This window comes from Camelus dromedarius, chromosome 14 (assembly GCF_036321535.1).
Source record: "Camelus dromedarius isolate mCamDro1 chromosome 14, mCamDro1.pat, whole genome shotgun sequence".
In the NCBI taxonomy this organism is placed as follows: Eukaryota; Metazoa; Chordata; class Mammalia; order Artiodactyla; family Camelidae; genus Camelus; species Camelus dromedarius.
The window spans coordinates 57895339-58138941 of NC_087449.1; the positions used below are offsets into that span (position 1 = coordinate 57895339).

At 48.7% G+C, this 243603-nt stretch overlaps 5 protein-coding genes and 1 pseudogene across 15 annotated transcripts; 3 read left to right on the forward strand and 3 right to left on the reverse strand.

Moving 5' to 3' along the window:
- The first annotated feature begins 54973 nt into the window (after positions 1-54973).
- CAPZB (capping actin protein of muscle Z-line subunit beta) lies at positions 54974-185864 on the forward strand. 2 transcript variants are annotated; one of them, XM_064493987.1, is made up of 9 exons: positions 54974-55123; positions 113742-113831; positions 143964-144085; positions 149176-149289; positions 167392-167533; positions 167911-168027; positions 179737-179802; positions 180656-180732; positions 182156-184994. In XM_064493987.1, the coding sequence occupies exons 1-9, from the start codon at positions 55121-55123 to the stop codon at positions 182256-182258; spliced, it is 834 nt and encodes a 277-aa protein (XP_064350057.1). In that variant the 5' UTR covers positions 54974-55120; the 3' UTR covers positions 182259-184994. The 2 variants fall into 2 exon arrangements, with proteins under 2 accessions (XP_064350057.1, XP_031320089.1); XM_031464229.2 differs by lacking the exon at positions 182156-184994 and adding an exon at positions 185007-185864 and having other exon boundaries at positions 54976-55123.
- A 4289-nt stretch (positions 185865-190153) lies between these two features.
- On the reverse strand, positions 190154-204382 carry SLC66A1 (solute carrier family 66 member 1). 6 transcript variants are annotated; one of them, XM_010997655.3, is made up of 9 exons: positions 204289-204379; positions 203810-203899; positions 199344-199567; positions 194405-194530; positions 193648-193735; positions 192916-193058; positions 192651-192743; positions 191920-192105; positions 190154-190643 (listed from the first exon to the last, which is right to left on the reverse strand). In XM_010997655.3, exons 3-9 carry the CDS (start codon positions 199440-199442, stop codon positions 190572-190574), a joined length of 807 nt encoding a protein of 268 aa, XP_010995957.1. In that variant the 5' UTR covers positions 199443-199567; positions 203810-203899; positions 204289-204379; the 3' UTR covers positions 190154-190571. The 6 variants fall into 6 exon arrangements, with proteins under 6 accessions (XP_010995957.1, XP_031320083.1, XP_064350058.1 ...); XM_031464223.2 differs by having other exon boundaries at positions 194405-194534; XM_064493988.1 differs by having other exon boundaries at positions 194405-194534; positions 204286-204353.
- Positions 204383-204538: 156 nt separating this feature from the next.
- AKR7A2 (aldo-keto reductase family 7 member A2) lies at positions 204539-210747 on the forward strand. The gene is made up of 7 exons (XM_031464216.2): positions 204539-204876; positions 207350-207537; positions 207714-207818; positions 208536-208632; positions 208791-208890; positions 209459-209588; positions 210349-210747. Exons 1-7 carry the CDS (start codon positions 204558-204560, stop codon positions 210508-210510), a joined length of 1101 nt encoding a protein of 366 aa, XP_031320076.1. The 5' UTR covers positions 204539-204557; the 3' UTR covers positions 210511-210747.
- A 572-nt stretch (positions 210748-211319) lies between these two features.
- Positions 211320-216686, reverse strand: MRTO4 (MRT4 homolog, ribosome maturation factor). Its single transcript, XM_010997656.3, has 8 exons — positions 216457-216686; positions 214559-214617; positions 213602-213705; positions 212916-212997; positions 212558-212625; positions 212144-212295; positions 211774-211850; positions 211320-211666 (listed from the first exon to the last, which is right to left on the reverse strand). The coding sequence occupies exons 1-8, from the start codon at positions 216482-216484 to the stop codon at positions 211517-211519; spliced, it is 720 nt and encodes a 239-aa protein (XP_010995958.1). The 5' UTR covers positions 216485-216686; the 3' UTR covers positions 211320-211516.
- A 73-nt stretch (positions 216687-216759) lies between these two features.
- Positions 216760-239796, forward strand: EMC1 (ER membrane protein complex subunit 1). 5 transcript variants are annotated; one of them, XM_031464215.2, is made up of 24 exons: positions 216760-216895; positions 219884-220008; positions 220684-220749; positions 220993-221086; positions 221927-222055; positions 223018-223144; positions 223689-223838; positions 224144-224311; positions 224774-224845; positions 225203-225262; positions 225899-226021; positions 226687-226783; positions 227106-227228; positions 227859-227867; positions 228918-229117; positions 229262-229411; positions 230073-230234; positions 230577-230696; positions 231713-231850; positions 235072-235245; positions 235811-236021; positions 236909-236993; positions 238100-238229; positions 238409-239796. In XM_031464215.2, exons 1-24 carry the CDS (start codon positions 216804-216806, stop codon positions 238586-238588), a joined length of 2985 nt encoding a protein of 994 aa, XP_031320075.2. In that variant the 5' UTR covers positions 216760-216803; the 3' UTR covers positions 238589-239796. The 5 variants fall into 5 exon arrangements, with proteins under 5 accessions (XP_031320075.2, XP_031320071.2, XP_031320072.2 ...); XM_031464211.2 differs by having other exon boundaries at positions 227109-227228; XM_031464212.2 differs by lacking the exon at positions 227859-227867.
- On the reverse strand, positions 231411-231524 carry LOC116157023 (small nucleolar RNA SNORA70; annotated as a pseudogene).
- Positions 239797-243603: the final 3807 nt, after the last annotated feature.

Consider the following 243603-nt stretch of genomic DNA (forward strand, 5'->3'; position numbering starts at 1 on the left):
CCCTATTGGTGCGCTTTGCAGTGAAACAGCTCCGATTCGAGCACCAGAACCGGGCTCTGCTCCCAGCTGCCTCAGACAAGGCATGCTACCTGGGGCAACCCATTACATCTCTCTCAGCCTCAGTTTCCTCAGCTATAACCTACGAGTCAAAAAAAGAAGACCGATCTCACAAATTGGGGGCACTAAGTGAGCTGGTCAGTAAACGGCCTGGCACTGGGCAGGTGTTTCATAAATGTGAGTTCCTGGTCCCCTGGGGACCTGGAGGAAGCAACTTCCTCCTGTTGGCACCGGGTCCCGGGAACTCCCGTAAAAGGGCAGGGCTCGTGTCCCTCGCCTTCATCGTGTTCCCAAAAAGGCTCAGAATAGAACCGAAGTCTCCTGGCTCCACTTGGAGTTGTAGCCAAGCGACCACACGACCACTTTTTTCCTGTCCACTACTTTCTTTTGAGGTGGAAAGCAGTCGTTGGAATAACTTACCCAGGGGCAGGGAAAGGAAAAAACAGCAAAAAATTGTTTTAAAAGGGAGTTATACAAGCATGTGCAGGAAAATCCCATTGAGGGACATAAATGCTGATTCAAATAAGGAGGAAATATGAAATTTGACAGTTTTCCAGGCCTTCCCTGGTCCTGAATTTCCTCTCTTCCATCACACATTTTTCTCGCCCACAAAACGGGCATTAAGGAAGATGACAGGTCAAAAAATAGACCATGTAGAAGAGAGGAGGGAGTTTGAGGTTGTTCATCGGCGTGACTGTAAATGCTGCTCCCTATTTTCACCAGCCAGGTGAAAGTCACGATGGGGAAAGGCAGAAGCTGATGTCTCCCCAGGGAAGGAGAATGAATTCTGGATCACTGTCGGAGACCGTTTTCCAGGGCTGCTTTGATCTGCTGCCTGAACCAGGGCTGGGGACCAGCAAGCCGGGACTCCAAGGAAAACCAGACTTCACAGCAGACTCGAGCAGCTGTCTTCCCACAAGGGCGTGTGCCTGCAATGCTGGGTCGGCCCTGCCGTCCAGCCCAGCTTGTGCCCCACTCCCAGGCCCTTATCCTTCAACCCGGAGGAGTCCTGCCTCCCCACCCAAAACAGAGCTGAGTTGGCGTCTGAAAATGAGTAAGTGTGAAGCGAGGATGCACATTGGTCTTTGCTGAGGATTTGTTTTCACCAAGCGGCTTGGTGGAGAAGACTGCATTTCTTGGTTATTTTTAAACCTAGATTTCTGGCATCTGATTGGGGGGAAAAAAACAACAACAAATCCCAGAAACTCAAATCGTGAGAGCCTAGTGGCTCTGGGCATCCTTTTTAGGTGGCTTGCTACTTCCCAGAGCAGCCAGGAGCCCAGCGAGTGTTGCATGGGCGGAGAACAGAGATGCAAAGGGGTTCCAGGTGGTTCCAGAAAGCATCTCTGCTCTCCATACCAGGTGGAGGAAATGCCACCCCTACACGACACCTCACTTCTGGCCCTATCTGTGTGCCAGTCTCTGTGCTGGATGATGATGGAAAGAATGTTGGTCCCTGGTCATGTGCGGGCTCATCCTTTAGACGAAGAAATTGATGGTTGCAATTTATGGTATGAGCTTGATAGGGGAAGATACAAGGTGGAAGGTGCAGCTACTAACATAGCTCTGAAGGATCCAGAAAGACTCCAAATATGAAACCTGAAGAATAAGTGGGATTTAGCAGAGCATGACTGGGACATGAGGCTGTACACCAGAAATTGACAGATTGTAACTGACTATACTTCCATTTAAAAATAATAATAAATAATAATAATAAAATGCCAACCAAAAAAAAAAAAGAGAGAGAGTGAAGGAACAGGACCCTGCAGGACCTTTTTGGGTACAAAAGCCCCTCCATGTCTCCCATTTCTTGTTTGTAGAGAAAAGGCTTTATTCTCCTAGACCTTCCCTGAGTTCCAAAGAACAGACTCAAGCAGTTACTAATTAAAGAAGTGAGGGGATACAGAAACAAAGGAAAAGCAGTCCAGCAAGGAAAGTAATGATAGCTTAAATAGTTCAGTGATAAAATAGAGTCCTAGTTGTTCCTCAAGGGACACATATAACAATCTGACACCTACCTTTGAGTTGTTCTTCAGAAACTAAGACCCTCACTCAGGTGGAGGATGGTGACTATATGCTGACCACAAGCACGCAGACCCCAGACTGGTTGGAAGCAGAAGGTTGATGATTACGATTCCTGAAACATCATCCTATTACTATACCATCAACTAATCAGAAGAAAATCCATGAGCTGGTCACGCATTCTGAAACCCTCACCCCTAACTTTGCCCTAAAGAACTCTTCCCTGAAAGTCATCGGGGAGTTTGGGTGTTTTGAGCATGAGATGCCCATTCTCTTTGCTTCACTCTTGGATAAACACTGTACTTAACTCCACCACAGTCCAGTGCCAGCAGATTGGCTTTGCTGCACATGAGGGAGTGGACACAAGTTTGGTTCAGTATCAAATTTAATTCCTTAAAATGTCTTGTCATACTTGATTTGATGAGCATCATTCTCAAATACGACACTCCAGATGAGGCCTTGATGTGCAAACAATTTATCCTAATAAGAAGGGCATATTCTTACTGAAACTAGGTAAATAACTCCTGCTATGAAAAGTGGGGGAAAGTTTCTGAATTCTGCAAAGTCAGTGAATGTTTGGTTCCATTTACAAAAGCAGAATCTACTAAATTGTTATGGGTTACAGATGGCTTAAGAAGAAAAGCAAATGGCTTCCTATAAATCTGGAAAGTAGAACATTAAAACAAGATTAACAATATTCCAAACAAATCGCTACAATAAAATTTCCCTTGTCTGTTCATTCTGTCCTATATAATTAATTCTAGTGCCGCTGGCTCTTGAGCTAAAGTCTTATGAAAACATCTGCTTGACTACAGAGCCCTGGAAATCCTGCCTCACTCCACTAGTAGAGTCTAAAAATTGTCCAAGCTCTGTCTGCTCAGCTTTGACTGTCAGTAGTTTGAAGTATCTGGTACAGTCCTTTTCCATGAAGCTCTGAAACTGTCTTTGTTGAGAACACAAACTCTGGTCTGTGTCTTATTGCAGGGTCTTCAGGCAAGCCTCAAAGATACCGTAGATAACTTAAAATGGGTGTGATTAATTTATTACTGATAACTTTCTAATGTCAAAGTTCTGATGAGAGTTCGTCATAAGAATCATGAAACTGACAAAGAAATGTAGTTGTTTCTGGCATGTAAAAGCAAAGATAATCAAACATTCCAAAGACAATAAAACATTTCTAAAGATCATGATTAAGCCTATTTTCAAAGAAGTCAGTGTTACACCTGATTCATAAAAATGGATAAACATAATTTGTACAGAGGAAAAAATCTTGAGAGATAATATGTAATAATTGTGAGACATAATTTTTTTTTTTTTTTTTTTTGTATCAAGAATATCAGGTAAAGAGATTCAGGAAGTCTGGAGTAAGGTCTCGGCATCTTATAGATGTCTTCAGATCTCTGTTCCGTAAGTGTGATGTGCACACTGCTGGCCTAGACTGTGCTAGATTCAAATTAAAGAAGGAAGGCTGTAACGAGGAAACATTTTAAATGATATCTGAGCTCATAACTGAAACACTGTACTACTATTGTCAATATCATCAGGCTAAGCACTGACGGGACTCTGATGAGAGTATGAAAACTCAACAAAGCTATTTCATAATTGTTCTAGGTCTTAACAGAACTAGTCCATAACAGTACTTTCCTTGAGGGTAAAAACACACTATGGAGAGCAAGGCCATGCCCCAGGGATTTCCCACAAAGGATACAATTTAAAACAGTTGTAGAGGGAGGGTATAGCTCAGTGGTAGAGCGCATGATAAGCATACAAGAGGTCCTGGGTTCAATCTCCAGTACCTCCATTTAAATAAATAAAAAACCTAATTACCACCCTAAATAAATAAATAAACCTAATTATCTCCACCCTAAAATTAAAAAAAAGAAACTTAAGGAAAAAAAATAGTTGCATAAATAACATTTTACCTGCACATGTTTAACCTGAACTGAGCGTATCTTCTGATCTGATAACTCTTCCCATGCAATTCTTCAAGCAAATCTATTCCTAGCATCTTCTTTTAGTGAAAGAACAAGTCTTTGTGATTTTCCAGAGATCCTATGGGAAAACTCAAAGATAGTTTTAGGTGTGGGAGATATCTTGAACTTTTTTTTTTATTTTGCTTTTTTCTATATTTAGGATCCAGTCTGGGAAGGCAAAAATTCAGAAGAATTACCAGAAAAGATTTGGCCATTCAATTAAGAGAGGATCAGGAGTGCCTATGATTGTGATAATAAAGCATTTAAAAATAAGCACAGAAGGTAACAAAATGGTAAAGAAGATTAGCTTTTTCATAAGTGAGGAATCTTGGTTCTTTTTTTCCCTCTTAAATAATCAAGGATATAAGAAAATCAAAATAAATCAGGAAGATTTGCTATCTAGGCAGTTACACAAAAGTAAAGAATAACCTTTCGTAAGCAGGCGAAAGCATTCATCAGAAAACCAAGGAAGCAAACCTGTCAAGATAGAGCAAATTCTGCAATAATTTTAACATATTTCACAGCTTCTTTTCAGACTTAAGTACCACAAACCAAAGCAAGTAAAATTTGCTCGTATATAAATGCTCTCTTAGATTCTGGATCAAGCTGACACTTTATTTTACCATAGTATTTCTCTTTCAGTGGGCCCACGAGGCCACACAATTTTCATATTAATACTAAGATGATATTTATGTTACCATGCAGTGAGTATCTCATTTTTCTCTTCAAATGAATCAATAAATGTTTTAAGATTTGCTGAAAATTTTTTTCCGAGTTTCAAACTCCAGTATGGTAAGTATCGACAGTTAAAATTTGCATTAAAAAAAGCTGCTTGGGTGAGAGATGGGTATGGCTCAGTGATAGAGCATATGCTTAGTATGCACAAGGTCCTGGGTTCAATCCCCAGTATCTCCATTAAAAAAAGCAATAATAAGATTAAATACATTTTTTAGAAAAGAGTTGCTTGGGGTCCTCAATAAGTCTCAAGAATGTAAAGGAATCAAGAGACGCTCCCCTTGAACCCAAATGGCAGAGGACCTCTGCTCACATACGAGTGATATTTCTCCGTTACTGCTGCCCTTACTGTAATCTCAACCACTCATAGAACTTTTAATCAAAGGTTTCCTTTTTACGAAAACAATTAACTTCTATTTCACAGATAACAATAGGGTGGGGGCGGTAAGCTAATGAAAACCTGTCTGCCTTCCAAGTATGTAGCCCACGAGCAAAGCTCACAATGCAACTTGCTACAGCCACGGGGGGATCTCTTTCACACCTTTCAAAAATGCTCATTAACATAACCCAGAACATAGCCTTCATATAGCATACACGCAGAATGTATAAACTTAAAATTATGCTTAGTAAACAATGTTTCAGTATTCTATCTTAGATATTATTCAAGTATCAATGAATATTCATTAAATAACTCAATTTAATATCAGTTCAAGATTTTCAGTCATCTGAAGATCTTGGAAATTATCTATTAGCTAACATACTGTAAGACATGATCTCTGTTCAAATAAGGTTTGTCAGAATAATGATTCATTTCTGTTGAATACAAATTTACACCTCTTCATTTCTGTCAGTATTACACAGGAGTAACATTAGCTTGTTTGATTAATTAACTTGAATAAGTTCAGGGTAGATAAACTCAAGTAGAATAAAATGTACACTGGTACTATAGTCACACTGATAAATCAAACATAGCTATTTTTATTAAAGCAAAATTATTAAGCAAGCCTTATTTGCCAAACATTTATCTTAATTACAAACAGTTGAGTTTTTAAAATATTTCTGAGTTTCTGTAATTTTTTTATTTATCACACATTTAAAGTATTAGAAATGTCAATTTCCTCATTTTATTCAAATTTTAAGAATATTTGTAATCACTTTTTAAAATCTTTATAAGAGACTTAAACATAAGATAAGACACTATAAACCTCCTAGAAGAAAACAGAGACAAAACATTCTCTGACGTATATCTTAGCAATGTTCTCCTAGGGCAGCCTACCCAGGCAATAGAAATAAAAGTAAAAATAAACAGGACCTAATTAAACTTATAAACTTTTGCACCACAAAGGAAACTAGAAACAAAATGAAAACACAACCTACAAAAGGGGAGAAAATATTTGCAAATGATGCAACTGACAAGGGCTTAATTTCCAAAATATACAAACAGCTCATACAACTTAATAACGAAAAAACAAACAACTCAATCCAAAAATGGGCAAAAGACCTAAACAAGCATTTTTCCAATGAAGACATACAAATGGAAAAATGCTCAAAGTCACTAATTATTAGAGAAATGCAAACCAAAACTACAGTGAGGCATCACCTCACACCAGTCAGAATGGCCATGATTTATAAGTCCGCAAATGATAAATGTTAAAGAGAGTGGTGGAGAAAAGAGAACCCTCCTACACTGTTGGTGGGAATTTTGTTTGTTGCAGCCATTATGGAAAACAGTATGGAGATTCCTTAAAAAACTAAAAACAGACTTACCATATGATCCAGCAATCTCACTCCTGGGCATACATCTAGAGGAAGCTCTAATTCAGAAAGATACCTGCCTGCACCCCAATGTTCATAGCAGCATTTACAATAGCCAAGTCATGGAAGCAACTTAAATGTCCATTGACAGATGACTGGATAAAGAAGATGTGGTATAAACACACACACACACACACACACACACACACACACACACACACACACACACAATGAAATACTACTTAGCCATAAAAAAGAATAAAATAATGCTGTTTGTGACAACATGGATGGAGCTGGAGATCGTCATACTAAATGAAGTAAGCCAGAAAGAGAAAGAAAAATACCATATCACTTATCTGGGGAATCTAAAAAAATGACACAAATGAACTTATTTATAAAACAGAAACAGGCTCACAGACAGAACACAAACTTATGATTATCAGTGGGTAAAGAGGGTAGGAAGGGATAAATTGGGAGTTCGAGATTTGCAGATAATAACTACTTTATATAAAATAGATAAACAACATGTTTCTACTGTACAGCACAGGGAACTATATTCAATATCTTGTAGGGACCTATAATGAAAAGAATATGAAAAGGAATATATGTATGTATATGTATGACTGAAACATTATGCTGTACACCAGAAATTGACACAACACTATAAACTGCTTATACTTCAGTTTTTAAAAATGCAAAAAACAAAGACAAAAACAAAATCTCTATAAGAGATTCAGAAAAAAAACTCCTTTTCTTTAATAGACTTCATAATCTAATTTACTAATATCCTCTAAGGATAGGAATACTTTACACACTTACACAAGAGATAAGGGCCTTTCTGTATTAAACACATGCAAAATTATGCAGCCTATAGCTTTAGATCTACAACGTTAGCCAAGGATCAAGAATCAACTCAAAAATACACAGAACTCACTGTGGAATCGAGTAGAACTCTGCAGGGCTCCACACCCACCGCCCAGTACAAAACTGAGCAGTTAATGATTAGGACAATAGAGTCACAAGACTCAGGGGCTGGTGCACATTCCTGAATTATTTTACAGTTACTATAACTGCCCCCAGAGGATAAAGCTAACTGTACGATGACCAGACAGTAGACCTGACATAAACTGCTCCCTCCATCTTGAGCAGTCCTGAATCTATGGCTAGCACAATTCCAAGAACTGGCCTCGAGGGAATGGGGTTAACATTATTGCTCAGAATAATCTGTATCTGGGCATCAAAACAATTGTAGCTTGCTCTGCCTGTATATGAAACTGGACAACTAAAACTGTCAGCAAAGAGATGCTATAGACCCACGTTAATATCTTCCACTCTGAAAACACGGCACCTTATGTCATCGTGAAGAAGTTACAGAAGATGGATATTTGCCCCTAATCCCATAGAAAAGGAATGATGTTTGACAGTGGAGAATTGAAAGCAGCTCTTTTGCCCCTCTCCTGTTCCCCCATTTCTGTGCCCTCTAACCTTAGAAGAACCTAATTATAGGAATGAGATCACTAAGCAGTTGAAATGAACTGACTTATGTACTCCTGAATGCACACATTGCCTTGTTCAACGTGTTGATTCTTTTCCTAGATTAAAAAAAGAAAGTAAAAATGAAGAATTAAGCCATTAAAGAATGATTAGCTCTCTACAGCCCCCTTAGCAATCATGTAGGCAGATCATGGGGGCAAGATAACATCTGAAGAGAGAGTTAGCCAGTCTGCATGCAAAGGAGAATGATGCAGAATCCAACCTCCTGCCTCAAAGGTTCACTGAGATTCTTCCCCCAATTTTTCCATTTAAAAACTGTCATGGCTGAACAGAATCTTCGGAGTTGGTCCCTGGACAGGAGTCCACCACCTCCTCAGATTGTCAGCTTCTCTGATTAAAGCACCTTTCCTTTCTGCTGACACTACTACCTCGCGAATTATTGGCTTTTGAGCGGCGAGCAGCTGAACCTGAGTTTGGTAACAGCTAGTCCAGATATCAAAGAGCTGTTTTCTTTCACAGTGGGCATAAAAGTCTTCATTGATCTGAGCTCAAATGGACAAACAAAAAGACTAGCAAGCCAGATTCTCTGGCTTTCTCAACAGAGAATAGATCTCTATAATCCATTAACTCTTTAACAGGGCCCACTAAATGGGCTGACGGTAAAATTCAAATTCCCAATCATTGCTGCCACTAAAGGGGAATAATTAATTGGCTGTAAATGAACCAAAATGAAAAACAAAACATGAACTGAGTAGAAAGAAAATATAGAAACGGAGAGTTAGCAAAGTTAAAGTTCTGTTGCTATTTGGGATTTATCTCTGAGAGCCAAGAAAAATGTGCCTGCACCTAAACCACCCGTGAGGTATACGTCTGCAAATGCAGTGTACCTGGCTCTGTCAGGTGGATCTGTTGGATATCTCGGTGGAACACTAAAGGACCATTTTCAAAAAAAGGTAAAATCATGACTTTTATACAGACACAAATTGTCCAAGACTTTATTGAACTCACTACATAGTGACGGAACCACTAAGATGTGACAAGTGATTAAAAGGAAAATTCAAAGTATTACCTTTATAGTCAGAAAAGGGATGCTGAAATGAATTTACAAACAAATGCAAAACTGGTCAATATCCTCAGGAGAAAATCAATTACATTTCACCAGACACAATATGCATTTCTATTAGCAATATTTCTTGCATTACTATCAGTTTTCTACAACTTGCAGAGTTGTGAAAGAACTCAAAGGCAAAGAAGGGTATCAAGAACCCTGATGGATTACTTAATCAGATACCCATTTTTTTCCTTTTTCTTTCATTGTTTTTTCCTTTCATTTTCTTTTCTTTTTTTCCTCTCCTTCCCTCCCCTCTCATTTCAAATTGTTTCACAATTTTTCCCTACATCTTTTAAGTAGGTATTATTAAGATCCCTATTTCAGATAAAAAGAAATCAAAGCAGAGAGATTGAGTCCAAGGTCACATGCCTAGTAAGAGACTGAACTGTTATGAAATGTACCTGAGATTTTATTTTAATCAACTCTGGTAAGATGACAGCCGTGGAGACAAGTGCCTTTGAAAGAAGAATTTATTACTTGCAGTTCCCAAGAGGAGGGGGGCATGCTAAGCTACACAGGGCCACATGGGAAAGCACCAGGGGTCAGGGCAGAAAAAAAGATCAGGGGCAAAAGTTTGTCTTGTGGTTTCCATGGGAAGGAACAAGAGAGGCAAGGTAAGTCAGGATTGGTTGGTTTGAATAATTTCAGCAGGCTCCAGGCTATCACGTGGTCCCCAGTTATCTGGGACCCAGCCCTGGGGTGATATATAGCAGGGGCAATATTGACTTGGCTGTGTGAGTTAGATAAAGGAAGTAGTTGGGTGTGGGGGCTTCAGATTGATTGCTTTGCATATGAATGGTGTATTTTTAGGCAAGTTGTTTACTGTCTCTAGGAATTAGCTAGCCCTGGGAGGGGCAGTCTCTCCAGGATTAGCAAGGCCCTAAAATGTCAAAGCATCATAAATACAGAAAATAAAAATATGATTAATAAGCAAGCAAGAAACTGAAGTTCAGCAGACTGACTCTGGAGTGTGTTTTTATCCTGCACACCCTACTGCCTTTCACAGGGTTTCATAGGGTACATAGGGTTTCATGTGAGTACTCAAGTGGGATATAAAGTACACATAAAATGCTTAGCACATTGCCTGGCACTTAGTAAGTTCTTTATAAATCACCAGGCTTATTAATCAAAGGCCAAGAAGAGGAGGAGAGAACAGGGTGTATTCAGACGCCTAGGCAGTTCAGCGTGGCTTTACTAAGGAATGCTAGGGAGTGGGAGGGTCGGGCAGGGGGAGGCTGGGGGAATATCTGGCTGGAGTGGTAAGGAGAGGCCAGCCAGGTCCTGGAGGGTGGAATTTACCCTGAGGGCAAGGAAGAGTCACTGGCGCTTTAAACAGGGCTCAGATTTACTCTTTTCAGAGCACTCCTTTCTGGCTGCAGTATGGAGAATGGATTTACCCCAGGAACAACAGTGGAAGCAGTAGTGACCAGCAGAGCTGGAGGAAGACTTTATCACCCCAGCAGCCATTCAGCACTCCCAGATTTTCTTTCGGGCCTCTGCCTTTCCCCCATTCTCAGTTCCTGTGGTGCGGGGGAGGGAGGGTTGGTTCTGCCTCACCCATGGGTAGAGCACGTGACCAACCCAGGCCCAAATGAATCAACTCACCCTACTCCTTGGACCACTATGATTGGGTCAATGATAGGTCCAATAAGAGTGACTATCAGGACTTTGACTCAGACTACTAGGAAACAAACTTGCTTTTGCGTGCAGAACTTGAACCTGAGAGCATGTGAAGGCTGGAGCTGCTACAACCACCTTGCCACCAAAAGGAGAGAGCCTGGAGCTACAGGGGGCCATGACCTAGAACAGAAAGAAGAATAAAACCAACCCAGGGGGAAATGGAAAATGAATTCCAGTGTCATCATTTGAGCCCTGAATCCAGCCATACCTGAAGCCATTTACCTCACTGTTCAGTCCATTTTTTTGCCAAGCCAATTTGAGTTTGGTTTCTGGCTGATACAATGAAAGTAAATGAAAGCAAATGGCTCATTGCAATTCATTTCTTAATACCGACTAAATAATCAAGAAAAAAAAAAAGCACAATCTTACTTCCATAGACTGAATGAATGTATTCTCCCCACATTCATATATTGAAATCTAATCCCCAGTGTGATGGTGTTTGGAGGTGGGACCTTTGGGACATTACTCCTGAGGGTGGAGCCTTCAAGAATGGGATTAGTGCCCTTATGAAAGAGACCCCAGAGAGCTCCCTTGTCCCTTCAAACATGTGAGGACAGAAGAAGACAGGGGTATACGAAATGGGAAGCAGGTTTTCACCTGACACCAAATCTACCAGCATCTTTGATGCAGGAAAACGGATGTGGGGCGTGGGGAGGGCCGAGTTCCAGGTCTCGGTTGAGCCCCTGGGACGTGCCCTGCCAAGTGTGGGTCCTTGGCTTCGCGCAGGAAAGAATTCAAGTGCGAGCCACCGTTGAGTTAAGGTAGATTTATTTAGAGAGATACACACTGCATAGAGTGTAAGGCAAGGAAAGAGGTGTGGGAATTGGGTGCTCAGGTTAAAGTAAAAGTAGGTACACACTCCACAGACAGAGGACAGAGCAAAAAGGCCACTAGGCGTGGTGGTGTCACTTTTTATGGTCTCAGTAGCTTCACACGCCTACAGGTGGGATCAATCCAACTGCCCTGGGGAAGGGGCTGAGATTCCCAGGAATTGGGCCACCACAGCCCGTTCTTTGGCCTTTTGCGGTTAGCCTTGGGGCTGTCATGGCGCCTGCGGGCATGTTATTTGATCACGCTGTTACAATGAGCATATAATGAAGCTCAAGGTCTACTAGAAGTTAAACCTCTAAATCCTTAAGGCCAAGTAGGAGGTGAATCTTCCACCATTTTGGTGAATCTTCCAGCATTTCGGTGTTAAATTGCTGTCATTCCTCGAGTGGCTGTGCCCTGCCCCCTTCCATCCTGTCTCATCTTGATCTTGGACTTCCCAGCTTCCAGAACTTTGAGAAATAAGTTTCTGTTGTTTATAAGCCACCCTGTCTGTGGTAGTTTATTATCTGAACAGATTAAGACACTTACCAATCATTTTGATTAGTGAAAAATAAAAGCAAGTTCACTATCCCAAACACTCTCATGCACTACTGGTAAAAGCTGATACAATCTTTGTAGAGGAAAGTTAGGCACTGGTTATTAAAATTCAAATGTTTGTATCTTTTGCCCCAGCAATTCCACATTGACGGGTAAATTCTACATGCTTGCACAAGGATGCAAACATGGAAAGATGTAAATATAGCATTATTTATTAGACTGAACATTAGAAATAACTCAAATGACTATCAAAAAGAAAATGGAAGAATAAATTGTGGAATTTCTATACAATCAAAGCTATTACATGCTGGCAACTCAAACAACATACATAACCATGTACATAATGAAATATGACACAGCCTTTTAAAGGATTGTGATAGCTCTGTATGAAGGTATGGTGACTTGTCCACGACATATAAAAGGAAGAAAAAAGGCTCAAACAACATGTATGGTATAAAGCATTTGTGTCTAAGAACGTTATGTTTTAGTACATCCTGGAATAGTCACTGAACTATGAGCCATGGTCACCTCTAGACAGTCAGCTCACGGGGAAATTTACATAGCCTCCTTTATATATTCCTGTAATATTTTATTTTTCTGAGACATTTATCACTACAATTTAAAAAAATTATTAAGTTTAAATATTTTTAAAAAGTAATAAAGATGCAGTCTGTGTACGTCTAACTCTGTTCTTTTAACATCATAAAGGAAAAATAGCTCAAGATGCTCTAAAAACAATAACATCGTTTCAGTAGATGAAGGGGGGATATTTCAGCAAATGTATTCAGGATCCTTCTCTCCCAATTCTGCACATTTGTAAGACTGCAGTTAAATTTTAGTAAGTCTTCCAGTTCTGAGGAGAACATGAGAATTAGGCCCTTTGGCATTAACAGAGCTCCAAAATTATCAGATCAAAAGCTCGAAGTTCTATCTTCATGTTGACAACGTCCAAATGCTTGGAAACATGGGGGAAAAGGACTGATCTTTCTCCTTATTGATCCAGTTGTTTTGGCTTTGAGCAGGAAGAGCTTTTGCATCCTATTTCAAGGTTTAAGGTCTGACCTAGGGATGCAGCTCCTACTGAAAGAAGAGGAGTTAGCGGGAATGAGTGAACAGTAAGTCGGGAGGGAAGGGTGAATGAAAAAGTAAAGATCCCATGGAGGCAAGGAACAGAAAATCCAACTCAAACTGAGCTTAGGCAACATGTATCTGAAAAATCCACTAGCGTCAGGAATGGCTGGATCCAGGGACTCAAAAGACTCAGGATTAGTCTCCATCTCTTTATTGTGGAGCTTTATATAGGAAGAATCCTCCCAAGTTGTGGCACTGGCACCAGCAGCTCCTATTACATCCTATTCTCTCTGAAATCAGGCAGGGAGAAGATGCTCTATTTCCTTGGCTGTCCCGTTGAGACTTGAATTGGTCCCGATTCTCTTTTGTCTGAATGGGGTCATGTTCAAAGCAATCACTGGGGCCAGAGAGATAAAGTAGGCTGACAAGTGTAGACCTGGTCAATGTGCCCATTCCTGGAGGTGGGGCAAGTTATGGCCAATCAAGTCATATGGACTGAGAGTGGGGAGAAGGGTTGTGTCTTCGAAGGAAAATCAGAAGGAGAAGGTTTCAGAAAGAACAGATATAAAATACAGGAATAGTGAAGTGGCTAGATGGGGCTTTAGCTCTATTTCAAATGCTATGAAGAAAAATAAAGCAGAGTAATGGAGACAAGAAAAGGAAAATCTTTCACCTTGTGCTGGGACTCGTACCCCTTTCTCTGATCTTGAGGCATTTGGGGATTTAATGGATCCATGCCATCAGCTTTTCGTTTTATACTTTGGAGAACCCTTGGGCGTGAAGCAAGGGAATTCAGGATCAACATTCCAGGGGTGGGAAAGGAGATCCAGTTTCACACTATAGGGGGCTCCGGGGTCCTGTGCGTCCCAGATGCTTCAGTGCATAATTGCCCTTCCTGGGTCAGGATTCTCCCATTTAATGATCTCCATCGAGTGTCTACTTGGCTGCAGGCAGAGCTCACAGTGATACACAGCCCTCCAGAGTTTACTCTCTATGGTGAGGCACAGACAAGGAACAAGTAAAAAGATACGTAGAACGTGTCTGGTGGTGAGACATGCTATGACAAAAGATGAAGCAGGGTGAGGGAGAAAGAGGATCACAGAGTGGCCAAAGAAGTCCTCTCTGTTGAGAAGACCTTTGAGCAAAGACTGAAGGACTTGAGGGATGGAGCCATGAAACTGTCTGGGGGAGCAGAGTTCTGGGCAGAGGGAAGGGTAAGATCAAAGACCTTGAGGCCAGAGGATGCCTGTGTTGTTGGAAGAACAGCCTGGAGGCTGGTGTGGCTGGAACAGAGTGAATGAAGGTAAGGATGGTAGGAGGTAAGGTCAGAGAGACAATGGGAGGATAGATCCTGCCCTGGTAGGCCATGGTGACAACTTTGGCTTCTACCCTGTGTTAGATAGGAAGCCAGTGACAGAGTAAGCAGAGCTGTAGCATGATCTGACTTCGAGTTTTAAAGAATCACCCCACCAATCAACCAGCCACCCAACAAACAGAAGGAATACTCTGCAGCTGTGTGGAGAACAGACTGTAGTAAGCAAGGCTGCAAGCAGAGAGGTGGATTAGGCATTTTTCGCAATAATGCAAATAAGAGATGATGGAGATGATATTGGTCTGGGCTGAAGTGGCCACAGAGTCTGGACGTGGGGCAAGACAGTGAACGAGGTAACCAGGTCTACCTTGAATGTCCTACGACAATGGTGGTAATATTTGTAACTATTCGTGAGGACATTTGTAGACTTTTGCCCATGGCATCCAACTCCTACCTTCTTCCTGTTACGACATTAAGCCCCCTCTGCTAGAACTCACTTGGAGTCTTCCAGGATAGGCTATTCTTGACCCCCTTATACTTACAAATGAAGCCAGGTGGGCCAGATCCTTCCACTCTCTGCCCCTTAGCACAGGGATGAGCCCGTGACTTAAGCACAGCCATGGACTCTCCAAAGGCAAAGAGAATGGAAAAGGGGTTGGAAACCCCAGATTCATTACAGAGGCAGCATATACACATGACCTGTCTGTAGCATAGCCTTAACTGTTGTTTCTCCTGCCCAGCCTCTGTCAGACAAGGCCACCAGTGCATTGTACAACTCCAGGGGGCACCATTTCATGCTAGTCTCTCTTAGTCTATGGCAGGGATCAGCAAACCTTTTCTGTAAATATTTGAGGCTTTGCAAGCCAAGTGATCTCTGTCACAGCTACTCAACTCTGCTGTTACCGTGCAAAGTCAGCCATGGACAACACATAAACTGATAAGCATTCTGGGGGCAGTTATTGTTCTCAGCAACATTGTAAGAGAGAGATAGTTCTAATAAAACTTTATTTGTAAAAACATGTGGCAGGTCAGAATTGGCTAATGGGTCCTGGTTTGCTGACTCCTGGTCTGTGGGAATAGTGTCTTTTACCCCAGGAATTGTACGAACATGATTGCCGGGACTTTGGAGCTCCTTTTATTCTGGTTTTTCCAAGCTGGCCCTATAGCTTCCTCTTGATTCTATGAATCCCCATACCCTCCGTCTTAGTCAACTCATGTGGCCATATCAAAATATTATAGATTGGGTGGCTTAACCAACTGAGATTTATTTTCTCACAGTCCTGGAGACTGGAAAGTCTAACATCAAGATACTGTCAAGGTGGGTTTCATTCTGAAGCCTCTTCTCTTGGCTTGTAGGTAGCCTCCATCTCACTCTGTGCTCACGTGATTCTGTATGTGCTGAGGGTCGGGTTGGGGGAGACAGGGAGCTCACTCTCTGTGTCTCCTCTTATAAGGGCACTAATCCCATCATGAGGGGCCCACCCTCATGACTTGCCCTATTCTAATTACCTCCCAAGGGCCCCATCTCCAAATACTATCACATTGGAAGATAAGGCTTCAGCATGTGATTTGGGAAGGATTATTATATTGAGTGAAGTAAGTCAGACAGAGAAAGACAAATATCATATGATATCACTTATATGTGGAATCTAAAAAAGTAAAATGATACAAATTCTATTTACAAACCGAAAAAAGACTCACAGACATAGAAAACAAACTATAGTTACCAAAGGGGAAAGGGTGCAGAGGGATAAATTAGAGGTTGAGGATTAACAGACACATTACTATATATAAAATAGATAAACAACAAGGACCTACTGTATAGCCCAGGGAACTATATTCAATTTCTTGTAATAACACATAATGGAAAAGAATCTGAAAGGAAAATATACATATGCATGTATATGTATAACTGAATTGCTTTGCTGTACACCTGAAGCTAACGCTGTAAATTAACTACACTTTCATAAGAAATTTAAAAAAAAAAAAGTCCCTCATTCCTACTGCTGGAGAAACAGCCTAAAGCAGATTACAACTAACAGAAGTCATTAGTGTCATCTTGATTTATGATACATCCGTGTGTTTAAGAGTTTCCTCACTACATAGTTTTAACTTCCTACCTCTTTCTTAAAAGGTTCAATCAGGACTGCAGTGAACAATAACCAGCCCCCGAGCTAGTTCATTCACGACCCAGCCTTCCTCCCCACATCCTCCCCTCATCAGCTGCTTGGCTGTTAGAGCTGTGTGTTTCCTGTTTACAAAGAGATATGAAATATATTAGTTGACGAGTCGGCCCATAATGTTTCACTGCTTCCTTCTGCCTCACAAGATGAATTTCACTTGGCCCTGGAGTTTTATTTGTCTTTGGAAGTAATGGATTGGATGATGTTTAGAAATTCATGACTATATAAGACCATATCTGTAAGGTGCTTACTTACATTATGCATATGTGTTTTATTTATTTATGTAATCCACCACGTTCCAAAGAGGATTGACTAAATGCGTGCTGTGCAAAGATTTAAAAAGAAAAAGAAAAGTAAGTGATGGGGCTAGGCAAAAATCAGGGGAAGGAATAAATCAGATGAATTAAGAGGCAAATTAGAACACAAAGTTGCCTTAACACTTATTGCCTGTAGTTCTGTGCAGATGCTTGAGACGTATTGCAAATCTTGTTCTGAGATTTCTGGTAGGCAAAGCAAATAGGGAAACACTTTTGATGTAAAATTGATAATGCCCTTAAGATTGAAAACAAACTAATTGTTCAGATAATATGGCTAATTCTAATTTTTCAGTTACAAGATAAGTGGTAGTTGAGTGGCTACATTTTGTTTGGGCTCAGAAAACCAACAGTTTTTTTAAAAATAATTTTTATTTTATTTTTTATTTGGGGGGAGGTAATTAGGTTTATTTATTTATTTTAACAGACGTACTGGGGATTGAACCCAGGACCTCATGTATGCTAAGCAGGCAATCTACCACTGAGCTATACCCTCCCCATCCTGAAACTTTTTTAATTCCAGGAAGTGCTATACACTTTTGATACCCTGAAGAGAACTGAAGAAAAAAAGAAATCTAACTTTTCATATCTGATAAATTAGAGTTGGCCACTGTCACTGCAAAAGAATCATTTCTTTTACAAAGAGCCTCTTTAAAACACTTAAAAGATTTGAAATTTATATAGTAGTACCGTGGCATGTTTAAATATCTGCTGACAGATAGATTTCTATTAGGGTCTGGTGGGACCTGAAAAGCCTACTAGTTCATCCTTCCAGTCTAATAAGGAAAGAGCATTAACTTTAAAAAAATTAAATTGAAAACCACAACATAAAATGTATCATCTGAAAAAAAAAGTATCATCTGAATCATTTTGACTGTATAGTTCAGTAGTGTTCAGTATATTCATATTGTACAAAAGATCTCTAGAACTTTTTAATCTTGCAAAACCAAAACTCCATTAAATAACAACTCCCATTTCCCCCTCCGCCTAGCCCCTGGCAACAACCATTCTACTTTCTGTTTCTATGAATTTGACGACTCTGGATATAAGTAGAATCACACAGAATTTGCCTTTCTGTGACTGGTTTATTTTACTTAGCATAATGTCTTCAAGGTTCATCCATGTTGTAACATGTGATAGGATTCTTTCTTTTTAAGGTTGAATAGTATTCCATTGTATGTATGTGCCCCACTTTCTTTATCCATTCACTCATCTATGGCATTTGGGCTGCTTCCACCTCCTGGCTATTGCGAATAATGCTGCAATGAAAATAGGTGTCCAAATATCTCTTTAAGATCCTCTTTTCAGTTCTTTTGGGTGCATACCCAGAAGGAGAATTGCTGGATCTTATGGTAGCTCTATTTGTAATTTTCTGAGGAAGCTCCATACTATTTTTCACAGTGGCCACACCATTTTATATTCCTACCAACAGTGCCCAAGAGTTCCAATCACTCCGCATCCTTGCCAACACCTATTGTTTTCTGTAAGATCATTAACTTTTGAGGAACAAGGGAACAGAGACTAATAGACTTAGAGTTTTGTGTATGATGGCAGAGTGCCTTAGCACACCAACATTCCAGGTATCCTTCCAAGGTACCCCGCCCCCTGTTTAAAACATTAAACATTCTTAGCAAAACAATATTTTCATGGAATAAAAAGTAAACGGCATAAGATACACAGATTGGGAAGAGAAATATAAAGCTTTCTTTGTTCCAAAATGGCATGATTGTCTATGTAGACTATCCCAGGGAATCAACAACCAAAGAACTCCTGGAACTAATAAGCAATTATAGAAAGGTTATAGGATACAAGGTTAATATACCAAAGTCAATCACCTTCCCATATACCAGCAATAAAGAATTGGAATTTTAAATTAGAAACACAATACCATTTATTTTAGCACTCCCTGAAATGAAACACTTAGGTATAAAATCTAACAAAATATGTGGGTGATCTACATGAGGAGAGTTACAAAACTCTGATGGAAGAAATCAAAGAACAACTAAATGAATGAAGAGGTATACTTTGTTCATGGATAGAAAAACTCAGTATTGATAAGCTCAATTCTTCCCAACTCGATCTGTAGATTCAATTCAATCCCAATCAAAATCCCAGCAAGTTATTTTGTGGATATTGATAAACTGAGTTTACGCGGAGAGGCAAAATACCTAAAATTGCCAGCACAATATTAAAGAATAAAGTCAAAAGGCTGATATTACCTACTTTCAAGATTCACTATAGAGCAGGGAGAGGATATAGCTCAGTGTTAGCATGCATGCCTAGGATGTACAAGGTCCTGGGTTCAATCCCCAGAACCTCCGTTAAAAATAAATAAATATGTAAATAAACCTAATTACCTCCTCTCCAACAACAAGATAAGGTCTTGAAAAAAAAAGAGAGAGATTTACTATAAAGCTATAGTAATCAAGACAGTGTGATATTAAAAGAATAGATTGATCAATGGAACAGAATAGAGAGCCCAGAATTCAACTCACACAGATATTGTCAACTGATCTTTTACAAAGGAGCAAAGGCAATTCAATGAAGAAAGGATAATCTTTTCAACAAATGGTACTGAAACAATTGGACATCCACAAGTAAAAAAAATGAATCTAGATATTGACTTTACACCTTTCATAAAATGGATAGTAAACCTAAAAGTAAAACACAGAATCATAAAACTTCTAGAAGATAACATAGAAGAAAATCTAGATGACCTTGGTTTGGCAATGAGTTTTAATTATCATTTTTTTGAAGTATAGTTGATGTACAATATTATGTGCTACAGGTGCAGAATATAGTGAGTCACAATTTTTAAAGGTTATGCTCCATTTATAGTTATTACAAAATATTGACTATATTCCCTGTATTGTACAATATATTCCTGTAGCTTATTTTATACATAATAATTTTTACCTCTTAATCCCCTATCCCCATATGGTAATAAATTTTTAGACACAGCACAAAAAGCACAAACCATAAAAGAAAAAACTGATAGGTTGATCTTCAATAAAACTAAAACTGATAAGATGATCTTTAATAAAACAGAAAATTTATTTGTGAAAGACACAGTTAAGAAAATGAAAAGACAAGCCACAGGCTGGGAGAGAATATTTGCAAAACACATCCGAGGAAGGACTTGTATCTAAAACATACAAAGAACATCAATAAAAAATAAATAAAGGAATTTGTTCATTTACAAAATAAAACAAAACAAAACATACAAAGAACTTTGAAAAGTCAACAATCAGAAAACAAGGAACCCAATTAAAAAGTAGGCAAAAGAGCTGAACAGGCATCTCATCAAAGAAGATATACACACGGCAAATAAGCGTATGAAAAGATGCTCAATATCATAGATCACTAAGGAATGGCAAGTTAAAATCACAATGTGATACGATCATCTGTACATCTATTAAAATGGCTCAAATCCAAAATACTGATAACACCAAATGTTGGTGAAGATGTGGAGCAACAGGAAGTCCCATTCATTGATGGCAGGAATTCAAAATGGCACAGCCACTTTGGGAGACAGTTTGGTAGTTTTCTACAAAGCTACATATAGTCTTACCATAAGATTCAGCAATTGCATCCCTATAATTACATTTGTATTTACCCAAAGGAGTTGAAAAATTATGTCCATGCAAAAACCTACACATGAATATTTATAGCAGCTTTATTTATAATTACCAAAAATTAGAAGCAACCAAGACATTCTTCAGTAGATTGAATGGATAAACAAACAGTGATACATCCAGACAATGGAATACTATTCAGTGCTAAAAGGAAATGAGCTATCAAGCCACTAAAAGACATGGAGGAAACTTAAATGCATATTGCTAAATGAAAGAAGGCATTCTGAAAAGGCTGCTTACGGTGTGATTCCAACTCTGTGACATTCTGGAAAAGGCAAAACGAAAGGGAGTAAAAAGATCAGTGATTGCCAGAGGCTCAGGGATCATGGGAAGGAGGGAGGGATGAGTAGGGGGAGCACAGGGGGATATTTAAGACAGTAAAACTATCTATATGGTACTATCACCATGGATGCATGATATCACACATTTCTTAAAATCTAAAGACCCATTTAACACAAAGGGTGAGCCCTACTATAAACTATGGACTTCAGTAAATAATAATATATCAATATTGGGTCATCAATCATAATAAATGTACCACCCAATGCAAGATATTAAAAATAGAGGAAATTATTATGTATGGTGGGGGGAGAGGGGATACATGAAAACCCTCCATACTTTCTGCCCAATTTTTCTGTCAAACTGAAACTGCTCTAGATAATAAAGTCTACTAATTTTTAAACATGTAAATAGTATTGTGACTAAGACAATTCTACGTGTCTTCCTGGGAGGCTCCCATTTCCCAATTCTCTTAGATATCTCTTAGAGTTAGGTTGGGCCCAAGGGACTGAGTTCTGAGCAGTGGAATGTGGGTGTAAGTCATTTCCAGGCCTGGCCCTTCAAAACATCCCCCTTCACCTTCCAGCTTTTTCTTCCTTTTGCAATGACCTTGTTCCAGATGATGGGAAAACAAGACTAAAGAGGACTGCCAAACTCACATTGGACTCTGTGTGAATGAGGAGAAAAAAAACATGTTTTTGTGTTAAGCTATTGAGATTTGCAGGATTTATTTGTTACTGCAGCATAGCATAACATGGTCTGACCAAAACAAATACAAAAAGGCTTATAATGAAAACAAACAACAACAAAAATGCAGTTGCCCTACCTCACCTCTCCTCACTTTCCACTCTTATTTCCCAGAGGACCACTCTTAATGTTTTAGCAGCTTCTTTGGGTATTTACGTATTTCTACATATCCCTTTACTTCTGATTTTTTAATGTATCAATGTTAGCCGTGATCTATTAACCTCCCTTTATGGCAGCTGAGGTTTTAGCATTCTCAAATCATCAAGTATCCTAATCCTCCCCTTTCCATCTTCACCAGGTGATAAATATGAAATCTGAGAGTTGAGGATTAAAGTCACATTCGGTTATTACATTATTCAGAATATGCAAATGTAGAACCCTAATGAGCCAGATAGTATACTATCATTATGTTTCCTTCCTGAAAACCTTTCATTTTCTTTCTAATCTGTATTTATACTTGCCTCATTTTTTGGTTTCATTTGCTTAGTTTTTGCCTTGTTTTGTTTTGTTTTAATCTATGTGTTACCCATTCTTCCCGTACTTCTACAGTGGATATTTGTCATTCTTCCTGGCTGCCCAGAAATTAAACCCTTCCTATATTTGAGGAAGTCCTCCTTCTGAGACTGGTGGAAAGCAGAACTTCCACCACGGAAGTGGAAGTTTCTAGATGCTCACTTTCTCAGCCTCTTGCAGCCAGGGCATGGGCACTTGGCTTGGGCTCCACCCGTCACATGCACACATCTCAGACTCTGAATAGATAACGAATGACTGGAGAAGCAGAAAATGCAAGAAGCTTTTCTGGGGTAGAAGAAGTTGCAGCGGGGCAGCAGTGTGAGACAATGACCTTGAACCATGCACCAGGGACCCAGCAGTATCAGCTCTGCAAACTGCAGTGCCTGGTACTTAGCGGGTAGTGGTGGCATCACCCTCACTATACCAGTTTACAGCCTGGTTTGAGGAGTTTTTTCTAATTGGGTAGCTATGAATACTGTCCTCCAATCCCCTTGGGATTTTATGAGTGAATAAATTTCCCTTCTCCTTAAGTCAATTAGATTTGGTTTCTCTTAGCTTACAGATGGGGACACGTAGTTTCCTGCATGGTCACATGCAGGGCCGACTTCCCGGGCATATGACCTGGGCAGTTCCATGGGGTCCCATTCTGAGAAGAGCCCACCAGATTTTTTTTTTAATGTTCTGCTTTTGCTATCTTGAAATCCTTAATAATTTTTAAACAGGAGGTCGTTCCTCTTCAGTTTCTTTTTGCATGGAATCCTGCAAATTACACAGGCAGTGCTGGTTGCATGGAGTAGATGCTGTGTGATCTTCTCTATTTTCCAGGACAGGAGATCCCAGTCCCAGAGCCCTCTGCCTTCCTATACCCAACTGGACTGAGCTGTCTGCACAGTTGTCATGCTGAGTCTTCCTTCTGCTGTCAGCCTGGGAGTCTCTTGCCTTTCTCCTGGGCCGGAGCCACTGTCTCCTGGATACTTGCCTTTGTCTTGTGTTTTTCTCTCCTAGGGGTGGAGTACATCATCAATCACTTTCTGAGAAAAAGTGCATGAGAGGTAAAATTTCTGAGAGTTTGCGTATCTGCAAGTATGTTTATTCAACCCTACACCTGATTGATGAATTGGCTGGGCATAGAATTCTATGTTAACATTTTTCACTCAGTATTTTGAAGTCTGTGTTCCTTTACTTTCTAGCTTCTCATGTTATTATGTAGAAGTTCAAGGCCATTCTAATTCCCAAGTCTATAAATGTGGCATGTTCTTAGTTTTTCTTTTCTCAGTCTCTCTCTCCTTCTCTGAAAGCTTTCTGACTTCCAGGCCAATGCCCACAAATTTCCTGGGGATGTTACTCCAACATCTAAATGCATTTTTTCCTACTTCATGGGGCTCAAACTAGGAGTAATAATTATAGAACCTCCCTGTTTCTTTCATTCAACAACTCATTTGTTGAACACTCACTGAGGCCTGGAAGGTTTGCAGGGTTTGCAGTGATCCACAGGCAGATAGGACTCTTGTCCTCTGGGGAGCTTGCGCAGCAGTAAACAAATGAGTACATGGAACTAGATGTCACGATTGCATATGTTGATACTTACCATGAAGAAAAGAGGGTGTTGCGATAGTGAAGGATGATGGTGATCAAGGGAAGTCTCTCTGTGTTCTGAAAGGTGGGGAAGAGTCAGCATGTGAAGAGCCAGTTTGGAATGTTCCAGGTAGTGGTTTCTGCAGATGCCAGAGTTCTTGTGCCAGCCTGTCAGACTTACCTGATTAGGATCCCTGTTACTTCTTCTTCTTCTTCTTCTTTTTTTTTTTTTTGTATATATGTATTTTTATTGAGGTATAGTCAGTTTACAATGCTGTGTCAGTTTCTGGTGTATGGCATAATGCTTCAGTCATGCATGAACATACATATATTGGTTTTCATATTCTTTTTCACCTGTAAGTTACTACAAGATATTGAATAGAGTTCCCTGTGCTATATAGTATAAACTTGCTGTTTATCTATTTTATATATATTAGCTAGTATTTGCAAATCTCGAACTTCCAGTTTATCCCTTGCCACCCCTTCCCCCCTGCCCCACCCCGGTAACCATAAGTTTGTTTTCTATGTCTGTGAGTCTGTTTCTGTTTTATAAATAAGTCTGTTTGTCTTTTTTTTTTTTTTCAAAGATTCCACATGTAAGTGATATCATGCAGTATTTTTCTTTCACTTCCTGGCTCACTTAGAATGACAATCTCCAGTCCATCCATGTTCCTGCAAATGGCATTATTTTATTATTTTTTATAGCTGAGTAGTATTCCATTGTATGAATATACCACAGCTTCTTTATTCAGTCATCTGTCAATGGACACTGTGTTACTTCTTGAATCTCATCTCTTACTCTTTTCCAACCCCTCTGGCCTCCTTGTTGTTCCTTGAACATACTGGGCATGCCCCAGCCCCAGGGCCTTTGCACTGAAGACTGCCTCTGCTGAGAATACTCTCCCCACTCCCCCCAATGTATCTGCCTGGACTGTTTCCTCACTCCCTTCAAGTCTCAGATGTCACCTTCTCATTGGGACCACCCCTGGCCACCATGTTGAAAAATGCAAACCCACTCCTCCACACCTCTGATTCCCTCTCTCAGTTTTATTTCCCTTCCCTTCATCCTGATTCCTATCTGCCATACTGTACTTATTGACGTATCTTGTTTACGGTCTGTCTTCCCTCCCTGAAATGTAAACTTCCCAAAGGCAAGGTTTTGTGTGCATTTTGCCCCTGCTGTACCTTCAGTGTCACAAGCAATGTCTGTCATGTACAAGGTGCTTGATAAATATGTTTTGAGTGAGTGGATGGTTCTGAATGTGAAAGAGCTTGGTATATTTGGGCAACAGAAGGCCAGTGCATGGGACAGAGTGAGCAGGTGGGGCAGGGCAGGAGAGGAGGTTGGAGAGAGGTGGGCAGAAGGCAGACACATGGACCCACTAGGGCATAGAGAGGCGTGTGGATTTTATCCTAAGAGTAATAGAAGGCCTTTCAAGGGTCGTAAATAGGGAAGTGACATTTTCCGATCTGCAAATTTTAAAGGGTCACTGTAGCTGCCAATTGGGGCCTGGATTTAGGATAGAAATTGGAAGTAGAAATGGGGAGACTAGTGAGGGGGCTACCACAATAGTTCAAGCATGAGGGCAATGCAGATGGAAATATCTTGTGTGCAGATCCCACATTTGATAAGAAATTGGCACTCAACTTTTATCTCAGGATCCTTGCTAAAATCCAGGGGTGAGTTTACTACTATGTCTTTTTGTGAGATCTTCCTTCAAGTTTCAGGTTTGGTTTTGTGGTTAGTGATCCAGCTAGACTCTAAGAGGGATTGGAAGAGGATAGAGTAAATCCTGCCAGCCCTCAGGAGTTAGGACCAAGAACTCAGAGGAATCCTTGCCTTCAACTTCAAATTCTTTAACACTGGATTTACCCCCCTCAGGGAAGAGGATGTAGTTCAGTGGTAAAGTGTGTGCCTAGCATGCACAAGGTCCTGGGTTCAATCCCCAATACCTCCATTAAATAAATAAAAATAAACCTAATTACCTCCCTCCCCTCAATTTTTTTTAAATTAAGGATGTACTCCCCTCTCCTTGGCTCACAGCTGATGATACTTCCTCAGTGTTCCCTTAACCTGTCCTGACCTCTCCATCCCCAGGGAAGGAGCCATTCCCTTGCTCTCTTCTGCTTCCAGGTCACCTGGTGTAGAGATCAACACCCACTTACTGCTTTAAATTGTAATTATTCATTTGTTTTCCTGTCTTCCCAACTAGACCATGAGTTCCTTGAGGTCAGGGACCTTGTTTACTCATCTTTGTGTCCTGACCTTGTCTATAGTGACTGGCAAGTAGCAGGTGCTCAGTCAGACTGTTGAACCTGACTGCCACAGCCACACTGGCCACACCCTCAGGACAGCCCAATTGCTAACCTCCTCGTTGTAACAAAAGAAGAGCTGGCTTGTCTTTATCAGCCCCGAGTCTTCAATCTGATCAGGCACAGACACTATTTCTAGGCTCTTTTCCACATTAGGCAGAGACTTCCCAGATGCAAAGGCCTCTGAGAGTTCTCTCCAGCAAGTGCTGAGACTTGGCCAGCCAGGGAAAGGACTGAAGTTGCCTCCAAATAAGGGGAAAGGATTAGCTGCTATTAAAACAACATGGGAGCTGTCAGTAAGGAAATAGTCTCTCTGAGATGGACCCTCCTGAAATTGATAACATGATGCTTCCAAATATGAGCTACTGACTGGAGGGAAGCCTGCCTGTCACCGAGCCTGACTCTTCCTTCCCAGCCAGGGACTGAGTGGTGTCAAACTTGCTGATGGCTGGTGTACAGCAGATGTCAGGATGCAGCCATGTGAGATTCCAGAGGGGGAGTTAGCAGGCATGGGCTAGTAATAGTAATGCCACGAGTAAAGTAGGGATTCAGGCTCTCTGAATAGTGTTGAAACACTGTGTAGAATGGATAGTCAGACATCTCCATGAGTCAGGTAGTCCTTCTTTTAGAAAAGCCTTCATTTCAACCTTTTATCAAGAATATTCATACCAAGTGTATTGGTTATCTATTGCTATGTAACAAATTGTCCCCAAACATAGCTACTTAAAGCAGCACTTGTTATCTCATCATTTCTGTGGGTCAGGAAATTGGGAGAGGCTCAGATGGGTGGTCCTTGCTCAGAGACTCTGATGAGGTTGCAGTCAAACTGTTGGCTGGGGCTGCATTATCTGAAGGCTTGACTGGGGCCAGAGGATCTGCTTCCCTGACCTCTCACCCACGTGGCTATTGGCAAGAGGCCTCAGTTCCTCATTACATGAGCCCCTCCACAGAGCTGCTTGGGATTGCTTATGGCATGGCAGCTGTCTTCCCCCAGATCAAGGGATCCAAGAGGGAGACCAAGATGAAGCCTCAGTGGTATTTATGATCTAGTCTTAGAAGTTGCACACTGCCACTTCCACTTTATTCTATTTGCTAGAAGCAAGGCACTAAGTTTAGATCATAGTCAAGGGGAAGGGAGATAGGGCCCCTCTTTTAAAGGGTATGTCAAAGTTGCAGACATATTTTTAAACCGCCTCATCCAGTCAAGAAGAAACTAGAAAGTCCTTACCCTATGATCCAGCAATCCCACTCCTGGGCATGTATCCAGAGCAAACTCTAATTCAAAAAGATGCATGTGGAGGGGAGGGTATAGCTCAAGGGGTAGAGCGCATGCTTAGAGTGCACAAGGTCTTGGGTTCAATCCCCAGTACCTCCACTGAACAAGTAAATAAATAAATAAAGCTAATCACCACCACCACCCTCAAAAGGGGGATATAGCTCAGTGGTAGAGTGCATGCTTAGCAAGCACAAGGTCTTGGCTTCAATCCCCAGTACCTCCAACTAAATAAATAAACCTAATTACCTGCCCCCACCAACAACAAAACCAAAAAAATTTTTAAGTAATTAAATAAATAAACCTAATTATCTCCCCCAACCCCCCCCCAAAAAAAACTAAAAAGATACATGCATCCCACTGTTCATAACAGCAATATTTACAATAGCTAAGACATGGAAGCAACTTAAATGTCTATCAACAGATGACTGGATAAAGAAGTTGTGAGAGATATATATATATATTTACACACATATATACACATACACACACACAATGGACTAATACTCAGCCATAAAAAGGAATCAAATAATGCCATTTGCGCCAACATGGATGGACATGGAGATTGTCACACTAAGTGAAATAAGTCAGAAAGAGAAAAAAAAATACCATATGATATCACTTACATGTAGAATCTAAAAAAAAAAAAGACACAAATAAACTTATTTATAAAACAGAAACAGACTCACAGACATAGAAAACAAACTTATAGTTACCAGGGGAAAGGAGGGTGTGCAGCGATAAACTGGGAGTTCGGGCTTTGCAAATACTAACTACTGTATATAAACTAGATAAGCAACAAGGTCCTACTGCATAGCAGAGGGAACTATATTCAATACCTTGTAATAGCCTATAATGAAAAAGAATATGAAAAAGAATGTATATACGTGTAATTGAATCTCTATGCTGTACACCAGAAATTAACACAACATTGTAAACAGACTATACTTCAATTTAAAACAACAACAACAACAGTAACAAAAAAGGAAACTGGAAGTCTTGATGCTGCTAAGATTTCTATTGCCGTCAGACAAGGGGGATTCAGCGTGAAGAAGAGAGTCCCAGATTGAGAGTGATGGCGAGTCTGTACATTAGTTCATCCATCCATCCATCTGTTCATTCCACAGCTATCCATTAAGCACCTACTGTGTGCAGTGGGAATCTGGACGATATGCTACAGGGCTCACGAAGAGGCTCAATTATAGTTAAAGCAACAACTGCTGACCTTTAAAGCACACACTTGCTGTGTGCCCGTGCTGCAAAGAGCTTTAGATCTAATGATCTTATTTAATCCTCCCAATAACCCTTTGAGGTGAGTACCGTTATTATTCCCCATTTCACAAATGAGGAACTGAGACTTGGAGAGGGGAGGTCATGTACCATCAAGGGGTAGAAGCCATGACTTGAATCCAAGGACTCTGACCCCAAAGCCCTTATCCTCTAGCACTACACTGTAGTAATCATGGTCACAAGTATTAGTCCTACTTTGTGTGTTGCTATTATCCAGCTGAGGGCTCTCAGGCTCAGAGAGGTTGAGTGACTTGTCCAGGCTTGTTTGGGCAGAGCTGGGCTGCAAAGCCAATTCCTCAAAGTTCCGAGTCTGTGCTCTCTCTTCTCCACTTGTGTCAAACCAAGTCCTTTCTGTCCTGCTTCTCAGAGAAACAGAGCTAAGATGGAAAAGGGCCCAGGGGAGCGGGGAGGGGTGTGGGAAAAGAGGAAATTATCGCTGAGGCCTGGAATCTTTTATAAGCGTGGATCTCCCCTGGTTGGTTGAAGAACACACCAGCATCTCTCCAGAGGCTGCTGTGAAGATGCTGTGGAATTTCTGCTGTGCCTGATGAGGTGTTGCTCCACCCAGGCTGTCAGCCAGCTGGCCCTCTCAGAGCAGCCCCTGTGGGGTCTGGATGCTCCAGACCCGGTGCTGCAACGAGAAATGATGTCAGATGCAGCCAATCATCATGGAGCCCTCACCGAGTGTCAGGCACGTAGCTAGGGTGTTGGGCACGTATACTCAGGGCATCCTCACAGCTGTAGACAAGTCCACAGTCTACTATTCCCATTTGCAGAGGAGGAATCTGAGGCGCACAAAGGGTGACTTGTCTGAGTCCACGCAGATACCCAGTCTTAAAGTGGGTTAACTGGGGTTCGGAGAATAGGTGAGCCGTAACAGTTTAAGTTCAGGGGCCTGGAGCTAGGGGGTCTGGAGTTAGAGGGCCTGATTTCATGGGCCCCAGGCACTCGTGGCTTTGGGGCCTTTCCTTCCATAAAAAATATTAAATATCCTATTTTATGACTATGATGGAATAAAAATGACTATGTGGGAATAAAGAGGAATTGAACCCAGACTGAATTCATTATTACAGAATTATTATCCTTATATTCATTTCTTCTCCTGATTTTAAAATAAATGAAAATTAAAACAATTTGTGGGCCCCTAAAAGTATTGTGAACCCTATGCCTTGTGCTTCTTGTGTCTAATGGAGAAGTTGGTTGGGTCTGGGCACCAGTCCTGGTTCCCCTGCTTGCTGACTCTGCGGCCTTGGCAGAGTTACTTGACCTATCTGTGCCTCACTTTTCCTCCCTGGAATACGGGAATAACTGGGAGATTATATTATAAGTGGTGATCATAAGGATTGTTTTTACCAAAATATTTTTGATGTATTGCATTGTGTAAGTTTTAGGTGTACAACATGTTGTATTGGCACATTTATATGTAGTAATATAGTAATACGATTGTCATCATAGTGATAATTAGCACCTCTATTACATTACATAATTACCCTTTGTTTACAGTGGTCGGAATAATTAGCTCTAGTCTCTTAGCAAGTTGATGATTATAATACAAGTGTGTTGTCTATATTCACTATGTGATGCATTAGATCTCTAGGGCTTATTTACTACTCATTGTAAGTTGATACCTTAAACAGCATCTCTTCTACCCCCACCATGTTACTTGGCACTTTCAAGTGACTTTTCTTGGTCCCACTGCTAATAGGAAGTCAGATTAGGAGTGTGCCCTGGGTTTGTCTGACAGCAAAACCTCTGATCTTAGCTTTCTCAATGTGACAGGGGAATAAATGGTAGAAAAGTCAGAGCTGAGAATTGCGCTGCTGCGAATTGGTTCCATGAATACAATGCAGTCAATAGATCATGCATTAGATCAGGATAATCTTTTAAAAAATATATTGTGGTAAAACATGTGTAACATAAAATGTTACCATTGTATCCATTTTTTGTGTACAATTCAGTGACATTAAATACATTCAACACTGTTGTGCAACCATCACTGCTCTCCATCTCCAGAAATTTTTCATCATCCCAAGCTGAAACTCTGTACCCAGTAGATACTAATTCCCCATTTCCCGCTCTCCCAGCCCCTGGTAACCGCTATACTATTTCCTATCTTTATGAATTTACATCATATGCCAGCTGCAAGTCCTCTAGGACTTCTGACCAACTAGCTGTAAGTGGTGAGTTCTCACCACCCCTTCCTTGGGTTCAATAGTTTGCTAGAATGGCTCACAGAACTCAGGAATAATGGTTTACTTCCTAGATTACCAGTTTACTATAAAAGTAAAGCTTTAAGGATAAAGACAAACAGCCAGATGAAGGGACACATAGGACGAGGTCTGGAAGGGTCCCGAGTACAGGAGTTTCTGTTCCTGTAGAGTTTGAGGTGTACCACCCTCCCAGCACACAGGTGCGTTCCTGTTCACGGACCTGGACACCCTCCGGCCAGCCCCTTGGTTATGGTTTTCATGGGGCTTCATTCCAAAGGCACAGCTGATGAAATCATTGGCCATTGGTGACTGAACTCAATCTCCAGCCCATCTCCCCTCCCCAGAAGTTGAAGGTTGGTGCTGAAAGCTCCAACCCCCTCATCACACAGTTGGTTGCCCTGACAACAGCCCCTCCCACCCTTGGGAGCTTTCCAAAGCTAATTAACATAAACTCAGGTGTGGCTGCAAGGGGCCAGTTAGGAGTGACAAAAGACTCTCCCTCCTTTCACTTTTATCCCTCTGAGCTATTTCAGAAACTGGGGACAAAAACCAAATATTATAACGAAAGATGCTCCTATTGCTCTTATCACTTAGGGCAGGATAAGAGTTTGAGGCGCTCTGATTGGTTGTAGGTGAGGAAAGGGACGGAGACCAAATATCTTTCTTATTATAGCACCATATCACAACAAATGTACAGTTTTGGCCATGAACCCTGACTTAAGGTTAGGAAAACATGCTCAGCCCTCGGGGGTCCCGGGATGGGAGTGAAGAGGCAAAAGCCTGAAGTCGGAGTCAGTGGGCTTCATTTGAAGCAGACTAAGGTGAGAAGGAGAACTGAGACTCCTCCAGGATCTGGAGGGACATGCCCTCCCTATGGCTCTGCTAAACCTCCTGCCCCTTGCTCCGTACATGGAATTCTGGAGGTTGGACAAAGCAATTCTGTATCAAATTTTGTATTCTACTAGACTGAAACACGAAAGCAGCAAACTAGCTGTTACTGGAAGGCTGGAGAAGATCTTAGGGATCATCTAGCCCGGTGGCTTCAAGCCAGTCACATGGATCCTGGAGCTGAATTGTCTTGACTGCGTGACTTACTAGCTGTGTGACCTTTGGCAAGTTAGTCAACCTCTCTAGGCCTCAATTTGCCTCATCATATGTAAACTGTGGGTTGTAATAATGCCTACTTTATAGAGCTATTAGGAGGATTTAAATGAAATATTGAATTCATGCATGTGGGGCACTTAAAACAGAGTAAATGCAATGTAAGTGTTTGTTAAATTTAGAAAAGAATGACTCAGTGGCCCAACTGAGGGACAGGCCAGGTTCCTATTCTCACTATGAGTAAAGAAGCTAAGATTTTACTTATTTTTTATGTCAGGCTTATTGGGCCAACTGACGTCCTTCTCAGTCCACGACCCCCATTTCTGGGCTCTCAGACATTCTTTACTGGGCATGTTTCCTCTAACAAACTAATAGCCCTAGGTAATGCCTAACCTCACAATAGCTCAGGCTGGCTTGTTTCAGTCCCTCATTAGAGTCGCAAACCCCACTGCCCTTCACAGATCCTAAACCTCTGACCTTACCTACAACCAATCAGAGACTTATGCACAAGCTGATTGGGCACCTTGTGACCCGACCTTGTAAAAGACCGCAGTGACCAGCCCTCGGTGCTCACACAGGCACCTGTCGTCTGTCTGGCCCTCTGTTGTCTATGACAGCATAACCTAATAAATGCCTTTCTGTTCCCATACTTTATTTCTGTAAATTCTTTTACCAAGGTGCGTGTCACCGGCTCACTGACCGGCTGCCCCATCATGTCCCACAATAAGGCTTCCTCGTAAAATGTCATTAAAAGGAAGAACAATGATTGACCACCCTGTTGTCATATAATCTCACATTTGACCAATGAGAAACACACCCAGGACAGCTAAGTGCCCTGCCCGCGGGCACATCTGTACTGTGCTGAAAGGAAATGGAATGTGGGGGTTTTGTTTTCCTAAGAATGTCTTATGGCTCTTTGTCAACAGCTCAGTGTCACACTGGCTGGCCTGAAAACAGATTGCATCAGTGAACTCCATTCCTTTGTGGCGAAGGTCATGAAGGATGTCCCACTGGTGGAGAAGATTTTGAGCAGTCTGAATGGTACTCCTGGGTGCTAGCGCCTTCCCTAATACAGATTTTGGGCTTGGCTCCCCAAAATACATTACATCCCTGCCTCACTGAGTGACAGCGGTGACACTGGGGCAGGGAGGTTGATGACTGTGCTGCACCTCTCATTAGTCTATCTAATTATGGCAACCCCATGCCCTTTGCCAATGACTGGTTCCAGGACGTAGAGTCTAGGCCAATAGGGGTCAGCGAGACTTTAGAAGATTTTTGCCAGGTTCTTAGTCCTGTTGAATGTGAACTAGGAACACATTGCTCTGGTTTCTGTGGGAAGTCCTCCTGCAGCATGAAGAATCCAGCCCAAGAATAGATAATATGTGTAAAGTAGGTTAGAGAAAAATCCCAGAGCCCTGAGCGCCCAATCTGTAGGCCTGCACCACCCAATATGGTGGCCTGTACCACCCAATATGGTGGCCACTAACCACATGCGGCTGTTGAGCATTCACAATGAGGTTAGGCCAAACTGAGATATGCTATATGTGTAAAATACATGCCAGATATTAAAGACTGAGGATGAAAAAAATGTGAACTCTCTCTCTCATTAATAATGTTTATGTTACATGTTGAAAGGATAATATTTTGGATAGATTAAGTTAAAGTAAATTGTTATTAACATGGATTTCACCTATTTCTGTTTACTTTCACTAGTGTGGCCTAGAAGACTGTAAATTACACATGTGGTTTGCATTCTATTTCTATTGGAGAGCACTGTTTTAGAAAATTTTGTGAGTTGGGAGATTCTCACTGATATGCTTTTGCAAGTGATGTGAGACCGAAAATACAAAATTTCTAAGCTTTAGAATAGGTCATCCTTGAGGCTTACAACAGCAAGTTCTCAGCCCTTTGGCTGAAAGTAGAGATGAAAAATTGGACATTTGAATGGAAACATAAACAAAAGTAGAGAGAATGATATAGTGAACCCCCATCTCTCAGCACCAACAGTTATCAATGTGTTTTATCTATACCTCCCTGCAGTACGCTGGGTTATCCTAAAGCAAAGCTTGGATGTCAAACCCTTCTTTTCATAAATGTCTCATTATGGATTTCTAAGCAATAAGAACTTTTGTTTTAGAAAATATAAGTACAATGTCATTGACACATTTAAAAAAACCTTTTATAATATGAACTAACTTCTAGTTAATGTTCAGATCGCCCTGATTCTCTCATAATGGTCTTTATAATTGGTTCATTCAAATCAGGATCCAAACAAGGTCCACACATCATATTTGGCTGAGAAGCCTCTTTAAGCCACTTTTCACCTATCACTGTTCTATTTTTTTATGCCATTAATCTGTCTTGTCCTGGGTTGGATAATCTCATTCTCATAGTGTCTTTTAACATGTTTCTCTATCCCTTGTTGTTCATGACAATTAGATCTAGAAGGCTGATAAGATTCAGTTGAATTTTTGTTTTTGGCAAAAATACTGTCTATTCTATGATGGTTAATTTTTTTGAGGCTTTTATAATTTTTTTAATTTTAAAAATTTATTTATATATTTATTTTACAGTATCATAGTTTTTAAATGGAAGTTTAGTTGATATACAATATTATATGTTACAGGTGTATAATACAGTGATTCACAATTTTTAAAGGTTATATTCCATTTATAGTTATTATAAAATATTGGGTATTCACCATTTTGTACAATACATGTAATGGTTAATTTTATGTGCCAACTTGGAGGGCACTGGGGATGAAATTAACATTTAAATCTCTGAGTAAGCAGACTACCCTCCATAATTGGTGGGTTTCGTCCAATCAGTTGAAAGCCAGAATAGAACAAAAAGACCAGCCTCCCTGAGCAAAGGGGAATTCTCCAGCAGACTGCCTTTGGATTGGATGTGCCCCATCAACTCCCTGGGTCTCTAGCCTCCCAGGCCACACTGCACATTTGGGACTCACCAGCCTCCACAATTTTGAAGCTCAATCACTTACAAATAAGTAAACAAACAAACAGACAAAGAAATCCATCCTATTGGTTCTGTTTCTTTGGAGAAACCTGAATAATATAATACACTGTCATGACAAAATTTTGAGTAAAATGTTTTCTCTTATAATGAAAATAATACTTGCATATTAAAGAAAACAGTCCAAGACAAACTTTGCTGACATTTGGGTATATTTCCTTCCATCTTTGCAAAAATAAATTTTTAACAAAGTTGAGATCCCTCTCTAGAATTTTGTTTTTTGTTTAACATTATAACAAATTGCATTTCCTCATGTTATTACCAACCTTGAAAACATTATTCGATTGTAAAATAAAAGTAATACAAGCTTATTGTAGAACATTTGAAAAATACAGGAAAGTTTAAAGAATGGTTGAAAAGTCTCCTATAATCCCACCACACATTGGTATGTTTTTGTAATACATTCTAGTCTTTTTTCTCTTCATGGAAATCATAATAATAGATTTATTCTACTTTATATTACAATCCATTAAATATGCTTCAAACTCGTATTGTTAGATGGCTTCATAATCACATTTTACATAAATCTACCATGGGTTTTTTGGTATACATATCATCCCATTTTTTTATATTGCCCTATTTTTGAACTATAAAATGTAATTTTAAACTGCAAGTATATAATATCATAAGCAGAGTGTTCATAAGTCACCTCAGCATTCCCCTCTGGTTGGACATTTTGGAAGACCCAGTAAATATTAAAAATACCAGATGATTTCTCCTTCCCACCAGTTTCTTGCAAAACTGGTCCATTCATCCAGTTTACTCCCAACCTCTTCCCTTCTGATCCAACATCCCATACTTGCTTAGCTACACTTGTCTTTGTGTATAGGCTATATGAATGAATGATCACAGTGGGAGATAAGTTGAATGCTTGCCTGAGGATCTCAGATCTTGGACTTCATTTCATAGGCAACAAGGAACGAGTGAAGATTTTTGAATAACAGAGGTCCTTGAGCAGACCAGATATGTTTTCCAGAAAGATCAGTCTGGTAGGAAATGAACAGTAGGTGCAGAAGGGAAATGATGAAGGCAGGAAGTCTAGGTAAGAAGTTTTTCCAATAATTGAATTGAGAGGTGATGAACAGAGCAGTGGAAATAGAACGAGACAGATAAGAGGAAGATCTTGCAGACAAAGGCTTGGTAATTAAAGAGAAGGGAGGAACGTGTAGAGAGGGCCCTGATTATTGAGGATGGTGAGGCCATTTAAGTAAACTCTGCTCTTATGCCCGTCAATTCCTGGAAGGGCAGGCAGGTGGAGTTCACTCCCAGGAAAATTCCCATCTCATCATAGCCAGCCAATCAGAAACATCCTCAAAAGGATGATGTAAAACATCTTTGCTATTCCTGTGCTCTCTGAATTGGTACCTTCTCTCTCTCATCTTCTACCCTCTGCCTCCCCCCAGAGCCTCTGGCTCCACCTAGTCACGACCCCATATGATTGAGGCTAAAGAGACCTATTTCTGTCTTACCAATATTAATAGGTTCTCATAGATCTTTGTGGTTTTATTGTGATAAAAGATCTGCCTTCTCATCTCCTTCCAGGGTTGAAAATGGGAAGGAGCAGAGAGTGTGGGGCCCAGGGACACCCAACCTGCCATGCAACCAAGAGAAGAAACACAACGAGGACCAGGTTTGAAATTCACGATGCCGATTTCCACTTGATGGGTGGTGTGTTCTTGGCAGATGATGTGGACGGTGGTGATTGGGAACAATAATGGGAGCGGTGCTCCTGAGTCTCAGTTTTCCTGCCTAGAATGTGGCCTGAACATCACCAGTGTTATTGCAACTCTGCCTGAAGGTAAACGTTCTCTTCAGGATCAAGGTCTGTTTCTTGATTTAAGCAGTAGTCATCTTTTCTGCCAAGAGTCTGTGTCTGGGGTGGGAGGGTCCTTGACCAGGCCCTCCCTTTGCCTTATTCTTTATCAAAGTGTGTGTTGTGGTGAACCTCCTTTTCTCTGGCTTCCAGTTTCTATGCGGCAGGAGGTCCATGACGGTAACATCTCAGCGGCTCTTGGTTCCCTCTCTTACTGTTTCCAGTAGGAGGAGGGGTAAGGATCTGATCGGTGGGTTTGTGAGAAGGGACTGGGCATGCTCAGCTCAGTGCCGCCTTCTTTTCTTCTCTCTGAAAACGCACATCTTCTGCTCCTCCGTGCCTTAAGTTCAGCAGGAGCAGGGTCAACCCCTGAGGCATCTGCTCCAATCCAGTGTCATCTCAGACTGGGTGGCTATGTCTGCCTAATTCTGAGACCCCTTAATCGTCCACCAAAAGCCAAATTTTTCATTATCAGCTTTATTGACAATAAAATGATGTTTTCATCTCTACTTACTCGATTCCTGCATCTTCCCTTCATTTTATTCCAAATTCAAGCAGGAAAAACTGGCATGTTATTTACTGGGCTTTCCCCAAACCCTAACAGTCTCAGCAGAGACACATCTAAAACTTTATTGACAATAAAATGATGTTTTCATCTCTACCTACTTGATTCTCGTGTCTTCCCTTAATTTTGTCCCAAATTCAAGCAGGAAAAAGTGGCACGCTATTTATTGGGCTTTCTCCAAACCCTAACAGTCCCGGTAGAGACACATCTAAGATGCTTATAATAAAATTAGAGAATTGGACCTCCCCAAAAATAGAAATAACACATAATTCATTATAAGTCTAACAATGAAGTGATGGGATTTCAAAAAAAAGTTGTGTTCTTCAAATCTGTAGCTAAAATATTTACACGGGGCCCTGGTGATATACAGGCGATGGTTTACAGAGCACAGCCTGTTCAAACCAAACAGTTGCTCTGTTCCTGATTTTGGAAACTCGTCAAGGAATCAGTGTTTACTTAGACAACTTGGGCCCCAAGCAGCTCTTGTGTAGGCTGGATTCAATCCAAGGAGAAGCCATGGCCCGGGAACATTCCTCCTTCTCCCCTGACCATTGGAACACAGACCTCTCAGCTCTCCAGGGCCCTCTGGAGGGTATCCGGTCCAGCCTCCGGTCAACTGTCCAGTCCCCAGGCTGGACTACGCAGACTAAGTTCTGTTTTAGAATTGGCCCCTTGGAGCCCAACCTAATGAGGAATCCTGTGTGTGAATGTCTTATCCATTTAACTCCCAAAGAGAGAGTGTAGGCTTGAGGGCAAAGGATTTGATGTTTAATACATGGATGACTTGAATTAGTCTGGCACATAATGCAGGGGGTGGCCCAGCTGTGGGAAACAGACCATGGAGAGCCTAAGAAGGTCAAGACTGAGTGTCTGGGAAACAAGATCTGATATTCTACCCAAAGTAAGAAAACAAACCCAACATTATTGAAAAACAACATGTACATGCATGAGGATCAACAATACTGCATGGGGAAAAAAAACAACACATGCCATGGTACCTAGGTTCTCAATAAGAGGTAGTGTTTATTGTTATTATTGTTCTCATTGAGATAATTTTGAAAACTAATGAGATCAGCCTGTGGGTGGGCCCGGTGTGAATGACAATGATGAAGCTGAAGTGAACGTCACTGTTTTGGGATCCTCCTTCCTTTCTCTTATTTGGAAATTTCCTTTCCCTGATCTTAGATGGTTCTAATGGGACCATCAATCACTGCCCCTGCCTGTCAGGTGGTGAACAGTGACTTAGGCCTGGTCAATCTTTACTTCCAACATGATTGGTCCTGAGATAGGCTTGTTACCCAACCCGGCCAATCAGATCCTTCCATGAGGTTTGGAATCTGCCCCACCATGAGGCAGAGCATGAGCTTTGGTGTCTGAAGGTATGGCTCATGACGTTGGGCAAGTTTCTTTACTTCTTTGAGCCTCAGTGTCTTCATCTTAGTAGATAGTGGAGTAAAACTGACCTTGCAGGGTTGTGAGGATGAATGGAGATGGTAGACATCAATAAATGACTTCTGTTGTTAACATTTATAATAAAAAAACAGAACTCTAATTAACTCTCCTGATTCACCACCCCCCCCGCCCGATCAATCTTCACTCTGTGAAGCACTTTTGATTAACTATAATTGGGAGGTTCCCTGCTTTTTAGTAGGGAGGGGCCATCTTTAATTTTCCCTGACCCTTGAGCTCTCTGGAGGGTAGAGACAAGATGAGAGAATAAAATGTTAGGATGGAAAAGTCATTGTCTGGTCAGTCCGTGGGTAACGAGTGGTTGGGAAATCCTTTCTCTAGAGTTCAAGAAATTGTCTTCAGTCTAGATGCCAGGGCAGTGCTTTCTAACAGAACTCTCTGCTATGATAGGAACATTCTAGATCTGTGCTGTCCACTACAATAACCACTAGCTGTGTGGCTGTTGAGCACTTGGAATATGATTAGGGGGACTGAAGAACTCAATTTTGCATTTGTTTAAATGAATTTAAATTTAAATATCCACATGGATATCATATTGAACAGAGCAACTCTAGACTGAAGCATGGTTTTAGCAGACAGACAAAGAAGTGGGTGAGGATAATACCCAGTGCTTTCTTGGCCAGGAACGTGTGCAGGAAGGGCTATAATTCGGAAGCAAGGGGGTCTCCAGGTTTGGAGCAGTTGGTAAAGGAAAGTCATCTATTTGGTTAGCAATTTAAAACAATGCACACTGGTTTGTGGGCTCTGTTGCAAAGCTACAGGACTTCAGAGAAGACTGTTTAAGAATTTTTTTTAAGTTTGTAAATTGCAAAGTAATTTAACCACATTGCAGAATGATTAGTAACCAGAGGGGGGAAAAATTCCTCCAAATTCCACCACACGGTTGTGATCATGTTTATATATTTCCTTTCAGCCTTTTGCACATGCTTATTTATGCTTCACATGCATATTTATGTAGTGGGCATACATTTTAAATTATGCTCTCCATGGATATACATTTCTTATCCTACATTTTCCATTTATCTTAAGTACTTTTCTGTGTCATCATATTCTATGCATGTTTTTCAATAATTGCAAAATATTCTACTGGCTACACTCACTATATATAATTCATATAACCATCCACTGATTTTTGTGTTTTTTAGGATGTTTCAAATTTTCTTCCAAGTTTTGCTACAATAGGTGTCATAAGGCACATTACTCCCCTCTCCTCCACCCATTATTTTTGTGTAACCAAAGCATGAGCTTCGAAGTCATGCAGATCTGGGTTTAAATCCTGGGCCTTCATCACTTAGTAGCTACATGGCCTCTGACAAGACCACTCATCTCCCTGAGCCTCAATTTTTTCATCTATAAAACAAGAATAATAATATCTGCCTTTCCGGCTGTTGTTGGTATTTGTAAATTGCTTCCCACACTGCCCAGGACCAAGGAGATGCTCAACGAATCCTAATACTGTCATAATACTTTTAAAATTATAATTATTTTTAGCAAGTTCAATTACTGGTTGTCTTTATAGTCTAGTCAGAGCTCTGAGGACCTCTCAATCGCAAGTAATGTCCTGATTTGCTTATGCTAATAAGTCTTGTGATGGGACCAGAATCCTTCTCAGCTTAGACTCTGGAAGTGGGGGGATGTCCCAAGGGCTTAGGGAAATGGGGACGATGGGGAAACTTGGGGGAAACACTAGGGGAAATTGCAGAATGGTCCGAGGAGGTTGGCAGGAGGGAAATTTGCTTTTCACCTACTGACGAAATTCACACTCCTCCCCTCAGACTCGCTTCTCTCCAAGCTCTTCTCTTCCCATGGTGATGGGTGGGGTGATGCACTGAAAACAGGGAACCTCAAAGTGAGGGCGGAGGAAGAATTACGAGGACCTACAAGGTGTGCTTTCTAGCCAGAGCTGGCTGCCGTGGGGTGACAGGGAAGGTACTCTTTTGGGGATTCTGTCCTTTTAGGGGGTTCTGGTCCAGCCTGGGCCACCATGAGCAAATGTCTAAGCCTCTGCAAGCTGAGCTTTCCTTGTCGGTTAAATGGGAATAATAATAATGTTGTCCTCATGGAATTGAGAAGCTCCAATAATAAAGAAACAATAGTGCTCAGCCCCCAGGCATGGAGCACCTGCTAAGTATCAGGTCCCAGGTGGTGGGATTCACACACATTCCCTTATCCAATGGTCACAACAGCCCCCAAAGGCAGGCATCAGTATTTCTACTTTACAAAGAGGAAATCAGGGCTCTGAGAGGTGAGAGCCCAGGTTTGCCCCGCTGCACCTCCCTGCTTTGTAAACAGCCCTGGATGGTTGTCATCTGTTGTTAGGACCCTCTGGAGTCCTCCTCAACTCATTCATTCCCTGGAGATTTTTACTAGAAAATTCTTCTAGGGGATTGTAGAGTCAATTGAACAAACTGTTTTGAACACCTGCTGTGTGCTAGGCATAGTTGTGGGGACTTAGCAATGAACGCCATGGACAAATTACCCTCAAAGACCATATATTTTTGTATGGGAAGACTGACAGGTTAAAAAGCAAACAAGTACATAATATGCCCTGGGATGGTAAGTACTGGGAAGAAAAAGAAAACTTGGAAGGGGACTGAATGTGATTTTATGTTCAATGATCAGAGAAGGCTCTGTGATGACAGCTGAGTTAGTCACTCAGATATTAGGGTCTACGAGTATGTCATCTTCATAAGGACCGAGCCCTGCCATCTTATTTGTCCCTAGAGCCCCCGTCCCCACAGAAGTTCTAGTTCCCAGCAGATGCTGAATAAATACTGGTTGAATGAGTGAAGGAACAAACAGCCATCATCTCAGACGTGCCAGAGAAATGTCCACATCAGGACATGGGGCATGGGGTTTTGGATTCAGTTCCTATTAGCTGACACACATGGAGACCCTTCCTCATGCCGGGCACTATTCCGGTCTCCGTTGACTGCAGAACCACCCTTTCATTGGAAGATCTTCACCAGAAAATGTGGTGGAGGCTACAATTTAGCAGTCTAGAAGAGAAGAGAGCAAAGAGAATAAGGAAAGAGCAAGGGGTTAAGTGCAAGGAGTTAGAGTTTCAGGGTCAGGAAGGAGTTCAGCCAGTGTATTGCCTGACTTTTTTTTCTTTTGATGCAAAAAATAGCTAGTTCTGCTTTTTGGACTGGAGCTCACTGAGTCAGGAGTTCAAAGAGAAGAGCATGAGGATAGGAGTGGCAGATGTCATCTGCAGCAGATGGCGATGCCCTAGGGACAGACTGTGGCCTTGAAGATGCTTCTCTCCACCCAGCTCTGGCCCAGGAATCAACGTCAGGGGCAGACAACCAAGCTCAGTTCCCGGGGGTCCCCATCCCCGCCTCTCCATCAGGCCAGCCCTTCCCGAGAACATCAGCCTTGTTCCACCCTTGGACTCCACGCTAGGCTCAACAGAGTCTCGGAGGCCAAGGGTGTGAGGAAGAATCATCCCAGCATCTGTTATTAACCGTTGTTTCCATTCTTCTGGCTGTGCTTTCTCCGGAGACCCAAAGACACTGGGTCAGTGCAGCTTTCAGCACAAACGGCTGATTAGCCAGGCCTTTGTTCAGCCTCACAAAAGAAGGGGATGATTATTAAAAGAACAGACTTTGCATTCCATATTTACCCCAGATGACATTGCCTTGATCCCTAAAATAACTCCAGATCGCCTGGGTGGAACTTGCTCGTTCTGTTTCATCTCACTATTTTGCAACTGTTTATGGAGACCATCACCATAGTGATATTATCAGAGCGGGTCAAATGAAACTCCAAACTCTTGGCTTGTTCTTGGCTTTCCTTTGTACCTTGGAACATGACTTTTTCACCCCAGTCCAGCTCTTTCATTTCTTATGAGCCCTTAAGTTCTCAGCTCCAAGTCAGCAGCAGCACGTTCCGACTGATTCCCAGCAGTTAAAAACCACAGAGGTGGTCTGCGCTAGCACGAGGGATGGAAGTACTTGGGCTGAGTTTCCAAACTGGAAACCGTCATTACCAGAAATCTCCTTTCCTTCGGAGAAAACTTGGGTCAAAGTTTCAGAGTGTTGAAAGAGGCACTACATAAACTAAAAATCTAAAGAACCTTCAGTGTTTGGTCCAAGGAACATGGCTATAGAGTTCAACAAATAAACACAGCTGGCGTGGGGAGAGCCTTTAGCAAACACTTATCTTCTTGATTATTTATTTTTCTCATAATCATCATCTTGGCGAACAGCCTTTATTGTAGCATTCTCATACGCTGCTGGTGGGGATGTGAATTTGTATGACTTTTCTAATAAAAAAAAACTTGGCAATGGGTAAGAAAGGCCGTGATAGCGTGCTCTTCCTGTGAAACAAATATCTACTTGTGGGTTCGAAGAAAGTAGTTAGGGATGTAAGCAGAGGAATATATACAAAGATGTTTATTGCTAATAATAGTGAAAGAATGGACATAACCTCACTGTACAATATGAGGGGATTGCTTTTAAAAAAAAATCTGATCTAGCCGTACAGTGGATACTAAACCATCATCACAAATTGGGCCACAGGAGAATCTTTAATAACATGTAAAATATTCATGATGTGTTCTTACGTAGGGAAAAAGCATGTTACAAAGATGTGTGTGCTGTATGATCCCATTTTTGTAAGATGTGCGTGTACATGGAGAGAAAAAAGATGAAAAAGATAGATTTTAAAAAGATGACAGTGATTATTCCTTAGGTATTTTTCTTTTTTTATGTTTATTATTTTTCTACAATGAGGATGTATTTCTGTGGTCAGATGTTTAAAAAGCTGTTTTAAAGAATAATAAGCCAGGGGCAGGGTATAGCTCAGTGGTAGAGTGCAATCCCTGGGTTCAATCCCCAGTATCTCTGTCAAAAAATAAATAAATAAAATAATAAATAATAAAACCTAATTACTTTTCCCACCCCCAAAAAAAGATGAAAAAAAAAAAAGAATAAGTTGTGATGCCTTTTCAAGTTACCTCTCTGATGGACCTTGTGGGCAGAACCAGAGTCTTATTCCAGGAGCCTTCTTGCATATAGCTCCTCAGATAGAAGGGCTCAATGATCTCTTATTGTGGTTGAAGATAATGCATGAATTGTATGGTACAGGGGACCATTATATATTTGGCAACTATAGGTTTTCTGCCTATTTAGAATTTAAGGTCAAAGATATACCAGACTGACATAACCAGGTATAAAACACACAAACAATGTAATAAGATTGACAAATGTTATTTACAAAATACCAAGAATCGTTTGATGCTTGGTGGCAGCAGTGGGGATTGTTGGGGGCAGGGTAGGACCCGTCTATGAAATCAAATAGCATACCTTATGCCACCAGTTTATTGCCTATCTTATTTAAATCTCATGACAGTTGTGTGTGGTAGGTATCATACCCCTATTTTATAGATATGGAAACTAGGATACAGAGGTTCACTCACCTGCTCTCTCACTATTGCAGGAAGATAGAAGATGTGATTATTCACCTAGAAGAGGGATAGATCCCAGTTTGTGACTGGAATGGTTGAGACAGGATGGAAGGAATAGATGGAGAAAGAAGACGTGCCATCCATGCCATCTATGGCATGGTCCCCAAAGTCTTTTACCAGACTGCTAAACCTTTAGGTTGCAGGCTGGAGAAGATAATAATTTTAGCTACCCTCGTTTGAGCACTTGGGGATGATGTTGCTATAAAAATGAGGATTACAGTGTGTCATTATATCCAACCTCACTGGCTTGTGGGAAGTAGTGGGAGTTCTGCAGGAATATATAGCACAAATGTGACGGAGAGTGAATTATATGGAAACCTAGAATCTGTCATCATTACGATTGTCGATCAAAACATCTAAACACCTCTTTGGCGTAAAGTAGAGGAGTGAAAAAAGCATGGGCTTTTGGATCAGACAGAATTCCATTCAAACCCTGGCTCCCCATCATGTAGTTAGGTGATCTCTGTCCAGCTTCGGTGGCTCTACTTTGAGGTATTTGTGGAAACTTTGCGCATTTGCTTAAATTTATTATCCCCATCATTTCCTGCTCTACTGGAAGCTATTTTGGGTAGCTCATTGGACCTGTATTAGTCAGGGTAGTGCTAGCTGCTGAAACAACCCCCAGTTCTCAATGGCTTACTACAATAAAGGTTTCTTTTCTCCCCAAAATGCAGTCTGATTGGATGTTTTCAGCAGATTCTCATGGAAGGGGACACAGTCTTCGTCCACTGTGGAGTCCTCCCTTGGGTCCTCTGCACTCAGCTGGCAAATGAACAAAGAGAGAGGGAGAGTATGGGGCAGGTCACAAGGGGCATTTTATGGCCACACCTGAAGGTGGCACATATCGCTTCCTCCCACAACCCCTTTGTCAAAGGCGGGTCACATGACCACAGCCTAACTCAAGGGAGACTGGGCAACACAGGGTTTGTGTCCAGGAAGAGGAAATGGAAAAAGTGACCATGTAGCTTTGTCAGGGCTACATACCAGGAGAAATCATGGGTAGTGTGGGGCAGAGGACGAAGGTCATCAGCAAAAGCCCAGCAGAAGTGCCAGCCAGTTGTCCAGGTAGTGGTTCCTGACTAGAGAAATCTTTGGCAATCAGAGTTTTCTTGACACATTGGTTTTAAACTGGGCTGGACCTTACAGGGTCTTAGACCAAGTATGCCTGATGGTCCCTGGCAGTTTTCAGCTATCAAGCAGGCAGCACAAAGAATATTAGAAATGGGCTCCATCACTGCCGACCGTGCTCTGGGCCTCCGTGCTGAATCACCCTGTTCCACCACACCCTCCACTCTTCCCCTTTGCATTTTGTTCTTGATCTTCCGACCTTCAGACTTGGTGATTCATTTGTTCCACTTACAGTCACTTTCTCTACTGGACCAGATACTTGCGATCTCTTCTCTGCCTTTGGTCTTTGTTTTCCTTTTTGGCTGAAACATGAAATCTTTCTGACTACAGTGGCATCGATTGCCTGAGATAAATAAGTCACCGTGTGTAGCCTGGTCCTAGGAGTTAACAACCCCAACAAAGGTCCTCTTAGGCTCTGCACTCCACTGGTTCACTTGAATGAAAAGTAAAGCCGATATTCATGTTTACTTGTTTAGAAAGATTGAAGTTTCTGTAGTGGAGAGAATGCTATTCTCTTTCCAAAAAAAGTTATTGTCCTATGTGAGTTTAAATAATACTTTACAAGGCTCTGAAATCCTTTTCTTAAATGGTATTTTGGAAAAGCATAATTTTCTTATTTTAATCAAATCCAATTTATCAATTTTTTTTTCCTTTTTAAGCTAGTGCTTTTTCACCCTGAGAAATCTTTGCCTACCAATCTTGGGAAGATTTTCTTTCATGTTTTCTTCTAGAATTTTTATAGTTTTAGTTTTTCTGTTTAGGTCTATGATCCATTTTGAGTTAAGGTTTGTATACGGTGTGAAGTAAGGGTCAAGATGTATTTCCAGCATTATTTGTTGAAAATACTATTCTTCCCCCATTGAATTACATTGGCATCTTCATCAAAAAATATTTAACTGATATACGTGGGTCTGTTTTTGGACTATTCTGTTCCATAGATCTAGGGGTCTGTCCTTAAGCTAATGTCACACTGTTCTGATGTCTGCAGCTTTATAGTAAGTCTTAAAATCAGGCAGTGTAGCTCCTTCAACTTTTTTTTTCCTTTTCCCAGTATTCTAAGATCTTTGCATTTCTGTATATATTTTCAAATCAGCTTGTTCATTTCTAAAAAAAAAAAACTTGCTGGGAATTTGAATTGGATTGCATTGAATCTGTGGGTCATTCTGGGGAGAATGAACACCATAACAACACTGCATCTTCCAATCTATGAATAGGGTACATCTATTTCTGTAGCTCTTTAATTTCCCTCAGCAATGCTTTCTAGTTTTCAGAGTACCCAGGACTTGTACATCTTTCATTAAATGTATCCTGAAGCATTTTATGGGTTTTTTTTTTATGTTATGGTAAATGGTATTTTTAAATATTTTCTTCCCCATTGTTTGTTGCTCTGGTCCCTTATTCCAGCCTTTCACTAGACTGGTCTCTCAGTCTTGCAATTTTTACAGCTTACATCAGTTCTGCATCTGGTTTAGTTTCATTCGGAACATTGCCATGGCTGATTGAAATGAGAGCTTTGGAGGAGTTTTGGATGGCCCAAGTTTGCATCCTCAGTGACTGTGCTTGGAGTTTCTCTGGCACACCATCTAATGAGCTTCATTCATAAAGCACCATATCCCAGTTCTATCCTAACTGTGATGTGACTCATGGTCCGTGCCTCAGGGAGCCCAGAGAGCAGTAGGGGCAAATTACAAGTGAAAAAGTGGTTTGTTAAGGTGCATTAAGTACACAGTTTCCACGGGCACACAGAGCAGGAGGCCCCAGACTCAGCTTTGGAGGTGATTGGCAGAGAATACTACATGAAAAAAGAGGTGACGATACTTCTGAGCCTAAAGGGTTAGCCTCAGATACGTTAGAAAGGCCATTCCAAGCCTGGTGGGTGGCTGGCTGGCCAGTTTAATAAACTAAACATGAATTCTCCCAAATATGCATATAAAAACTCCAACAGCTGGTCCGCACGTGAGAAGTCTTTCTGTAACTCTGAGCATACCCCACAGATGGTCAGGATACAAATACTTCTGGTTCAGCTCAAGGCAGTTGTGAGTTCTTCCAGGTACCTATTAGAAAAGCAAAAACAAAAGCCCTGAGAGATTGGTATCCATCCTCAGACTAAAAAATCCTCTTGGAACTACAGACTTCAGGGTGTGCTAAAAAGAAGCGGAGTGCTGGTGGTCTGTCTACCTCCCTGCTTCTTGATACATGTTTTTCCAAGATGCTGAGGGGTGGAAGAAGTGGATGTAAGCTGTCTGGCCGAGGCTGTCTCTGCAAATCACACAGTGCTCTGACTTCAAAAGAAATCAGCATTTTGGGGCCTGTACTCAGTCCTGCTTAGGGTTCCAATGATGAGAAATTTCTGAGACCCAAAAGGAGCCTCTTCCCTTAACTGGCAGGAGCTTACCCAGAATGCATGCTGGTGGTGACCATCTGTTTATGGTTTTTTTAGTCTTCAGCATCCGTTCACCTTCTTTTGGTAATAGTACCCTGATTTCCACATCACCTCCCCTGCCGATCCATTACATTGGAAGCAGTTCCCCTCCCCCATTATCAGATCCCCATCCCTGCCAGCTCCAGGGGTGGGCTCATGACTGAGGCCTGCTGGTAACTGAGGCCATGAACATGGATGAGATTGTCTAAGGGGAGAGCACAAAGTAAGAGGAGGAGAGAACCCATGACTGAGCCTTGAGGCAGCCCATCATTCAGTGGTTGTGGAGAAGAGGATGAGTCTGCAAAGAACAGAGAAGATGCAGTCAGTCATAGAGGCAGGACTGAGGGGAGTATGGCAATAGCTTAGTGGTAGAGCACGTGCTTAGCATGCACAAGACCCTGGGTTCAATCCCCAGCACCTCCAACCCTAAGGCCTCCATCAAAAAAAAAAAAAAAAAAAAAAAAAGTTGAGTGAAGGCAGGACTGAGATTGGGAGAGTCATGTGATGTCATGGAAACCCATGGATGAGAGCACTTCAAGGAGGAAGAGGTGACCAACAGTGTCAAAAGTGAGGTGAGGATTGAAACACGCCCATGTGCTCTTCAACATGGAGATATAGGTACCTGAGGGTCATTTCTGTGGAGAAGCGATGGAATAGAAGGGAAAACCAGGAAGTGGAGAGGGGACATACTGACAATTCTGTAGCTGTGAAAGGCAAGAATGAGGCAGTATGCTAAAGGAATCCACATAAAGGCTTTTTTTTTTTTCTTCAAATCAGATTTGAGACATTTCGGCATGTTTAAAACCACAGTAATCATCTAGCTGAGAGGGACTAGTTGAATGATCTGGGGAGAAACGGGATAATTGAAGTGTAAGGTTCTTGAAAGAATACAATCCCCAAGTGGGAAGATTATTTACAGCATTTCCCAGATTTACTTGGTGGACCACCCCCACTTCATGCAGAGTTTAATTAGTGTTCTGCAGAGGAGACCACTGTGGCCCAGATTAGGTCAAGGGCCTGTCCCCCAAATCAAGGCCATACTTTGGCTTCAGCCAGTCAGGATCCTGTCCTCTGGAGCTGCGAGTAGGCTCAACTCAACCCAAACTAAATGTCTGTAGAATTCAGTGTAGTGAGGGGTAAAAAGATGGCTGATTCTGGGGTTTTCTGGTATCTCCAAAGACAAAATAAAACATCTAAGACCACTGTTAGTCATCCGAGAAGATCCCCACTCAGGAAGAAGGCTCTGGCCTGCTAAAGTCAGAGGTGATTTAGGAGCTAAACAAGTCCCAGTCCCCTGGGATAGCTGTGCATTTATCAACCCAACAGTTCCAGCTTTGGAGACTTACTTGAAGAAGGAAAGACAGAAACCACATTGGGCAAACTTCCGGGTGATGCTTGCTTTCTGCGTCTTATACTAGCTGATGAGCAACCGAGAAGATTCAGCATTTAGGGGAAAGTTGGTCTGAGTCTCTGAAGTCCTCAAGTTTGCTTCTTCCTCAGGCGATGGTAACTATTTGGCTTGGGGCTTCCCTCCCATCCTGCCTCAATTCAGCAGAAATTTATGAGGACCTACTCTGTGTAAGTTGCCATGCTATGTGCTGGTATGTCCCATAGTAGCAGCACCATATTTTGCTGTTTACAAAGCACTTTCCTACATAGGCTCTCAATTTAGTGATTCCAAGAACAGACTTTGAGTCAGAAAGACCAAAGTGAGAATGAATGCATTGACTCATCTATGTGACCTTAGGCAAGTCGTTTGTCTAAGCCTCAATTTCCTCTTCTGCCAAATGGCAATAATAGAAGTTCTTAGCTCAAAGGGTTGTTGGGAGGAATCAGTGAGATAACATAAGAAAAGAGCTTAGCACGTAGTAAAGACTCAATGAAAAGCAGCCATTACTTTACTATTCATTTTTAGTCCACTTATTCACGCAATTATCCAATGATGTTGGTGTTGTTATCTTATTTCATAGAACTTCATTGAGCATCTATTATGTTCCAGGTGCTGAAAACCCACAGTGACAAAAAAAGCATTTTTTGTATTGAATTATAGTCAATTTAAAATGTTTTGTTAGTCTCTGATGTACAGCATAGTGATTCAGTTAAACACACACACACATATATATTTTTATATTCTTTTTTATGGTAGGTTACTACAAGATATTGAATATAGTTGCATGTACTACATAGTAGGACCTTATTGTTTATCTATTTTATATACAGTAGTTAGTATCTGCAAATCCCAAACTCCTAATTTATCTTTCTCCCCTTCTTACCCCACAGTAACCAAAAGTTTGTTTTCTATGTCTGTGAATCTGTTTCTGCTTTATAAGTAGGTTCCTTTGTGTCATTTTTTTTAGATTCCACATACAAGTGATATCATATGGTATTTCTCTTTCTGGCTAACTTCACTTAGTATGATATTCTCTAGTTCCATCCATGCTGCTGCAAATGACATTATTTCATTCTTTTTTATGGCTGAGTAGTATTCCATTGTATACATATGCCACATCTTCTTTATCCAGTCATCTGTCGATGGACATTTAGGTTGTTTCCATGTCTTGGCTATTGTAAATTGTGCTGCTATGAGCACTGGGGTGCATGTGTCTTTTTGAATTAGAGTTTCCTCTGGATATATGCCCAGGAGTGGGATTGCTAGATCCTAAGATAAGTCTATTTTTAGTTTTTAAAGGAATCTCCATACTGTAAGAGCATTTAGATACAGAAAAGGGGTCCCAGCACTGAGCTGTCAGAAAAGGAAGAGGAGCCATCAAAGGGAACTCAGAGGAAACCTGAGCACCAAGTGAGGTGTATTGAGGAAGAGAGCGGCCAACTGTCCTAACACTGAGAGGGCAGCAGTAAGATGAAGCCCCGAAGTGACCACTGGCTTCTGCAACATGGAGTTTCCAAGTCGACAGGTGGAGGCAGAAGCTCGACCCAGACTGAATCGTACTTGATGTGTAAACAGCCACTGCAGAGAACTCACAAAGTTTTGATGGGAAGAGGAGCAAATAAATGGGGGAGGTGGCTGGAGGGAGACTGGCATCAAGGAGATTTTTGTTGTTAGAACTTTTTTTTTAAGGATATGAGATACCGGGACCTTTTAAAAAAGCAGGTAGGAATGATCCAGGATAGAGGGAGAAATTGATGAACGAGGAAACAGACCTCCAGAGTGCAAGGGAGGGGCTGGCACTGATAGGTGCACACATCTTCATTCAAAAGCAGGGAAGGCAGAGGACGTGGGCAAGGTGCAGAACTGCTGGAAGAGGAGAGGGTTCCTGTCTGACTCTGTCACCTCTGTAAAGTAAGAGGCAGGCTCATCCGCTCAGAGTGAAGGATGAGAAGGGGACAAAGGAAGAAGACTGAAAAGAAAATCCTCATTGTAGCGGGTGGGGAATTGAATATAGCAGGAAAATCGAGCAGGAAGGCTAGGCGGGATTGAGGGCTCAATGGAAGCTTGTGGACACCCACTGAAAGTGACACTTATCGCTTCTAATTTTCCAGCGCTGTTCAGATGTTCTGATACCAGCTGAGAGTAGAGGAAGACGTAGGTTTAACTAGGGTTGGGCAAGTTAGAAGGAAAGAGAAGGGCAGAGGGCTTACAGGGTTTTGCAAGGAAGTGAGTATAATGATTACTACTAAGTGGGTGAGGAGGGAAGTCAGTCCGAGAGGGAAGATAAATGCAAACTGGGCAGAGTCAGAGATGTGCAGGTCTTGATGAGGTTGAAGAAATGCTTGTGTGTGACATCGTAGTAAAGAGGTTAAAGTCAGATTTGAGATCTTGTGACTGTGTTTTCTGACATAGTGCAATTATTGGTGAGAGGAAGTCCAGTTTAAGACCGTGGGAGGCAGGGCTTAGGGAGGGGGGAGGAAAAATTCAGTTGTAGGGAAGAAATCCGTGAGAAGTCAGTAAGATTTCTCATGGATTATGCTTATGGATGCTGAAGTCATGCAGTAAGAGGGAAGGTGGAAGTCAGTTCATGAGAACAAAAAGGAGGGGTGGCAGGTGGATAAATATGATAGTATGAACTTCAAGGAGATGGGTTTTTGAAAGAGGAAAGAAGAAACAGTATTAAGGTCCAGAGGTGGGATCTGACCTATAGGAAGCCAATCTGTGGGCTGGCCAGTGACCTGTCCAATGAGCTGTCATCATTAAAAGATGAGATGGGGAGGGAGTATAGCTCAGTGGTAGAGCGCATGCGTAGCATGCATGGTCCTGGGTTCAATCCCCAGTACTTCCATTTAAAAAAAAAAAGATGAGATGAGTTAATTAGATTCTGTCTTGGGATCTGAACTCTGTAACACAAAAGGATCTGCCAGGTAATAAAACAAGCTAATTCAGAAAATAAAAGAGGGACAGAGGTCACCAGGACGGACCCTATGCATGCTGAAATGTTGCGAGAATAGGGCTATAAGCAAGCTGTGAATGCCAGACAGTCAAGGAAGGATGCAGCCAATGCATCAAAAGAAGCAGACATGGGGCCACATGAGAGAGATGGAGTAGCCTGTCCCTGAGTGGGTTGGTTCCTGAGCCTTCTTATGATGAAATAACTTAACTTCCAAAGGTTTTCCAGCAAGGGAGCAATGTGATCAGACCTGGGGTTATGACTGTGGGCTCTGGTCCCAGACTTCCTGGCTTTGAAATCATTAGCTCTGTGATCTTGGGCAAGTTACTTAACCTCTCTGGGCCTCAGTTCCCTCATCTGTAAATGGAAATAAGAGCATTGCCCTCATAGGGTTGTAATGAGGATTAAGTGAGAAAACAAAGGTAGTGCATTTGGAACAACAAGGCTTCCTTTCCATCTTATTTCTGTAAGTAAACGGTTCAAATGTCATTTCTTTTGCAACACTTTCTTTCATGCCATTATCCTTTAGCTTCCAGGAGGGACACCATGTTCTCATGGTCCTCCCACCTCCCGAGTCACTGCTCCTCCTCAGGCTCTTTGCTGGTTCCTCTCTCCTTAATCTCTTCTCTCCACGTTCACCTCCTAAGTGAGCTCACCTAGTGTCTTGTGTTTTTAAGTACCTTGAAATATCTTTATTAGCTGACAGTTCTTATACCATTATCACCAACCCCAGCTTCTCCCAGCTGTAGACTTCCACATCTGATTATTAATTTGACATCTCTATTTAAATTTCCAATAGGCATCTCAAACATTACTTGCCCCAAACTGACTCTTCCCACTCACCTCCCCCAACCAAAACCCAAACCCCTGTTCCTCCCGCAATCTTCCACAGATCAATAAATGTTATTTATCAACAGATCCAGTGTTGATCAAGCTAAAAATCTTAGCATCATCCTGACTCCTTTCTTCTTTTCGTGCCTACCACCAGTCTATCAGCAAAAATCCAGAACTTGCCACGCCCAAGGCAACTATCTTGCTGTAAGTGCCTGCATCTCTCTGCTGTCTTACCCTGCGTTTACCTCCTCCAGCCTCTGTTATGAGGATTAAATGAGTTATTATTTGCAAAGTGCTTAACAGCATCCATCACATAGGAAGCCTCATTTAAGTGCTTTTAAAATAAATTTTAAAATGTCTTCAGTGAAGAAATAGCTTTCTACGGGCCCTAGTTCCCTACAGTCCATGCAGAACCCAGCAGCCTCCTGATCCTTGGAAAGGCCAGGCCAGATCCTGTCACTGCTCTTCCCCTCTCTGACCTCAGCAACCGGGGCTCTCCCCTTCACTCAGTTGGGGCTAGACACCTCCACCTCCTTGTACCATGGGACTGTCCCCATGGCCCCCTTGGCCCCACTTCACTAATCTGCCTGCCTGTTCCCTCACTTTGATTGTCCTCCACATCTCTAACCACCACCTGGCACCATATTTATTTAGAAGCTGATTGTCTCCCCTCCCAGGGTTCAAGCCCTGCAATAACACGAACTGTCTTATTCATTTTTCCATCCCTGGAGCCTAGAGCAGTGCTTGTATACAGTAGATGCTCAATAAATACTCACAAAGTAAAAATTTCACAGTGCCAAGCCCTTCTCTGAATCCCTGTAAAGCAGATCTGAGTCATTCTTGTGGGACTTAGTTGTATCACTTTTTATGCCAGTGGCAACTTTTACTCAACTTTGAGCTACCCGAGGACACCAGCCTAGGATGTGGCCTGGCTTTTGGTACTAGCTCCTGCCACTTGTGTCACACCGTACAGTTTACAATCCTCTCACAAGTGACCTGATTTGAATCGCACAGAAGAGAGTGAGTGAGGGAAGGCAGTTATTATTGGCAGCATCCCAGGTTCCTGCCTTCTAAACCAATTTTCACAAATATTTGTTGAATGAAGAGGTAAAAAAGAAAAGAATTTCTGAGTCACTCTGTGGAATGAGGCAGCGCCACTGGACAAATGGGTGGATTCTCTGTAGCAAATCTAAAAATACATCTAACCTTTATTGAGCCGGGTTTTCTAATTTCCACCTGTGTGGTCCCCACAGCTGTCCTGTAGCAGGTAGCTATGAGAGCATCTTAATGTCCTGTTCACCTCTGTTTTCTTTGGTGCCTCAGTCATGGCCTGGTGTATGAGTGGTGTGGCCTGATGCTCTTTTTGGGACTTGCTCCAGATCCCAAACAGAGCAAGTGGCAGTGCTGGGATTTCATCTCAGGCTCGCTCACGAGGCTCTCTGTCCGGCATGGGCTGGCCCGGCGGGCCGCACCAGTTCCGGGTCCGCCGCAGGGGCGAGCGCGTGCAACGGGTGGGGCGGGGAGGGACTGACCCATCCCAGCCCCAGTGCCTTCCGCATCCCCGCCCAGAGGCAGGAGGGCACGGTCCCTCTGCTGCCCCCTGCTTCTGCACCCACAAGGCCGGGGCTTGGGTCCAGCTGCGGGCAGAAGGCCCCTAGGGGCCCCAGCCTGGCCGCGACCCGGCATCCCGACCCCGAAGCCCACCCACCCAGCCCACAGGGCGCCGCGCCCCGCCCCGCCGGCGGGCCCCGCCCCTCACTTCCCCGTTCGGCGCTCCTCCCCCCGCGCCGCGCTCCATACTTGGCGATCGCCGCGGCCCTGCGCGCTCATTGGCCGAGAGCCGGCTGCGTGGGGGCGGGCCCGGGCCGGGCCGGGGCGGGGAAGGAAGGTGGTGGCGGCCCTGCGCGGGGGGAGGGGGGCGCTGACCCGGATGTTCACTCCTGGGCACCCGGGGAAGTGGAAGCGCTGGGCCCTGCTGCGGGGGGGAGAGCCACAGACGCCGGGACCGGGACCGCCGCCGCCGCCGCCACCATGGTAAAAGCCCGACGCCCCCCCTCCCCTAAGCCCGGGGTCCCCGCCGGAGCTCACGTCCCTCTCTCCTCGCCCATCCCCGGCCCTCGAAGGGTGGGTTCCCCTCGGGTGGGGGAGGGGCGGGGTCTCGGAGCCCAGGTAGACACCATCCCTGCCTGCTCTAGAGGGGGCCGTCGGCCCCGGAGGCTTGGGTGGGCAGCGACCCTACCTCCAGCTCCCAGCCCCCAACCTTGGCTCAAGCTGGACTCCCACACTCCACCTCTGGGTCCTGGCTAGTCTCCCCCATAGCCCAGGCTAGACCCTCCTGGACTCGTGGTCCAGGCCAGGTACCCGCTCCGGGGACGCAGCCGTGATTTCCTTTCCTCCCCGTGGCCCGGGCTAGGTCCCCATCCCCCGTCCCTACAGTCCAGGCTAGGCCGTGGTTTCTTCCTCCCATGGTCTAGGCTAGGCCTCTGTCCCCTATCTCCCCCCTTCTCCATGGTCTCTGTCCGGACCCCGGTCAACCTCTCCTCCAGTGGCCTCAGCCCGTATTTGTTCCCTTCCGTCCCTGTCTTCAGCCTAAATCTTCCTCTTCTTTCCAAGGTCTTAAGTCTGGACCCCCACCCCTTCGCCCCTGGCCCCTGCCTGGACGTCATACCCTTCCCCCCACCCGCTGATCCCCTTCCTCGGACTTCTCAGCACTCTTGGCGTAGCCTGCGTCAGCCGCACTCTGTCCTGGGCTTTACCCTCCCTCCAGGGCCCTGCTCCCTGCCCTGCCCCCAACCCAGGTGGTCCCCTCCCCTCTACCTGCTGTGAACCTTCTTTGCCGCCACTAGGAAACGAGAGGAGCTCTCCAGCCTGGGTAGGGGTGGGGAGGGGTCCCGGGGCTGTGCCTTCTCAGGTTTGAGGGGTGCCCCTTCCGGAAGGCTGCCTGGGAGCGAGCGAGGGCAGGGCGGGCATCTGTGTGCCCGGAAGGCAGCACGGCGCTCTACTGGCCCTTCCCGCGGCCGCCGCCTTGGTGCCGCGGGGTTCGGTGCTGGCGGAGCGTCCCGCCTGGCGGCCGGGTCCCGCGGCGCCTGGACGTGAGTGGGAGCGGTGGGATGAGGGCGGGGGAGCCGACGGTACAGGGATGAACGCACAATCGCCCTTGTGAGGCCGCCGCCCTTGTGGGGTCCCCAGGCCCCGTGGCCACCATACGGCCCGGACACGATGCACCCCAGCAGGCGCAGCCTCCCTTTTCCCCTCAACTGTCAGCTCGTGAGGGTTGGAACTGCTGATTATGGAGGCGCCTCGGATCCGGTGAGCCAGACTCCCAGGGAGAGAGCTCGAACCACTCGTGCTGTTTGTTTTGGTAATGAAGGCAGGTGATCTGGGGGCGCTCTGACTGGCCAGAGGTTTCACCTAAGCTTGGACACGTGAGCCCGCCCTCCCTCCACTTTGGAACCTTCTGCAGGGTAGGCCTGACACCCAGGTTGGAGGGGCCAGAGGGCTCCTGCCTGCAGTGGCCAAGGACTCTTTGGAGACGGGACTGAGAGCTCGGGCCATCCCCCTGCTCCTTCTGCCCAGTGCAGGCAGATGTTTGCTTGTGGACTTTGGGCCCCAAAGGGTTTTGAGGCTATTGGTTCCTAGTTTAAGGAAGGGATATTGCTGCTGAACTAGGGTGACTAATTCAGAGTGGCTAAGTTGTTTTTTTTTTAATGCGTTCCTGTATGTTGATTGAAAAGGTGGCCCTTGCCGCTTTTAATGCTGTTGGACTTCCCTGAGAGCATTGGTGGAGAACTGGCTGCAGTCAGGGTTGGCCCAGCCCCAGGCCTTGGTGGGGAGAGACTTCTCTAGGACAGTTTTTGGGTAAGGACTTAAAAAGCAAAGTGAGGTTTTATAAATTTGCCGTCAGGGCAAAAGCAGGGGAGAATGGTGGGGGTGGCCAGGTGGGGCTACTCAGGGCAGCATATCTGGGGGGTGTGGGGGAGTGGGGAGAGCATCTTGCCTTGGCCCTCAGTGCCTGAGTTTCCAAATGTGAGAGGAAAGTGCCTTAATGATCCAGAAGGAGCACGATGATACATGAGGCTTCTCAGGAGTCCTATATTAGGATCTTATTTGGACGATCTGAAAGGACTGGAAGGGGTGGAGGAAGAAAGCTACCATTTCTTGGGGGTGGTGGGGGGCTACTAGGTGCCAGGCCTGTGCTCTGTGCTCTGCTTGTTTAATCCACACAGAGCTGTTTGAGAGAGTTGCTGTCCCCATTTTATAGGTGAAGAAGCTGAGGCTCAGGGTGTGGAGTAACTTACTCAAGATGTTTAGTTGGTGGAAGCACATCTGGCAGGCTCTGAACCTCATCCTTCCCCTTGTCCCAGGTTGCTTACGTGTTGAGGGTATGAAGGACACTGTGTCGAAAATGTGATAATGGGTACTCAGAGATGGCAAGGGAGGGGCATCATTGGCTGACTACTGATTGTGTACCTGGTCCTTTGCAGAGTGCTGTCCTTTAATAGTGAAATAGTAAGGTGGTGATGCAGGCTTGTTTCACATAAGCTCTTTGAGGGCAGGGGTTTTTGTCTTATGTTCCGGGTCTGTATCCCTGTGGCCTACAACAGTACCTGGCACTGAAGAAAATAGCTTGGAGGGCTCTCTTTTGGGGTGTATATTGAATTCAGCCACTTGGATTTTATACTCATTCTCTCAGTAGTTTGTTCTTAGTATCCCCTAGGCTTATAAGTATTTCCGACTGCTTGTGGTTCAGTTTATCCCAGCTTGAATATTCTGACTAGTAAAACTGGAGACGTTTCGGGTAGGACACAAATGGTGGTGTGGGGTTGCATAATAATAGGTAAATGAATTAAAACCATGGTGGGTTTTATTTTCAATAGGTTAGATGGTAGAGAAACCAGATGGATCTGAGTTATCTACAGAGGGAAATAGTGATTTGAGAATCTAAAATGCGTTGGACTTGGGAGTAAATTGCATGATTTCTGTTGGCATCGGTTATGAATGCATGGGCAGATGGAATTTATTTGCATTCTCTTAGCAGGTAATAATCTCACCACTGTCTGTAAGTGCTTTACAGTCTCAAAGCACTTTACCCAGCTCTAGCTTCTAACTTAGGAATTATTGTTCCAATTTAGAGTTATGATTCTGGTGCTAGATGGTGGGGCTGTAGCAGGGGAGGCCCCGGCATGAGTGAATCCCTCCCCCACCAGCTCCCAGATAGTTTGGCTTGACAGGAGTTGGTAGGAGAAGCCTGTCATATTGTTACAAGGTGAAACAGTGTAGTTGACACTAATGTGTCTTGGCTGGTCTCCTGGTGTGGGTGAGATACAGTGCTCCTCTCAGACCCCACGTGCATTTACAGCCTTGTTCATTTAGACCCGCCAGGCCGCTCTTGGTGAAATGCTTGAAAATAGCCAACAATCGATAGGTTGAGATAAAGGAGATGCTAAATCATATGTTTGAAAGTAGATATTCCTATTTATAACTCGGAAGTCCTAGTCTACTTTTACATCCCTTGGGGGAGGGGAGAGGACAGATGACTGATGGAAAAGGGAATGGTGGCTGGGCAGGTACTTTGACCATTGAGACTCCTGCTTCACATGCTGGGAAATGCTTGCCATTAGACAAATTCAGAAGTGCGTTAGCAGGTCTTTGAAGCTTTAAGGTGACATTAGTTCACTGTATATGTACCGTGTATTTATGAAGTGCCCTCTCTGTGCTGCTTTATGTGCTGGGGACGAGGATGCAGTGAGGAGCAAGACAAGCAAAGGTCCCTGCCTTCCCACTTATGTTGTTTGGCGGGGAGGCGTGTCACTCAAGTTTAAGGAAGGAGAGCCTTGTTTAATGTAACTGCATGCACACTCGCGTGAGATAACGTGGAAGACTTTAGAGAAAGCTGGGGCTTGTGCCAGCTTCAGGCCAGGCCCTTCGCAGTGTGCCTGATCTGTTGCCACTACTGCGGAAGTGAATTGCACTGCGCACACAGTCTGTTCCCTCAGAGGCTCTCCAGCTGGGAGCGTAATCTTGTCCCACAGAAGCCCTGCCCTTCTAACCTGGGCTACCATTGATTGAGGATCTACTATAATCCAGAAATGTGACTTAGGTTCTACCTCGTTCCCCCATTTGATGCTGAAGTGGTTGAAGGACTCAGGTCCGGGTTGACCTGACTCCTGTTCTCAGAAACAGTGAGCAGTCGGACCCGCAGGTGCAGGCTCTTGTCCCATATCTCCTTGTGGCGGATCCTACCAGTGAGAGTGGGGTGTGAAAGTCCAAAGGGCGCAGGTTTGAGATTGCCCACATTAAGACCAGCAGGAGCAGTGCCATTTCCAGACCTCACCTTTTAGAGATTAACCCCTGGATGTGGGGAGATGGAGGCTTAACCGTGTGCCAGGCACACTGCTGGGAGCTGTAGCCCACCTGGGACGGCCCGACCAGGAAGGTTCAGCCTCAGGGGGAGCGGCATGGTGGGCGATGTTAGGACTTCGGAGCCAGACGGCCTTGGGATGATAACAGTACCTCCTCGTGAGACTGTTCTGAGGATGAAATGAGGTGATACGTGTCAAGTGCTGTGGACAGCACCTAGCTGATAATTATATACATAGTAACTATTACTATTATCATTATCACCATTGTACAGATGAGGTTCAAAAAGGTATGTGATTAGTCCCTCTGTAGCTACCAAGTGGAGAACTGGGTTTTCTGAATTTAAAGGGACACCTTTCCTTCACTCCTTACTGCTTGCTCAAGGCTTATTGGAAGCTCACCTGGCTTTGGGCTGTGTCTTGAAGCACTTCCTTGACGGAACCTGAGGCTCTACTTCACCACAAAAGACAAGGCTCCCTGTGCTCTGGACACTATGTGTTTCCGTAGCCTGAAGCTATATCTCAGGTCTGGGTGCTTCGTCTGTGCCCATTGGAGCCCCTTATGACCTGAGCCCTTGCATTCTTCCAGGCTTGGAAGAAGAGGAACAGGACCGGGGCCAGAGCATGTGAGCTCCATAAGAACAGGGACCTTGTGTGTCTGGTTCCCGCCAACCGCCCCACACCTTGCACAGGCCCCCTGGCGCTTGCCCAGTGCCTCGTAGACACTGCACGAATGAGTGGTGAGCACTCTGGGAGGCTGCCTTTTGTTTGCAGCCTCCTCTGCGGGACATGGGCTTTGGGGCTGGGCAGACCTGGCTTGGAGTCCTGCCTCTGCCACTTAGTATGTGACCTGAAGTGAGGATCCTACTCTCCCTTAGCCTCAGTTTCTTGATGTGTAGCTTGAAGATAGTGTTTTATAGGGATACTAGGAGAATGAAGTGAAAATTGTGATGTACTTAATCCAGTGCTTGGCACACAGTACGTGGTAGCTAGGATTATTATTTGTCTTATTCTTTATACTGCAGAATAAGGACACAAATAGAAGCCATAATCCCTGTCCCCTAATCCAGAAGGGGAGGCAAGATGCATCAAGAAAGTTAAGTGCAGCAGGAAGGAAGTAGTGGTGGGAAAGGCTTAACAAGGGCCACGCGCCCCCCCCCCCCATCCCTGCAGGCTTGGCTCGTAGTCCACCTCCTCCATGAAACCCTGCAGACCACTCCAGCCCACGAGCAGCGTGGGTCGGGGCTGGGTGTGAAGCCCAGGGAGGCTTTGCCCGGAAAGAGAGAATGGGGTGGGGTACAGTCAGGGAGAGGTCTTTCCAGGCAGGAGCCTGAAACAAGAGCAGAGGTTAGGAGTACCATCAGCCTTATGAGTGTGGGGACCAGCCACAGACTGTATGGCCAGTCGGGGAACCTCAGTCTCTGGAGGGAGTTGCGGACGCCTGAGTTGCTAGGCTGAGTTTGCATTTGATCTGGGACAGTGTGGAGCCAGTTAGATTTTTGACAGGGCAGGTAGAAATTTGAGGAGGCTGGCAGAGTCATGGTATTTTAGGAAGAGTCATCTGGCCGTGGGGTGGAGGGAGGGCCTGGGAGGGAGGTTTCACAAGCTTCAGCTGGTGAGGTTCTAAGGGTAATGGCCCCCGAGTTGCTGTGGGGATGGAGAGGAAGGGATGGATGAGAAAGATCAAGATAGGAAGACAAAGTGAGCCATTACGATTTACCACCTCTGGGCTGAGGGCGAAGCTTCTGTCTCCGGGCTCTCCTGTTCGGGCATTCTGCGAGGGTGCTTTATCATTGACCCAACAACTATTTCTGGGCCATTTAAATCCTGGATAGTGGTGTCTGCAAAACCTCGATATCCTACTAGTGAGTGAACGGGGATTTCAGTCTGTTAGCCCAGTGGTGCTACAGGCCGTCCTGTGTCTGCAGTGACATTGAGTCCTGCCCAACCTGTGCTGCCTGGGGCTCTGGGCAAACTAGCACCTGACATGCCCCACCTGCCCAGGGGGAGCAGGGCTGTGAGGCGGCTGTAATAGTTCCAGGGGCTCGTTTTCAGTGGATACAAAAGTACCCAGAGCAGCCCTGTGAGGCAGGCATTCACGCCACCCTCACCCCTCAGGCGAGGAGGCTGAGGCCTGTCTGCCCCTAGCCTGTGGTCTGGACACCGGCGCCTCTGCCGCTCAGGTGTTTTCCATCAGGTCATTCATTCCAGGGACGCCCATTGAGCAGTCAGACCTATCAGAACAGTTCGCAGGTCTTAAGTTAAATAGAGGAGGCAGATGGAAATGGGCAGATCTGAGATTCTGACTGACTTGGGCCCAGGTACAGGGACAGCAACCAGTGACTTCTCCCTGCTCCCTCCTGTTCCCACCCCAGTACTCTGACAGCTCTGAAACCTGTGAGAAGAGCCTTCATGTACAACTTTCTAGTGATAAACTTCCAGCCCAGTAGTTCTGTTTCTTCTGGGCAGCAACCCCGGCATTTCCATCCACCTGCCCCGTGGGGGTTATTGTGAAGCTTGAGTTTGTATGTAGGAGGTGTAGGCGATGCCTGGTATTTTGTAGGTGCAGCAGGCATGTTGGCCACTATCTGATTCTTTTATTAACACGGATGGTTAATATTGATAGATGGTGTTTCATGTAACCTCCCAGGCAGCCTGGAAGGCAAGGGGGAGTAGCCACCTGTCCTGCTGAGACCCCAAGAGGTAGAGTCCCTTGTCCACGGCTGGCAACCGTAAGGCCTTCCAGCCCAGTGTTTTCTGGCCGCCCAGGTCTTACCACACTGCAGATTGCAAGCGGTCGTTTCCCCTGGCTCAGACCCTAAACTTCTCCACCCACTGCTTAAACTCCTCTGTAAGTTCCTCTTTTAGCACTGAACTCTGCAGGACCCTTCTGAGTTAGGATCTGCTCTGAAAGTATTGTTATTTAGCAGCATTTGAGCTTACTGTCCTAGAGGTCTCCATAGGATTCAGGCAGAGGACTCATTATGTTACCAAGTGAAATATCTTTAGTTAAAAATGTTAGGTTTAGGGGGAAGGGTGTAACTCAGTGGTAGAGTTTGTGGTTAACATGCACGAGGTCTTGGGTTCAAACCCCAGTACCTCCGTTTTAAAAATAAATAAATAAATTTAGTTACCCTCCCTTACATTTATGTAAAGATGCATTTGCAGGTATTCTTTCTGCTGGGGTTAGTGACTCACAGGCAGCCTCCCATGGGAATCAAGCTTTTTCTGGTGGTACCGGAGGCCCCTCTTTCCTTCTCTGTCGTAGCCGTGAGACGTAGCCAGAGGGTTCAGGTCTGGTTTGCTCGCATGCGATGTTGCTACTCAAGGCTTCTCCATTCTGAGGCGTTGGCCCTGGATGGGTATATCTGATTTCACGTGGACGGGCTTCCTGCTTGCAGTTTTGTGCTCAGGAGCTGAGAGGAGGAGCTTGGTAAAAAGTCACTGTGGCCACTGAAGGAGCTCCTCCTGAATTTCTCTGTCTCACCTGTCGCTTTGTCGCTTTCCAGTCCCTTGCTTCTCTGCTGAGCACAGTGTGATCGTGTGTGGTCCCTGGGGCTGCATGTGGACCTGTCCCGGAGAATCTCACACCCCGACACAGCAGTGGCCAGGCTCGGCCGCTCCAGGTGCTCTGCTCTAGGAGAGTTTCCAACGTGCGCTGTCCTTGCTTCTTTCTGGATCCTTCTCCAGACAGCTCCCGTCTTGAAATCTCTTTCCTCCATAGGGAGTGTGGAGCCCAGGTAGTCCTAAAATTTGAGGCTCTGACTTGGTCTTGAGGAACAGGAATTGGAGTTGCCCTGAGACCGCAGTCTTCCTCCCAGGGGTGTCCCTCCTGGACTCTGTTGGTCACAATACCACCTTCTGTCTGCCCATGTTTCTGCTGGGTGCACAGTCACTGTCTCTGGTTCACTCAACTCTGTGAGGTCTGTTTCCTCATCGTGCAGATAAGGAGATTGAAGCTCAAAAAGGTTTAGTCACTTGCCTAAGGGCCCTGGCTAGGTATTGGCAGAGTCAGCGTTCCAGTCCAGGTCCATCCCACTCACGCCTGTTGAGCTCTGCTGGCCTGCATCGCTCACGTGTGGACCCACCAGGATGCTTATTTTTAATAGATGAGGTTCACCTATAGATCGAGCTATGGTGGCTGAAGAAGTCTGAGTTTAGATTAGAAGTTAAAAGAGTTTTTTGGTTCAGGTTGAAAATGAAAGCAGCTGGAACTTTCTGAGCCACGATCTGTCTTTTAAAAAGACACCTGCTAAACCTTCACTTATTAGCTGTGTTCTGGCTGCCGTTGGTTGGGGTGTCCCTTGGCATCTGGGCAGCATAGTTGTTCTTTGTGTGCATCCCGGTCACCATGACAGCCCTGTATTTACGAAACCTTACAGGTTTTTCCTGTGAAGCCCCTCGCAGCCAGGGAACCACACAGTGTCCGGGCGCAGGGGAACCTGAGGGGAGAGACCACACTGGCCCATTTTAATAGTTGTATGACCTTGAGCAGGGTGAGTTGGTTACCTCACAATGCCTGTTAAGTTCTGTTTCTTATCCTCGGGAGGGAAGACAAATGGCTCAGTACTGAGTGCTGTCACCGTGTTACAGTCTCCCTGGCACAGGGACCATGGCTCCATGGTGTTGAATGAATGATTGTCTAATAGGTCCTTAATAAAGGTGAGTGCCCTCCCCTCAGTAGGTTGAACCAAATGAAGCTGCCGCTTTCCTAGGTCAGAGATGGCTGAACAGCAGCATTTCACGTGGTTCAGCCTAATACAGACTAGACACTGGGGCAGGGCAGTACTGGAGTGTGGCTTTCTAGCAAGTGTCCAGATCTCCTTTTGCATTTGAGCCCTGGGCAGAACCTGGCTTCTCAGGAAGTCAATGTTGGGCTCCTAGTCAGTCGGCATCACTTCTGGTGGGAGTGACAAGAATGGAAGGAGCTGAGCGAGGTCTACCTCGGGGTGGCATCAGCGCTCTCCCCCTGGCCAGGCCACCCTGGTGCTGAAGACGGAGGTGCCAGCTCTGGCGAGATCAGGGCTTGGTGGGAACACGGGTCCTCACTGCGCTGGTGGTACTGGGGGCTTTTCACGTGGTGGGCACTGAACGCTTGACCCCAAGTCACGCGACTGGCCATTGTTAGCATTTAGGGTGATCTTGATTCCAGAGTCCAGGGCAGTGAAGGGCAGGTTCTGGAGCCCGACTGCCTGGGTTCCGGTCTGAGCCTGCAGACTTGGGTAGCTTCCTTTACTCTTTGCCTCCATTTCCTTGTCTCACGATGAAATGGTAGGAGTAAAAGCATCTATTCCTGATAGATTTTATGAGGATTAAATGAGTTAATACATGTAAAGCTAGACCCAGGATAACATTAACTATTATGTTAACTATACCGTGTTATTATCAGCGACATGGACTCTTGGCATGTTATTAGAGCCAAAAAACATGGAGACTCCTTCTGCTGTGTGTTTGGCAGGAGTTTGGACTTCCCGTCGAGGTCTGTCTCACGGAAGAAGTGTTGCTTCTCCCACACCCCTGGAAACAAACCCTTGTTAGTCATGGGCCTTGCAGAGCAGGCACCTGCCTCTTTGTGAACAGGTTACTTGAAATGGTGCTTTTGTTCCAGGTTATAATAAACGTCACTCTTCTGGAAAATGACTTCTTTTTTTTTCTTCTTGGCATGAGTGGCCAGCACTGGGGTGCCAGTTATATATGGTGCCCAGAGCCTTTGAGGGTGGTAGAGTGTGGTACTATCAGTGATCCTCATTCCACCCCCATCCCCAAGGATATTCTGGTCCATTTCTTCCTTTTCTGAAGGTGGCAGGTTTCGTAGGGGCTCTCAGCTGCTACTAACCAGTGTTGCATTTATGAACTGCTGTAGACCGTAAGATTGCACTGCCTTGGGGATCTAATATTTTATTTTAAGGACATGTGTTTGATGTTAGGATACATAGAGTGTTGGAGTTTAGGAGTATTAGAAAGAGGCAAGATAAAGGAAAATGGAGGGAAAACACGATTGTTGGAAGGCAGCCTGGATAGTGGAGTGGAAGGGGACCCCTGGATCTGGTTGCTTAGGGACTCTGTGAGCTTGAACTTTATCTCTCTGAGCCTCAACTTCCTCATCAATAAAATGGGCATAATATTCTCCTCTTCACAGAGGATTGAATAAGAGTAATATTCATGAAATGCTGTAGCTCAGGCCTCCTATATGGGCTCCTCATTATCTACAGGGATTTCATCATTTGTCTTGAAAGTTGGCACCATTCTATAAGGCAGAGATTCGGACTGACTGTAAAATGCCTGTATTAAGGAATGCCATAAAGCTGAAATGCAAGTGTCATGATGACCCTCAGGAGAGGCCCTGACCTCTGGCTTCCTGAGTGCTTGCTCTTGGGCACTCCATTCAGCTGAGCTGGCCTTGGCACATTCACTTAGAGGATTTATCACTTGAGGGGACTTGGAGGGGGTCAGCCCCTCGGTGCTGAATGTTACAGGCATGTAATCTTTACCATAGCCCTGGTCATGCCCCCATCTTGCAGTTGAGGAAGTGGAGGCCTAAGAGGTTAAAATACATCTTGTACAGGGTCACACGGCTGCTAAGGGGCAGAGGTGGCCTTTAAATTCCATCCTTCTGATGCCAAAATCCAGCCCTCAGTACACACTGGAGGCCGGTCCAAGGGTGTCATTTTCATGTACAGAGGAAAATACTTTATGTTGATGGTTCTAACAAATGTTCTTTAGCACTTTTTAAACTTGCTGCAGCTCAGAGCAGGCTGTTAGGTGGCTGCCTTGGAGCCCATCTCAAGATGCACAAGAGTAAATGTGCAGTGGTTACAGTTCTTCCTTTACAAGGAGCCCCATGCCCACGTAGTAACTTCTAACCCGCAGTCAGGGTGTGGAATCGCTTTTGAGGCCCTCAGTGCTGTGTGGTCTCTATTCTTCCCGGCACTGTCTCCTCTTCTTTGTGCACATCCAGGAGGACTCTGAAATAATACAGCATAAGCTGTCAGGGATAAGCTAGCGTTTGCACTCGGGACCAACTAAGTCCCCACCCTGTCCGTGTCACACCGCACGCAGCTGGGGCCAGAGATGAGCAGGGAGGCCATAGTTGGCCATCCTCCTGGGTGACCAATGGATAACTAAATTACTCCAACCCCAGGAGATAAAACCGTACAGAGGTACTGAAAGAGGTTCTTGTCCTCCGAGAGCTTAGGGTGCTGGGGCGTGGGTGTCAGCGCCCATCCACAAGGTGGGCAGGCGCTCCATGGCCTCGGCTCATCGCAGCCTCATTGACTCGTGCTCTCATTCGGCATTAGGTGAGGTTCCTGCGAGATAGGTGCGGGTGTCTGACCATTTCCTTACCTGCCTTGATTTCTTCCTTCCTTCCTTTAAATAACCACCTTCAGGGGTTTGTCTGACTGCTAACCAGAATCCCCTTGTTCTCTTGCCTCCCATAAAACTGGCTCTGTAAGGCTTTTATGTTGATGGACTATAGGTTTCTTTCTTTTTTTAAGAATGAGGTTGAGCTTTTTCTTTTTTTAATTGAGGTATAATTGACGGACAACGTTATACTAGTTTCAAGTGTACAATGTAATGATTCAGTATTTGCATATGATGGGCTGTTGTTTCTAAGCTTGCTGAATTCCAGATGCAGAGCACACAAAAGCATCTCGGGAAGTTTCCCCAGGATCCTGCTTTTAGTTTGATTCCACAGTGTCTGTTTGGTACATACTGATTGTTGAGGAAGCATTTCTTAAAAAACAGACAAGAACTAGTTGCTGTAGTCCCCAAGGAAGGGCCCACCCATCATGTGAGTAATTGGCAGAACATGGACACGTTAACAGTGTTGGACCCTTGTGTGATGAGCTCAGAGTGCTTGGTGAGGCTTGAATCTTACTCTAGCATCCTTGCGAGGCATTGGATTAACTGCCAAAATTCTGTGAGTTGAATCTCATTACATGCCAGAATCTCTTAAGGGTAGGAAAAAGGCGCTTTCTAAAAGCTTCAGGTGATGGGCTGTGTGTTCGAACAAGTACAGCCAGATTCCAAATTAGCTGAAGTGTTCAGCAGGCCCTCGGAGTTAATAAGAAAGGATGACAGTCGCGTCTGTTATCTGTTAGATACGTTGCTTAGTACTTTACAGGCTTTATTCCCTTCAGTTCCCAGAAATCTCCTAAGCGTGAGCTCCTGTGAATTTAGGACTTTTTTTTGGTGGGGGGAGGTAATTAGGTTTATTTATTTATTTATTCTTAGGGGAGGTACTGGGGATTGAACCCAGGATCTCATACATGCTAAGCATACACTCTGCCGCTTGAGCTATACCCTCCCCCCTGAATTTAGGACTCTAAGTAAATTGTAAGTTATGTGAATTTAGAGATTTTACAAAAATTGCTAATAAGTGGCAGAACCAGGACTCGAACCCAGGTGCTCTGACATTAAAGCCTTTGCCCTTAACCTCTGCTGTGTCGTTTAATTTCACTGCTCACACGGGGCTTGTGGATTGTCCAGATCTCACAGTGAATCCCCAGTCAACTGGGACTAGGGTCCGCTGTCTCACACCCCAGAACCTGGACTCCACACTCCGCAGTAGGCTGTTGTCCTTTCTGCCACAGAAGCTCAGGTCCATTTGAAAACTCATCTTGCACAAGCTTCTCCAGGGACTCGTGGACAGACCACAGTTTACAACCTGACGTTGTGAGAGAGCTTCATGGCAGTTGGGTAGATCCATCCAGAAAGCCAGGACCCTGAGTTAAAGAAGGAATCTAGGGACAGGTTCAGATTCAAACCCAGGTCGCTTTGAGAGCTCCTCTTAACGCTGCAGTGAATCGCAGTGACAAGACACTGGGGAAAGTGGATGTTCAACAGTAGGTTGGAAAATGGTGGTACATCTATACCATGGGGTGTAGTGCAGGCGTTAAAATGTGAAATGTAGGGGGAGGTTACACTCAATGGTAGAGCGTGTGCTTAGCATGCACAAGGTCCTGGGTTCAATCCCCAGTACCTGCACTAAATAAATAAATGAATAAACCTAATTACCTAACCGCCTCCACCAAAATTCTTTTAAAAAGTAAAATGTGAAATGTGAGGGCTGTGTAGCAGTATGGAAAAAGTTTGTGATAGTGCTGAGTAATGTAAAAGACGAAGTCAGTCTAGCCTGTTCTCCAGCTGTGTAAATGTTCATGTTAGCATACCTCCCTCCTAGGGTTGTTGTGAAGGTTAATTAGAACAGTTTGTAAGCCCTGTCCTGTACTCTCTGTTTGCAGAGGTTACTATTGTCTTTATCTACACACACGTATGTATGTCTGTGTCATTTTCCCTTCCTTTTCTCCTGCCTCTTTTTGAGTCACTTCCTTAAGGTAAATCCTCAGGACTGGGATTTGGGGGCCAAAGAGAACAAGTTTTTTTCTCTCCGCTCATTCTTGCCATCACTTTGCTCTAACAAGTGCTGCAGCTTCTACCTGCTGGCTGCCCCCACTGGCCCTGGGATCCGACTCCCTCCTCCCTGCCTGGAGAGCTTTGTTTCCTCCGTCTGGCTCCCTGTTCTGGCCAGGTTGAGAGAGCTCCTTGCTTTCTTGCAAAAAATGTCCAAATCTAGGGTTAGCCTTCATGGTTTTGCCACAGCTGTCTCCGTGTAGAACTGTTAATTAATTTTTCTTTAAGTTGCCTCATTTTTTTTTTAACTTAAATTATTTAGGAGGGAAACTGTCATTACCACAAATGGAAAACCAATATTCATTACCATAAGTGGAAAGCACACCTTCAAATAAACATAGTAACTGTTGATCTGAGATGCTCACCTGTGGACCACCTAAATCATGAGGTGACCACCAGTGTCTGACTCGGTCCTGTCTCTGGACCTCAGCTGGCAGCACCCCCTCCTTGCCCCCCTCCTTCCTGCCTGTGTCCATCCCACTTACTTTCCAGGACCTGGTTCTGTCCCTGTCCCCCATGAGCCTTCTCTGACCTCCACAGCCCTCCACATCCATCTGCCTGTCCAGCTGTCTGTCCATCCATCCATCTGTCCGTCCCTGCAAACAAGGAACATTTAACTGTGATATGTGATATGCTCTGCTTGAGGGTGTGCATAAAAAGATACTTTCCATATCTATAAGCAACCCTTTCAGGTGGGGATAGTCTGACAAAAGAAGCTGGAGGGTGGAAGAGGATGGCTGTAAGGGTGTGTGCAGGTGCCTTGAAGAAGATATCAAGGCAGGGATCCCAGGGGAGAGGTGTTTTGTGTGAGCTGAGACACAAGGACTCCTTTGCCAGGAGGAAGCGGGTATAGACATGGCAAGCAGAGAGAAAGAACAGCAGGAGCCATAGCGCAGCGGTCCCGGCGAACACGGCATGTTCAGGGGAACCGACGGTGATGTACACTTGTTGGAGCTGAAAGGGGGAGGGGTGGGAGAGCTTGATGCGACTGGGCAGGGAGGCAGGGAAGTCCTTGTGAAGGAAGTCCTATGCCACTAAGGAGGCTCCGATTTTGATTTTGCCCTTGTCCATTTCAGCGCCTCTCTGTCCCCTGACCTGACCTACAGCACAGCCTTTACCTGAGTGGTTTGCAGTTGGCTTTTCTTTACTTGGGTGTTATTTGCTGTTGGTTCACTGTCCCGCCAGGCTCCGTGTCATTATTTGCTGAGGGCCTCCCGTGTGCCCTGCTCTGTGCCAGGCCCTGAGACGCTGGGCTGAATAACAGGACGTCCCCGCCTTGAGTTGCTCACAGCCTGCTGGAATAGGTACGTGGCCACCTGGCTGGACATGAACACCAATGGCAGGGACCCCAGGAAGCTTCCCCTCCTCGTTCCCTGCCGTAAGGGATCCCTTTGGAATCTGACAGTATTATTAAAAAAAAAGTTTGCAGTGTTTTCTCTTTTGTTATAAAAGTAATGTGTTAATTTACAGAAAAACTGGAAAATATAGAAAAGAAGAAACAAATTTGCCCATAACCTGACCCTGCCAGCAGCTACTGTTCGCCCTTTGGTGTATTGCTTCAGCAGCTTTGTTTTGCATAGTTTTCAAAAAGGTTTCTGTATGATTGAGTTCGTATTGTCTGTATTATTTTTATGTCCTGCTTTTTTTTCTGCAAAGTATTTTTTTGTTATAAACGCTTCAAGAACGTTTTAAATGACTAATATTTCAATTGGTTAATACTGTCGTTTGCCTAACCATTCCCGTGTTGTCGGGCAAATAGGCGTTTCTAAGTTCTCTTTATGTATTGCTCTCCGGTGAGGGCCTTTGTACAGCACTTTATTTTTGCAGGGGTGGGGTGGGGCGGCCTGCTCTTATTTGCTTATTGCATGTTATGACCTTGCTCCTGTAGATGGTGTCTCCCTGCTCTGGTATGTATAGTCTGTTTGTGTTGCTCATGGTTGTCATTCTGTGAAGTTACCGCAAACACTGATTTAGCAAATCCTGAACTGTTGCTCCCAGGGCAACAGGGTAAGGTTCCTGGGACGCTCTGGTGATAGCTTTTTTGTCACTTGACTAATATGTAACTGGGAAAGACAAATACTGTATAGTATCACTTATTTGTGGAATCTTAAAAAGGTCAAACTCAGAGAAACAGAAAAGTGGTTGCTGGGGGTTGGAGGAAATAGGGAGAGGTTGGCAAAAGGGTGCAGATTTTCAGCTCTAAGATGAATGAGGTCTGAAACATTTTTTTAAATGACCTTGTTTTACGTATGTTTCTGCTTAAGGACACCTCACTTAATGTTGTGGACTCATTAACATGGAAGCCACTGCTGACAGCACCGTAACTCATGTCTGAACAGGACTTGTCCGACACGTGATTTCTCTGTAAGGTGCATCACAGCCCTCCTGTGCTTGGGAACACCAGAGAGTGCTACGCTTAGGGGCTGTTTTTAAACAGCAGAATCAACAAAAAGGTGGAAAAGGTGGCACTAAATAGACTGTGAAAACAGCTCTTGTTCACAGCACGAGAGCTGGAACACGAGGGCAGAGCATCGCCGTGTTCATACTCAGCTGGGATCAAGTGCATCAGACAACCTGGATTCTTCGCCACCCTGTGTGTGTTTGTGGATGACGGTGATAGTGCCATGAGTATTGATTTGGGGGTTATACACATAGTTTAGTGAGTGAGCGAGTTTGCACATATGGACTCTGGAAATGAAGAGAAGTGACTTTTCACACCAGGTGCCCAACAAGCCTGCTTTGTGGCCCTTGTGGTACCTACCTCATGAGGTAGAGGTAGTTACAGTAAGGACTTTAAAAATAAGATGTCAGTAGAATTTTTTCCAAATTTTTAATTTTTGTAGGAGGTGACGTGGAGAGAAATTATAATCCCTACGATCATTTGATACATAGGTTTTTAGTAAATGAGTGAGTCTTTCCCAAAGTCTGATAAGACTTGAGTGTTTGGGAGTCACTTTTTTCCTGTCTTAAAACAGGTATGTGCTCCTGTCTCTTGGAGGGAGTCTGACTGCAGCCTGATAAGGCCCTGGGTGTCCCTGGCCATTTTAGACGAGCGTCCTGTTCTTAGGACCTGCAGGGATGGGAGGGGCCCAGCTCTGGAGAGGCCGGCTACCCTTCAGTGTTTTCCAGCTATGTATACTTCCCAGTATCGGACACTGGTGTGGAATCCGAATTGTCCTTTAAACCAGAGCAGCCCTGATGATAGGACTCTTCTGAACCGGACAGCTTTGCAGGGGGAGGTTACTTCTGGACCTCCTGTCCTGCGATTTTAGAGGAAACATGCAGCAAAATAGAAAGGAGGGTCGGCTGAGGCAAGGAAATGGATTAAACACTGACAGCTGGCTCAAGTCTAGGGCGCAGAGGGAGGCCACCTTGACGGTAGTCTGGAGTCGGGTGTACGTAGGATCCAGGACATTGACTGCCACTGACTGGTCTGGTGCTTGGCGTTTGGACCTTAGCGCGTTTGGGGCAGGAAGGCTTAGGCTGGATCAGCTTGGGAGAGGGGGGTGAGTGCAGTGAAGTCCTGTGCTGCAGGGCACTCGGGCCCCGTGCAAGAGCTGCGACATATGCAGGGACCATGGCGTGTAGCCGCACTCTGCTGTTCGTCTGGCTCCCTCAACTCGCCCTTCTGTCTCTTTCATCTTTTCCTTTTATTCTTTCTTGCTTTAGCCTGTTGCCAGAGTGAGCCCAGGGTGGTGCAGGACATGTTCCCCTACTTGGCTGTCTACCAGCACAGTTTATTATCATTAATGCTTTTCTTTAAATCGTCTTGAGCCCAACACCACAATCTACTCTAAGCAGAAACATCTGTAAAATCACACAGTTGATGTGCTAGTTACATTTTTTTTCTGTGCATATTAAAATAGGTAACCACTAAATTGCATTTGTCCATATCCCTTCTAAAACCTCTCTTGAACCCCCGTGATCTGCCTGCCACACTCTGGGAAATGCTGGAGGGGCAGAAAGAGCACTTTTCCAGGAGTCTGGAACCCTGAACTCACGCCTTATCTTGGCCCCTGACATGCTGTGTCCTCTCCGGGCCTCGTTTTCTTCTTCATATTGGACTGATGAGCCCCAGGATCCCTCCACAGTCAAAATTTGCAGGATGCTGTTCAGTGGTAACTCCATGGCTTCCCAGCCCCTCTGACAGCAGCTCGGGACTCTGACCAGGACACGTACTTCATGTGCTCAAAGAAAGATTTTTTTAAATATTGGAGCTCAGGAACATTTTGTCTTCAAACTTGTGTATTTTTATTTGGGTTTCAGCTCTCACTGCTTGTGAGCCAAGGCAGCAGCTTGATCAAGTACAAAGGGTGAGGGTTTTGGAGTCTGGCGGCATCACACATCCCTCTGTCCCTCTGGCCCCCTCCTGTAACGTGGGAATGTAAGACCCTCCTGGCAGGGCTCTTGTGCTGTGGAGGCGGCCAGGAGCACAGATCACGTGGTGTCTGATGTGGGTTCCCTCCCCATCCTCAGCCTACAGGGGTGTAGAGGTTAGTGTTGCTTCTGTCCCAGTCACAGAGTTGTTCTTGGACAGAGATGTAAAGCTTGGCTTCTGGAGCCAGATGGCCTGGGTTTGAATTCTTGCTCCTCTACTTTCAACTACTTAACTTGGGGCTTCATCTAACTCTCTGGGACTAGTTCCTCATCACAAGCTCTATTTGAGGTTAATTAAAGGAAATAAAGCGGTGCAATGTCTGCTGCTGTGCCTAGCATGTAGTGAGGGCTCCGGACATGTTGGTTTTATCGTAACTTGTGAGATGATACAAATCAGATGAGTAGTAGCACCTGGGTAGAGTAAGTGCTCAATAAATGGAAGCTGCTGTTTTTCTGACAGGTGGCAGGAGGCCTGGGGCAGGGAGTACTGGCTTCTGGCTGCGGAGGGGGGCGATGGTTTTCTTCATGTGTCTCTGGTTGAATCAGAGATTTTTCATCCTCCCCACCTCCACCCCCCTGAAGCCTTCCATGCCTGTAACCCACCAGCAGGAACTGGGCATTCGACCGCACTGCCCCAGAAACAATTGTAACTCAGTTTTGAAAAGGCAATATGGTCACAACTTTCAGAAGTAAAAATGTGTGCATGAAACACTGTAGAATGGCAAATCTCCCTTCTGTCCTGTCCTCTCATGCCCAGTCTCTTCCAACTTGCCCCTCACTCCCTGAATCCTCTATCCCTGGGTAAGCACTCAGTATTTCTAGGGTCTCTCTTTGTTTTGTTCTGTTTATTAAGGTATTATTTATGTACAATAAAATACACCAGTTTTAAGTGCACAGTTCAATGAGTTTTGGTAATAATCATGTAGCCCCCACCTCAGTCAAGTTGTAGAATAGTTCCTTGCCCCTAAAATACTTTCCCCTGACTCCCCTTGCACTCCCTGCCCCTCTCCCCTCAACTCCTTCGCTCGACAGCCACCGATCTGCTTTGTCGTTATGGTTATGCTTTTTCTGTAATCTCATAGTAATGGAATCACAGCACACAGTCTTTGGTGCTTGGCTTCTTTCACTACGTGTTTTGTTTCTGGAGATTCATCCACGTTGTTGCACGTGTTGCTGGCTTGTTCCTTTGTAGTGCTGGGTAGGACTCTGGTATTGCACGGCATGGGCATACCAGTTTGTCCATTCACCAGTTGATGGACTTTTGGAGTTGCTTACAGATTTCAGATGTTATGAATAATTTTGCTATAGATCTTCACTGGTGAGTTTTTGTGTGGACCTGTTTTTTTTTTCCTTGTCCTCATTTCTTTAGATATAACAAATAAAAATATCTCTTCCCTTTCTTACCTGAAATGTAAGTGAAATATTATAAAAATGCTTCTGCACCCTGTTTTTTTAGTATTTTATTTATTTTTTTGAGGAATTTTTTTTTTTTAGATGAAGTAATGGGGATTGAAACCAGAACCTCGTGCATGCTAAGCATGCGCTCTATCACTGAGCTATACCCTCCCTTCCTGCACCCTGTGTTTTTTGAAATAGCCTCAACACCATATGAGAAGATTCATGTTGAAACTCTAGTTTGGTCATGTGCCCTAGAGTCTCAGGAACTGAGAGTGCTGAGTGGTCTTCCTGGCTCCTGGAGGGTGCCAGCCTGCTGGGACCTCCGAGAAGGTGATGGAGGTGGGTATGGCTACAGAGAGAGTCCATCTAATAGGGCTTCTTGCTCCGTGGACCATTGAAGGGGGCGGGTGTGAGGCTGAGTTGGGCTTAGGTGGGGTCATGTGAATGTTTTGGCATCAGGATTGTAAAGGAAATTAGCTTGTATACCAATCACGTCCTGTTCCAAAACCACAGGTGCTTAGCAGAGGTAAATACCCGCCCTTCTACAGTCCTTCTGTGTAAGTGAGGCTGGATGAAGTAAGTTCAGTTTATGGATGTGGAGGACAGTGGCCCACATTATGTGTTTGGTCAGAATGCATTTTGTTAAAGTCACACTTTGACCTGTCCCTGGTCCTCATTGCCTTCTAGACCCCTCCACCCCTCAAGGATATACTGTTTTGAACTTTTGGAGGGAGATTAAGCTTAATAGAATATGCAGAGTTTCATAAACAAGGAGGCTAATGAGATCTTTACCCTTCTAATCTTCTGGTAGTGCTGTTAGCAGACAAAAGGACTTAGGAAATCAAAGCCATTGTTTAAGGAAATAAATTCTGCGTTGCTTAAGGATGTTTTCTCCTGGAACTGCTCTGTCCACTGGAACTTCCCGTGATGTTGGAAATGCCCTGTCTCTGCTGTCCCCCAACTACTAGCTACATGGGGCTCTTGAGCCCTCGGAATGCGCAGGTGTGGTTGAGGAGCTGAACATTTCATTTTGTTTAGTTTTAATTAACTTAAATAACCATACGTGGCTAATGTCTACTGTATTGGACAGTCAGGTCCACATGAATATTGACTCCCGTTGAGAAATTTTCTTTAGTTTAAAAAATTACTCTAGATGGGAGCCATAGGGAATACTATTAAGTGATTTTAAGTGATTTTTAAGCAGGTTATGTAAGTATGTTGTTTCAAATGGGGTATTATTTATACAGTACGTTTTCTGGGTGCCCACTATTTGTAAGGCCCCCTGGTGAGTACTGTATTGGATAATCGGAAGTTATCTAAGTTACTTTCCCTCCTTGGACCTCAGTCTCCATCTGTAAGGAGGCTATTGGACTGGATGGGCCTTTTAAAGTCCTTTCATGTGCAGTCATTTTTATGATTTTGTCTTTAATAGCAATAGTACTTACTTATTAAACTCCCCTGTGTACCAGGAATCATATCCAGGATACTAAGTAAATGTGTCATCTCATTTAACTATAATGATTTAATCATAATTTGGTCCCAGTGAGAATAGGTTTCATAGGTGAAAATAGTGAGGCTCAATGATGTTAAGTAATTCACCTGTAGTCATGTTGCCAGTTTCCTGTAGAGTTCAGATTCCCACTTGGGTCTGCCTCGTTCTAGGCTCTTTTTCAGTTAAATCTTTTTTTTTTTTAATGCAATGGCTGTTTTAAAAATACATCAGTTTCCTTAAACATTTACAACTCTTAAGTTTAAGTTGAATCCTTTTTTTTTTGTTTTTAAATAGACTTTACAGTTGTGCTCAGTGGGGGTTTAGGAGGGAGGTGAGCAGGTGGCGTGGGTGGAGACCAGCTCATCTGGCAAGCTCACGTCCTCCTTCTCAAATCTCCATGAAAGGCCTGCTTTGAACACGCTCCTACTGAAATGCCCTCTGGATGCGATGCCCAGGCTGGGCAAAGCTCAGCTCTTGCCAGGAGCTCCAGGGAATGGCAGTGGCCTCGGGAAGAGAGGAAGAGGCAGAGCTTGGTCCTGAAACAGCTTCTTGCTCCCTTGTGTACCACCAAGCAGTAGAGACCCATGGCAAGGCTTGTGGGTTTGGAGCCTGCAAGTTGACTGTCTACCACCTGCTTCCTGGCTGGGCCACCTTGTGCAAGTCGCTCCACCTCTCTGAGCCTGGGCGGCTTCATTCCCACATCCACCAGCAATACTTCAGGAGATTCTCCCGTGAGCCACTCACTGTTCTGAGTGCTGGGGACCCAACAGTGAATAAGAGAAGCTGTGCCTCAATGAAGTTTCATTCTCATTGACGATGAGCTTCCTTTTCCCATCCATGAAACAGAGATGTGGCTCTTGGGAACCTGCCTCATAAGGTAGGTTGTTCTGAAGAGTAATGAGCTCCCGATTAACACAGCTCCCATTGCCCCTCGCCAGAGATGCCTGGGTTGATTCCTCAAGGCCAGTGCTCTCTGTCTGGTGGCAGGGCTTTGGCTAGAGTCCTTGGTGCCGCAGGTGGCCCTGGTAGCTGTTCGGAAGGGCCGGTGGTGCCCAGCCGTGGTAGGCTCCGGCGTGTGGTACTTCTTTCTCCCAACTCCTTTTTTTTCCTTTTTTGGATGAAGAAATTCTACCATGTGGGAACTAATGAAGTAGGTGCCGGGAGGCTGAACAAGGAATTGTAGAAAGTTTAAAAATGAAGTAAATCAAAGCACATCTCCCGTTCTCTCTTTTAAAACATACTTTAATTTCCTTATTGTTCTTCTGACTACAAAAGTAATACTTATTCTGTTTGAACAACATAGAAACATGTAACTTGGAAAGTGAAACCACCCCTTTATTTCACCCCCAGAGATATTGCTAAGAGTTTGATACAAATACTTGTCCAGATATTTTCTACACATGTGCTTATATTTAAAAAAAAAAAAGATCCCCACCTCCACAGACGGTTATTTATTCAGTCTGCCTTTTTCACAGCGTGCCTTCCTGTCCTTCAGATCCTGTTTCCTGGACACATGGAGTCAGGGTACCTCACTGGATAAACTCAGCCTTGTCCTGAGGCCAGAACAGGGAAGCACATGTCCTCTAAGAAGCTGGCCTGGGGAGGTGGGTCCTGGTGAGAGATGAAGGCGGCCTCTGGAAGGGCAGGCAGAAGTGAGAGGGGAAATCCAGTAAGGCTAGAACTTTTCCCCACCGCACCCTCCTACAAAGACTTGCTCCAGTGTTTGACTTGACATCCTGGCTTTCCTGACCCGGTGAAGGCTTTCTGCAAACTCTGAATTTATAGCATAGAAGTGCCATCTCTACATGGTAGTGAGTGGAGAACCTGCCTGCATCTTTCAGAATTGGGCTTAAATTTGGTGAAACTTTAATTGGCGGTTTTTTTTTTTTCTATCAGCTGTTTCACATCCTTTTAGAAGGATTTCTTTTTTGGATTATAAAATTCTAAAGGTTGGCTTTTAGACCGATCAGCTTGTTTGCCCACATGTGTGGAGATGTTTCTTTATATTAAAAAGTGGGTGGTAGTATAGGATAAAGGTAACTGCTGTGACTGTCTAAAGTTATTGAAGCTTATTTTAATTTTTAATCAAATTGAACGATAGGAAATTGCCATTTCGTAGGCCCAAAATGGGTGACTGTTGGCAATTTCATAAGGTTCAACTTAATAAGCTTCATTTTGGGAAGTTTGGATCATAGAAGGAAAGAATCACTTGTAACAATTTCTTTTTTTTATAAGTCCTTTCATTTTTTCATATACATGTGGATTTTGGTTAGTTATAGGCTACATACAACTTTTTATCTTCCTTTTTAAAAATTAATATGACCAAACAATGAGATACCACTACACACCTATTAGAATGACCAAAATCCAGAACACTGACAACACCAGATGCTGGTGAGGATGTGGAGCAACAGGAATTCACATTCATTGCTGGTGGGAATGTGAAATGTACAGTCACTTTAGAAGACGGTGGTTTCTTACAAACTAAACACACCATTAACTAAATGCATAACCCAGCAATTGTGCTCCTTGGTATCTACCCAAAGGAGTCGAAACCTGATGGCCACACAGAAACCTGCACGCTGATGGTCATAAAGCAACTCAGCATGGAGCCACCAAAACTTGGAAGCATCCAGAGTGTCCTTCAGGAGGTTGAATGTAGAAACAAACTGTGGTACATCTAGACAGTGGAATATTATTCAGTACTAAAAAGAAGTAATCTGTCAAGCCGTGAAAAGACATAGAGGAACCTTAAATGCATGTTACTAAGGGAAAGAAGCCAATCTGAAAAGTCTACATTACTGTGATTCCAACTATATGATATTCTGGAAAAGACAAAACTATGGAGAAAGTAAAAGGGTCAGTGGTTGTCAGAGGTTAGGGGAGAAGGAGAAAGGGACAGGCAGGGCGTAGGGGATTTTTAAGGCAGTGAAACTAATCTGCGTGATACTGTGTATGGTGGATACACGTCACTGTGCATTTGTGCAGACCCGTACGCTGTAACCAGGAGTAAACCCTAATGTAAACTATGGTACGTATGTCAGTGTAGGCTCATCAGGCATAACCAGGGTACCACTCTAGGTGGTGAGGGATGTTGATTAATGGGGGAGGCTATGCGTGAATGGGGGTAGGAGTTATATGGGAACTCTGTACCTTTTGCTAAGTTTTGCTGTGAACCTAACATGTTTCTGAAAAGTCAAGTCTATCAAAGAAATTAATATTGCTTAAAAGACTTTTCCACATTACTGGTAAGCCTTTATAATCATGATTCCTTAATGGCTACTTAGTACTCCTTAGAGAAGAGAAGATGGATCAGTATCTTCCCTGGTACTCCATCTTTAGGCTGCTTCCAGTGTTTTGCATTATAAACAGTGTTTCAGTGACTGTGGTCCTTTATGCAGTTTTCTTTATATTTGGATTCTTTTGTAGCCTGGACTCTCAGGATTAATAACATTGTGTTAAAGTATGAGCACTTTCACAACTTTCGACAAATACTGCCATATTGTTTTCCCAAGGTATCATGCCAAGTCATAAGGCCACCAGCAGTATGACTCAATTTATTGCTTCCTTGTCAGCCTTAGGTGGTTTTTCTCCCTTGATTTTTAATTTAATAGGCAGTAAGTAGGACCTTATTTTTCATTTGTGGGTTAACAGGTTTGAATATCTTTGTCCCCATAATGTATTTACTAATTGCATTCGATGTCATTTCTCCCCACCTTTGAGCCATATCTGTATGTGTGCTTGTTCCAAGATGGGCAATTACCAGAAAGCAGTATTGCAAGAACAGAGCTCCCCAAGTGTACATGGTGGATTACAGCGCCCTCTGAGCCATTGTTTGGGGAATTAAAGGTGCCTAATTAGTGCAGATCAAGGCTGGAAGCAGGCGCTGTGGGCCTTGTCTGCAGTCCTGGGGCCCACTGGTGATTTCTGTGCCATCTTCCACCTTCTGCTGTTCCATGAACTCAGCTGAAATTTGATCACGTTACGGTATGGCTAAAGGGCCTAATTAGCCATAAACCTCAGGAAATTTTGAAAATTAAAGAGTCCATTAATCCCAGGGTCCCTCCCTTTGTGAATGGCTCTAATTCCCCTTTGGTTTGCTTGACTTTCCTGTTGTGCCTTAGTTCCAGCAAGGCTTGGATAGAATGACAGTCTTTTTACTGGAACTTCCTGCCTTTCTTGGGTTAAGTGTGACCCTCTAAGCCTCCTCTCTCACCTCCCCCCACCCACTGAGCTACTCTCTGAGTAATAGACTGGAGTGCTGGACATTATTCCGTTTCCTGGATGAAAATGCTCGAGTGCCTTAAGGTGCCTATAATGACCCTTACTAGTGCCTCTTACCTTCTCGTGACCTCGAGGGGCAGAGATGACCTTTTCAGCTGCATTTCTTGCTGAAATTGCTTTTGAGACTAAGTATCCCTGTTTCTCCTCTCTTTAAAATGCTAACGGTCTTGTGTTGGGCTTTAGATTCCTGTGGTCTGAACAGTCACAGACCGCAGTGTTCCCGTCCCAGGTAGACCACAGCGGCGGCCCAAGGGAAGTAGAGTCTGTCTGAGGATGTCGTGTACTTGGATGGGCTGATACTGAATGAAAGGCCAGGCCTGTGAGTTGGAGCGTGCCTTTCTGTACTGGCAGTCGTGCCTGGGTGGGGGCGGCCCTCTATCCCTTCTGAGGCAATGTATTTATGAGTTAAGGGTACCTATGTTTCAGGAAGCTCGACTGGGATCTTGAGGCTGGTGGTGTTGGGAAGATGTTCTTGTATGCCAGCCTCTGTGAAACCTAGTGTGTGTGTGTGTGTGTGTGTGTGTGTGTATGTGTGTGTTTACTGGCGTCCTACAGAATACTCAGTCCTGCCTTGGACTTCCAGCTGCCCCTCTTCTGAGAGGTTTTATTGGCATTCAACAACTGTTTTTGTATTTCTTTAATCTATCTCTCAACGCTCTTTGCTTCTCTTTGTAACTCATTCCATTTACTATATTGGTTGATCTTAAAAGTTATGAACCTTGCATATAAGAACCCTATAAAATGCAGGAAATAGGTGTTTATTTTCCTTGTGTATGTAACTAGCTCTGATAGTGTGACCTTTTCATAGCTTAGAAAGAAAGTAGCCAGTATTCCGTGTGGTGCTAGATGTGACCGCATCCGTGGACCTCTGCATCTGCCAGTCCTTCGGAAAGAATTTAAGATGACGAGCACTTTCCCGCTTTGGAGCTGTTCTTTTCTCTCTCTGTAGCTCCTCAGTGACTTTTTTAGTACAGGATTGCAAATCCAAGGGCCACCGTGGCAAGTAGATGGTATTGGTGAACTGGCCTGGCTGAAGAGACCAGAGACCTGCAGGGCTGTGACAGTCAGGAGGGCACATGGTGTGGGTGTCCCACTTGTCCAAAACCACAGTATGTCCCAGGATAACCCAAACCGTGTATGTAAAAAACTAATGATCCCAGGCCGTAGCCGAAGGATCGGTGAGGGCTTCCTGCCTGTGTGGACCTCTCGTTCCCTGCTGGACAGACCCAGCAGGTGGGCGTGCAGAGGTCCTCTAGAATTGCACTCTTCTTATAATTTTAAATTTTTTTTCCAGTTTTACGTTTATCTTACAACTGGAAGTTTGTACGTTTGACTGTCTTCATCTAACTCCCCTGGCCCCTACTCCCTGCCTCTCGTAGCCACAAATCTGATCTCTTTTTCGGTGAGTGAGTTTGTTTTTGAAGTGTAATTGACCTGCAACACTGTGTTAGTTCCTGGTGCACAACATAGTGATTTGATATTTCTGTACATTTCAAAATGATCACTGGGATAAGTCTGGTTGTTATCTGTCCCCATACAGAGGTATCACCTAGTTATTGACTGTGTTCCCCGCACTATACATTCCATATCTGTGACTGATTTATTTTGTAACTGAAAGTTTGTGCCTCTTAATCTCCCTCACTGATCTCTCTCCTCCACCCGCCCCAGGTTGGCCTCTTTTAGAGGATAGTTTATCTGTTGAGTTAAAAAATAGAAATGGGAAGAGACTGCCACTAGAGTCTTTGATGCTAGGAGCCCATAGGGGTCCCAGGCGCCCTGGTTGGCAGGGCTGTCCTGGTTCAGGGCTCTTCTGACCACACCCTACGCTGATGAGCCCACGCCCTCCACACCTTCGGCTTTTCTTGCTTTGTAGATGGCTACCTTTGTTTCCTCTTTGCCTGAGTACCCTGGCCTCCTCATGGGACAGGCAGCGATGGTTGCCTCTGTCTGCCACTCAGTGGCCCCGAGCGCGCCTACTCCTTCCTCTGGGTCAGGCCGCCTATAACTGGCCCGGGAGGCTCGGGGCCAGTGGCCCCTCTGGGCCCTCTGCTTCCTGGCTGCTGGGTCTGCAGTGTGATTTCCTCTTTGCATGCTGGTTCCTTGAATTGAGCTCTCAGTTTGAACTCACCCACTCAGCCCCTCCTCCTTCCCTTAACCGAGATTTTCTCTCCTCTGTTGGTTCCTTCTGTTGCCTGCGATTTTGTGTCCGAGGGGCGTTAGGCTACAGTGGGCACTTGAACACATCACTGAGAAGAGCAGGACTTGACTCAGATGGTTCTGCCTTTGCGTTATAGCCTCGAAGCTCTCCTACTTGAATGAGTACTTTTAATTCATTTGGAGAAGATTGTGACAAGTTTCTGAAAGGCGTTATGGACACTTTTGACGTTTACTGTAAAGAATGCAAGTTTGCAGTCAGACAGCCCGCATTTCCCGCCTCCCTGCTGTGGCCTGGGACAAGTTCCCTCATGTCACTAAGCCTCCCTTGACGGTGGGGTGATCCTGTGGACTTCGCAGGGTTGTAAGTCTCGAATGAAGATTGTGTGTAATGTGTAGAAGGCAGTTAATAGTAGCTGTTAGTAATCGTATACAGCTTGCCAAAATAAAAGGAAACTCCTTCCATATGTCATTTGCTCGGAAAAGCAAATGTCCATGAACTGTGGAAAAGAGTTTTTAAAAACGGGTGTAGCTATTACAGGGGGAGATGGGCGGCCTTATAGGACAGGCCTGCTCTTTGGGGGACCTGTCTTAAGTGACCAGTGCTTCGTGCGGGTTGTAAAGTGAGAGTTGTAAACATGGCAACGGTCCCCTGATTCCTGCCACTTCTAAGCTTGTGTCCAGGACCTCCTATGAGAGGGCCAGGGAGCAGATGCCACTGAGATGCGGTGCCTGCTCTCCAGGAGCCCCCGTCCCGGCAGGAGGCAGATCTGAGATGGATGAAGCAGCAAGAGGCAGCGCGCCAGGGTGGCGGTCAGCAGCGCGGGTGCTAGAGCTGGCTGCCTGGGTTTGAGCCCCATGTGTCCTGCTGTCCTCACTTTCCTCATCCGAAGGGGAATGGGATTGTTATTTGGGGGGATGAGCTAACACATACCAAGTGCTTGCTTTACTGCCGGGTCCCCAGGAAGGACTCGTTAATTGTCTGCTGTGTACGTTGTGAGAGGCGGTGTTCACCAGCATAGTGAACAAGACCACGTCCTTGCTTTCTTGGGACAGGATGTCATAAACAGGAGCATTTACAGTGTGAGGGCTGGGAAGAAACAAAGTGGGGTGATGTGCTAGGACCTGAAGGCGGGGGCTGGGTGGGCAGGGAAGGCCCCTGCCTGGGATGGTGAGATGGGATTGCTGAGAGGAGGCCAGCCCTGGACGCATCTGAGGAGGGGACAGCTGGGGCCAGGGCGCTGGGGCGGAGGAGGAGAAGGGTCTGCTGGTGAGCAAAGCACCACATCCAGTTGCCAGGTCAGCAGGGCCTTGCGCATCAGGTTTTATTCTGATGGTAACAAGGAGCTGCAGGGTTCTAAGCAGGGGAGTACTATGATCTTATTTCTATTAAAATAGGTTACTCTGCCTGCCATGCAGGCAGAGGGCCTTGAGAGGCCAGGATGGAGGCAGGGAGAGAGCAGTTAGGATGTCCAGTAAGAGAGAGGGTGATGTAGTGGAGGTGGACAGAATTGGGGTTTGCTCAGACTCATGGGACTTGTAGGTTGACTTTGATTCCAATTAGAAGGCCCTTGGGGTTGGTTTGTGGTTGAGTGACAGACACCTGCAGATACAGTCACCATCAGGCCTCTCGATTTGGACGTACAGACTCCACATCCAGTGTTCTTCCCACAGCTCCCCAAGGCCCCTCACCATCCTTGCTGCGTCCCCGTGGTGGTGGACGGCCCACCAGGACCAGGAGCCAGTTTGCAGCCCCTTCTCTTCTTGGTGCTCAGGCAGATAGCAGAGTCATTGATTTGTTCCATGAATATTTATTTACTGACCATGAGTTAAACACTGTGCCAGACCCGGGCAACACAGAGGTGACCAAGAAGGACATCACCATTGCTCTCTTAGGGTTCCAGAGATGGACACCAACCAGAGGGAGGCCTGATGCCACTAGAGGCTGAAATAGGGGGACATGGGGTGGTCAGGGAGGGCTGGGCTTGAGCTGAGGGAATAGCAACCCAGGCAGAAGGAACCGTATGTGCAAAGCCCTGTGGCAAGAAGTTTAGTGAGTAGGAGGGCCTGAAAGAGGACAGTGCGGGTGAGGAGCACATGGGAAGTGAGAATGAGGAGGTGGGTGGATTTGTCTTTATCCCAGGAACCTTTGAAAGGTGTAAGTGATGAGGGGGTGATCAAGTTTGAGTCTTAAGAAGCTTTCTCTGAACTAGATGTGGAGAAGGGAGGGGGCTGGGGCAGGTGTGGCTCAAACAGGAGATGACAGGTAGACCAGATGAGATCTGATGGTGGCTTGTGCAAGGGGGGAAGGCTGGTAATGGTGATGGAGAGAAATAATAGTAAAATAATAATTATAATAAATAGTAAGTTAAAAGGCTTCATGGCGTTACTACTAGCACATAGTTAAAAGCTCAGTAAATTTACATGGTAAATGATAGGTTTTGGTAGGGGAAACCCTGAGGTTCGCTTCACATAAATTGAATTGCTTTTGAGTCATCCAGAGAAGTGGAGGCAATGAGGTGATTGGGTGATGCGTCATTTGCTAATTTTCAGACTGTCCTGTGCAGAAGTGTGCTCCCCTTCTGGTCCCAGCCTTGTCACTGTTAGTTATGTGACACTGGGAGTGCTGACTTCCCCGGAGCCTCTGCCTCCTCTCCTGTAGAGTGGGGGTGTCTTACCTACCTTGCAGCTTGGCTTGAAAGTCCAGGGACTAAGGTGAGGGCACTCTGCAGGCTCCAGGGGGCTGTGCACACGTGGGGTGGGGTCCTGCTCCCCCGCTACATGGTTCTCCGTCCTTCCACCATGTACTGGTAGAGTCGGGGAAAAAAGCTTTGATATTTACCATTTATGGGATTATTCACTTCCTCTCTTCAGAGCTTCTTGTATGCCATCTCGGTCAGGGAGTTCTTTCTTATCCGCGGTCTTCCTTTTCCTGTTCCTCTCCTGTTCCTGTCCTATGCCCCCACAACTCCTCTTCCTCGTGCCCAGATGCAATGCCCAGAACCCGTGGTGGGTTCTCCTTGGGAACTCGTGCTGACTCTGGGCATTTCTGAGCAGTTCAGCTGCTGAGGTTGATGAGATGTTGCACGAAGATATGAGGAAGGCCTGCAGGTAAGATAGGGGCAGCTGGTAAAGATGAGAGGAACAGTAACAGCCCCTTTATAGGCTGGCGTGACGTGTGTCAGTTTGCCCTGCAGTGCGACACGGATCGGGCAGTGATAACTGTTACGGGCTTTGTAATTCAGCGGTCTTTTCTTGGCACTAGATGAGAGCAGTGCTAGCATGCAGGAATGAGTCATGCAATAGCAAAGATAATCCTTACAAATAATAAACATCCCTTTCTATTATTCCAAAGACAGACATTTGGTGGTGGTGTCGCTGGGGTTTCTCATAACCTCTGTGGACTCTTGACGGGTCTTTTCCAAAACAAGCATGGTGAGTGCACTTTGGGTACTTTCCCTCCCTTGCCCCTTTATGCGTCAGACGTACAGGATCTTCCAACACAAGCCTCAATGTCCGCTGACACTGCAAAAGGGTAAAAGGATAGTTTTTAAGGGTTTTTGCTTCAAAGGTTCTGTGCCAGCGTGTCTTTTTCTAGATTCAGTTTCTTGTTTGTGAAATGATGGGGTGAACTTTGATCACCTCCAAGTGCTCTCCCACCTCCTGCTTCTACAGAAATGATCCCATTGAGTGGCCTTTGCCCTCAGGCTGTAGAAACATTCCGGAAGTGTGTAGTCAGGAAAACGGACTTTTTGCAAATCAGTCATACCCTAAGGGATGATATAATGAACTTTCAAAACAACTTTTAAGTGAAAAATTCTTCTGCCACGTGTGATTAGCCCTAGCAGGACGTCTGTTTGGGAGTTCCGGGGGAGGGTGAGAATGCTCACGTTTGGCTTCCCGAAGCAGGGCCCGCCTCTGCCTGCGAGTCAGGGAGCAGCATCAGAGCAGGGACCTGCTTCCGCGTGCCTTGCCGTCGACCTCTTTGAGGGCGCCTCTTGAGAAGTGCTCCAGTGTCCTGCTTTGCAGATGGGCACTTGTTCCCCACTGGTGCAGGCCCTAATCCACAGCCATGCCATCGCTGTTACCCATCTGAGCTTTTTGTCCTGATTGGGAGACCTAAGACTTTTGTCCCCTGGCCAGGAGCATATTTAAAGACCACCATACCACTCTCATCTAGAGTTAAATATACCAAAACGTCAACCACATTCTTCTGCCCTGAATTCAGTGCTGAAAAATAGACTGCTCCTGTGTGTGGCTTTAGGAGAGGAGGGCTGAAGCATGCTCCCAAGACTGTCATCATCAATCTGTCGATAAACTTGGACTGAGTTAAGGACAGGTGGGGAATAATTGAACTGGGTAGGTCAGATTTCGAGTGTGAACAAAGACACCGAGAATCACATTGTAATCATTTCAGTGTGGGGCACGCTCTCGCCTCCCTGGACTCGGAGGAGTCTGAATAGTTGCAGAGAAAGGGAGCAGCCCAAAAAGAGGAAGCTGGTGGCAAGAAGCTTCAAGATGGTGTCCATCTTCACCTGGAAATTGCTCTGGAAGGGAAGCAGGGATCGTGGGAGGAGTGTGGGTCCAGGAGGTGGGCAAATGTGATCTGCATCCTGGGTCAGCCTCTTCCAGGCACCATGGCTCTGGCAAGCCCCTGAACCTCATTTTCTTCCTTTTGCCCACCAAGGAGTTAGGAGTTGACTCAGTATATGTTACATGCCTAGTAGGGTGGGCATCAAAAGTGGTAGCTATTCTTACTGTGAGTAGCGTTTTGGGCCCCCTGGAAAGGGTGTAATTATTTGATGCCAGGTTCTGTGCCAGGAGCTCTACCTGGCCTCTCATTTCATCCTAACGAATCTCTGAGGTTGAGTAGTGGTATTCCCATTCCCAGGTTAAGAACCTGGGCGTGTGTGGTGGTGGAGTGGGTGGTTAGGTACTGTGTGGAAGTTTCATTAGTCTTGCCTGGGGCTGCTTACTGGCCATCCCTAGTGCTGGCACACTGTATATGCTTTTTTTTTAAGGGCATAAAAATGATAGTAGTCATGATCTCCTGATTTTGTAAATTGTAGAGTTAGAAACATAGCAAAGTATAAATTAAAATTACCTTAATCTCACTACTTACACAAAATGTTTGTTATTTTGGAGTATTTCTCTGTGGTCTTTTATTACAATTTAATTTTTCGGAGGACATGGACATAGGTATTATTGTGTGCAGGTTATATTGTGGGTGGCAGTATTGCATGGCAGTTAGAAACACGTCCCCTGGAGCCAGGCTGCCTGGGTTCACATTTCAGCTCTGCTGCTTACTAGCTCTGTGATCTTTGATAAGTTCCTTAACCTCTCTGTACCTCAGTCTTCTCATCTATGAAATAAGATTAATAACAGAAGCGATCTTATAGGCGTGTTATGAGGACTGAATGAGTTAACACATGTAGATAAAGCACTCAAAACAGTGTCCAGCACACAGAAAACCCTGTCAGTGTAACTTACAATCACCATTTTTGTATCTGATTACCTTTTCTTTTTAAACCTGATTTTGGCTGTTGTGTAATACCGCATTGCATAGACATCGTAATTCACACTGAGACCTGCTTATTCTTTTGTCTCCTTGAGCATGTTGGCACAATGGCTTGGAGACAAGATCCAGTTTCCTGGCATTTTCAGTATGAGACAAAGTGAGGCCATTTCAGAATCCTCTCCCCGCTTCTGCAGCTCCAGGACCAGACTTTGAGCCACACCTTGTCAGACCAGTGCGTTTCTTTTTCCTGGCTGTCGTCTGAATTTTCAGGCATCAAGGACCCAGTTTGTTCTCTTCCCCTGGCTCCGGCTTTGGGAAGTGTGGCCTCTTGGTCCTGCCCAGTGATACACAGTACACTTTGTACTGTCAGCTTTACGTCGACCCCAAGGTCGGGGCTTTGTGCCGATGAAGCTGCTAGGGTTTCATCTGCAAATGAAAACCACCTGGCCAGCTGCTCTGGCCAGACGGAAGCCAGATGGGAGAAGTCAGGAGAGGGCACTGGGTGGCCTGGAGCAGTGTCTGGGTGTCGTGTCATCTGTCCACTTTCCCGGCCTCTCCAGCTGCAAATGATGGTTTGTAAGTTGTTGTCGTCTCTGGTGCCTGGATAATTTAAGGTTGCAAAGCTCTCCCATTTGGGCCATGGCCAGCCCAGATGTGACCCAGAACCTAGAAAGGTGACAAGCATGTCAGGTCTGACAGATGAATAGGAGCAACAGGTGGCTCAGTGGCTGTGAGGGTGGAAACCTTCACTGTCATGGTGAAGGGTGATGGCAGGCAGCATCAGCAGCAGAGCTTTTGGGATCCACACGGCACACGGGGAGGAGAGATTTTTGGATCTGAGCAAGGCCGGCGATTAAACTGACAGATCCTGAAAACAGTTGTTGGCATCCCCCTCCCCCCAAATGGTTGGCTCATGACAGCTTGCTGGCAACTAGGGAGTAAAGGTGGTCAGATCACTGGGCAACTTCTAATGAGATCCTTTGCAGTTGAATGAAGGGGAAAAGAAGCATTTATCGTAGGTAAGCATCTTTCTTTGGTCCAGATTGTCACAGGTGCCACTGAGTTTTGATTGGTGGTTCAGGGAGGAAACGTTTGGGAGTTTTACCTCTGGGCTTTGTGGATTGAGGAGGTTGCTGGAGTGGGAAATCATGTATTCATTTCAGTCTCTAAATCCTCTCCAACTCGGGGCGACAAAAGTAGAAAAATATTCATCAAATGTCCCAAAAGGCAAGAGGGAGGAGGAGAGGAGCTAGCCTTTTCAAGTTGATTTACCACGAGGAGTCCAGAGTTCTGTGGCTTTGAGAAGGAAAAATCCCCTCCCAGGCGGAAAGTGCCGGAGGAGGTCGGCATTCTGGGCGTTTGCTTTCGCCTTCGGAGCGGCCCCCGCGCTCCTTTCCGGGCCAGTGGCACACCGCCCGCTTGCTGTTTGCTGTTTAAGCAGCCGGTGCTGCAGCCCCAGTCCTACGTCTGATTATTTGGAGATTATTTGGCTTTCTATCTCTAGACCGTGGCCCTTTAGTACTTGATGGGCTGATGGGTTGGCTGGCTCATAACCCTCCAGGAGAAAAACCCACCCAGTGCCCTTCCCGGGAGGCACCCAACGCCACATCCTCCCCAGGGCAGAGGCTGGGGTTTGCACAGCCCCTCTGTGTTAGCTCTGTCTCCGCCCTTTCTCCCCACACGGAAGAAAGCTTATAGTAGAATGCGGGTGAGAGTGCCAGAGCAAACGTGGAATCTCTCTGGCTCTTGAATGTGAAATAAACTTTACACTGTAACTGTGACTCCTTGCAGATAGCTTAGGCTGCACCGCCTCGTGCATGGGGCACAGTGTTCAGATTGAGACCACTGAGCCCAGGAGCAGGAGGCTTGCAAGCTCCTGGGGCTGCATTGAACTAGGGCGGTTCACTGTGCCCTCCTCTGCCAGTTTTCAGTTGTGTGAGCTCTGGCTGACTGCTCTGACCCTGAACTTGGGGTGGCGTGCCTGGGACACGTCTAGCTAAAACTCATTTAGCTGGGTCGCCGCGTCCTCAGAATACCATAGGAAGACACAAAGATCTTGTGGTTCCAGATTCCTTCTGGGTGATGCTGGGTTCCCTCAAGGATTAGGTCTGGTCCTGCCCAAAGACTCTGTCTGGGCTAAGTTTTAAATTCATCTTGGCCACATTGAAACAAAGCAACAAATACTACAAAATCCTTATTTCCCAAAGGACGATAGCAGTTATACATGCTGCTGATTGAGTGTTCTCAGTGAGGGCTGGGCTAGGTAGCACACCTCTTGGGGGGCCCACTATAATCTTGTGTGTGGCCATCGTCAGTTTTTGATCAGTGGAGTTGTAATTTGAGAAAGCACATTCAAGATTAGAATTTTCTGTCTGGAAAATAAAGCCTAGTTTCTACACAGTTACAAACCCTTGAGGGTAAAGTTAACAAAATCCAGTTGGCAGATGGACCACAGATTTTTAGAGATTGAGAAATACTTTCATAAAAAACTTGGAAAGTTCAAAAAAATAGATAAAAGGAGAAAAAGAATCACTTAATCTCCCTACCCAAAGAAAAACACTTAATATTTTCATATGTTGTTTCCAGGATTTGTACATTTTTTTCTTAGTTGAAATTAAATTTTTATATCCAACTTTGCAGATTTAACATAAAATAGATAATTTACCCATATTTTTAAGGACAGTTTACACAAACATTGTAATAATCACAGACTGTATGATCATTTACTTGTTGTTGGGGAGGTTATCTCCAATTTCTTGCAGCACAACAGTGGGCATCTTTGTGCATAAATTTGAGTGATTTCTTAGGGCAGATTCCTGGAAGGGTATGAACACTGTAAAAGCTTTGGTTACATAATTGTCAGTTACTTTCTAAGAGGGTCGGACTCCCCTGCACCGTTTCAGGCATTCCAGTTGCTTTTCTATTCTATAGCCATTGTGCCTTTGATGTAATGCATAATCTTCCACTCACCTCTTCCGGATGGCTTATTGTCATATTATTCATTCTAACTTTGGCCCATTTCTTTTCACCTTCGAGGACTTCTAGGGAGTGGCATCTTGTCAGGGGCAGCTTTAAAGTTTCTGTTGCACGAGAGCAGTGTTCTCAGTTTTCCTGCACAGCGGCATCCTGGAGTCTGGGAGGTGTTGGGGCATTTGGGCCTGTGCTCGGTCTTCTCTGCCACTTGTCTTTGAGGCGAGCCTGGCAGCTTGGCGTGAGCCTTATGAATGGCTCTTCAGGGCCAGTGCTGTCCTGTGTCCTGTGTGCTCTGGAACTGAACCACTCCCCCACCCTTATCTGGTGAGTCTCTCCGTGTAGCCTGTTTGTCCAGTGACTCCTGAGAGGCTGCCAGCTTCCTCTGTTCCTGCCGCATGGTCTTGCCCTGTGATCCTGAGAAAAGCAGGGCCCGGAGCTGCTGGCCGCCTCCCTCACTGGCCCAGGCGGAAGTGGGGCAGGGCCAGGGGCCGAGCAGCCGGCACCTCAGTGCTCCAGGCCTGCCCCTGCTGTGTTTGTTTCGGCTGCTTTATAACTGTGTAAAATGCCCTGGTTTTAAGTGTATGATTCAATTCTGTAAATTTTTTAGTAAATTTACAGTTGTGGAGCCATCGCCACAATCCAGTTTGACAATATTTTTCTCGCTTCCAAAGGATCCCTCACACCCATGTACAGTGACTCCCGGTTCCTGCCCTTGCAACCTCAGATCATTCTCTGGATGTTTCATACATACGGAGTCATATGGGTTGCTTTTTAAGGATATTACTTAATTGTAAAAATAAAGCTTGCTGGAAAATGTCTGGGAGAATAGAAGCCGGGTTATCATTAGCAGTTAACTTTGGGGGGTAGTTACCTTTAGGCGGTGGGATTGTAGGGGAACTTTTCGTTTTCTCTAGTGCTTGAATTTTTTACAGCAAGCTCGTATTATATTTACAATCAGAAGAAAAATATAAAAGGAAAAAAGTGCATGTTTCATTTGTAGAAGATACAAAAAGTATAAAGAGGATGAAAAAATAAGTCACTCAAAATTTCCCCTCATGGATAAAACCACTTTTTTTTGTGTGTGTTTTTCTTCTTCAGTCTTCTCTGAGCATGTTTTTAAAATACGGCTTTCATACTTAAAATTTTGCGTCCTGCTTTTTCTTACTAGCATCATGTAAGTTTTTTCTTCACCTAACTTAAAAAACCTTGGCAAACTGTTAATGATTTTAAGTGGTTCGTCTTAATAGTTGTGCCATAATTTACTCACACTGGTCATTAAGGTTGTTTTTACTTTTTGCTACTGTAAACAATGCTGAAATGAATGTGTAAAAAGCCTTGTGTAAGACCTCTGCAGAATTCTGGGCCAGGAGGTTTATAACTGAAAAAAATTTTTTCTCTCAATTTGGAACTATTTTTACAAAATTGCTTTCTAGAATTCTCTGAATTTCATCTACTCCTTGAAATGATGTATTTTGACCCTGAGGGGTGGGGTCGAGATTTCCAGGAGATGGCTCCTTTAGTCAGGTTGAAGAACAAGGTGGGAAGTGGCAGGGAAATGAGGAAAAAAAGCCACACCAGGGCCCTCAGGAGCCCGGCTATAGTTTGTCTTAACAAAATCTCATAATCTAGACGTTCAGGCACATTGTGTTTTCTTTAAATAATCGTTTTTTGTTCATCCTTGGTTTTCAGCAAAGGTTTGTGTATTTATATGGGTGAGGAAATGTTTTAGTTGTTTTAAGAGGGTCTGTCCAAAGAGATTTTTGGTCAGATTCAAGCCAGGGTTGCCTAGGGGTGGGGAGGTGACAGCATAGAAACAGACTGTGAAGGGGCAGCCATGGGGGACACACACGGGGGACACGGGAGGGGCTGAGCCAGTTACACATACGCCTCTTTCTCTCTGTTGCAGAAGCTCCTCAGAATCTGAACAGAGGTTTTAAACCCGGGATGTGTGGGGTCTGTGAACCCACCGGATAGCGTGTTCAGACTTTAGTGCGTATGTGCATTTCTTTGGGGAGAAGGTCTGTAACTGTCGTCGCCTCTGGCCTTACAGAGGGTGAGAACCATGAACTGCCCTGCAGGGTTTCGTGTCTTCCTGGATGAGGAAGGTCTGGCACCCACCCCACGCTGCGGCCACCACACATCCACTGTGGGGTCTTGGTCAGGTGACCCGGCCTCTCTGCGCTGCACTTACCTTGTTTGTGAAGTGCTGGCCACACTGGAGGCACTCAGATTCTCATCAAAATTATTATTTGAATTTGGGCTCATGAAGTTTTTAAAGGCAGCCATGGACCAGAAATTGTCCTCAGTAACCTCATATCCCTCACAGCTGGGCCGAGTCTGGTGTTGTCAGTGTGACTCTGTTATATGGTATCTTGTTTACTTTAAAACAAGGAGTGGATTTTAAAAATACTTTTATAAAAAGACATGCTCACTGTAGAGAAGGGTATAATTTTTTATTCTGGGGGGAGGATAAAAGGTATGAATTCAGACCAGTGCTGCACTCATCAGAACACTGATGGGTAGACGTGTTTACCCATCAGTGTTCTGATGAGTGCAAATAATGAAGCCTTCTTTTGGTGCCGTTGTTGTAGTTAGTTAGCACAGCACAAGGGAGCTGTATTTTTGTGGTATTCCAACTAAAGCCAGAAGCAACGGAACTTTCCCAAAAACAGACCAGAGTTGGAGATTGTAGAGTGCCTGGTGGCATCTTTACAGGAAACCAGCAAGGGCAAAACTTTCCAAGCTGAAGGGTTTTTGGTGATTTCTGAGGACCCTGTGTGTTTTCGGTCCCTTACGCACCTGGACCGCCTCAAAGCTTTGTCTATGGCCTCCTTTTGCTCCTCCCTTAGAGGGGCTTCCCTGGACCAAGGGCAAGTGAGAGAAGGTTGCTTCATGTCCAATAAACATTAGATTCAAACAGACCTTGAAGCTGGCAAGAACCTAGCTTAGATGGGGTTCAATGCAAGGAAATGGTGCCTGATTTAAATTTTTAAAAAACTTTATCGTGGAACATTTCAAGTATATAATATAATGAGCTCCACTTACCTGTCGCCGTGGCCAGTCTTGTTTCATCTGTACCCACCCACTCCACCCTCTTCTAGCTGAAATTAGTTTGAATCATATTGTATGGTTTCATTTTAATCAGCAATCTAGGCCTCTCCATTCTGAGAGCAGAATTCTCCTACACACTGTACCAGGGTCTCAATGACCAGAGTGATGGCTGGCTTATGTTTTTTGAAAATTGTCAATTTAAATTTTTTTTAGCCTTTTTTTATGATTAAAATATAATGCATGCCCATTATAATTGGAAATCACAAAGTTTAGAGGTAATAAAGCCCCTATAATTCTAGCACTTGGAAACACCCCTGCTGTGATGACTTTGAAGGGCCCAAGTAGGTGCCTCTTGTGTGCCCCGGCACCTCGGGCTGCTGGTCTCTGCATCTTCTGCTCTGGGCCTCCCATTAAGCCACCTTTCATCCAGCATCATCAGTGCCTCTGTCTCTTTGGAGCCTGGGGAGGGTCCGATGTGGTCCTCTCTTTAGTTTGAGACTTGAGTGTGTTGGTGACACGCTGGGTGCATGTTGTACAGAAGGGTTGAGCACACCCGTCACCACCGTGCAGTTGGTGGCTTGTTCTTTATATACATGGTGGGTGCTCAAGGAATGGAGTTAGATGTGTGTGCCGTGCTCCTCTCCCACCGGGCCAGCAGGGCCTTCTGTTTCTGCCTTGAAATGCTTCTCTCCCCAGGCTGGCTGGGCAACAAAGAGGAGTCCCAGAGAAAATACAGTCCTTGTCAGTCCATCTCCCACACTCACTTTCCTTCCATGGAAAGTCCTGCAGCAAATTAACTCCTGGTGTGCTCAGGCCACCAGTGTGCCATGTGTCCCCACCCTCTGAAGGCAGGGAAGGGTAGACTGCAGGCTTGAGCCTGGACACACAAGCTGCACAGCCAAGAAATGCATGGCACACTAACTGGGCGTTCCCCTTTTCAGAGTTTTCAATCTTGGGTAGTATTATATTACGTATATTTTCTAATTACATCAACTGTTCTTTGAAAGCATGGTTTTTGACGTAATAGTCTGTCTTAAGGATAAACTAGAGTAAATTAGTAGAGTTGGTTGCAGTGATAGCTCTCCAGACACTAACTCTGAGTCACTCTGCCTAGGGGACCTCAGCTTGGATGTCTGCAGACTTTCCTCCTTATCTTGTTCCTTGGGGTACAAACCACATGTCCTAGCAGCATGGCATCTCCTTGGTACGGGTCCAGTGGTTGCCATCCAGAGCAGTTGACTTTAGCCTAGACTGAGATTCACCCTTTCACCACGGGGAAAGGTTGGACTGAGCCACAACGGTTGGATTTCAGGAGAAATGCTTAATCTACATAAGAGAGCAAGTTGTTTTTACATCACCTCTCGCAGCTTCTGTTTCTGACACATATCCATTACCAGTGTGTCTTGTATTAAAGTGTTTCCTGGATGATTATATCTCGAAGTAACTTTTCCGCGCAGTTTATTGGATGTGTCAGTAATTTGTGTGTGTTTCCCTCCAGCTGTTGGAACAGTTGGTAGTGACCCCCGCCTCAGTGTGCTCTTGCCCTGTCCTGCTTCCTTATGCCTGGGGCAAAGGATGTGGTGGCAGCTGGAGAAACTGCTGACTTACTAGGTGTTAGGGCCTTGATTCCCTCAAAGAACCCCACCAAAAACCAGGGCTGAGTCTAACAGGAATAAGATCTCAGGTGAGTGGCACACGGCGCATTCAGTGAGTCGATGGAATTAACCCTGAGTTCGCCTGATGGTGAGTGGTCTCAGAATTGTGTCACATACAGGGCACAGGCAGAACCAGGAGTGCTCAGCCAGGAGGGCAGGTGCTCCGTGAGGAAGGATGTGGTAGCTTGCTTCGCCAGGGATTTGCACATCCTTGGGGTGGCTCTGGAGGACAGAGAGACCATCAGTGAGTGGAAGTTGTAGTTGTAAGGAAGAGCTGCCTACACACCTGGGCTGTGTGGAGACAGGCTGCCCTGGAAATGGTCAAGCAGAGGCTGAAAGTCCTGATGCTGTAGGGATTTCATAAAGGGGAAGTGGGCCTCCGAGGTCACCAAAACTCAGATGCTGGAATCTTTAAGAACAAAAGACCTTTAACTCCAAGACTTTCCTAGTTGATACCATCTTTTCCCACATTAATACAAATGTATATGGTTATAGTCTACAAGAATGAGGTTGTGGTTAAGATGGTTTTAAAACTTTTATTCCTGTAAATGTAGAACGTTTGTGTGGAGGGGTTGGTTTCGTACTTTATCTCACCTTTCTGTTATGGGAGATTTTGGAATACCTTCCAAGAAACGTGTCGTTTCCTGTCTCTCTGATGGGCTCGCCCAGAGCCAGAAGACGGCTTTCCCACAAGCATCTCTCGTCCAGGCTGTGCCACCGCGCTCCATACCGCCTGGGACTTTTGTGGTCTTGGGTGGAACTCACTGATTCCTACATCCTGCAAGAATGAATCCTGGCCAATGAGGAAATCTGTTTTCCATCACTGATTGGAAACAGATTCCTACCCCTGCCCCCTTGCTCTGGATTTAATCTTCCTGTGAGAATCAGCTAAGCCATTTTCTCCCGTCAGAGGACATCCCAGCACTGACCAGCTGCCTGCTGTTGGTTATAAGGGAAACCAAAAGAAGGAGAGTGGGCAGCCTTCTTTGAAGGCCGCTTAGGGCCTGTCAGCCTCTGGTGGGGAGCCGGGCGCCCATCTGTGTACTTACTTCTGTGAACAGCTCGGTGTGTTTGAGAAATGAAATCCTAAGCCGGGCACTCTCCCAGGGCCCCTTGCTCCTGTGCTGAGACTCACGAGTGAAGCAGCACAGGGAAACGGAAGAGGTAGGGAAGATCTGCGTCTGGATTCCAGTTCCGCGTGTAGGCTTGGACAAGCCCTGGGACCTCTGTGAGCCCCGGCTTCCGCAGAGAGCGTGGGAAGCCTCTGGGGTCATTTTCCAGAGTTCCTCGGCGTGCTGCTGGGCACTGAGACGCACGGGAAAACCTCCTCCTCTCTTCACTCAGCATGCTCTGGGTTTCCTTAAGTTTACTTCCTAATTGAATTTTCTCATTAAAACCTGCATTCCCAGAGCTTGGCCAGCGGTGCACTTTTGAGGTGGTAGAGGAGTGGCCAGCTCTCTACTTCCTTTTCTTTTCTCCACCAGCTTTACTGAGGTATAATTGAGGCCCACTAGGCAGCACATAGTTAAAGTGGACAATTTGATCATTTCTATTTGTTTTATGATAACACGTAACATCTGCCTCCCTGCTCGCCCCTTCCTCCTGCGCTGGATCCTGCACTCCCTAGCTTTCCAGCCACTTACTAGGCAGCGATTCCAGCTGGCAGAGCTGTAACAAGTGTTTCCACAAGCATTCCCACGATCCTTTAAGTGAGGAGCGTGACCTCGGAACCATGTGCCGTTTCCCCTCCCCTGACGTAGGAGGAGGTGGGAGGTAAGAACAATACTGGGATGGATGGAGTCCCTGTCTGGGGCGCTGCCGGAGAGCTGCGCATTTGTAGGCCGTGCAAACACTCGTGTTCTCCTGGGATTCAAGGGTTAGAAGGGGAAAGTGAATTGATTTCTACTATCATGTTAGAGGAAGGAGCCTAGCAAAACAGCCCCCCTGCTTTTCTCAGCTCTCCTATGGTGCCTCCCTTTCGTTTTGGTCATGGAACTTAGGAGCTGAGTATAAGAAAATGGGCAAAGTGAGGCAAAGATGTTTTCTCAGTGTCGGGAAGCTCTCCCGCTGGTGAGTTTGGAGGCCTGCCCTGCCGAGGGCCCTGGTAAACAGTTCATTCAGTTTCCCAGGGCTGATGGGGATACGGGGAGAATGCATTCCTCACTTTGGGAACTCAAAAGGTGTCTTGCTGTGACAGGACCTGGAATGAGCTTCATGCCCATGTGTTTTGTTCGTAACCACTTTCCCAGTTGTAGAGAGTCTCCATTTCCTATTGAAGTCTTTCAGACGGTGCAGGAGCCGTGAGCGTCTCAGGCTGGCTGGCTCTGCAGTCTTATTTATTCATGTGACTGAGCCACAGGAAATAATTGATATTACTGTTTATTTCCTTTGTTGGAAATGAGTGAGTGTCCAGCTCAAAACTTACTTAGGCAAGTTTGTCTCTGGGGGTTCATTTGCGTCCTGCGTGGCTCTGACTGTAATTTTCCTCCATAGGTGAGGAATGTCCTGGCTGGAGGTAATTAGGGTAATAACATCCCAGCCCTTTTGTCATTCAGCACCTTGTCCTCAAATTTCTCCTTCTTCTACTCTCAGAAGCATGTTGTCAGGGCCTTTGGCCTCAGCCAGGGCGACATTTCTTATATTCATGGAAGACCTTAATGCCTGAAGTTACAAGATCACTTTTAGTGAAAGCTGTCAGTGAGTGGGTTTATGTATCCGGATGAGGTAGTTTGATCTCCTGTGGAATGGGGAGCGCTGTTCTGAGAAATCAAGCCTTCAGATTCATAAGGAATTGTCATACAAGCCATCCTTGAATTTCGGCCGTGTAGAAATTTGGGTTGAAGGAGGCTCAGCCCGAATCGCGGAGCCTGACCTAGCCCTCCATTGCTCGGACAGCCAAGCCGTCAGGCTCTGCAGGCCCGAGCGCTTGCTGGTGCTCACGGTAACTGCCGTGCTGCGAACGCGGAGCCTAGCACTGATTTCTAGGGATTGGTGGGAGGCCAGAGAGGCCTTTGTTGTGAAATTTTAGGTTCTATCCTTCTACCATGTTTTCCCCTCTTGTCTGTCGACCTAACATATAAAAGTTACGCAGCAGTGACTGTGTCCCAGGGATGTGCTAAGTGTGATAGAAGGAGTATCCCCCTTGATCCTTAAAATAACAATACGCAGTATGCATGTGCTGTTTAATTCCCCTCGTCTTACAGACTGGGAAACCTGAGGCGCAGAAGGGTTTGGTCACGTGTCCAGGGTCCCACTGCCAGAACCTGGTGGAGTCAGGATTCGAGTGCAGACCACCCCCTCTCAAACCTGTGTTGTTGACTGGGGTGCTCTGATGCCTCCCTCACTGGCTCAGCTGTGCAGAAGTGGATGTTAAGTTCCTTTTCTTTTGGGACCTCGAAAACAAAGAGGTGGCCGTGGTCCTCAGGACAAGAAGAGAGCGTGGTGGCAGCAGGTGGCCTGGCTGCCGGACAATACAGGGTAGGCTTTGGAGTCAGACAGACCTGCCTTTGAACCCCAGCTCCACCACCATTACCTGTGGAACCTCCCAGGGTCAATTTCCACATCTGAGAATGACACCAGTACTTACCTCCTAGGACTGCTTTTAAGATTAGGTGAGATAGTGGCATATTAAACACTTAGAGCTGTGCCTTAATAAATTTTAGCTCTTATTTTTGTTAATGCATTTTTGAGCCCTTCAGTCGGAGCCTGCCGTGGAGTAAGCGCCCAGTGAAGGGGTTGTTAGCAGTCGTTGTGGTGTTATTGGTGGCGCCTGCTTTGCAGGGCAGAGTGGGAGGTGGTACTCGTGCTGTGCAGTGTTTAAGTTTAGTCTTCGGTTATCAGAAAGATATTTGGGAATTAGAACTTATTGCTTCCCTTTCCTTTATTATTTTTGTTCATTGAAGGACATTATTCATTCATTCATTTATTCGTTTTTAATGGAAGTACTGGGGATGGAATCCAGGACCTCGTGCATGCTAAGCATGCACTCTGCCACTGAGCTATACCCTCTCCTCTCATTGAAGGGCTTTAAGCTCTTTACTCAGCTACCAGCTTCCTTGAGGCATAGCACTCAGCATTCAGTTGAGGATGGAAAGAGACAAGGTTTCGAGCTTGTGAAAATGTCTTATTGCAGAATGTTCTCTAGCTCTACGGAAACTTGTCTGTTGATAGAGGAAAGTATTCTCACTCATAAAGATCAGTTTCCTCTGTCCGGAAAGAACCAAAAAGGAGTGGCCGTGACTGCTTTGATTTTCAGGCTCTCGCTCCCTGGCTACCCACTTGTATGCCTTCAGGTAGTACCAGCTGCAGACGTGGAGGGAGGTGTGTGTGTGTTTTAACTCCATGTAGGAATGTTAGAGTCTTGTGCCCTGTGAGACTAAGCTCCTTGTAAGAGGATGGTGATAGTACCTGTTTTTAAATTGAGCACTTAATATGTTTCAGAAACTGTACTTGTTTCTTCACACATATTTAATGATAGCAAGGTAGGTTCTTGTTGTTGTTGTTGTTCGTTTCATTTGATGAATGAAGGAATTGAGGCTCAGGAAGGCGAAGGGCTTTTCCAGAAATCCATTGCTAGGAAGTGGCAGGGAAGGATTTAAACCCTCGTTTGCCTTGCCTGACTTCCAGGGCCCTTTGTGCCACCCACAGCCCAGCCAGGGAGTCTGTATTAGGTCGTAGATACTGAAGCCAGAAGGACCTCGTTTTTAGACCTCTTGCTGCCTAGTGTATCCTGATGGCTGGTAGCAGGGAGCTTTGTGACAGGTCTTAGGATTTGCAAGTTGATCACAGGTTGTTAAAGTGTTCACTGTGCTTCACCATCACCAAAGGATATGAAAGCTTTGGGTTCCAGAGGGCCCAACATTGTGGCAGGATTCCTTTGTGCTGTGCTGTGCCCATGGTTGACCGTGTAGAGTGTGGCACCATAAGAAGGCGCTTCCCTTGAGTTGGATGGGGAAGGCAGAGATGGGGCGGTGGGGGGAGGTCTTCCATATTGATTCACACTGGCATCTGAAGTGGGAGCTCAGGAACCCAGGAAAGAAAGGGGCCAGCTGCTTTGGATAATGCGTAAGCACTGTGTTCTTCTCCTCAAGCCTCCCTTTGGATGTAAGTCAAGAGGGAACGCTGCTCTCTTCTAGGTAAAATGTTTAGATTGATGGAGGCTCTAACTGCTCCGAATTCTTTAAATCTTGCTACTCTCCCATCATGACTTGTCCTTGTGTGTTTGCAGTTTGGACCCAGGGTCTCCCCTTCACTTCTGGAAGCTGTGTGTGGTGTGTTATTGGTGGGATCCCGTGGCCAAACGTTATGGATTTCATCCAGGCCAACTTATAAATCAGTTTAGGGGAATGTTTAGGTGAATTGGCTTATCTGCTGTGAAAAAGAGAGTATACTTTTCTCAGCCGTTGTCAATGAACGTGTGGATAATGTTTTTTCCAAAAGAATTTTTAACTGTTCTTTAGAATATAGGGACACTCTGCTTTAATCATCTTTGACTTTGGTTGAGAGCCTTCTTGAGTTTCTTGTGCTATCGAGGTAGAAATGGACAGCGTGTATGGCATCCACGGAAGACGTCTCAGGATTGCCCCCTCTTGCGTGTCTAACTACCAGTTGACAAAGTGGAGGGATTAGTTGCTTGTTACATGAAACCAGCCAGGATCCTGCAGAGGCAGCAGCTGTAGACATCTGTGAAACATTACTGATCGGACAGTAGGTAATGGCTCCTGCAAATCTTCTGAAGGGGTCCAGGAAGCCATCAGCCAGAGAAACTATCTGAAAAAGCCTTTACTGGTTTTGAGAAATCTACCCGTCAGTGACAGTGTCTGTGGGAAGAGACTCTGTAATGCAGGATGACAGGAGATTTTTCAGAGTTTGGTGCAGATAGAATTGTCCATGGTGTGCCCAGCCTGGAAGAAGTGTCTGATTTTGTGAGCTAGCAAGTTGTTCTCTAAGTCATTTGAAATTAATTTTGTTTCAGTTTGGGTTGTTTAACATTTTCTGAGAATGTTTGGTTGCAGGAGGCAAAACGTGTTTTGTTCTGTCCTTCTCTGTCATTTGCTGCTCAGGATCTGGGACAAGTCACTTAACCTTTCCGAGCCTTGGTTGACTTATCTGTAAAACTTGGGATTATAATGCCCATCGCATGGAGCTGGTGTGAGGCTTTCCCAAAACTCCCATGTGCAATGCCTGGTCCACAGTAGGCCCAGAAAGTAAGCTAGAGAAAAGAAAGTGTTATTAAGAAAATCATTAAGGAAAAGAAAATACACTTACAGCACAAATACGTATTTATTTTTTAAAACAATCTGTGTGTAAGTGGACCACTGTTCAAACCCATCGTGTTCAAGGGTCAGCTGTATATTTGTTCTTAATGATGCCACTGTTAATCCTGATAATACAGAGTTTTATTTTAAATTTTATTTTTTGAAAAAATGAATCCCATCCCATTCTTAAATTTTGACTTACAGTTAAACAGATGGAAAGCACTAAACTGTATAATAAAGAGATTTGTTTTCTGGTCCTGGCTTATTTGCTGTTTAGTTATATGGTAGGTCGTAATTAGTTATGGGTAAGACTGGGCCTCAGTTTTCCTCATTAAAGAAAAAAGTTGCTGATTAGATGGTTTCTGAAATCCCCTTTAGCGTAACATTTCTATGATTGTCTGTTTTCAAATCTGGAGAGACGGAGGGAGGCACACCCAGGATAAAATGCTCCAGTTCACCCAGCTGGCCGATTAGCAGAGCCAAGAACAGTGCATGAGAAATCTGGCGAACAGCGATCCCAAGCAGTGGACTTGTCCGTTGTCATCTGACCTGGGGTGTTTCCCTGCGTAAAGTCATTGCCTCTGATTGCTTGGTACGGCCGAGTCATAAAAGGCAGTCGGCAGTTGTCTTTAGGTTGAGTGCTGATTGGGAGTGGAATTTTCCAGCAGAATACAGGTCGGCAAGCTTTCTGAGGGTTCGGCGGGGGTGCACAGAGGTGGGGGGTGCAGGAGGAAGGGGGACCTCTGTCTGCTCACAGGGGAAGTAGAAGACACCAGAACACACCCGTGCCTCCTCGCCTTGCTCTGGGCAGTGACTCCGCTTCCACAGTTTGGATGTGCCCACACAGTTGTGCCTCCGCGGGGACCCCCATTGCTGACTCCTCACTGAGAATTGTTGCCCTTCCACCAGATGTACCCGGTGAACTTCGATCCCTGCGGAGAAACCATTTGCTGTTCTGCAGTTAAAGATTTGGGGGCTGTCAGTACTGAACCGTTTATCTGGAGCCTTGTCCTTAGCCACACTGCGGCAGAGGTAGGGCTCCACCTCCTGAGTGTGATTCACTTTGGATCTTTCACTCCCTGAAGGGATGCTGTTGTAGTATTTGACACAGAGCCTATGTGTGGGTTGCTAAGTTTTGCTCCAGAATAAATACGTCAGGGAGAGAGGCACTTGGAAATTCTCATTGCTGGGTGGAGAGGGCAGGTAGTTTTGGGGTCTCTGCTAGGGCTGTCCCGTTTGTATGTTTCCAGTGACCTCAGAGGGGCTTGGGAATACCAGTAAGTAGGGAGAGAGTGAAATGGTAGAAATATTTCCTGGTGTCATTCTGGACTGGGTAGGTGGGTCAGAAGACTTGGGAAAGAAAACTGAACAAGGAGAGAACAGTACTGGACAGAAGAACAAAAGGAAGGTCTTTTGTGGGTGAATGTGGAATTTGGTCGGCTCTTACTGTCCTGCCCAGAAGGTCCACTTCCTTCTCCCGTTTTGGCTTTAGTGGGGGCCATCAGTCCGTGCATTGATGGTAAACAGGGCATTGTGTGGGGTGAGAGTTGTGAAAGTCTGCTCTCCTTTGTCAGTGCTTAATGACTTGGAAACTGAAATAACACTCCACCTACCTTTCTAGAGACTCCTGGCAGCCTAAATGGAAAACTTGCGTCAAATGAGCAAAAAATCAGGGTGGAAAGGGCTGTTGAGCACCCAAAAACTATTATGTAAGAGTCCTAGCAGATAAGCCACGTGCTTTGCACTCTGGGAGAGTTCCTGCCGTTTATGGAGGATGGACCTTGGGGACACCCTTACGGGTCAGATGCTGTGCCAGGAACGTTACCTCACTCTCAGTGGCCCTGCAAGGTGGAGAGTGTGGTTAGGCCCGTGTTTTAAAGTTTTAAAAACTGAAGCTCCACAGGATTAAGTGATGACTTGCTGAGTTCTACCCTGGAGGTTAAATGGAAGAATAGGAATTTTTATTATTAGATCACATATGTGCCTTTAGGGTCTTAGACTTCTTTGAGAAAAGGATGAAAGCTCTGGGCCCTTAATCTTCGAAAAACGTGCACACACACCCCTTCACACACTGTCAAAGCGCCCACAAAACTGGGACTGTGACTCTGGACCCCAAGTTATGAACCTGTGGTTCATTCCTTCTCTCAACGTTTGTTTGTTGGTTTGTTTGTTTATTTGTTTGTTTGTTTTTAAAGACAGACAGGTTTCTGATTTCCTAGCCCATAGCAGATTAGATGAGAAAGTATAGCTGATGGCCTGACAGAAGAGGTAGAAAAATTTAAAAAGCAGACACAGGGCCATGTTCCAAGAATGGATGCTCTAAATGGTGTCCCTTGGCCAATGAGAAATGGTTTGACTGTGTTCATTGCTTTGTCCTCATGTGAAGACATGGACCTTGTACAATATTTTAGAGGGAGTCCCATCTTTCAGGATTAATAGAAAGTTGGTACATTCATGCCTCAGTATCCATGAGAGATTGGTTCCAGGAGCCCCTGCAGAGAGAGGGACCAAAATTTAAGGATACTCAAGTCCATTATATAAAATGACATAGAACAGTGATTCCCGTCAGCCATCTGAATCTGTGGGTTTTGCATCCCTGGAGACAGGGCCAGCTGTGCTCTGGTTATCTGGAAAGGTCATGGGGAGGCGCTCTCGGCACCTATGTGATAATGGGGTACCTCTCTGTGTAGAGTAGGAGGGTGTGGTCCTTCCTTCCTGTGTCTTACTGTCTTCTTCCTTAGGTGCAAGTTCCATGAGGGCAGAGACCACATCCGAGCGGTCCAGCTCTGTGTGCCCAGCGCTTCCCCTGCACTCATGTGCTTCCTCAGGGACTGAGTCAGGTGGAAAGATAGAAACCTCTTAGCATGCGATGTGGGGTCAAGTGCTGGTTCTGCCACTGTCTATGTGACTCTGCAAAACTTTCTCTGAACCTCATTGCATGTAAAATGAGGGGCAAGACTTAGAGAAACTTGAAAAGCCCATCCAACTCTGAATTTCTGTGATCCTAGCAGAATGTTTTAAAAGCAGAAGCTTGTAAAGTGATCATGTTTTCATGGTGATCAAAATGACATTGACCCAAGGCACTGAATTATCCACCTTGATGTGGTTAATTTTACGTTGAAGATGACATTGACCCAACTATGATGATATACTGTGAACGCCAAAAGGTTGAAGGAGGCTTGGTCTGCCAAGTGGGCTCTCACTGTGGCTTTGATTAACTTGATGTGAGGTTTTGGGTTTTCCCATGGGAACAGAAGTCATCCAGAGGGAATGCTTTTGCTTGGGTTTGTGGAGACATCACCCTCCATGTGCCACTGTCATCACTGTGTCCCTCCCAGAAGATTCAATCTGAGGGCAGTCAGTCAGTGGAAGAAACACTTTTCTTTTTATTAATCCAAACTGTGCAGTTTTCCAAAGTGACCTACAAATGAGTAGTTGGCTGGACCGGCCTGTGAATCTTCCCCAAATAGCCCCCGGCACAAATTGTTCCTGAGCCACATAGCGGAAAACAGACTCAGCTTTTAAACAAAGTTGCTTGTTGGGTCACAGATTATGCAGGACAAACCATGGTTGAGTTAGACTCCATAAATTTGTGATAAATCGGCCTGGGCTCCAGTGACATTTACCTTCGTGTTGTCTGTGAAGTGTTTGCTGAGCCTCTTGGGAATGTAAACCAGTGAAGGTTCTGCTGAATCTAAGAACAAACTATAAAGGCCTTGAAGCTTTGATTGGTTGTTTATGTGTAGACAGATGCTGCGAAGTGACAGTGCTGCGTTGGCCAGTCACGAGAGCAGCCCAGGCTCAGAAATCGCAGCAGTTTGAGTTACTGATCGTCCTTAAAATTCCAAACACTGTTACAAAAGGGCGCACACAACCACACACACGCCAGCCAGGCTGCGGCATCATCTCCTAGCGGGTGGTCCCCGCTAGAAAACTTAGTCATCTCCGACTTCTCGTTCCTGGTAGGTAACCTGTCCTGTCTGCTCTGTCTCTTGAAGACTCTGGCCCTCCTGTCCTCTCCAGCCATACAGCCAGAGCCCTGGTTGTTGCGGAGGTCCCCCTGCTGACCCAGACTGTCTCCCACAGTCGCCAGCGGCATCCTTCTGTGTCAGTCATCATTGTGTCTAACAGAATCACCCCAAAGCCTAGTGATGTTTTAAGTAATCATGTCATCTGAATCTCCAGTGGTTTTTTGGGCCAGGAATTCAGGAGAGCCTTGGCTGGGCGTACTGACTGGGGTTTCATGCTACTGCAGTCCGACAGCTGAGGCTGGAGCAGCGCAGGCCTGGAGCAGTGGGGGCTGGCCAGGATCTCACTTTCCAGAGTTGCAGGGCCGCCTCCTGTGGCTTTCCCGCCTGGGCTCAGTCACTCCTCTTTACAGCATGGCCACCTTAGGGCAGTTGAGCTGGTGACGTTGCAGCTTGGGGCTGCAGCTCTAGGCGTCAGCAGGCAAGGCCGAGGGTGAGTTGACTTTCGTGATTTGGCCTCAGAGGTGGCAGAGATCGGGTCTGCTGTTCTACTTTGATAAAAGCCTGTTCCAAGGGGAGGTGACACGGACGCCACCTCTCGCTGGGAAGAATGACAGAGTCACGTTGTAAGAGGGACAGGTGGGGCGGCAGGGCTTGTTATGGCCATTTTTGGAAACTGTAATCTGCTTCATCTTCTAAGGCACAGCAATACGCCTCTCATTCCTCTGTGGAGAAGCCTTCAGGGGCTCCTCATTCCTTCTGGAGAAGAAGATTTTAAAGTTTTAAAGCCCAAACAACATGGCACAGAAGCTGTACCTGTAATGTCGGCAAAGGCAGAAGTACAGGGAGTGGGGCGGCTGTGCGGAGCCCCAGAGCCGGCCTGCCGTTGGCCCCCCGGACCAGGGCCGCACCGCCGTGGGGCCCTTCCTCCTAAGCGCGGTCACCTCCCAGCCTGTCCCCCGTCTCCCGGCACCTGCTGCCCCACGTCTCCCCAGGGCCCCTGCTCAGCTCGCGGTACCTGACTTGGGTGGCCCCTCTTGTGAGAAATATTGGGCGGGTCCACGTGCCACTCACACACTGTGGCCCTTTACTGCCACTGTTTTCTTTTGTGGATGGGGTGTTTATTGTAGTCAACGTGAGTTTATCACAGGTTGAGACATGTCCTGTTGTCTGCATCCCTACCCAGGAACTGAATAGCTGTTGTCTGGTGATGGTTTCCAAGTTAATCTTTGCCCTTGTAGTTCATTTAATAGGCCGGATTTTACTGTATGCAAGTGATTGACTGACTGGGGTCTGAAAAGTGGTTGGTAGATTTTTTTAAGCCATAGTGTTTTCTTTGACTGACTGACTTACTCTGAGAAATTGTTCTAGTGTCTGTTAACAGTTATTTTACTTGTTATAGGGTGATTTATTAAACAGTTTGTGTTTTTCTTTAAGTCATGTGAAAAGCCAGCAGAAAGTGGAACATTCTCTAGCTCAGTTTATATTCTGAAAAAACACCACCAAATGCTTAAACCCGTCCCTCGGAGCCTCACCAGCTTACGGCGGGGAAGCCGTCCCCTCCTTATCCCAGCATCCTTAACAAGGGCTCGTCTCCGATCTTTTTCTGGATAGGTTTTGACTACACTGTAAGTTCCTGGAGACAGGGACTTTGTTATTTTCACCGTTCAGCATCAGAAACAGTGCTTGTCACCTAGGAGACGCTCAAATAATTATTGAATGACTAATTGAATGGGCACAGAATTCTGGAGAGTGAAGTGACGTGGTCATTCTTTTGCTGTTTACCTTGTGAGCTGGACCCCCACCAGCAGAAGGTGGAACTGGGGAAGCGCGTTTTATGAGGAAAGTGTCAGGATCAGTTAGGAGTTTGAAGGAACTGTCACGTGGAGAGCCCTTTGTCATGGGATGATAGTACACAAGATAAGTAGGAAGCCAATTAGCAGTGACCAGGGCAGGAAATCCTAGGGAAATAACAGATACATGAAGAAGTGCAAATCAGGGTGTTGTGAGCTGTGCCTCGTTTGCACCCTTCTGCGTCCCGTTGTTGTGGACATCACACTCGCCTTGTGATAATTTCCTCTCTTGTGGATGGTTGCTTGAGCATCAGGACTAGGTTTCATTCACTGAGCCTGGTCCAGGGCCTGGCCAGTGGTTGGCACTCAAGGCATGGTTATTGAGTTGAAACCGAGTTGTAGGCCTGCAGGGGGCTACTGAAGGGTGGGGCAGGTGGGACCCAGTGGGTACATCTGCACTTACACTAGGAGACAGTGCACAGGCCACCTAGGAGAAATCTTAGAGGCCATCTGGCCCAAATCCCAGGCCATGAGGTTAAGTGAGCAGACTAAATCACAGACATCTAGTGACAGTGCAGACTTCGGACTCTGAGCACCCGAATCCCAGTTCCTGTCCTTGCTTGCTCTTGTTTGTATTTTTTCTACTACCTTTAAAAAATATTTAGTGAAGTGAAATGATGACAATGAAGCGGAATAGAGAACTCAGAAATAAACCCATGCATATATGGTCAGTTTATTTACGAGAGAGGAGCCAAGAATATACAATGGGGAAAGGATAGTCTCTTCAAGAAATGGTGTTGGGAAAATTGGACAGTCACATGCAAGAGAATGAAACTGGACCACTGTCTTACACAGTACACAAAAATCAATTCAAAAAAATTTAGGTAATGGGGGAGGGTCTAGCTCAGTGGTGGAGCCCATGCTTAGCATGCATGAGGTCCTGGGTTCAATCCCCAGTGCCTCCATTAAAATAAATAAGTAAATAAACCACCCCCCCCGTGATATCACAGATAAAAAGTGAAAAATATGAAAATAAAATAATCCATAAAAAATTTAGGTATCTGGTAACTATAAAGGAACACATGTGTAAGCTTAAGCATCATGATACCATGACTATCCTTGAACCCACTGTTCTGTGCACAACCTAGACGAATATCGACTTTGATCTTCTGCTGATGGCTTCTTCCCTTATAACTACTCTTCTCACTTCTCTGAATTTTGTATTTATCATTCTCTTGTCTTGGTTAATAAGAAAGCCTTGCCATATTTGAAATACACACACACACACACACACAAAATAATAAAGTTCAGTATTGCTTTTTTTTCCTCAAAGCTTTTCTTTAATTGACTTTTAAAAAATTGCAGTATAGTTAATTTACAGTGTTAGTTTCAGGTGTCCAGCAGCATTGCTTGTTTTTGCACTTCCCAGAAGGGGCAGCATCCTGGGAGGTCCCCTGGGACTTGCTTCCCCACCCCAGCCCCGCCATCGTTCTGTTTCTGCGGTCACTCATGTTGTTGCATGTAGCTGTAGATCATCCATGTTTTCTTCATTCTCTTGTGCTATTTCCTGTCTGGACCCCTCAGGACTTGGGATGACTCCCAAGTGAAGGGCTCCAGCTAACTCTAATTTTAACTTTTTATGAGCCGTCATTAAGCTTTCCCATGTTGCTTGGCTTATAGGAAACTTTAAATCCTTTAAATTTAATGATAGTTAGACATCTTTAGCTCTAGAAATCTGTAATGAATATTTCCTATTAAGATTATTGGGATTAATACAAAACATGAGTGAGACCATTTTTGTAGTAGTATTTTAGTGCTTTCCACTAAATGCAGTCAGAGGACGGTCCAGAAGGAAGCCTTATGTTACCAGCACACCCGGGGGGTGGGTGGTGGTAAGGCTGTGATCAGCATATTGGGGTTGAGGGTATGTGAATAGGCGCCACAGAACAGTTAAACAATGCCTTTTCATGTTGACTTTCTCTGGTCAAGTTACGACTTTACTTTTCCTGGCTAATACAGTACTCAATTTCTGCTTAATCTCTTCTGAACATCCCGCTATGTTCTGGATTAAAGATTCAGTGTAGCTAGGCTTCAATCTAAAATTTTTTTTCAAGTTCTCAGGAATATTGTTACTATCCAGTTGAAACTGTTTCCAAAGAACAGAAGTTTTTAATGTTATGGGTAGTCTGTGATTTAGAATTGTATATAAAATGTTTCTGTGCACATGCAGTTTTCTGGGACCTTACATTTACCTGTCTGGGAGTATGCAGTCCCTAAAACAGTTCTTTTAAACAAGGGTTTCTCAAACTTGACTCTACTGACATTTTGGGCCACGTTATTGGGGTCTGTCCTGTGCATTGTAGGGTTTTTAGAAGCATCCCTGCCCCCTCCCCAGTAGATACCAGTAGCTCCCCGCCCGCACAGTGATGACAACCAAAAATATCTCCATACGTTCCACATGTCTCCTGGGGGTTTGTGGGGAGGGCACAGTCAATCCCAGTTGAGAAATGCTAATACACACCATTTTTTTTTAATAGACTTGATTTTTTGAGAACAGTTTTAGATTCATAGCAAAATTGAGCAGAAGCTATGGAGATTTCCCATCTCCTCCCTGCCTGCCTCCGTGAACACGCGTAGCCTCTCCCACTGTCAGCTTCCGCCAGGAGAGCTGTAGTTGGTGAACCTACACTGCCACGTCATAACCACTCAAAATTCATAGCCTCCATTAGGGCTCATGTTCTGTGGGTTTGGACAAACTGAAAATGACACGTACCCACCACGATAGTATTATCTGGGATAGGTCTCTGCCTGTGCTCATCTGCTCCCCTCTAGCCCCCAGCAACCGCTGAGTTTTTTTTTTTTAACATTATCTCTGTAGTCTTGTCTCTTCCGGAACGTCATGCAGCTGGAGTCATATAGTGGTAGCCTTTCTAGATGGGCTTCTTTCATCAGGTCTTTTCATGATTTGGTAACATTCCATTGTCTGGATGTACCACAGTTTCTTTATCCACTCGCCTACTGAAGGACATCTGCCTGCTTCCAAGTTTTGTCAAAAATTAAAGCTGACATAAACATCTGTGGGCAGGTTTTTGTGTAGACACTAGTTTTCAGCTTCTTTGGGGAAATACCAAGGAGCATGACTGCCCGATTGTGTGTTAAGAACACGTTTAGTTTTGTAAGAAACCGCCAAACTGTTTTTGAAAGTGATGGTACCATTTTGCCTGTCCACCATCAAGGAATCAGTTACTGTTGCTTCATATGCTTTTCAGCTTTTTGTGTTAACAAAATTCTGGATTTCAGCCAATTCTAGTAGATGTGTAATGATATCTCATTTGCATTTGCATTTCTCGGTGACGTGATGTTGAGCATCTTTTCATATGCTTATTTGCCACTGTATCTCTTCATTGGTGAGATGTCTGTTAAGGTCTTTGGCCCATTAATTTACACCTTTTAACTAATTTAACTTGAATCATTTAGGGTTTTCTATTCCTGCACGGCCAAGGGCGTACATAGCTATTTTATGGAGTTTGAACACCTAGCTCCAGTTGAGGGCAACAGGAAAAGACTTTAGGGTTGGGTTGAGTCAGGCAAGTGTTATAAAATATTTATATTTTTAAATTTTTTAAATTAAATCACATTTTTGCACACATACACAAAAAATACTCCCAATCAAACCCATACCACTATTTTTAAACATTTCACAGCTATTAGCTAAATCATCCCAACAACCCCGTGAAGTAGGTATTAATCCCTATTTTATGGATTGTCAACCTTAAAAATAAAACAGCCAGTTATTTTACTGGCAAAATGGGTTTATTCAGGAATAGCAGAGAATTGCAGTTCAGGAAAAGAATAGCAAAAACTATACACAAGTCCAGCAAACAAAGGAGAGGAACATTATAGAAAAAAGCGGGCACAGAGAGGGGTGCTTTGAAGGAACGTCCGTTGGAGGAAACTGAGAGTTCAGGGTGATGGTGGCTTCCCACTAGCTGGGGTTGTTCCTGAGCAAGGAGAACTCTTATTTCCTCCTCTGGGGTGTAGAGACCCCTTCCTGCTGGGAATGCAAGGTACCTCTTTCCCTATTGGAGTGTGTTGACTGGTAGTGCAAGAGAGCTCCCCCTTCTGCCTCTGTTTCTATTTTCAATGGGGTTTCCTTTATTCCGTTTCATGGGATAAATAAGCAGAGATTCCTTGAAGTTAAGAAATTTGCCCAGGGTCATAAGTTACTGAATGCCAGAAGAGGCTGTTGGCTATAAGTCCCTCTAGTGTCAAATCAGTTTATTTGTGTTCCTGACCCTAGAAGTGGTGTCAAAATGTCTTACCCTGGCAGCTGGCTAGACCCACATCACCGTGGCCTTGGCTGGCATAGAAGACATGGCCCAAGCAGGGAATACCTGGTTGCTGGAGTGTTTCACTAAGCAAAGCAAGTGCTGTAAGTTCCCTGGAGAGAGAGAGAGAGAGAGAGAGAGAGAGAGAGAGAGAGAGAGAGAGAGAGAGAGAGAGTGTGTGTGTGTGTGTGTTTCTCTGCAGGTTATAGCCAGTTTGTTGTATGTCTCAGAATAAATTGTCACTGATAACCATATTGAGCAGGGGATAAGGTTTTTTTGTTTTTGTTTTTTTCTTTTTTGAAAACAACCTGCCGTGCATGCCATATCAATTACCTGGAAGTGAAATTGCCTCCAGTTAATTTAATGTGTTATGTCTTTGGTGTGGATAAAGTGGGTCCTTGTCCCGCAGCCTGTCTGTGGTTCATTTGCCTGGAAGTGCTAATGGGGCCATAATCAAAGGTTTTATACATATATAAATATAATTTTTTTCCCCCAAAGGTTATATTTAATTACCACCAAATGTTGTGTTGCCAGGAAGACCTTGTGTAGTCTATGAAGATTCTTTAGATTGTTGGTTTAGGGGTTTTAAAAATCCCGAGATAGGCCTGAGCAGAGCGGATTCAGGATACAAATCAGAGAGTGCGTCGGGTTGGTTGTGTCGGGGACTCCGTCTGCCTTACTTGCCCATCTTGGGGTCGCGTGTGATGTCCTCACCATTTCACCGGGCCTCCTTTCTCACCTTGTTTCTGGTCATTCCTCCTGTGGCCTCTCCTGTGCTGTAGCCCACTGTGCACGATTAATACTTTGTTCTCTACCAGTCTTGCCCCCAGTCAGATCCTCCCTCCCTCCCTTCATTATTTATTACGTATTTGTGGTGACTGGCACATGGTGGCTCTCCGCAAATATTTGCAGCATGAATATGAAATGGAGGGCTTATTGTGAAGCACTCGTGCACAGCTCAGGGAGGGTGCTCAGGGAACACCGGCTGTCTGGATCCTCCCAGACCTACCCCCAGTTTATGCACGTGTAGTTCACGTGGCCAGTGAGAGCGGGCGCTTGGCTGTAGGTGGTACAGGTCTTGGTCTGTTTTGCAAGGGCCTGGCACCCAGGAAGGTGTACCCAGCCTCAGCTGAACGGCTGAAGAAGTGTAAACATCTGCGCGCATCTTGCCACTTGTTTTTCCCCTGGCGTGGAGCTCATCCAGCATATTTCCTGATGTTCACGTCCAGGTTCCAGCAAAGGACAGTGCCTAACCTGTGACGCGAGCCAGCTCACTGCAGAACCAGTTGGGAGTTAATACGTCTGATGGTCTGTCTCATTGGGGAAGGAAAGTTGATGGGGCTTTGAGATGTGGGTAAAGCAAGGCAGCTTTCCCAGCTCTCCAGCCCACCTCCCACTTGCTTAACTAACTTTTGGATGTTTCCACTTGAGACAGACACTGCTACCAGAGAGGGACTGGTGCATCTCCCTCCAGGAGATGTGGGGGAGGGGCCCCCGCAGGCCTGTCTGGTCTCAAGATGCCCCAGCAAGCTGCAACTGCGAGGATGTTTTTGAAAAGGGTTTTTGTTTTGTTTTGTTTTTCGTGTTTCTGGTGCACAGTGACTCAGACGCTCCTGTCTCTCCCTTGACAGAGTGACCAGCAGCTGGACTGTGCCTTGGACTTGATGAGGCGCCTGCCTCCACAGCAAATCGAGAAAAACCTCAGCGACCTGATCGACCTGGTAAGTGCCTGTTTGTGTGGTTTCTTGTGGGGCTGGGGCTTGGTTGCCTTTGTGTCCCCTCTTCCCCGCAGAATTCAGAGCACGCAAGAAACCTTCTCTCTCTCCAGCCAGGCACCCTCCTGGGTTACGAGATTCCTCCAGACAGAGGTGAGGTTCCCGTGGTTGCCGTTCTTTCAGTGCCATCTGTGTTGTTAATAAAACCCAACACAGGCACTCTGATTACAACCTGTCCTCTTGCCCCCGATGCCTTGCTTTCACTTGCTTGGAGCTTACCTTTAGGAACAGGGAAGAAGAGGCCACACACATCCAGCAGGCTTCCAGCAGGGCCCGGTACCAGGTTCTGCTAGTCTCTGCCACGGTGGATGTTTCTCCAGCTGAAGCAGTACAAATGCTTTATGGCTTCACTTCTAGCTTGAAATGGAATAAAACCCAAAAATTGGCTTAAAAAAAAAGAGCTCATCACATGTAATTTTTAAATCTTTACTTGTGTATTCATATATGTGGAATGATTGGTCTCAAAATGATGCCAAAGATTAACTTGCCCCATAATGTTATTTGAAAATGTTCACAGTATTCGAAAACACCTATAAAGCTATGGGAAATAATGAAAAGAAGTAAAATAAAATCAGTCCTCAAGAGCCAACTGAGTTACTAGGTCATTTGGCCAGTGGGTTCCAACTCCGGGTCAGAACCTGAGCCCTCCGAGATTGTCCCCTATTCTTTTCATTGTGTCCCCTGCCTTCTTGGGTGTAACCATTAGTTGCCAACCATTGCTATCAGTTAGATTTCATTTAAAATGGTGACTTGAGAACTTGTTCTTATGCCGTAGTGATATATTTAGTTCCATCGTGTGAATTCAGAACAGTTTTACTAGGGAAAAAACGTTACTGCAGGAGACTTGCATCATTCACAGATAAAACTCTTCACAGAGGTCTGGAAGGTCCATTGTGCAACTATTTGCATTTACAGGGACACAAACTCCCAGCAAGAGGCAGCTGTGTGAACAGTCAAACCTGTGGGCGGAGTTGGGGCTTGCTATCTTTTCTGTGTAATAATTTAGAAGCGAGGAGGAGATTTCTCGAGGTAAATAGTGCTGATGAGAAAGCCAGCTGCAGGTGCTTGTGATGGAAGTGAGGAAGTGGTGGATGGAAACTGACAGGTCCTGGCTAGACAGATCGCCATTTTAGACGAGTGTTAAAGAACAGAAGGTTGAATTGTGATGCAAGTGAACCCACTATATGCTCAGAATTGGGGTCACATACCCAGAGCCCGGGGTTGGGGGTGGGAGGTGGAATAGATCCCTAAAACGGCCTTGGTGTAAAGAAGGGGTCTGGCGGGTGGACCCTTTGTTGCAGGCGCTTCTTGTCCTGTGGGAGTATGAGCATCTGTGGCTTATTTTCAGGTTTTTCTGGGGGTGCCATACACTTGGAGTTTTATGTGGAAGAGCCTAAGTGTTAAACATTGGCTCAGACATTGGATGAGCGTATGAAATGTGAGTCAAAGAAATGATCTTTATTGGGAAATGATGAAATGTTAAGTTGGATAGGTAGGAGGTGTCCTTGAAAGTTAGCAGGGAAGGCATGCACGTGATGTGAAATTGTCACCATCTGCCCACTTAGGAACTTTTGTGTGCAGTGCCGCGTGCTGAGCAGTTTACCTGCATGGCCTTATTTACTGCCCATCAGTCCTTCGGGGTAGCACTGCAGGGTGCAGCCTGGGAGGTGCTGTGTGCCTTCTTTTTCTGGGTCGGAGAGTTTTGATTGATCGTGTGCGGGTTGGGTGGGGTGCATGGGAGGAGGGGGCAGAAGCCGAGGGTGGGGTCCGGCCCCTCACTGGGTCAGCTGCAGAGACTGCTGCTTTCCCGCTTGGCCCAACGGCGTGCTCGGCTGCGTTTCTGCTTAGTTCACCGATGTAGTTATTACTGTGATTTATAAATAGACCAAACATAGAAGTAAGAAACGATGAGCACATTTTTCTCAGCGGAGTCTTCTTGGTGTTCAACAGGCTGTCTTGTTCTTATGGCAGTGGAAGTGTTTTTCCGCAGCCGGGCAGTTTCTCTGTGGCTCCCTCGTCACTCTGTATGTCAGATGCGCAGGCAGCTGCACTGGTGGGAGCCTGGACAGCCAGTTCCCTCGCTGCACGAGCTGGTTTTACTTGGGCTCAGCAGGGAAACCACAGCGTTGATGGTGATGGGAGGCGCATCAGGAGCCTTCTTTCGCCCCAGGTGAGAGAGGCAGCCTGGGGGCTTAGTGTGCTGGTGGGAACTTAGGCCCAGGTTGGACACACCACACTCTGTGCCTGATAGGCGACGTGTGGTGTGCGGCAGCCCAGAGATTACTGCCAGAACGCGCTGCTCTCCCACTTTTAACTCTGTCTTCTGTGGAATGTGGCTGGAGGAGGGGAGGGAGGCAGACGTAGGTTGTGGGGTCGGCAGCTAACACTCGCTGAACACCTGCTATATTCCCGGGGCTGAGCTGGATGCTGCCATTTGTGTTATCATTTCATCTAATTTTCACAATACCCCTCAAATGTCCGTATCACCACTTCACCTTTTTTTAGGTGATGTAGACTCTGAGGAAGAAGCAGGGCAGTGCTGTGGCGAACTAGGTGGCACAGGAATCCTGACTGCTCCTCCTGGGATAGCTGCTGGGAGCCTTCGGGTCGAATCACTCACACTCAGAGCAGCAGATTAAATATGGTGCATCTTCCTCATGTGTCTGTCTTACCTGTCTGGGGAAAAAGTGTTAAATAATTTGATTCATTATTAATCTAAAATATTAAGGCATAGATGTATTATGGAAAATTATTTAAAGTTCACATAATTAAAAAAAAGTAAAGTAGAGACATGAAAGACATTCCCTTCTTAGAGCTGGGCCACTTAGGATGTGCAATTTGCTTTTGTCCGCTGCTTCATGGGGAGGCTGGACCCCTGCCGGGTGGTATGGGGACCAACCTTGGGCCCCTGTCTCCCTGCTGAGCCTGAGCAAGATGCCATGGTGGATTCCCATCAACCGGGAATGGACTGGGGATTTGGTATTCTCATTAATTTTTTAATTTGAACTATGATGAGTGTCAAAATGGAAATGGAGCATAACTTTTCAACGAATTAGGATCTGGTAAGGCATGCCTCATTAAAACTATATTGACATGCTTCAAAAGCCACCTTCTGATTAATGGTCTTGCTTGCTTCAAGGTCCTTGCTATGCACTGCAGTGTGTGTGGGGCATTTGGGCTGGTTTGTGCTGGATCCAGTGACCAGTCCTGAAAATTACTTCTCTGAATGTTTTTCTTTCATCACTACTATTTTTCTTCTGTTTTCCTTGGAAATGACAGGGTGTTTTTTTGTTCTTTTTGTTGTTGTTTTTTAACTGGATTTGCTGCAAAATTCTTCTGTTCTTTTAAGAGTTGGTCCCTGTTGAGTGTATCGCTGTGACTCTGAAGTTCACTTGTTGTTTTGTTTTCTTCCCAAAGTGGTAATTGTAGAAAACCTGCCCTGTTGTGGGCCCATTGAGAAGCAGTGCGTCTGGGCCTTTGTTTCGTGGAATCTGGGATCAGTCAGATGTTTTAAGAGCAGCTCATGCTCTGGCCCGGTGTGCATTGCAGGCATTCCTCCTGGGCTCACCTGCCTCAAATAATGACGGGGAGGCGGTTGTTTTCAAGAAAAGTCTCCAAGTGTAAGACTGACAAGAATGTTAGGATTTGCCAGCGTTCCCTGTGAAGGGAATGGCCTCGCTTAGATGTCGGAGCCAGAGAGCTGTAGGGGGATTGATCCAGTCCACCAGTGGTCCAATTTCAGAGTAGAATTAAAGAGAAATGTGGCGTATGTTTGGCAGCTTGGCCAGGGCAGCCCGATTTATCATGCCAGATTGGTTTTCTTTTCTTTTCTTTTCTTTTTTTTTCCTTTCCACCAGCAGAGCTTTTGCTGCCTTGGGATTATGATGTGTGCTCTGATTGGTGGGAACTGACCTTCCTTTGCAGATGACCAAAACATCGTTTTATCACATATTAATCCCATTGTACCAGAATGAAGCCAGCCGAAGTCCGTTGTTAAGCTGTTTCAGAAATACCCACAAGTCCATGTGGGCAGGAATCATATGATGCTAAGATGCTCCCTTGGCTTCCTAAACTTTGACCTTCTATGGCTTTACTCTGCACACTGGCAGCGCTAGCCGAAACTTCTCGGCTGGGGTGTATTTTGAGCCCTGAGCTGAGTAAGGAGTTTGTTTCTGCAAATTGGCACCCAGCAGGCCATCGTCCTTTGCCTTTTTAAGAGCAAACCAAAAATAGCCCTAAGTCTGTTTAACCGGGCAGAAAAGTCTTTGCTTGCAAACGTTGGTTGCTTCAGGTTTTAATTCCTTTTCCCGCCTTTGCTTGTAGTCACCTGAAGGCCCAGCCCTTGGGTCTTCCCAGACTTTGCTCAGGCAAGGGGGAAGACTTCAGAGCTGGGAAAGCACCTTGGCCATTCTGCCAGGCCTGTGGGTTAGCGGTGGAAGAGCCGTCCTGATGCTTGGACCAGGGAGTGGAGAACTTGATCGGTTTTCATCTCAGCACATTTCTTTTTAGCAGCCAGAATTGCCCTCCAGAAATAGAAAGGGCCAGCCTCAGCAGTACCTATACTTTGAGCAGTTCACAGAAGTTGTCCACCTGTAGGTAGTGTGAAGTCTGCAGGGAGATTCCTGCTTGGCAGCTGGAGGGCACGGGGTGAACCAGCGAGCAGAGACCTTCAGCTTGTGTTGCCAACACCCCGCTCCATGAAGCAGCCAGGAAGTCAAGCTCGCACACCTTTGTGATTGAAATTAAGGCTAATGTTACTATTTAATAGTCATTAATGTTACTGATTATCTGATTTCTGCAAAGCATTGCCATTTTTCAGTCCCTGATAGTTGAATCTGTGAGATCTGGAAGTGCTTTTCCCGGGGAGAGCTGTGTGGAAGAGAGCATAGAGCTCAGTTCTGTCCGCAGGGGATGAGGATGTGCCGGGCGGGGGGCCCGGGAGGCCAGACATGATCAGGTTCATCTGTGTTGGAGAGTAACCAGATTTAAAACAGTCTCATACCAGCATATTTCCTCCTTTATTTCAAAGACAGCATTTAAAATGTCTTCATGCTAAAGAGGTCTTAGCCTAGGCGAAAAGCCGGTGCACTCAGCCAGCATTTACTGAGCGCCTCCTGTGAACCAGACCCTGCGCTTAGCCCTGGGAAGAAACACAACCTTTACTCCTTGGCTTTTCTTCCACAGGGGAAAAAAAAATACAGGGAGCCTAGAGCTGGATCCGTGATAAGAATGACCTTGGCTGGATTGTCTCGGCCCTTTGGTCTTGACCAGCTAATCAGCTCTGCCAACGGCTATCTAGAATCGCGGGACTGAGCTATTCTTTCTCCAAGTATTTAACGTCTCTGAGCACCACACCCCATCCTGGGCGCTGGGGCTGCTCGATGAAAGGCCTCGCTCCACAGAGCTGACGTCACTGGGGAGCTCAGGCGCGGTTTTCTGGAAGGGGGAGGGCTCAGCCATGCCCGCTCTGCACGCCGCATACCTGTCACGGGTCACAGCAGGCCCGGCTCTTTTCCTTCGCTTTGCCTGAAGGTGGTACAGGCTCTTCAGCAAGCTGCACCCTCTCTTCTGACTGGTTGCTGGCCACCTTGCACCTGGCCTCGTAACTGCTTCTCAGATCCTTTCCCGAAGTATTTCTGACAAAGTATTCCTGCAGAGAGCACATACATATCTTTGGAGTTTTGAGGGCAAAGCCGAAAGTGGCTGCCTCTAGCAGAGAATTTTGTGTGTTGTCTTTTTTAAAAAGTGCATTCCAAACCATAACATGCCCACATGCAAGACATTGTAACATAAAAAGAATGCTTTCTCCACCAAGGCCTTGAGTCAAGTTGCTGCTCCAGGAAGTGGCACCCCTCCCCACATCCAGGGACATGGCTTTGCCGTGTGCGTGCGCTGGTGCTCTGGAACCTTGGTTGGAGATGCTCAGCTGGGCTTTGTGACTGGGTCTCCCCTCAGCACTTAGTCTCCCTGCTGTCGGGCCCCCAGGAGCCCAGGGGAAGGGGGTGCCCCCCCGTGGCGCACGGGGCTGGGGCCAGGGTTCTGTAGCCCTGCCAGGCGAGGAGGGGCCTGTGCTGTCCCCTATTCGTTCCCTGGTACCTGGGCAGGTTCTCTGTGGGTTTCTGTTGGGCGTAGGGGCGCTTGGCTTCCACTCGCGTGTTTGCGGTGGGGTCTCCAGGGAAGTTTTCTCTCCAGGGCCGGATGTTGTCTCTGGAGCAGGGGTAGAGGAATGGCCCGGATGATTGGTAATTGTGCAGGGACCCTGCACAGCCTCTGTCGTGCTGATGTTTCTGAGCTTATTCTGAGCTTTCCCGCAGGCGATTCTGTGCTGCAGTTCCCCCTTTACAAGGGGAGAAGGCATTCCCGTCAGGGGCCTGCAGCAGTATGTTAATGAACTCCATTCCTTGGAAAGTTGTGGTGAGCCTTTTCATGCATGCATTTTGCTCTTTGAATGGACTTCAGCTGTCTGACTAAAGCAGGGCAGAGTGAGAAAGCGGACTCTGGACCCGAGGTGCCGGACTGGCCCTCTGTTCCCCATCCAGGGGGCCTCTTCAGAGGGAGGTGCCCTCTCAGGACCCCAGCCTGTGGCTGAGGCAAGGACCCTGCCACCCAATGGTGATTTATGTCAAGGTGGCAGCTAGGCAGCCCTTCTAAACTAGGATGAAATGGCATCATTTGCTTAGAAAGAGAATGTGGGGCTTCCCGGGGGCCCCTCACCTGACCTGCCCCCACCCCATAGCTATGGCCAGAAGTTATTTGAAATTCTGATGAGTTCTGTTATATGCAGATTAATAGACCCTCATTTGATCTCATTAAGAATGAGACTGCACATGCAGTCCAGACAGTTAAACCTGAAACCAAACGAGCAAAGGAGAAAAGTACAGGGTTATTTGCTTCCTTTTGTGTGCTTGTTCCTTGGGGAGTGAAGCAGACTTTGCTCCAGGAGACTGTAACGATATGTCCGCTGGTCCTGACCATTCCAGAACAGTCAGGGTAAATTACCCACTATGGCTTCAGGCTTGATATTCTCCAAAGCTAAGTGGTTTGAAAGCTGTCTCCCATCCCCTTTAATGTCAGCCACCCTGTAGTATGCTTTTGTTATTTTCCATAGGAGATTATGAAGTTCAAAACAGAAATTATTTTTTGTTTGGTCTCAGATTTAGAATTTGACTCCGCCTCTTTTCATTCTTCATAAAGTCTTTTTCAGTGAATGACATAGGAAAAGAAATAGCTTTAATGAACATCCATCAAATGTCAGAAGCACTAGTATGTATGTGCCTCATCATTAATACATCTCATCCATTACTTCGTTTACCTTCATAGCCGCTCTGTAAAGTAAGTGGGAGGATCCCCTTTTATAGATGGACCTGAGGATGTCCCAGAGCCATGTGAGGCCCCTACCTGATACGTGACCAAGGGAAGAGTCAGACCCAGCTTTGGGTCCAGCATATTGTCCACGGAATTACTACTGTCTTTAAAAATGAAAACATTACAGTATGTCACTTCCCATATGTCCTGCTAAGGTCAAACCATCTTCAAAGGTGAAGCTGCAAAGGAAATTTGTGATGAGGGCAGGGTGGTCACCATGGAACTTTGAAGTACCTCAGGAAAAAAGGCTTTTAAAATTTCTCTTCCTGCCTCACCTTGTATGAAGCTCCTTCAGAGTTTAATGAGCAAAGAAACTGCTGCCTGATTCTGCCTGGCCTGGCTGATGGGAGCAGTGGGCTCATTGGAGCAGCTGTGCAGGGGTGAAAGCTTCTTCAGCAGACTCCCCTCGCCCCCCAATCCCCCAAACCCCCAGCGTGCGCGCTCACACACACACACACACACACACACACACACACACACACACAGGACATTGTGTGTTGGGGGTGGGGTGCTCCTTAAAAAAAAAGTCCTGCCCAATCACAAGTAGTATTAGTATTTTACTATATCTTCTTTCAGTTAATAAAGCAAACCTAAAAATTTTAGGAAAAGCAGGTTCTTACACTGCAGGAAATAAAAGGACAGGTCAGTAAATTGACTGCTTTTAAATCAAATGTACTCAAGTCGGCACGGCATAAACCAGTTACACATGTAAGATGCCAGGGGATGGGAGGGCAAGATCCCGTTTGTAACAGTAGAACAACGTGCCACCTGGGAATACGCTTCCCACAAGGCGGGAGGAGCGCTGCGGGGCCCGCGGGGGCAGGTGCCGACGGAGCCGGACAGCTCAGAAACAGGCCCAGTGACGTGGGAGCTACGAGTGACAGTCATTGTTCCCTGTGACGGAGGAATTGATTCCTCAGTAAAATTGCTGAAACAGCTAATCATTTAGAAGCAAAACAAGCTAAATGTCCATTGCAGGGCGCGTACTCATACTCCCGTGGGCTCGTATTAATAGAACGTGAAGGACCCAGAGGGAGAACATCAGAACATCAGTAAGGTGCAGATTAACATGATTAAAAGGCTGAGAACAAACTGAAAAATATTTGTAGCTTCTGGCAAAGAGTGTATGTCTTTAAATCTCCAGAAAACACCTTCTGAGGTTGTCGCCATTGTTGTCCTCACTGGGCCAAAGCAGCGGCAGGGCCTTCGGCAGCTTGTCCAGAGTCACCAGGTAGCAGTGGGGGAGCCAACCTGTGAACCCGGGCAATGTGATTCCAGGGCCCTCCACCACCATGTGCTGGAGCAGAGCTAGGTGCACAGACAAGTGATGCACGGACGAGGCAGTGCAGATGCCCAGCACACAAACCTTTCCGTCCTTCCTAGTCCGAGCTGTGCAAAATGAAACAAGATGACTGGCTGGGAAAGCCTCCTTCACTGATGACCCCTCCTTCTGCTCAATGAATGGGTGATATTTCTGGATGCAACCTATACTTCTCCTGACTTTCACGAAATTGGTCACCTCACCTTGGTTTTGAGTCTCGTCAGGAACAAAGACAGCAGCAGTTGGGGAAACATGGCGCACTCTATTTACCCTCCAGGAGTTTCCTCATGCCGATTGTCATAATAAAGGTTCTGAGAAGTCCTGCAGTTAAAAAAAAAAAGAGAGAGAGGAAACAACCCCATTTTCCTTTAACCCAGCGTTTCTCTAACTCACTTTTATGCAATCTACTGTGGAAAACATTGGTTTCCAGAAAAGGTTCATAACCTATGCATCAGATGGCCTGGATTTTTAGATTCTTTTGGGCAGTGGCACTGAGTGTGATGTTTTGAATTTTCATTAACTGTTTGATAAAAATGGCATAGAAAGAAACATAGCTTTTCTTGTTGTCTTTTTCAAATAGAGAACTAGCTCCTTCAATGGGGGGGGGGGGTAAAGCATCACATTCATTGAGCAAGTCTTACCGGAAGTCAGGAAGCTGGGTTGTGACTTCTTCTAGTGCCGCCAGCCCGCTCTGTGAGCAGCAGGTCCCTCTGGGTCTTCGGCTCCTCCTCTTTGAGGTGAGGGCCAGATGGGCTCAGTCTCAGAATCCGAGTTCTGTTGCTGGAACCAAAGGAGCATCTCCATGGATACCCTTATGTTGATGTCACTACTTTCAGGGTCCCCTTTTGCTGGCAGAAGAGGCATCGTTTTCCCTCAGGTCTGTGATCACATAACCTGCCCCGAATGGTGACTGGGGGGAGAGAGGCGAGCAGGTGGACCTCTGGCGGATTTCCCCTGGTCAGGCCCCGTCACCTTGGCTGCTCACTTGAGTGGGCAGAGTGAGGCTGACCGGCCTTGAGTCCCACCTTGGTCACTGTCCAGCGTTGAGACCTCAGGCAGGTTACCTCACCTCCCCGAGTTTCCTCCCATAGACCAGATTCGGATAAGAAACGTGCATTCCCGGGGTGGCTGTGGGTATTTGGGAAGGCATATAAAGTGCTAACGTGCGCACATAAGACACGTGCTTTAAAATGCTGACTGATGCTTTTATTAGCATCCCTGGCTTCTGCCTGCCTGGAGGCTGTGCCCTGACATCCCCAGCAGCCTCCCTGACTCTGTTTCCCCAGGCGGACACAGCCCCAGCCTTGACTTCCGGGGTTTGGAAGGGGACAGTGTAACCCAGCACAGAGTTGTAAGGTCTTGGTTTATTTAACCTGAAAGGGAGGAGATTTTAGATTGTCATGAAAACCATCCCCCCACCTTCCCGAACTCTCAAGTTGGAATCCCTGAACAGAAAGCCGGGAACAGAAAGCCACTTCCCTCAACCCCATAGTGAGTGGAGGAGGCCAGAGCCAGACTGTGGCTGTCTGGTTCCATGGCTAGGGACAACATTTGTCACTCCACAGAGCTAAGGGTGATCTAACAGCACGCTCCTCCCTCTGCTCTGGTCGGGGGTGGGCTCCCTGGATGGTGGGTCTTTTTCACTCCCCTTGCTGATTGCTTTGGCAGTCACCCTTCCCCTTGCTTCAGTCCCCTGGGTGCATAACTGCTCCCAGTTGTCAGATTATCATTCAGAGTTCTTTGGAAGCCCTGGGACAGGAACGCTAAACAAAGTAGTTGGATGGTCTGATAAGACTTTAAGGTTGATTTCAGTGTCCAAGGACGAGCCAGCTGACGTTGTAGCCTCCCAGGTCATTTGACCTCATGGCCTTCCCTCAGCCATCCAGGGGTGTGCCACATGGGTACTTACCTCTATATCATCCAGGACGGGCCACCTGTGAGCTTGGAGCCCTTGGGATCCTTTCTGTTCTCCAGGGTCCTGCTTTCTTGTGCCTTCCCTTGCATTCAGTTTCCACTTGCACCTTCTCAGGACAGCTCATCTCCTGTCCCCATCTTGAACCCACATCCCTAATCTTTCTTCTCCTCCCCCACACTGCCAGTGTCACCCCCAGGCACCCCTTTCTCCAGCTTGAGAACCCCGTGTCCACGCCTGAGAGTCTTTCACAGTCAGCCAGCAGTGGTCCTCTAGTCCCTGGCTTTTCCCCTCTTGGGCCTCTCCTGAATCTGTTTCTTGTGGCGGGGAGGCTGTTTTAGCATCTCACCTGCTGCTACCTGTTCCTACCACTGATGCACATGCCACCAGCCAAGGAGGGAAAGTTCGCGGTGGGCTTGAAGTAGAGTGCCTGGTTATTTTGCACATTGCTTGGAAACAGATTGGTTATTTAATGGTTCCCTTCTCGTGACTGCCTCCTCCCCCCTTATTTGTGAGGTTAAGGCAGTGTATTTTAGTATACTTGGAGGCCAGAGTTCTGTAAAATTCTTAGTTATGTATTTTTGGGGCTAACTCTTAGTGTGAGATTGGGTGGCCGAAATGTGTGCTTAGGAGCAGTGGGGTATAATACAGCTGAGCCCCTGCAGTCTGAAGGCCCAGCCACACTTCGCTTTCATCTTCCACACATCTTAGCTGTGTATCCTCTGAGCCTCGACTTCCCCATCGAGGAGACGGGCACTGACCTTGAGAACCAGAGATCGTGTTTGTAAAGCTTCCGCATGGTACCTGGCTTAGAGTGGCTGTACCGGGTTCTGAGATCACATGGAACTTGCACCAGTGTGATGTGGTCATTGTGCAAACGAATAGAAACCCTGCTGGTCTCCTGGCTTTAAGTGATAACTGTCAGATACAAGAGACTATTCTAGATGCTTTACATGTTTAGTACAAGGTTAGTCTTCTATGTCCACCATTTTACAGATGAAGAAACTGAGAGATGAGTTGGTCAGAGCCTTTCAGCGGATTAGTAGCAGCGTCAGGGTCAGGGTCCCCCCAGGCCCATGTGACTCAGATGGCTGTTCCTCTCCCGCCATGCTATCTGTGCCCCCAGCTTCTCCAGGAACAGCTTTCTCCTTGTCACTGCAGGTCACCAGCGGGCGGCTGACTCTGAATGCAGACATGGTCACAGTAATTAGCACCAGGGAGAAGCTATTCAGTCTTCATAGAGTGTAGCTTTCTCCTTCCCACATTGGAAGGGCATCTTTTTGGCCTTCCATGGTCTAAGCCAAAATGCTGATGGAGTCAGAAGTGGCTGTAGTATGATCACGTGGTCCCCGCGTCCAGGCTGCCACCACTGAGCGCATTGTGTCTGTTCTTCTTTGTGGGGAGATGGGAGGTCGGGGAGGGGAACCTGGCAGCACACCCAGAGGCTTCCCATTGCTTGCATAAAGGAGTCAGAGCTTTAGAAAGGTGCAGGGGTGAGGAATGATTCCGCCCTCCCCCTTCTTTGGGTCAGGGGCCCTCATCAGGCCGGACACTTTTTATTCATTAGTTGGGCAGTTTGCGGTTGCCCCTTTGCCACATCTGTTGCTGCCTTCCTGGGCCTGTCGCGCTCACAATTAAGGTTCATTAGAGACCCTGTCAATCACAAGATGCACAGAACTTGCCTGCGAGAGGCCTTCCAAAGGGGCTGTCCAGCCCTGTGGCTCTCTTCACATATGATTACCGACCAGATTCTAGATATTTGGCGCGCAAGAGAAGTGGTATGAACAGCGCTTGTGAAACTCCAGACTTTCAGGTCCTAGTGGGCCTGTTACCTTTTATGTAATTGAAACCTTCAAGCTAAGACCAGAATTGACGTTACAGATGGTGGTGGTAGGAGTTATGTCAGATGGAGGCTTTGGAATAAGTATCTGACAGCTGGCTACTCAGGAGAGATTTCGAAGCCAAATACAGAAGAGATTTAATTATCGTTAATCTCCCTTGCCCCTCTTTCTGGAATGTACAGGCACGCTTAATTACTATTGACTGGAAGCTAAAATAACACTCTTGGTTCAGAACAAAACCCTTTAGGAGATCTGCCCCGGGCTGGAAATGATTACCCTTCACCGGCGTGGATTTCTCTGTTTCTGACTGTTTGCTGAATAAAGTTGGGAGCAGAGATGTGCGTTGGGCACTTTAAACAAAGCTGCTTGCTTACCACTTCTTCCCCAGCCTTTTCCTCCCTGTTTCACTGAGCTTCCTGCTTCCAAACACTGCATGTTCCGGGGAGCCGCATCTCAAAGGAGTGTCCCCCAGCAGGAGTTGGCCCAGAGCCCTTCCTGTTCATCGTGTGCTGTCATTGTGTGCACCCCAAGGGCCCTCAGGCCTCGAAGCACCTGTAGGGTCCGTGTGGACAGATCCTGCGTGGTGCCTGACCACATCGTTGATGCTAAATAAACATTGGTTAATGGTCCAGTCAACCCACCCCTCCCCAAACTCTGAGAGGGGAGGCGGCATATTATACATTCTAAGCCGTGTAATCTGAGACAGAGGGATGAACGGAGATGCCTCGTGAAGCTGAGATGTAGCTCAGGAGACCTCAGCCCCTCGTCCTAGGGCTGGTGGCCCTGGCAGGTGGCCGTCTGCGGGAAAGCAGTAAAGCATTGCCTGTCTCTAAGGCCACTGGAGTCTGAGTTAGCGGCACCTGGGTGTGCCCTGAATGTCCAGATGACCTGAAGTAGGCTGCTGAAATTCTCTGTGCCTCAGTTTCCTCATTTGCATGAGGAGGAGAATGATGAGTTTACCTCATTCACAAAGAGGCCAGTTGTAAGGACCACGTAATGTGGGTCAGGGGCTTGGGGGGCAGCATTGGGTGCAGGTAGGCCCAGTGTCAGAGCTAAGTGCTGTGATGACAGAAAAGAAGGTGCTGGCCAGCTCTCCTCAGGGGCCTTATGACAGCATGTGGTCTGTGCAGGACAAGTTCAGCGACAGAGCAGCTTGAACTCTTGGCCTTCCCCGTTACACCTCAGCTGTCCTTTTGAGGAGGCGTGTGCTCCCTGTCAGAAGTGGCCGGGTTACCCATTTGGCGGGTGTGGTGGGGGGGTGCTTGATTAGACTCTGGGAGATGGTGCTGTCTCTCCGCCAGGTGGGGCAGCGAGGCCGCTCAGAGCTTCTCACACTAGCAGGAGGGCCGTGGCCTCTGGCACTTTACCTTTCAGGCTTGACGGTGAAGGCGTTAATAAGTGGGACATGGGACAGCTGGGAGTGCGGGAGAGAGGCAGGCCCCCCGCGACACTGGGTGCAGCTCAGGCTGTTGGAGGCCAGTGGAGACGTGGTTCCATATGCCCGAAGTGGTCTCTTTTTTAAAGAGTGCTGCCCACCCCCATCCAGCCTGTCGGGTGAAGGTGTGTTTATCCTCATTCTAGAGCAGTTCACTGAACGTTTTGCTGCTTCCCCACCCTGGGTCACTGGATGGCTCCACCAGCCTCTGGCCCCCCCGTCTGTGGTCCCCCACCCGCCGCGTCTCCCTCCCTGCAGCCGGAGTAACCTTTCCACATGCAGTGCTGATCGCGACCCTCCACTGCCCCTTGTGATTCCACACTGTCATCAGAATGGGGCCCAGACAACAGCCTGGGTTTGGGAGCTTTTGATCTGGCCCTGTCCACCCTGCCTGCCTCCCCTAGAACCCCTCTCCCCGAGTCATACTGACCTGCTGTGGGGTCTCCCTGAGGCCCTGAGCCCTGTCCTGTTGTACATGCCATGCCGTCCGCTTTAGGGGGCCTACATGTCTGCACCATCCCCACTTTGCTTCTCCATCAGACCTCTGCTCGGGCCTCTCTCCCCAGCCCTCTCCCACTGCATCACCCCAGCCACGGCACTTCCCTTCACTCTCGGGTGAAATTGCTTGATGATATGACTCTCACTGCCCATCAAGCCCTCTGAGGGCAGGAGTGTTTTCTGTTTTGTATCCCCAGTGCGTGGCAGGTCATGGACATCCAGGGAAGGCTTGCTCAGGCCCCTGCTGAGTGAAAGAAGATTTGTGTCTTTAATGAGCTCATAGTTGTTGGGGAGACAGACGCCCAGGTGGATATACTACAAGGATTCCAATGGAGAGGACCACAGAGTTCTGTGGGAGCACCACCAAAGGGGCACCAGACCCACCCTTCGTGGGTGGTCTCAGGGGAACCTTGGAGTAGCTGAAGCCTGAGACATGCCTCACAGAGTGAGAGGAAGGGAGCCAGCCAGGCAGAGAGGGAGCAGGGGCAGTGTGTCCCCATCCCGATTACAGCTTGGGGACCGATGCTTGGTGAGCTTTGAGCACTGGCTCAGGCCTCGTGGGTCCCTTGCACAAAAGCAGGTGATGGCACACACTCCAGTTTCGCTGAGGATCAGCTGCTGACTGCTACTCTGATTTCTAGGTGGATAAGGGCGGGGACAGAGATCAGTTGACTATCTGCAAGTTTAAGATTAGAGCTGCAAAATGTGCCTTTTTACTATATTATTCCACCTGCCCATCAGTCTCTAGGAAAGCCCACATCAGCCCTTTCCTGGGAAGCAGTGACCTTGCCAGCTCTGCTGAGACCACATGCTTGATGGAACTGCCAGTGCCACCTACCTTCATCTTGTCCGATCTCATGGACACCCTGAATCCTATCAGTCAGGTGCTCCGCCAAGTCAGGGCGCCTCCTTCTCTGTTTTGCTTGGTAACAGCTGCTGCCCCTGAGGGAACCTGAAGTAAACTCTTGACTTTCCATTTTTCCTGAACTCTTAGATTTTGGTGGAGGTGAGGGTTGCAGGGTCTGTGCCTTTGTTCCTGATCCTTGCTACCCTTGTAACTTAAGATTTGGTAACTCTTCTCATAACTGCTGGGGGCACAGGGTATTCTCCAGAGTAGAGTTAAATACCTATGCTCCAGTGTTGACTGTCACTATGTCCCAAAAAGAAGAGGAACAGCATGGCTGTTTGGGGGAAAACCATTGCTTATGCTCCCACCCCGGGGAGTCCAAGCATTCCCGGTGGATGGAGCAGAGGTAACCATTTTTCTGTTTTATTACAGATCATCTGCCCATGTGCAGGGTCTTTTAGTCCATTGGAAATACTTGTGAGAGTGCTGTATAATACATGCAAGTGGAAAGTGTGGTCCCTCGGTCTGAGGGGGTGTTTAGTTTTTCCCTTGAATTGTATTTCTGTCTTAAAACCCCCTGACAGAAGAGCTTTCCTGCATGGTGTTGGTGGGAAGCACCGTTAGGAATGAGAAAATCTACCCTGTCTTCTCCTAGGCCCAGTGGTCCTCTTCTCTAGCTTTGAGGGATCACCAGGACCACTGAAAGGTGGCCAGGGATGGGACCACGCCCCTCCATGAGAGTGTCAAGCAAATTCGAACTTGCTGATTACCCCATTGCTTTCCACATTCTTTCCATTCCTGAGACCACGGGGAGATTTGCCGATGCTCCACAGGCTTTGCAAATCTTTCCCCAATTAAAGGGCCTCCCAGCTGCGTGCATAGCTCTTCTGCCTCAAATCTCTGCCCTTTTGTGTTTGTGTTTAAAATTCCATCTTTCCAAAATGTTTGCCACTCAGCAAGTCTCCTTGAAAGCTCCTACTTTTGGTGGGAGGGGGGAGGTTTCTTCTTTTTGGTTTTTATTCTGCCTTTGTACAGGAAATTTAAGTCTCTGTGGAATTACATGCGCAAATGTTCTTTGGGTTTTGTTGTTGTTAACCGTGTGTGTGTGTGTGTGTGTGTGTGTGTGTCTGTCTGTCTGTCTGTCTGTCTGTCTGTCTCTCACTGTGGCCTTGGAGATGGCTATGCATGCTCCTTGTGTCTGTGCTGTTGGAGCTTCCAAGTGGATGACAGACTAGAGTGTCATGTTGATTTCACTCTGGGCAGAATGAACAAATGAGCTTGGTCCTCCAGCGCATCTGTATGAGGGGAGCAGTACTGCGATGTCAGGGAAGTACTCTGGAAGGAATCAGGGAGGATCAGGGTATGTCAGCAGGAGGCACAGCTCTCCCTTGATGAAGAAAGTGCCTGGTTCTTGTCAGCCGGAGCAGGAAGCATAATTCATTGGAAATGCACAAAGACCCGTTCCTTGGCCTTGCCTTAATATAATCTTCTAGGAGGAGGTCTGTCTAGGTCCTGCTTTTCAGAAACTGTATGGCATTCTGTCGCTGGGGGGCTCGGAAGTGTTTTATGAAATGTTTCGAGAGTTTCCGTGAAGAGGTCTGAGGAGTATCTCTCTAAGTTAGGTCCTGCCCTCTGGCTGGTGAGAGATGTGAGACATGCAGGTGAGTTGGAGAGAGAGTCCACCTCCCCAGGACCAGAAGAGGCCGGAAGCATTTCCTTTCCGAGGGCTGTCAGGAAGCCCAGTGCGGGCCGGTGGGCACTGGCCCTGGAGGACGAGTGCCCGGGTCATCCCCCTGACCAAGTCTGCTTTGGGAGATAGATTTAAAACCCTTGAGAAGAGTGTGGCACACTCAGCCTGCTTCCCCCGACCTTTGAAGTCATCCAGGAACTGGGCAGGTGTGGAGCAGCTGCGTGGCCTGTGGGGTCGGGGTTGAGGCCGCCCGGCAGGAGCCTGTGTTTTCTGATGAGTATCCATTACCAACCCCTTTAAGAGCGGGTGCTGCGCTAACTCCAGCGACTCAAGTCTCTGATCAGCAAAGCGAACGGTAACATTGATAAAGATCTCTGCCATGGGGAGGAGGAGAAACTGGGCTTCCCTTTAGTGAACAGAACAGGGGCAGGGGCTCCTGGGGGAAGGACCTCACTCCTGGAAGAGAGAAGAGGGGGTTATTTGGGTTCTACAAATAGAGAAATTTCCTAAGAATTTTACACTGGGACTCGATCAGGGGAGAAGCCCACGCAGTCACAAGCCTTTCCCGTCTTCCCTGCATCATTTGTGCGTGCGCACCTCAGAGGCAGACCCGGGGATCTCACAGCTCCTTGCTCAGGTGTTTTAGGAGGAACGTCACAAACTTTTGCTGAGCTCGTGAAGCCGTATCGTGGGTGTTTGTAGAGATAGTAAGTAGATAGACTAAGTCTTGCACTGTGAAACTTTGTAGGATCTTTAAACTGCAATGAACCATATTGGTCATCCAGTCTAGTGGTTTTCAGACATTTTTAAGATCAGTGGAGCCCTCTTTTCAAACTAAATCTTACATAAAACTTGAATGAAACAAGACAGAGGTGGGCCAGACTTGCTCTCTTACTCTCACCATCCTGAGCCCCCACGTCTACACCAACACTCCAACAAGTACCTCTTCTCTGCCTTGGAGGACCGTAAAACCCATCTTGTTCGGGTGGAGATGAGGAGACTGAGGACCAGGGCAGCTGCCGCTCGTCCGGTGATCTAGCCCTACTTCACTGTGGACCCATGTCTGGCTTCCAGCCTGGTGACACACCCCTCCCGTGTGCTGCATCAATTTATTCTGATGTGGGAAAGCTCTGGGTTGTAAGGATCAGTAGCCAGATAGACGTAACTGCGTGAGGAGAAAGATAACACTGCCCCTGGTTCCTGATGCCCAGGGTCATGTTTTACTAACCAAAACTTAGGTCACGTAATGTAGTCTTATTTGCTGGAAACCCCAGTTAATTTTTTTGTATTTGCATTGAACTTATAGTTCCCTGGATCTGCCTGTGCTCTCTGCCTGCAGTAGCCTCTCAATTCACTTTTTTTGTTTTAAACAACAGCTTTCTGGAGATGTAATTCATATACCGTAAAATTCACCCTTTTAAGATGTACAGTGTTTTTTTTTTTTTAGCATCTTCGCAGGGTGGTGTGGCCATCAGTGTTCAGAGTTCCACAGTGCACTCCCGCACCTCAGTCCTGCTGGCTTCTTTGTGACCGATTCTGCCACACTTGCTTCAATTTTTATAACTGAGCTCGGGTGTTAGCTCCTCAAGACAACTTCCCTGGCCTCCCCTGCCCCTTCTCACCTCCGGAGATGCTCTGGGTGACCCTCCTCATTTCCATAGCACCCAGTACTTCCATGTCCATAGCACAGAGCATGCTGGGACTCCACTTGTGCCCCTCCCTCTCCTCTTAGACTTCGAGCTCCTTGAGGGTACGGACACTGTATTTAACCCCTCATACGCTTAGGTGGATTTTAACTGGAGGATTTGAATTTTACTTCCTAATGAGCCACAGTGGAGAAACAGAGGAGCTCTTGATCCTGGAAGACACAGCAAACGAAGGGGACACATTCGTTGCTCCTAAATAGGGCTGACTGCTTCTCCAGAATGAAGAATTACAGATTTTTCTTAGTCTGTGCGTGGTCATTTTCTCTGGGTGACTCAGTGAAATTAAAACAAAACCTTGATGAGACACTCATCCAATGGAAGGAATCCAGTGTGAAACATTGAGGCCAGCCAAGATGATTTTTGTACTAAGGGAGGAAAAAAAGCCACCGACTTGTTCTGGGTATGCCTCACGTAACGTGGCACATCCGTGTTGGCCCCTCCACCCTTAAAGACAGACAGACACAGCACAAACAATTCCACTCGAACCAGCAGTATCACTGGAATCTTGGTAGACCGTTGGACTGTCGGAATTTAGAAGTTTGTGGTCTTGAGAGTTTGGAGCGAGTATGTGGTGGAAAGAGCCAGGGCTCTGGCATGTGACTCAGCGGTTGTGTAGCTCTGAGCCTCTGCTTCTGTTTCATGGGGTCGTTGGCCTCCTGGGTGGCTCGCAGGAGCCCTGGGTGAGGTGGACCCAGCGTGGCATCAGCCCGCTTATTGTTAAGGCCTCAGCAGGCCGTGCTCCACCTACTCGTCCTGACCCTGCACATCTTCCTCACCTTGGAACCTGGGGAAACCTTTTTGTGCTTCAGGGTGTTTGGTGGGGTTTCAAATTAGAAATACTTCCTGAGCTGTCCCCTGGCTTTTATTCCTTGTTCCGCCACAGCTTGTCCCTTTACCGCTCAGCCAAACACCCATAATTTCCCTGGAGTGTCCCCTCCAGTGTGACACGGAAGAACACCAGTCCCAAGGACCCTCCCAGGCCAGCGGCACTGGCATTACCCTGGCTGGTGGCCGCTTCTTGTTCAGGTGGCACGTGCCCTCGTCAGAGAGTCCCTGCCAGAATCTTCCTTCACATGCTCCATGGTGTAGCCCATCCATGACTCTAAGGGAGGTTTAAACGTGGCGGTTTTATACACACGTTTTATAGATCCTGAGGCCAGGCCTGTGCTCCCAGTGATGAGGAAACGGACTGAGTTTTCTGTTCCCTTGGGATTAGACCTTCCTGCTTCCCTGGTCTGTAGGAGAGAAGCTCACACTGACCTCATCATGCGAAGCCTGCTTTTGCTTCCCTCTGCCGCCGTTCAGTTGATGATTCTTACGGCTGAAGTATTTTTGTTCCTGAGTTACCTGCCAAGCAACATGCTAGAGGTGGCACCGGCTGGCTGGTTGAGGGCTCTGACTCTGGGGTGGGATTAATGGGTTTCCTTGAATTCTGGCTCTGCCACCTTCTAACTTTGTGACCTTAGCCAAGTTACTTAACCTACCTGTGCCTCAGTGTCCTCATCTGTAAATAATCATACCTTGACATAAGTTAGGATAACAGTAGTACTACTGCTTGGTACCGGGTTGCCGTGATGATAAAGTGAGGATGCGTGTTCCATGCTTAGGAGAGAGTCTGCTGGCAAAACGGGCATGTCACATTGTGAAAATTCAGGAAGTTGTCCAATTGTGATACATACATTATACTTCAATGAAATGTTTAGACAAAACAAATTAAAAAAAAAAAGAAGAGTGTCTCGTGCATAGCAAGCACTTACAAACATGTTTGCTGTCATTAGAACCATCACTTTTATAATACTAAAATAGAGAGTGAAGACCCTCTGTTCTGCCCATGAAATTACACTGTCTTTACAAAAAGACCGCTTTATATACAATTTGTTCTTATATATTTATACCTGGTCCTTTTCCCAAAAAAATTTGAGGTGGTTTATGAGACTGCAGTATTGCTTTAACCACATAGACTGAGAAAGCAGGACCGCAGGCCATCTAGGAAGAGATCTCAGCTCTCTGTCCACGGTTGCCTTCCTCGCACGGGGAAGGCTGTAGGACCAGCTTCAGGGAGGTGCCTGCGTGGAGCGTGAGGAGCAAGGCCAGCCCAACTGGCCCTAGCAGGATGGTGGTCCACAGCCCAAAGAGGGTGCAGGAGCTTGAATCTCCACCCGACCTGGGAAGCCCTGGGTCACCGGGATGCAGAGCCCCTGGTCATCGCACTCCCGCCCAGCTGGCCCCCAGTCGGTCTCTGGGGCACTGAAGAACGTCAGGGGAGCTTCCACTGAGGGAGATGTGGGCTTCAGAAGATTAGAACTCAGCCTGAGTGGCCCTCCTTTTCCACAATCCACCATGACCTCACCGACATTTAGGAAGCCCTGCCAGCATTAGGCTAGGTCCGAGGCAGTCCAGACATCTCATCCCTGCCCTAAGGAAGGACACCCGTCCTGAGTCTGTGAGGCCCGGGACTGAGTCTTGTACAGTGTGCAGGAGCATAGCCTGGGGGCTCATGAATGAGGGTTATTGCCTCTGCTAAGGAAGCCTTGGGAATACGTAGAAGAGGGCCTTGAAGGATAACTGGGGGTCTCTGGGTAGCCCTGGGAGAAGGACAGACAATCCTGGTGGGGAGCCTGTCCAGGGTGTTGGGTGGAGAGGCAGATGAGGGCCTCGTGGGAGCCGTGGGAGTGCGGTGGGAGGCTGGGACTGAGGCTGGGTTGGTGAGCCTTCCTGTCTGCTGCTCTCCAGGCCTAGGAAATTATCTGCCCAATGTGCGGCAACTCCTGATTTTGCAGCTAGGTGGCCATGTGCAGCTCTCGGGACCCAGTGCAGGTAACTTAGACCCAGTGAGTTCTCTGCCTCCGGCTTCTTGAAGGTGCTTGTGTGTTCTGCCCTGTCCCTCGGGGACCAGTCCTGAATGAAGAGGAGTGGGTAACTTAGAAAGACCCTGGCTTCTCTCTGCAGACATTCGTGATGAGTTCGCTCCTGGCCAGGGAATGATTAATTTAATTAGACTCCAAGTGCCTGGTTTGTCCCCTTCTGGGAAGCGTAAGGTTACACGTGGACAACAGGGGCCTTGTGTGTGCCCCTGGATGACTCACATACAGTGATTTTAATTTCTCCTTTCAATTTGTCTTCTCTTTGTTCTGCCCCTTCCTGACCCTTCCTTTAGAAAACCTTTCTGGCCTCTTATTCCAGGCCGTGAGCTTCCAGAGGGCAAAGCTTTGGAGTGTGAATGGCCAAAACCCAGCCCAGGACGTGTGCTTTGTTTCTTACTTATCTCTGGGGTGGTTTGGGGCTCCTGCCCGAGAAAAGGAAGGGAGAAGGAGGGCTTATTGTTTCTTGAGAAAGCTTTTTGTTGTCAGTGGTACCTGAAAAATTGATTTCTAAGAAAAATAAAATGTGTCGATTAGAAACGATTTCCTAACCTTGGCCCTGCTGGCAGCTTCATGTGTGTTAGCCCCTCAGTGCCGTGACCCCAGCCGACAGCATGTGCCTTTCATGAGCGAGTCCTCGTCTGCTGGCTCTGGTGCCCAGACCCGCGTCCTGGATCTGAAGGGCACGGTTCGCTCATGTTTTGATGTTCCTAAAGTGGAGAGATTGCTTCTTATACTTGACATGTACATTTAATGATGAGCTCCTTAAAAGCAAATCTTAAAATTTACAGTCCTCAAGTACAGTCTGTACTTGTACTTAAGGAATATTGTTCTTAGAGTGGAATGATAGCTTAATTAGAAGAGAGGCAGATCTGAAACGGGAGGAGGGCTGGCACCCCTGGGTTCAGGCTGTGCTGGGTGGTGGCGTGGGGTCCTTGCTTGCAGTGCAGGAGTAGGGGAGTACAGACCTAGAGTCCCTCCAGTTCTCTTCCCTTCTTAACCCCCTCTCCTCAGAGCCCAGCTGGAGGAGGGGGTGGGAGCGAGAGCCCCTCCCCTTGTCGGCCTGGTGGGGCCTGTGCTTTGGAATTGCTGGGTCAGAGCCTGGAACTTAGATTCCAGTTCTGCTCCACGCCTCGTGGACTGAATGAGCAGCTTCCCTGCACTTGGGTTTCCTTGTCCACACGGTAGGGATGGAGGGTCATCGCCAAGGAGCCCTGCCTCCAGGGAGGCGCTCGATAACATTTGGATCCTGAAGTGACATGCCTTGAGGCCTCCCAGGAGTGAGCAGGTGTTCCTGGAGGTGAGTGGGGCCCTGCGCTCCCCCTCCGCTCACTCAGGTCAACCATCCGAGTCAAATTTACTGGCTTGGAGGTTCCCCAGTGCGAGCACTCAGAGAGGCGTTAGATCAGTTCACATGGAGACTGTGCTTCCAGAGCCCAAAGCATTTCTGGTGGCAACAAACTGAGGTCCTTGTGACAAAGCTGCCACCAGGCTGTTGTGGGGAGGACTTGTATTTCTTCTGCCCTGAGCAGCGGGGTGGGGCTGGGGTCTCTCATCTCCTGTAGGCTCTGGAGGCTGCCCGGGCCCACTTCCATGGATTGGTCCTCGAGTCCTGGACACCTGGGAGGCTGGGGATGAGGCGGGAGGGATGCTTTAAAAGTTTTTATGAGAAGCAATGTGCCAGGGCTTGCCATCACATTCAGAGTGACCCACTGTGCCACCTAGCTAAGGTCCCACTCCAACCTCCACTGGCCCCTGTCCACCTCTCCAGGCCCACCTGGTCCCACTCTAGCCCACAGATGCTTCTCTCCCTTACACTCACCTGGGGGCCTCCTGCTGCAGAGCCTTCGTGTGGGCTCTTCCCTCACAGTCCAGTGTCTCTCCTCCTTCCCCACATGTCATCTCTGCCCGCCCACCCCAGACCACTGAATCCCTTCAGTCCCCCATTCCATCTCCGTCAGGGTTGCTTCACAGCCCTGGCCACTCTCGGGGTGGCTCCCTGCGCCCTGTCTGTTTCCAGTGGCTGGAACATACTATCTTGTCTGCCACTGAATCCGTGGCGCCTAGCACGTGTCTGGCGTGGGCATTCGGTATCTATTGAGGCAGGTGGTGTAGCCCCCAGTTCTGAGATTTAGGAAGGTTACACTCAGCCAGGAAGTGGCAGACCAAGGATTTGAACTTGTGTTTGACTCTGAGGTTGGTGTTTTCCAAAACACACTGTAGGTTATGTTTTTGACACTAGCGTGTGTGTCAGTAAAATACTCTCCCTGTTTTCTTTTTTATTCTTATTAGGGAAAAAGGGGGAAAGTCTGGGGCCTTGGGAAAAAGAAAAGGAATGGATTGTAAGCAGAGACCTCTGCTGGCCACCGGGAGGGAGCTCTGGTATCCTGATGCTTGCTGTCTGCGGGGAGGGGTGCCGGCCAGGACTCTGCCCAGCCATGATTTCAGCAACATTACTCATCTGTGTGTGCAACCCAGTGAACGGGGTCTGTTTTCGATTCTTCTCTCTCAGCCAGCGGGCAGATCAAAAGGCGGAATGTGTTCACTTGGCCATTTTTTTAAGAACCGAGATACAAGGGCGCACTTCTTAAAGACGAGGGCGCCGTGGATTAGATTATCCATGGAGTTGAACTGGTCTGGCTTTTGTGCTTTTTTTTAAGGGTTCATCTCAAGTTTCTTTTTCTGGTTGAACAATTTTTTTCAACATTAATAACTAATGGAGAAGGGGAAGAGGCAAAGTAGAACCATATGGCAGCCCAAACACAAACCTCACTTGTGGCCGGAAACTTCTGATTTGTATCTCTTTTCATGTGATCAGCTGTTGGGTCAGATAGTAGAAAAGTATTCAGTTTTGGGCAATAGCGAGAGTGGATGTATTTTTTTTTTAACCCAGATTTACTATATCTCACATGTCTTTTCTTAGACATTGCCTAGTAGCTGAGTGACTTGGGGCCAGTTACTTCTCTAAGGCCCTGTTTCCCCTTCTTTAAAATAGGGATGGTCTCCGTGTCTGTATGCCTGGAGGCCGGAAGGAGACGGTGGAGGTGGAGTTTACAGGACAGCACCTGGTGCGCTGGCTGCTGCTCGTCATCCTCCTCCTCTTTAGGCACTTAGTGAGCTGCCACCTGAGGCTCATGGCATGGTAGCTTCCCTCCTGCCTTCTACCTTCTGGGTTTTTTCCCTCCCCCGGCCCTAGTTCATTTTATTCCCCTTTTGTCCCATCTTTCCTGTGGCCCTGTGGGCACCCGTGAGCCAGATGGGGGTACCGTGGCGAAGAGCATGGTGGTTTAAGGGATGTGGCCACAGAGGAGGTCGTGGCAGTGAGAGACGATGGAGCCCTGAACTTCACCACCAGAACGACGGTGGGAACACTGTGTTGGCCAGTGCGGCGTTGTTTATTATTCCAAGTCACTTAGAATTAGGTTTAAATCCCCCCAACAGCTTGGATCGGTCTGACACCTTTTGGTGTTATCTGAACTTTCCTTACGAAGGCTGTTAAGCAGTTCAGATGGGCAGTTTGGACAGAAACCACCCGGCCCTCGGGCGGGCGGCACCAACCGCGTGTTCTCGCCGGCGTTGGCCGAGCCAGTGACGCTCGCACCCTGAAGTGAACTCCCGGCCTTGTTTGGACCTGTCCTTTCATTTAAATTGCTGTGCAGACTCATGATCCATGAGAGTTAATGTGATTCCTTCCACTGTTCTGAGCACTTGACACGGCTGGGAGGTGGGGGTAGGGTTGGAATGAGTGTAGGGAGAGAGTCATTAACTAATTGACTAGATTGCAGAGATAAACTGCCTTTATTCTGGGTCTATACTGTGACCTCAGATCACAGGATTAATACCCACTTCCACGAAAGCCAGCAAACATGCTGGAGCACCACCACAGTGCGTGTGCTGCTGGGCTGAGGCCAGAGGACCTGCCTCTGTCGGCAGAGTCAGCGCTCGATAAAGAATGTTAAGTATCGAGGAAGAAGTAAAATGAGGGCCAATGGCAGTGTTAGGACAGCCATCCCCAAAGCATTTGGGGTTCAGGTGACATGAGTGTTCCTGCAGGAATTCCAGAGAAGTTGGAGTTTGGGCTGGACCCTGAAGGATGGTAGGATTTAAAGAGTATGAGGGTAGGTTGCCAGATTTAGCAAAAAAATATATGTCCTGTGTAACATTGGAGACACACTTCTAGCAAAGTCATATTCATTATGTATCTGAAATAAAAATTTAACTGGCCGATGCATTATTTTACTCAGCAACCCTAAGTGGGGAGGATTGTTGAGTGGAAGAATGCATGTGCAAACCCACACGTCCCAGAAGCAGCGTGTGGGGCAGTGTGGCGGTTTGAGAGGGTTTAGGCAGAAGTGGTGGGCGGGGTGGGGTGGGGGTACGACGAAACGGGTGGCGCCAGATCATGAGCACCGCACCCTCAGGTGGTTGCTCTGGCGCAGGTCTGCGGGCACACCGTGTAGTCCTCACTTCTCCTTCCCCATGACGACAGCACGATCATTCCCACAGAGCATGTTATCGTTGATCAAAGACACAGGACTGATGGAGGTAAGTGGAATACGAAGATGTGGCCCCACTTGAGAGTTTATCCAAAAAGTGAAAATGGCACGTGCTTGGGTGAAGAATCATCCGCCACGTCACGTGCCAGGTGCTTTTCATGGTAGGCGGGGCACTCCTCGTTCAGGAGCTCTCTGTGTTTTTCTGTGCGTGGCCATAGTTTGGGGAGTTACAGTTTAGAATTGTGTTTGCCTGAGGTTGGTTAGTACCTGGCCGTAGATTTAGAGAAGTCCAGGCACAGATCTTCAAGGGCAGCTGCTTCTGGGCGCTCAGGTGCTATCACCGTGGCACTGCTGTGCTCAGAGGCTCAGTGCCTGCTGCAGCCCAGGACCCTCCCCCCAACCCAGCTTCCCTGGCAGAAAGAAGGTGGGCCACATATCCCCCCAGTTCACCCAGAGAGAACTTTTCCCTGCATAGGTCCTCTCATCGGTAATGGTGATGGTGATGGCAGAGTGGAGCTCAGCCTGGCTCATGCTTTATGGAATGAGGGGCCTGTGACCAGAACAGTAGGAGAGGAGGTTGGGCGGGCAGGCAGGCGACAGGGGTTGCTGTTGATGACAGCTTGTACCACCCATCGACCCTTTGCACTGTTGCCCTCATCTGCTTTGTCTGCTTTGAAAGACATGAGTTACAAAGTGGGAGGAGTAGAGTCCCTCCTGGTCCTTTATGCTGACCTTGAAAATAACCCTGATCCACTTGGACAGGCAGGGAGGGCTGGATCCCAGTTTCTAGAAAAGTGGCTGCCACATTTTTTGATTTCACAGGCCAGAAATATTTAAGACAGAAGAGGAGTAAGTCATTGGGTTATGAACCTTTTAAACAAAAGCAAAACTTACCATTTCATAAAATTACAGGCATCTTAACACTGGAGGAAAAAAAAAGGCATTCTCAAAGGACGAATATGTTCAAACATATGAAGGACTTAATGTCATTTCAATTACAGTCTTTCTTTACCTGGCTTATTTTCCCTGAAGCAGTAAGACTCTTACCACAGCCCAGCAGCAGTCTGTCTCTGATGGAGCTCACCGACTGTTTGACAGACGAACCACCTCAGGCCAAGCCCATGCCCATGTGGCTAGTGAACAGTCGAGCAGGGACCCGAGCCCAGGTCTCAGTCCCCAGTCCAGCTTTAGGGTTGTGCCCCTGGAGGTCACGTAGTAACACAGCTGCCAGGACTTTCACTAAAACTCCAGCTCTCTGGTGCTCTTCCACCACATCACGGTTCATATTTGGGGTTGCCTGGTTGGAACCACGGTGAAATCGTCATTAGTGTCCATCAAAGTTTAGTTCTTGACTACAAACTTTCGATGAAGATTCTTGCTGCACACCAGTTTGTTAATTTAAAGATAAAGCTGATTGGCATTTGGGAGGCTCCCTATTGTGAAACCGCTCCCTCCCTAATGTGCCAACCACCTGCTGTATCAGGCACTGCCCTGGGTACAGAGTACAGCCACCAAGAGGACTGAAGTCCTTGCCCTGGTCCAATCTGTGTTCCAGTGAGAGAGACAGAAAAGAAACCAATACAAAAATTTCAGTTAGGATAACTGCTGGGAAGAAATTACTGAAATGCTTTTGATCCATGGATTAACCTCTTGGTTAGGAGTGAAGTCAAGCCCGTTTTTTACCAAATCCCATTATCCTGTAAGCCTTCCTATGCGGGGGCTTAGTTCCAGCAACACACTAGTGGGAAAGGGGCCACATGGCCGGCTCCGGACAGAACTGGGATTAAGAAGAACTGGACTCTCAATGGTCCATTTGCAGCCAGTTCCTGAGGCTGTACAGTGGATTCGGGTGCCATCTAGGCTGGAGCTGCTGCCTGAGAATGACAAGGCGCAGACGGTGTACCGGGAACAGGAGCATCGGCGTGTCGGTTACTATCATGCACACGTCCTGAGTGCACCAGCTCATGGACTCCCCACCTGGCTTGGTTTCATTATCCCCACTTTACAGGTGTGGATGTGAGTCTTGACAGAGAAGTAAAGGGACTTGCCCTTCCAGAAGGCCAGTAAGTAGTGGAATGAGGAAGTCTAACTTCAGAGCCTGTTGGCTTGGTCTTTTCTATAATCCAGGATAAATTAGGCCAATAGTGTCAGGGCCTCTACAAGTTTGAATGAGGTTCTAGGCAAAAGTCAGGGCCCAACAGGTAAGCCAAGGTAGCAGTCCAACAGAATGGAGATGCCAAGGAAGGGCTGTAACGTGACAGGCAGGCATATCACCCAGGGCCATTCACTTGGCCAATGACAGGAGAGCAAGACTACTTCAAATCCCAGCTGCCTTCGGTGGAAGCTGTTAAAATCTTCCCTGCGCTGGTCTGGACTTTTTTCCAGGTGAAGGGGTCTGTGGCTGTCCATAGCTGAGCAGGGGTGGGGGTGGGAGGGTGGGGTCTGTGCCACCAGTGTGTGCCTTTGGCGTGCACAGTCTTCTTAGCTGTCTACCAAACTGGAGTTCCGGCGGTTCGAGGGGCAGATTTCTGTCTCTACTGCTTGCCTCTTGTGAGGACCGTGGGTAACTTAGTGGCTCTGGGTTTCAGTTCTGTAATCTGTAAAGTGGGGACAATACGTAACTACTTCATGAGATGCATGTGAGCTTTAAGTAGACAATGTGCCCATACAAAGGGCCTAGCATAGTGCATGAGCCACAGCAGCCCCTTGGAAATGGGAGGGGGTGATACTCTCATCACCAAAACTAATTGTAAATAGCCCCATTTTTATTTGTATGGTTTTTTTTTTGTTTGTCTGAGGAGGTGGGTACACAGGTGATTGTTGCATCAAGAAGGAGGAATTCTGAAATAAGCACCTTGTGGGGTTAATGGTGTGTGCATTTCTGGGGGGCTGGTGCTGCTCCCTGTATGAGAAACTGATCGTGTCCATGAGGCCAGCATTTATGTGAGCCACAAGGCAGGGGAACCATCTTACAGTTGTGTCAGACAGTGCCTTCCAGGCTGAGTTCTGAAGCCTCATGGTCGGCAGAGATGACTCGAGAAAGCCCACGGAGGCTGGGTAGTGTCTGAGGTGGCGGTGCTCCCCAGCCATGTCCTCCTGCTGGCGGTGTGGGCCTTCTGGAGGCACAGACACTGCTGTAGCTGTCAGCCCCTCTGCGGAGCTGCCCTTCTGGGTGTCTCTGCCACATGACTTAACTTTTCCATTTGGAAGGGTTATTGGTGCAGTTGGCAGCCACTTGTCTGGTAAACGATATGGTGGGGCCTTCGTAAACCCAGGCCCATGAAACGAATAAGTCAGCACATTGAAAATATAGCATGGAAGTGACTCAAGCCTGAAAGAATCCATTCCTGAGAGCACTGCCATCCCTTCCTGGAATATTTTGGTGGAAATTGATGTTTGAGTTGGGAGCAGGAGGCCAGGGGCCTAGTTACTAGCAGGGCTGTGTGTCAGATTCAGCAGCGTTTGCCCGGGGATTCAGCCCTGCCTGCCGCACCCCCCGGGCCGCCGCCTCAGCCAGGGGCTCAGGGTCAACCTGAGAACTGGAGCTCGGCGCTGGGGGTGCTGGGAGCGCTGGGGGCGCTACCTTTGCAGCAGGTAGGGCAGACTCCACAAGGCGACCTGGTAGTGCTCGGCCGGGGGCCTGGAAAGCGCTGGAAACCACCCAGCACGGGAGCCTGTGCGAGTCCTCCCGCTCGGGTGGGTTATTCTTCCCCGGTTCTTTGGGTTCCTGTGTATTTCAGATGTTTACCTTCTTCTCAGGACTTCAGCTTGTACTTTGCCCACCAGAGACCAACACCAAGCACATATGTACTTAAATGTGCTAGACCACCCCGACGGCCAGGTAATTAAAGCTGAGCGCAGTTTGGAAGGAAGGCTGTATTGGAAATCACGCTCCCCTGTAATTTAAGAACAAGTTTCTTTACAGAGGGACACAGTTGGTGTCAGAAACATGTGGAAAAGAAAGGAACAAGCCCATAATCCTGGCAGGGTACCAAGGGCCAGATGTTCAATACGCTGACCATGGTGTGGCTCCAGTTGCCGTTGGCCGACCTGGGTTTGATGTGTTATTTTAACCCCTGTTCTGCCTTTTCCTCTCTTTCTGCCAGGTCCCCAGTCTATGTGAGGATCTCCTGTCTTCTGTTGACCAGCCACTGAAAATCGCCAGAGACAAGGTGGTGGGAAAGGATTATCTTTTGTGTGACTACAACAGAGATGGGGACTCCTATAGGTGAGCTCCTGCCCCAGGCACACCGTACCTCAGGCCACTCAGTACCTCTGCCAGCAGCCCAAGGACCACTGAGCTTTGACAGCCTATAAGCCCTTTTTCTGTTTGTCCTTCTGCTCGTCCTTCCTCCCTCCCTCATACCCCTTCCATCCTGTCGACCAGCAGATGTTTATGGAGTGCCTCCAGTGAACCAAAGTCCTTGCCCTGGTGGAGCTTACAGTCTAATGGGAGGAGGATGTTGTTCAAAACCAGTGAGCTGCTTCGTTACAATTGCATCAAGTCCTGCAAAGGGGAGGGTACAGGGTGCACACCTGGTGGGATCCGAGCACAGGGAGGGCCTGCGTGGTTGAGGGCATGCGGATGGAGCTGTCAGACACACCGCCCCTCCCTTTCTCTTTCCATCAACACCAGGGCTGTGAATACCTGAGCTGACATTTGTCCCTGCCCTGGGGCATCACTGGTCTAGAGCAGACATGACTCATGCAGCCGGGGCTAGGCTTATTCAGGGTGTGAGGGTAGCCTAGGAAAGGCTGAGGTTAACTCCAGGAAGACCTCCCGAAGGAGAGGATGTCAGAGTTAGGTCTCTGAGGGTGTCTAGGAGTTCTTCCTATTAAAAAAGATTGGGAATCCCTTAACCAGTCTAGTATTCCTGTGGTCGTTGGCTGTAGTTGGTGCCTTGGAGATGGAGGAAGAGCACAGTCTACTTCAGGTTTATGTAGAGGCCACAGAACCTGGGCAGAGTCTTACAGCTTCAGCCTCAGTCTCTTTGTGGGGAGGGGGTGGGCCTGAGAAAGGAAAGCAGGAAAACATAGCTGGAGTCAGCACTGCCCCCTGTAGCAGACGGGAACTTTGACAAATTACTTATTGTCTCTGATCTTTAGTTTCCTCATGTATGAAATGGAAATGATAGTATTCGTTCTTTCAACAGAATGCTAATTACACATCTCTGTGAGCAGGTGCTCGGTGTGGCAGGCACTGTTCTAAGTCACTCTGCGGTGCCGCTTGTATCCAAGTCAAGGACCCTGGCAGTTAGCAAGTGCATAAACAGTGTGGATGGTAAAGAATGGATGAAGAAATAACAAAGGACCAGGGGAGGGAGCGGTGGGATGCAGAGACAGGGAAGGCTCTGACGCTGGTGGCCAAGTTTGAAATGAAATTTGAGGATAAAGAAGTTCAGTCCCCACACTCATCCAGGAGGACAGTGTTCCGGCGTTAACGGCCCTGGGTGAGGATGAGCTGGTCAGAGTCAGCCCGGCAGGGAGGCCTTCCAGGCCAGGATGAGGGTAATAGGACTTAGTACAGGGCACTTGGGTTAAAAGAAATAGCATGTGTGAAGTACTGAACAGTGTAGAACTTGGAGTGAGTTACAAAGATTCAATTAATAGTGACTTTTTAAAAGAGACAAGACAACTGTTTTATAATCACGTCCCTTTCCTAGCTTCAGATGGTTATTAGGGAAAGAATAGATTTTGGCCTGATCCAGACTGGAGACTAGAGTGGAATTGGGGAGAAGTAGTCAAATGTGAGGTAAGTTTTAAAAGTGAAGCATTCAAGTTTTAAAAGTGCAGCACTGTCTGCAGGTGGACAGGGTGTGGAAGGATGAGCTGCTGAAGGTGGGGTCGGTGTGTATTGAGGTGAGGCAGACTCTGGGAGGGGCTGGTGTGGGGACAGCTGAAACTGCCCATTGGATGGAAGTGGAGATGTTGGGTAAGGAGGCTGTGGGTGGTCTGAGTTCAGGGGCTCCGGGTGGAGCTGCAGCTGCAGGTGTGCGTGTCCCAGCACAGCGGCACTGAGAGTGCCCTGCGGTAGATGAGGCTTGGCCTTGGAGGGCTGGCCGCTGTCCCGCTTGTGCGCGTAGGGCCAGGCCTAGCCCTCACTGGGAGAGGGTGCTAAGGGGGCCGACAGGCCAGGGAGCCCATGGCCAAAGGACAAGCAGCCTCACCAGGCACCAGGTTCATAGGAGGCTTCCTGGAAGAGGTGGTCCTGGAGCTGAGTCTTGTTTGGTGTCGTCATGTTTCCTTTTTCCACCTGGAAACCAGGGCTTGCTGTGTGAGGCAGCTGCTCCTCAGCAGCTAGTGGAAGGGCTGGGATCATTTCCAGTCAGCGCCAAGGCCAGGCCTTCCCAGAGGTGTGGTGCCTGCAGCCCCTCCAGGGCGCCCCGCTGGCTCCCACTGCGTTCCTGGGGCTCCTAGAGGGGCCTGGGGGACTTCAGCCGGAGAGGAGCCCAGAGTGTCAGGCACAGGGCTTTCCTTTTTTCTCTTCTTGGTATAAAACTTCAAGGTCTTCTGATTTTCTCCACACATTTCTGTCCTAACTGTGTTTGATCGTTTGCTTAAATAAGATCCTTATGGTGTGATTGTTTGCCAGCAGCACTGTTTGAAACCTGTTAGCTGAAACAAAAAGCATTCTCTGAGGGAAATGAAAGGCCTGACTTTTGAAATCTAAGCGTTCCTGTCCATCTGTCTTTTTTCAAATGGCCTCCATTTAAGCTCTTAAATGTGTTCTGAGTGCCCCTTCCACTCAGAATATTCTGGGTAATGTTATGATTTTTCCCCCAGCTACAATTACCCTGGCTCCAGGGCTAACGGCTTGAAATGCTGTCGTCTGTGAGCCAGGAGCAATGTGAGTTACAGGCTTCTCGAAAATTCCAGGCCCCCAGTTGTCGAGAGAGATGGGCTCTTCGTGTCGAATCAGGTCGCCTTTAAATGGAAGCCAGTTGGGGTGGGTCACCCGGGCCCCCAGGACAGCACTGGCCGTGCAGCTGTGGAAACGCAGGTCTGACCTCTGAGTGGCTGAGGGGAGTCTAGGGGCCGCAGGGGAGGTGGGGAGTTGAGATCCTCATGCTTGGATTCCTTTCCACTCCCCTTGTGAGTGGAGGTAGCAGGCCTAGTTTACAAATAAATGGTGCTGGTGGTGACAGCATTCTGCAGCTCCATCCCTGTCTCTGGGTCTGCTGAGAGGTCTTTGCTAATTTGTTTGTTTGTTATGCTTAGGTGTCCCGCTGCAGAAAGTTGTTCCGTCTCTGTCGGTTTGGGGGGCCCCAGCAGAGTTGCTCTGCACCCTTTCTTCCCCACCCCACGCCATGAGGCTTCACTCAGTGCCCACAAGCTCGGTGCCGGGCGCTGCAGCGCGAGGGCCGGGGCGGGGGGCAGGGATGTGACAGCTGCAAGAATCAACATCTGTGTGGGGGTGAGGGGGTGGCGGGGGTGGTTACTTCTGCTTTGTGTTGGGGGTTGCAGGCGGGTGTGCAGTAATCCATCCATTTTTCTATTTTTTTAAAATTCTAATGAGCATGTGGTTGAGTGCCGGGCACTATTCCAGGTGCTGAGCAAACAGCGGAGAGCAAGACAGACAAGACTCTTGCCCTCTTGGAACTTAGGTTCTAAAGTTGGTTGTCTAAATCAGTTCAAATTAAATAAAATTAAAAATCCAGATCCTCAGTCACACAAGTCCTCAGGAGCCGCATGAAGCTGGTGGACAGCGCAGAGACAGAACATTTGTTTTGAAAAGTTCTGTCAGGCAGCCCAGTTTTGAGAGATGAGAACAATGAGAACACACAGGTCAGCCCTGCTCAAGGAGGGAGAGGCCTCTGGAGTGAGGGCTAGCCCGGTGTTGGCTTCACACCTGCCCTGCAAGCCAGGTGGGGTCCTGCTTGTCCCACGACTCTCCTGTGGCCTGTGTATGGTCTGATGTGACCACAGGAGCTGGCTGCTGGCCACGGGGCAGCAGGGAGCGTTTCCCCTCATGGTTGCAAAGTCTCTACCAACACTGTGGTGAGTGGGGTCGGGGAACAGTTGGCTTGAAGAGAAGGGTTTCCAGGCACCTGCTTTGAGGTGGCCAGGGCAGCTGCTGCCTGGAGACCCTTTAGGGACACCAAGCACAGTGACTCTTCCCCTACTTACCTTTGTGGACCAGTAGCCGAGAGAGCCAGGACCCCTGCCTGAGGGCGACTCAGAGAAGACGCCCAGCCTCCTTGACTTGATTTGCTGATGTAGGTGCCAAGCATCCAAGAAGGATGTTTGTGCACAAAATTGGTTAAAACTGGGGTCCAGGAGATGGTGATACCTTTTTCTTCCTTACCATCAATCCCAAATCAAAAGGTTCTTTCAAGTCCTCAGTGATGTGAAGTGCTGTTGTCAGGAAGGGAACCCAGGAAAGGTAGTGGGGTTTCCTACAGTGGACACTTCGAGGTGTTTGTGCCTGAAAGTCTGAACTCCCACATTGCCCTCTCCTGTTCTTTCCTCTCTCGCCTTTTTAATTCTTTCTCTGAACTCCACCTGTAGGAATTAATGAGTAGGTATTTCCCTTATAGCCCCCTTTCCAGTACTCTGTGATTAAATGCTTTCCTGATGTGCCAGAATACATTTTTAAAAAATGCAGCAAGTTCTTGGGCTGGAAAAAGTGAGGCTGGTTCTCATTACTTAGCAGCTTGTGTGTGTGCACCGTCCCCGGAGGCTGGAGAGCTGTCCTCTGTTCACGGGAGAACTCAGGCTTTCTTACGTGTGATCAGCCTTTCCCCGTGGGGCTAGCTCTCTCACCTGCTTCCATAACTGACAGCTCTCTTCTTAATCCTTAATTGTGTGTGAAGGTGTTTGAGGAGTAAGTTTCTCCAGAGCTGCCAGCAGGTCAGGGAGGAGAGAGGGCGTCTGTTGATCAATACAACGGTAAAACAAAAGGAAATTGGGAAAAGGGTGAGAAGTCACATTTGTTGAACACTTACTGTGTGCCAGTCTCTGGTCTAGACACTTGATGTACTTTTCTTCTTTGCTCCTCAGAACAGCCCTTTGGGTAGCAAATAGTAGCCTCAGTTTGCACATGAAGAAAGGGAGGTGCAGAGAAGTCAAGACACCTGTCAGAAATCCGCAGCTGGTGGGAGGTGGAACCCGGGGCTCATACCCAGGTCTGGTGGAGTCTGAGTGAGCCCTTGCTCTGCAGACCTCAAGAAAGCTGTGTTTGTGGCCGGGGCCTGGAAGGATCTTTGCTGTGGATGGTGGCTTTTCCTCTGCAGTTTCAGAAGCTGGGGCTTGGACCTGCAGCTCACCAGCCATACCTCCCTGGAACGATTCACGTGGTCTCCTTTTTCTCCCCTCCAGGTCACCATGGAGTAACAAGTATGACCCTCCTTTGGAAGATGGGGCCATGCCTTCTGCTCGACTGAGAAAGCTGGAGGTGGAAGCCAACAATGCCTTTGACCAGTATCGAGACCTGTGAGTCACACGCGCCCTCTGCCCTGCCGCTCTCACCTTGTCCATACGTAAATCACAGATGGGACCACGACCAGGCCAGGCAGTCTCCCGCGGACCTGCCCCCTGGCTTGCCTAACTTGTAAAAGTTCTGAGCACCCACAGCAGGGTACTGGGCGCTAGCGTGGTCATCAGGTCTTTCGCAGGTGGCTGGGTGCTAAGGTGTTGCCCTTCCCGGGTGACACTCTGGATCCTGCTGCTTCATCGTCACAGCAGTGCTGCTGGGGCTGAACGCCTTGCGCAGAACTCAGTGCCGGGCATTTCATGTACGTTGTCTCCACTCACAAACTTGGTCGTCACTTTAGTCCCCATTTTTCAGACAAAGAAATGAAAGCTCATGAAGGTTAAGGTATTTCTGTCCAAGGCAGGCGGCCGAGCGAGGAATCAAACCCAGCTGTGTCCGTCCCCCAAGGCCCCTCTGGTTTTCTGCTGTAGGGCACGTCCTAACTCTTCTCACCTGGGGCTCAAGACCCTGCTTCCGGATCCGTCGCTGGGCAGGAGGAGTCGAGGTCCTTAAACAGTGGGGCTTGGGCTGCCCCTCTCCGAGCTCACATTTTGCTGACTGCTGAGTTTGTTGGGGGCCTCAGCCCCGGCTTTGGAAAGTGCTTTCGCTGGTCTCCTTAGATTCCTCCCCTTTCTGCTGCACCATCACAAAGGGTGGCCACCTCATCAGCCTTGCAGGGAAAGGCTCCAGAGAAGCCTCATCCTCTGAAGCACTGTTCTCTTAGTCAGTGGAATCACATTGTTAAGTTCTACACTGAAAACTCAGCACAACTGTAACGTATGCGATGCTACCTTAGTACAAGTTCAATCATTCGGGGGAGGGCTTGGCAGACACTTCTGTAAAGGGCCAGAGAGTAAACATTTTAGGCTTTGCAGGCCACGTAAGTCTCTCTCACGTTCTCTTTGTTCTTTCATGTGTATATATATCATCCTTTAAAAATATAAAACCAGTTCTTGAGCTGTTGTCCCAAAGCAGGTGTTGTTCCACTTCGAACAGGAACTGCAGGTCTCCGTCGTGCCGACGGTTGGAGTGGTCGTTGAGTTCTCAGTAGATTTGATATAGCACATTCAATAAAGAATTTCCTTTCGAAGCTGGTTCTGGAGGAAAAGGGACACCTCTCAGTCTGACACACAAACAAACAACCCCATGACACTTAAGCAAAAACACAGCTCTGAGGAAGCCCCAAACAAATGGCCCCAAACATTTGAGTCTCCCCTGAATGCATCAGCTGTGTGAATCCGCTTTATCTTCAGTATCTATCACGTGCCAGTATTTTACAGACATTATCTTTAATCCTTTCAAGAACCTCTGGGCCAGTATTTTACAGACATTATCTTTAATCCTTTCAAGAACTTCTGGGGGAGATGATTTTCCCTTCTTTACAGATGAGGAAACAGGTTCTGAGAGGCTAAATGACTCACCACAGGACATAAGGGTGAAGATCTAGGATTTGAGCCCATATTTTCCTGAAGTTTCCACAAATTCTTGATGTTCACAGTTGGAATAAATTTTAAGTGTTTAAAGAGTTCTTCCATCTAGAACTTCACCCTGCTGCAGAATAGCTCCTCTTCCAGGGATGCTGAGAAGCTGTCTCGTTGCTGTTGTCTCTGATCTGTTACTCAGCCATTTGGCAAGAAGCCAATCCCGCTACTAAATAAGAATTCCTAAATGGAATCAGTTTCATGTGATAGTGATAATATTGATGCTAAAATAGCAGTGAGGATGACAGCCGTTAACAGCCAGTGCCTGCGAGCACAGCATTAACTGCCTCGCGCTCTTACCCCATTTCATCCTCACGTCAGCCTGTGCCAGAGGATTATCCCCTTGTTATAAGTGAGTCAACAGATTCAGAGAGGTGAGGTCACTTGCCCAGGGTCACACAGCCAGAAATGTATTTTATATAAAATCATCCTTTTCACTCCAGCGTCCAAAATTTATTCACTTACTGGACCAGCATTTTGAGTGTTTGCCACGAGCCAGGTGCTCACCAAGTGCTAGGGCTCCAGCCTTGAATCCAGCCGACCAGGTCCCTGCTGTGTCTGCTGTGGGAAGACAAATGAGTGCAAACAGGTCGGTGTTTTGGAGGGTGACGGGACAGGGAGTGACTGGGGACTTTAAGTGCAGGGGTGGGGGATGCCTCTCGGGGAGCTGACACCGGAGCTGGTCTGATGCTGGGTGGGGAAGGAGCAGTCCGGGCAGAAGGCGGCTTGTGCCAGTGGCTCTAGGCCAGGGCAGCTCTTGGATTCTCCAGGGATCAGAACGAGACTAGTTCTAATTTCCTATAGGTTTAAACCTTTGGGTTGTGATTTCCTGAATGAAGTGATGGAGACATGTTGCCTTGTGCTGCCATTTGGGACCAGACCTGGGGATGAGTCCAGTGTCGCCTTTGCTCCTTCCTTCCTTCCTTCCTTCCTTCTCCTGTCTCGCTGGTTCTCACGTATAATGACACGTGGTCCGTCTTAGGTGTGTGCCCCGATCCTTACAGTGACTGTGGGTAAGTGGGAGTTTCCTCATTAAACACATGTTGAAAGCGGTGCTCGGAGAAGTTCTCAAGCAGGTTAACCTGCTAGAAAACAGCGGGAGCTGGGGCTGGTACCCTGGGTCGAACTCTGCACTGCCTCCTGAGAAGGCTCCCTGGCCTGGGCAGATGTCCACTTTGAAGGTGGCTTTGAAGCCTTAATGACCTGTGTTTCTTTGTGCCTGGGCCTGGGCCTACACAGGTGAGCTGACCTGCGGGGAGGTTGGGAGGTGGTGACAGGACAGCTTCCTGCTCCCAGTGAGGTTCTAACTGGACAAGCCAGACCCTAAGGCTCTGGGACAGTCTGTAGAGTGGAGTCCCAGCCAGGGGTTGCCGTTCTGTCCCCAGCAGCATCAGTGTGCTCTTCACAGGGGGAGGAGAGGGTGCAAGACCTCTGGTGGCACCCACAGAGACGGGCAGGAGGCCCTTCATTCCCCCGTATGTGAGGGACGCAGGGGGGGCTCAGTTCTCCCCGTGTGACAGCAGCCACAGGCCACCAAGGGATGGCAGTTGGAGCTGTCACTGGGCAGCCAATCTTCAGTTTCAAAGCACCCAGTGTTATCAGAGTTCTGAGGACACTCCACTGAGGCCGTAAGTGAGGAGCATTTTCCCAGCTGGACCACACACGATGAGGCAGCTCGTTTCTGGCCTACTGATTATGAATCAAGTCTCCTTTTTCTTCCTCCCTCCCTCCCCTGTCTTGGTCCCTCGCTCACCTCTGGAAGTTCCCGTTGTCACAGTGCCCCGAGAGTTGTTGGCGGCCATGTCAGTGACGTTGGTAGGGCCCAGAGCCTGAACTCGCCTCCCCGTGATTCCGGAGCAGAGGGAGGTCAGCCAGGGGCTCAGAGGCCCTGTCTCTGCCTTGAGCAGCACCGGCCAGTGGTTACTCCAGGTTTTCTAGGGACCAGATTGTTCCACAGGATGAAGGGGCAGTTACCCTTCATCCCGCCCCTTCCCAGTAGAGACCTGTTCCCGTAGGCAGAAAGGCTCTTTGGCTGTCACCCCAGTGAAGGAAGCCACAGGGCTCCTCTGTGGATTCTGCCACCTGCCTTCTTTTCACATCAACAGATGGGCTCAGGCAAAGATCATTCTGAGGGGAGGCTTCACCCCTGATGTGGCCTCATGTCTGCTGGCTCTTGTCTGAGCTGCTGCCCAAAGGGCCAGGAAGATGGCCTGCATCCTGGGCCTGCCGAGAGGTGCTCGGAGCCTCGGCCAGACCACTATGCCAGAGAAGGGGAGTGACTGCTTCCCCGGGGAGGACAGACTCTCTGGGGCGCCCTGCTTCAAAGTGGGGCTTGGCCTGCGCCCCCAGGGATTGAGGACCGTGATGAGCAGGCCCATCCCCAGTGCTATCCCTGACTTTAATCCCTGATGCCCAGGTGTGTCTGAATTCCGGATTCTGATGGAGTGCAGAGTTAGATCTGGGTGTAGCTTGTGTTCTGGCCTTAAGACCAGTGACTCCCTCAAATGTCTGAAAGCTGCCTGACTCCAGCCATCGGGCTTAGAATCCCCTTGTGTTGTAGTGAGCACTGTGCTGTAAGGAGCCTTCGGGGACTTCATGTTCCAAGACTGTGAGCAGGAAGGACTCTCGCTCTGTACCAGAAAGACCGCACCAAACTCAGCTCACACACAGATTTGTCTTCATCTTCTGAATGGTTGGAGATTTGACAAAAGAAAAATAGAAAACAGAGACATGAGGTGCCCCTTCCTGCCACTGCCCTCTCCAGCACCCTCATTGGCTCATATCTTAAGGCTAAACCTGGGGGTGTTTTTTGTTGTATGCCTGTGTGCACAGGAGTGAATACAGCTTCCTGGTTCCCCTTCCTCCTGGGCTGGTCATGGGCCCATCGGCTGTGTTCTTACTCCTGGTGTTCTTAAAAAGATGAGTGGAGACTTCAGTGAGCACGTGGAGAGTGATCCAGGCCAGGCGGCCTAGAGCCACCCTACGCCCTGCAGAGAGGCTGTGCTTGCTGCCCCCAGAGGCCTCTCTCTGCCACGAGAGATAAAAGCTGCTTCCCCAGCATCCTGAGGGAAAGCCTTGGCTTCTGTCCTCTGGCTCTGGGCTTTGATCCCCGGGTCTGTGAAGGTTTTGACTTTGTAGGAAATTAGAATAAATTATCAGCACATGGAGTTAGTATGGTCAGAGTGAGGGAGCTGGGCCGGGAATGGATTGACTAGCAGGCCCTCCAGCTTGCGACTCCGATGGGGATGTACCGTCCCCCGCCCCTCCTGTGCATGGCATTTCTCCATCATGGCTTCAAAGTGCCAGCAGTTGGGGGCATGACTCCTTCCCCAAGGTGGGCAAGAGGTGAGTAGGGGCCCAGGGAGGTGAGTTGCATGTCTTCCTTTGAAGCCCACCGGTTCCTTGTTTCCCCCGCTCCTCCCAGCTCCCTGCCACGTTCTCACCCTCCCACCCTCCAGGCCCTCCCACATTTATGGATTTCCTTCTTTGCCATCCCCAGAGCAGTGGAAAGGGATCATGGCGGCGAGTTTTCCCCAAGAGAATAACTATTAAGCAACTGTTGATAGCACAACTCAGACAACCCCGATTTTAGAATAAGATAGTCTGCTGAAAAGGCTTCGGAGATGACAGGCACGTCTTGCTGGCGTGCTGGGGCTGCGGGGGGTCATGATCTACTTGTCTTGAACACCATCACTTCCCTTCCTCAAGCTCTCCCACCCTGGTCGTCAACATCTCTCCCAAACCCCAGGGTGGTTTTCTAACTAATTCATGGGCCTGGCTCAGTTAGCCCCTGGGGAGTAGGGAGAAGTAACAGAAGGGGCCAGCTCTTGGGTGGCTAGCTCACAGGATCACCTCTTTCTCGGCAGAGTTGTCTTGACCTTTCAGGCCTAAGCCTAGGGTAGCTCATCAGTCACAAAACTTCATCACTTGTTGTAAGCATGCATCTTTCTTGGGAGAGACTTAGCAGCGGGGCCTTCGACATAGGGTAGGCACTTACAGCTGCCAGAGAAACATCTTATTTGCAGTGTGAGCCGCCAGTTGGCTGCCATGAGCTCCACGATCGGTGCTTTTGAGTTTTCAGGTTCCCAAAGAAGATGGGAAACCCTCCCCACTCTGGCTTTCACCCCGGCTCTCGCCATTGCCTCTGTCCGCCCGGGTTCTGCTGAGACCAGATGTTCTAACCGAAGGGGCTGGCACTGCTCTCTTTCAGAGATGATTACTCCCATCTGTGCTAGACATCTTGCCCCATGCTCTGCGATCCTTGGCTTTTGGCTTGCAGCAGATAATAACCTTCAAACATGCGGTTGCAATTTATTGGCTTTATAAGTTAATTTTAGTGGGTGTGCAATTGATTGAAATCAAAGCTTAATGAAGGCCAGAGTCTGGGGGGTGGAGGAGTGGGGTGGGAAGGCATTTTGTGTTCTTCCTTGCTTTGGGTCTGAGATAATCTTCAAAAGCTTTAATTAGGTTTTCTAATCAGTCCTCCTTGTCCGGAAGAAGTTTACAGAGAGAAACAAGGCTAGTGTCCCTGTGGCAGTCCCAGAGCCCATGCGCCTCCCCAGCAGCGGCCAGGGTGCTTGGCAGATGGCCTTCCTCCGGCTCCCTGCCTCCTCTCCCCGCTCTGGGGCCACCTTGCAGTTGGGGGTGTTTCCGCTCCTTCCTTCCGTTCTCTGTGCCTGTCAGATGACATTTGAGCAACTGTGGCCCAGCCAGAGCAGGACATCCATATTCCTGTGTGGAAAAAGTTTGTTGCCTTGGTTTCCTTGGTTTTTGAAACTCCGTGTTCCCAGCTGCCTTCTCAGACCTTGGATCCTGGGCTCCTAGGGACTACCCCTTCCTCAGATGTGAGCATCGGGCCTGGGGAGTTTTAGTGTTCTGGTGCTGGTGGGAATAGCAGATGGCAATGGGAGTTTTTCTGCTGAAGTAAAAGTAGCAGAAGTCTGGGAAGCAGGTACCTGATGGTGGGTGGAGCCACTAAGATGGGAGGCACAGACACCTCCCAGCGGGAGTCTCTGACCCCAGCAGAGTGGGGAGGAGCGGGGCTTTCGGAGAGACTTGGTTTTGATTCTCTGTTCTGTCATTACTCACAGACTATGAGCAAGTCGGTTGACTTTTCTGAGCCTCTGTCTCCTTGTTTATTGGCAGGGTACCACTTGCCCATCCAAGGGGCTGAGGGGGCAGTTGGTGAGGTCTGTTCCTGAGGCTCACCTTGCACCATGCTGTTCATTCGACCTTCATGCATAACCGAATTCTGCTTTTGCAGCAGTCACCTGTGTGGATGTCTTATGTTCGGAGCATTTATGCTCGCAGCCATGGGGTGGCTCTGGTGCGTAAGTGGGGAGACAGCAGGCTGTGTGACGTCACCAGCCACGATAGGAGGCATCGGGTTCTGGTCGGGGCTCTGCCACCAGACTACAGGGAGACCTTGAGTAAGTCTGTTCCAGAAGTGGAGTGAAGCTGTTCCCACCTGTGGTGATGGGAGAGAGGACTTACTTATGATCCACCCACCAATACTTCCTGAGACCCGGCTGTGCTCTGAGCACTGGGGGCGTTGTGGGGGTGGGTCAGGCGGGGCCCCTGCCCTCATGGGGCTTAATGGGGTGATGAGGTGCAAACATATGAGCAAAAGACTTCCACAACGTGACAAGTGCTATGAAGGACCAAAAGCCAGGCACTAGGGTAGGGAAGAGTGTCGGCAGTGGTGGCTGGGGGAGGGACTGTGGGTTGTCTGTGGTGGGCTTGCCCCTGCTTGGAAGAGCATTATCTGAGCGGACCTGGGACCGCTGTCCTTGCAGGGTTGTTCCTTGGGCATCTGGGAACTGAGATTTTGGCCATTTCTTTCCATTCCCTGATTAGGAATGGTCACAATGTGTAAGCTGTTCATGCAAACGCTATGGTTTATGCTGAACTCCACCCTCCCTTCTGGAGTCTGGAACCCTGCTGTGTGCAAGGTAGAGGGTGCTCACCAGTGCGGTCCCTGGGCACCAGGCCTCCAAGGAGCTTCTGTGGAGACAGCACCTTACATGCGGTCACGGCGCATTGGTGGTGGAATTAGGCCTCGTGTGACTCCACTGGGAGGGCTCTTGGAAGTTCACGCCTGGTTCCCTGGGCTGCTTCTGCCTTGTCTCCTTTCACTGAAATTGTGAAACTGCGGGTGGTCTTGGGGAGCTGGGCTGGGCCGTGTACCCTGGCGGGGAGGGGCAGTGGAGGTGGCCCTCTGAGCTGTGTGGCTGTTGAGTGAAGGCTGAGCAGGACGTGGGCGGTGGGGAGCGGCGCACAGGCCCTTGTCAGGCATGGACTTGGTGTCGTCCTCGGCGCGTCGGGAGGGGTCTGAAGGGTCCCAGGGGACACAGGAACCTCTGACACACATCCTAAGGAGCTCCTCCGTGAGCCATTTGGAGGCTAGATCGGAGGGGCCGGGAGTGAAAGACCCTGACTGGACTTCTCTTAGTCTGGCTTGTTCCTAAGTACTTCCCTCTGCTGTGGCTGAGCGGGACTTGTTTGAGGTTACCCAGTGTGTCCACCACCACAAACAGCCAGACCAAGTTACCTCTGGTTTCTGGAGTCGGAACCCCACTGGGAAGTGGGTGGAAGCGCTGAGCGGGGCGCGTGGGAGGTAACAGAATTGTTTAGGAGAGTTCGGGAGCAGGCGAAACCTGGACTGTCGGGTCCGGCTCATCTGCCCCCACTGCCTGCCCCTTCAGGTGGGTCTGGGTGGCTCGCGGTGCCCTTGCCCAGAGGTGGAGGGCCTCTTCCACGTCCAAGGGTCTCCTGCAGGATCCTGCCCCAGGCACCACTTGCTACACATCCTGTGCTCTGGGGACAGCAGGGCAAAGGCCGGGAAGTCGTGTCTGGCGTCCAGCTTGTCGGCAGTGTAATTAGTGTTTGGGTTTCCACATGTATTACTTGTATCTTCAGCCATGCGTACAGAGGGCCTCTGAGACCCTTCCCTGTCTGCCGTGGGCCTCCAGCTGCCACAGTCTTGGGCTGGCGTGAGAGTGCTGGGAGCAGTTGATGGAGAGACCCCGGGTCACCTCAGCTGCGCTGTTTTGATTAAGTGGGAGGCGCGTCGAGAGAAGCCCGGTCCATTGTCCAGGAAGTTGGATTGAGTTTCTTCCTCCTCAACCCGAGCTGTAAGTTTCAGCTCTTCCACGAGCCCTGCTCTGAAGCAGGGGTGTCTGCTGCAGTTTCTAGAGCCCGTAAAGAGGGGGTCCAGACAAGCTGCCTGTTGCCCCCCAGCCTGGAGGGCAGTGACGGGAGCATCCATGTGGGTCTCCTCTGCCTGGCATCCTAAGCTTGCACCCAGGGTTCGGTTGTTCTGGCGTGCACTGTCTGTGTCTCATCTGCTGGAAGAAAGTTAAATGGAAAATATGAGTGTGCGGAAAACAAGTTCATTTACAAACAGGATCTCCTGAGTCAGCATCAGGGACTCTGGTTCCTCCAGAATTCTTGGGTTTCTGTCCCCACATGGCACACAGTCACACTTGGGGTTGTGTGATTCCACGTGTCGGGGTGAAGGGAGGACCAGCTCCCTCCGGTGGTGGAGCTCCCTCGTCCTGCCAGGCACCCTGTGCTCCTGGGATGCTGCTGGGTGGAAGTATCAAGGATGGGTGGTCTTAAAAAGGTCCAGCCAGCAGGCCCCTGCTGCTTCCTTGAGGTGGAGGACCCTCCTTTCCAGAATTCCCGATATAAGGTGCCTGGTGTTTGCCCCAGACTCCTGGCCACTCAGTGCTCCCCTTCCTTCCTTCCCAGACATTCTCCTCCACCTAGAGGCGGCATTGTGTACAGTGGTGTGGTGGTGGTGGTGGTGGGGTGTGTGCGTGTGTGTGTGTGTGTGTGTGAGAGAGAGAACTTACCTAAATTTAACCCCACAGGCTGAACCAGGGCCCCCTGAGGCCTAGCCTACCCACCTGCATTCCCTGTGGTACCCCCAACCACAGCTGGGGGTCTCAAGATGGCAGGCAGCCTGGAATGGGAACAGGACATGGCTCTGGGGCAGCCAGCACCCCATTTCTCACCTTTGTAACTTGGGTGCATTCCTTTCTCTCTCTGGGTTTGCACCTTCTTAACTGTAAAATAACATAGCAAATCCTCGATACAAACTGGGTTCTCAAAAATGGCAGCTCTTGGACGATGGTGATGACTTTGAAACTCCAGAAGACCTTGACCATCCACGTTGTCCTGAGGTGGTCTAAGCGGGGTTGCAGCATTTCCGTGGGTAGTCAGAGAGGCAGAGGATGCTTCAGAGGTGCGAGGTGAGGACGGTTGGGTCTAATCCCAAGCTAGCTTGGCAGCCCCTGCAGCAGCACCATTGTTTCCAGAGAAGCCTTCATTATTTCTCTTGAAGTAAAAAAACAAAAACCTTGTAAAGAGAAGCTGTAAAGTGCAGCCGCCGTCCAGATGTGCACTTCTAAGTGCAACTGGCATTAAAGTCGCACATGCCTAAGCCGATTGGTGTGTTTGCTCTGGAATTGTTGCACCTGTGTGTGCTGGATGGCATTTCTGCAGAATACCTGTCCCATGGCTGTGGGCAGACTCTGGGACGTATTCCGAAAACCATGGTGGAAACAGCTGTTCCCAACACACAGATGGGGGTGATGTGGGCATCAGTGTCAGATCTGGGCATGGCCAGCCCACAGCGAGGCCTTGCTCTCATTCTCCGTTTTGCCCAGAGCCCACTCTCACCCCCAGGGCTGAGGGTATGGGACCGCGCTCACAGAGCACGCAGGACCTTGTTCTGTGGGCAACTGAGAACACGGCAAAGTCAGGAGAAGGGAGATCTCCCCTTCTTAGCCCAGAGACGGCCTTATGATGCCACCTCGCAGCCACTGGTGGCTGTGCGCTTGCTCCGTGCCGGGCTCCGCCATTTCCTCTACTCTTCCTGGAGCCTCCCTGCAGTGGTTTTACAGATGCGGCTTGAAGGGGAGGCTGGTACACCAGTGTGGGGAGGAGAACCCACATTTTCCAAGCCCTCGTGATTTGGGCTGTCAGCCTGCCTTCTGTAGCTCCCATGGGCTTCCGAGAAGCTGTCCCCAAGGGGCAGCACCCACGTCCTGTCGGACGGGATACACTTAGCTTCTTGATGGCCAGCCTGGAGCCTACAAAAAGAGAATGTTGGTCTGCACCGTGAACAGGGAGGCCAGGTTTTAGATGCTCCTCCAAGCCAATTGGAGAGTTTTCCTTTTTCCTGGGGTGGAGTTGAATTGTTCCCACTTGTGGGTGCCAGGTGCCTTTTAATGTTTGAAGGATGTTAAGGATGATCAGAAAAACAAACTACTGGTAGCTGGGGATTTTATTTTCTTTTTCAGGCTGGGAGGAAACGAAAAGAGATTGGGGACAGAACCTCAGCTGAAAGTAGAATGGCTCTGCCTCTGGGTTTTATCCTCCCGTCTTTGCCTTAAAATCAGCCGTAAGCACGGGAGCTTCTGTTTGAACGAGCACCCACGTGATCTCCTCCTTACTGTTGTGACCGAGCACCACCCGGTCACAGTGAAGAGTGTCCCTCTTGACCGTTTATTCCAGGTCTTGCTTCTCTTTAATGAGACCACGTATGTCACAGAGGGACACAGAGTAGGGGAGTGAGATCTCACAGACTCCTACAGCTCTCATCCTCTCCCAGGTCCAGTGTTCCTAGCTTGGCAGTGGATAGTGGAGGGATCATTTGTTTTAATTGCACTGACATTTAAAGATTTTTCAGTCTGAACCCTGCATTTGGCATTTCAGCGAAGCCCACTTCCTGTGTTCCCTTGTCTCTCCCGCCTCCCCTAACCGGCTCCTTCTCTTTGGGCAGAATCAAGACTGGGCGTTCCCACTTTCGCACTGTCCCGCGGTTTGACAGGAGTGTCCAGACCATAGCTGTCTTTCCAAGCTGACCATCAGTCTCCCCAGAGTCTTTCCTGCAGCCGACACTGATCTTTCTGGAAAGTCTTGGAATTGGCTCAGAGAACTGGTGCACACAGCTTGGAGCTTGGCTGGATCCTTATTTGGATTGCACCGACTTTGATGTATATTCCCATATACACCGTATATTCCCTTGGAGGTAAAGACCTCCAAGGAAGGGTGGTTTGGCTAGGGCACGGATGGCAATAGATTCAGAATCCCAAAAGATAGGTTGAAATGGTACAGCCATGTCTGTGAGACTTAAACATAACAGATTTGAGTGGAAAGTAGTATTCTCAGGTCCAGTATACCAAGTTCCCAAAAGTATAGGATGTGGGAGACAATTTCATGACAACACATAAGAAGAAATATTTTGTCTGAGATGACTGCGAGCTCGGTGCGTGTCAGTATGAGTGAGGTGTGGTTTGCACCCCTGGATGGAGAAGTGGCCTCGGCTCCCAGGGACATGCTCGGCTGCGCTGCTCAGGGGTTGACGTGCAGTCGGTGCATTGACTTCTGCTCTCATTCGCTTGAGGAGGAGCATAACCAAGGTACGGGACCTTAAAATCATGTCTTAGGTAGATTAATTGTAAGGACAGAAATGCCGGACAAGAGTTCGTAAACCATCTTTACATATTTAAAAAGACTATGTAAAATAGATAAGCAACGAGGATTTACTGTGTAACATATAACACAGGGAACTATATCAGTATGGTGTGATAATCTATAAAGGAAAATAATCTGAAAAATATATATGTAACTGAATCATTTTGCTGTACACCTGAAACTAACACAATATTGTAACTCAACCATACTTCAATTTAAAAAAAAAAAAGACCACATGAAGAAGGGGCATTATGTTCTAGTTTTACGTGATTCCAGAAGGCAGTAGGTAGAAGTTTTCTCTCGGGCCCAAAGAGAACTATTTGAATTGGTCAAAGTGGAGATGTTTACCTTGGGAATGTAGTGAGTTCCCTGTCACTGGAGGTCTGTAAGCAGAACTTTGATCAGCCTGATTAAAAGGTTAGGAATCTGCACTGTGGTGCTCAGAGTCTACCCCATACCAGCCCTCGTGCAGGCACCAAATCCGGGAGTGTCAGGGCTGGGAGGGAGCCTGCTGAACCTCGGGTACAGCTCTTACATCTCACAAATGAGAAAACCACTCTGGTGCCAAAGAAATATTCCTTGTCTTTCTCTCTGCTTTATTTAACGACACTGACTGCTGAAGCTCTCACGCTTGCAGCATCTAGGGCCCTTGCTTTGTGATATCTCCCCCACTGCCCTGACTTGTCTGCATCTGGGGCCCCTCGTCTGTACCCCAGTATTGCAGGTGTCATTGCACTGCCAGAGATCGCGTCTGCTCCAGTCTCCTGGCCAGTCCTGGGAAGGTGGCTCAGCCCACTTAATGGCTATAGGACCACGTCTAAGTGACCGTCACTGAGCCTGCTCCCAGCAGACCTGTGCTGGCTGTGGTTCTTGGGGGTCATGGCGTGTGACTCATTTTAACCTGTCAGGGCCTCTGTCTTAGAACCACGAGTCTAGCTACTCTCCCAGGAGGCGACTTGACAGGAAGGAGTGAGGGCCAACCTCAAGCCACATCCAGTCCCACCTTCCCTGTTAACATTTGCAGCCCAGCATCGGCCACGCCTGGTTACAGCCCCGATCTCTGAAACAAAGTTTCCATCCTGGTCCACACAAGCCTCAACCTCAGACACTCCATAAAGCTTTGGGAGCAGAAACAGGTTTTTTTCTTTCTTTTGTGAAGTCGGTCATTTTGAATGTGAAGTTCTGTGTTCCCCTATTTTCTCCTCCTCCCCAGAAGTCCTTCGGGGGGAGAGTGACAGACGTAGAGTCTGTATGTGTGACTCTGACGTTGGTCAGGTGAGGGGTGCTTTTCAGGGGGAGACGATGGAGGTCTCTGAGGAGAGGGGAGTCCTTGACACCACGGGCTTTTTGTCGATCCCAGCTCAGCGATCTGCCTGAGGTAGGGCCGCTCCCCCAGACCCTTGATCGTCACTGGCTATGCAGGTGCATAGCCAGCCCCACCCGAGGGGCTTGCTGAGGCTCTGGGCTCGTCCAGTGCAGGCATGGCCCCTGGCGAGCCCGTCTTTTGAAATTTACGAAACCTGGGCCTGCCAGGTGTCGTTGACATATTGTTTTCCAAATGGTGGGACTTACAGAGCCAGCCTGAGTGGCCCCTCCTCCTTGGTCCCAGCTCTGTTTGTCTTAGAAAATGTCCATCTCTGCTGGGAAGGTCTCGAAAGCCACCAGGACTGTGGAGCCGATGGCGCTTGTCTGAAGGGGCTCACTCTTGGGCAGACCCCAGCTCAGCGTTTTCCTCCAGTTGTTCCCAGGTTGGTCTGTTGTTTCCCCTACTCCTGGCATTCCTGGCGTTCTCAAAGGCCCCACTCCTTCCCAGTTCAAGACTTTCCAAGGTGGCTTCTCTGCAGTGTCCCCTGGTTTTCCCTGTGGCTCACAGGTTACTCACTCTTCACCACATATATGAATTTCAGCCCTGCACTTCTTGAAGTACCGAGGCCTAAGAAAAAGCCTAGGGGTTTCATCTTTGGGTGTCCCTGTTTTAAAGCTGTCCCCTGAGCTGCCCACTTGACCAGAGACCCCTGGGCCTTCCCTCCTGAGCCCTGCCCAGCTGGGCTGTGGCAGTGGTCCTGGGACCATCTTCCCTCCCTCCCCGATGAAGCTGGGGCAGAGTGTGGATGGGGCTGGTTAGACCCTTGGGCAGCCTGCTCCCAGCTCTGGGCCACTCTTGAGCTTTCGTTCACGTCCCAGGAGCGAGTCACCGGCAATGGCATGGCCACCTTATTGAAATACCATGTTAGCATTTAAACAATATTAATACTATTTGACTCATTAAATATACAAAGGCCAGTTAAAGTGCTTCCATGTGTGTGCTGTTAGTTCTGGCGGGCAACTCCTCAGATGGCTTTATGTGGTTTCAGACAACATTTTAGCACATTCTTAAAATACCCACAAAAGCCTTTATGTAAAAGCTCATAAATGTGAACCACATAAAAATAATTTTTTTTCCTGTTTCATGTCATTATGATCAAAGTACAGTAGGTAAGAATAAATTTTCAAAAACTTGTTGAGGTCCCTCTTTAATTAATGCTTCACGCGCAGAACCGAGCCATAAACCAGGGGACGGTGCTGTCCGTGTGCCCCGCAGCCCCCTCGCCACCGGCCAGGCACATGGCCGAGGCTGGAGATTCTGGGCAATCTGGGTCGGCCCTTTCTGTTCACTCCCTCCTCTGCTCCCTTTGTCTTGGGACATCAGGTTGAGACTTGCAGCCGCTCAAGTCCCCGGAGATCCCTTTAGGGAAATGGAATGCGAGGCCACTCTTGAATTGTGGCGTCAGGGCCGTTTCGGCACGTCTGCCTCGCCTCGCCTCACCTCGCCGCCCCACTGCAAGTGGGCGCGCAGTGTGCAGATGGGCCGCGTCACCTCTGGTGCTGCTGCTCTCATTTTTTTATTGAGTCAAATCGCCTGTAAATGAGGATGCTACCCGGTGGAGTACAATCCCCACTATTGAAAACAATTACGGAGATCATGTGTCCCCGTGGAAAGGTGCTCGCCGTTCCATACCAAGTGCAGAAAAGCCAAACCCAGCGCAGTCCCGCTGCTGTGCTTAACAGTTACATAAAAAGTGAGCATCTGGACAGAGACTGGAAGGGAATTTGGAAAAATCAGATTTATGGGATGAGTTGATTTATGGAGTTACGGGCTAAATTTTAAGTTTCCTTTTTTTAAAAAAATAATGTTCTTGTAATAAAATTTTAATATGGGGGGGAAAGAGTAGTAACCCACACGGAGGCCAGAATCGAACTTGCATTTTTACCTTCTCTGTCTCCAACATTTTGTAACTTTGGACCCTGGTCAGTGTGGCGCACGGGGGAAGCTGAGGATGCTGGGGAGAAGCTGCCCAGAGTGGGAGCCAGGCCACAGGGTGGGACGTTGGAGGAGAAACAGCCAGTTTGCCTTATAAAACGATAATGCTGTTGTTTTACTTTTCTGCAATAAAAGAGAAATCCAAAGGAACGGACTGAGGGGGCTCAAGCACAGGCCACCTGGTGCTTTTGAACTGGTCACCGGGTGGTGTCGACAAGGGCTGTTGAGCCACCAAGCTCTCTGCTGGTTCCCTTCCAGGGCAGCCTGACCTGCTAACCCCTGAGTCCCGTATCACAGGGTGGTGAGCCTTTGACAAGAACCACACTCTGGTTTGGGAGGCGCTTGAGGACTGCAGGCTGTGGGGGCGGAAGGATGGACATGCCTGCGGGGCTCCACGCCTTCACTCCAGGATCACCAGCGGAAGAGAGGAATGATCGGCCCATCCTCTTGGCCAACACAAGAAAAGCCACATTTTAAGAAGTTGTTGTTTTTTCCCTTTTGATGTGGGGTTGCTCTCCCTGCAAGCAGACTAGAAAGGAAAACTGTGTGTTGGAAACCAGCCCTCTGTCAGCAACAGGACGGGGATGGGCAGGTCTGCCTGGGCTGCTCTTTCGCGGCAGCGCCACTGTGTATGCCTCCTGCTGAGTCGTGAGCTGAGGGGTCGCCAAGGGCCAGGAGAGCAAGCAGAAGGGTTCCCAGAGCCCATGCTGCCCTCTCCCCTGAGTCTCCGGGTGACCGATGCGTCTCCACGTGTCTCAGGAGTGCGCCAGGACCGCCCATGTGTGTCCGGCTCCCTACAGGGCTGGGCTGGACCAGGATGGCCCTCTGGGAGGAGATGGGGCCTCAGGCTCTGAACCAAGACGCTTACCTGCTTGGGGTTTGGAGAGAGATTTAGGGCAAGAGAAAGAGTCTCCCTGAGCGGGGGTCCTTGAGTGCCCTGCGTTGGCAGTCTCTGGAGGTCACCTGGGGTGGCACCGGGCTCTGGGCCCCCACAGGTGTGTCTCTTCATCCTCTCGGGCTTTCTCTCTCACAGTTCTGCCCCGTGCTGTGCCGGAGCCAGGGTCCTCCCCACCCTCAACCTTTTCACAGACATTCAGCCCCCGGGCTGGCACCTCATCCATCCTCCAGGCCTCAGCTGCCTTCCAGGCCCACTTGCCAGGGGAGGCAGAGCTGTGAATTGCATTTGCCGGCTTTGTCACAGTGGCTAGTGTGGGAGGGAGGAGTGGGCACAGTCTCCCTGAGGAGTCCTGATGGGGAGGGGGCAAGGGTAGCCAGGGTGTGGACCGTCGGGCACCCAGGGGTCCCCGCAGTGCATTCGAGCAGGAGGATGAGCAGTCACGGTGCCCTGTGGCTCACAAAGCAGGCACTACTTCCTCGATCTGATCACCTCTTCTTACCCCTTGGTGTATCCATGTACTGACCTTTGTACAGAAACTTACTAGTTTGAAAGAGTTTCAGATTTACAGCAAAATTATCCAAAAAAGATTACAAAGAATTCCCCTATACCCTTCACATACATTCTGTAAATATTAACATTTACCATGTGTATTTTTTTTATTATATAACAGCTTGATTGAGATGTAATTCACATATGTTTATTTTTAGTTCTTCTTTTGTTATTAAAATTAAGAATAATCTTTGATCAGGTATCTACTGCCCTGCTTTGCTTTTGTCTCTCAAGAGTCCTATAAAGTAGATAGTATCCTTGTTTTATGAAGAAGCCAAGGCCCAGTTCACACAGCTGGTACCTGTGATACGCAGCTGTTGGGCAGATAAACGTGTCCGCAGAGCTAGTAACTGGGGGTTCGGGGATGGGGCCCGTGCCGGCCTGAGTCCCGAGGCCGCCAGCTCCCACCCTCCTTGAGGGTCCCGGAGGTGCCTGCCGCACCAGGGATGTGGAGTTTATTGGGGTCAGAGAAGCCACCGACTTTCTGGTAAAGAATGTGCTAGCCACCAGAGATGAGGTCTTTCCGAGTTTTAGTTGGTCATCGGCAGAATGTGAGATGTGCAGGTCAGCTTGGTGGTCTGTCCGCCTTTGCTTTCTGAGCTCCTCGGGCCTGTGCCCACGGCCGCTCGCTGCCTTGGTGCTCTTGAATTTGGGGTCCTCACCTGATTTCCTTTGCTCCTCTGCCCTTTTCTTGCACTTGATCTGAATGAGGAATTTTTCCGTGTGGCTTCAGACCTGAGGAGGAAGCTCCATCCCAAGCTTAGCCCTTCATCTCTGGCCACAGTGTTGCTCCAAGTTGCTCTGATAGGCCATCAGGAGCCGTGGAGTGTTCTGGGTCAGAGCGCATGGATGTCTGCTCTCCGTGGGAGCAGTCTGGAGCACTGGGGCTCTGTTTATCCCTCTTTATCTCTTCTGTAAAGTAGCCATCCCAAAAGATAGGCATATCGAACAGTAATGACCCCTGTGGGGTGTCTCTGTCACACACTTAGCTGGATCCTTTGTTCGGAAGGAATACGAAGCCCAGAGAGGTTTAGTTCTCTTGCCAGAGACCACCATGCTAGAGTAAGTGGCAGCTCAAACTCGTATTATCTTTAGGACTCCTAAGCCTGTGTTCTTTCTGTGCCCCACCCCACCCACCCCACAAAAGGATGCTGTATGCCCTCCCCTGACCAACAGATGATCAGGACAAATGCAAGGATCAACCCTGGAACCACTGTAGGGAGGGTCCTTAATCCCAGACAGACATTTGGATGAATCTTTGTCAAGTGACAACCCCTGGGACCTGGGCTGATGGTCTGTAATTTGACGGGCTTAACATCTAATGGGCACATGGGCCTGTTTCCTGCAGGTATTTTGAAGGCGGCGTCTCATCTGTCTACCTCTGGGATCTGGATCATGGTTTTGCTGGAGTCATCCTCATAAAGAAGGCTGGAGATGGATCAAAGAAGATCAAAGGCTGCTGGGATTCCATCCACGTGGTGGAAGTGCAGGTACCACTCCCCAGCGGCTGGCGGCCCCGGACCTCCAAGTGCAGATCCCCCCCCACCAGTGGTGCAGCCCTGTTCTCTAGCCGGTGCTTCTTGATGGGGGATACTGTGATGTATAAACCCCTGCTTATTCCTTAAAGTGCCTCCAGCCGTTTGGATAAAGATAAGTCAGGATTGCAGTAGTCACTGATCCTAAAGAACTTGGATACACATGACTGCAGATTCGCTCCCTTTAAAACCCAGTGAGATTTTTAAGAAGGGTCGTGTGATGGAAATGTCTAGGAAGGGACACGTTAGAGCCACCTGAATTCAGGGGCCACTTGGGGCTCTCCTCAGCTCCAGGTTGTGCCCCAGGTTCTGATCTCTGTCTCGTCCTCCAGGAGAAATCCAGCGGTCGCACCGCCCATTACAAGCTGACCTCCACGGTGATGCTGTGGCTGCAAACCAACAAGTCTGGCTCTGGCACAATGAACCTCGGAGGCAGCCTTACCAGACAGGTAGAGTGGTCGGGGCCCACGGGAGCCGGCCTCAGAGCTGGCTGTGTGCTGGGATGAGTGAGCAGCTGCCCCCACAGAGAGGCCCTGGGACAGCCGCTGGGCCTGACATGGTCTCCCCACAGGCCTGTTGGTGATTCCCAGATTCAGTCACAGGAAGTTTCATCTCAGGTCAGGGTATTTACATTAAAACGCTACTGTGGTGGCGAGGACATACTGCTGGTAACACTTTAGAATGAATGAATTTCTCAGTTGTGACTTAGTTCATGTATTAGGGCTCTTGGTTGCAAGTGACAGGTAAAACTCTGACTTAAGCAAAAATGGAAACGAGTCAGCCCACAGAATTGTGATGTTCAGACTTCATTCAGCACGGCTGGGACAGAGACACAGTGATGCCAGCAGGACTGTGAATCTCCCTGTGGGGGCTCCTGGGAGAAGAGCTTCTCTCTCAGCAGGTCTGCCCTAACCCCAGAAACATCTCACTGCCAGATCGGGTTACCTGTCCATCACAGGATCATCTCCTGAGGCTAGGAGGGTGAAATAGTGGCTAGACCTGGGTCATGTGACCGCCGAGGTGGAGTAGCTGGAACAAGGGTATTGATTTCCTAGAGTAAAACCAGGCAGCTTTTCACAGTAGAGGGCGGGGTGGATGTGGGCCGGCGGCAGGCACTGGACACTGGTGGAGAGGTGCTTTCTGCAGAGAGGACTGACAGACATGATCTTGTAGGTGGAGGTGGGCAGTATGAGAAGTGACCACAGAGCCAGAGGGTCAGCCTAGATGCTTGGCAACAGGCTGCTGGGAAGTAGTAGCCAGGGTCCCAGAAAGGAGAGAAAAGGCTGGAATAAAAGCTGAAGGGATTCAGAAGAGGGAGTGCCTACTTCAAGCACCTGAGCAAGTTTACCGGCCTCCCCACACACGTACCCGGTGGTGACTGGTAACCGACATGCACCTGCTCTCTGCTCAGTTCCGGCCCCCACGCAGCAGCACCCCAAGGATGCAGCCAAATGATGCTCACCAGCATCCTTCAGTTTGCGCCCTAGCCGGGCACTTCTCAAAACTCAGAATATTTTTTCACCTCATAAAGAAAAAAATGAGTACATGTGGTCAGAGCAATCCAAAGGCTGATTGAGTCAAAGGGTCTTTACATTGGAAGAGTTCAGAGGTCACTTCCCATCCTGACAGGACACCTATGCCTCCCTAATAGGATAGGACCAGGGAGCTCGCTGCCTTGGGAGACAGCCCATTCCTTTCACATCAGCCTCCATGAAAAATTGCATCCGTCCGAGAACCTGTCCTCCAGAGGGGGCCCCAGGCTGCTCGGCTGGCGCCTCACCAGCGTGCATTCGACTACTTGGCTGCCCAGTCCCTACCCAGCCTTCCCCTTTGGGAACCATAAGTTTGTTTTCTGTATCTGTGAGTCTTTTTCTATTTTGTAAATAAGTTCATTTGTGTCGTTTTTTTAGATTCCGCATATAAGTGATACATGATATTTGTCTTTTCTCTGTCTGACTTAATATAATCTCTGGGTCTATCCGTGTTGTTGCAAATGGCATTATTTCAGTCGTTTTTTACGGCTGAGTAGTATTCCATTATGAGTTGATCATTTTTAAAGTGAGGTTTTACATGTGTCCTCACACCCTGGTTTTTGTCCATTCTGCTTGTGACAGTTGAATCTCAGTTTTGGTCATCAAGGTATTAGTTGTCCCTTCTGGCTTTGTTCCTTGCACATTGACTAAGATGACTCTATGTCTTCATATTAGGTCAAGGCCAAGTTCAGAGCCCTCCAACCTGGCTTTACTAAAGACTGCCTTAGAGGGAGGCGCCAGCCTGATAACCATCTTCCTGGGGTACTCGTGATTACGGTGGGCTTGTTTAGCTCTAACCAGGGCTTCAAGTTTCCAGACAGATGCCGTTTGAACTGCCTGTGGTTGAACACCGCCTGCCAGTTCCTGGCCCGCTCCCTGCCGTTAAGTAGGAGCAGGTGACTGCAGACCTGGCCGTGGTTTCTTTCTCACCCTTAGGCCCCAGTGCGTCTCCGTACCTCAGGCTCCTTTTATGTGGTAAGGAGCAGTGCTTTGCTGTTTCTCATCTTTGTAGTTGTGAGCAGCCCGGCCAGGCGGATGGGCTCTGAGACCCTCCTGTACAGCTGGAGGGCACCGTCCTGCTCACAGCCTAGTCCGTGAGGGACCAGCGTAGCGCCACCAAGGAGCTTGTCAGAAATGCAGGAATCTTGGGCCTTACCTACCCGGGGCTACCAAACCAGAACCTAAATTTCACAAAATTCTCCAGGTAGTTTACATGCACATTAAAATTTGATGAGCGCTATTCTTTCGGGTTCTACCCCCAGTTCCACCTTGGGAGGTGGCTCCCCATGCCACCAACAGGTGGTTCTGGAGACACAGCAGAGTGTCATACAGTTCAGTTACAGTTCTGACACTCTCTGCCTGGAGATCCCACAGGTTAAGGGCTCAGTCCCACAACACTGCCTGCCCTCCCCCCTCACACACACCTTCAGATGCTGCAAATCCAGGTTGTCACCCGGGCTTCTGACCTACTGGCTACAAATCAGAGGTTCCCACAACCCCCTCCTTGGGTTCCATTAATTTGCTAGAGCTGCTCACAGAACTCAGGAAACCTGTTTACTCACTAGGTTGCAGGTTTATTATAAGACATTAAAGAGTATGAATCAATAGCCAGTTGAAGACATACACAGGACAAGGTCTCCAACAAGGGGGATGTCCTCATGGAGCTTGAGGGCCGGCGTGGTGGCACCTGGGAGCGTTTTGTTTCCCTGACCTGGAAGCTCTCTGAACCCCATCCTTTGTGAGATTTTATGGAGACTTCATTACATAGGCACGACTGATTAACTCACTGGCCATTGGTGATTGATTCCACCTCTAGCCCTTCTCTCCTGCATGGAAACCAGGGGTGGAACTAAAAGTCCCATCCCTCTTTTCACGGTTGGTTCCCTGGCAAGCAGCCCCATTGTTAGGTGCTTTCCAAAAGTCATCTCATTAACATAAACCCAGTTGTGGTGGAAAGGGGCTTGTTACGAGTGACAAGCCACCATTTCACCTTTGTGACGTGACTGATTCAGGAGACCGAACGTAAAAAGAGATGCTCCCGCTACTCTTATCTCTCAGGAAACTCCAAGGGTTTGGGAGCCGTGAGCCAGGAATCGCAGATGAAGACCAGAAATACATAAGAAACATACTTTGGTTGTCTGAGTAACCAGATGCACCTTATAGATCAGCTGTCACAGCTACTGTGTACCTTCCTCTTGCCTGTCTTCTGCTTAGGTATCCTGAGCACCCATCTCCCAGGTGTCCCTTCAGGTGTGGCAGAGGTGAGCTGGGAGCTTGGGCTGGAAGGTGCTGCTTCCCCTGGAGCAGGCTTGTCCTGACTTCCGCTTCACACATCTAAGCAGGTTTAAGACCTTGTTTAAGGGTCCACGTTTAGGACTCTTCACAGACCAGTCCCAAGGGAAGGCCTTAACTGTGCCAGGATGGGGCGGGCCTGGTGTAACAGGAAGAAGTCCAGACAAGTTAACACTTGGCCTCAGAGAAGGCGGTGTTGGCGGCAGCACAGCGTCCTTGAGAGCGTCCTCGGGGTGGGGGGCTCCTTCTGCAGAGTTGGCCATTCCTTTCTCCTTCTCCGGCTGCCTGACTTTATGAGGATTCCTTTTAACATCAAAATGTTTTTTTCAGTCAGATAATAATTATACTTTTAAAAAACATTGTTTTTTTTTTTTTAAATAAGGCAGAAAGGATACATTTAGTTACTCTTTTAAGTACATTTGTATCCCAGTCACAGAAGCATGTTCATGTGCTTGATCAATCGTCGTGCCAGGCAGGTGCCTGGGCCGTGTGTCGGGGCCTCCACCACCTCTGCCGTGTCACAGGGGCCTGCGGCCGCAAGGGATCGCAGGACTCCTTCTCTGGCCTCTGGACAGGGCTGTCCCTATGCCATCCCAGATCCAAGGCTGATGCTCACTGGGCAGAGCCTGTCCTTCTGCATGGAAATGGGCCCTTGTCTTCCAGGAACCGCTGACTGGGGAGGGGCAGCCAGCTCTCCCACAGCCTCCCCCCTGCCCGCCACCTGAGGAATGGTGGAAAATCCTAAATCTGTATCCGGAGACTGTTTCCTGCATCACTTACCGCTCTGAACTGTTTATAATTCTTCCTGGTTTACAGTGACCTGGACAAATATTTAATCCTCAGCCTTCCTAATAGTTTAAATCAGAGCTGTCAGCCCACGGCCAGGCTCTGGTTCCGGCTTGCCATGAGCGGTGCCTGCTGCCAAGCCAAACGCGGGCCTGATGAGTGGCTGTCCTCAGCGCACCGGGCCGGGCCGCGGGCCTGTTTGGATTGCCTGTGCTCTTGGGCTTTAATGAGGAAATTCATGCTCTGTCATCATCCTAACGGCCGGTCACATAACTCATCTGAGGTACATTAAAGCTGGGGCTGGTTTCCAATGTAAGTAACTATAAAAGGAGGGGCTGGGAAGCAATGAGGGTGACAAATCTAAGTTAATGATGCGTAGCTTCTGCGCAAACAGGGGAAATGAGAGTTGCGGGTTGAGCTCTGTGTCCCAGATGAGCCTTGGGAAAATGTCTGTGGTTGTCTTGGATGGGAGGCGAAGGGGTTCCAGGAAAGTTGAGCAAATCAGTGATAAAGAGCAAACACATGTGGTTGTGAGGACCGTCTCCTTTGATTGGGTTGTGAACAAGATGGAGCTGTCACTCGCGTTTAACAGGTCAGTAAGCTGTTCAGTAGCTTGCCCATGGCGACTTATCTAAGTAACAGGCAGAGCCAGGATTTGAACCCACATTTGTCTGCCTAGAGAAAAAGAAAGCTACGTTCTACCACACTGCAGTCTTTGGTCTTAATCTGTCGCCTGTGCCTGGCGTTCAGCAGATGCTCATAAACATTTACACAGAATTGCACTGAGCAGTCAGCGGGGTGTAGACAGGGACAGGTGCCCAGGGACATTCCTTGGGCAGCCCCTCCTCCTCCAGCAGCCAGTGTGGGTGGCTGCAGTGGACCAGTGGCCCCAGAAACAGGCACGACGAGTCGGGCCAGAGCCATGGAATCCTGTGGAGAGGGACTTCCTGGCGCATGCTCAGCAGTACCACCCTTTGGTACCCTCTTGCAGGAAACAAGTCAACCACATGAGACGTGTTACCACCGGAGGTAGTGAGAAGGGTTTTAAGACTTTTGGGCAGTCACGTGATCTGATCAGATCTAGTCTTCTGAAGATGGTTCTGCCGACTGGCCTGGAGGACAGGTTGGCAGGAGGCTGTTAGAGTCATCCAGGAGAGGGGTGACCAGGGGTGGATGAGGCAACCCCGGGAGGGCTGGAGGGTCAAGCCTATGGCCAGGTGTCAGTGTTGGAGCTGGTGCCAGCCTCAAGGTAGGAAATAACAAAGAAGGGCAGAGGCCAGAGGAGTAGAGGAGGGACAGGTCGGAGATATCTTGGGGTGGAGTGGCCACAGCTTGAGGTGACCACCAGCATGTGAGGCTGCGGGTCAGAGGCGTCTTCCTCACTCCATTAAGCAGTACTTGCAGTGACCCAGGCCCCCTTGCAGTCCCATGCTCACTCTCGCACATGCACTCCCACTGCACGTATGCTGGGATGGAAGGAACCATCTCACTGGGTCCACAGGGCCAGCTGCCGACCCTGCAGATGTTCCAGGTAGCAGGCTGATGGCTCCCAGCCCTCCAGAGCCTGTCCAGCTCACACAGGCCACCATGCAGCAGCACCAGTCTGGGTCGCCCTTCCCTGGCGTGGCCCCCAGGGTTCCCCCAGTTACGTGTTTCCCATGCCCGTCTTAAAAGGGCTGGGGCTCGGGGGCAGTTCCCTGCAGGGGTCCCTTCCCCGGGCTCTGCCGCATCCTCTACTTTCGTGGTGCAGACAGTTGCAGGGCATGCGAGTGCCTGGGTGGGGAGCTGCCCCCACAGACTTTCTTCACACTGTTGGTAAATTTACTCGAGCCATTTTGTGGACCCCAGCTGTGGAGACACCCCAGCGGACTCAGACCAAGGCGCCCTCACCTCATCTCCTCACTCTGGTCTTTTGTTCTCTGCCACCACCAAAAGATGTCCTTTAGGAAAATGAAGCAGATAAGCATTTGGCAAATCCCCACAGCTGTGGGGCTGGGGGAGGAAAGGTGAGAGGACGCTCATCCTGGCCCCTCGTAGCATTTTTGAGGGGAGGAGGGCGGAAGGTACCCTTTGGCAGATAGCCACCTGGGCCCTGGTGAGAAGGCTGTGGAACAAGTGAAAAATGTTGCAAGCCAAGTACCAACATGTTGAGAAGGAAGCTGCACTGAGAGGTCACTTCTGTGTGACAGCTGGAGGTGTGGGAAAGAGGCAAGACCGCAGATCTCTGGAAAGAGATCCAAGGTTTCCGATCTGGGGCCGGGCCCTGCAGATGTTCATTGGATATTTTTTTTCAGACCCTAAATATTTAGAAACGAAGGTGGAATGTTTTGTGGAGTGGGAAGTTGAGGCCGCTCACTCGCAAGCCGCAAGCCGAGCTCTCTCCCTGCTGAGCAGCGGGCGCCGGCTCGGAGCTTCAAGTGGTGGAACTCCAGCAGGGGCACCTGCTCGCGGTCCTGGCAGGGAAGTCCTCTGACTCGCGCTTGGCAGTTAGGCGAGGCGGTATGATTTAGCAGGGGAAAGAGGCCTGGGGCCTTCCTTCCAGATGTGGGGAACAGAGGGGCCCGGGCCAGACTCGGTGTGGTTTGGGGAGTGCTTTCTCGCTGGGGGCGGGGGGACACAGCCGCAGCCGCAGCCTGCTCCCCTGTGCCCTGAGGTTGCCTGGGTTCAGAAGTGGAGATGCTTCAGCAGCGTGGCTTCTGTAGGGATGGTTTGGTTTGCAAGTCCGGTGACCTTATGTGGAGTGACCCAGTGTCTGATTGAGAAGGAAAGCTGGCGAGACTGCCTCCCTGTGACCATCCCCCACTAGGAAGGTTGGGCAGGAGAGGAACGGAGCAGGGATCTGAGGGAGGGAGGCGGGTGAGACAGGGATGAACACTGCTCGGAATTTCCAAGCCTGGATTGTGGTTTGTCCTTGATTTTTCCGGTAAAGAACGGGGATAAAGTTGAGCAAGGGGAGAAGTCTCATGGAAGAAAACAGGTTTTGGAATCGTCCAGACCTTGTTTCAGATCCTAGCCTAGTCTCTTTCCAGCACTGTGACCTGGACAGACCACTTCCGTTCTCTGAAATTCAGCATTTTCACCATAGAGTTAATAATGCCTATTTGGAAGGATTGTTGTGGAGTAGAAATAAAAAACCATTTTGACGCATGATGTGTGCTCAGTAAATGATAGCTGTCCCTGCTCCGACCACATATCATGCAGGCAGAGACTTTTCCATCTTCTAGAATTTATACAGTTTTAGGCTTGATTAAAATTTTCCTAAGCTGGGCAAACTGAACCTTCCTTGAGAGGCTGTCTGACCACTGTCTTCTGGCTTGACAGCATGTCAAGTCCTGGCCTACAGCCCAGCTCTTACCCAGAGTGACCACGAGGCTGCTGCTGGCTTCTGCGCGAGAGCCAGGACCGGAAGAGTACTGGGAATGGGGCTGCTGTTCAGCCAGGCGCCGTTCTGGGCATTGTGAGTGTATTAGCTCATTGAGTGCGAGGTGCAGGCAAGGAAATGGGGGCCCAGGCAGCCCAGGGTCTCACCCCTGGGCTCCAGAGCAGGAGCCGTGAGCAGGGGCTGGCTTCCTGCAGGGCCCCGCCCTCCAGGCTGTGCTCACTGGAAAATGCCCCACGGCCGGAAGATACTCTGCTTCCCTTTTGAGGGAAACGGCCTGCTTTCTAAACACTTACCTGTGTCCTTGGCATCTCCAGGCTACAGAGAGGAGCAGAGGTGCTTGATGGGGACACGTGGGCTGGGCTCTGACTTCAGACTCGGTTGGAACCACCTCGTGGAACATCTGTGCGACCACAGCACATAAAAATGTTTTCCTCTGGCAGCCAGTTTTATAAGGATGTAATAATATCTGCATTGCAAAAATAGTTCTATTTTTGGCAGGTCAGCATTGCCAGCAAGCTGCCCCTGACCAGGTGTGGAGGGAGTTGACTGGGGTGCAGGAAAGGGGGCCGCGGAAACATGTCGGTGTGCCAGGCCTCTGCCCCCACCCCAGCACCTCTTCTTCCTTCCTTTCCTCCTCCCCCCCACCCCCTGGGCCCTGGTGGGCCTTGGCCTTGGCCTTGGGCTCAGAACCCCTGCCACCAGCTCTGCAGTCCCTTGTGTCCTCCCGGGGGTTCGGCCTTCTCACCCACCCCAGCCCCGCTGCCCAGAACTGTTTTGCCTTTGAGCACGCAGCACGTCCAGCTCTTCCCTTTGTTGGAAGGCAGCTCTTGATTCTGAAGCGGAGACGATACCCCAGAGGTCAGATTGCTGATGTGACTTGACTTACCCTGGTGGCCCTGAGCCCTTTGCCACCAGTCTTGGCCTCACTTTGGGAGGTTGCTGCTCTTTTAAAAATGGAGCCCTCATTGAGCTCAAAGCCTCATTACTTCCCTGGGGTTGCCAGGCCTCTGTGGTCTGCATGGAGCTGGGGATGGGGAGAGACCCATTTGTGGGAGGACATACAGTTCATTTGGGCTAGACACCCAGGTCTCTCCCAGAAGAGCAGCTCTGAGACACCCTCAGGCCAGGCACAGGAGCCTCTTCCCCGTGGTTTGGGGGAAGAATACGTAGTCCAAAGACGCCTTTGAAAAATGGGTAGATAGGTCAGGCACTGTCCCTCCCAGGGAGCGCCCCTAGCCCCGGTTCAGCACGCCTGGGTCTCGTGGCAGCAGGGATTTGCTCAGGGCCCAGGGCAGTCCCGCAGACACCGTGGCTCTGCCCAGGCTGGGGCACCAGTCAGACCTGAAATGGTGAGGAGTGGTTTCACTTTGAAGTTTGCTGCACTCTCGCCTCTGCTGTTTTGTGGGGACCCTTGGAATCTCTGAGGATTGAGACCCCCAGGATCCCTGGACCTGGGATGGCTCAGGGCCTGGTGTTAGGGGCAGAGCAGCTGAATGCTAGCATCTCTCTCCCTGTCTTCCTTTTGGCCAGTCCTCAGCAAAACAGACTTGCCAGAACCACGTGTCTTCATTCTCAGAGATAGTCCCTTGACTTTGCAAGGGCCTCGTGAGGCCTTAGGTTCCAGGCTGTCACTCTACTTCAGGTCCCCCTTGTGGCATCTTGACAAATGGCCACCACATTTCTCCTCAGACACCTCCAGGGCCCTGGGGCTCATTGCTCTCTGAACAGACGGCTGTCACAGACAGCTCTGTTCCCCTCAGCAGTGACGTGGGTCTGCTCCCCCTGCCAGACAGCAGTCCTACAGAGCACAGCCGGGATCTCCTGAGTCTTTCCCTTCCAGCCTGAAACACCTGCCTTCTTTGCTATTTCTTGGGGCCAGGGTGTTCAGATGTTTAAGCAGAAGAACCCCAACTTGTCCCTGGCTCTCTGAAGCCACACTGAACCCAGCCCTGCAGTCCTGTGGCTGGGCTGGGACGGAACAGCGAAGCCTCACCCGGCAGCTTCGTCAAGTGCTGGGGGAGGGAACGTGCCCCTGATCTGGGCACCAGTAATAGCTTCATTGTGGTCCCTAAAGCTGTGAGAACACTGCCCTAGCAGCCACATCACATTCTTACCGAGCTTAAAATCGTCTAAAACCACGAGCCTCTTCTTGGGACTTGTTCCCCATTTTCCCCCTAGAGAGGTTAACGTTTGAGCCGAGGTACCCGGTGTGCGTGTGCCCAGGTGAGCGCACTCAGAACGTGGAGGCAGGAGGAACAGAGGCATCAGAGTCTGATGGTGCTGTCATCTGGGCAGAGCGGTTGACATCTTTAAGCTTCAGTTTCTTTGGATTTAAAGTAGTTATGAAGACTAAACGGAGTGGGGGACTGCCACCTGGGAAGCACTGTGCCCTTAGCTGACTCGTGTCTCCGGGTCCCGCAGTGACCCTCCTGACTGTCTCAACCCTTGATGCTGTTGATAGGGTCCTGTGAACCCTCTCAGCTGTGTCCAGGGCAGGTGGGCCCAGGGCCAGGTAGAGAATCCTGCAGGACGCCCTGGAGGCCACCCTGGGAACACGAGCGGGCATCGTCCAGCTGCGATCCTCAGCCATGGCCACGGGGTCTTAGGTGGGAACCTGCTGGTCATGTGATCTTATGAGAGGCCCCCTGATCCCCCAGGCCAGCATCCCCATCACAAAAGGAAATAAGAGATTCTCATAGCAGAACGTGTTGGTAGCGAGCCCATGCTGGCTCTTGGAGATAATCTGATTTGAAAATGTGCCAACTGGTGGTTTCTTAACAGTCCCATCAAAAATTGTTGTCTGGATCAATGTCAAACGTGTTTAATTTCCAACCCTGATCTTCCTTCTGTTATGAAAGTAGAGTCAGCCTCTGCCCTCCTCCAGCGTTCCAGCACCTCCAAAGTGCGCTGTAACTTTTCAAGGCTGTCTGTGTCACACAATAGGGTTTGTCTGACTCTGGAAGCTTAATCACTTGAGTGACCTGGTGCTGTCCTGCCATCTGCTTGTGCCTCTGTCTCCCCATTAACTGGGTCTGATCTACCTTTCCTGGCCGGAAGATTGTTCTCGCTGATGGATCAGGGAAGTGAAAATAGGTGAGGAGCAGCAGAGGCCTGCATCCTCGGAGCCCACCACGCACCTGCCCTGTTCTTCCGGCTCTGACGGCAGTTAACCTCCCACCTTTGCTCTGCTTTCTTCACTAGTCTGAATTCACTTTGAGCTCTCGCCTTTCTGATCCAGGTCTGATCTTTTCATCCTGTTCCTTGATTACCTATTTCAGCTTCCGTGTTTTGTTTCAATAACTGGTGGTGGGAGCGACGGCGCCACTCAGTTTAGTTACAGCATTTGTTCACGTAGCTCCTCCGTTAGGGGTTTATAAACTCGTGAGGGAAGTAAGCCATAAACATGGGGGGAGTGGGAGAGATCTCGACATCATGACTGGCTGCTCATGTCTGGAGTCAGCGCTGTCTCCCCTCCCTGCCTCCTCCTCTTTCGGTTCTCAGAGTACTGATCACTGGGCCAGAACTGACTCTGCCTCAGACTCGAATCGCTGGGTCTCACCTCCTCTCAAACCTCCTCTGTCCTAACCAGTGGCCTGGATTGAGATTCTGTTGTTCAAGTTCCCCACTGTCACTCAGCCAGCCTCGCAGTCTCACAGTAGCAAGAATGCAGCCTCTGAAGTAAGGACGGCTTTGACCCGGGTTCTGCCATTGCTACCTGCGTGACCTTGGGTGGGTCGCCCCATCTCTCTGAGCCTCCTGTCTGACAGCAGGGTTGTTGGTCCCTGCCTCTGTAGCTGCCGGTACAGGAGCACTGGAGGCACGTTGGAGGCTCACCTGTGACATCAAGCCCCAAACCTGGGGTGGGACAGCCTAAGCCTGGCAAGGGTGGGTGGTCACCTGTCCCCTCCCTGCTGTGGGCTTGTGGGGGTGGGGAGGGGGGTTGTGCGCCACCAAGGACAGAGGTAAGAGACTCTCCCCTGGAAATGGGGATTCCACATGGCCACAGGCTGGACTGTTCGTGACCTAAAACACGAGTCATTTGGTTCCCCCACTGGAAAAGAGGCCACGTGCCCCCACTGCTGGCCCTAGGCCTGCCAGCACGAGTCACAGGCCTGTGCCATTGCCCGGCTCTCTCTGACTCAGAGGAACGTTTCTGTCTCTTGCAGATGGAGAAAGATGAAACCGTGAGCGACTGCTCCCCGCACATAGCCAACATCGGGCGCCTGGTAGAGGTGAGCAGGCCTCCCGGGCTCTCTGGGCTCCGAGTCACTCCCACAGTGTGGGACCTTTCTCCCTGAAGCCTGTTTGCGGGCTGGCTGGCTTCCCTGCTTTCTTCCACCCTGCAGCAGCCAGCAGCACGTTTCTCGTTTTTGACCCCAGCCTCGTGTTTTCTGAGGCTTCTGACCTGGGTGCAAGCAGGGCTCAGCTCCAAAGGCACCCCCTTTGCCGCCCCCCCAACACATGCTCTCAGAAGACTCAGCTCCCGGAGCGGGAGGGGTTTGGCACAGCAGTGGAGTGCATGCTTAGCAGGCATGAGGTCCTGGGTTCAATCCCCAGTGCCTCTATTAAATAAATAAATCAATACCCCTAATTAGCCTCCTCCCCAAAACAAACAAAAAATAACTTAAAAAAAAAAAAAAAAGACTCCTCTTGGAAAGTCGTGAGCCCCATTCCGCTGGGTGCAGGTGGAGACCTGAGCTCAAAAAAGCTTGAAAAGCAGATGTGGGGATGCCAGTAGGCTCTGCCGTAGCCTTCCCCTCACCCCACCTGAAGGAGGGGCTGCCCTCCAGCTTCACAGAATTGTCCACAGTCAGTGAGGGGCTGAGGGGTGGTGGTTTGGGTTAGCCCGGCTCCCAGCCACGGTCAGCGTTGGCCACCAGCACCTGGGTTGGCTTCCTCGGTGCCCAGGGCTGGAGAACAGGTGTCAGAGCGCAAGTTAGAGGCCCCCTCGCCGGCTTTGGCGCAGGCTTGTGTCCCCCCTCTGTGGTCACAGCGGGCACTGCAGGGTGCGGGGAGGGAGGCGGGAGGGTGTGGGCCTCGGAACTCCTAACTGTTGCCAGCAGTCTGACTGACCTCCCTTCCCAGGACATGGAAAATAAAATCAGAAGTACGCTGAATGAGATCTACTTTGGAAAAACAAAGGACATCGTCAATGGGCTGAGGTAATGCACCCCAAAGCACAGGTTTTGGAACCAGAAAGATGTGGAATGGGTCACTGCTTAATAGCGCTATGGCCTTGGGTCTCAGTTTCCTTGTCTGTAAAACAGAGCTAAAGTGTCCACCCTATAGGGCCGTTACTGCAGACTTTGAAAGGTAAGGCCCTACGCACACAGTTTGCACTCAGCATAGAGGCTGGTTCCTACCACCTTTTTTATTTCCCAGGGCATGTTCACCCAACAGTATTGGTGCCCTCATCCCAGCAGTTGCCTCCTCTCAGTCCCCCAGCCTTTTGAGTCCCACCTACAGAATCTGCCCAGCCCTTTTGGCTCTGAGGCCCGAAGTTGCCGCTAGACCAGACCCTCCAGATGCCTGGGGGAGGCATGCCAGCGGCCTCCTGGTTGGCTGCGTTTTGCGGCAGCAGGGTGTATCCCACAGAGAGAGCTCCCCAGGCCGCTGTTTTCTGGAGAGGCGCTGGCCGCTGCTGCCCCTCCCCACCTGTCTTGTGCCCTCAGTTCTGGCCCAGGTGAAGGCTGAGGGTGTCAGGGGCTCACTGGGTCCTCAGGGTTGTGGTGGGCAGAGCCGGTGGCCAGAGCCCCTCCAGGGACGTCAGAGGCTGCTGTGGAGTGAACCCCAGGCCTGGAGTCAGGAGGCTGGCATCTCCTGCAGGCTCTGTCCCCCTGAGCTGTGTGGCTCCTCCCCATGTCCCTTTGCCCGTCAGGGAGTGGGGCTCCTGAGGGGAGTGGGTGAGATGGAATCTGTGTCTGCAGCCCCACATCCTGCGTGAGTCCAGGGGTTCACGCTCTGCCCTTGGCTTCCAGCCCTCTAGCCCCACTCTGTGGGCAGCTCTCTTCTTTTGGGCCAAAAAGAGAGGCAGAAAGCAGCTCCAGGGGCTGCCCTGGCTTGTGAATTTGGTCAGGAGACAGATGTTTAGCCTCCCACTCATACAATTGGAAGAGTGGGGTCCCTCATCAGCTTCCTGATTTCCACCCTGCCTGTGGGGCACTTGGTCTGGCCCCTGGTGGGTGTGAGCCCCTCCCCTTCCCTCCCTGCAACGTTACTCTCCTCTGCCTGTTGAGCCTGGGGCCTCATAAGTCATCTCTGTCCGGAGCTTCTTAGCCTGGGACCCCTGCACCATCGACGCCAGACGCACCCACCCACCTGCACGGTCCTTGAGGCTCTAAGACTAGAGGGAACTGCACAGAGCCCGCGGTGGGTGGTTTGAGCCCTTGAAAACCGTGACCACCGCTCAGGAGAGCTCCAGGGCCACGACCTCCACACTGCCACCCCCAAGCGGCTGTGGCCTTGGTGACACGCCCCTCTTCTGCCTGTGTATCCCCTGTACTTCCTCCCAACTGCTGCCCTACCCTGTGCTCCTGGGCCCGCGTCCTCCCCTCCTGCTGCACTCACTCTGCACACTCTCTGTAGATCTGTTGACGTTATCCCCGACAACCCCAAGTTTCAGCAGCTGCAGAGGGAGCTTTCCCAAGTGCTGACGCAGCGCCAGATCCACATCCAGCCTGATAATTAAGCCGCTCCAGGTACCCTGCCTGCGAGGCGTGCGCGCCCGCCCACTAAACAGGACTCACCAACCCGCCGACACCGCCCGACCACTTACACCCCACTAACCCTGTGTCTCCCGGCTGCCAGCAGCCACGTTAACGTGTAGATTCGCCCCACGTAACATGGACCCGTATCACGCGTGTGTGTGTGTGCGCGCTTTGCACTCTGGGCTGGGGCGGTGTGAGGCAGGTGGGCGGTTTGGGCTTCTGCTCCTGAAGAAGCCCAGTCCAGGGGATGCCTTTGCCTCCCCATCAAAGCCGCTCGTCTGCCTGCTCTGATGGCCCTGCCTTCCGCTCCGCCCGCGGCTTTGGGGCAGCCTCTGAATCTGCTGTAGACGGGGCCTTGCCAGCTCTTCCACCAAGGACCCCAGAAGCCAAATAAGCCCCCTTCTCAGTGGGAGAGGGTCTGTTAGGGGCCAAGGACCCCGCAGACCCGTTGCCTCTGGAGCTGCTGGGACCAGCATAACCCTCCGCCCCTAACGAGCTGCAGCTGTCCTCTTAGATGCCTGACGCTGCCGGAAAGGAGAGCAGTCTTGCTTGTTGACAGTGGCTGAGAACCGTGACTTGAGCTTGTGACAAATGCAGATGTGTGAAAGCAGCCAGCATCCCGGAGCGGAGGAGGCAAACTGGTTTTTACAGAAGGGGTTTGGGAACCGGGCCGGGCAGTGCTGTGGAGCCCAGGGTTGGGGGCTTTCCCCAGGCCCCAGGGGCTGGACTCAGAGGCCCCGACCTGGAAGAGGCTCCGTGGAGTTTTGGGGGCCGTGGGTAGAGGGGCACTTATGTAACCAGGCGGGGTGCTCTTCTGCATCCTGGGATTTCAGCACAGTCTTGTCAGCATGTGCCAACCTCAGGCCCCAGGCATCTGTCAGCCTCTGGCCTCGTTCTGGGACAGTCACACTCCCATCACAGCATTGAGAAACCCCTTCTGTAAGGTGTTCCACGTGGTGCAGTTTTCTCCCCAGCCCCTCAGCTTTTAGGGTGGGTCTAGAATCTTTTGGATCCCTTGCCTGGGCCAGTCCCATGTCCACCCACTGGAGGCTTTCTGACAGAGACCCTGCCCCCGCCCCTCCCCCCCAGCAGTGGGCAGCCCGGCACCTGCTGTCCAGAATGGGTCCTCCCTCCTGCTGCCTGGCAGTGACTTCCCCGAGCTCTGTCCCCTCAACAAGTGTCCTGCTCCTCATACCTCCAGCTGTTCCAAGCCTAACGTCCGTCCCTTACCTGGTTCTAACTCTGGACATTTCTCCTTTGGGGGCTGGGGGGGCCCCGCTAGCCTGGTGTGCTCCTTCCCAGAAGAGCGACACCCCTACGGGCCAGAGCTGTGTGGGCTGCCTCTGCCCACTGCGTCCTCCCGCTGGGCATGGTAACCTCCCATGGGGAGCTTTCCAGTGGTGGTCTTCTGGTGGTTGGAGCCTGAGGGCCACCGGGGCTGGGGTCTGACCCTTCCTTCGGCCTCCACAGAGCAGGGTAGATCCTCAGAAATGTGGATTTCAGCAGTCTCAGCCAAAAACGTCTGCATTTCTCCTGGGAGTTTTTCACTTGCACACAGGCTCTTTCTTGTCTCTGCCACCTCTTTGCCGTTTCCAGGGTCCTTCCCGTGATGTTTCTAGGACTCAGCAGCCAGAATTCCCCTTGGGATTCTTCCGTTTCTCCCAGGTCCTGCTTCATTGTACTTCACTCACAGTCGGCAAAGGGGGCTGCTTTTTGGTCCTTCCTTCCTGCTCTTTTTCTCGGTCAGTGCGTATCAAGCGTGATTTCGAAGGAGCAGACTGTCCACTGCATTCCTGAGAGGCAGCCTCCCAATCTTTCTTTCCACTGCTTTGAAACTCTTGGAAAATTTAGAAATAGTTTAATATGTTCTTGGTTAACCCACACATTGGGTACTTCAACCAAGTTATCATTCAGATAATTGCCGAGGCATCTCTCTGAGCCTCAGTTTCCTCATCTGTAGATTGGGAATGATGCTCAGACCCCTCCAGGATGCTTGTGAGAGTTAAATGTGTGTGTGAAGCACTTTGTAAATTGTACAGCCTTTACAAAGCTTAGTTGTGCACTTTGTCGAACCCGACGTAAGTGAACATTTCCCCTCAGATCCAGGATTGGATGGCAGCGACTCCGGGCCCTAACCCCAGCCCTGTGCTGCCCCTTGAAGTTGCGGCTGAGGGATTTCCTTGGCCAAGATGGTGCCTCACAGCAGAAGCATGAACGTGCTTGCCATCCAGGTGCCATTCAGGCCATGAACACAGTGGGCTCAGATGTCCAAGGGGCTGAGGACCAGCATTGCACCCGCCTGCACTTGGGGGAGCAGCGAGTCCCCTGCTGGGCAGGGGAGAGGTCAAGGGGAAGGTTTGTGGCGGGGTCCTCGTGGCCCAGAGTCCTTACCTCTCGGCCCCCGGCCTGAGTCCACCGCTGGTCTGAAGCCCAGAAGGTCTTTGCTACGTCCTGCTTGGAAGCCACTTCTGGTCCAGGCTGATGTTAGGACCTGTGCCCAGAGGAGTGGGCTAGGGTTCTGGTGGCCAGGTCACCCCAGCCTGGTGCAGAGGTGGCCTCCCCTGTGGTGCCCGGTGAGGTGCTGAGGGCCCGGCCTCGGGCTCCAGGCCCCTCCATGTCCTGTCGGCCGAGCTCCTGGAGCAGGTGGGGGCTGCATGGTGGCCCTCAGCCCCTCGCTGCCGCCCTCTTCTGTTCTACCTGCTAATGACAATTCTTCTCCTCCCTGGCAGGTCTGTGCAGACTTTTGCAGACAAATCAAAACAAGAAGCTCTTAAGAACGACCTGGTGGAGGCTTTGAAGAGAAAGCAGCAGTGTTAAGCCTCTGCCTCCCACTAACCGGACACGCCGTGCGCTCGTTAGATTCCTTTCTTAGAAACTCGTTTTCTGCTCCCTGCCCTCGTCCCCTCCCTCCCGACAGGCCACGTAACGACTTGCATCACCACCGCACAGCGCCATCTCTCCCTGAGAATAAACCCGATAAACACCCTTCTTGTCTCTGAGGCCTACTTCCCACCACATTTTGCTATCAAAACTCTCGATATTTCCATAGAGACCGTGTTTTTTTGTTTGCCCCGGCCCCCTGTCTCCCCACCACCCCTCGTTTATAGGCATAAAATACACTGTCTGTCTGCCTTCCTTCCCTCCCACCTTTTTGTTACATTGGTGTAAAAAATGTAAAACAAAAAAATTTTATGAAATAACTGTGGTGTGTGAAAGATAGAAGAAAAACTGGAAATCTGATTCCACGTGTGTTTGGGAGTTGCTTGGGGTTGGGGTTGGGAGGGACAGGGGACAGCTCTGGGAGGAAGGAGAGGTGGCCCTCAACGTCGTCCCGCCAGCCTGGCCCCTGTCCTGCGGAGACCACACGGTGGGGGCGCGGGGCGCGGGGACCTGCGGACCGTCCTGCTCTTCTGGCCAGGTGCTTTTCTGTCAATTTTTATGGAATGCAAAAGGATTTTTTGTTTTATTTTGTTTTTTTGTAAAGCTTAAAAAAATCTACATCTTATACTTGAGCTTCCATACTTAAAAAAAAAAAAGGAAAAAAAAGAACAAAAAAAAATAAATAAAAAGAAACTGGGACGCAGTTAGCCCTGGCCTCGTGTTCTTTATCACTGCCTCACTTCCCAAGCTTGTGTGGGCTCGGCAGGGTGTTGAGCAGAGGAAGTGGGGGCCTGCATGGTGACTGAGGAGGACGGAAGGGGCCCTTGCAGGATGCCCGTACTCTGAAGAGCTGGGGCCACTTGAATTCGCTTCAGGGTTGATGAGGTGGGGGCTGCTCCCGGGCCCCTTGTGTCTTCTCGGCAAACACCTGCTGTGCGCAGGCAGGTCCCCGTGTGTCCAGAGACTTTTGCACGGCCCTCGGGGATGGAAGGAAACGCCTGGGACCCCACAGATCTGCCGTCCTGGTTTCTGGGCTGATACCAGGGTGTCTGGCCGGGCATCTGGGCCCACACCTTGGCTAAGCCCCTCTGGGTTGAGGTCCCTGGATCCCTGTCTCCTTGGTCCCAGCTTCTGTCTGCTTGATCTGATGAGAAAGTTCGCAGATGGGGCATGTCTCTGTTGAGTGTGAAGTACCCCAGATGTAGACAGGGAAACAGAGAGGTCCCTGTGCTCAGTGCCTTCCAGCACCAGGTGAAGGAGATGCGGCTGCTGGGCAGGGGAAGGCTGGAGCCCATCTTCACCCCCACCCGGGGATCCTGGGCAGGGGGCCCAGAGCCCGTGTCCACATGTGTGCAATGGAAGTGACATCCTCATGGGATTGCAGTGGGACAGGGCCTGGCATGAACACGAGGCCCTTTTTATGATGTAGTCAATCATGTGACCAGAAGTAACGCCCGAAAGCCGAAGTGACTGACACTTGCGAGCCTGGTCTTACTCTTCCTTCTAGAATCTTGCACGGGAGCCATCGCTGCTCATTTTCTGGTGCGAAGTCAGGCGGTGAGACGCGGGATAGTGGGCTCTGAGACCAGGTTTCCTCTGAGGGGCAGCCGGAAGCAAGTGGCAGAAGTGTGTGTAGCCTGGCACCCCCTGCTGGTCCTTCTTCTGCTCCTACTAAGGCGAGCACCTTGGGGACCAGCAGGCCCGAACGCCCCTAAGACAGGACAGCAGGCTGAGGAAATTGCACGAAGGAGCCCTGGAGGGTTGACTGGCCCTAGATTGAGGGCTCCTTGAGGGACAGTATTTCAAGCTTTCACTTCACTCATTCGTTTGCCAAACATTTATTGAGCACCTACTGTGTACTGGGGACACAGTGGTGAACAAGATGTCTACTGCCTGGAGGGGGTGGGGAAGTATTTACTAACCACAGTCTTTACTGAGCCCTTGCCTGTGCTGGGTGCAGAGCTACAGGTGGGTGGCTGTCGCCTCAGGGTTGTCACAGGCTGGGGGACTGATACACAGTTATCAGTTGAGTCGAGTTGGTCCACAGCGAAAGGCAATGCTAACACTAACCCATCAGTTAGCGCTTGGTCATATGGCACCTGCTGTTTCCCAGGGCCCCATCCTTCTGCTCTTGAGGAAAAAGCCAAGTGTCTCCAGAGGTGGGTGAAGACGGGCGAGTGGGGCTTTGCCCCTTCCTCAGCTGCCGGGACTGAAGGCCATGTCCAAACCATGGTTTCGAAAGATCCCAAGTTCCGTAAGTAACCAAGGGGACCCTCGGTGGGAGGGCTGGAGCCCAGGCGCTAAGGATGGGGCTGTGGGCCATTCCTTCTTTGTAGGAGATGCCACCTGCCTGCCCCTTGACCCTGCCCCAGGATCTGGGGAGCCCCAGGCATTTCCACAGATGGCATCTCAATAATAGCTAAAATGTAAGCCACCAAGGCAGAGATCTTTGGAAGTGACTGGGCCAGTCTCCTGCTCCGCGTCAGTGTCCTGCAGGAGAAACCCTCCTGGACCAGTTACCAGGGCAACTGGTAAGTGCAGGGCCACTTTGGGGCCAAGTCTGGGCCTGAAACCAAAGTGCAGAACTTGGCTGGGCCCACGCTACAGTGTCTTGTCCCTTCAGGCCATGCCTAGAGGCGAGGCCCCAACCACCCCTTCCCTGCAGCCAGCAGGAGAAAGGCACCCACCCACCTGGGACCCTTCACCTCAGGGACCCACCAGCTGGCGAGTGTGGCCCAGTCAGGCCAGTGGAACCTGCTGATCCGTCAGGCACCTCTGCTCTTTGGGAGGAACCAGGGGAGGATCTCGGTACCGAGGGACACACTGATGAGCCTTTACCCAGCACAGCGAGCCCACAAGTCTACTTTGTTCAGCCACAGAGACGGCCTCCATCAGACAGGGCCTCCGTGGGGCATAGGCCATGCTTCCCCCATCAGACTGGGTGCTTCCCAAGGAGGAAGGATCCACAGCTCTCAGCAGACTGGGTGGTGCCCGTGAACAAGAGCGATCACCCCACAGACTGGGCATTCCCCAGAAGGATTATGTCACCCCCACCAGATGAGGGATCCCCCGGGCCGGGGCTGTGATACCTCATTCTTCCCCACCCAGCTCCAGCTCAGGCCCGCACTTGGATTCATGCTGCCAGGCCGAGCCCCCAGGTCTTCAGGCTGGGCGGGCACTGAGCCAGGTCATAGCCCTGGGTGGAGCCAGAATCTGGTTCTGAACCAGGCCCGGGCCGGAGCCAGCACGAACCTGGGCCCCCAGGGTACCATCCACTGGGACAAGGCCAGAGGCTCGTGGGAGGGGCTGCTCAGGACAGCGGGAAGGGAGCCTGGGCTGTCCCCAAAGGCAAGGGTGAGGCTAGATGGCACCCGGCCTGAAGTCCAGGACTGCAGCCAAGGGTGGAGGCAGGGAGGAGACTTGGAGGGCCCCTGAGCCCTGCCAGCCCTGCCACGGCCCTGTAGTTGAGGGACCCGATGTGCATCCAACATCTGCCACTCCTAGCTGGGGGGCTTTGGGCAAGTGGCCTAATTCCTCAGAGTCTGATTTCCCACCTGTATAATGGCCACAATGACTGTGCCTACCGCAGAGGGGATAGTGAGGACCGAATGAGGGCACAGCCCAGCCCTGCACACAGCAAGTGCTCAATAAATGTCAGCTGCATGCCAGGTGACACACAGGGCTCTGCAGGCCTGGGTCTCCCCACACCCCAATTCCTTCCTCCTCCTCCTCCAACTAAACCCTGTCACCTGCTGTGAGCGCTGGCCCCGCCCCCACCACCTTGTCCTCACATCAGCCCCACCTTGGAAGCAGCCCTGACTCCCATCTCCGGGCCTTGGCACACCCTTCCCTTTCCCAGATGCCCTTCCCTCTCCCTCAAGATTGGGCTCCAGGAGCCCTCCTCCATGAAGCCTTCCCTGGTTGAGTGCTCATTCCTACAGCACTTTGTACCTTCTGGTCAGAGTCCTTCCCATGAGAGCCCTGAAACTGTCTCCCCATCCCAGATGCCCAGCATATTGTGGTCCAGGGTGGGTGGACAGACGGGCTGAGTTTGGTAAATATTTGTGACATCAAACTGGGCCATGGCGCCCCCTTGTGGCAGAGGCTGCAGCCCCGTGGCCAGGCTCCCTTCTCTGGGGCTGGTAGAGAAGATTCTAAAGGAGGTTCACGCTGAGGCTCAGCCTTCACCCGCACCCGGCACCACCCACCCTGATGGCTCGTGGGACCCGTTGGGCCTGGGGCGGGGTGTGTGGGGGCAGGAGCAGGTCAGCACGGAGGGGAGCTGGCCCTCCTGTCCTGGCCACCCACGGGGTTGTGGCCAAGAAGAAAATGAACTCCAGAGAGGGTCTAGGAGACAAACTGAGGTCAGGGCACAGGAGCTAGAGCTTGGGGCTAAGCCCAGCCCTCCTCTCCAGCCTTCCCACCTGCAACACTCTCATTGGTTACCCTCTGCTCCTTCTACCATGTTACCTCCTCCAGGAAGGCCTCCCTGGTCTCTAGGGAGAGCTGGTTGTCCCTCTCCTCCAACTAAAAACTATCAAAGCTAACCTTCATTGAGCTCTTACTGCATGCCAGACTTTGGGGCTATCCTCCGTAATGACACCATTTTATTTAATCCTCAGAAGAACGTATGAAGCAGCAACACTGTTAACCCATTGCACAGATGAGTAACAGAGGCACAGAAAAGCTAAGATGCAGAACCAAGATCGGAACCTTAACTGTTCTGCTTCATGCTGAGCACCGTGGTGCAGGGACCCTGTTGGAGTGTCATTCTCGCTGCTGTGTCCCCACTACCAGGTGTGGAGCCTGTCACAGAGAAGAAGGTTGAAGAAACCAGAGGCCCGAGAGGCCAGGCAGAGGCAGCCAGCCAACCCAGCCCCTTCCTGCTTGGCTCCCCCACACCCTGGACCTGTAGGTAGGACCCCTTCCCCATCCAACACTGTTCCCAGAGCAGCCCGGACCCCGCCGGCACCTCAGGGAAGGAACGAGAACAGGCTGCGCTGGGAGTACCGTTTACTAGGACAGTCCTGGCCGCACCAGGAGGAGCGGGACCCTCCCCGGGGCTGAGCGGGCAGAGTGAGGTAGGTGAGCCAAGGGGCAGCCGTTCTGTCCCCCTAGAGGCGAGGTTTTGGCGGCAGCCCCTGCGTTAGGCTCCCAGGGACAGATGCTCAGACCCTGAGAGGTGAGTCCCCAGAGAGGGTCGTCCTGCTCCAGGAAGAGGCAATCAGTCAGGGCTTCTCGAAGAGGCAGCTCCAAGCTTTCGGAGGTGTTGCAGGGAGGGGCTGGGCTGGACTTCTAGGCCCCCCGGCTTCCTCCACAGCTCAGTCCAAGGGCACCATCACTGCCCAGACTTCTCCCTTCCTGAGTGTGGCATCTGGAGGTCCCTGTCATCCTGGGCTGGGCCTGGGTCCTGGTCAGCTGGGGAGGAGTGACTGGCGCTCTGAGGAGGTGGCCGCGTCCCGGTACAGCAGGAACTGTATGGAGATCTGGACAGGTTGATGTCAAGGCCGAACAGAGCAGACTGGGTCAGACCTGCCCCTGCGTGGCCTGTGGCTCCATCCGAAGCTACTTCCCCCCTCCCTTCCTCTGTCCCCAACTCTGCCAGGTTGGGAGGGTCAGCCACGGCCTCCCAGCTGCTGCTCTTGCTGCCTCCCGACCCCTCGACCCCAGACGAACCCCATTCATCCACCAAGTCCAGCGCTGGGGTCTTCCTCCCTCGGGCATCCTCCCCTGACCCCGGCCCCAGGATCTTGCCTTCCTTCCACCCTACAGTGTCCCAGTGGTTTCACTAAGTGGCGCTAGAACTCGACTTTTCTTTATCTCTCCTTGCACCCAACAGGGAGTCAGCAAATGTCGAACTATAGCCATGTTTACTTTCTCCTGAAGGAGATCCAAATATTGCCCTGCTCAGCCACCCAGCCAACATTTACTGAGCACTCACTGTGTGCTGGGTTGGGCGCTGAGTGTTTCCTGAGACTTTATCTTATGTAGTTGCCCCATTATCTTGGTGAGACAGTGGGACAAAGATATGGAAGCACAGAGAGGCTAACGGTTGGCCCTGTGTCACACAGCTAGGACGCAGGAGAGCCAGGATCTGAGCCCAAGTTTTTCTGTCTCTAACTCGTGTGTCTTCACGTTCCAGCTTTCCTTCCTCTGGCCTCCATGGGCTGATTTATGCCCTGTTCTCTAGGGCCTTTGCACAAGCTGTGTCTGGAACATCCCTCCCTTGCTTTGCCTGACTAACTTCTTTTCCTTCAGGGTACAATTTAAATGGCATGTGTAGCGGGAAGGGTATAGCTCAGTGGTAGAGTGCACGCTTAGCATGCATGAGGTACTGGGTTCAATTTCTGGTAACCCCATTAAAAATAAATTAAAAAAATAAAAAACCCTAATTACCACGCTCCCCAAAAAAGAGTAAATAAATAAATGGCATCCGCAGTGGCCTCTGCTGAGCCTCTAAACCAGGACAGCCCCCGGCTCACATACACTTGCAGTTTTTCTCTGCGGCAGTTGGTGGATCCCAGTGAAGTAATTATGATTATGTGTGTCCGCTCAGCCTCCCCACTGAGCTGTGAGCTTCCAAAGGCAAGGGTCATTCTGTTGTTGCTCACTACTTGCTCTGGTGCCTAGCGGGGTGCCCTGCACACGGGAGGTTTGACTCTTGATGGGTGGATGGAAGGATGGCCGGATGCTGAAGCTGTGTGCAGGCAGAGGCTGCCGCAACCATGCTGGCCCCGCCAGCCCTCACGCCATGAAGGATACGATGGTGTCGAGCAGCAGGACGCCCAGGCTGCCCACGAGCCAGGGCAGGTGGTGCAGCAGGTAGCTGCCCTCGCTCTGGCCCACCTCGGGGTTCTTTAGCAGCACGCTCAGCCCGTACAGCGTGTTCCCCAGCATCACCAGGGCGAACAGCGAGTAGGAGATCCCCTGGGTCGACTTCCGAAGGAACTAGAGAGGGTGGGGGTTAGAGACCTCACACGGGGCTCTCGGCTCTCTGGACTGTAACTGTCCACATGTCCATCTGCCCTGTCTCACTGCACATGCTCTGAGCCAATTTCACAGTGTGACCGGTGTCTACCATGGGCCAGGTGCCCAGACCAGCCCCTTCCAGGGCCTGACTCCTCATCCCCACTCCAACACCCTCTCCAGGGCCCCCTGCCCTATCCCGCCCAGGAGGGTAGGAGACCATGGCTGCACCACCCTGCCGGCCCCGAGGTGCTCTCTCCCTGCCCCACGCCCATCCCTGACCCCCCACCTTCACCTCTACTCTCAGCCCCTCGCTCTCACCTGACCTCCTACCTCCTTGGGACACATATGTCACATGTATCCCTGGATGGCAGGCATCCCATTTCCAGAGGCAGAAACTGAGGCTTGGAGAACCGGATTAAGCTGCGCAAGCCAACAGTGGTGTGGACAAGACCTTCCGCGCCCATGTGCTACTCCTTAACCCAGGGGCCCGAGCGGCCAGCCCACCGCCCCTGCCCACGGCTCACGTTGGTGCGGATCTGAGGCAGCCGGGAGAACAGGTACAGCACGCTGGAGATGGAGCCGATGACAAAGCCGATGACCTCTTGCTTCGTGAAGGGCTGAGAGGGCAGAACAGGATGCTCAGTGCCCAGGAGGGGCCAGGGTGCAGGGTGAGAGCCCCGAGCTCCCTCCTAGAGGGCAGTTCCCTCGCTCCCGTGGCTGTATGGGGGAGGGCCTTCAGGACAAGCCGGACCCGCACCCCCACTCTACCACCGCGTACCCACACCTCACCTTATTGCCCGGTTCCACGGACAGGAGCGTCCGTCCCCGGAAGACCTCCCTCGGGGCAGCCACAGAGCTGGTGCTGCTCAGCAGTGGGGTGGCACAAGCCACCCCCAAGATGAACAAGAGCACAGAATTGATGGGGGCAGACCCTGTACACATGGCAGGAGGGAAGCTGAGGTTAGGCACCCAAGTGGCAGCAGACAGACTGGGCTTTGAGTCCTCAGTGGCTGTGTGACTTTGGGCAAGTGACCTAATGTCTCTGAGCTTTTATTCCTCATCTGTAAAATGGGTATAACTACAGTACCCATCTTCCAGAGTTGTAAAGGTGAACTGATGAGGGCAGTGGGAGCAGGAGGGTGGTTATCAGGCATGGAAATGCTAATGAAGACAGCCCCAACCCCATGTGCTGGGGTTTACTGTGCAGCCCTGGCTCTGACCCCTTCTGAAATCTGAAGGGCAGAGATGGCCTGTGTGCCTTGTCCTTGTTTCCCCAGCACAGAGGAGCAGCTGCAGCGTGTTCGGTGACTGAGAACCTCAGTGAAGGGCACCCTGTGGTCCCGCCCGGATCTGCTCATCGCCCTCTATCTCGGCTGATCAGCCGATCAGGGCTCAGGCTTTCAGATAAGGCCTTTCTGAGGTTTGGGTTATCACCAGCAATGGGAAACCTGCTTTCTCTCAAGCTCCCAGGCCTCCTGGCTGCCCCAAAGTGCCTGAACACAGAAGGACCAATGTACTCACACGGAGAGGGGCGTTTCTTGAACTTGTAATGGAAGTACAGGGACAGCATCAGCAGGTCGGCCAGGACGTAATACAAGGCTGTGTAGGTCTGCAAGAGACGCGGGGGCGCAGGGCGCTGGCGGCAGGCCCAGGCCGCTGGGACCGCGGCCCAGCACCGGGGCCCCCACCCCAGCCCAGTGACCCTGAGCAAGCGGCTTCACCTCTGGAAGCTTCTGTTTCCATGTCTGGAAAGGAGGGGGTCATAATTCCTCCCTGGCAGAACCAGACATTGGAGGCCAGGGCCTGGAGGGGCACCAGCCCAAGCAGATGGAGGAAACAGTGGTGGGCATTATGGGTGGGTCAAAATAGGGCTCAGAGGGTAAGGGGTGGCTCATGTCTCGCTGGATACAGGGGCAATTAAGGCTCTGCACTCCCGCCTGGGGACACAACAGGTTCCTGACTCTGCCTCCCAGCCCCACCCGGCTGCAGAGCGACCGTACCCGGGCCTCCCACAGGAGAACGTTCCTCCTCCAGGACCCCACATCCCAAAAGCTGAGTCAAGACCTTAGCACCTCCAAGGTCCAAGACCCCAGTGACCCTTTGGATTGACATGCTCATTCTGCAGGTGGGGAAACTGAGGCCCACAGAAGGGCAGTGGGCAGCCCAATGTCACACAGAGGCAGAGGGCTCTCTCCACAGTGTGGGGCCCTTGCAGGATGGAAGGACACCCCTGCCATGGCAGTTCTTGGCCGCCCACCCCACCCGGGGATCGGCCCACCTGCAGGGGCAGCTGGTCAGCCAGGAAGGAGCCAATGAGATTGCAGGAGTCTCCACCGATCCAGCCCAGGAGGAACCACAGGGACAGGGCCTGGTCCATGTTGCCCGTCTTGCAGGCCTTGATATACTGGCTGTGGCAGAGGAGGGAGGTGCATGCTCAGAGGCCGAGGGCTGTGACACCGCGTGGAGGGTAAATGTGGGAATAGCCCTGGACGAGAGGACTGCGGGGCAGGGGCTGCACAGAGGTCACCTGGAACCAACCCTTCCTGCACGCAGGATTCTCATGAGCCTTTCTTTGCCCTTAGGGGGTTTTTACTGGGGAATCCCTTCCAACCCGGCACCTTGATGGGACGTGCATCTTTCCAGAGAGATCCATAGAGTGACACAGATTCTCACCCAGAGCACCCAGGGGCTCTCGGTGGGGCCCTGAGGTTTTTATAGGGTCCCAACGTCTTGTCTCAGGTCCTGAGAACCATTTCACAGGGACCCTGGATTCTCTCTTCTGTGGAGGGGCTGATGGGTTTGACAGAAGGATGGTGACAGTGATATGGCCTGGGCTCTGCCTTATCTCCAGGGATGGCTGATGATCAGATGGGCCAGACTACAGCCTGTTATAGGCAAGGGGCACCAGAGAAGGGCGGGGCTGTGCCTCCTGGAGCTCACGTTACAGAAGCCATGCGGTCAAGTCCCTTTCCTTCCAATCCCCTCTTTGGGGACTGAAAAGTCATGGAATCAGGATTCACATCCAGACTCTGAGGCTCCAGTCCTGCTCTGAGCTGCTCCACAACTTCCGTTTGCTGCTGGTAATTCTTTTTAATCATTTGCATGTATTTAAATCAGTAAAAGGTAACTAAATAGCACCGCAGCCCACCCATCACCCAAGACAGAAACTAGGAAAGCTGGACAGGTCTCTGGTCTTCCCACAGCCATCATTTCTCCTCTGTCGCCTACCGAGCCCCACCCCTACCCACCTCCAGGCCTCTCCAGTTCCTACCCAAGCCTGTTCCCTTCGTTTCTGTCTACGTTCTCAAGGATCTAAAACCCCAATCTTGCCCAAATCTGTCAGAGCCCTCCACTGCTCTTCAATAAGGACCGACATCCTCCTGAGCACGTCCTGATAAGGCCCCCCATCCCTCTGCACGTCCCTCCACCAGGATTGCTTTCCCTTCCTCCAAACTCTTCATGGGCAGATGGCCTGCCCACTCTCTCCTCTACATCCTTCAGGAAATGTCAGTTCCTCCTCAGGGCCTTCCCTGATGGGCACTCTTCCAGCATCTGCCAGTTCCTCCTGGACTCAAGCTTCCTGAGCCCTGCACAGGCCTGGCATGGAGAAGGCCCTTCAGGTTGAACTTGTGGCCCTTAGGAAAGCCTCCTCTAATAAACTGTGACTTGATGTGTCTCCATAAATCACAGGGAAGTGATTCTGTCACACTCAGGGAAGGCCAAGTCCTAATGAGAAGCACGAAGGTGGGTGGGGCTCTCTCCCAGGCCGCTGACCCACCTCCCCAGTTAATCAGCCAGGCCCAGGCAGGGCCAAGATTACACCAGGTGGAAAGGGGAAGCCTCAGCCAGCTCTTCATAGTTCTGGGGAAGCTCTCACCTCAGGACAGGGAGTTGCCCTGCCTCGGCCTCCACCAGTCACCTAGGCCAGTCCAGTTTGCCTCCTAAGGGCCACCTATGCCAACCCCATCATTGCTTGCTGGATACCTTACACAGCCTCCAAGGCAGCCTCCCTGCCTCCAGCCTCTGTCCTTGTGCCTCCAGTCCTCCTACCCTATGGCTCCCAGGTTATCTTTAGTGGGTGGCAGAATGGAAGCTCTGCAGAGGCAAGGATGGCGTCGGTTCTGCTTACTTCCGTCACATCTTGTATGGCAACTGGGACAAGCTGAGGTGGTAAAAATGTCCAGCCCTCAACACATGCTAGGACAAGTCAATGGGATAAGGACAGGCTTTTAACATATGGTACTGGGACAACTGGGAACTGCATGCTAAAGAATGAGGTTGGATCCCTACTTCACACTGTATACAAAATATAACCCAAGCTAGATCAAAGCTCTAAATGTAAGAGGTAATTTGTGATACTGTGATTATACAGTAAGACATGTATATGTTTGGTCTTCCCCATTCCCTGCAGAGAGCGCCTAAAGCCGGTGGAATGTCCTAAGGGTGGAAGGAAAGGAAGGTGTCTTCTGTAATGCTGATGAGGTGACTTCTGGAAAGCCCTTAGGTCTCCTGAGAATCGGGAGTGGTTGCCATGGGAACCAACCACGTGATCAGAGGTATCATACCTGTGTATGAAGCCTCCAGAAAAATCGTTTCTCAGAATTCTGTGAGCCGTTCTAGCAAACTAATTGAAGCTAAGGAGGGGTCGTGGGAACCTCTAAATCTATAGCCAGAGGCCAGAAGCACAGGTGACAACCTGGACTTGTGACTGACGTCTGAAGTGGGGAAGGAGGGAGCGGTCTTGTAGGATGGGGCCCTAAACCTGTGGGATCTGATGCTGTCTTCAGTCGGATCGTGTAAGAATTGAGCTGATTGCTTGGTATTGTGGGAAAAAACACACATCACAATTGGTGTCAGAATTGGATAAGTCTACACAAAACTCTTAGAAGAAAAGATAAAGGTGATTCTTTGTTAGCCAGATTAAGCTATTACTTCTTAATACAACATACATACAACATCGAAAGCACAAACAACAACAACAACAAAAAAGATAAACTGGACACCATTAAATTTTTGAATTTTTGTGCTTCAAATGACACCTTCAAGAAACTGAAAAGACAACCCACAAGATGGGAGAAAATACTTGCAAATCATGTATCAGATGAGGGTGTTGTATCTAGTACAGGGGAAGGGCATAGCTCAGAGGCAGAGTGCGTGTTTAGCATGCATGAGGTCCAGGGTTCAATCCCCAGTACCTCCGTTAAAAAAAATTCTACTTTTATGTGGAATCTAAAAAAAAATGAGACAAATGAACTTATTTACAAAACAGAAACAATCTCACAGACATAGAAAACAGACTTGTAGTTCCCAGGAGGGAAAGGCGGGGGTGGAGGGATAAACTGGGAGTTCAGGATTTGCAGATACTAACTACTCTATGTAAAATAGATAAACTGCAAGACCCTATTGTAGAGCACAGAGAACTGTATTCAATACCTTGCGATAGCCTATAATGAAAAAAAATATCTATGGTGTATGAAAAGAAATATATATATTTGTATAACTGAATCACTATGTTGTACACCAGAAATTAACACAACATTGTAAACCGACTATACTTCAATTTAAAAAAAAAGAAAAGAAAAATGGGTGAAGAATCTGAATAGACCTTTTTCCAAAGAAAATATAAGTTGGCCAACAAGCACACGAAGAACCACTTAATACCACCAGCCATCGGGGAAACACTAACCAGAACTACAATGAGAGAGCACTTCATACCCTGTGGGACGACTAGAATGAAAAAGACAGGAAATAGCAGGTGTTGATGGCGATTCAGAGAAACTGGAACCGCCATACACTGCTGAGAGGAATATACAATGGTGAAAATGTTTTGGAAAACAGTCTGGCAGTTCCTCAGAAGATTAAACATACAGTTACCATGTGACCTGGAAATTCTACTCCTTAGATCTACATCCAAGAGGAGTAAACACATGTTCCCACAAATACTTGTACAGAGCAGCCTTAATCATAAGGGCCAAAAGGTTGAAACCACCCCGATGTCCAGCAGTGGATGAATGAATAAACAAAATGTGGTACACACATACCATGGACTAGTATCAAACATAAAAAGGAATGAAGTACAGACACACACGCGCTACACACAACGTGGGTGAACCGGGGAGATGTTATGTTCAGGGCAAGAAGCCAGTCACAGAAGGCCACGTGCTGTCTGATCCAGTTATATGAAATGCCCAGAATAGGCAAATCTACAGACAGAAAGGAGATTGGTGGCAGGGGTTGGGAGATTTAGAGGGAAATGAGGAATGACTCATTTCTCTCTGGGTTTCTTTTTTGGGTGAAGAAAATGCTCTAAAACTGATTGTGGCGATGGCTTCACAACTCTGGATATACTAAAACCGTGGACTTGGACGCTGAAATGGCTGATTCTATTGTGTATGAACTCTCTCTCAATTAAACCATTATCTTTCTCCCTCAGGATAGAGAGCACAAAATCTAACAGTGGAGCGTGTCCTTATGTTACAAGGCCCCTGATGACCTCTTTGACCTCACCTCTCCCTGGCCCCTAACTCTCACACCCTCTGCCCAGCCATGGGACTGAGCATACAGTGTGTTAACGGCCGTCCTTATAGCACCAACCTTGTGAGGTAACGAACAATATTCCCATTTTACAGATGAGGACACTGAGGTGCAGAGCAGTCAAGGGACTCATGGTGTGTCCTCAGTCCCTAATCACAGCAGTGGCCACGCTGTTTTGTAATCAATGCCTGTCCGCCACCAGACTATCACAGGACAGAGGCCTTGTTTGCTGCATCCCAGCCCACCCCTTCCTCTGCCTTTTCTCTTACTAGCTGTGCAATCCAGAGCAAGTCACTTAATCTCTTTGGGTTTCCATTTTCTTGTAAAGTAGGGATGGAGACTGTATCTATTTCACAGGGTGGTTATGAGGATTAAATAGGGTACAAACATGTCAAGTGCTTAGAAATGAGCTAGGACACAGCGGGCACTCAGTGAACAGTAGCAGGTGTTAGTACTATTATCTCTGTGTCCCCAAGGCCCAGCACAAGGCAGGGCCTAGAGTGGGGTTCAGTGTAGGGCCCTTCGGAGGGGCTGAAAGTCAGTGAGTGGGGGTGGAGGGGGGAGCACACTTGGCCTTGAGTCTGGAGAGGCCCGAGGGCAGCCAGGCAACACCAACTCTGCTCAGCCCCTCACTGCCCCAGCCGTGCAACCCAGCCTGGTCCCACCACCCTGATGTTACTCACGGGAAGGTGGATGCAGCGAAGCAGAGAATGGAGATCAAGCCCAGGCCCACACTGGCCTCGTCCCAGCCGTCCTGGGCACACTCGCCAAACACGTCCCATATCCACTGGCGGGAGCCGTTGGGGCAGTTGGAGAAGTTGCCGGAGCCCAGTTTCTTCCAGACCATAGTTGCAGAGGAAGGGAGGGAGGGAGAGAGGGTACCGGTGTGCCGAGGCAGGCGAGGGCTCTACAGGGAAAAAGAGGGGGCCTTCAGTTTGGGGAGATCCAGGTCCCAGTCCTGGTCCGGCCAACCTAAGCCCATCTCAGCCTTACCACCTGGCACCGGCCGAGCCCCTGAGCCAGACAGAGGACACAATCAACCTCAAGCACTAAGGTCAAAGCAACCACGCGTGCGGGGAGCGCTGGCTCTGTGGTCAGGGACAAGAGCATTCAAATCCCAGCTCGACGTGCTAACAGTGTGACTTCGGGCAAGAGACTCAGCCTCACTGTGCCTCAGTTTCCTCATCTGCAAGATGGGGACGACAACAGTGCCTCCTCCACACAGTTGTGAGGATTAAATGAGTTCATAAATACGGTGTAGAGAACTGAGCCCTCAGACAATGTCACCTCTGTTATAACTCTTGAATGTCTATAACTCTGAATTCTTCTTGTAAATTACACTGTGAGGGTCTTCTGAGACCAGGCCCATTAATTACATTATCTCATTTAAAGTACAGTTGTCCCAGATGAATGAGTAAAGAAGATGTAGTGTACACACACACACACACACACACACACACACACACACACAATGGAATACTACTCAGCCATAAAAGGATGAAGTTTTGCCATTTGCAGCAACATGAATGGACTCAGAGGGCATTACAGTAAGTGAAATAAGTCAGACAGAGAAAGAAACACTGTATGCTATCACTTACATGTGGAATCCAAAAAATTACAACAAACTAGCAATTATAACAAAAAAGAAGCAGACTCACAGACAATGAGAACAAACTAGAGGTTACCAGTAGGGCGAGAGAAGGGAGGAGGGGCAAAATGGGGGGGGGAGACTAAGAGGCACAAACTATTAGGTATAAAATAAGCTACAGGGATATATTGTACAACACGGGAATATAGCAAAGTATTTTATAATAACTGTAAACGAAGTATAACCTTAAAATCTAAAGTACAGTTGTCCCCCAACATTGGTCAGACGAGGCAAATAGAGAAGGACCAGGGAGCCCCCGGGTTGCACAGGTGGTGGGACTGAAGTTTGGCGTGTTTGAGCTGTATTCTCTCAGCATCTCTTGTGTGTGGGATGCCTGCCAGCAAGGCATCCAGAGCCACCTCCCCATTCTCATCACTGACAGAGCTAGGAACTGGCTGCTTGCAGGGGCAGGCAGGGAAGTCCCCTCCTGGTGTCTGGGCACCCTGAACAGTGACTAGAGCAGTCACTGCCCACGTGACACTCCCAGAGGAGGAAGAGAAAGTGGGGCTGTGGAGAATCATCACAGCCCTGAGCTCTTGAGCAGCTCTGTGCTAAGCACCTCACAGGCCCTTCTGCATTTTTGCCACACATCAACTCTATGAAGTGGGGGCTGCTGATACAGCCATGGGGACCCAGGAAAGTGACTTGCCAGGACCATCCAGGCAGGAAGTGGTAGGGCCAAGAGTCAAAGCCAGGACTGGGATCCAAACCCCTGCTCATAGCCACCATGCCATGCTGCCCCCAGCACTTCTGTCCCTGGGCGCGGTGGAACCCTCCCGTGGTCTGGCGCAGCAGCCCAGCGACTCGTGCAGCCAGAAGGCAGGCTTCCTCTTTTCACTGAGCTCAGAAGGGCTTTCCTTATCCAGGGTGAGGCTCTCTCCAGCCACCTCCAGTTCCTGAGTGTGTCAAAAGACCCAGGATTCTCATAAAGCAACGTCCTATAACTGAAAGCTAGAGACTGAATGTTATGTCCCACCCCCACCGCCCGCCTCCAAATTCCTATGTTGAAATAACGTGCAATGTGATGGGATTTTGAGCTGGGGCCTTTGGGGAGTAGTTAGGTCACGAGGGCAAAGCCCTCATGAATGGGATTAGCGCCCTTATAAACAGACCTCAGAGAGACCCCTCACCCCTTCTGCCAGGTGAGGACACAGAGAGAAGACAGCCACCTATGATCTTGGAAGTGGATCCTCACTAACAGCAAATCTCCCAGCACCCTGATCTTGGACTTCCCAGCCTCCAGAACTGGGAGAAATTAATGTTTGTTTCTAAGCCACTCAGACTACGGTACAGTGATCTGAATGGGCAAAGACATCTCGGCCAGACCTTTGGAACTGCTGAGGTCACAGCAATCTGGGGGTATCGGAAGGGAAAGGAAGCGAGTCAGCTTCTTTTCTCAGGAAGCTCGAGGCTCTCAGCCCTAGTGTGACTCGCCAGGGAGCCCAGAGCTGGACGCAAGGGTATCCGAGGTCACCACCTGCCCAGTTCACGGCAGTACCTCCAGGGCCCCACAAGTGTGGCTGAAAGCCTCTTCCTGTCCCTTGGTGACCCACCTTGACCTTCGGCACAGCTGATGCCTGAGCCGTTTACCTGATGTCCTGCCACCAGCACCTGCAAGGCCACCCAAGGTTAGCATCCAGTCCAGGTAGGCGCTGTGCCTCTGCAGTGCCAAAAGGCATGGCAAATCAAGTCCTTTGCCACCCTCGTAACTTCTCTGTGAGGGGAACACTGTCCTCATTTTACAGATAAGGTTGAGTGGCCTTGCGCAAGTAACCGTCTGAGTCTGTCTATAAAATGAGGATAATGACACTTACTCCTCGGGGCTGCTGTACAGATGAAATGCACATAAATCTCTTAGCCGGGTGTCTGATGTAACGGTAGTGACTGTTTTGAGAAGGAGAGTCCAGTACCTCAACTACCCTGAGGCCATTCTCACTCCCTCTTTTCACCCCGATTAGGGAAGAAATAAGGTGGACACATGCCCAATGAGGGGGAAGGGGGTTGAGGGATGTACCTTGGCTCACAGGGCCCAGGGCACTGGGTAGGTGGTCCCCTGTCCATGCCCAGAGCCCCTTGTACAGCTCCGGGCTCAGGACACTCTGAGACACACCTGCACCCCGAACAGAAGGGGCTTTCCTCTGAGGGCCACTGTGCATGGAGCCTGTCACCTGTAGATTCTGGCTTCTGAGAATGGGCCCACCTCCTGGTCCAATAGCATCGAGTAAATGGATGTCCGGGGTTGCAACAAAGGTTGATCAGCTCTGTACGTCTGACAAGGACCACAGCAGGGGGGCCTTGGACTCAGTGAGGGCACATGTTTGAAATTCAGGATCAGTGAGTCTGGGCTGGGGCTCAGGGACCTCGGGTTGAAGAAGCTCCCCCAGGGGATGCTGGTGCATGTGGCCAGACTTTAAGAAAGGCAGCGCTGGGAAAGGCATCTCCTGCCACAGGCAAGCTCCTCTTCCAGATCCCAAGCTGAGTCAGGGAGAGGCTTCCCACTGAAGCTGCTCAAGTGGCCACCCTTATCTATCAGATAAGTCCAAATTCCTTGAGACAGGGCCCCAGGGTACTCCAAGAACTGACCTCCCTACCTCCTCTCCAGTTCCTCCCTCTGAATCTTCAGACAGTCATCCTCAGGCCTGCAGACTTCTGTATATGCCATCTCTTCCCCTAGGCGTGTTCTCTCCCCGCCGGAGGGCGTGGTAAAGATACTAAGACCCTGTTTTCCACTGCCTTCTCAAAGAGGGGGTCTTGCAGGAGCTGACTGGACAACACTTGTCATCTCTTCCCCCACCCTGGTCCGTATGCCCGAAGAATGCTCATCACTCTCTTCAGCGACCTTCACATCTAAGCCCACTCCACTCCCTTCAGCCTAGTTGTAAACTTTTTCTTGGGGCCTAGACACACCAGCTGCACAGTAAAGGTTAAGAAAATTAGTGAAAGACAGACAGAGAGATGGGGCCGGGAGGGGAGGGAAAAAGGAAGGAAAGAAGGAAGAAAAGAAAGAAAGGAGAGAGAGGAAGTCCGAAAGGAAAGAAGGAAGACCTAATTGGGAGCTTGGACGGCCTAGGGATGAGGAGAAAGTACCCTGGAACTGACCTGTCTGATGCCTACTAGTATAGAACTCTTGGGCAAGTGATTGAGCCTCAGAGTTCCAATCTGTAAAATGGAGGGGGGGGGCGTAATGCAAGTATCCACCCCCTAGGCTAATGGCAGAGTTAAATGAGATAATCCAGGCCAAGTGATTAGAATGGTGCCTGGCACAGGTGAAACACTCAGCAGTAATAGTCAGGGATGGCTATTATTCTGTTCTGGCTGTAGCTCTCCCCCCTCCCCTACAGGGACCCTGGCAAACAGCAGGCTTCAGTACGCGTTGAATAGACAAGACTGCGCCAGTCCTCACACTTCCAAGCGCAGACTCCCCACTTACACACTTGGAAGCCTGTCCTAGGCGTGTGGTGGGAGGGGACAATCTAGGCTCCCTGCAGACCTGGGGAGTACCTGAGGGGAGGAGCGTCCCGGCTTGGGGCGGCGGTCCTCCAGCTCCTTGGTCTCAACACCCTCTGAGTGACTCAGCCCAGCACGGGCCGCCTGTTTGGTGGGGATAATGACAGGGCAGCCGCTGGGATTAGTGCTCATTTGCCGCGAGGCCCCCCTCCCCTGGCCTGCCCTGGGGAAAACAAAGCCGTCAGAAGTGAAGGGGCCTGTCGGCCAAGACCAGGAGCTGAAAAGGAAATCCAGACCCCAACCTTTGGCCAGGCCGATCCAAGAGGCCATGCTGGTCACCCCTGAGGAGGGGGACGTGGGCCCCCAAGGCCTCCCCAATCCCAGCCCACAGCCTCGCTCCAGGATCTCATGCCCCAAAGTGGGGACAGGAGCCCCAGGATGGTCCAGGGGCTGGGGGAGAGGGTAGGAAAGATGTAGTAGGGAAGGTCTAGGGTCCCGACTCGCAGCCCCCAGCCTCATATTCGGCTCACCACCTCAAGATCCGCCGCACCGCCCGGCTTCTGAGTTCTGTCCCTCGGGTCTGAGTCAGCTGACCCGAAGCCCCGCTCGGCCCCGCCCCGGAGCCACGCGGCTCCGCCTCTTGCGCCGCTCACTTGACGGACGGCCCCTGGAGGCGTGGCGAACGAGCGTGCGTGGAGGGGCGCCGCATTACTTTGTCCTCATTCCCTCACCGCCTCCGGGGCTCCACCCCCGTGGCGGGTGGGCGGGGCCCGAGGCTCCCCACTACGCAGGCGCCGACTTCATGCTCCGGACCTTGTCTCGCGCAGTGGTCCGCGCAGCCATTCGCTGCGCGCGTAGCCCCCAGCCTCCCGAGTCTCGCGCCGCCGCCGCTATGTCCCGACCGCCGCGGGCCTCCTCGGGTTCTCCGGCCCGGCCCGCCACCGTGCTGGGCACCATTGAGATGGGGCGCCGCATGGACGCGCCCACCAGCGCCGCAGCCGTGCGATCCTTCCTGGAACGCGGCCATACTGAGCTGGACACGGCCTTCATGTACAGCGACGGCCAGTCCGAGAGCATCCTGGGTGGCCTGGGGCTCGGTCTCGGCGGCGGCGACTGCAGAGGTAACTCCTGGCGCCCGCGTCCTGGCCCCCAGGCCTACCCCTGCACGGTGCAGCCAGACAGTCCCACGGGACGCTGACCTGACCCCAGCCGTTCACCAGCCTCGGTCAGGACAGACAGCTTAGTCCTTTTCCCGGGGCTTTGACCTCCCCTTGGTCACCCCGCAACTCTGATTCCCTCTGCTCCTCAAGCCCCAAGCGCATCTTACCCTGGTCAGCTCAACAGTGCTTTGTCCTGACCACTTTCCCCTCCACTTCCTCCCCTGGGGTTTACAACTCGGTAACCCCCAAATGTTACCCTGAGCCAGATCTAGTACTTCGTTTCTACTCCCATTGCTTTTTTAGTGCACCGCTGCCGCCCTGGCCTCCAGAGCTATGCCGTACCCTGTTCCAACCCTGCCAGGTGCCCATAACCGGTTCCCAGGCGTTCTTCCTACGCCCTTCTGCCTATTGTCCTCACTGCTCTTGAGCTCCCCCAGCGCCTTTTTCTCATCCTTGTCTTTCGTCAGTCCCTAGACTTTACTCTGTTCAGTTGGCAGTATCCCTGACTTTCTTAGGGAAAGCTGTAGCCTTATCATTGGCTGGTCTGAGGGAACAGGGGTGGTAGAGTGAGGAGGAAGGTGTAAGGGCTAGGTAATGCCTTTCTGTCCATTCCTGTAGTGCTAGGCTTTTCATTGGCTGTAGAAGGGAAAGCGATGCTATCCTGTCCCCAGGGAGCTCAGAGTCTAGTGGGGAAGATGGAAGCAAGTGATTGCAGGGGAGCCCAGAAGAGGAAGCACTTTTAGGGGGAAGAGGGCATGACCGGAACAGGGAGAGGCACTAGGGAAGGCTCAGAGAACACTGGAGCTGGGCCTTAAGGGACCAATAGTGGTTTGCTGTGCAGAGAATGAGAGGAAGGGGCATGAGAGGCTGAGGGCATAGCTGCGCCAAGATGGGGCTTGGAAATGCAAAGTGCCCAGTGTGTGGAAGGATGGCCAGGAGGCAGGTGTGGCTTCAGTAGAGGATGTGTGTGGGTGTAGGGATGGTCCCTCATCAGCCTGATGCCACTGGAAGTGCCTGGCACAGGATGGGACCCAACAAGTGTCAGCTGTTACTATTACTACCACACTCTGATTCCTTTTTTCCATCCTGAGGCTCTTCCTTCCCAGGTGTGGGCCGCTTGTGTGCGGTCCCCTCTAGGTCCTCGTTAGATTCAGAGCCTGGTGGATCTGGAGGAACAGACTGGAAATGTGCATCTCAGACCCACACTTTCTAGTTCACCTGGCTGCCTCTCGTTGCTAGTGAAGATTTTGTTTCTGAGTTTTTTCCCCTCCAGCCCTTCCCTGCTTCCTTCTTTGAGGCCTGGCACTCACTGGGTCAAAGTCCTCAGGCCGGACCCGAGGGAAAGTTCACACCAAGAATGCAGGGGGAATTGAGAAGTGTAAGGAATGGAGAAAATCTGGACTTGTTCTCTAATATCCAAGTGGTCTGATGACTCCCTCCCTTGTGAACTACTGAGTTGCCTTTGCCAAGTATGGAAAGTACAGAATCCAGAGAGCCAGAGTTCTTCATAGCACTTCCAAGCTGCTTGCAGCACAGAACACTGTCTCGTTCTCATGGGGAGTGTCTCTACAGTGGATGTGAAGACGTGCATACTCCCGGGAGTCTGGAAGGGGAGGGGGAAACCGTAATTGCCCTCTGCTCATTTTACCTTCTACCTCTCTCTCAAATTGATCTGCCAGGGGCTAGGCTTGGCAGCTGGCTCTCTCTCCTGAGTTCTTGCACCAGCCTCTTTACTTGTCCCCCTGTCTGCAGGCCTGTCCCCTTGACTTCTCTCTCTGTACCACAGCCAGAGTGAGACAGTTGACCAGTTCAGTCATAAAATCTTTGAATGATGGTATTTGAGAAAACCCTTTGGGATTTAGGTCTGTGCCCCCTTCTCTTGTCTCGTGTCCCGTTGCTCCCTGCCTGGAGTTTGTACTTTTAGAACTCAGAATTGCAGATGACCCTTCACATACTGTGCTTTCTTGTCTCTGTGACTCTGCCCGAGTTCCCACCCTTCCTTGTTGGCTGTAACTCTTTTTGGAGACTCAGCTCCGGGGTCAGGAAGCCCTCCCTGGAATTCCCAGGTTGACCACACACCTGTCCTCTGGGTTCTACCCCACTTACATATTGTACCGTCACTGTCTAGGCTTTGAGCTCCTTGAAGGCAGAGATTGAGGGTTTTTAGTTCATCTCTGTGTACTTGGCCCCTAGTACAAGACTTTGCACAGCCAGCAGTTGCGACTAATAATACAACAGCAGTGAACACTGAGAACTCACACGTGAGAACTTGTTTGATCCTCACGATCTCCCTATGAGGACAGTTCCATTGTTACCATCCCCATTTTACAGATTAGAGAATTGAACCTCAGAGAACTGAAGTAACTAAGCCTGAGTCACTTGGCTAGTAAGTGGTTGTAATAAGTTTCTTAACCTTTATGTTCTTCCTGCAAAGTGAAAATCGCTACCAAGGCCAATCCCTGGGAAGGGAGGTCCCTGAAGCCTGACAGTCTCCGGTCCCAGCTGGAGACATCACTGAAGCGGCTGCAGTGCCCCCAGGTCGACCTCTTCTATCTACATGCACCTGACCATGACACCCCTGTGGAAGAGACACTGCGGGCCTGCCACCAGCTGCACCAGGAGGTGAGGGTGGACCCCTGCTCCTCTCTTTGACCTATCATTACCCAGGAGAGTAGAGGCTCCAGGGCTGTCCCAGAGCAGAGCTGGGGAGAGACCCGACTCCCAGCATCCCCAGCCCAGTCTCCCCTTCCTAGCGTCCCAGGCTGTGATGGGTTCTGACCTTGGCCTCTCCCCTGCAGGGCAAGTTTGTGGAGCTTGGCCTCTCCAACTATGCCGCCTGGGAGGTGGCTGAGATCTGTACCCTGTGCAGGAGCAACGGCTGGATCCTGCCCACCGTGTACCAGGTGAGGCCAGGGCTGCAGAGGCCTCTGTCCCCAGGGTGCCTGTTGATCTTGGGTCCTCCCAGCCCCTCCGACTGTCCCCGTGCCCTCTCCATAGCAGCCACTCCCTTGCTTACAGCTGCGGATGGCTCCCGGGTGCCCTTAGCCCTGCCACCAGGCACCTGCTCTCTGCTCTGGCTCCCCTTCCTGCCTGCTGTGTGCTTCCATCCCTTCCTGTTTCTCCCTGTGCACGTCAGCCTGGAACACTCTCCCACCTTCTCCCTGCAGACTGCCCAGGTCTCACTTAGAGGCCTCTGCCTCTGAAAGCCTTTCCTGACAGCCCAGTGGGGCCTCCAGTCTCCAGAGCTTGTCTTCATATATTGAGCGAGTATTTGTGAACATCCTTAATGATTTCAGAGCCCACCTCTCTGTGATCACCTGTCTTCTGTCTGTTTTTAACGCAACTCTAACATCTCTTGGAAGCAGAGACCTTACTAGATCCACTTGTGTTTGGGAACTCAGTGTCCAGCCCACAGTTGGTGCCTACAGGTATTTACGGAAGGACATACCCCGTTCAGTGTCCCTTCGTAGGGGCCAGCACCATCTCCTCATCCCCTTCCACCACTAGTGATTTTGGAAATTATTGCTGAAGTCATGGACAGGTTTTGACTGAAGGTTTTTAAAGAAAGCTGAGGTCCCCTGACCTGTGCACCCTCTCCAGCTGGCCCCTTCTGCCTGCAGGGCATGTACAACGCCACCACCCGGCAGGTGGAAACGGAGCTCTTCCCCTGCCTCAGGCATTTTGGACTGAGGTTCTACGCCTACAACCCTTTGGCTGGTATGGGACAGACTTGGGACCTGGGAAGCAGGGAGGGGTTTGACAAGAAGCTGGGCTGGGTCCTCCATCCCTCCTGGGTACCCCGCTGGCCCCACTTCGGTCCAGAGCAGCCTCCAGGAGCAGTGCGGGCAGGGGATCTGATGACAGCCTTCCCGCAGGGGGCCTGCTGACCGGCAAGTACAAGTACGAGGACAAGGACAGGAAACAGCCTGTGGGCCGCTTCTTTGGGAACAGCTGGGCTGAGGTCTACAGGAATCGGTGAGCTGCGGATGGGCCACGTCAAGGTGGGGGGTGGGGAGGGGGTCCCCTCTATCTGAAATGGAGAAGTTCTAGGCTGCTTTCCTGGGGGCTCCAGGCCTTCCTTTGCTGCCTGGACCTACATCTCGATTCCTGGAGGTATTACAAAACGCCCCATAGGGTTTCTTGTTTTCTTGTGATCTCCGTGACAAATCCCTGGACGATATGCCGGGTCTTCCAAGTCATAGCTCTTCCCTGAGAAATGCTCACCACCTGCCAAGAGGGAAGGAGAGGGCCTTGGATGGAGGCTTAGGAAGCCTGGGGCCGAATTGTGCCTCTTTACTAGTTGCCTGTTTCTCTAGGTCAAGTGAGGACAGGCTTCGGGGTCTCAGGAGTAAAGATACTGTTGTGGTCTCTGGTGAGGGAGCCAGCATCCTGAGTGGCTCTGCTGCCCAGTAATGCAGGAGACCCACAGCCCTTCCATGCTGCGGGGTAGGGCTGGGCACAGCTGCCCTGCTTGGCTCTTGGACTATGGCCCCCAGTGTGACTCCATGGTATTGACCTGTGTCACCACACTACACCTGCCCAGGTTCTGGAAGGAGCACCACTTCGAGGCCATCGGCCTGGTGGAGAAGGCCCTGGGGGCTGCATATGGGCCCAGCGCCCCCAGCATGACGTCGGCCGCCCTCCGGTGGATGTACCACCACTCCCAGCTGCAGGTAACCCAGCCATCCCCAGAGGCTCTGCTTCTGCCCTTTTAGGGGAGCCGGAGTTACCTTAAGGTGATTTCTAAATAGTTTTTACCTCTGAGATGTCTTCCTGTTGTTCTTAGTAGCTGTCCAAGTGCCAGCCCTGTAAAGAGGGCTTTACAAACATGGATTGAGTGATCATGTTGGCCTGATGAAGTGTGATTATTCCAGTTTTACTGATGGGAAAACTGGGGTTCACACAGCTGTGAAAGGGGTAGAAATGTATCACAGATTTGACTGCAGCCCACTCGTCTGGTGGGAGCTGGAGCTCCCCTCTCTGGTGCCCCGCGTCTTCCTGGCTAAGATGTTTCTCCAGCTTCAGCCTTACACAGTTGCATAGTGTCTGGCACATAGATAAAGTAGGTTTTCAATAAATGGGAGCTAAGAACTTTCCATAATTTCTCATTCCCATAACCACGCTGAGAATTGAGAAGCAGATTGACTCCCAGGGGGTTTAAATAGTGGAACCAAGCTTACCCAGCTGCTAGCGGCAGAACTGGGCTCTGAATTTAGGTCTGTCTGATGATGAGCCGTGTAACAGCAGGAGGAAAGACAGGGTTTGGAGTCACAGTTACCACTGTTGAAGGTACCTAAAGTTCTTTCCAGAACTGTGTAGGGTGTAAATAAAAATCAGATCCCAAGGCTTGGCTGGGGTGGGGCTGGAGGGGGAGTGTAACTGGGGTCACCATGCTGCAGAAGAGCATTGACATCTGGCCATCTGCCCCTGCAGGGAGCCCCAGGGGACGCGGTCATCCTGGGCATGTCCAGCCTGGAGCAGCTGGAGCAGAACTTGGCGGCCACTGAGGAGGGGTCCCTGGAGCCAGCCGTCGTGCAGGCCTTTGATCAAGCCTGGCACCTGGTTGCCCACGAATGTCCCAACTACTTCCGCTAGGCCTCGCCCTGACTTGGGGTGGCAGGCGGCACACACCTCTCTCTCACCTGGCCAGCTTTGACCTTTAACTGCGTTATGTATCCAGTTCTTCTCACAGTCCCTGTTCACAGATCGTTTATTTCCTCTGTTGTTAATACTCCCAGTGGCCTCCGTCATGTGACGGGGCTGCCGTCTACTCGGGCATTTCCTGTCTGAATAGAGCCCCTTGACCTGGCTGAAGCCCAGGCCCACAGCAAACCTGGTGAACGTTTCCTCTATAGCCTGCGGCCTGTGTCCTGTCCTTCCCGTGGGCTTGGTGAGAAGCAGGCAGGAGTAGGGGTTAACCTTCAAAGGGCAGGGGCAGCGGGATGGTCTCCCCAGCCTCCTGCCCTGAATCCAGGTTGACCCCTCAGCAGCAGGGCTGGAGGTGGCCCTCACGCTTCTTCCCACGAGAGACAAGAGAGCTCACACCCAGAGGCAGATCGCCTCTCACTTAGAATCACCTCATTCAACACTTCGAAATGGAATTATTTGGGCAAAAACCTACCGCTAGGGTCACCATCCAGCAGAATAAAACCTCTCAGGACACCGTGGGACATTTTAACATTCACTCCGTTTCAGCAGTGGCTTTTTACTCTTGTCTTAGCAAATCCCAGTTTCCAGCCAGGAGCACGAGGGCTAGAGGACGGGAGAAGCCCTGGCCCTGGTGGTTCCTCTCGTGTCCCCAGAGCTATGTGGCCCCGGTGCTCACACAGGAGCCAGGGTGGAAGCTGGCTCAAGGTGAACAAAGGGAACCTTGGGAATCCAAACAAAAGTCCAAACCCAAAGGCTTTTTAAGAAAAGTCTCTTTTGCAGGGAGACACCCTGCTGACAAAGTTTTATTATTTACAGAGAAACAGTCTGTCCCTGTCGCCTCTCTCATCTTCACCCACAGCCAAATAAACAGCTGCTCCTACAGGGGGTGGCGGCAGTCCCATGTGGTCCAGCCAAGAGGAGACATGAACAGGCCCTCAGTCCCAAGGACCCATCAGCTGTCATCGTCCTCCTCTGATTCGTCTTCCGACTCAGGCGCGCTCTCTGGCAAGTCATCGCCCATCTGCTGGAACCTTCCAGACTGCGCATCCCACATGTATTCGATGGTCACCTTGAATTCGGCCATTTCATACCCGAAAAGCTTCTGCAAGAGACAAAGGAAATCAAAGGTCAGGAGGAACAAGTGTGGTCAGAAGTGTCTGTGGCCCCTCCTGCCTCGGCCTGGAGATGGCTGGAAGGGGTCACACTCACCAGGACGCGGGCCTGCTCCGGGGTCAGCACATCACCCTCCCTGCACACCTCGTAGTCGGACAGCAAGGTCACCACACCTGCAGAGGAGGGCAGGGGTTAATCAGCAAGCGTTCAGCTGCCTGGGAGTTTCAGGGCAGGGGACAGTGACCCCTACATAGTCCCTTAGCCGCCGTATTCTGGCTGTAAGTCACTGTCCGCTTTCATCCCAGCTCTGAGGGGGGCGCTCAGCCCCACTTTCACATGAGAAAATGGAGGCTGGTAGTAATAACCTGCTCAGCCAGAACGGGGAGGTGGGGGCAACGGCAGGCTTGGAAGCCTGCAACCTTGGCTGCTAAGCTGTGACCTTTCAGCTCTAGGGACGTCCCCGTACCTTTCTTGAGGGCAGTGGGCAGGCCCAGCTGCCTCAGCTGCGGCTCCATGGAGTGGGGGAACTGCTCCAGGGGCCCCGGGTCCAGGCTCACGGTGAAGGTTGCTTTGTTCCCCGCTCGAGCGTAGTCCATTTCCGTGTATTTTGTGAACCACCTCGGGGGAAAGGGAAGTGGCAGGAGGGGTGGTTTGTGAGGGGCCCGCCCACGCGCCTGGAGTCAGGCTCTGCCCTGGGCCTCGCCCCCCCACCCCCATACTTCTCAGCTCAGCCTGGAGAGAAGTGAAGCACTGGAAAGAATAAAGACTCGGTAACAGGGTTCCAGGGACCAGTTCTTAGCTGATGTACAAAGCCCGGGATTATTCCTTCCCTGGAGACCTCCCCAACCTTTCCCTTCCCACCACTCCCCCAAACACTTACTCGTTTACTTCCTCCTTAGTGCGATTGGTGAAAAGGAGACCAACTTCACCCCTCAACTTCTTGCTGACCTACAAAACCACAGTGAGGTCGGTTCAGTCACATTAGAGCAGTGGTTCTCCACTGGGGACAACACTGCAGCCCCACCCCCCACATCTGGCAACATCTGGAGACATTTTTGGTTGTCACAGCTGGAGGTGGCGGCACTACTCTCTGGGCCTGGAGGTTAAAGCAGAACAGAGCTTTACGCCAGGCCTTGCTCTCTCCAACCCCAGGCCAGCCTGACGGCCAGAGTATGTGTCGTGAGAGCAGCAGAAGGCAGCCTGGCCTTGGCCCCTCCCAGGGTGGCCTGGAGACTCACCTGATGCAGATTGTCTTTGTACTCGTCAGATGGGCTTCGACCCAAGGCTACCATCATCACTTTGTTTTTGCCGAAGAACATCCTACAGAGAAAAAGAAAGATTCATGAAGGAAGTGCCTTGCCCTGTCCTCCCTTTAGTTAAGGGCAAAGCAGCTCCAGTCTCCAGAGCCTGAGCCTAGGCCTAGGCCATTTTGTAGCAGAAGGTATGGCCGGAGGCTCCCATTTTTCCACGCAGCCCTGCCCCCTCTGTCCCCGGCCCAGGGTCCCTTTTGTTATCTTCCTGCACATTCTCTGACATTCACTGTATTTTGTCTCAGCCACTCTGAGTGTTAGGTGATCATGCCCCCCCCGGCCCACACCCCCATCTGGATGTATGGAAGAGGCCCATTTAATGGTATGAACCAGAGCAGGTGAAATGTTCCTTAAGGGACCACACCCCAGGGTTAACGGAGTTCCTTCTCCTGGAGGAATCCCTGAGCAACACCCAAGTCCCGCCTCTGGAGGAGCTCAATGCCAAGACCAGCTTTAACAGTTAACAAGCACCTGTTGCTGGAAGTGTGGCATTTTGTTCTTATTAAGGCGCCATCTGTGACCCTAGTACCCAAGGCCGTTAGCTGCCCCTGTGCTTTGAGAGCAGTCCGGCCCCTTCGGTGTGAGGGCAGCCCCCCCCTCGGCCGCTCACTCACCGGCTGTGCTTCCAGGCGCTGCGGATTTCCTTCAGCTTGCTGTTCCTCATATTGGCCACAGAGAAAATGAAGAGGTACTTGTACATGTCCACACATTTCCGAAGCTGCGGGACAATTCATGGGGCTCTGGAGTCCAAGGGGCAGCAGGGGTTGGGCAAGACTATGGCCTCAGACAGGAAGAGTCTGCTCTCGATCTCTTACAACCATGGAAGTTTAGAGCCCGAGGCCTCACACTTCCACTACTGAAGCCAGGATACTCAGTACAAGGGCTGCCCTGATACCAAGCAGGGAAAGCTGAGCCCAGGCCAGCAACCCACCATCCTCCCAGGCTTCCGACTTACTGCAGCCAACAGTGGAACCAGCCGCTTTGCTTTGTCTAGTAGCTCTTGACAACCTAGAAATTTAGCTACACTAGGATGGCTCCTGCTACATGAAAACATAGAAAGCCTTACTGTTTACTCATAAGAGGACACAGCTTATTGGCTCTGTGGTGCCCACGTTGCTGGCTGCAGCCACAATGAGCTGGAAGCAGCATCTCTGAGCAGTAGACTCCGCTCTCACCCAGCCCGCAGCACTAAGGCAGTGCAGTCAGAGGGCTGGTGCATATACCCACATTTGGTGACTCCCTGGCTTTCTGACGTGGGGCAAGTTAACCCATCTCTGTAAACTTCAGTTACCCAACTGCCACAGTCACGTCGCATCTCCCTCCCACGGATGCTGTGAGGAAGGAGTGGAAAGGCACGTATGAAACAGCACTGCAGGGCAGAGCAAGAGCTCAATCAAGGCTGCAAAGCATCACTACGGGAGCTTTTATTGGTGCTGCTGCTGGAGGAAAAAGGGCTGGATCAGCAGCTTGATTTCTTTCTTAAAGCAGCATGTTTCCCTGACAAGCAGCCCTACACCCACCTTTGTAAACCAGACACAAGTTCTGGAAAAATAGAAAGAACAAGCTCTTACCTCTTCTATCAAGTTCTGTTTCAGTTCCAAGCCTTTCTTGGCAGTTTTGGTTAGGGAGACTAATACAGAGAAGAAAAAGGGGACGGTGAGACAAATGGGGACGCCCTGGAGACTCGTTTTCTTCTCCCCTTTAGCAGCCCAGCTGGACCAAGCCAGTCTGAGGAAAGGCGGCAAGGCTTTCGCGGCCACTACTTCTGGTACACAAGGCTACTCCCAGGGTCCCCAGAGAACCTACTCTCCAGTGTTCCGGAGCCTGAAGATCCCTTGATCTTTCCTGTTACTTAGACAAACCAGGTGTTCCTTAGCCCCTCTGAGGCTAACCTGAAAATCCCTCCTGAGGTTTGGGGGCAGGGCTGGTACTGCCTCTGCTTTCAGTGGCGGACCTCGCCTGCTAGCCATGGTGCATAGAGATCATCTCTGGCTGGTCTGTGCTGTGGAAGGACGAGTCTGGGGACAGTAGCTCCTTTGCCACATCTTGTCTTGCAGTTTGGACCCATGGATGCAACAATGCCTCTTTGGGGAGGGACAAGCATCTCTAACAGCTGGGGCCCAATCTGCCTCTGACTCAGAAGGTTTGGCATTTGCCAGATTTGACCAGGGCTCTCTCCACAGCATCCGATTATTCCACAAACACTTAAGAGAACAGCAAATGAAAAGCCCTGGCTCCTAGGAGGGGGCCACCTCTTGCACTCACAGTCCCTCTTCATGAAGCACACATGTAGAAAGGTAATCATACCAGTAGGGGCAATTGCAGCACTGGGCCAAGCCAGCACCTTGCTCTCTTGGATTATTGCTGGTCTGGCTGCTTCTGCACCTGTCCACTGACCCTGCCTTCTCCACTCTATTCCCAAAAAGGCAACTAAGGTGATCTTTTAAAAGTAAAGTTGAACCCCATCAATCCCTCTGCTCACCTGGGTTTTCGAAAGGTAATTCCTTGCAAAAACCTTTCAAGCCCTGCACACCCTGCCCAATTCCCACTCTGCTTTTTGCTTGCTCTGTTCAGCTACACTGGCCTCTTATCCCAAAATATGTTAAACATGCTCCCGTTCCAGGGCCTATGTACTTTTTGGTGCTCCCTCTCTTCAGACCACCACTCTCCCAGGTAACTCCAGGTTTCTGCTCATTTGCCTCCTCATCAGAGAGGCCTTCTCTGTCCTCACTATACAAAAGGATACCACCATCTCTTTCACTTTTACTCCAGGGGACTCATTACTATCTGACTTTATTTATTCGATTTTTGGTATTGCAGGGGAGAATACACTTCTGACGATTAAAATGTTAAGCTCGATGAGGGCTCCACGCCTTCCTTGTTGTAACTATCGTGTCCTCCAACCCCTGGAGAGTGCCAGACCCCTAAATACTCGTTCAGCGAATAAACTAGAAAGCTAGGGTGAGAGACGCACCACGGTAGTCGGGAGGTGCCTACGAACTGCCAACCAAGAAAAGAGCCAGTCATACGAAGACCGGAGCACAAGCACGCCAGGCAGAAGCAACTTCAAGTACACAGGACCAGACTCGGGAATAAGCCTGTGCTGAAGGAAAGGCGGCTAGGGTGGCGGGAGCGCGAAGACCTAAGAGACCGGCTGAGGTAGGAAAGGTGGGCCACGGCGAGATAGGGCACAGCCTGGGTGTTCAGAGGCTGTTCCCCGGTCAGTCGGCCTTGGAAAAGCTCTCCAGGCCGGCCAAAACAGTCTCCGCTCCTTGACTCCACCAGGCTCCAGCCTCCTCCGGTGCTTCCGGTGCTCCTGCCGCCCCCAAGCCCCCGTCTATCCCAGCTCACAGCGTAGCGAGCCCGCGGAGGTCCTGGCGTCTTACTCAGTGCCCCCGAACCCTCAACAACAGCTGACAGACAGCCGACGAACTCCCCCAACCCGGGTCCAAACGCCCCTTTCGCCCACCTTTCTTGTCGCGCTTGGATTTGGGCATCTCGCTGCAGACACGTGCGGCGGAAGGCGGTGTTGCCTATTAGGACCCCAGCAGCGCGGGGGCCTCTGGGACGGCCCTCGGGGGCTGCCCTCGCGCGTGCCTGACCCAATCGGCTCTGCGGCCAGCCTCTCCCAGCCCGGCCGCCGTCTGCGCTCTTCCCCTAATCTCCGGGGCGACTTCCCGCGAGGGCTGGGGACTCCGAGTTCTGAGCGGCCAATCGAGGGCTCCGCGCACGGTCCCAACTCTATGGTTCCGCGGAGGCGGAGCCTGCGGCCCGGTGCATGCCGGGCCGGCGGTGGGCGGGGCCAGGGCGCCCATCATGGCGGCGGCAGCGTCCCGATTCTGGCTCTGGGCTGCCCTGCTTATCCCTGCGGCCGCGGTCTACGAAGACCAAGTGGGCAAGTTTGATTGGTGCGTACGGGGGGCTCTATTCCTGAAATATTTTCTCAGTACCTGCCTTCTATCTAAAAGGAGGCGTGGATTACCATGCAGCAGGGCCGGCTACGTAACTTGCAGGGCCCACTGCAAAATGAAATGTAGGACCCCTTGTTCAACATCTAAGTGTTTTAAGGTGGCGATGGTAGAGCGTTAAACAGAGAGTTGGGGCCCTTCTGAGCCAGTCCCTGTGCGACTGTACAGGTCGCAAGCCCGTGAAGCAGGCTCTGCCATCCAGGCATGCTTGGTCACTTTTCTCTCCCATCAGGCCCCATTTCTATGACAGTCGGGTTTCTGATCTAGTGGGTGTCAGATTTCTACAGCCTTCAGTGAAATCTGATTCCTCCTCGAATTGGTGTCTCTTGGGCATGAAAACAGGGACTTGAGTTTTAAAAGTGCTAAACCGAGTCCTCTTTCCCCTTCCTTCCAGCCCAACTCTGCCTTGGGCTCAGAACTGGGCTGCCCAAGACTCATATAGCTAGGAGGTGCTATTCATACATTCGTTTACTCACTGACTCACTGACTCACTCACTTCCATTGGTTCACTCAGTCAGTCACTCACTAACCCCCCAGCCCACCCACCCATCCACCCACCCATCCACCCACCCCTTCCTTAAGGCCATGGAGTTGGCTGGCCTCTGTTTGAATGTCAATTTACCACTTAAGGGGTGTGCGATCTTGGGAAAATGACTTAGCCACTCCATGCCTCCGTTTCTTTATCTGTAAAATGGGCTTACTAATAGACTATTACCTCCTACAGTACTTGTAAGGATGAATAAGATAATTCCTTTAAATTACTTAGCGCAAGGGCTGGCTCACTGAGTGCCATCAGTATGTTACCAATTATTACTCAGGGAACACTTTAGTCTTCAGATCCCTGCTCTTCTATGAAGTCTTTTCTGAATCAGATAAATTGATTCACATATTAGTGAGTGCCTGTTGTGGACAGCGGTCGTTCTAGGTGCTGTGGATACAGAGATGGGAAGGAGCTCAGTCTAGGGAGACCAATATATAAGTATGTGATATAAGACAGTGTGACAAATGCAACATGTCACATTTTTAATGATGAGAGCAAATGCTCACAATATCATGTATACAGTTGACTCTTGAACAACGCAGGAGTTGGGGGTACTGACCCTCCCTGCAGTTGAAAATCAAATATAACTTATAGGCAGCCCTCTGAATCTGCGGTTTTACCTCCTCAGAGTCAACCAACAGCAGATTGTGTCCTCCTGTATCATTTACTGTAGAAAATAGCCAGTGTAAAAGTGGACCTGCACAGTTTAGATCTGTGATGTACAAGGGTTGACTGTATTCATTACTCATGTACAGCATAGATGGTATGATTCCAATTTAGCAGAATATTAGGTACATGCAATTTATAAATTGAAATATAAACAGAAGGAAGTACACCAAAATGTTAAAAAGTTTGTGGTGGTGGTATTTTAGGCATTTTTTGTTTCCTTTTTTATACCTTTATGTATTTTTCTTGTTTTCTACAATAAGTAGGCATTACTTTTATAGTCTAGGTGACTTAGCCACTCCATGCCTCTGTTTCTTTATCTGTAAAACGGATTTACAATAGACCATTACCTCCTACAGTATTTGTAAGGATGAAAAAAATAATTCCTTTGAATTACTTAGCACAAGGGCTGGCTCACTGAGTGCCATCAGTATGTTAGCAATTATTACTTAGGGAGCAGTTTAGCTTTCAGAGCCCAGCTCTTCTGTGAAGTCTTTTCTGTTTCAGATCAATTGATTCACATGTTTGTGAGTGCCTGTTGTAGATCAGTGGTCATTCTAAGTGCTGTGGATACAGAGATGGAAAGGAGCTCAGTCTAGGGGGGCCGTTATATAAGTATGTGATATAAAGACGGTGTGACGAATGCAACATGTCACATTTTTAATGAGGAGGGCAGATGCTAACAATATCATATGTACAGTTGATTCTTGAACAACGCAGGAGTTGGGGGTACTGACCCTCCTCGCAGTTGCATGGGATTTAGACTCAGAAGGTCTTAGTTTTGCATTCTAGTCCCAACAGTAATTAGTTGACTTTAATGGACTTTGGTTTACTCACCTGTAAAATGAGAGTAATAATATTTGTCCTGTGTACTTCATGAAGTGTTCAGTGAGTACACTGAGGTTAAAATATGAAAGTATGGATGGAAACTGGCAAATGTCATATAAACCTGTCTCTCTATACTGTATAGTTTCTTCTTCTTAAAAAAATTAAACCAAACAACATTGTAACAAGAGCAATGAGTGTAAGTGCCACATGTTTAATTTGCTAGAGATCGCAGTTCTTTAACAGCAATGTGCGAAGACCTTCTGTGTACTTGGTAGTGTGCCACGGGAAGCTAACTGTATTCCATTTATGCCCAAATAAGAGTGTTGAAAGTGATGGGGTGTATTCCGAGGAAAGTGAGTAATGAGTTAAATGGATCCTGAACATAGTATGGGCTAGAATACTAGGCTGTGGAGAACAAAGGCCTGACCCCGTCTAGTGGGTTTTATAAGAATATTTGCATAGTTTTTCTTCAGAGATAGGTGAAAATAGAAGGAAACATTGGATTGTGTGTTCATCAACAACAGGGTTTGTGTCTCTTATCCCATGTGTAGTATGAGTGTCTGGTCCCACTATTAATGGATACAGAGAGGACTGCAATTTTGTTCTAGTAGGATTTAAGCCAGGTGCTCCTCTGGGTGTTCCTTGAGATAAATACGTGCTTGCATTTAGAAGGGAGACTTGTATTTCATCTATCAGGGTGTATTCTCTCTTCTTCCCTTTGCTTCTGAAGACATTGCATAGAAATACTGCTTTTGGTCAGATCTCTTCATTAGCAAACATTTCTGATACCCACACGATGGTGATAACCTCATGTGCAATTGTCTTTTTCCAAAACATTTTGTGCAGGGATGGTTTTGGCCCCTTAGATTTCCCTGTACTCTTTTTTTTTTCAGGAGACAGCAGTATGTTGGGAAGCTCAAGTTTGCCTCCTTGGAATTTTCCCCAGGATCCAAGAAGTTAGTTGTGGCCACAGAGAAAAATGTGATTGCAGCATTGAATTCTCGGACCGGGGAGCTCTGTAAGTGAACTGGGTAGACTGGTTAGCTTGGGATGACAAGGCTGCCCATACTGAATCCCGGATGGCCTGTGGCTTGTTAAGTCAGCCTGGCTGATTCCCAGGTTAGGGACAGATGGGCCAAAATTCTGATCGTTTGTGTTTTTCAGTCTTGTCATCTTTGAATATTTAATATATTCCTATAACTGGCCTTTGAGTTTATTTTTTCAGCCTGAGTTTTGAGTGTTCTTAAATAAGATATTGCTGCAAAAAACACATTACTGTGTTTTGCACTGAAGTTTTGGATCTGCTCAACTCCTTTAAATTACTTATACTGCTTTTATGAATGTTTTTAGGCACTAAAATCATGGAAGTATAATTTATAGTCACTACTTTTCTTGTGAATCATATGGATTTTGTTAATTTTGTCATTGTCCATTTACATGTTTGTTGGGGTGGTTGTGGGGATGGGAGGTGCGGAGACCTGAGATTGGGACAGTGGTGGCTGCCCTCAACCCCACCTCCCCTCCTTATGCATTGTGAGTAAGTGGATCACTGCCAGCTAGCTCTGACCCTTCCCTGCCTCAAAGTAAAATCAGACACTTATGTGCAAATGAAGCCCTGTTCGATTCTCTCCTACCCGACTTCTTGGATGCCTCGCTCGGGTCCATAGTAACATCTGACTCTCCTGTCTCCCAGTGTGGCGCCATGTGGACAAGGGCACGGCGGAAGGGGCTGTGGATGCCATGCTGCTCTACGGACAGGGTAGGTTGGGTTCTGCTTCGTCTCTGTCATGGCGTCAGCTCCTTCTCCTCATCCTTTGGGCCCTTTCTTTGTAAGGAGTGTGGTAGGCAGTGGGGTAGGGGTGTTCCCAACAGGACAAGACAGTGCAAATAGTTTCCATTTGCTCTCGTACATCAGAGGTGAGGCCACTGCTCACAGGCCCTAGGAGGCTTCACACGGAGCATCAGTTTGGGAGATGACCTCATGTGGTGTTTTCTCTTTCAGATGCAATCACTGTGTCCAATGGAGGCCGGATCATGCGCTCCTGGGAGACTAACATCGGGGGCCTGAACTGGGAGGTTACCTTGGACAGTGGCAGGTAGAGGGGAAGAAGCTGAGTTTCATCTTGGCTGGGTTAAATAAAGGCTTTGCTGGAACACAGATCTACATGGACAGCGACTCTGGGCTTTTTGGCTTTTTTCTCAGGGGGAAAAAACCACTGAAGAGCCAAAGAGCATCAAACACCCAGTTTTTGGTGTTCTTGAGGTTATGAGACACACGTGCTTACTCAGCCAGCATTTACTGAGCACCTGTTAGATGCAGAGCTCTGTGCTGGGCACCGTGTTCCTTCTGGTACTTGACTGCTCTTCCTAATCTTACCATGATGTGAGAGCTTTGCAGTGTTCTAGATGTGAGGATGTAATATAAAACTCCCAGTGTTTTAATTTTATGTTTAGGTAACAGTTCGAGCTACTGTGACATCTTTGCTAAAGTTGTTGTAGGGTCATTTGCGTTAGCTTAGACATCTTTGATAGTAATTCACTGAGTAAATACTTTGGGAGCCCCAGGCAGTGGGAACACACTGATGAGTGTGAGATAGTTTCAGTCATCAAGGAACGTGTCCTTTGGTGCATGTAGCCCAATAGTGACAGAACTGTCTGACGGCTGCCATGTAGAGGGTTGGCCTGGTTGCTATGAAGTCCCAGGAGAAGGAGGGAACAACCCTCCTTAGGAGGAGATTGGGGGTGGTTTCAAGGAAACAGTACAGCCAAGTGGTTGAAAGTACAGTCTCAAGTCAGCCAGGGAAAAGCAGAGCCAAGATTAGGATCCAGATGTTTTTGACCCCAAAGCCAAGCTACGGTGATCGTGTCTGGGGTTGCCTCCTCCAGCCTGAGGCTCAGGAGGCCTTGGGCAGTGCTCACCCTGTGCCTCTGCTCAGTTTCCAGGCTCTGGGGCTGGTGGGGCTGCAGGAGTCAGTGAGGTACATCGCGGTCCTGAAGAAGACCACTCTTGCCCTCCATCACCTCTCCAGTGGGCACCTAAAGTGGGTGGAGCATCTCCCAGAAAGGTAAGGCTGCCTTCCCACCAGGTGATGACTGCCTCATCCTGCTCTCTTTGATGAGGGCATCCAGCTTTGTCCTTGAGGGCTGAAGCGTTTGCTTTGACTCAAGCTTCCCTTATATTTGCATCACGTATAGCCTGTTGGGCTCACTAGATCTAGGCCTGGACTCCCAGGCCATGACTGCCTCTGGAGTTTCCTTTGTAGTGAAGAGAAAACTCTCCATCTGGGCATAAGAGCCTGCCAAGCAAGGAGAGTCACTCACTCACTCATGGTCAAGGTCTTTTGGGCTTTTTGACTTCTAGTTCAAGTCAGACTGAGCCTTTCACTTATACTAACATTAGAACAACTCAAGGATAGCTCAGAGTAGGAGCTGAGTGAGGTGTCAGTTGGTTTCCAGATGTTCTGGTGGTGGGATGCACTGGAGCTGGGAAGGAACAGGAGGGAGGGAGGAAAGGATCTACTTAGACCGCCTGTGGCCATTTTCAGAGTTTAAAACAGGGACCCAAAACTCAAATTCCTATGGGGCCAAGTGCATAGCATCCATGAGCAACAGGCCCAGTGGGGAATTGTCGGGAGCTGCAATGTGCCTAGCCTACCGGGAGGGGGCAGCCTTACTCAGCTGATTGGTGCCCTATAGGAATGTAGGTAGGCCTAGTGTTACCACAGCTCACTTTTTAAGAAAAGCTAGAATTCTTATTTTTATCATGTAAAATTTCAGTTCTAAATGTTGACAACCAGTTAAAGTTCAAAACAAAACAAAACCAAAAAAACTGTAAGCCAAACAAAACTTATTAGGGACTGCTAGTTTGTGACATCTGGCTGAGGACCTGGCCAAACAAAACTTATTTGGGACTGCTAGTTTGTGACATCTGGCTGAGGACCTGGCCACCTGGTTTTGGAAGACCCCTGAGGATGGTCCCGTCCTATGGCTAGAGCTGTTGCCCCCTGCTCTTTCTCCCCTCTCTCAGTGACAGCATCCATTACCAGATGATGTATTCCTACGGCTCTGGGGTAGTGTGGGCCCTTGGCGTTGTTCCCTTCAGCCACGTGAATATTGTCAAGTTTAATGTGGAAGATGGGGAGATTGTTCAGCAGGTATGGTCTGGCTCGAGGAGCCTCATGAATTGTGCAGGGGAATGGTAGAGCCCTTCTTTGCCCTGGGGACCAGGGAACTCATCTGGGCAGGTTCAAAAGCCAGTCATCGTCCCTGATTCTGGGCACTTGGAGGCTGCCTTCTCCTCATCAAGCATTTACTTAAAGTCCTCACATTTGCTCAGGGTGTTCTCCTGGGTTGGCTAAAAAATTGCATAGATCTATTCATTACCTGCAAGTATCTTACAGGATAATACTGCAAGATGATAATGCGAAACCATATATGACAGATAGAGTAGAGAAATCTGAAGTGTCAGGTATTAAAAGCGATCTGGGGTATTTTTCAAATGACAAAAAGACAATCCTGATTTTCTCCAGCTTTGGCTCTCGGGAGGCTGGGAGGGTTGGGAAGGTCTCTGTGGGAACCAACTGGGAAGAACCTTTGAGCTTAGGTCCCCCAGTGGGATCTGGTGGTGACGTTGCTGATGAGCTGAGAGGGAAATGAAAGTATCCCCGTGCGCCTCCTGTTCTGATGTCTTTCCTGTAGGTCCGGGTGTCGACTCCCTGGCTGCAGAGTCTCAGCGGAGCCTGCGGTGTGGTGGACGAGGCTGTCCTGGTGTGCCCTGACCCGAGCTCACGGGCCCTCCAGACCTTGGCCCTGGAGACGGAATGGGAGTTGAGGCAGATCCCACTGCAGGTGAGAGGCCAGGGCTGTTTCCCCCAGCGCCCGGCATTGCCTTTGCTGCTCAGAAAAGTCTTTGTCCTGGGGTCACTGCTTCCTCCCTGAGCCTTGGCAGCCACTGAGAGGTCAGGCTTCTGACCGAACGGCTGTAAGGGGAAGTGGGCAACTCTCCTCTTGGGAAAGCCTTAATGGGAGCTTCTGGAGCCACGCGCCACGGCCTGGTTACTTTCACTGGCAGAGTGGGGCAGCGGAGGCCAGCCTAGGGTGGATCGGTGATTTGTCCACTTCTAGCCCTCATCCTCTTTCTTCTCATTTCCCAGTCTCTTGATCTAGAATTTGCAAATGGATTCCAACCCCGGGTCCTGCCCACGCAGCCCAATCCAGTGGATCCTTCTCGGGCCCAGTTCTTCCTGCAGCTGTCCCCAAGCCACTGTGCGCTGCTGCATTACCACCACGGGGTCCTGAGTCTGCTCAAAAACTTCCCACAGGTAACTACACGCAGCACAGTTTGCTAGGATTCAGGAGGAGCTAGCCAAGACGTGGATGCTAGAAGTCCCTGCCTTTGGACCTATAGATGTTTTCTTAAGAAATATCTTTCCATAAGTGGTTTGACAGGGGTTAGCCTTAGAGCAGAAATGGATTTTTTTCTTTCTGAGAGTTACAAAGGATTTTTAGAGAAAGACTGATGCCTTTATGAGTTCACAGGAGAGTATGTTAACTAGAGCTTCCCTATGGATTCTAAGAGCAGCATGGGGCGTAGGATTGACCTGTGCCTGTGTTGGAGGTAGGGGAGAGGCTTCTTTTCAGCTGAGGATGCTCTCAGATGCATTGGCCATATTGGGAGCATTTTCAACTCCAAGGCCAAGAGTCCTCCCTGTCGAGGTGACCCTCTCTAAGGCTGCTGGCTAAGACAGGTCCCACAAGGCACTGACACCTTGCTTTATCCCCAGACTGCCCTAGTGAGCTTTGCCACCACGGGAGAGAAGACGGTGGCTGCAGTCATGACCTGTCGGAATGAGGCGGTGAGTACTGGGGGTGACGGCACTTGGGCTTTTCTTTCCGTACCTTTGCCAGGAGCCCTGAGAACCAAAAGTCTGGGCATGTTCACCTGGTCATTTGGAACCCAGGGAGCAGGAGGCTGTTGAGAAGTAAGTTCTCACCGCATCTGTTAGAGCTTTCTGCAACCACCTTCTTGTCCCCACCAACCTCACTTTCACGTGGGACCCTTCAGGGCTGCCTGGGCTTTGTGGGCAGGAATGAGAAATGGGACTTGCCTTCTCCTAAGGGCTGGGGAGACACAGAAGTGAAAGCTTCATTTTGGTGGCTGGGAAGCGACCCTTTGGCTGACCTTTCTCCTTCTGTCCTCTTTTCCTTGGCAGAAGCCTAGCAGTTCTGAAGATGGGTCAATGGGGAGCTTTTCAGAGAAGTCTGGTCCACAGGTAGGGTGTGGCATTGCAAGGTGTGCCAGACATAGAGACGCGGGAGGCCATCCAGAGATGCTGGCAGGGCAGCCAAGGCTCTAGCAGGTCTCCCAGAGTTCCCAGCCTCAAATGGGCTGTTCTGAGTTCTGTACATTAAACCGTGTTTCTCTTGATTTTTCATAGTTGGGAGATTAGAAAGTAGAATCCCTAGAATGTGTTCTTAACTACTTTCTCCTCTGGGCCTCAGTTTCCCCATTTCTTTTGGATCCCGGCTGAGGGAGCTGAATGGTAATCTGTGAACTGCACTGAAGCAGAGCGTGGGATCCTGGCCAGAGGCATCTGTTTCTGCCGTGGCTTTTGTTGCTTGAGGTTTTCCCCAGGGGGCTGTGACTTCCCTGCTGACAGTCTTACCAGCTCTTTGGGAAGGCTCTGCTACCCTGTACTGGCTTCTGGAACAAATGCGTAGTGGTTGTAGTCTTATTTATTTACTCAGGCACCTTATTTCTGCCTTGGGGTTTAGCTTTTCTTTAGCATGTATTTCCTCTCCTGGCCTGGGGGCTTCTCTAGGGTATTTGTCACCAGTTCTTGAACTTCCTTTGGGGGACTTTGCTTTGGGGGATCCCTCTCTCTGACCCATGCTGTCTGTGCCCCTAGGACTCGCTGGCTTGCTTCAACCAGACCTACACCATTAACCTCTACTTAGTGGAGACGGGGCGGCGGCTGCTCGACACCACGATCACCTTTAGCCTGGAACAGAACGGCACTCGGCCAGAGCGGGTGAGTTGGGCCTTGGGCTTCAGGCTCAGTCGTTGGGGCCAGCTCGCAGCCATGGGTCCCGGAGGAGGATCACAGTTCTTCCTGAGCCACTGGCTTGTCCTAAGTCCCTGTGACTAATGCTGCAAGCAGGTACCATTTATGCTGCATCATCAGTGCGCCAGGCTCTGTGCTAAGCTTTTTACTTACGCGCTGATTGATTTAACCCTGTCGGTGGTCTTGTGGTTATCACTACCCTCGTTTTACCAACGAGGAAACCGTGCCTGGTGGGATTCAGGACCCTGTCCAGTGTCACCTGCGTGTTCAGTGGTGGTCCTCAGCCTCTCTGAGCGGTGGCTTCTTCGTCTCTGCAACGTCAAGTTGGGTCCTGGCCTCCTGCTTGTGTGGTGGGTGTGACTGGTGCATGAGGAGTGGCGTGGTAGCTGAGCAGTACTCCTGTCCCTCCGTGGGGAGGGCGTGAGCTAGAGCCCAGAGCTGTCGTGGTATCGGCTCCTGAGAGTGCACAGTGCCTACTTGGGGTCCAGGTAGAAGCTGAATTGTGCACACGTCAAATGATGTCATGATCTGGACCGCAAACAGCTCCTCGTGCTTTGAATCTTGGGGTCTGGTGATCTGAGAGGTATTTGGATTCTCGCCGACTGCAGTGGTCACGGCCGTTTGGTTTATAGCTGTACATCCAGGTCTTCTTGAAGAAGGATGACTCAGTGGGCTACCGGGCCTTGGTCCAGACGGAGGATCATCTGCTACTTTTCCTGCAGCAGCTGGGTGAGTGGACCTCCTCCAACCCATCTTTTCTGAGGCCTGCCCATGAGTCCATTCTAGTGTTTATTTGGGGCTGTGAATAGGCTTTTGGGAAAGATTCAAGTGGAGTGAATCCTGAATGTTTTTTTCAGAGCCATTTGTCACCTTTTGAATAATTCCTTAGCATTCCAGGGTGGGATATAGAACTTTCCTCGCCTATCCTGTTGATTCCAGCCCCATGCTCTGCTCTTTCTTTTTGGCACAAGAGCTGCAGTGGTCCCTGAGCCACCAAGAAGAGTCTTTTTGGGCGATGAGAGCCTGGCTTTCATAACCATGGTTTCTACAGCAGGGAAGGTGGTGTTGTGGAGCCGTGAGGAGTCCCTGGCGGAGGTGGTGTGCCTCGAGATGGTGGACCTCCCCCTGACTGGGGCACAGGCTGAGCTGGAGGGCGAGTTTGGCAAGAAGGCAGGTAGGAACCCAGGAGGCTGGGAAGCAGAGTCGCTGGCGGGATGCTCTGGGAACAGGCTTGGTAGTTGGACAGGAGATGCTGTCTCCCGGTGGCCCTGGCTTCCGGGCACAGCCATTTGGCCAGTCTGTTCTGAACTAGCTGTGTGACCAGTTTTCCAGTGTGTTTGTGGCCATGTGGTTTATGTAACCATTCTTTTCTCCAAAAGGAGTGACCTGTGATTCCCTCTAGGGAAAGATCCTGATGAAAAAGAATCTTAACTTAGTATAGTCATAGCTACCTTTGTTTGAGTACCTAAAATTTGTCAGGCACCACGTCAGGCAGTGGATAACCGTTGTTCCCAAGGCAATAGTCACACCTTTCTAAGGAGACGTGATGGGGTTGATCTGTTGCTGTGGTAATAGGCCAGTGCCCTGTGAAACGGCCACGTCCCAACCCAGCACCCCAATGAACGTAGTTCACTCTACTCTGATTCAGTCCTGCCCCGCTTCTCCTGTCTGTCCATTCATCTAGCTGTCCAGGAGATGTCTGTTGAGGGCCTGCTCTGGGCCAGGCACCCTGCTAGGCATTGCAGATCTTCTTAAGCCGAGCATTAATTTGACTTTACTATTTATTTCCGCTGCCTGGATCCAGCCATTCAAGGTAAAGCCTGCTTCCTGCTGCCTTGTTGCTCGTTGCCTGCCCACTTGGCTAGCTTTTGGTTAACTATTTGTTTTTCCTGACTTGCACCGACGAGATCTGTACCGAGTGTGTGCGTTTGTGTATGTGTGTGTGTGTGCGCGCAGGTCTGTGTGGACTGCTGTGCCTGCGACTTGCCTGTTTGCCTCTTGCTTCTCTCCCTTGACCTGAGGTTGATAAAAATAGGATCAGCAAAGGCACTCCTCCTTTTCTGTGAGCGCTTACCATGTACGCCGCCCTGTGGGAAACCCTGTATGTACATCACGTGGTCTAATCTTGGGAACCACCCTACAGTCTACATGCCATTTTACAGATAAGGAGCCAGAGGCTAAAAGGTCACCCAGCCCATAAGGAGTGGAGCTGGGAATTTCATCCAGGTCTGCCAGACTCCAGAGGCCGTGCTGTTTCCTGTACTACCTTGCATTGGTGACCAGTTTACTAGATGGAGGAGATTTGAGGGGGGTAGCCTCGTGGGTGGAGTAAGGGGGAAAGTGAAAGATAGCCCTGGGAACGGGTTGTAGGCAGGTCTGTTGGGTGCAGATGAAACAGTTGACCAAGTACGACCGAAGCTGCAGGAAATGGCAGTGCCTGTTAATGATACACGATACATGATACACGTCCTTTTGCCCCTGCTGCACCCTTCCCTCTTCTGGTTCTGTCACGGTCCCCAGAAGCCTTCCTCTGGCCATTCTGGATGCGGGGTTGTTGGGGGGACCTTCACAGCACGGCTGCATCCTGCATGGCTGCCCCCTGACCTCTTAGTCTCCTATTCCAAGACTCCAGGCAGGTGAAGTATCGAGAGCCAGGTAAGGGGGTTTTGGAAGGTCCTGCATGGCTGTATCTGAGTGTGAGACTGTTGGCATCAGACACGGACTGCACCCCGGCTTGTGGCCTGGGTGTGGATGACTTGGGCACTCCGGAGGAGAGGGAGAGAGGCCCCCCCCCCCACCTTAGGATAACACCAGGTCCGCGGAGGAGTGCGCCTCAGCTGCGTTACCTTTTCCTTGACACCAGACGGCTTGCTGGGCATGTTCCTGAAACGCCTCTCGTCCCAGCTCATCCTGCTGCAGGCATGGACTTCCCACCTCTGGAAAATGTTTTATGATGCTCGGAAGCCCCGAAGCCAGATTAAGAATGAGATCAACATTGACACCCTGGCCAGAGACGAATTCAACCTCCAGAAGATGATGGTGATGGTGACGGCCTCAGGCAAGGTGAGGAGGGCGTGAGCCGAGCCTGCTGAGGTTCTGGAAGCAGGAAATGAAAAACTGGCAGGGGAGAGCGCCGGTTCTCATTTTCAAGGAGGGACCTGGTTCTTTGGTTGGTCTCTAGTCTCAAGCCCGTTGTTTGCCTTGCAGCTCTTTGGCATTGAGAGCAGTTCCGGCACCATCCTGTGGAAACAGTATCTCCCCAGCGTCAAGCCAGACTCCTCCTTTAAACTGATGGTCCAGAGGACCACTGCCCATTTCCCCCACCCGCCACAGTGCACCCTCCTGGTAAAGGACAAGGTGAGGCCGCCCCTCTCCCCTGAGCCAAAGTGAACGTGGTTTTTTGGTGTTCTGTACCTTAAGTATCCTCAAGGCCTTTGGAAGTCTGGGTTAAAGGCAGGAGTCGGGTTAGAGCTCTGTTTCTTCCAGTTTTTTGGCCTGCGGGGAGGACCCCTCTGGGACCTGTGTGGAAGTGACCATAGGGTAGGTGGATGTCACCAGGTCCCTAGTAAGCCAGCTCTGCTTCTTCCCAGACACAGGCAGCCGTCAGTACCTTAATGGCTGTTTGCTCTTCTCCAGATGGTGAAGAGCAGGACACAGAGCGGCTTGTATCTCTGCCTGCCAGGAGCAGATGGCTTTTTGTGGATTCCTTCTACCCTCATCAGAAAGGGGGCTTGGTAGCGGTTCTCTGGAATGGCCACCCTGGGGCTGCGGAGCTGGTCCTCGGCCTTGTGCTTGTCTCTCAGCACACCCCGTTCTTGGTTGGCTTTGGAGCTAGAGGCAGTTTACCTTTTACCCCTTTTGACACTTTCATCTTTAGCCAAGACTTTATTTTCTATGAGGAGGGCAAAGATTTGGGAATCTGTCAGAGCTGAGCTAAGTCCCAGCTTTCCAGGTTTATTTACCCTTTGGATTTGCATTCTTTTCCTGTCGGGGGAGCCTGACCGTTTGCCCATTTCAGGAGACGGGAATGAGTTCTCTGTATGTCTTCAACCCCATTTTTGGGAAGTGGAGTCAGGTGGCCCCTCCGGTGCTGAAGCGCCCCATCCTACAATCTCTGCTTCTCTCCATCATGGACCAAGACTACGCCAAGGTGCTGCTGTTGATAGATGATGAGTACAAGGTACGGCGTCTTCAGGGTGGCTGCACCGCGTCCCAGGGGAGTCGGGTGTGGGGCAGGTAGTCAGACAGCTCCTGCTGGACCCGAGACGGGGGCCATCTGGTCAGCACGCATTTGAGCTCGAAGGGCTAAGTGACTGTATTACTCTTCCTGCACTTGTGAAAACTCAAGAGTCTAAACTAAGTTTAAGCCCTAATTGAGTTTAGTAGACTCTAATTCTTTAAATAGTTGCTGTTTTATTCTTAAGGCACTCTTTGATGGGAAATAGCAGTGAGTCCTGAGAAACTGTGCTTAGAGATTCCTTTTCCCTTAACTCTTTTTCTTGGGCTGTCTGGGGTTTTTAAGGTCACAGCTTTCCCAGCCACTCGGAATGTCTTGCGACAGCTCCATGAACTTGCCCCCTCCATTTTCTTCTATTTGGTGGATGCGGAACAGGGACGGCTGTGTGGATATCGACTTCGAAAGGTAGGGGAGGACATCCTGGCAGAGCCTGCTGCGATGGGGTGTAGGTGTTTCCTGGTTATTCGGCCAAGAGGTGAACTATACTATTCATCCTATTTTTTTTAATGTGTTTTTATTTATTTATTATTTTAATGGTGGTACCAGGGATTGAACCCAGGACCTTGTGTGAGCTCTACCACTGAGCTATACCTTCCTCCCATTCATCCTGTTGTGAACTTAGATGAGCACGTTCCTGATGTCTGATTCAGAGTCAGTCATTCTCATGTTTTTGAGCAGCTATTCCGTGGCAGGCACGTTCTAGCTGCTGTGGAAGGTGTGGTGCGTGACAGACAGTCTGCCCCTGTGTGCAGCTTTCATTCCACGTTCCTTTTCTATAGCAGAGAAGGGACGTTTTTCCCACTCTTCGGAGGGTGGGAGGTGGGAATGGTGATTGAACAACAGTACTTTCTATAAGTAGATGACATTGTTGACCCACTCTGGATGGAACGTATACTTTGAGTTTTGGATTTTCTGGCAGCCAGGGAACTTGAACTTGGCCCCATGTTGGGCCTCAGTCACATGCTCCTGATCCTGCAGCTTGGTGCTGATAGATATGATGACTTGGCCGATGTGGACGTTGGCCACTGTGCCCTGGTGCTTTCCAGAGGTGCCCTGCGTAGCTGTCTGGAGCCTAGACTGGGAACAGCATGATGTCAGATACGAGTGTCCGCTGGAAAGGACTGTCTCCCAGGTCCCAGGTTCCTTCGTGCAGCCCAGAGGAGCAGCAGTTGCATCCACAGCCCAGGAGGCTGCTGTTTGTAGCCATTGCACACCAGACTTTCCTGTCTGCCTTACTCAAACTGAGAGTTCCAAAACTTCTTTCCAAACTAGATCCTATTGCTGTTTTTCTGGGAGCTCTGATCCCTGTTCCTTCCAGCACAGAGGCCCCAGTCGAGCTGCAGGCCGCATCCAGCTACAGGGTTCTCAGGTCTAAGTGTGCCCTCCTGATGATCAGTGCTGGCTCTGTTGCCCCGTCCTAGGATCTCACCACTGAGCTGAGCTGGGAGCTGACCATTCCCCCAGAGGTACAGCGCATCGTCGAGGTGAAGGGCAAGCGCAGCAGCGAGCACGTTCACTCTCAGGGCCGTGTGATGGGGGACCGCAGCGTGCTCTACAAGGTACGGCTGGGGGGTCTGGCGTAGAGCAAAGAGCGAGGGGTTGAATTCTGGCTCTGGGATTTGGTAGTTGCGGGACCTTGACAAGTCATTTAACCCCTTTGAACCCTTATTTATTGTCTGTGAGATGGACATGATATGCTCTCCTAGGATTGTTATGATGATCACATGAGACACGCGTGCTCAGCATAGTACCAGGCCTACAGGCAGTACTTGATCGATGTTAGCTGTTGTTACTACCAATCGTGGTAGTACTGATGGAACTTCCGGGGGTTAATTAAACCTTTGTTGACCCATTAGAGACACCATTTCTGTGATCCAACACCCTGGTTAGTGGTAAAGGCAGGGAGATGGGGAGGTGACCAGTCAGCTGCAAGACTGTCCTATGAGGGAACATGGTCATTGTCATAATGAACATTAATTACACCCCCTGGCAGAGCAGAGCCTGAGTTGGAGGAGGAGGTGTAATAGAACAGAGTAACAGGACTGAGGACCCCAGTGGGGAGGCTGCTTCACTAAGTGTGGGGTAGCGCTGGAGAGCGCAGGCCTCCGGTTGGACGGTCCAGGTTCAGGCTGGCTGTGCATTGTGGGAAACATGCTTCGGCTTCCTGACTTCCATTTTCACCAGTAGGATGGGGATGACAGCTCCTACGGCACAGGGTGGTTTTGCAGATGAATGATTAACACGTGACGTGACTAGGACAGTGCCTGCCACGTCGTTAACATCGTTAGGTTAGTGCCATCACTTGAAATCTTTGAGAGGTGCCTTTCATGGGGCTACAGTCAGTTTTACTTATTCAGCATAATTCAGAATTTCTCAGAATAATGTAAAGTCTAAAGTACATTTTGATTTGTACTAGAAAAAATATATTCAACATGTAATTTTATTTTTATGAGATAACATTTACTGGAATTCTCGTATTTTCATATGTTGAAAAGAATATTAGTTACGAATGGGGATTTCTGGGTTCATTTTTTGTTTGTTTGTTTTTTGGAGGGGATAATTAGGTTTATTTATTTTTAATGGTGGTACTGGGGCTTGAACCCAGGACCTCGTGCATGCTAAGCACACCCTCTAGCACTGAGCTGTACCCTTCTCCTGAATTAATATTTGTTATGAAGAGTTTTTTTAGCTTAGGTTTTGTTGTTGTTGTTAGCTTTTTTTTGGTGAGGGGAGGTCAGTTTTAGATTTACAGAAAAGCTGCAAAGGTAGGACTTACACTTCCGAATACCCCTTACCTGGATTCCCCTAGGAGACTGGTGCGTCCATCTAAATTAAGAAACCAACATTGGTACAAGACTTAACTAAATGCAGACTTTTTTGGGTTTCATCGGTTTTTCCATTAGTGTCCTTTTCTGTCCCAGGATCCAATCCAGGACCCCACATGGCGTTTAGTTGTCAAATGTCTTTAGTTTCCTCTGCTCTTTGACAGTTTTCTATCTGTTTTTGTGTTTTATGACCTTGATAGTTTTTTGAAGAGTACTGTCAGGTGTTTTGTAGAATGTTGCTCACTTGCGGTTCGTCTGATGTTTTTCTCATGGTTAGAGTTGTTACGGGGTTTTGGGAAGGGATACCACAGAGATAGAGCAGCAGACTGATTTCTTTCTTTCTTTGGAGTGCCAGCTGGATGCCACGTGCTCACATCAGTGAACAAAATAGACAAAATTTCTTGTCATTATGGGGCTGTACTTGGGAGACGCTAATAAAGAAAATAAACAGGTAAATGACGTAGCATATCAGAGAATGACCAGTTCTATAGAAAACAGCCGAGAAGCGAGAGAGGGTGTGCTGGCATTGGGAGCGGATACAATTTAAAATAGGGTGGATAAGGAGGGTTTCACTGTGAAAGTGACAGTAAAATTTGAAGGAGTGAGGAAGTGATATCTTAGGACATCTGGGGGAAGAGCCTTCCAGACAGAAGAGCCAGAGCGTTCCTGGTGTGTTCCACCAACAGCAAGGAGGCCAGTGAGACTAGAGCAGAGTGAGTGAGGAGGGTCTGGGCTGCTGAGGGTCAGAGAGGTGACGGGTCCAGATCACAGGCCAGCACTCTGGCTTTATTCCGAGTGAGATGAAGAGCCGCTGGGAGGTTCTGAGCAGAGAAGTGACATAAATGACTGAGGTTTGCAGGCTGTCTTCTGGGAGGCCTGCTGCACTGAGACTAGAGGGCGGAGGATGGGAGCCGGCAGGCAGTTAGGCTACTGTGATAATCCAGGTGAGATGATGGCGGCTTAAACTGGATTGGTTAGGGTGGTGAGACAGGATCAAATTCTGGATACCTTTGAAGGTAGAGCCAAGAGAATGTGCTCATGGACAGGGTGTCTGTGTTTGTGTTAGAGAGAAAGGAGTCAAGGATGACTCAGAGGTCCCAGCTCTAAGACTCTTGACATGGGGGAGGCCCAGAGGGGAGCAGGTTTTAGGCAGGGATCGAACAGGAGTTCAGTTTGGGGCTTGTCAAGTTTGAGATGAGACATCTAAGAAGAGATACCAAGATGGAGGTCTATTAATCAAGTCTGGAGTTCAGGGAGAGGTCTGGCTGTGGAAACTTGGGCATTACCAGCACCAGGAGACGGTGTGAAAGCCACGAGTTTTGCTGAGATCATCATGAGGGTGAGTGTAGGTAGAAACGTCCAAGAGACCAGGTAGATGAGGAGGGGACCCACAGCTGGGGCTCAGGAGGAGTGGCCAGTGGCACAGAAGGAAAACCAGGGTGCGGGTGTTCTGGACACTGGGCGGAGAAAGTGTCTTGAGAAGGGAGTGATCACTGTGTCCCCTGGCACTACTATGTCAGGTAAGATGAGAACTGGGACTCAACCGTTGGTTTAGTGAGAGGAGGCACTGGTGGAGAGAAGTGGCGTTGCTGGAGCAGCGTCCTCCGGTCAGTGAGTGGGCCGACCTGGGCTGTGTCCTGAGTTATCATTTGCTTCTCTGTGCCTTGTGCTTAACCACTTAAAGACATTGCATCTGTGAAATGTGGATAATAACAGCTATTTGCAAGGATGTTAACGGGATTCAATGAGATGATACAGGCAAAGTCCCTGGCATGGCCCCCAGCACCTGGCAGACACTGAACGATGCAGTGATGACCAGCTCGAAATGGGAAGCCCTCCCAACCCGAAAACCCGATTCCTCCACCAGCAGAGAGCTCCGGGCCTGCCTCACAGCGGGGCGGCGCTCGCAATGTGCCACCGTGGTTCTGAAGGAGCTTTTCTCTCCATCTCCCCAGAGCCTCAACCCCAACCTGCTGGCTGTGGTGACAGAGAGCACAGACGTTCACCACGAACGCACCTTCATCGGCATCTTCCTCGTGGATGGCGTCACCGGGCGCATCATCCACTCCTCCGTGCAGAGGAAAGCCAAGGGCCCAGTCCACATCGTGCACTCAGAGAACTGGGTGGTGGTAAGGCGGGCGCATGCACTCGGGTAATGCTGGGGGCCTGGCATGGCTTAGTTGTGTGCGGCTGGTCTTCCTGCAGCTTAGACCCTTCCCTTGCTTCTTGTTCCAGAAACCAGTTGCTGCTTTGTGTTTTCATAGAATTCAAAACCCCTGGCTGGCAGCAGAGGGTGCCTACATTTGATCCCACTTCCTGCATTTCTTGACTTTACAACCGTGAACTAGTTATTTAACTCTCTGTGTTTCCTCATATATGAGACAGGGGTAACCACAGTCACCTCTAGTTGGGTTTAAGACAATGCCTGACACATAGTAAGCACTCAAATGTTAGCTATTCTTACTCTGACTTCTAAAGAATCTTGAGAAGTCTTTTGTCTTGTGGTGAACTTGGATAGTCTAGGTACAGCTACCCTGAAAGTTAGAAACTTGGTAGCGAGGAAGAAAACTAGGGTTCTGGGAGGTTTGTTCCTTCCTGGATATGGAGCTGTTGGAAAGGTGCCTTTGCCTGTGATCCCCGCTTCCCAGCTGAACCAGCAGCTGAGCCCCAAGCTGCCTCCTCCTCTCTCTGCAGTACCAGTACTGGAACACCAAGGCCCGGCGCAACGAGTTGACGGCACTGGAGCTGTACGAGGGCACTGAGCAGTACAATGCCACGGCCTTCAGCTCCCTGGACCGCCCCCAGCTGCCCCAGGTCCTCCAGCAGTCCTACATCTTCCCCTCCTCCATCAGTGCCATGGAAGCCACCATCACTGAGCGGGGCATCACCAGCCGACACCTGCTCAGTGAGTGACCAGGGGAGGGCCCCTGGGTGACCGGGCTCCCTTTGGCAGCCACACTGAAGGACAGAGCCGGGCATTACTGAGGAGGGCTTTATTTCAGCAGGAAAGGTCCCTGGTCTGGCTTTGCCGTCTGTAAAAGAGATAAGACATCTCTCCTAGTCCTCACGTCTGATGAACCACTTTCCCGTCTCTGTTCTGTTTTCACCCGGCTTAGAAAGTTGAGCCCTGACATCATCCCTCATAGACAGCCTGTGCTGATGGGCTGCAGAGGCTGGCAAGGTGTAGGGTCTCAGCTTTATGCAGTTCAAGTTCAGGACTCAGTGATCATCTGAGAAGCGATTTTACCGAAGACGTTTAGGACTCTCAGCTTTGACAGGCACTTGGGATTACTGTTTTATTCTCAGATATGAAGAGGACAGCCCTCTTGGTAGTTCCCCAAGTTTGATCCCCACCTTTCCTGAAACCAGCCGGGTCTCAGGTTGCCTGGTCCTCCCACGCCCCTGCAGCAGGCACACACTTGTGTTTGGCTAACAGCCAGGAGGCTCGCTTAGCTGGGGCTGGTATTACTGAGGAAAGGAGAGGAATGAAGAGACCCAAGTGGCTTTCCATGCCCTTCTCTTTCATCTTTATGTATTTCTGGATTCTGGAACTTTGTTTTGTGATGTTTCAGGGTGATACATGATGAAACTAGTATCTTCAAACATGGGAACCTTCATTCAGACCCATGTGTATTGGATTATTGTTTTGGGCCATTTAAGGGAGTCTCATTGACCCATTTTTCAATTTGAATCTCTGTTTAAGTTTTTGTGATAAGGACATTTTTGTCAATAGCCCTAATCTGGGGTTGGGTCAGTGTGAACACTCACTTTTGTTGACCTGTTTCTGTGTAGTTGGGCTGCCTTCCGGAGCAATTCTTTCCCTTCCTAAGGCCCTGCTGGATCCCCGCCGCCCTGAGATCCCAACAGAACAAAGCAGGTGAGCCCTGTGGGTAGCGCTGAAGGCTGTGACCTTCAGGAACCTAACCTGTTGATTCTGTTTGGTCCTTGGTCTGCTGTGTGCTGTCCTACTGTGCTAGGGATACGGTAGTGAACACATCTGCCCCCACTGCACTCTGGCGGAGGGAGATGAGATGGACAATAAAGAAGATAAACAAGTGAAATTATTCTGTGTTAGGTACTTGTCAATGCTAAGGAGAAAGAACTAAAAAGGGATGGGGCTGTGAAGGGTTGTGGGGGTATGAGGGGTGAAATTTGAGAGGGTGGCCTGGGAAAGCCTCTTTGAAAAGGTGGATTTTGAGTTAAGGACTTGGAGGAGGTAAGCAGCTGGCCTTGTGGATATCCGAGGGAGAACATTCCAGGTGGAGGGAACTGCCATTGCAAATGCCCTGAGATGATGTCTGGTGAGTCTGAGGGGGAGCTGGAGGCCCTGCAGCTGGAGCAACCAATGGAGGGGACACTGGGAAATGAGGAGAGGGAGGTAGTGGGGGCTGGGTCATGTGGGGAAGCCTGTAGCTTGTCACTGACAGCATTAAGTTTTGTGTTTCCATCCATCATCTCTGTGTATCTCCTTGCTTGCATCCCGAATTCTCTTCCCTTAGGGGTGTGAGGAACTGTGGGCCAGGCAAGGAGATGGTAGATGTGTCTTTGCACGTAGGGGAAGGAGGAATTTGGTTTGGAGAGAGGGGGGAGGTTAAAGCTGGGGAAACAAGTGGTTGACAGTAGTGTTTTCAGAGCAGTGTGGACTGCGGCACTTTGGAGTGAAGAGTAGGACTTGGCCTCATGGCTCAGTGTTTTGGTTTTAAATGTTTCTGACTTTCTTCCTCTAGTGTGAAATACTGGTTGCCTGTTTTCTTTTTTTTTTTTTTTTTTTAAAGATTCAGAACAAGTTGGAATCCAGATCTTTCTTGCTTTCCAGAAAGCTTTCTTTCTTGCAGCCCTTCCTAATAATCAGCTGCTGAATGTTTAACTCCCTGACACAAGTCGGCCTTGGAGGAAGATCTGAGGCTAGATACGAGGCCTGGAAAGCTCCCAGGGCTCAGCGCTGCCGGGAGCTCCCCTTACAGCGCTTCTGATGTTTTGCAGAGAGGAGAACCTGATCCCGTATTCCCCAGACGTGCAGGTCCACGCCGAGCGGTTTATCAACTATAACCAGACGGTGTCTCGGATGCGAGGCATCTACACAGCTCCCTCGGGCCTGGAGTCCACCTGTTTGGTGAGTGGAGCCCACAGCCACCCTGTGCGACAGCTGCTCTGTTTCACCCTTGGGTGAACACCTCACTTGTTTGAGCTCAGGAGTCTGTTTCCTTTCTTACCAGGGTCTGAGGTTGTGGCAGATCACTGGCTCCCTTTGGCTCCCTTTCTTACATATTTCTCATTCCTTCTGCCTTCCAGGTTGTGGCCTATGGTTTGGACATTTACCAAACTCGAGTCTACCCATCCAAACAGTTCGACGTCCTGAAGGATGACTATGACTACGTGTTAATCAGCAGCGTCCTCTTTGGCCTGGTTTTTGCCACCATGATCACAAAGAGGCTGGCACAGGTGAAACTCCTGAATCGTGCCTGGCGGTAAAGACCCAAGACCCACTGCCAGGGAGCAGAGAGCCCGGGGAGCGAGGGTCAGCTCAGAAGCTCCAGCTGCAGTTTGACAGGTTTGGGGAGGATGGGTGTCGGGCGCTCATCTCAGCTAAGAGTGGTGGGGAAGAAGATGGACTCTCAAGGAGACTCCTTTTGGGATACGTCTGATGAGGAGTCATCGGTGGTGGATGGAAGCAGAACTTACCCTCTCAGCCGAGATCTCAAACCATCTCGATGGACTTTCCCCTGGAGTTCAAAAGCCATTGCCCTGTTTCCTTTCTGTGCCCATCCATGAATGTTGTTTTATAAGACACAGAACAGATTTTTCTCTTTCGTGAGGCCTGTTCAAATTAATTTTGGTTTGCCTGTTTCCCAGGTTTATCTAGAAATTCTTCTGTTTCCCTGCTCCTTGCTTCAGAGTCGGAAGGAAACCCTTATTGACAGCTCCACCTTACAGGTGCATTTGCTGTTTTACACTGGGGAGAAAGAAGACCCATCCTTAGCTGAAGTTAGGTTGAAGACTGAGCCAGCCTCTCATGGCTTCTCTCTAAAGTAACTGTGGGTCAAGGAATGTACAAATGGTGACAAAACTTCTTTAAACTAAGCCGCTAATTTCATGCTCTCATTTCACATCAGTGGGCTGCCCAGTCATCAATTCAGTTTATCAAAAGCCAAGTGCATGATAGTGTCTTGGTTTATTGGTCGTTGTCTCTGCTTTTCGCCTAAGTTGTGTCCGAGCTGAGGCATTTTTACTACTACTGAATTGTCTGAACCTTGAAGAGATTTCAAGGGAGGAAGGCAAATCTGCCCATTTCACAGTCTCTCATAATCTCTCATTTCACCCACGGGCCGGTCTAGCCACCTACCCCAGTTAGAGAAAGTTGTCCTTGTTTAAGAACCTCATTATTTATTTTCAGTTATAAATTAATGTGTGGGTTACTGTATTTCTCTTAAAATGAGCAGATTTGAAGTCTTACTGATCTTTAAAAAAAGGAGGGAGGGAAAGGCTGGGGGAGGAAACTGGTGTCTTGTGGATATAGCATTGCTGATTGGGCTGTTGTCTCTGCTGCAAGTTAAAGATGTCCTAAAAGCCTTCCCTTGTTCATGGATCTGGGGGATGATGGAGTTTTTCTTTACTGTGAAGAATGAGAGCCCTGTCAGAGAGGTACGTTTAAGGGTCTGAATAAAGCAAGTGACGAATAACACTGTTTTAAGTCCTCTTTTGTGGCTTTGGAACATCACACTGAGGCTACTTCTGCATTAGAGGCGACAAAGCTGTGCAGAAGTGGGGTGTAGGTAGTAGTTTAATTGGGAAACATGCCAATTTAATTCTGTAAGAGTTGTGTTATTTAAAAAACAAAGCTTTTTCTTTTTGTGGTGATATGCTAATGGTAGAGAAGGAAGAGAAATGAAAATAACTTTACTTTAGGATAAGATTGTGAAATTAAGTTTAATGAATGAACATCTGAGTATCTGCAGAAGAAACAGGCATCTATTCATCCTGACTCAAGGCATATTTTGTTTAAAAGTGACCTGGGAGACAGGAATAAGTACAAGTTAAAAAAGATCTGCCCTAATTTCGAGAAAGCCTGGCTGGAATTCTGACTGTCCTATATAAATACGTGCAAGCTGCAGCACTAGTGGTTGCCTTGCTGCCTGCTCTGCTTACACAGCCCAAAAAATCTGCTAGATTCTAGTTTCCATTTACCCATGTCTGTGCTAGAATCTGAAAGAACACGCTATGGGAGGGAAGTTATCTGCCCTTTCACAAAATTCCCTGTTTCGGCTTTAATTATTACTCTTTTCAAAGAAGGCGGTTAAAATAGCTAATGCTATCGATACAGTCAAATCGAAGCCTTCTTAGTTCTCAACCTTTCTTTATCTTAAAGCAGCACTGGGTTCTGACCGGCTATGCTCCTCCACCTATGGCTTTTGAAACTGTTTCTTCCCAATTCTCTGATGTGTTTTGTCTTCCTCTTTTTCTGTGCATAGCCCCAGAGCCATCTGGCCCCCTGCCTTCCATCTTCCTTAATTAGGTTTTTTTGGAGCCTCCTGCAATGTCTCATTTAAGAAAGCAAATTCTCCAGTATTTTTTCATCATTTTAAAAAGTAGTATGGTCAACATACGAGATCTTTTGGTGTAAAGTTTTGTCACTAAATAGTATTTATTGATTCTCATTCCCTGTTGGGAATAATGTAAAATGGTTTGTGGCTTTTGTTATAATTTCTCCTTAGCCTTTGACTCTGGACAGGAGTCAGTTACTGGGGAACGTGCATGAATTAAATACAGAATTGCAGTTAGAACATTCAGGTCAGTAAGACCCTTTTAAAATTCTGATAGGTAATTTTTGGGGGAAGGGGGTTTAAAAAGTAATGTATTATGCTCTACTTACCCTCTTAAGATTACAACTTATTGATTTAACACCATTTTTGGAAGAGGTTGATACCTGCTCCCTTTTCCCCATCCCCAGCAAAGAAAGGTGTGCAGTTAATACAATTTTATTGTCATAAACTAGGGGTGGCTCTAACACACAACTGACCCAGCAGTTTAACTACAAAAACAAGTTACAGAGTTAAACATTTCTGAAACCCAAATAATTTTTGTTAGCATTCCTCCAATTCCTTATTTTGCTTAGAGTCTACAATTTTAAGTTGCAAGTTGAATCATTTTGCCTTTCTCTATGGAGTAGACTTCTGGGCCTTGACCACCCTTTTGTCTGCACTGGAGCAGATGTAAGACTTCTTGAAGGCATTCCTTTGGCCTTCTGTTCAGCCATGAATCCCCGTCAGGCTCCCTCATGTTAAGGAGAGGATATTGCTGCGCTCCCCAGCTTTAATGAGGGTTAAACTGTAGAGCTCTGTGCTTAGCTAGCAGCACAGAACAGCTGTGTTCCAGGAAGTTGAATGCTGATTTCATTGGTCAGTTTCTCACCATTGCAAAAAGCTCTTCGGACAGCTTACACAAATGCAAATGATGTACGATAAAATAAAATGAATTGACACAACATTGTAAATGGACTATACTTCAATAAAAAAATGAAAATTAACTGGGTGAAACAGCAGTTATAAGAATAAACATAACTCAGAAGGAGACTGGTTGAGACATTTGTGGCGGACACCTCCATATGTATATATATATATATTTTAACTTTTTTTTTTATTGAGTTATAGTCATTTTACAATGTTGTGTCAAATTCCAGTGTAGAGCAATTTTTCAGTTATACATGAACATACATTCATTGTCACATTCTCTTTCGCTCTGAGCCACTGCAAGGTCCTGTATATATTTCCCTGTGCTACACAGTACAATCTTGTTTATCTATTCTACATTTTGAAATCCCAGTCTGTCCCTTCCCACTCCCTGTCCTCCTGGCAACCACAAGTTTATATTCTATGTCTATGAGTCTGTTTCTGTTTTGTATTTATGCTTCTTTCTTTTTTTTTTTTTAGATTCCACATATGGTATTTTTCTTTCTCTTTCTGGCTTACTTCACTTAGAATGACATATTCCAGGAAAATCCATGTTGCTGCAAATGGCGTTACATTGTTAGTTTTAATGGCTGAATAGTATTCCATTGTATAAATATACCACATCTTCTTTATCCGGTCATCTGTTGATGGACATTTAGGCTGTTTCCATGTCTTGGCTATTGTAAATAGTGCTGCTATGAACATTGGGATGCAGGTGTCATTTTGAAGTAGGGTTCCTTCTGAGTACATGCCCAGGAGTGGGATTCCTGGGTCATATGGTAAGTCTATTCCTAGTCTTTTGAGGAATCTCCATACTGTTTTCCAGAGTGGCTGCACCAAACTGCATTCCCACCAGCAGTGTAGGAGGGCTCCCTTTTCTCCACAGCCTCTCCAGCATTTGTCATTTGTGGACTTTTGAATGATGGCCATTCTGACTGGTGTGAGGTGATACCTCATTGTGTATGCGTGCGTGTGTGTGTGTGTGTGTGTGTGTGTACATAAAATCCATCTTTTCTTCAGGCTACTCTCAAATCAATCCCTAGATTATGCCAGACCAGCAGAGAACTGAGCATCTAGATTGAATTTGGCGCTGGGTTGGGGGGAGGCAGTATTTTGTCATAGCCTATCCTCAGGAATGGATTTTAGAACTTGGTTCCGCATTTATTCTAGAGATGTTGTTAAGGACATTTTAAAATATATTATGTAGAGGACCAATGAGAAACTTCCCTCAGGTCTCAGTATCAGGAATAGTTGTGTCAGTCTTAAGTCACTTAAAATCTCTTTTCCCTTGATTTTAAATAGAACATACACACTAATGGGATCATGCTGTTTAATTCTGCTACTTCAACTAATGCATTTTAAACATCATGTATTCATAAAGATTCCCTAAATCCTTTCCAGAACAAAGTATGATATAAAAAAATACTCAATTCCTAACATATGTGTTAAAGACTTTAATGCAGGTCATTTAACCCCTGAGTGTGTTTCATCATTTGTGTGAGGGGACAGATTACATGGTATATAAGGTGTCTTTCAGCTCAGAAATTTCAGATTTGTAATTTCACTGCCTTTAGAAATTGCTTTCTTTGGTAAGAACTTATTACATAAACTACAATCTTTACCCCAAGACTTATTTACGGATCTCTGTTCATTAAAAAGTTTTGTTTTAAAGTCGTGAATCTGTTCCTTCTCTGTGTTCTTTACTTGGAATGCTTTCATCCCTTCTCAGTATCTGGCTTGTCTGAAATCTAAACTCCATAAACCCTTCCCTGTTGCTTTTGGCTACCCAGGACCTCTGAGATTCCTGGCAACTAACCACACAATTTCCTGAATGATGTATCCTGGTATTTTATTATTTCAGTCATTCTGTATCTCCTAGGGATTGTTAAACTTTTCTGAATTCCCCACTGTCTTAAGCATGAAGCTACTACTTGACAAACAGTTCCCTGAATGGTTATGCCTTCTTCATAGAAGCCTTAGGACCTTTGTCCCTAGTGCCTCACATTTCTACAGTGCCTTTGAAGACTTAGTGAGGAATTC

Bases quoted from the DNA above. Each gene is read 5' to 3' on its own strand.
- CAPZB (XM_064493987.1), top strand. The intron at 113,832-143,963 runs GTAAGTGCCTGT...TCTTTCTGCCAG, and splicing joins TCAGCGACCTGATCGACCTG to GTCCCCAGTCTATGTGAGGA. The intron at 180,733-182,155 runs GTAATGCACCCC...CACTCTCTGTAG, and splicing joins GACATCGTCAATGGGCTGAG to ATCTGTTGACGTTATCCCCG.
- SLC66A1 (XM_064493989.1), bottom strand. From the start codon at position 199,507: ATGGTCTGGAAGAAACTGGGCTCCGGCAACTTCTCCAACTGCCCCAAC. The intron at 193,736-194,404 runs GTGGGCCGATCC...CGTCTCTTGCAG, and splicing joins CTGACCAGCTGCCCCTGCAG to ACCTACACAGCCTTGTATTA. The intron at 192,106-192,650 runs GTGAGCCGTGGG...CACCCTCTCTAG, and splicing joins TGCCTCAGATCCGCACCAAC to TTCCTTCGGAAGTCGACCCA.
- AKR7A2 (XM_031464216.2), top strand. From the start codon at position 204,558: ATGCTCCGGACCTTGTCTCGCGCAGTGGTCCGCGCAGCCATTCGCTGC. The intron at 207,819-208,535 runs GTGAGGCCAGGG...TTCTGCCTGCAG, and splicing joins TCCTGCCCACCGTGTACCAG to GGCATGTACAACGCCACCAC. The intron at 208,891-209,458 runs GTGAGCTGCGGA...ACACCTGCCCAG, and splicing joins GCTGAGGTCTACAGGAATCG to GTTCTGGAAGGAGCACCACT.
- MRTO4 (XM_010997656.3), bottom strand. From the start codon at position 216,484: ATGCCCAAATCCAAGCGCGACAAGAAAG. The intron at 214,618-216,456 runs GTGGGCGAAAGG...TCTCTGTATTAG, and splicing joins ATCCAAGCGCGACAAGAAAG to TCTCCCTAACCAAAACTGCC. The intron at 212,998-213,601 runs GTGAGTGAGCGG...TTTTCTCTGTAG, and splicing joins AGCGCCTGGAAGCACAGCCG to GATGTTCTTCGGCAAAAACA.
- EMC1 (XM_031464215.2), top strand. From the start codon at position 216,804: ATGGCGGCGGCAGCGTCCCGATTCTGGCTCTGGGCTGCCCTGCTTATC. The intron at 231,851-235,071 runs GTACGGCTGGGG...CCATCTCCCCAG, and splicing joins ACCGCAGCGTGCTCTACAAG to AGCCTCAACCCCAACCTGCT. The intron at 236,994-238,099 runs GTGAGCCCTGTG...GATGTTTTGCAG, and splicing joins ATCCCAACAGAACAAAGCAG to AGAGGAGAACCTGATCCCGT.